The sequence below is a fragment of the Hoplias malabaricus genome, chromosome 8, assembly GCF_029633855.1.
Source record: "Hoplias malabaricus isolate fHopMal1 chromosome 8, fHopMal1.hap1, whole genome shotgun sequence".
NCBI classification, from domain to species: domain Eukaryota; kingdom Metazoa; phylum Chordata; class Actinopteri; order Characiformes; family Erythrinidae; genus Hoplias; species Hoplias malabaricus.
The window spans coordinates 36,305,504-36,551,236 of NC_089807.1; the positions used below are offsets into that span (position 1 = coordinate 36,305,504).

At 39.7% G+C, this 245,733-nt stretch overlaps 5 protein-coding genes and 1 long non-coding RNA gene across 13 annotated transcripts; 3 read left to right on the top strand and 3 right to left on the bottom strand.

The window, feature by feature from the left end:
* Positions 1-275: 275 nt before the first annotated feature.
* Positions 276-63,891, bottom strand: prim2 (DNA primase subunit 2). Of its 3 annotated transcripts, none has more exons than XM_066679575.1 (14): positions 63,763-63,891; positions 63,005-63,162; positions 61,242-61,354; positions 60,979-61,082; positions 60,475-60,595; positions 59,069-59,164; positions 58,389-58,526; positions 37,861-37,928; positions 32,581-32,653; positions 31,142-31,327; positions 13,212-13,338; positions 12,847-12,929; positions 5,146-5,214; positions 276-636 (listed from the first exon to the last, which is right to left on the bottom strand). In XM_066679575.1, exons 2-14 carry the CDS (start codon positions 63,147-63,149, stop codon positions 418-420), a joined length of 1,542 nt encoding a protein of 513 aa, XP_066535672.1. In that variant the 5' UTR covers positions 63,150-63,162; positions 63,763-63,891; the 3' UTR covers positions 276-417. The 3 variants fall into 3 exon arrangements, with proteins under 3 accessions (XP_066535672.1, XP_066535671.1, XP_066535670.1); XM_066679574.1 differs by having other exon boundaries at positions 63,005-63,159; positions 63,711-63,875; XM_066679573.1 differs by having other exon boundaries at positions 277-636; positions 63,711-63,875.
* An 8,522-nt stretch (positions 63,892-72,413) lies between these two features.
* Positions 72,414-80,454, top strand: il22ra2 (interleukin 22 receptor, alpha 2). The gene is made up of 6 exons (XM_066679265.1): positions 72,414-72,474; positions 72,639-72,771; positions 74,016-74,194; positions 77,120-77,289; positions 79,791-79,966; positions 80,329-80,454. The coding sequence occupies exons 1-5, from the start codon at positions 72,414-72,416 to the stop codon at positions 79,938-79,940; spliced, it is 693 nt and encodes a 230-aa protein (XP_066535362.1). The 3' UTR covers positions 79,941-79,966; positions 80,329-80,454.
* map3k21 (mitogen-activated protein kinase kinase kinase 21) lies at positions 79,925-99,440 on the bottom strand. 2 transcript variants are annotated; one of them, XM_066679264.1, is made up of 11 exons: positions 98,619-99,440; positions 97,395-98,163; positions 91,108-91,288; positions 90,820-90,968; positions 90,299-90,474; positions 89,745-89,985; positions 89,380-89,502; positions 88,047-88,197; positions 87,780-87,865; positions 86,716-87,432; positions 79,925-80,061 (listed from the first exon to the last, which is right to left on the bottom strand). In XM_066679264.1, the coding sequence occupies exons 2-11, from the start codon at positions 98,128-98,130 to the stop codon at positions 80,042-80,044; spliced, it is 2,580 nt and encodes an 859-aa protein (XP_066535361.1). In that variant the 5' UTR covers positions 98,131-98,163; positions 98,619-99,440; the 3' UTR covers positions 79,925-80,041. The 2 variants fall into 2 exon arrangements, with proteins under 2 accessions (XP_066535361.1, XP_066535360.1); XM_066679263.1 differs by lacking the exon at positions 79,925-80,061 and adding an exon at positions 82,311-84,764.
* A 1,710-nt stretch (positions 99,441-101,150) lies between these two features.
* Positions 101,151-125,456, top strand: pcnx2 (pecanex 2). 4 transcript variants are annotated; one of them, XR_010804033.1, is made up of 35 exons: positions 101,151-101,553; positions 103,216-103,418; positions 103,635-103,749; positions 104,132-104,165; positions 104,813-105,937; positions 106,970-107,105; positions 107,328-107,470; positions 107,625-107,703; positions 107,834-107,969; positions 108,278-108,420; positions 108,501-108,654; positions 108,741-108,773; positions 108,871-109,042; positions 109,640-109,750; positions 109,830-109,921; positions 110,496-110,605; positions 110,728-110,833; positions 111,369-111,461; positions 111,564-111,714; positions 112,010-112,151; positions 112,485-112,662; positions 113,110-113,218; positions 113,683-113,812; positions 114,221-114,279; positions 114,367-114,582; positions 116,052-116,305; positions 117,494-117,727; positions 118,416-118,519; positions 118,657-118,801; positions 119,248-119,478; positions 119,971-120,245; positions 120,538-120,701; positions 120,800-121,218; positions 122,002-124,467; positions 124,965-125,456. XR_010804033.1 is itself a non-coding variant. In XM_066678482.1 (34 exons), the coding sequence occupies exons 1-34, from the start codon at positions 101,401-101,403 to the stop codon at positions 122,167-122,169; spliced, it is 6,117 nt and encodes a 2,038-aa protein (XP_066534579.1). In that variant the 5' UTR covers positions 101,151-101,400; the 3' UTR covers positions 122,170-124,944. The 4 variants fall into 4 exon arrangements, 3 of the variants coding, with proteins under 3 accessions (XP_066534579.1, XP_066534580.1, XP_066534581.1); XM_066678482.1 differs by lacking the exon at positions 124,965-125,456 and having other exon boundaries at positions 122,002-124,944; XM_066678483.1 differs by lacking the exon at positions 124,965-125,456 and having other exon boundaries at positions 122,005-124,944.
* A 10,830-nt stretch (positions 125,457-136,286) lies between these two features.
* On the bottom strand, positions 136,287-162,609 carry rgs17 (regulator of G protein signaling 17). Of its 2 annotated transcripts, none has more exons than XM_066679647.1 (6): positions 162,455-162,609; positions 160,505-160,733; positions 147,733-147,863; positions 144,552-144,626; positions 144,018-144,249; positions 136,287-140,275 (listed from the first exon to the last, which is right to left on the bottom strand). In XM_066679647.1, exons 2-6 carry the CDS (start codon positions 160,505-160,507, stop codon positions 140,090-140,092), a joined length of 627 nt encoding a protein of 208 aa, XP_066535744.1. In that variant the 5' UTR covers positions 160,508-160,733; positions 162,455-162,609; the 3' UTR covers positions 136,287-140,089. The 2 variants fall into 2 exon arrangements, with proteins under 2 accessions (XP_066535744.1, XP_066535745.1); XM_066679648.1 differs by having other exon boundaries at positions 160,505-160,706; positions 162,455-162,599.
* On the top strand, positions 161,935-166,977 carry LOC136705852 (uncharacterized). Its single transcript, XR_010804093.1, has 3 exons — positions 161,935-162,640; positions 164,537-164,770; positions 166,740-166,977. It is a non-coding gene; the product is annotated as an uncharacterized lncRNA (long non-coding RNA).
* The last annotated feature ends 78,756 nt before the right edge of the window (positions 166,978-245,733 follow it).

Consider the following 245,733-nt stretch of genomic DNA (forward strand, 5'->3'; position numbering starts at 1 on the left):
TACACAAATTAAATGTACAATCACCCTATAATGCATTATTAACATCTAGGGAAACAGACATTTGGTTGATTGGTAAATACCACTTATTAATCATATCATTACCCACCAGTCCATAAAGTGCTGCCTGAAAAATCAATGAGAAAATTAAGACAACAAATATCAACACAACAAAGAAGGTTGACAGAGTGAAGCAAATGAAGATATCAGAGAAAAGCATGACATACAAAGAACTGATTTCATTATTGAATATTTATTAGTTTTATGTTTACAGACACGATCAAGTTTAGTATTTGATTTATTTATATTTTTAAACAATCCAAAACCACTTGAACCTTTCAGTTTTTTAAAGAAGTTACAAAAATAGCGCTGGAAAAGCATCTTTAAAGAACCGAGGAAGCCGTTTGCTATTGTGTTTGATTACTCATCCAGGAAGTAGGAGTCTAAATCCCCCATCCCCTCCAGATCCTGTGTGGTGTTAGTTTGACGCTGCATATCGGCACCACGGGCGGCTGTGTTTTCTTGTGTTTTCGGAGGCACCTCCACTTCCTTCTTGATCTCCTTGCCTCCGCCAAGCATTTTCTGACTCTCTATGAAGTACTGGTTGGGATGATTCAGAGAAAAGCCAGCATCTTCAATCTGTTTGGAGGAAGGAGAAAGTTCAGACAGTTCCCCTGACCTTCTGCTGACACTTTGCTGTAATCCATTAGCTGACAGCAAACAGGACGGAGGATATTCAGATTAGGGCTGTGGTTTGTTTATGGAAATGTAATTCCTTCGCAAGCTGAAACAGACAACCTCTCCCCTCCTTTCTACCTTGGTGTATAAGGCTCAAAGTCAACCTGCTTTGAAGTTCCGCTGACTGCTCCCACTGCGCTGCCTTGTCTCGAGACTCTGGTTCGCTTCCATTGTTTAAACTAAATGAAAACAGACTGTTTAACTGTATTTGAACCATCAGAACATCACCGGGGCCCTGCACACCCTTAGTCCTCCAGAAATAAATCAAAGATCTGAGCCCGTCCTTATCTCGGAGGGGAGAGCGCTTGGGTCACTGGTGGTGTTTAAGTGGAAAACTGAGCGATCCATTACACCCAGATCCATTTCAGTGTTACCGCATTACAGCAAAAAAACCACACTGAAGTGCTCTCTCGGTGACAAATGAAAAATGCATAAACATGAAACCGTCTAAGCAAGGGCTCGGAAATGAATCAATCCTGAGATTTTTTTTTTTTTTTGGATTTAGCTCATTTCTGAAGCCCCTTCGCTCTGTGGTGAGGGGCAGTGCTCGTCTGTGTGCCTCCCTGCTGCCTTTTCATTACTTTCTCTAGCGCTTGATTTATTGCCCTTGTGTAAATATTTCATCGGTGAAGTATTACATTTTGACCTTTAATAAATGCTGCCAGAGAGGGAGGAACAGTGGCGATCTATCTGTTCGAACTCCTGGATGTGGAAGCAGGTGGGACATATGGCAGTGATTAAAGTCCCGCCACATGGCCCAACAGCCATATCTTTATGCCTGTGATGACTCCAGCATCCCAGATCAGACAATGGCAGAGGGGGAACCAGAATCCAGCGATGCACCAATAAGCATGCTTTATTGTGCGCATTAACGTCAGAGATGCCTCTTCATACAACTGACTTAAAATATGACTCATGAATTTCAGATATGTGGCTTTCATTGGGGCTGGGGAAGGGGTAGTTTATCTTTCACGTCCTGTTAGCGTGGGCTGTTCATCAGGACGGGCGTCTTATTCGTTTCGGAGGATCATAAGTTGTTCACATTGTTTGGCTTGCGGCTATTCATCATCAGCAACGACCCCTGCACTCCGCGCCCTCAGACTAACCGCTAAATAGTGCCCTTGGATTGCAGCGGCACGGCCATTTTCACTGTTAGCCATTAAAAGCCATTATATCCTGTCAATAACACTTGGAGCACATTACGGCGTTAAAGAAGGGCTGGGCCAGACACAAACACGCACATAAAAACCTCCTGGTAATGGGGAGGAATTTGGTGGCACAGATTAGGGCTAGATCAGGGCATTCGTGAAGAATCTCTGGAGTACTGGGCTGCTGTTTTTATCAAAATTAAAAATGCATTAAAAAAAAGCACACAGTGTAGGGCTGGACAATAATTCAATATCAATCTATAATCGCAATATAAAATGTTTCAATAACAATGACTTTTAAACACATATTCAATGTACATTATTTACAACATCTGTCACTGACTGAGGTTCATTACAGGGCGCTGTCGTTAGTTTAGCGCACTGAAATTAACATTTCGTTTAAAAATATTAAGCCAAAGCCAATATGTTTATGTTTGATGGCGATGTCATGTTTGTTTGTTTTTCAGTGGATTTTATACTGTTCATATCGATATCAGAATTATATCTTATCAACCATAATTAAGAAATATATATCATGATACCAATTCTGGCCTTTTGTCCAGCCCTACACAGAAGCAATGGATTGTTTCTGAATTCAGCGTCTTTGTCTTCAAACTAGAGCACACAGACAGAGCAAATACACTTTAGAAACTGGACTGTTGATATCAATCCTGTACAAACAACACCCACAAAAGTCCATGCACAGTTAAAGGAACACGAAGTAGGGTTTTACTTTACAATTACAGCTTCAAATTCATTGTGATGTTTCACTGACATGTAATAGAGTGAACAGAGCCTAGAAAACCAAACCAAACCACGATCACCACCCATCACATCATCTCCTCTTTAAGGGAAGCCCAGAGTCAAAAATATAAAATCTTACCTAGTGTTCCTTTAAACCATGCCAAATAAAGAAAGAAACTATGAGAGACGGTGCTTTACAATAATTTGATCACAGGTAAGTGGTGTTCTGCTCAATTGTGATGCTATTTGTAGACAATTATATATATATATATATATACACACACACACACAAACAAACTTTTAAGTGAGAATCAGTGTGGCCTTAGTTTTCCTTATGTTTTCTAGCTCTCTGTTAAACTGCATAGTTCTAGTTGTTAGGAAAATTAGCTGTAGCCCCTTAGTACAAACCAATTTAGACTGTCAATTTATTTGTCAATACACTTGGTGGTCTTTGCAATCAGGATAATTCACAAATGACAGTTGTTTGGAGACTAGCTCTGTTTACACTGCATTCCAGTGGAGAGTGTACACTGAGAATTTTACACTGACTTTTGGAAATCAAATTTTCAAAATGAAACGTGTTTTATTCTGTATATTTTGTTCTATAATTAAATGTCTAGTTTGTTTAATCTCTCAGCTCCATATTCAGGGATTTTTCCTTGCCTCACTTTATAATAATAATAATAATAATAATAATTTGATAATTACACGAAATCAGATTTTACATCAGAGAGTCCGGGTATAGGGTCCGTTTGCTTTTCAACAGCCAATCATACAGTACCAGTCAAATGTTTGGACACGCCCACTCAGGGAGGATTTCCTTTGTTTTGGGCCATTTTCCACATGTTGTGAATGTACAGTACCAGTCAAAAGTTTTGGACATTTTCTCATTCAATGTTTTTTTTTTAATTGTTTTCTACATTGTAAATGAATTTGGACGACATTAAAATCATGAAGGAACACATGGAATTATGCAGTAAACAAAAAAGTGTTAAACAAACTAGAATATGTTTTATACTTTAGATTCTTCAAAGTAGCCCCCTTTCGCGTTGATGACAGCTTTGCAAACTTGTCGTTCTTTCAATCAGCTTCATGAGGTCGTCACCTGGAACGGTTTTCAGTGAACAGCTGTGGCCTCGTCAGGAGTTAATTTGTAGCACTGCTCGCCTTCTTAATGTGTTTGAGTCTGTAACTTTGGTTGTGGAGAGGTAGGGGCTGGTACACAGCTGTATACAGTGAATAACCATATTCCACCTATTCCACCAATGACCAGATGTGTCCAAACATTTGACTGGTACTGTTTATCATAACAATCAAATCATATCAGCATTTAAAAGGAGTGCCTGTCCCTGGACCCTCCTCTGTTGCAGTCAGACCCGAGCTCCTGGACACATGTTAGCGGAGAGGACCGGGGGGTGCGACTGTTACTTAATGAATTGTCAGGTACAGAACATCTTCAGAATATATTCTGGAGATAGCTCTACACTCTGTCTGGTTATGTCTGCACGCATGTAGAGAATGGGAAAAATCAGATTACTGACTCATCTGTCTGAAATTATCTCCGAAATCAGCGCATGCTGTTTACATGACCACTTGAATAATCTGATAACTGCAGAGATCCTATTAACTACAGATTATTAAGTGCATTCAAGTGGCACTCATTGACAATCATTTGAAAGGTATACCTCTCATTTTCATAAAGGCTTTCTCCTTTTTCATCAAATTAACTTGTCACTAAGCAGACAGCAGCGGTTTGCTTCGCACAGGTGTGTGCACACATTTTCACCCCTAACTCGTCAGCCGGCTGCTTCCGAGAGAAGGGACAGGGCACCTGCCACACGGCTAATCCTGACTGACACAGTTTGGATATATTACTCCCACTGTGTGTGCGCATTTGTTTGTTTGTGTGTCTGTATTTTGGGAGACGATGCGGCTCCTCTACGGCCTCCTGTCTAAATACTATATGCACACATGGGGCAGAAACACCACAAGAAATCAGTGCATGCCGAAATGTGTGCCCTATTCATTTGCTTTCCCACTGGCTCTGACCCACAAATCCACAGCTTTTATGTCCCGCTTTATAGAACACATTATTGAGCTCTGGAAAGCATGTTAGAGCAATCTGAACGGTCGATTCTTACAAAACACAGAAAAAGATTTCTCAGATTTAGTGCACGGGGCAAGCAGGCGCACATGACCCTCTCAACCCACCCACCCCCAGCACGTCCAAATTCAAAAACACATCAGCTAAATAATAACCTTGAATATGACCGAAAATGCTGATCCAAAGGTCCTTGCTAAAAGGCCTTAGATCAAATAAATTAAGAATTCATACAAGGGTAAATTAATCTTAAGTGCTATAATAAACCCATAAAAATTAAGCAGCTATGACAGCTAATGATGGATGTGATTACAGTGGCCGGACTCTGTGGAGCGTCTCCAGAAGAACAGCAGGGCTGCCCCAGAGCTGCCAAAAACAGGCCCAATTAAACCGGGTCAGAATGAAAGGCGTCCTTACATTGTGTGTCAATTCAAAGTACTTCTGGCAGGCCAGTTGATAGTGCATTCCCTTGACAAGCTCCAAAATCTGTGAAAAGAGGAGAAGACAGAGAGAGTTGAGATCCATTGGCAGACCAGTGTTCTAGGGTTAATTTCCCCTTTGTGTTACGGGTTGTGATTTATTTATTTTTTTCACTGCTCCTTGTTCATCATATTTTTAACTGCAGAGAACAATTAAACCTCTGAAAGGGTCAAATAAAGTGTCCAAATCAAATGAAATGAGATTAAGGAATGCATAAAACTCTCAAAGCAAGTTAGGCCAGTGTTTTTTGCTGTGCATAAACACTGACATGTGCTATTTATTCCCAGTTCCATGTCATCCATACATTTTAAAAGATGCTGTATATGCTTCCAATCCAAAACACATTTTGTAAATTTCCATTATCATTTCCTCACAGTTCACTAGCTCTCCAGTTTGTTTGCACACTAGAAAAAAAAGGGCTGGTGTTCATACCCAGCTACGGCTCCGTAAAAGGGAAATAAACAAAGCGGCTTGGACAGAGAAACGCTATGGAGCTTCTGAAAGGAGGGGTCATATTTTCCCCACTGCTGATGTTCAAACCTCAATAATCTTTCTCCAGACTCAAATACAGCTTTAAGTCATAAATACTAAGTAAAACCATTTAGTGGGCGGCACGGTGGTGCAGCAGGTAGTGTTGCAGTCACACAGCTCCAGGGACCTGGAGGTTGTGGGTTCGATTCCCGCTCCGGGTGACTGTCTGGGAGGAGTTTGGTGTGTTCTACCCGTGTCCGCGTGGGTTTCCTCCAGGTTTCATCCCACAGTCCAAAAACACACGTTGGTAGGTGGATTGGCGACTCAAAAGTGTCCGTAGGTGTGAGTGAATGTGTGTTGCCCTGTGAAGGACTGGCGCCCCCTCCAGGGTGTATTCCTGCCTTGTGCCCAATGATTCCAGGTAGGCTCTGGACCCACCTGGATACTGGATAAGCTCTTACAGATAATGAATGAAACCATTTAGTCTGTTTTGCATACATGAAGTTACACAAATATAACAAATGGACCTGTGAGGAATAATAAACCCTTAATAAAATTCCGTTAATATCTAAACGAGTTTCATAGCATTTTTGTGTAAAATTTTTTTAATTAAACTTCAAATATTCTCCCAGTCTTTTGTCATTTTATGGCAACTATTGTGTAGTATTAACACTGACAACTGCCATACAATCCAACAAAGAAACTAAAAATTAAGTAGTTTTAATATGGCATTCCCCACTGCATTCATTATGAGCTCCAGCAAGGAAAAAGTGCTGCAAAAGCATGTGCATCTGGTGTGTTCTGTTCTCTGAGATAATATTGTATCCAAAATAGGGTTGGTTTAAGAGTTTTGGTTTAAGATTATGATTTAAGGATGGTGATTTCCATGTTAGTGATCATGAACGTTGCGTATTGGTTCTGTTGCTACACAACAGTTATATTAAATAATACACATCGGTGCTGGAGAATGTCTGAATATTGAATATGATTATAGGTTACACAAAAATGCTTCAAAGCTTATTTGTACACCTGATATTTGAGGGAAGAGTCGACGTGACATGACTAAATATTACCTTCGACATTTGGACAAAAATCTAATTATTTTAAAATCATATGAATCCACTGATTCTTCAAAACACAACCTGGGACCGCTCTGGATCATCTAGGATTGTCATAATCATTCTTATATTGCAGTATTTGTAATATCAGTATCAGAAATGCCTATATCTTAATGCTTATTATTAATAATGTATTGTGCTACATTTCAGTGCGATTTGAGAAAAAGAAAATAGGAGGCAGGTTCTGTCACGACCTTCCCTCGAATAGCACGTTCCAGCCTGTACTCCTGCTGGTAAATCATGGTATTCTTCCTCAGCAACGAATCGACAAGAGCAGAAATGCATTATACAGGACCTTGAAAGCATGAGGCACTACTGATCCATAAGCTTCAGTGTTGCAGTGACAGATGACAGATGGAGGGCAGAGGTCATATAAACCCCATATCGAGGTGTTATCTGTTAGATCAGAGCTGAATTCTATAAAGCTGTCTGGGCTGTCTCAAGTTTATCAGCAATGACAAAACTTTAGAGTCAACTGCTCAAGATGATGCTTCCACAGACTGAGATTTAACAAGACAGTCAGAAAGCTTTGTTCTTAGTTTCTACGTTCTTTCTACTATGCTATCGTCCAGTATTGACTAATGCAGTTGGGATATTACAAGCAATAACTTCGCTGTCATTCATATGGCAGATTAGGGTTCAATTCCACAAACAACAAGCGTCACCAGGGGTATTTAATTAAAATTCAGTGAGGCCCAGTTGATAAATAATTTGTTCAGCAAAAGGCGAAAACCTCAGGATCTGAGCCTTGTATAATAGTGACCACTCACATTGCTGAGTTTGATTCATACCATGTTTTCAGACCAGAGAAGACAGTTCAGAACCAGTTACAGAAAGAATGAACATAAGGAGGTTCAGTATTCTGCATCAACTTTGACTATACTGGAGCAAGGCATGCTTCTCCTCCTCACTTTCCCCCATTAAAAGGATTATAGGTCCAAAACCTATAATAAATGTGTTACAAGTTGGTCATGGAGCCATTATTTGATGACACCCATGCTATATCAGCAAATGTCCTTGAGCAAGACTGCCAAATCTTATTCATTAGCTTATATTTGTACAATGTTTAAAAGCATAAGCTGCTCTGGACAAGTGTCTGCCACATGCCATAAATGTAAAACGTATATAACGCTAACAATCTCTAATAATTTTCTTATACATCTGGAATCATAACACTGTCACAGTGGAGGTAAACATGAATCAGAAGCAGCTTGCTGGTTTATTTTTTCCCAGGTGGCTTATTATTTTCTTTCTAGAAACACCTTGTGTTTGAACAGCCCTGCATCACTGATATGTGAATGTATTCTACCTACTGTTGGTCAGGTTTCATGGCTTAACTCAAACAGTCATTACCGAGCCCTTACATTCGCCTTGGGTGACTGAGAGTCAAAAATATAGTCTGGTCATAAAAACAGTGAGAATGGGCTCGGCATGGGGGAAGACAGATGAGTTCATGGAGAGGGAAGCAGATCTAGCAGACTGCAGCAAGTTTTTCCAGCTCCTGGTTATACACACAGCCATGCATGAGTTCATGAGCATTTATGCAATTTCAGATTCTACCTCATACGCAATTAAAATATTTAAATAATACTGAGTTGCTCAAATGAGGACTTTCACTATATTAATTGGGTTTTTGGAACAGTTTTATCCTGATCAGGGTCACGGTGGACCTGGAGCCTAACTGTAATCAATGAGCGAAAGGCAGGAACACACCGTACAGTGGGGCTGTCCATCACAGGGCACTGCACACTCACTCAGACACTCCCTCTAATGGGCAATTTCATGTAGCCAATCCACCTGCTAACATATGCTATTGGACTGTGGGAGGAAACCAGAGCACCTGGAGGAAGTCCAGGCAGACACTGGGAAAACACCTTAAACTGCTCACTAATCATGCCCTAAGCTGGGCTTTGAACAAAGAACCCCAGGACATTGGAGCTGTGTGTCAGAAACACTGTCTGCTGATATTAAGAGTTATTAGCCAATTAATATCAACTTTTAGTTGTGAGAAGTGTAATAGTAATAAGTTACAAAATACCGTAAATAAATGGTAAACACCCTAAGCCCTAAATACTTGGGTACCAATAGTGTATAAAGGGAATAGTATTTCTATTTTTGGCCTATATGTAAATGTAATTCTGTGTGTAATCTATGAAATAAAAGTGGTTGATAAATAATCAACTGTTTCATAAAACAACACAACAAAATAATGCCTCTAAACACTGCTAACAGCAGCAGCACTACACTTCTTTAATACAATACACTTGCTATAATTGCAAATGTTTTATTCACGTTTTTACTTTCTGGCAGTAAATCAATGAGCCTGAAGCTAAGATAAACCTGATACATGTTTCAGGGTTTCAGTGGCTTTGGCTCTAGAAGTGGATGCTGAGGAGAAAGAGGCTGGACCAAGAAACTGTGATATCTCACTAGAAGCCCAAACACCAGTCATTTGACTACAGAAACAAACTCAGCCCCAAATAAATATATAATTAAACAAATAATAATAATAGACAGAGTTTCAGAAGACTGTGGCTTCCCAGAATTGTCCTTTTTAAACATTAGATAGACACATGAAGGCTAGTTTAAATGAATTTCACTTGATTTCTCTTTCAATTCAAAGCTGAAATTCTCTTTTTCTCGTTCTAATTCTCTGATATTCAGACACAAGACTAAGATATTCAAACACACCACAACACCTGAGTGTGTAAAGATTGGCTGCGATAGAAATCCATCAAAGCGAAAAAGAACGTTAATCCCTGCAAGAAAACATTTAATATTTGCAGCCTTTTGGTGCAATATGGATTCAGTTACTTCAGTTAAATTAATTAGTCGATTTATCAAATAATTGTGTATAGATAAGTCAATTACAAAAATAATTGTTAGGTGCAGCCCTGGTGATTAGCATCTAAAAATCTATTATTTGTCAGAATATCTCCGGGATATAACATGAACTGGGATCTAGCAGAATTTCCTGAGCTTCCATTTGAAGTACGGTGAAGTCACTGACTGTAAAGTAGGCATGATACTAATTACTAAGCAGAATGCATTAATTGCAGCCTTTGGCAAATTAAGGCAGGAGCCTAATTTTGATTAATACGTGATTGAATCTGCAGCTCTAACCACGTTGTACAGCAGCTGTCTTTGGACATGGTCATTATCAGTGGTTCTGCTTGTTCACCACTCTGATTGGAGTTGGTAGAGGAACAAGTGATCCTTTAGCACTTCAACGCATAGAGGAGTGAGAGTCTCGTGGCATTGTGGGTTCACTGAGCGAGTGAGAAAGAGGTTAATTCTGCTTTTCCTACAGTCCCACTCTTTGGCGGATGGCACCTGCTCCTTCTGGCCTCTGGTGTCACTTTGTCACCAGACAGAGTGACTGAGAGGGGCGGATGTTCTGCATTTTAATCAGCCTCCTACACAGCCCTCTCGCCTTTCACTGCAGTTTTTAATTATCCAGCGCACTGGGCTGGCGCTGCAGTGAGAGGAGGCTGCATGCTGCGCAAGCTCCTGGCCTTAACTTCACAATGCCACCATCGCCGTGCTCTCTGCCCACAGGTCTGAGCCTCTGCAAGGCTACAGGGTGTTGGAGGGGGGTGACGGCTTGGGGTCGCCAAAGAAATTGTGAATTTAATTTGATGGGAAATGTGCAGCCCGTGGGCTGACTTGTCAAAGTGCATTAGTGAGCTGTCCACCATTTCCCTCAAACACGCTGTGGGTCGTGTTGGACATGCAACCCACCGGGACACTTCCAACAAAGCATACAGAAGATAGGAGACTACAAGGCGGGCTCTTCCTTTAGAGAAAGAGTTGCACTACCACTATAAGAGGGCTGCGTTCCAAATTGTAGTGTAGCTCCCCAGGCCTGAACCAAAACAGAAAGATGCTCCTTTGGTTTGAATCCTCAATTTAGCATTTTATAGTAACCTACTATGAAGAAAATGTTATATATAAGTAAGTAATACTAGGGCTGTAAATGATTCTATTTGAAATAAACTGATATGTAAACATAATTTCTCAACATTATTAGCAGTTAACTCAAAGTATGTTGAATCAAAGCATTACAGTCTCAGCTGGTCTTGAACCATTCAACTATTTAGTTCTCTTTTCTTTTCCAAGATACGATGAAAAAACTCCTCCAATACTAATAATTTTAATCTTCTTTTCAGAGACAATGGGAAGAATGTGTAAGCATCGCACAATTTTCATGATTGCACAAAATTCACAGGCTTTGCCCTTTCTCCTTATTAAATAATAAATTGCAAGATTGTGGTGTAATGAAGAATGGATTACATTTTTTAATAATAATAATTAAAAAAAAAAAAAAGACTAAAACTGAATACTTTTCTGAGGCACTAGGAATATCTATGTTTAACACCTAACTTTATAGGCTAATTACACGCAGTCCATTAACTGCATCAGTGTCTGAGGCCAATAACTCTGAGAACATTACAGCAATAGCCAGCAATCTCACTTCATTGCCTGTCATATATAATATCACTTCATGTCCTAAAAAGCTGCTAAAATGTGTGTTTTAAATCACAAGTTTTTAAAATCCTGGGTCATAGCCCTCAAAGTGTCAAAGGGAATTAAAAGCACACGAGTGAAATTACAGACACTCCTCGTCCAGTTACAGACCAAGCAGCATGTGGACAGTGGTGAGGGGTCATTGTGATTCTGTCACAATTACCATGGACTTTAATGATCAGTGTCAAATACTTCAGTCTGAAGGGGTTAAAGAATCATTAAAGGGAGTAAATACAGTTAAATACAAACAGAAAGTGGCCAAACTTGAATATATTTTCCATAGGAAGTATTCTTCTATATATAGGAATACTTGTAAATGAAAATGCAGTGGAACCTCTACTAATGAACGCCTATACTAACGAACTTTCTAAGATACAAACCGGGCATTTGAAAATTTTTTGCCTCCACCAACAAACTATGACTCTAGAAACGAACCAGAGCCTTCGCCGAGCCGGCGGCTGGAAATGGCCACTGACCCCAATAGGCGAGTCTCCCAGCGCCCAGACTTGAGTGAGCTTTTAAGATTAGCAAATTGTAGCTTTAGCAATTTAGCATTAGTGTAAATAGCAGACATTCGTGCTAAGTTAAGCCGTATCTACACTTCGTTTCCCCACATTCACCCACCTACTCTCCGTTATTCCACCCGCCCCCCACCTCCCGTCATACAGCCAGTGCCTGTGTTACTCCTCCAGCCAGTCGTCACGTCTTCGATATGTAACCACTTAAAACTTTATTTCTTTTTTATTACTGTTACCACTGTATTTCTTTTTTATTTTTAGTAACGCTACATGTATTTTTACTAATTTGAGAGTTTTGTAAACATATATCAGTGCAAAAAGGGTAACTTTCGGGGTGGGGGCTGGAACGCATTAATTGCGTTTCCATTATTTTAAATGGGGAAAATTGACTCGAGAAACTAACTTTTCTACTTACGAACCGGGTCACGGAATGGATCAAGTTCGTAAGTAGAGGTTCCACTGTACTACTACCTTAAATGTGAAATCAGTGTGGAGACAAACTTGTGGATATATTACTTCTGGAATTTTATCAAAGCATTTACAAAAGCCAATATAAACTGTTAGAAACTGTCTGAAAAACTTATTTTTATGAACAATTTGTAAAAGCAATTGAACAACTTCCATTAGTAACTTCACTTAAGGACGATGAAAATAAAGTAAGAAGCTATAAGTACCTATATGGACGTAAAATAGCAAAACCAACAAGCGATGCCTTCTTATTGACAGTTGACACTACTTTCGAGCTCATTTTTCACTTCGTAAAACATTTCAGTTGTGACAGTTGGGTTCTGCAGCAAAACAATCACAACCACAGAGTTGTTTTTTTGTTCTCTCCCCTTCAGATGAAACTCGTTACAGCAGCACATGACACTGATCTGGGCTTAAAGCCCTCGGAGAAGTCCACATAATGGAGAACTGCCATAATCCTGTGTGCTAGACTGCAATTCGACTGGCGCTGAGAGTGAGCCTGCATTGTGTCTGTACGTGTATGTGTGTAGACCCACCTGAACGATCCCACTGGGAGAGAGCTTATAAGACTGCAGCTTCTGCTTCAGTAGCTCCGGGTCACTGTGGCGGAATGGACACCCTGAGAGTAGGAGAAGGAGGGGGAGGTGGTGGAGGTGGAAGAGGAAAGGCGGACAGGCCAGGTAAGAACAGGCTGGTAATATTCACAGTGTAATTAGTGCAGTAATTATTATTCTAGTGACAGTGGCTTGGAATGTCTGCCGTGATTGATTCTTTGTGTGTTTTGTGGCCATAACTTAAAAGATGTGTTTGTTCAGGAGTCATTATCCTGAGTCCTGGCTCCAGAGGAATCAGAACGGCTTCATCACATATTAAATGAACGTCCTCATGGGCTATAACTCACCGTGGTAGTCGCCTTGGCTGGGCGGGTTTGACAAAATCACCTTCATACAACTGTAGGGGGTGTAGTCTGTTCGCTTGCCTTCCTTTCCAAACATGTGGCGGATGCTGTAGGCATATGCTTTGTCAAACTAGGGAGCGAGACAGAGAGAGGGAGCAAATGAGGGAGGGGGGGAGAAGGACAGAGGGGGGAGGGAAGAAGAGTGTGTTAGATTGAGGAAGAGAACATATCTGAGCAGCAAGAGGGGCAGTGGACTGGGCAGGCAGTGCTGAGGTTGGGGGTGAAAGAGACATTGTCGTTCATCAAGTGGATTCTGGCAGGGTGTGTTCTACAATGAAATATTGAACTATCAGCAGGGACGTGCTGCAGAGGCGTTGCCAAACTACAGATAGCTGTGACTGGATTATGGATAATGTGTCTGCTTGCTCCCCCATGTCTCCATTGTCTGCCTTTCACACACATGCTCATGTTCTGCACCCTGTCCACCTTAAATAAAAGTGACAACAATAAAAACAACAAACTACTGCGCATATCCACAGCAGGACTTTCAGTATTGATTACACTGGAGCTCAGTTTTAAAAATTAATAAAGTATTTCCTTTGATAAACACTTTTATGGATTGTTCAATTTCGTAGTTTCAAAGGCTTATCGATCATTGTTTTACGCAAAATGTTGGAGCATGAACCCAGGCTTTATTTTCATTTTATTTAAAAAAAAAAAAAAAGCAAGTCTCACTGCATAAATAAGAAAACAAAGAGATGGGTATCAACAAGCATTGGAGTTAAGGGAAAATTGACAGCGAGATTTTAAGAGCCATTATAATCGTGATGATTCATCACTGTGAAATGCAAACATGCTCAGAACACATGCATGACTAGGCCACTGTATTTGAAAATGTGACAAGATACTGACAGCACATGCACATGGTGTTTAAACCAAGTAGTCAAACAGTGACATTCATAAAAGGACTTCATTAAACACATAAATAGGACTGGACCATAATTTAATATCAATATATAATCACAATATTACTGTTTCAATAACAGTGATATAAGTTTTAAACACATATTCTATATATGTTATTTACAGCACCAGCCATTGACTGACATTCATCATTTTAAAGTTAGTTTAAAAATATTAATATTGACAAAGCCATGAGGGTTTGGTTAGTCATGGTCAGTGATGTCATGTTCCTTGTTTCTTCCTGGCAATTTTTCTGTCTTTTTTATTGTTTATATCAATATCGGAATTATATTGTATCGACAGAAACTAAACAATTTATCGCAATTATAAATTTTGGCCATATCGTCCAGCCCTACATGTAAATACAGCTACAGCATATATATAGGGTGGGCCATTTATATGGATACACCTTAATAAAATGGGAATGGTTGGAGATATTAACTTCCTGTTTGTGGCACATTAGTATATGGGAGGGGGAAAACTTTTCAAGATGGGTGGTGACTATGGTGGCCATTTTGAAGTCTGCCATTTTGGATCCAACTTTTGTTTTTTCAATGGGAAGAGGGTCATGTGACACATCAAACTTATTGGGAATTTCACAAGAAAAACAATGGTGTGCTTGTAACTTTGCTGCCCATTGTGTTGAATTGTCAAAGCAACCCTTTTCTCCCACTCTTCACACACCGATTGCAACACCGCAGGAGAAATGCGAGCTATACTGTCTAGGTACGCACATCTAAAAACTTTTGAAATCTAGAAGTTCCCCCTAATGGAGAATGTTGAAACTGCTGAACATGACTTTATAACAAACTGCTGATAGTGTTTATTATGCAAATTGTGAAAGGATAACTATACAGATTCTTTAAGAATGTAAATTTTAATGCAATATTTTAATCACTGTAACTCTCAGAATCAATTGAAGTATCTAGGCATTCAGAAAAGTTTCTCAAACACACGTCATGTATGAACAAAGTAAAGTCAATCATCACAAACAATACCCCGCCCCCTCCCCCCGATATAAGTAAATCAATATTTTCATGTGCAAGATGACGGAAAACAAGGGTTGAAATTTGGAGATTCCTTCAAGGCTATTATCATACAAATCTAAACCCTTATGTGAAATCGACACAACCATTTCCCTGCATAAAAACCCCTAATGTGCGTACTCCCTGGCTTGAAAAATATTGCATATGCTTAAGAAACCATTAGAGTGTTAGCATTCGATGAGGGTCACTGCATTCAATCTCAGTGGTGAACTCAATACACCAATAATATACATTCTGGTAGCCACCCAAACGGAAAATCCAGCCTCCCTCTGTTGGTTGTCAGGAGTGGGAGTGAGAGAGTGTTCTTTATCCAGTGCACTCAGAGGCCATTACTACTATAATAAAACCTGCGAACTTGGCAAGGTGACTTCGCGCAGACTTGTAGTTAAAGAGGCAATAAAAATCAGCTTTACCACATTAATAGGATGTGAGTGGTTTATGGGTTTAGAAAGTCTCTTGTTTTATAATAATAATAATATACGAGTTCAGATATAGTTGCTGGAAATTGGCATTTGAGAAGAACTTTTATTTGAGATGGAGAAACACAGCCTTAAACCACAAACCTAAGAGTTTTCTTAAGTTTGAGCCTATGTTTAAATCCAGTTTTTCCAGACTGTGTCTGATCTGCTAAGAATGAGCATTATCCACAGTGCTCCATTAAAAAGACACACAAGCACCATGATGCAATAAGACCAGAACCTCATGACACCAAATACGGTTAAATATCCACAATCCTCTTTCGTTCACAGCCCAGAGTCTTAGTTATTCACTCTCCAAAGCCAGCACTCAGTCCGTGGGTCACCTGCAGCAGCCTTTCTCGCTCCTCCTACATGCTGAGCTCATTAAAATGCAACTAATTACTGTATTAATGTCAACAGCCGCTCCCTTAATGTATGCAAATGCGCATCGGAGGCATTTCATACCTATTCCGAGGCGAGGCTTGGAAAAAAATCCGGACTAAAATAAATTGGCGAGGTAATTGGTCATGAATTTGCAGCAGCATGTAAAAAAGGCTCCTGGCACGAGCTGTTCTGAAGCAACATCATACAGGAAGACACACTACTCTTCTGGAAATTGGGACTTGTAGGCTACTTAAACCTGAGAGCTACTTTACTTCGGAATTGTTCTTAACAATTTGCACAACTGGAAGATATGAACCAAACCTGAATTGATGAAAGAGAGCAGGAATTCTTAAAAGTGGGTGGTGCTCTACCTGGCAGCTAGCTACATTTATGTAATATTTTGGACATAACCCATTCCTTCAAAGAGAACTTCAGGTACAGACAGCCACAATGTACAGTATTCTACAAAAGTGAAGAGTTCTTCCTTTTTATTAATTCATTTGGAGCACATTTAGGAAACCCACACAGGCACAGCGAGGACACAACAAACTCCTTACAGAGTGCTACTCAAACACACAACACCAGGTTGAATTTACTAAACAATGGTCAAAATCTGTCATATAGTGATAGCTGTTCAATTTTCAGCATGCTAAAAAAATGCAACCAATTCCTTGAACTGAACTTTGGAGGTGTTTAAAGCAGCATATCCCAGCAAATATTCACTGGAAAACTGTAAGGAATGAATATGCAATATGAAAAAAAAAAAAAAAAAAAAAAAAAAACAAAAAAAACACGGAAATATTGAACGTATCCCGTGATCAGACCACACAAATTTAGCACAATTTTGACATTCCAGCATTGGGGGGAAAAAGGAATGGGCCGTGTAGTTTGACATAATCTATGAAAAGCAATGTGGTATCTGGGAAGCCCCATGACACCCTGACAAAATGTCGGAATTTTTTTTTTGGTATTTTCGCTCCTAGCTGACATTTCCTGTGATATATTTCTCGATGCTGATGCTTAATAGGAGGATAGAGTGCTATCTGGCCCATATATGTAAACATGGAGAGGAGAAAAAAGAACACAGCTGTGGCAACTGTATGGGGGAACAATGACAATTTTTTTCCCTACATTAGAGACCTACAGTGAACCTGGCAGCTAGCTGTATTTATGTAACATTTTTGACTGTTAACACATTCCTTCAAAAAAAACTTCAAGTACAGACAGTGCATAATGTCCTCTTTGTCCTCAATCTTTTATTTTCATTATTTTTGGAACACAGCACCACCAGCATCACACACAACTCTTCTTTAGCCATGATTGACAGTTTCTTAGCCCACCTCCACCGTGACTTTTGATCTCCGGCAAGAAGGTAAATGATGATTGGTCGGCTTCATACTTGTTGCCAGTATTCATATGGCACTGTTATCATCAAATCCGACATATTCTTATCTGACATATGGATATTTTTGACTAGAAGTTTAATGAAAGTGTGATCTTGACTTAAGCTGTAACAGCTTTTGCAATTTAATAGTTAAAAATATAGGTACCACTTTAAAATAGGACTACATTTGTTGTAAACACCATAAAGATAATTAATAATACTGGAACTGTCATAACTTACTGATAAGCTGAAGACCTGATAATAAATATGAATTTAGTCATATGTCATCAAATGTCTAAATGTAAACTTGGTGATTAAATTTTAACAAAAAAATGGGTTGATGGTTAAAGGCTTAATGTCGACTAATAAAGAAAAGTAAGACCAGTATAAAGCAAAATGAGGTTTAAAAAGTGTAGATGGACTTGGAATTACACTTTCAATTTTTAATGACTTTTAATGTGTTTTCAGCCTAATTATTAACCATTTAAAACCTTTGTAATTATAGTCTTATTTTAGGTATATTTTAAAATATAAATATTTTATTTAAAAAAATGCCATGAAACTGCAAATCAGGAAAGCCAATAAACATCAATTACCCACGGTTATTCTTCCACAACAGACTGATGTCTGAACACTACTGATCACTTTAAAGCACTGCCACTCAAGGTTCATTCAAAGGTCCTTCAACCCCCAAAAGTCTTTTGGCTGTATTGATGGGATTACGAGTGTGTTAGGTTAGTATTTGGCTGAGAAAAACAGATCACTAACCCTGCTCACTGAATTCATACTCTGCCCTGTGGGACTGCGGCTAAGATTCAAGCCACTAGAGGAAATCGAATAGAAGCGCTCTCGCAAGCGCACACACACACACACACACACACACCTATAAACAAATCATATCATCCCTATTGTGTGCTTGTATGCACCTCAAATGGAAGCAGGATCTCAGCATGACTGCCTGCAGACAGGCCATTGTCAGAGATGTGGCACTAGCCCCAGTGCATCTTAAACTTAATGCTATTAAAACGCTTCCCATTTAATCGCCACTGCAAGGCTCTTTACAAAAGGAATCTCTGAAGAGACGCAACTTATGACAATGGGGGGGAGAGAGGGGAAAAATAAAGGCTCAACCAAACAATATCTTACAACGTCTTGACTATCTCCAGAATACAGCTTTGTACAGATGTATACAATGCTACAGCTCCAGCGAATACTTGCCCTTCCCAGTACATTACAAAGCAATGGAAGATACACTCAGGACAAAATATTACAACTTATTGCAACATTATGAGGTACACCTTGCAATAACAAATAAATAAAATAAAAATAATAATATATATACACACACACACACACACACACACACACACACACTTCTATCTATATCTATCTGTGTGAAATTACCTTGTATTTTATTAAAAATAAATTAATACATAAATAAATAAGCTGGTCATATCAGTATTGTGATAAATTAACAAACAATATATTGCGCAGCCCCAATTCTGAAAGCTTTCATTTTATCACAGTGGAAAACATATTCAGTGAGGCATAAGAGTGATATTACCAGTGAAGTGTAGAATCATTTCATGCCATTGTAGCTCTAAAAATGTTTAAACATAATGCAATATTCCCCTTTCAGGTTATCAGAGATTTGAAGAATGTATTAACAGTTCTTGTGGCAAAGGACAAGCTTTTAATCCTGTGATAAAAGCATTTCCCGCCCTAAACTATACACTCGAGCTACCTGCTCAGGCAACTAAAGGAAACTAAGGACAGGAAGTATTAGGATTCTTTACATTTTATACTTTAAATAGCACAAAAAGCATTTCTCTTTTCTTTATTTTCTTCTGTTTGCTGCTGTATTTCCAGACTTCCCTTAGTCATGCTTTTTACCATATAAGGTAAAAGTAGTAAATGGAGGTTTGAGTATGACAATTCATCACTGTGATCATGCCCTTTCCATACGGCTGAACTTTATCACCACGGCTGCTCCATGATCTATTGCTCAGAGCTTTAATCTTGCTTCAGAGTGCCTGAACCTTCACCTGAGATTTCTTATATTTTTAACTCAAATTATATGAAAATTTTATTTGACAAATGCAGTACAGAGCAGGGTTTATAGGTAGTTAGTCTATTCTGAAAGACCCTCTTCAGGAGAAAAAAAAATCAACTTTTAATCTTGTTAAAATATCATGATGGTGTTGTTTAAATGCTAAAAGATTCATTAAGAGCAAAACAAGCATTTACAGCCATGGCTGAATATTTCTGCTCTGAAACATCTGGTGGATTTAGACATTCAGGGTTTCTTACATCATAAATCCTGATAAACCAAATCTACCAACTTACAGTGTTGGGATTTCAATCCACAGGCAGGCGGTGGAAGGCTCAGTAGAAACAGAGGGATAGTCAAAGGTGCAGTTACGTCTAAGCCACTTTAAAGGAATTACATTATTTCTTTTTAAAAATACCTTTTAAAACTGTAATATTGAGGAACAAAATTTGTGGGGTTTAATCAATAACCAAAAGCGGACTTGAAGAGCCATCTACACGACTTTCTTAGCCCTAAAAAAGGTCAATATTAAATACCTTTTGTCATTTTCCTCTTAACGAATATTAATTTGAGCTATTTTTCCAGGTGGTAATATGCAACACTATATCTCCCATTTTAAACCCCCTTCATCCTCAATGCTACATTTCCCATGTATTTTTGTTCTTTACACATGGACTACAGCTGAATTATTTTAGGAAAATATCTAACTGCAATTATTGTTATTGCGAGTTAAATAATTTCTAAGAATTATAATTCATTCATTCATTTTCTGTTACCGCTTATCAAGTTCAAGGTGGCGGTGGGTCCGGAGCCTACCCAGAATCATTGGGCACAAGGCAGGAATACACCCTGGAGGGGGCGCCAGTCCTTCACAGGGAGATGCGCACTCACACATTCACTCACACACCGAACCTACGGACGCTTCTGAGTCGCCAAACCACCTACCAACCTGTGTTTTTGGACTGTGGGAGGAAACCGGAGCACCTGGACGAAACCCACGCGGACACAGGGAGAATACACCAACTCCTCACAGACACTCACCCAGAGCACGACATGAAACCACAACCTCCAGGTCCCTGGAGCTGTGTGACTGCAACACTATCCTGCTGCCTATATATTTACTACGGGACACATTTGGCTTGAGGCTTAAATTATGTGACTAAAATGAGAAAACCTTTTTGTGGAATTATTTATGGTTGATGTCATGTACACACTGCCTCTGACTGGTCAATATCTGTTATAGAAGATAAAATGGCCCCCATTTAAAACCTGTTAAGACATGTGTAGGCTGGAATTAACAGCGCAGATCTTCCAGTTTGAAAGCTACACTCTTTCAACTTGTGATTTTGATACAAAAACTATTCATTTTCAGCCCCAGCAAAAACTAGAACTATAAGCTACATACATTCTGTACAACAGCTTATAATGGAGTCTGCACAAAGCCCTTAGGCCTGTGCTTATAATCTCCCCTTGTTCAGTGTCAATGCCTGCAGGTTATTCTACTCAACAGCAGAGTCATCTCTAAGGTAAGCCAACATCAGCAGAATCATTTTGGCACCAACATGCATGCATAAATATACCCATTATGACTGAAATCTGACTTAAACACATTGATAAGTGAAATTAGTCCTTTTTAAAAGTAATACCACGCCCAAAATGATGAGACAAGGCCAAAGCTAAATGACAAGCTTGATGCAGAAATGATTTAATTATTTCTGGCCTATATGATAACACATAAACGCTTAAAGGAACACTAGGTAAGTGCTTTTTTTGCCATCTTAGACTCCCCTAGTGTTATTAATTGTTACAGCACTGTACTGAAATCAGTGGTGAGGAGGAAGGCATTGGTTTCTTACCCCTCCTTCAAAAGTTACACAGTGCAGTGTCTGCAGTGCTGAGCCCAGAATAAATGAAGCATCACAATCATTTTAAAGGTGTAGGTTTAAGGTAAAATATTACATAAATTATACCTTTAAATTATCCTATAAACCTCACATTAAACAAATGTGCTCAAAGGAGACGAGAAAATGAAAATATCCTCTAACTAGTTCATCGTCTGAATACATCAAACCCCTTCCCACATCCTGACCCATATATCCTCGACTGGCTCTTTCCTCCTTTGTCAATTAGCACCGGTAAGTCATGGAGGGACATGTGGACTTGGCTGAGTAAACACGGCAAGCAGGTAGGGGCCGGATGATGGAGGAGGCCCGATTCTCTCCATACGGCAAATGAGAGGAGCCTTCAGTCTCAGGGGGACCAGCGCTCTAATTAAACAGGCAGCTGGTGAGGGGGTGGGGTGCTAAAATTACGGGAGCCATTAGAAACAGCACAGCCACTTTTGTCACAGCCACAGCTTCTTGTACCCCACTTACCTTCCTGACATTGGGGAGGGGAGCTAAGTTGTCGTCATAAATTACAGTCACCGCCGACCCAGAGGGACAATCGAAGACAGAGTTAGAACAAGTGACACCATAAAGAACAACAGATACTTTCAGATCCGTTATCTAAAATGAATTAAAAATAATTAAAACATTCTGCTACATACCCCACTGAGCAAGTGATCTGGTAACAAACGCGCGGCCGTGATTTTCCATTATGCATTAAGACCATTAGAACATTATACCGCAAGTACTTCTTGAATTTTAATGGCTTCATTTGCATCATTCCGAGCGGCAGACACGTTTGAGCTTTCTGACTGCATGCTGGTTGGCTGGCAGAAAACACTAAAAGTGCTCCGTTTCATCTGAGAATGAGGAGAAAAAGAGATTCTTCACTCTCTAAAGCCCTGATCTCCATGGCTATCCTTCAAGGCTTCTTCTCTGCATGGGTGGATAAGCCAACAGTAATGCACTCTTCTTAAAGGTTACTGGCAGAATGTTAAATTGCACTGTAATTCCTTTTGTCTTTTCATGTAATGTTTTACATGCAAATGCTCCCCGAGCTTCTAAATTCCACCCCCCGCGTGAAACCCGGATGATTAGGCACAGGATAAAGACGGCACTACTAAAAGTAGCAAAGCAGCTCAGAGATAATTTAGTAGAGATGAAGATTACTTGCTCTGCAATTATCTAAAACACAGCAATGCCCCAAAAAAAGGAGCTTTAATGTGAGGATCAATAAGGACTAAGCCAGTAATCACAAGAAACAATGAACCGCGTTTCACATCTTACCAAGTTTTCCTCTGTTTATCCCTTCAGATTCACGTTTTTGATTTTCTCTGCTCATGAGACATTTTTTTCAGCGAAAGAGATGTGCCAGTGATTAACTTCGCTTGAAAGGTTTATCCTTCATTATCTGAGAATATTTAATCAGCAGGCCTTAACTTGAGATCAAGAAAGCACTGCATTTCACAACATCTGAAAGTCAAACTCGCTTTTCATTTTCACTTGTCATACACAGAGGAAGAAAATACTAAAAGAGTAGTTTCTCTGCCACAGATTAAGCCTGAAAAGTTTGCAACAGCAGATACCCTTAAACCATAATTTAGTCCATAACTACATTTCTATAAATCTCAGACTGATTAAAGATGGATGAATCTCAGGAATATAATTTAAATGAATGATTAATGACATGGTAAAGGCCTGATACATTTTTGATTGCATTGATATTAGAACTTGATTTATCACATGGACATTCTTTTAGCTGTAAAACATTGCACTACAATGGAGAAAAGACGTGGCAACAGATTGTGGAATGGAATAATATTTGGAGGGTTTTGTTCTAAAACACATTAAAGATCATTAAAGTGTTCCATTTTAGAATAATTTATTGAGAGTGAGATCTACACAATGAAATAAAATGATACCATTGATATTGGAGAAATAAAAAAAATGCGTTTTTGACCCATTGTATTGTGTCATCTATTATTTTATTTTAACTTCTGGATCATAAATAATTATAAGTGGTATAAGAGTATCTTCTAATGATCCTGTAATAACCCACTTCACATAGGAACTGCAGAAATAATGTCCTATGCCAATCCATTAGAGCTTCACAAAGGGCCTGTTATCACCCATTGTTTAAATCCTTTATGATCTGATCAGTAACCAGCTACCCTTAACAACTAAGGTTACTCATTGTGGCCAGCCCATGAGTAACCAAACCACCCACTGAATCACCAGCTCTTCCCATGGGTCATAACACAGGCACATATGTTCTTCGGTGTTTCGCTAAATTAAACCTACGACACCTCCGTGTCGCCGGCCCACCCCCCTTCAAGCTAAATTACAGACATAAAATACCCTTAACCATCAACAACCATAAATCTACCGTGACCTGCCTGGTGACCAAGGCTGTAGCTAGCCCCACTGGCACCGTTAATGCATGATCAGTGCCACCAGTACCATGTGATCTGTATGCGCTACATCGCCAAACGACCACAATAACATCTCTACAGTGTAGTTCCCCAAATAGTCTGTGCTCTCCATATCTACAACCACTGACTAGACCTTTCAGCTGCTTCTGATAACACCTTCACAGCTGCCCTTAGTTTCCAGCCACTGATGCTGAACTGCACAAGCAAGGATGTGGCAGACTTGGCTACAAATCTCCTAACACCTATTTCCACTAGTCATACATGTGCGGGCCCCCCATGTCCCTATACCTCAGCCAACCAAGTCTGTGTACTTCAGTTACTTCCTTTCAAATCCTTCATCTACTGCATCCTCAAATGGACCTGTTAACTCTATGAAACAAACTATTAGTTTACTTTACAGTATAGCACAATGACTGGCCTCAGGGTAGTTAATAAGCTCATAAATAACACTGGCCATTACCTTTTCAAATATTATGTACTTGTCACTTCTTAGGAAACAGTGTCGTCATCTATACATCACTGTAATTACCCTACAGTCAGAAAGAAAATTAAACCTTAAAAAAGTCAATATGCGTTTTACATGTGAAAGAGGTTGACACATTGTAATTATAAATATGCATACTGCTTCATTATCATGTACTGAAGATATGCCTTACTTCTGAGGTTCTTCATCTCAGCACAAATGAGATGATGTGTTGTAAGAGTTTTATGTGCTGTTTTGTCAATATTTTCACCCTTTTGATGTGGCTGAAACATCACTTACTGAGAGAAACTGCATCTTTGTTTTAAAGCTTGATGCATGGTTCCTAGGAGAAACAGCACAACAATTTTTGACACTGTAAAAAAAGTCTGATTATCTGTACTTGAACGGGCAGATTTGCTTTAATAAATTTAAAAAAGGCTGTTGTTTTTTTGTACAATGTGTACAATTTCTAAATTCTCAAAGCAGGGAAGTGTTATTAGGCACAGGGTCTTGGCTGCTGTATGTTCCCAAAATGTTACTTTGTTAAAACCCAATAAAAGGTGTTGTGTGGCCATGGACAGTCTATGTGTTCGCTTCAGACTAAGACCACAAACCTGAGGCCATGACTTGGAGCCAATGTACTAATTTGATAAATGAATGATTCAATCAAACATATCCATAACTACCATTAAATTGAAATGAAATAAGCTTATGTTGAAGGCTCCTACTATTTTCAGAAGAACATGCTGTTATCCCTAAGAGAGTGAAGTGTTGCTGGATAGAAGCCCTTTGCTCTGTTACTTGTGATGCATTTTAAAGAGAACTCACTAGCACCTGCTCCACAAGCTGTGAACATCTGCTGTGTTATGCTTAAAAAAAAAAAAAAAAGATCGCAAGAGCACTGCTTAAAAGTCATTTGTGCCCAGATTTCTCTACCTCTACTGAAAAGTCAAGAATTAAAAAATATTAACCGAGAATAAGCAGATTTCCCCTGGGCGGTCGAGAGCATATCTTTGCAGCCTGCGTGAGCAAGTCTAATGAGTTTCAACCTGGTGCACCTCACCTTGTCCGTGCTCAATCAAAATGACTGTTAACACTAGCCGTTTAGCCATAGAGGAGCACAGAGGGCTACCGATCCCTGGCCTACAGCACAAACCAGAAAAGAACAAGGCACTGGCCATTGATATGGAACGGCTGCATTATGAGACCGAGACTCAGTGCAATATTTATGAGATGTCATAACCCAACAGTTGAACAGAAGCCATGGATTTAGTCATTATTTATTCACACCAAGTCAACGTCTAGAAGAATCAATAATGAACACACTGCAGATTTATAGCACGTGCCTAGAAGGAAGTTGGATATGGAAAAGATGTGTTCTTCTTTCGTCTTAAAGGTGAAGAAATCTAGGCGAGAACAAAATTCTGCTCATTAAAAAAAAATGTCACACGTGCTAAATTGTGGCATGTATTTGTGTGTCAGTGAGTGTGAGAACAGTAAAAATGCTGTAATATGAAGAGAAAAATTCTGCTCTAGTGTCCAAATCTGTCAAGAATTCAAATCTGCCAAATCAGAATAGACATATTACATTTATTTGAGATTTTTTTTTGTTTGTTTTTTTTCTCTCACTCAGGTAAGTCCACTCACTCATTATTTGAATGTTGCTGCACCTACACTAAACTGCCTTAGCATGTTTATGTACAACAAATTGTGCTAAATTGTTGCCTATTACTTTCAGTGTAACAACTAAACTAAAAACTAAACTAAAACTAAAGTAAATAAAAATTCATATTTAGTCCACGCAAATGTATTTATTTTCCACTGTAACCAGGTCTAATAAGAACATATAAATGTTAAACTCTATGGCTTACCCCTTTTTTTTGGCAGCATTTCTGAATTATGACCATGCTCAAACGACGTAGTAATTTAAAAATCACAAAAATCGAGATATATGTTTTAATTTGGGAATTATGGCATATAAAGGCCAAAATCAGCTCAACAGAAGCTGGTAATGAATACAACTTGACTTGGAACCTGCTATCTCTAGAGTCCAAAGTGTCCGACACCTATGAGCACTGAAATAGTGCTAACAAATGAACCAAAAGAAAAATACATGGCCAGAGTTACTGTAAAGAAATGGGAATTCTCACTTGGCACACCTCTATGGCGTACATGTCTTAGAAACAAGAAGGCACTGTGAAGCTCGAAAATGTTGCCTCCACCACCTCTCCAATCTATACACATGTAGTGGTGAACAGACTGGGCGGTGCTGCTGGGGGCTCTTTTTTGCCAGCGATGCTAGAATGTTAATGGGGCCGTTCTTGCGGTCTGCTGTCCCTGACACCAACATACATCACTCACAGAGCCGCAGCTTGCCTGCTGCACATCAGTCCGGCCTCTGGCACGGAACGTGGAATCCTCCTGGAGCGTGGGGGCTGGCTGGGTTACACCTGAGAGGGCAGGCTGAGGGGGTGCAGCCACCCTGGAAATGGGGCACTTTTGTGAGTGGTGGTGCATGACCACTTGAGAATGTGTTTGTGTGGATGTGTTCTCCCTCCTCCATCACCCTCCCTTCCCCTGACTTGTGGCATGGACAGGGGGCAAGGAAAGGGGAGCGGGGGTAAACAGACACCCTGCGACTGCTTTTGAGCCTGTGAAAGTGGCTTAGCAGTAGTCAAAGCAAAAGCGCTTCTTTGAACTCGAAGCATGTTTCTCGCCAGCTGTGGGCCATGGCCAATGTCTGGTGCTTAAGAGCACTGCTCGGGTCTCAAGGGAAAATGAAGGAAGGTAACATAGCTGCACACCCTCAATTGGAGAAAAGAAAGCCGGCAGATCTCTCAAGCTGCTCTCATATAATGACTTCATAATGCTAGAATCAACAAAAATAAATGAGGTCTGTCAACATAATAAAAATAAAGGCATTTGAATATATGAAAGAAATTGTTTGTTATACACACCTCGCGGTTTAAGGTAGTCAGCTTTTGTTTTAAATCGTTTTCTCTCCATACATTAAATAGAAGTTTACTACTTTAAGTTAGTATCAGCAACCAAATGTGAAGGATTTCTTTCAGTTTATTAAAAGAAATGACTTTGAATCAGTTTGTAAACTTCTACCACCTTTCAAAAGTTATTAATTACATTTTCAGATTAATTAACATACGTCAAACTCTGACTTATACCAGAGACCATTATAAATAAGAAGACTGGACAATTGTTGAAATATGAATGAGAGTTTTCGTAATGCTCAACAACGCATGAGCCAATCAGCTTGTTGATATACCGTGCATGGACGACGGTGGATGAATTTGGGCCACTGTTGGAGAAACAAGAACCCCCCCCCCAAAAAAATTAAAAAATAAAATAAAAATAAAAATAATAATATATATATATATATACAGGGGGTCCTCGACTTACGACGTTGTTCCGTTCCTACGTCGCGTCAACCAATTTTCGGTGCAAGTCGGAACATACGTACATACTGTACGCACTTATCCTATCCTAACACCTCCTCGGTCCCGAGCCAGGTAACCGTATATTCTTCCGCCGCGCAACACCAAAGACGAAGTTCGCGTTACGACGTTTACGACACAAAACCACTTGGGTCGAGGCTTTACATACAAGGCTTTATACAGTAAATGGGAGATGTGTCGTACCCACGAAACATCGTAACTCGGGACTGACGTAACCAGAGGACCTCCTGTAATTATAAATATATATAATTTTTTAAAATCACGTTTTCTGTGCATTACTCAGCCAAAGTTGTGTCATGTATTTTTTTTTTGTGAAATTTCATCAGTTATTTAAAATGTCTTTGAAAGTGAAAATGAAACTGTAATTTGAGCTTAAGTTTAGAGTATTTTGGTCTCTCTCCATTCAAAGATATAGGAGCCTGGCCTTGTATGACCTGAAATCACTGCCAGGAGAAGTTGGCCACAGAGTGAACAGGTTTGCCTATAAGGACAATTTCTATTTAATTTCTTAAATACAAAACTGTCCCAGTGTCATGTTTTCTGTCAACAGAAATTTAAAATGAATGGGTGAAGGGAATAAAAAGCAAACAAACAAAGAAACAAACAAAACCTGCCATCCGTGCAACGCCACTACAGTGTTTAGTGCATCAAAAGAGAACACAAACTGTCCAGACCTGTCACATCAGCTGACAGATGCCCATGCTGGCCTGCACTGTGGGCAGAGAGCGGGTATCTACAGCCTCTTCACTCATGGTAACCCAGAAATGTCCGGAGTATAACCAGAGGAGCTATCCAGATATATCCAGAGTGCTGAAGTTTTGAAAATACCACTCCGGGACATCTCCGGACCGGATACTTCAGAGTTTCTCTTGAACCTTGAGGTATGAAAGAGGCTTAGGACTATCAGGCCTTAAACATCTAAGGCATTAACATCATTTGGAGGCCCCTACTGACTGTTTTACAATTTTTCACAATTACTGGAACTTGGAGTACACTCCTTTCGCCCTAGGGTGCACCAAATATTATACCAAGGCCTATGGAACTCTCTAGGCCATTAGATCAGACACCTTTGAGCTGCATATGTTTCAGCAGCAGAGATGCAGATGATCTCTTGTACCCTCTCTGTAATATTCATATGTACATTAAGCCCCACAGTCTCGAGCCTGGGCAGCTTACTATAGGCGTCTGCAGTGAGGGGTTTGCATAGTGGTAGAGCAGAGAAGCAGTGATACCGGGTGCTTAGAAAGCTTAAATACTGACACAGCTCAAGGACACTATTTCTCCAGAAAATGTAATTGCTTTTCCTCTTCACGGGGGTGCGGGTCTTTCCTTATGTAGGCTGGATACCTCCTCTTTCTGTCTAGCCACCAACTTTAATATGAAAGTTTCATATTAAAGAGACTAAGATTTGCTAACACAGCATTGTACTTGGACCTTGGAAGTGTTTTAATAAAGCTCTGTAGTTTGGTTCTAATGAAGCTCTAACACATCAGAATCAATATCATAAGCTTTAACATTCAAGCAAAGAACAAACTGTGTGGTATTTTGGTGTCTTAATAGTAACCGCAGTTTTTATAATAAACGCCTTCCCCATTAAAAGGGGGCTAGGGAAGAGTTGCTGTAGAACAATGAGACACAACTGGACAGCAGTCTGTCTACTTATAGACGCCACTCTGTATTTGGAAGATGCAGGTGTTTGCGATTATTTTGTTGTCTTATTTTTGAGTGGGGCCCAGAAACACATTCCAAATTTGCTGTCCTCTTGATCCTCATTCATTGCTTTTGTCACGCAAAGTGACATCTTATTTTCGCCAAAATGGAAATGCACCATTCTGTCGAAAACGACCTTAATTTGTCTCCCTTTCGCCTTTACAATGTTGTCACAGAAAATTGCACACCATTTCATAGATGGCGAAGGGAAGTGCAGTGTGTGCAGAAATAGACAGATCTATTGTGCGGTTTATTCCTTTTAGATTACTTCAGGTGCAGATATTCACCTCCATTCACAGTCGAAAGCAACAGCCCATCACAGCATTTACTAGGACTGTATTGTTCAATACACATGCTGCATTCAGTGTGCACTAAACCATGAATAATGCATTTAGCTGAATATTATGTTCATTTATAAGATAAAACAGCTCGGGGGGCGGGAGAAATGGCAAAAGAAAACAACCTCGCTGTGGTATTTGTTTTCTTTCACAGTGCTCCTAAAACCATATCATGTTCCCTTAATCCATAAATTATACAAGCGCAACACAATATTAAAGTACAAATGTAGTATATGAAAAGTATAGGCATAAACCTGATTCACTGCTTAAAAGGCATACGAAAAGTCCCCTTGAAATGTTAATAAATTCTCTGCATCTTGCCTAGGAATCCAAACAAATTTCTTTCCACGGTGCTGCAGTTCTTAAAGTCTGTTTAATCCCCGCCTGCTGAAGCTAGGCAAAGCTGTGTGGAGTTATTCTAGCTCTAATTCAGCAGTCCCTCACAGTTACACAAGGGCTGTCCATTGAATGATCTAGATTATAAAGGTAAAAGCAAATTAAAAAAATTTAAAAAAAAATTGTACATAGACTGGAGCCATATAACATGAAGCAACCCTTTGAAAGCAAACAGCAGAAACAAGAAAATCATTAAATCAGCACCACTCTGTCAATTAACATTTCCCCGCAAAAGCACTTTCCTCAAAGGGAAGCCCCACCATGGTTCCCTCACAGGAATCCACCATATGAGATTAACTGTTTGGCACCAGATAAGGGCTGCATGTGATTTCTGTTGAATTTGACAAGCAGAGACACCAGAGGAAACAAGGAGGGGGGGAAATATAAATAAATAAAATTCAGTCATTGGGCAGTTGAAGAAGCCAGAGAGCAATTCTGCACAAATGATGTGGGGGAGGGTGTTTCTGCACTCGGTATTTGAGCACTTGACTCTCGTGAGACAACTGATTATATTCAAATGTGTCCCCAACAGGACAGGCATTCTCAGGTAAGGATGTGAATTTCATTAGCGTCTCCTTGATTGAGAAGCAATTGGGAATAAACATTCACTCGGAGAGCGAGAGCAGGAGAGAAATGGAGGGCTCAGCTTGGGAGCGTAATTTTCTTGTTAAATGTACCATAGACACGAAAAAGGAAAGAACGAAAGAAAAAAAAAGTGCATTCTTCAGAATTTTGTAATTAAAGACACAAAGGAAGGGTACCAAATTATTTCCAGCATCACCATCAGTATGAGAGCGCTCATCTGTCTGAGTGACCTTCATTACTTGACAATTATTGAAGGACAAAGAGTGAAAACTACAACAGCACCACAGAACGGAACAGAAGAAGTAGGCCGGAAACAAAAGGTTCCTTCCGCAAGAGTGACAGATGAGGACGAGCGTAGTTTCATTTACCTTATCAGCATCCACGCTGCCTTTGATGAACTCCGACCTCCAGAACTGCAGAGCCTGGTCCAGGGTGAGGCCGATGCCCTTGAGGAAGAGGCCGTACTGCAAACGGCCGCCATGCCGCAGGTGGTGGTTCTCTCTCAAGGACTTGTGGAGCTGCCTCATGCAAGGAGGGAAGGATTTGGCTGAGAGCTGATAAGAGGGTGAGATGGAGGTATGAAGGGAGATCCAGATATTATTACTGGCAAAGTTAACCTTCGGTTAATGTATTGTACAGTTAAAAAAACATAAAAAATAAACCCAAAACACCGTATGAACTTGTTCATCAACAGTACAACTGGTAGTATGCATATAGTTGATGTTCAAAAGTTAGAAGCCACTGTTCATTAACCTAAATGTTACTTAGTTTGCAGAGACATGGGCAAAAATAATGAATATTATTATAAATATTCTGCAGTGTAGTCTATTTATGTACGCATGTTAAATAAATAAATAAAATAAAAATTGTTGATGTTGGCTCCAGGTGACTGTCTTGAGGAGTTGGTGTGTTCTCCCCGTGTCCGCGTGGGTTTCCTCCGGGTGCTCCGGTTTCCTCCCACACTCCAAAAACACACGTTGCAGGTGGATTGGCGATTCGAAAGTGTCCGTAGGTGTGAGTGTGTGAGTGAATGTGTTGCCCTGTGAAGGACTGGCGTCCCCTCCAGGGTGTATTCCCGCCTTGCGCCCGATGATTCCAGGTAGGCTCTGGACCCCCCGCGACCCTAAATTGGATAAGCGGTTACAGATAATGGATGTTGATGTTGGTGGCCATTACTACATCACTGTAAACAATGAAATACGAGATTTACCGTAAAAAAGAGATTTGCGTTGGCCTTGTTTACAGTGAGAGAGACAGAATAGCTTTGTGAGCAAAGGGAGCCATTCCCAAGCTACACAATCTTCTATTTTTTATTGTGAAAAGGTGCTAATTTCAAGAGATCCCTGTGCCTCCGTTTTAACATGCCTATACACAAGGAAAAACTGAAGGACAAAATTTGCATGTGCTGACAGGCCACTTAATTGGAACAGCAATCGCCTCCGAGATGGAGAGAGAGACAACATAAACAGAGGCAACACACAATTCCCTGCGCATACAGCTCTCCTCCCCGAAACGTCGGCTCACGCCCACCAAAACACAACATGCCCCACTACAACAGTGAGCGCTCATAATACAGTGTTTACTACACTTCGACCTGTTAAATGTGTGACTTTCACTGGTGTATTTGTACACGTACTGAATTTAGGCGGTCAAAAACCACGTGGAAGAAAACGAGCTGGAAAAATCAGAGGCCAAAAGTGTCAGATTACGTCAATGGCCAACTGCCCCGCTTGGTGGAGATGTCAAACATGCTAATGTGTGCATTTCTATTCCATTTGAATTTCATCATGTCCCATTGAGTACTCACTGAATCAATCTGTTCCAGGGAAACCTTTCCAATGTTCTTTTGGATGCTGTAATCTTGACCAACGTAGGCTTGGCTGCAATAGAAAAAAAGAAAAATAATTACAGCATTTCAGCCTGTAACTACACACGTAAAGATGTGGATCATGTACGCCAAGAGCTTTCTCTTAAAGGGACACTTTCCTTAAAAATCAATTTTTTATTATGCGTATTTGACCCAACTGTCACAGATACTCAGGGAGACTGCTCCAGGAATCCATTTTTAGATTCACCAGTCGAAGCATTTTTTGACATATCTTGCAATTCAAACCCAGAAAAGAAGAATTCTCTATCGTGGTAAACACAGCAGCATGAAAACACTTTGCTCGCAGACTATCAGTGACGGTCAATCAATCCAAACATGAAAAATACGACTTTTGGGTGCAATTTCCCCTTTACATGAAAGACAAATGACACATTGAGATACTGTGCTGCAGCACTTGGGAGATTAAGTACACAGCATAATCACAGCCTGACATTCAGTAGAGAAAAACAAGCGGTTTTTAAATCCCAATCAGGCATCGTAGACACAGGGCCACAGACATCTCAAGACAATGAACTACAAACAGAACACTGTTAAGACACATGTGATATGTTTAAGTGGTTGCAGTCTGACGGGAAAACAACTTTCTTTAAAAACGCAAACCACCATTACTGTACTGACTTCAGCGTGGGGTGCAAGGTAAACTGATATATAAAGAGCATTATGCAATTTATTTACCATAAAAGTACAGATTCAGAATCACTAAGATTTTCCACTGACCTGTAAATAAAGGGAACAGAGCCTCTGTCTTTGCTCATGACTGCAGAAACTGCTCTATGTAACTTTTGGAAAAGAGGAGACCACCCTCTATCCCACCCCTCCCCACTGATTTCAGAACAGTGCTGTGAAAATGAAAATTGGATACAAATATTATAATATAAACTAACATGTCAATCTATGTTTAGATTTATGCATCAATTTCCATGTGTAATCATGAATATCATATTTATCCCGGCATTCCCTAGTGATAAACCTCCATTCTTGCTCATATTTGATCTCATGCCAGGACCTCTTCCAAGCTACACTCTCCACTGTCCACGAATTCTGCACCATACAGCTCCCTATAAAAATCTTAGCGTCTGACTGCTCTCAGACTGTATGTAATATTATGAAAGAGGGTGTCCTTGCCAGTCTACCGTTCTGAGGACAACCCGCCACTGAATCCACAACTGGGCACGTCCTCACACCGCTCAGGGTCACACTGGCCTCGCAAGCGTCTTATCTAGCCGGACCAGTGATGACACACGGCAAAAGTACCTTAGAGCACAAAATCACTGCCACAACCGCTGCCTCTGTGCTCTCACCAGACACATCCAATTAAAGCGGCGGCATTCAGGGGGCTATCTGAAGGCAAATGAAATGGCTGCAGGCTGTGGTGCCAGTCAGGCATGCTGCCATTGTTCCTTTCTTCTACAAAAAAAAGAGAGGAGAGGACGGACAAAACACACTCAACTGTGGACACAGTCGAGCCAGGCAGGCGAGGCAGTAGCAGGCGAACGAGCTCGAGGCAGGGCTTTAATATACACCTGCATCCCCTGCGGGCCAGGACCACTCAGCACAGCCTCGTTTACATGTGTAGGGGCCAGGATGAATCACCGACATTGTGCTGAGGTCATGCACAAAACTGACGGAATACATCAGAATGAAAGAACAAAAGAGTCAAATGAAAACAAGAGAAAAGAACAAGGCAAGGATGTCATTTACTGCTTGTGCAAATACATATTAACCACCATGTTTTTTGCAGCATGGGTGGGCGGGACAGCACAGCCCAGAGAACGTTCCCAACAGAGCTACAAGAGAACAACTGTGTTCTCATTGGTTGAGAAGGACTCTGGAGTTGTTCTGCGCCTGTCAATAGAGATAGATGTGCTTGCCAATCGAGGGCGTCTGCTCTATGAGCTGAGCTGCTTCGTGATGCAGCGTGGGAGGAGGTTTGAAAAAGATGTGGTGATCGGCTTCATGAGTTTCAGAGGAAGTGTCAGACAACAGACTCCGAGATGGAACGTACCTACAACTAACCTCTGGAGAGAACTGGCAGAGAATGTAAAGGGAAAATAAATAAATAAATCAATAAATAAAAATGGAAATTCTTCTCCGATGCTGATTTCTGATGTGTCATGTACAGATTTGTTTCTGCTGATACAGAAGCATACAGTAATATTTATAAAAAGTGATAAGCTGGACTGAACCCACCTGGATAATCCTTAAAGTGGGAAAACACTATATTTATCAAAAACAACCAATTCAGCCATTCTTCTGAAGTTAATTAATAATTAATAACAGGTAAAGTAGATAGATTGGTCCCCTTTGATAGAGCTTCTATTCTTCTGGAAGCTGGAACATTTCAATGTGTATCAGACATCTTTCAGCCATGAAAGCATTTATGAGGTCAAGTATTGATGTTGAAAGTTTAGCTGTAGACAACAAAGAGCACTTTAAAGAGCACATTTATGACTGTAGCCATCACAGTTCTCTCTGGTTGCTTACATTCCGAAGCTGTGATGTTTGTACATGGATGTAGTTTAACTTGTCTGTTTATATTCAATGTATGAATTACCACAGAAACTCATTTGTAACTTGAGTTAAGGTTTGTAGCACTTTCAGTAATGCAGTTAGACATCTCCAGAGTTCTGAGACTTTTCCACCTTAAAGGCTAAGCACCAGCTCTATGAAAGTGTCAAACAAATAAATACAGTGGAATTTGAGTTCCTAACTTGTGTTTATTGATAGTCAGAAAACATGTTATTTCTTACTAATTCAAGGAATAAGGTTTAAAAGACCGTTGCCCCCCCAACGGTGTTGGGAAACTCTAATAGGCGTCTTGCCTGTGACGTAGATGGTGGACAACAACTCTAGAAGTTGCACTTAATTTAATGCAAAATGACGAAAAGGTGTGTTGTTTTTGGCTACAATAATTCAATGTACAGTGGGACATCTGTGCACAAATGGCCCAAAGATCCCAAAATATCCAGAAAATGGACTAAATTTGTCAACTTTAAACGGGCACTTTGGAAAGGACCATCCGCTCACTCCGTTATCTGTAGCTCATTTCACTGGCGCTTTTCCAACAATATGGGCATGTAAGGACACCAACGAAAGGTGTTCAAGAGCCTCTGTAACATGGAGGTAAACAGGGTAAGGACACTCACTTCGCCTGTTTTAGTTGGTGTTAGTTAACGTTAGCTTGACTTGCTAAACTCGGTGGCTCAGATTATACTCAGCTACGTAGCTGCATTACGGAGGTTTATAGTGTCGGATGAATTCGAGTTCGACTTCGATCACATTTACAAGAATAACGGTACCTCTAGTTACCCCGAGTTTAGCTTAGTGCTAGGCTATTGTCATTAATAATGTTGGTTATTTAGCTAGCTAGATACTGTCATAACAGTCAGTCATAACGGTGTTTACCGCGGCGTTGTTCAGCTGTTGTCCACCAGTGACGTCACGATTGCGTTCAAGAATTTTCGTAGTGAGCTCGGGTTTTTCCGTCAATTTAAAAAAAAAATGGTCAGTTTTAAAGCAAATTAAGCTGCTATTTTCATTTAAATTCATACTTATATATGTCAGTAACTAAAATAATGTGAAATATTCATGGAGGTCTATTAAGTGGTGCTTAGCCTTTAAGTGAGCCGAAACAGCAAAACATAAGTCTACATCATCCACCTATGGAGCAGGAATAGAGCGATATCCTCATTTCGGTTCATGCTTTTCAACATTTGGAGTTCTCTTCATTGTCTAAAACTACTCCAGATGCCTCTGCCATCAGCAATGAAAGAGAGCAAGAGAGAGAGAGAGAGGCTGATATGTGAACGAAATTGTGATAATAAAGTAAATAACATCCAAATCCCTTTAAACAAAATGGGTTGATTCATATAATTCTTCTAAGTGGGATCCTTCAAATTTTCCAGATTTAGTATTTTTACTCCCGGATTCCCCTACAGTTGCAGAATATTTTTCGCATTTACAGCATTGACCTGAAATTAAGGGCAGTGGGAGGAAGGTTTGGTGGTTTCCCGCCCGTCTTCAAATGTTTCATAATGCAATGGTTGTGGCTCTGTTTTCCCTAGCACAGGTCAGTGTAGCATCACAATGATTTGGGAACTGTAATTTAAAGATAAAATTATTACCTAGTGTTACTTTAATGCTGCTGCAGTTCCACTTCAGCTCCATTGCTGTCACAATATTACAGCTGTGTTTTTAGGGTGAACCAGGGAAGCTTTTGTATAAGGGAGCCAAATTAAACTCAGTATTTTTAAGTTTAGTATAAAAACAGAAAAATGATATTCTAAGATATAATTACAGGCTTACAAAGATGTCCAGACACACAGATACTCTCAGTTTAACATGTATCATGTCGCCTTGGCGCTTCATTTCTCTCTCTCTCCAGGCTCTCTCCCTTTCCCTGGTGAGTGTGTGAGACATGGTTTTGGAAGAGTGGTCTGGATGGATTCTTTTTGTGTCTCTGAACAGAAGAGAGTCATTGGAAACAGTGAGAGAACCAAAAAGACTGAGCGCGTCTCTTGCCAACAGTTTTTACACAATATTTACAATATGGCCGCCACTATATATCGAGTATATTCAATGTATTGCCCCATCTGCAGATCCAATGTTTCTGTGCTACTGTCTACCCCTGGGCGTTTATATTCCTTGGAGTTCCTCTGATGACCTTAAGCTCAGAGCTTGCAGCTGCTGCAGAATTTCCCATTTCATTTCAAGCATTCCTATGGAGATGGCAAATACACCAGGTTACACAAATAGTGCGTGAAAAAATGTATATGAACGTCCACAATGGATGCACCTTAAATTAATACATCAAATGTAGGCATTATATTTGGGTTTTAGCCCTGCCTTCCCATAAAAATTCTGCTCTTCCCGAGTACAAGAAACGTGTCAAAACAGCAGTTTGAAATATCAGTCAAATCTAACCAGCTGTACAATCATTTTTAGACAATCATCTGTGGACACTGATACTATTCTAGGATCATTCCGCATCTCTGAAAAATCTCCAGGAGCTAGCAAGTGATGATAATTGTCATTTTCTTCGTCTAATAATTCGGCTCCAAACGAAAACACAACCTCGCATTACTTTACTCCGACACTGCAGCAGGCTGCTTGACTTATGAAAGGTGACACTAATGACCACACCGAGATGATAAATAATAGAGCAGAGCAGCTGAAAAGGCCTCTAATGAAGGCAGTTACCTGAGGTGGTTGAGCAGAGGCTGGAGACGTTCGTCTGACTGCACGGCTGGTAGGGATCTCGCCGTCAACTGTAAACACATGAAAACATTGGAAATGGTCACAATGTTAAGTTCCTTTTTTTGTTTTTTATCTCTTTTTACAATCATGAAGCAGACATTATACACACACACACACACACACACACTGGAAAATAGTATAAAATGTCTGTATTTCAGGAGCATGTCTCTGTAAACATTCCTAAAACATTCCATATTTTTTCCTTTAAAATTTGGATGCATAGATGCATTACATTTTATGTCAAAACATTGTCTTCACTGGAATTCTGGGAAGCTGCTTTGTGACATCATCAGTTGTACAAATAAATTTGATTTCATTTGATTTGAATTAAGGTCATGACTGAAGTGCCCTTAAGGTGAGCAAGGCACCAAACCCCCAACTGCTCCCCCGGCACCATGGCTAGGTCTGTGTGTGTGTGTGTTTTGGTGCACGGATTGGGTTAAATGTAGAGAGCACATGCTTAAGTCACATACCCACTTATTTAATTTTTGTATTAAAAATAAATAAATAAATAATGTTCTAGCTATTCAACTTCCAGCAAAAATAATTAAAAAATCTTAAAAATGCTAAAAATAACATCTTCTGTCCGGAGAGTTGCCTTCTGTCTGGTCAACGTCTACATTATTGTATAAGGTTACCTTTGGTGTCATTTTAAAAAGGAACAAATACGACCAATCAGAACAAGCTGTCAGACTCTAATACATTCATGTAGTACAGATGGATAGGACTAAGAAGGCATTAATTCAATAATGTCATATAAATACTGTGATACAGTGGCACAGTCAAAATAATACCAAGAGAAAGCCTGTATTAACATCACCCAGCATTAGCGGGTTTGTCTCTGCAAACTGTTTTTATTTCTGTGCTCAAGTATTCCAATACCATACACAACAAAAACATTATTGATCAGATACCATGTCCACACTGGACTGCTCCAGCCTCCGCAGCCTTTGAGGCAGAAGAACCAGAAAGGAATCGTTTCAAAGTTCCAGCAGTTGCTCAAATGGAATTTACTATGTGCTTCACAACCTTTTTTATACGTTGAATTAAGATTTTAAGAGCATCAGTACAGATGGTGGGGTTTAAAATGAGTAGTTCCATAATGAATGATAACTTTGCCCTTTTCTGATGCTATGATGAAGGTCATATGGTCAAAAGTACAATAATAATTCAATTCTGCAGATGAATCAATATTGAAATGCCCTGCGCACACTTCTAGCCAGCTCTAAGTCATTATAAATATAATCAATCAGTTAAGTATAAATGCAAGACTTGTTTTGATTACAAAAAAAAAAAAAAAAAAAAAAAAAAAAAAAAAAAAAAAAAAAAAACTTGAATGAGAATGAGAAGCACATGTTAAATGAAGCAAAACAAAGCCAGTGATAAAGATGTGACGAATTGGACTTGATAAAGTTAGCAAGACAGAGATTTCAGCGTAGGCAGTGAATGTGGGGGATTTAACCACTGCAAACACTACTTTTTTCATTCTCAGATATAATGCATTAAGCAAGTATTGAAAGCACAATTTGAAACAAATTTTATTTTGCATTATAATGAAAATGGCGGCACAGTGGTGCAGCAGGTAGTGTCGCAGTCACACAGCTCCAGGGACCTGGAGGTTGTGGGTTCGATTCCCGCTCTGGGTGACTGTCTGTGAGGAGTTGGTGCATTCTCTCTGTGTACGCGTGGGTTTCCTCCGACAGTCCAAAAACACGTTGCAGGTGGATTGGCGACTCAAGTGTCCATAGGTGTAAGTGTGTGGGTGTGTGTTGCCCTGTGAAGGACTGGCGCCCCCTCCAGGGTGTATTCCCGCCTTGCGCCCAAAGATTCCAGGTAGGCTCTGGACCCACCGCGACCATAAACTGGATAAGGGTTACAGATAATGTATGAATTATAATGAAAATATTTCTCATAAAGCAGCACTGTGCATCTACAAACCCAATAGAAATAGTCTGAAATTTTCTTGTTAGATTCACATGTGATTCAAAGAAAAATGCAGTCAACAGACAAAACAGTAACAATGTGACTCACAGTAACACATCCACATCGTGCCTACATTTTAATGCTCGTTTAATGAGATTCTCACTGTAACGGCAGTGAGAAGCCATTAGAAGAGAACACACCGTTCACAACGGCTCACTAACGGTCAGGAGGGAGGCAGAATCATCACTTCACTGCTGCCACATTGGTGATCCTGATAATTGGCAAGAAATGGAAGTCAAAGGGAAGGAAGCTCCACAGCCGGCCACCTTTTTTAGAAGGACGATGTACAGGACCCTGTGGACTCTACATCACAGACGTGGTTAGGCAGCATTACAGCCAGGTGTGCACCCAGAACTGATCATGGATATGACTACGGCCTCCACAGTCTGCGGCAAAAGAAATATATGCTGGAAAATACATGATACTAATCTGGAAAACCTTGTTTTGTAGCTTACACTTTATATTTGTAGCCAATGCATGAGGCACACATGGCACAAACACGGGATATTTGTTAATGGTCAAAACAAGCTTATTAAATCACTTAGCGGATGTTCCTGAACAGTGGTAAGATGAATCATTAAGCATTAATTATCTTAATTAGCATATCTAATTAATACATCTTGTACCGAGTTGAATCATAATATGATTCTTGTCAAGCTTCATCTTAAAACATATTAGCACTTAATGGAACACTAGGTTGTATTTTTACCTCAAAATCCCAGCTTCAAAATCATTGTGATGCTCCACTGACTTGTAATTGGGAGAACAGTGCCTCGATTTTTGCAGCTCCAGGCTTAGCACTGTAGAAAGTGCACTATGTAACTTTTGGAGGAGGATAGGCAACAACCATAACCCCCACCTATCACATTAGTTTCAGGAGTGTGTGATAAAAGTGAAGGCCAGGAGCATTGAAGACATACCTTGCCTGATGTTGCTTTAACAACAGCAGGCTAATTTCCAACACAACACTTCTGCAATGTTGAATACTCTAATAAACCAAAATTCCAAACAATTATGTTAATGCAGGTTTCGGAGTTGAAAAAAGCACTGAAATAAAATGGAACAGCCCTGTATTTTATCTAAACAAATATGTAATTTTGTGTTTTATTATAAACCTTACTTCTCTATAAGTAAAGGAGTGTTATAGACAATAACGTAACCAAAGAGCAGACACAAAAATAAATAAATAAATAAAAAGTCTGGTAAAATCCCCTCTTTATTAAAAGCAATGGAGATAAAGCTGTTATAAAAATGAACAAACAAATATTTGTTGATGCTTTCTGAACTATTTTGGCAAATTTCTCTTGTTGTGCAAATAAGAGTTTATGAGTTAGTGTTCATTTGCTTTCAATAGTGGCCCAATTAAAATCGCCTCCCTGTGATATGCTAATAGCCGGAGCTCTGGCACGGAGCTCAGAGCCTAGTCGGAGCACAATTAGTTATTGATCCTGGTAACATTGTGGACACAATTTCAGTCCTACTGTTTTTTTGCATATCCTTAATGAGTGCAATGCCTTCAACCTACACTAATATGAAATATTCCCAAGCACTGCAATAGGAATCTCATCCTACAAGTGGGACGACAGGGTATTATCACTGAGCTCCGGTCTCATATAAGAATAATAATAATACAAAAATAAAAAAGCTAACGAAGATGATGCAAATGACTGAAATCAGTGTTAAAAACATGTGCATTTAACATGGCCTTCAACATGAGCAGAGACACTCAATGTCTTAAAGCACATGAAACAGTACCACACACGCACACATCCTTTTATCTCCCTGAACAGCATTTCTATAGAGGTTAAAACAACACATTCAATGACAAAGCACTGCTGAAATAGAAATGCAGTCTACCTCACTGCTGTATTGACTAACAGATTGTCATCAGCCTGCTTTTCAGAATCTTGAACTCCTTTGCCCCTCAGAGGCTTTGGAAAGTAAGGAGGAAATACAAAAGCTTCCATTTCGAGGTAGAAACGGATCAATATCGGAGAAGAAGTGAACCAGATTACGTGACAGGCTCTTTCTTTTCCTGATAATTAAACAAAGTCTTACTCTCCTCAAAATGGGCAATTACCACCAAATTGGAAAAGTATCTAAATACTTCAGCAACGATGTCTGCATCTCAAGTATGTAAAAATGAGAGGCTAATTTGTACACTTGCAAATGTCCTATTTGTAAACACGCAATTCCGAAAGGGAAAAAAGTACAAAACAAACTCCCTTCATGCAAGATATTGTAGGACTTCACTTTCAAATTGATAATCATCTTATTTTTCTGAGCTTGAAAGGAGCATAAGGAGACGGTTTCCTCAATGAGAGCGAGGGTCACTAAAACCCCCAGCATTATGAAGAGACAGCGCCCCCATTAGGCTACAGCCAGTATTACATGTACACAAATTAAAATGACATCTTTCGCCAAGAATACAACAGTTATATAAAGAAGTAAATGTAGAAAAATGCATTTTCTGAGGTCTGTGGGTTATTTGCTTTGAATATGGCTCCGGAAATTTTCTGGCCAAACTGGTACCCAACAATGACACATTTGTGACAACCTTCTCTGACCACACATTTTCGCCATCATTCATTCCAGAGTTGGCAATAAAATGCAGGAGAATAAGCAAGGACAGTGAAAGCTAATGAGTGTGGCCAGCCAGATGGTGATTCAAGTGAGGTGCAACATGAGACATAATGGAGCGATATGCTTGTCAGGATCCTAAACACTTCGGCTGCCCTTCGACATCCTGCCAAGGGCCAAGCAAAAATGGCGAGAGGCTACTTTGGCTAATTGGCATCAGTGTGGTTGACTGCAAGCTAGCTCCTTTCTCCAAGGAACTGATATGTAGCCAAGATGCCTCTTGTTACAGAGCGCCAACTGTTAAGTAATTCAAGTCCCTAGGAACCTGGTGGCCATAGAATGACAAATGAGGGAATGAGCACTAACCAGGAGGGTGAGGGACTTACTACACATTAAACTTTATCATGGACAGGTCAGGAACAATGCACTGTGCTTGTTAATACCTTAAGTGCACTGCCAGGAAAGTGTATATATTTATAGTAAACAAAAATGTAAATTTTAAAATAATTTACAGAATATGGCATTGGTGAGGAGTTTATCAAAGATGGAAAATAAATATATATTTACTTGTGTATTGTATCAATTATTTATTTATTTTTATGTGAAACAAGATTTAGATTTTAGATAAATCTAAAAAATAAACAATTTCAGAATATTTCTGACAATTTGGAATAAATTTATGGAATAAACTCATACTATTTACATTTTGGCTTGTTTTCTTTTCATCATTACTAGTGCAATTGCATCTAACACAAGATATCAAACATATTAAAATCATAAAACTTGCAAAAACATTAAAAACGGTTGCTGTCCAGTCCCAAGTACACCGATCCTTCATTAACCTTATCATTGCGTTTAAAATAACAATCTGCTAACAATTAATTGAACACAGCATTCCACGTTTCCGAAGATGGATAAGAGAAAGCTGTAAAGAAGAAGGACTGCTGTTGCGTTCCTAAATCCCCAGATGTGCTATATCGAGTATTGGATTACCATGGTCTGGAAATCAGCGGCAAAGTCATCTTCCCCTTGTTGACAGAGACACCAGTGTCTTGATAAGCAATCAGTAATACCAAAATTGACTTGACAAGATTAACGGTCTGGAACCATGAAGGGGCATCTGTCCAACAAAGATATGGAAACGCATCTAGGGAGCAAAGGGAGAAGCTAAAGCCACCACAACAAATCAAGTGATTGTGATGGCCACAAAGGTTGCACAAAAAAAAAAAAAAGTGGTCCCATAAGTTAAACAGGTTTTACTGAGTTCAAGTTAAAGATAAAAGTTTTATGGACAATACATTTTTATGTCCCTGTTAAACCTTATGTTAGGACATTCATTAGAAATATGAATTTTTTAAGAGCTTTCAACAAACTGGAACAACAAACTTGGTTTGACTGTTATACGCCCTAAAATGAGACAACAGCTCTTGCTCATGCACTATTAAATATTTATGTGGACTGTGTGATAAAGGGGTTGAGAGACAAAGAAGACAGTGAAGACGGAGGCCTCACTGCAAATCCTACCATTGAATATGAACATCAGGATTTGGATTTAGAGGCATGTAACAACATTTTGAATTATACTACGTTTGACATTGTTTTAAATTGTGTTTATCCTGCTTTATTTTGCTTTGTTCCCATTATTGCAGCTTCACAATTAAGGTGAGGATTCGTGCATTGGGACAGATGAACTTACACAATCCAATGTCAGTTAAATCTAAATACATAAAGCCCCTTACCTTGTATTTTCCTGTGATTTATTTTCTCAGGAAGCCACGCTGGTGCTTATTTACCAACAGGCAGAATATATTTTATATATATCTGCCTTTAAAAACAATCCACTGTTCTTATGGACCACCTTCATTTAAAGAGACACGCAAGCTTGGAACACTAACTTGTGTGAATGGGCAGGGCTCAACTGCTGCAGAGGTATATACACAGCAGTAGGGTTGGGCGGTATAACGATAATATCATATACCACGGTATTTAACAATGTGGATGGTGTCTCAAAATGAGGCAAGGCTATAAATTTCATTTATGTTAATTTAAGAGAGCCACAGGGAGGGGGCACTGTTGGAGCTCACTGACTGATGATGTCACACTCATTAAATAAATAAAATATATTTAAAAATAATAATAATAATAATAATAATAATAATTTGCCCACTGCAGTTGTGCGTTTTGAGTTTGGTTTAAAAGAGGAATGAAACCAGACAAAATATTCAATTGCTGATTTACTGGCTCCATCAAACTTATACTTATATAATTTCATCAACAAGTGTGTCGATGTGCACTGTGCACTGAGCTGAACTGCACAACACCGAAAACCTTTCAACCCATATTCCCAGGCACACGCAGCCTGACAGAGCACCCCGACCGCATGGTAATACCATATACTGTGATACTATTTTGAGATGGTATAAAAAACTGTGCCTACACAGCAGTTTTTTCCACCATCACTATACCAGTTCTATATTCATTCAAAACAGACTGGCTTTACAGCCTAGCTGTAATATACAGAGAGTATGAACTGGGAAGTGATGATGTTCTGAAATGTTAATAAATTTAAGACAAATGATCTTCTCAGATGCTCAATATTTAATTTTGCAGGAGTAAGGCTGACTACCCCAAGTTTAGACCAGCTAGCGTTATAATCACTGCCCCAGCACAATGATCTTTCCCCATTTCCCAAAAATGTGCCCGTTAACATTAAGAGTTAAAAGCCATTCACTAGCTTCCTGAATGAAAACACCAACTGTCTTGTTAGCATTACAGCAAAATGTCATTTGATGCAAATGTGCTGCAGTTCAAGGACAGTAGCAGAAATGCTGCATTGGCATTAAAGCCTGGCAAACCATGGAGCATGCTGACTGCTCTAAATGGATGCATAGGGGAAGGCCATTTACATTTCCTTTCTGCGCATAGATGAAAAGCCGACTTCCAACTTCAGCCCCAAATTTTAATGCTCAGAATACTTTATCCTTTAAAAGAAACTGCTTAATCACTCAAAATCCTTTGACTACACCATTTTCAAAGCAGACTGAAACAGCTGTTCACCTGTGCCTTTCTGAGGGTTTAAGCACTTACACTTTGCATCTATTTAGCATGTTATTATTCAGTCAATATTCCTTTTATTTGCTCATCACTTCATCATCCCATTTAGTGTAAATTATTACATTGTTATTCTCTGTAAAACACTTGAAATTATACTGTGTATAAAATTCTTAAATAAAAGCTCTTAGTTTTAGGTAGTAAATGTTCAAAAATCTTTATAGCCAGTCATAATTTTGATATGAAGTAAATCCACTGCCATATTCACGTTTAAAAATAAACCTCAAATTAAATCCCCCTCCTTTTCAGGTCCTGATCAAATTCAGATGGTAATTGTGATTGACAGCACTTTAAAGGCTACCACCACCATCAGATACAGCCTTCTGCAGCTGTTTCTTGAGAACTATATTTATATATATATATATATATATATATATATATTTCTATAGCACTGCAATTTAAATCAATTCTGTGTCGGTCAAAATGTACCCCACCCCACCAAACATACTGGGTCCTTATCCGACTGTAGAGGGAGGGCGGAGTGTGGGGGGTTTTCAAAAAATAACACATGCAAAACAGAAGCTGTAGAGTAATTGTTGCAGATTGGTGGAATGATGCAAGATGAAGGACTTGGAGATAACTGAAATGCAACATTTAGGATGAATCATTATTCATCATTTATTCCACAGTGGAAGGTGCTAATACAATGCCACAGAAGTGAAGAAAATGTAAACTGCCCAGATCTGTCACATCAGCTATTAGACTCCTGTGGTAGCCAACTCCATGAACAGATAGATGTGTGGAGAAGAATATAATTCCCCATTATCATAACCCAACTAGGGACTGAGGCCTTGGATGTCTGAGGCAGCACATGGTTGTGGTCAAAAATCAAAAAACCTTCTGATGGTAGGCCAAATGTTTATTGTACTACTCATGGAATAGCACTTATTGTACAAAACATGGAATAGATGGTAATCCCACTTTATTGGGCCGTTCTCCACAGTAAAACAAACCAAAACTGGGCTTGGATAAACACAATTAATTTATAAACTGCATCAAAATTATGAGGATTTAAAGCACAAGAATTCAGGTAAATTCTTGATTGCTGCTGTCTAAACATTAATAGCTGTACAATCCAGCATTAAAATATATAGGAGGCCAGTGACTAGTTTGATTATAACTCAAAATGTCCTTTTCAGTTCGAGCTACGAAAAAATTATTAAATAAAATCACAATCACTGACAGTTTTTGCTCATAAGCAAGCTTTTATGTTTGTTGAATTACTTTCTTCTTGGCACTGAAACACCCACAACCAACCAGGAAATGTGGGCTCTGTTATATTCGGCAATTAAAGCAAGATGACCTCCAAAAATGACAAATTCTGATTATTCACACACCACAATAATTTACTCCTTTTTGCACAATAGGATGTATCTAAGCAAGATACCTTTCATAATTAGCCCCAACATATAGTACATAATACAAGGAGGAGTGGGGGTGGTTCATAAACTTCAGAATAGGACAATAATTAGGTGCCGTAAGAGCCTCCTAAGTGTACGCCTGGTGATGAGGCTGGAGCGAACTTCAAAATGTTGTCACAACACGAAAGGATGAAGCCTTTAATATTTAAACATTACAGACTTTACATCCAATAATTACAGCTCTAAAATATTCAAGAGGTTTATTAGCTCACACTTTTGTGAGGGAGAGAGAGAAATATGGAAAATTGAACTGACAACTGCATTTAATAAGTGGGTGGTTGACAGGCAAAGACAGTGTGTTAGCCAGTCTCCTTGGAAACATTTCACACCCACAAGCTGAAGACAGACCAAACTCCCTCAGACAAGTTCCATCGCCACTTTCCAGCAGTTAATGGTTCATCATGTGTCACACTCTGATCATATCCAGTATTTCAAGCAACGTGTCAGTGTAAAATGTACATGACGGCCTTACGATTAAGTGTGAGGCTACAATTTAATAATTTATCTGCCCATTATTTTTCCCACTTTTATCTCCTATAATCAAGGACGTGTCGTGTGAACACAATGGTATGTTGCTGGATTATAATTATTAACACTTCATGTATATAATAAATGAAATCAGAGAGAAACAGCACTGACCCTGGCCACACACTGTTAAAACCCACCCAATTCAAAAACAGAGCGCCCAACTGTGGTGGGGGGTGGGGGGTTAAGAGACGGATTATGATCAGTACGCACATAGTTACTGTCTCTCCGTGTCCACGTGGGTTTCTTCCGGGTGCTCCGGTTTCCTCCCACAGTGCACACGTTGGTAGGTGGATAGGCGACTCAAAAAAGTGTCCACAGGTGTGAGTGAATGTGTGTGTGTGTTGCCCTGTGAAGGACTGGCGCCCCCTCCAGGGTGTATTCCTGCTTTGCGCCCAATGATTCCAGGTAGGCTCTGGACCCCCCGCGACCCTGAACTGGATAAGGGTTACAGATAATGAATGAATGAATTATTATCAGTCATATTATTTTTGAATTTTCCACCTGGTGTTTTTGTGCCCTCTACTTTTGACAAACTCTTTTCCACTAGCACAGCTCCCCCCAAAAAATGGAGCCAGTTAGCTTGCAAAACCCTGTCTCTAATGGGAACCGCAGGCTTTTAAAACCACAACAATGACTGGAGGGAAAGTTAGGAGCTTGTGTATTCATGTGTTGTTTTTGTGTTTTGGACTGAACACGGTTCTCACAGATCAATTTTCCTTATTGCATGTTCAACTTTCGCTGGAGATTTTCTTCAGCCACCGACCCAAGGAGCATTTCAAACCCTTCACGAGTCAAATAAAAACAAACATGAAAGATGCTGTATTGGAACCATAAGCTAGCAGGGACACAAAAAAAATACCTGGTTCTAGATTTGGCAAGTGGAAAAGCAAAAGAGCTGAGCCAAGTCGAGTTGTTTAGGTTCCATGCAGTGAAAAGCGCCATTAGGGGACCACCATGGTCACCACATCACGACATGAGCCTGCGCAATTAGTCAAATCTCCAGCCAAATCTGAGTTGATGCTAACAGGTTTGCTAAAAGGGATTTAGAACAGAGAAAGCTCTCTAAAGCATTTGGCCACTTGAGTCACAGATGCTGCATTACAGTGGACAAAATGTGAAATGTTATGGCCATGAGCACAACTCAATAGGCAATGCCTGTCCCTGTGCGCAGCTAATTAACAAAACTGATAAAGCATTCATAACTAAACCTGTTAGTGATTTCAGCACCCACTGTAGCATGGCTTTGACACAATGTATTAAAGGTGTTTGTATTCTCTAAACAAGGGAGGTACCATTACAAAGGGCATTTTGTTCTGCATTTCAATGAGGCAGGAGTCAATGCAATGTTTGGGCCTAGTCAAACTGTTACCTCCCAGTAGAGTGTTTAAACCAAAAACAACCCTTTTATCTGCTGCTCACAAGTAGGCCATCTCCACTCCCACCATTAATTCAGGACATATGACAAAGCCAAGAGCAGAAAAAAAAAATCAATCTCCTTCCAGAATACAAATTGAATAGGATGAGTATTTACTGTTAGAATATTAAACAACAAACATACATAACACTGTCAATAGTATTAAGGACCACACCAGCCAAAGCAATAGACTAAGGTTTACTCGAGAGCTTCAGGACATTGTGGCAGAGCTGTAGAAAGCAATTTTTTTTTAAACGTTCAAATTCTATGTAGTTCTGTCCCGCTAGATCTGCCCTAGTTTACTGTAAGTGCTGTTAGTGATGCGATGTAGAAACACCTAGGAGAGACAACGCCTCAGCTTCAAGACTGTCCTCACAAGCTCATATTATAAAGCCTATGTGCTAAAGCTAGAAAATGGCCAGTAAATTACAGGTTGCAACACTCAAAGTCCAAACTCTGGACTCAATATACCTGTTCAAAGTGGACACACTGCAAAAACCACAGTCCAAATGCCTAGCATGTACTGGAGTATTGCAAGACACACTGAAAATGAACTCAAACACACACACTGTTAATAAACCTCTAGCTCAAAAGTAATCCAATTGGTCGCCAAGTGTACCATCCTGATTTTACTGTGGTGCACCATTGTAGCTTCACACAGGATAGTGCTAAGACTCAAAAACTTGGCATGTCCATAGATGTCAATGTGTTTTGTCGCTCTGCAAATGACTGGCACGCCATCCAGGGCGTGTTCCCACCTTGTGCCCAGTGATTCTGGGTCAGCTCCAGACCCACCAGAACCCTGAACTAGATAAGCGGTTATAGACAATGAATGAATGAGCTTTTTAAAGGGTGGTGTCATACTCAAACCAACACTTGTACATCACAGGAAGTAGGGTCCCCACATAAACAGAATTGAGGAATTTAAATAGTTACATTAGATGCATTCCTGTCTTAAATATAAAATGTAAGTAATTTTATCAGTTTGATTTAACAGTTTCTAAATCAGAATATTGTGGTAAATTTGACAAATTAACAAAAACTAATGACAATTGTAATACATGCAAATTATGCATTGTTTGTGTACTTTAACTTGACAATATTAATTAATCCATCCATTCATTCATTCACATTCTGTAATCACTTCATCCTTCAGGGTCGCAGTGGGTTCAGAGCCAACAAGGTATCACTGGACACAAGGCAGAAACACATCTGGACAGCGTGCGAGTCTCACACTGAAAACGGTCACTCAACTGTGGACAATTTTACACAGTCAATCCACCTACCAGACGGTGGCAAAAACATCAGCACCCGGAGGAAACCCATGATTTGTCAATACATACTGTAGCTTACAACTTCAAGTTCACTTCAGTGCATTTCTGCTTATAGCATGGTGTGATTGTGTGAGAGTGTAGTAATAATAATTATATAAATACACGCACATCAACAGCACAGTAGAAGTTCAAGAACGCTCTGTACCGTAGTTTTTCCAACATTATCAGAGTTAAAAAATAAAATGTCTGAAGAGGAACTTCAGCTTCTAATGAGGCTCAGCTAAAGAACCATTTCTGGCCCAAGGAATGCCTCATTATTTCACGACTTATTTCCAGCGCTGAGTGAACTGGTTTATGTGCAGTGACTCTCACATGGGTGGAAAATAACAATGGCATGATGGCAATGCTTCAGTGTAAACTACAGCTCAGCTTTGATTAAGGGAACATTCCCTTGTTGGATGTTCCATTTGTTCACCTGAGACACAATTAAGTCAACATCACTATTTCTCTTCGGCATGTTCTGGAGGAGCTATGCTTTTTTCAAAGCCAAGAAAAGCACACGAAAATATGTTTTTCCTCAGCAACTGACGCCACCTGTGAAGGCAGAGTGAAAGAAATCCAATACAAGTCAAATCATTTGCCAGAACAGACACGATGATTGGCATATTCAGGGCTTCGTATGTGTTTTTTAATTACCAATTAGTTGTTTTCATTAGTATAAAAGAAACGACAGACTTACACTTAGTCCAATGCCCCCCAAACACACATTCACACACCCCTCTAATTAAGTCACTGTTACTGAAAGTGAGAAGGCTTGACTAAATTACCAGTTTACAAGCTAACAGTAACTGGAGGCAAACATGTAATCATTCTACAGAAGTAAATTGACAGATTTTCCCTTTCTGTTATTGTCCAGCCAGTTTTGAGTGTGTCCATTTTCCAGAGCTGGCATAGTGTCCACCGCCTTCCAAATTATCATGAAAGGGTGGGTAGAATTCATTCAGCAAACAGGTTTTTTTTTTTCTTTTAAAAAAAGGTGAGAGGGCTGGGGGGCACCCCTCATTTCGAGTGTCAGAATAGATTTTCAACCTGGCAATTGATTCTAGCATTACTGGAACCTATTCACAGCATCATAAAAGTCTCGTTCCAAGTGTGATTTATGGAGGCGTCTGACATATGAAGACTGACACATTTCATTTTCTTCCAGTGGATGATATCCCAAACGCCTCGCGAGGAGAAATATGCAGGCAGCATGTGTTTTCATTTGCCAGGACGGATTAATACGTGGGTTCACACAGCTCCAAAACACTGATGTAGAGGAGATTGCTGACTAGCAATATCATTCTCCCCACCTCAGACGGATGTAAGCACACTGAATAGTAATTTAAATAACTTCGAGGACAGGGGAAAACATTCAGCTGAAATTAAACTCATCCCACCAGATGTCCAACTGTTCCAGGCAAATTCTGATTGATGGTCCAGTTTGATATGTGGAAGACAGGACAGGGGGGGGGGGGTGTAAGAAGACAGTGTCATCTACCAAGCGGCGAGATGTGCCAAGCGGACAAAATCTTACATTTTCCCTCATTAATCCATCCTTGCCAATTGTAAAACAATATGTCATAAGGAAAGATCTAATTCACAGATGGATAAAAATGTAATCTTTGAGCATACCTGCTGGAAACCTGATTAGCTGAAACTAGCACAGACAATTTTGACATTCCTTATTAATGTAAACTTGTTTTTAAACAGAAATGCGCAAATAAAATGGCTAAAAATTCAGTCATTTTAGTAACGGCACAGCCAATAAAACACATGGTCTGTAAATAAATAAAGGCAAATCCAAATCATTTCCCAGTTGTCTAACTGAGCTGCACAGACATGTTCAGACATGCCTAAAGTGATCTCTAAACCATTGATTAATTTAAAGTCTGCTAACTCGCAACAAAGGTGTTAAAACACAGTGTTTTATATTTACATGCAATGTCCCGGAGGTCATTCACAGTGTATGTGAAGATGTATGTAGCAGGTTGGTGAAGGGGACAAATTATGAAATCAGTTTTGCACTACATATGCACATTCTTTAACGTAAATTGGATTGCCTATCAAAACACAAACTGTAAAATAAGACAAATCACTGTTTTTTGGTGAACTATGTCAGAAAACATGGGATTAAAAAAATGTTCTGATTTTACTCAGCTTCCTACATCAAAAGCAGAGACTTTAAAATGGTCCCTGTTCCTCGTCTGAGTTTATCTAATCAGAGCCCTGAACCTGGGTTTATGCAAGCGTGCAAAGACAAGGTTAAATCGAACAGAAATAAACACAACAAGCAGAAATAAAGAATATGGGTTAAATTTATCTGGTAAAACAAAAACAGAGAAGAAAGAATATGAAGAAAAATAGCTAAAATAATCTGTGTTTCTGCTCCTCGCTCCTGTGTGCTCATGTTGATGTGAACTGTGCTCAATCTCAGTCACCCAAACCGGTGGTGAATGGTGCTGTGGTGCTTGATTCTTGCAGTATTTTGAACAGATCTTTAATTAAAAGCTTAGGGAGCTGTGTTAACTTAAGAAAATAGTGTATAGCGTAATAAGCGTGAAACTCTATGAAGGTTTCCACGGCATGGAACCTAAACAACTCAAAGCGGCTCTTTTGGTTTTCCACTGGCCGAATCAGGCACTTCTTTAGTTCCCACTCACTTGAGGTTCCAACTGAGCCGTGTAGGTACTAAATCGTGACGAGTAAATCCTGCAGTGTGCTGATTGGCCAGAGAGACTTTTCAATAACTATGAAATGCAAAATTCCAGCACAAAATAGCACTTTTAAAACCTCTGAAGTTACTTTCACATTTGCTTTAATCCGTCCCACAACAGCAGCTCGTAACATTACGCTGATGTGTTTTGAAGAGTTTCAAATGCTTCTTGGGTCAGTGGCCGACAAAAATCTCGAGAAAAATGTTGAGTTTTTTTTATCATTTAGAGACCATCAGCTCTGCTAAGTACCTCAGCTTTTGAACAAATGGAAATAACGCTTTTTATGATAATTCCACTAGGGTAAAAATCACAGTGAGGTAATGTCCTCGGATTTGGCAGCAATAAGATAAAATGAAACACATCCAGTTCACTATCACAGTGTTGGCAAGAACTACACGTCACAGTTCTTTGACTTGATCTGCTTACCACCAATGACCTTCCCTTCAATTAGACTTAATCTTATAAGAGTTAAAGAGACAAATAAGCTTAGGTGTGCATCTTTAAGCTCTCTAAAGCAGGCCTCTTGAAACGACTCTTGGCTTACTATCAACTCCAAAAATTGTTTAAACCATGAGCACAAGCTATAGCCTTAAATGTCAAGACTTAAGATGGCAAGCAACTGTAGTTTTTGGAGCTTTTGAATCACCTCCAAAATACTTATAGTCCAAGATTGGTTAATAAATTACCCACCTTCCACAATAGCAATATATTGTATCTGAAATAATTGGGATAAACAATAGTATTGTAATTTTTAAGAACAATTTATGCAAAGAATAATGGTAAATTAATACCATAATAATGCAATTACTTCCCTTAAAATAGCAACAATTGGGGTGTATGAACTGGAATATAAATATGTTTAAGTATCTTAAATAAATCAAATCAAATCAAATAAAACCACTGTTTTCAAACAAATCCACATAATGGTCCCAGAACTGAGAGAAAAGGGAAAACCCAAGAACATAACAGAGCAACTAGATAAAATATCAGTGATGTTGTTTCTTATGGAAATTAACACACACATACAAAATAACTGGCAATAAAGTGATCATCAAAAATCATTGGGGAAATGGATTTATACTGTATGATAAATACCTAATAAGTTAGTCTATGACTTTGATGGAACAACCCCAACAAGAAAGAAGCTAAATATCTTATATATGCACTTTCTGATATGAAAGTTCCTCTCTGCTGCCAAAGCTACTATCCAACTTTAGTCTTTCCTGAGTAAAATAAAAGCCATGTTTCCACTTCACAATTCTCTGATAATGCATACAAGAATGACAATGAAAAAAATCCAATAAACTGAGCAGAGCCATCCAGTAAAATTGAGTATTAAATTCTCCACCAGAGTTCATTCAGTGCAACATGATAAATATTTAACATTTTGTCGTTTTACTACTAATAGCTTCCAATATAACAGAGTGAACAATGAAACCAAGAAAATATTGAAGAGGGGGTCAAGTTTATTTTTCTCCTTACCCATCAGCTATCTGTACTGTTTGGATACAACCATCTACATTAATATTAATGCCAATAGTGATATAATAACTAATGCTGGATGATTACTTCTATTCTCAGTGCATTTGTTCATTTAACATTGTACAATGAGTTCTTTACGTATGATTTTTCTGGTATACATGTGTTAATATGATCCTAATAATTAACAGGCCTTAAGCCCACTACTAATTATAATCATACAAAGGATAATATATAAAATATTAGAGCTCCACACAGGGCCCACTCCACTCTCTTCCTTCCTGCAGCCATAAAAAATTTCTGTTGTCTGAATCCTACACCTTCATATTAGGGTTGCTGTGGCAACCTCATTTTTGATCCAATCAGCAACCAGCTACATTTAATAGTATCTTACACCTACCCACTAGAGTTGCTGTGGCTGTTTATGATCTGATCAGTAACCAGGTTTCCTCATAAACCACGATTACTGATTAAGCCCCGCACGAGTAGCCAAACCACCCACTGCATCACTAGCTCTTCACATGTGTTCACATGTAGCACCTCCCCTCATCAGTGTTTCGCTGAATTAAGCCCATGACACCTCCATAAAGCTCAACCGAGAAGTCCCAACCAACCCCAATCCGAGCTAGCTTTACGGTCCTACCTTACCCTTTAACACCAACAACCATAAATCCACACTGGCCTCCCTGGTGACCAAGGCCATATCTAGCCCCACTGGCACCGTTAATGCATGCTCAGTGTCATCAGTTCCATGTGAACTTTATGCTCTACATCACCAATCACCACAATAGCACTTAGCACAATAGCACAAAGTGCATTTCCCCAACTAGTCTGTGCTCTCCTTATCCACTGACTAGACCTTTCAGCTGTTTCTGATAACTCCTTCAGAGCTGCCCTTAGTTTCCAGCCCCTGATGCCAAACTGCACAAGCTGGGATGTGGCAGACTTGGCTACAAGTCCCCTAACACCTATCTCCACTGGTCTTGCATGTGTGGGCCACTCACTTTCCCTCACCTCAGCCGCCAAGTCCGCATACCACAGCTTCTTCCTTTGAAATTCTTCATCTACTGAATCCTTAAATGGAATTGTTAACAATATGAAATAAATTATCCGTTTACTTTCATAATACAGCACCATGTCTGGTACCTGCAGTTATTTTTGACCTGTATCCACCAGCAATTAACAATCTTGTGTTTCACCCCCATCCACCAATATTTATAGCCTGCGTACGCTCTCGAAATGCAATCCCTTTCCTAACCATTTTATATTACTACAGCCACTCGTCAATGCATTAACATCTATATACTGTATGCAGAGCAAAGGATAGATATCAGTCTTTAGTTGCAGAACTACAAAGTGCTCTTGTATGGTCAGTGGAGGTAAGAGAATGAACAGTGAATGCAGAAACAAGGAGGTGGTCATAAAGTTATGGCTACATATAATGGAAAGTCTGAGTAGTTTGAAATGATGAATGAAACAAAATTCAAAACATCGGTAACAGGCCCAACACTCATAAGTAAAAGTCTCAATTAACACAATTTTTCAAGTGATGGGGTTTGTGTGTGGGTGTGTGCGCTCGCTCAAGCTTCTTTTAATTATTAAAAATTTTTTTGGGTGGGACACAGAGCTTTGAGGTAAATACTAATGATCTCCATCTTGAATCAAGTTACATTCACAGTAAGCACCATCCTTTACAATAAACTCTTAACAACACACAATTTTTCATCCCCAATATCCAATGAATAAATCAGAAGCAGATGAACAAATGCATCATGTCTGAAGGATGTGCTGATGTTACAAAAGCAAGAGGAGGAACGTTCACTACAGTGAGATAAATCAACACTGGCTTTCTGTGGTCTTAAATCTATGGAGCTTTACTCAATTAAATTCTCAATATTTAAATAGTTGCATTTTTAAAGTTAGGATTAAACACAAGATTTCCCATTATTAGCAGATGTTCCTACACAAATCTACTTTCAAGGTAATGACTTTACTTCACTGATATCATTGTAGTTTAATGGATATAAATTAAATGATTGAACATTTAAAAATAAACAAACAATACACTGTGTATTGAAATCATGTTCACTGATTCATCTCTGATGAAAACTGTTTCAGCATGAAGCGCTCCTTTTATACATTCATTGTCAAAAAAATAAACAAAACTTGGTGGGTAGGTTTGACATAGTGAGACATGCGAATGATTCAAGTTACACGCTCGGACGCTCGTGACATAAGCAAGGATTGGCTTCATACCTGTACCTGACTGACTATATAAAGCCGTCTCATTGCCTGTGCTTTCCATTCTGACTGCTACTGTGTTGGTACCATCATTTTCAAGCAAAGTATGTCTCAGAAGAATTTCAAAGCAATGCAAGCAGTTGGAAGAGAGGGATCACATCATAGGGCTCCAGGAAGAGTGATGGTCTTACTAACGTATTGTGTGGAATGCTATTGGACACGCTATCAACACTCCACCTTTACAGCAAAAGCCGCATTAACTGCATGAGAATATGCAAGCTGCATGGGATGGATCATCATAGACCATGAGATGTATTTTTAGCTTAGTAAATATTGTCCATATTAGTCTAAATTTCAAATAATTGATTTTAGCCAGTACCCTTTATCTTCCTTCTGACTATAAGCGCAATTAAAACAATGCCTCTGGGTGCAACTATTTATTTCTGATAATGAGTGTATTATATGGATAGCACGTTGGCTTAGTGGTTAGCACGTTAACATCCCAGCGCTGGGATCATGGGTCAATCTGGGTGGACTTTGTGTTCTCCCTGTGTCTGTGTGGGCTTCCTCCGGGGTCTCCGGTTTCCTCCCACAGTCCAAAAACATGGCGGTTTGGTGAATTGGCTTCTTTAATAACTGTCCTGGTGAGTGAGTGAATTAGTGTGTGTGTAAAAAAGTAACTGTAAAGCTTCACAGGAAATAATAATTTAAAAATAACTAATACAGAATAATCAATGTGCTGAGTCACTGTAAGTTATCTGCTGAGGTTGGTGCTCATTGGCTGTTGTACTACTCTAAAGGTATTTTTGACTTGCCTCATCCTCAGCCAGGTGCTTCTGCTTGAGGTGGTAAAACACATTAGTTTTGTTTCCCCTTTCTGTTTTTATAGTCTTCTTTTGTTTCTTACATAAAACCATGGCTTATTGTACATCTGATATTTTATAACCAAACCACACTCACATGACTTTAGGCACTCCCCCTTTTTTTTTTAAGCAAATTAAAGCAAATTCCTCCACCTCAGAGCCACTTTCCACTGTACTTGTCACTGTGTCTAAGTGACTCATGTAAAGAAACAACATGACGTTGTTATGTTTTTAAAATCGTTATAAAAATGATGATACTATCACAAGTGATCCAACGCGGCACATCGCTGTATACAGGAGGTCCTCGGGTTACGTCAGTCCCGAGATACGATGTTTCGTGGTTACGACACATCTCCCATTTACTGTATAAAGCATTGTTTCGACTTAAGTGTTTTTGCGTTGTAAACGTCGTAACATGAACTTCGTGTTAGGTGTGCTCGGCGGAAGAATACACGGTTACGCGGCTCGGGACCGAGGAGGATAGGTGTTAGGATAGGATAAGTGCTTACAGTATGTTATTTATGTACAGTATGTACGCATGTTCCGACTTACGTCATTGATCCGTTCCTACGTCGCGTCGTAAACCGATTTTCGTAAGTAGAGGACCCCCTGTATATATATTTTTATGACTGTACTATCGCAAACGATACGATATGCCACAGGCCTAGGGCAAATATTGAGATATTCTACATTTCTTCTGAAATGGTTCACTGGTGTGTTCAGTGCCACAGATGAGTTAAAATTGGAAGACACGTTTCGCTGTATGTTGTTCAATGGCAAATAACTGCACATTATGTTACAAATAAATTGTACAGACTTACTGCGAGGGCTTTGGAAAGTCTGGTCCGGAAGTCATTCAGAACAATTGTGATAATGTCCTGGTGGGGAATGTAAGCATAGCCACCCTGCAAGTAGACTTTCCTCGTCTTTACCAAATCCAGGGCGTCTTGAAATGGGACCTGTAGAGAAAGTAAAACTCTAAATGAACATCTGTCTATGAGCCAGTCTTGCCTGATATTTGCAGAGGGCTATGGGTATATTACAAATAAGTAAAACACTTGTGCTTAAATCAGTCATCAGCTTCTTTACGTATGGCCTGAAGACCGCTGACAAAAATGCAAGAATTTAACAGCAAATTAAATAAGCAAGAAATGTTACAAAAGCTGTTCTAAACAGACATCGGATTAAAGCAAGTCTACGTAGTCAGCTCCACTGACCTGTAATATGGAGAATAGAGCCGCCATTGTCGTTGCTACTCTCGGCTCAGAACTGCACATACTCTACTATATAAACTGGTGTAGTAAGCAGGAAACCAACCAATCCTCCTTTATTTCAAGAAAGTGCTCTGAAAGTGAATTACACTCTGCAACTGCAGGGGGAGCCCAGGAGCAAAAATACCAAAACTTACCTAGTGTTGCTTTAAGACTGAAACCAAACTTCTCAGTGACCCCTCAAGCCAGATCTAGACAACTATAAGACGGAGAAACAAACTTGACTGTACCTTGTAGAAATCCTGTTCCATAACGGTGGTTCCACTGAAACCAAAACTGGAGTTGACGAGCTGGTCTATGCGACTCATCTTCTCGTCCACACTAACCTGGTGAGGGGAGAAAAACGAAAACCTGTCAATTAACAAGCGTGTAAAAAAAGCCACTACATGGTCAAATGTTTGTGGACAGGTGCTGATGTTGGATGACTAGTTCTGGATCACAATGGACAATTAAAGTAATCCCAAAAGTACTGGATGTCACTCCATCACTAACTGTGATTTATCGGCCTAGGAATGGGATGCAAAATGAAATTAATAAAAGCATTATAACAATACCACCACTTTTTTTTTTGCTTCTACCCTCACTGTCCATTCTCTCTACAGACTCTACTTTATCTGTTGCTCTGCATACTTTGTTCATTCTCAGCGCTGCAGTGACATTGACACTGAATGTGTGGTGTGCTGGTGGTATTGGATCAGACACAGCAGGGCATGCTTGAGTTGTGAACACCTCACTGTCACTGCTGGACTGAGAGTTGCTCGCCAATCAAAAACATCCACCGATGAAGGACTAGAAGATGACCAACAACTAACTGTACAGCAAATGATGAACTACCGTATCTGACTTTACATCTACAGGGTGGACCAACGAGGTAGGTGTGTCTAAGAGTGGACACTGTTTAATAACTCCAGCAGCCCTGCCACCGCCTCAATGTCTCAGCAGCACTGAGAACGACCCATTGGCCAAATTCTAACTGCTTTATGGTGGTCCTGTGGTCTTGTAGAGCTACAAAAAGCTCAGGGAGTCTTTAAAAAAAAGTGGTCATAATGTTATGGCTGATCAGTGTATAAAGGAAATTGTTTTGGATATTTAAAGAATAAAGATGGGATTACACCTCTGACCAATGTTCCATTACAGAAGAACGATGCGCAAATGCGGCGAGCGATAAACCTTTGCCCTAATTAGAAAAATGAAACTGAGCCATAGTGAAAATGCACTAGCTGGCGGAGATTGCCATTATTCAGCCCTTTTCGTAAGCTTTATTTAGCTTGTAAAAGGAAGACTGCCCGGTCAATGAGCCCAGCCTTGACAAATAAGACCTGAATTAACTACTTTCATGGTCCAAAGCCCACCTACTTTACAAAACTATATGTATGGAGGATAAAACACAAAACTCATTCTACATTACAGCAATACCAGGATACAAATGAGAGCTGAATAATGAACGCATTCAATATACTCTCAATAATAATGGCACTGCTTATCCACCAGTGAGCAGCCAGCTCCACCTGCTGTTCAAACTCATACACTCAAATAATTCTGTTCTATTTCTTACTACCAAACAGAAATTGTCCAGGAACTCTGGGGCATTATGTAGCAATGGATAGTAAAATCAATCCAAATTAAAACACCTTACCGTGTCATATTTCAGATTATTTCTATGTAGAAATTCAGTCTTGTACTTTGGCCTTAAATCAGTGAAACGATAACGAAAAAGATCCATCTCCTGCTGGATAAACCACCTCCTCAGATCCTCCCTGAAACAGTGGAAGAGGATGTTTCTCAGTGAAAAAACACATACTTGCATTAATGTCCGATCCACAGAAGGAAAAGAAACTTCTAGACTTTTAGAAAAATGGAACCTAGCCCTGAGTCAGATGAATAATCCTGTGCCAAAGAGACAGAACATGGTCAGTCAGCTTCAGGTGGATTAACAATGTGCTGGAGAAGCAAGGCCTTTGCTAGATGCTATGCTTGAGAGGGGGGTGGGGGGGCGCTTACGTTTTATTCTTAATCAGAGACCCATCTGCAGTAAACAGTCCGTACAAAGAAGTTACTTTGTTTTTTTAGAAGCCACCAATTGCTTCACTGCATTAAAAAACCTATACAATAAAAATAGACAATATACAATGCCACTTACGTTTGGCAATACGCCAGGCGCAGAATAAAATGGGAGATGTGGTCTTTCCTCCGCTTCTCATATTCAGTTAGCCCAGTTTGGTTTTTGTTCAAGTTTGTGTCGTCCTAATCATCAACACAGATCACAACAATGAGTGCTTCACCAGAACCACTGACCACTTTACAGAAGTAAACAGGGCCATACAATCAGAACCTCAATCTGTCATTGTTGTAAAAAAATGAGATCCATCTATTCAATAACTGGAACGGGAAGAGTCCTCTTACCATTTCGGCTTTGTATGGGAAATTGAGGTTGTGGATTTCAGCATAAAGTTTTTTCCCATACTGCTCAGACATTTTCACAAAGCTAACACCAAGGTTCTCCACCATCTTCAACACTTTAAGATAAAAACCAAAAACAGTGCCTTAGTGGAAGACATCATTTCAGTTGGCACCATCCCAAAAAACTGGGTCTGTAGATCAATGACAGCTACGAAGTGAGAAGGATAAACATGTCTCTATTTTGTTGAGCGTGTGTCAGTGTGAAATCTGTGTATTGATTAAATATCGCTGTCTATTCAAATAAGTGTCTTTGTGTAAGTAACATAAACAAGAGCAATTACACCAAAGTTAGTTCAGACCCTGCAATGTGATTGGCTAAGAGACATTCTAGGAGCGCCATTGTTGCATGATGACGTCATGATAATTATACAGCATGACTATGGCAACTCGTTTAGATTTCTAATACATATTTCAAGATAAACATGTAATTCACCTTCTGAACTCCACAGTAGTAAAAATGTGTTTACGTAACTAAATAACACCACTAGCATCAGACTAGACTCTGAAGAAAGAGTGAATTATGGGAGGAAACTGTGGCTGAATTTTGCCAAACACGTTAAAATGCCTTAGTGTTACACCTCAAATACCTGTGTGCATTAAGGTGTACATTACGAGAGCCCTAGTTATTCCCTAACGATAATTTGCAATAAAGTAACTGTGGTATAATCACAATAATACACGCGAGGTTCGTACTATAATACGGTTGGACGACATGGTCAAAATTTATATCACAACCCTGAACTGGATAAGAGTTACAGATAACGAATGAATGAATGAATGAATTAATGCCCAGCCCTATAATATAAAAAAATGGCACTAGTGTACTCACCTCCTACGACCACAGTCCATCAGTGACAATATCTCACTTTACAACTCTCCCTCTCCTTTACTACTGCTTTATTATTCCACGTATACATTAAAAGGTGTTTTGGGATCATTCATTCTTAGATAGATTCATTATCTGTAAGCGCTTATTCAGTTCAGGGTCGCGGTGGGTCCAGAGCCTACCTGGAATCATTGGGCACAAGGCGGGAATACACCCTGGAGGGGGCGCCAGTCCTTCACAGGGCAACACACATTCACTCACACACTCACACCTACGGACACTTTGGAGTCGCCAATCCACCTACCAACGTGTGTTTTTAGACTGTGGGAGGAAACCGGAGCACCCGGAGGAAACCCACACGGACACAGGGAGAACACACCACACTCCTCACAGACAGTCACCCGGAGCGGGAATTGAACCCACAACCTCCAGGTCCCTGGAGTTGTGTGACTGCGACACTACCTGGTTATTGTTATTATTTTCATCTAAAAGTAAAGTACACACAGGGGTGGCTTCCCAGAGAGCGATCAAGTCTAAACCTGGTCTATATTCTTCTTTCAGTGGAAAATCCCAATTCAAAATGCTCTAATCCCTGTTTGGCAACCCATGGCATAACGATTCAACTTTAGTTTTCTCCCTCACAGATCATGAAAAAACATTAAAACATCACTTTACCTTAGAGCCATGAAATGAGAAACAGATGAAAGCAGGTCTGGGATCTCGAAGGCTTGATTTGTGATAGTACCTCATCTGTTATGTCCCCCCCCCCCCCCCCCCCACCTCCAAAATTCCCCATTAATACCAGCCCCAAACTGATCCCAGTATCGCTTCAGTGCCATCTCTACAAATGACTTCACTGTGTGAGAAACAGAGAGCTTACACTTGAGCCTGTCCACCGCGAAAGTCTCAAACTCGCTGAGGGAGATGTTCTCGAGAGGAGGCTGGTCATACAGCTGCAGGCAGTGACCATAAAGGTCATTCAGTGGATAAACGGCCAGTTTTCTCCTTCTGCCTGTGAACTGCATGTTGACCAAACTTCTGAACCAGAGACAAACACATAAACAAACAAACAAAGAAGACACAGCAACAGGTTAGGGCTTATTATCTTATGAGACGTGCTTCTTAACGATGAAGAAGAATAGCAGTCGGTATCTTCTTCGGCTGGGTCTCAAATGGCTCCCTGCTCCCTACGTAGTGTATTATGTAGTTCACTATGTAGCGCACTGTTTAGACAATGAAATAACGGATTCTGCAGCCAAATAATGTCCAAATTAAACAAATAACGTTCAGCCAGACACACTGCCAACAATCTAAAAATGCCCCCAGAACGCACCCCTCTGTTGGGACCATTTTAAGACGGAGTAGAGAACTCGATAAGAAATTGGCAAGTATTACGAACATCCCTAGTCTTTCTTTGCGTGATTAAAAACCAACACTAAGCCCTAATATTTGGTTATATTGTGATAACAATATAACTGTGATATTAGAGTTAATGCTTATTGAAAGCTGTCAGTTTCAGAGCTAAATTAATTTATCCACTAAAATATGTTTTTCCAACATAAACAACATCAGCTGGCCGTCCTTACCTAAACTAAAAGCTTCGTCCTCAAATAATAATAAAACAAAAGGTTATAAAACCTCTTCTAAAGTCACAGTCCCGTCTGTACGGAGTTAGTAACGATTTAAAAACAATAACCGCCACTGCACCGCTTCCGGCTCGTGCTCCTCAAATCCCGCCAACAACCTGATCCGAAGTAAGGGCGGGAAAATGGCGTCAGGGCCGAAGCGCACCAATCAGCGCTGTTCAAAGAGTTTTATTTAAGGAGAACACACAGTCAGCGGCAAATCAGTGGTTTATCTGCCGCTAGTTGGCGCTCCGGAGAGAATCCAATATTTACATCCGTTATACGTCCCCTTCTAATAGTTGACCCCTAATAACACCTAAAACACACACACACACACACACATATATATATATATGTGTGTGTATGTGTATAAATATATATATATATATATATATATATATATATATATATTTATTTATTCACCTCTATGTCCACTAACACCTATGCTCACCTGAAGCTTGAAAGCCCTGACCAGGAAGTTGACATAATGTAAATTTATAACATCAGAAACTCTGGCTGTCTGAATTAGCCTAAAACTAAAGTTTTAAAGTGGGAATGCTCAGCTGTACAGCACTAACTGCATATTTCACTCATATGCTGCCAAGGTGAGAGAAAGTATATTATTTTCACCGGTAAGGAACTTAAATATAAAAAAACAATTGTTTCCTCAACATGAGATGGCATAAAACCCTTTAAATATCGCTGCTATATTTTTGAGAACATTTGAACCTCTGCAAAAGTTATCTTTGTGTGCTTTCATAAAGACACATAAATGGTAATCGCATTTAACTGAGCCCTACTCCCTACGTAGTGTAATACCTTCGTGGGTTTTAAAATAATGGCTTGTGAATCCAAACCCAAACCATAATGCAGCTAGCATTATTTTGGATTCAGCCGCATATGACCTGCCCTTAATTGATATATAGGTCATTTGGGTGAATAAAAGGTAAGTTTAATAATACAGTGTACATTCTGTAGGACGTAGGGAGCCAACAAAGATCAGACGCTAACAGTGAGATCAGCTAATATGCGTTTAATAGCAATACTGCAAAATACAGACTGAAAAAAAATCAATAACATTATATTTTTGTTTCTGATCAAATAAAAATAAATATACTACGTATTTCTGCTTGTATCCTTTCCACAATAAACCACCCAAAAGAGATATGCTTTATTTTTAGCTGTTAGCTTTATTCATCCCATTAATTGAGGTCTCTTTCGCGGGCGCCCTCTAGTGGTTCGCCGTGAGCTGTGTCCTATGAGAGAAACAACAGGAAAGTTTCCAAGCTCCACATAAATCAAGTCTTTGGCTCCTGTTCTACTGAAACACCACAGCGGCCCTCTGTGTTCACTCTAAGTATTACAAAGGAGTCAAAGCGTGGAGATTGGGGAATTAGCCTGATTTTTCTAAAAGCTATCAGCTTTATATCCACAGTTCTGGATATTGGAAACCAGAGTCCTTAAAATATCAGCGTGTTCAAAAAATATTAATAATAAATAACGAATATATATATATATATATATATCATTGGCGGATGCTGGTCTTTCAAGGAGGGGAAGCTCAATTTCGGCCTAAATCATAAAATGTGTCGGTTTATTTATACGTAAATTCTACCCTCCGTTCCTTTTCAAGAAAATGATCTGTGACCCTGTCGTACCAACAAGGCGTCTTTTACAGGGACTTGACTAGTGTCCTCTCAATGGCCAGCAGAGCTAGGCTGCTTCAACGGCCTTGGCCCATGTGAAGTGTGTCCGCCTGTGAGTGCTTTGTGACGGTGGAGGGGCTCAGCAGCACCCGCTGGACAGAAACTGCGATAGAAGTCAGAAAGAGTTTTTGACAGAAAGAGGATTGAGAAATTCTGGTTCAACTCAGAACAGAATGAAAATGTAACGCTCGCACGGATCTTTACACCAAAGGATCACTGATTCGCTCATTTTGCTGTCAATCAAAAAGGGATTCAGCCTCAGACAGATCATCCAATCATCATGCAGAAGCTGAGCGTCCGGGCCAGCCGAGGACAGCCCACTGCCCCATAGACCCCCAGAGACGCTGAGCGTCCGATGGGCGGGACAAAGCCCAGCATTTATCCAATGACTCGTCTCGTTTCGCTGCACTTCGCCGCTTCGCTATTGAATTCTGTGGACGCTCAGCGTCCTCACTGTTTAAATCACTGTGAATCAGCGGGAATGATTGAGAGGAAAGCCCCGTCTTTACCAGTGATAAGAAGCTGATTCTGAACAAAAGTTGAGTGCGTTGTAGTGCATATTTATTCACTGACATGTACACACAACAGTATATATTTGATCACTTATTTTTTGACATTTTAGGGGAAGCTGAGCTTCTCTTGCAGTCTTAGAGCAATCGCCACTGATATATATATATGCAACAAAGTATGTAGACACTGCCTTAATTGGTGAATTCCTGTAAAGATGCACTAGGCAATTTCACCAGAGTACCTGTCTGTATTATAGTAGTTCACCTACCTAGCCACCAGAGGTCACACATCCCAAATCAAATCGCAAATTAAATTAGACCAAGCAACCTACACCTGCCATAACAAAGGCACCAACAAAGACAGCAACTAAAATCTGGGGTGTTTTACTAGTGGAATTCTGACTTAATACAAGACTGTCAGTAGTCCATTGGCTCTATTGTCTTACACTTCACTTAATGATTCACCACAAGAGATGAATCAGGCTCGTCAAGCGCTGTCTGTGTCTACGAAATCATAAATCATGCTTTTGCAGCAAATACAGAATGAAATTGGCTTTATCTTGCTGAAATGACGTTGGATTTCCCAGAAAAAGATATTGCTTTGATGGCAGCATATGTCCATCTAAAATTCCAGTATACATCACCAGATCAACAGTGACGTCATACAAATACAAGTCACTCATTCTGTAGAAACTGATGCACCCATATTCCATAACAGGTATTGGCTTTTACATCATTCACTGATAACAATTTGGACGGTCCCTTTTGTCTTGGATTTTTTTTCTCTTTTTTTCTTTCTTTATTTATTTATTTATTTTTACCTTTTTCCAGTTTGATGGCTTTATATTATGTAATATTAACAACCTGAATATGTATTTAGTTCTTCTGTTAGCTTTTTTAAAATGATTATTCATTTATTTATTTGTTTTTTCTTATACTTTTTGTTATTCATGAAATATTGTGTTTTATATTTCTAGTATTTTATTTATTTATTCATTACCTACCTATTTTTACTCTGACTTTGTATTGTTTTATATGGTTTGTTTAAATTAAATTTCTCTTCTTTAATTGAACTAGGGTGGCGCAGCAGGTAGTGTCGCAGTCACACAGCTCCAGGGACCTGGAGGTTGTGGTTTCGAATCCCGCTCCGGGTGACTGTCTGTGAGGAGTTTGGTGTGTTCTCCCTGTGTCCGCTTTGGTTTCCTCCGGGTGCTCCGGTTTCCTCCCACAGTCCAAAAACACACATTAGTAGGTGGGATTGACTATTCAGAAGTATCCGTAGGTGTGAATGTGAGAGTGTGTGTGTTGTCCTGTGAAGGACTGGCGCCCTCTCCAGGGTGTATTCCCGCCTTGCGCCCAATGATTCCAGGTAGGCTCTGGACCCACCGCAACCCTGAACTGGATAAGGGTTACAGATAATGAATGAATGTCTACATTGTAAATGAGGGTCAACCTTTAATCAGTTTAAACAAAAGTGAATGATAATTAATGCATAAATTAATTATATAAACTTTTGTTTTTGTGTGTTGCAGGCATTCCATTTTAAATTTGTGTATATTTACAAAATAAAAATTTATATTATACTTAATGATTTAAATAAAGGCATCTTTCAGCTTTTGCTTTAAGGTCATTCCCTCTTACTCACATGCAGCTGAACGTCATCAACTTGTGCATTAGTAAACCCTGAGCGTGAGTTTGAGGGGGAAGTCAAGGTTCTATCAAACGTACACACACGTCATCTGATGATGGTAGACACAACGAATCCACACACAACTAAAACTGCAGGGGTGGAGAATTCTTCTCCTGTGGCGTGAAGAGAAGAAATGCTAAACTTGTAGCTATTGTGCATCCTTTGTGAATCCGTGCCCTTTATATTGACTGCGTGGGGCTTGGATGCGGGATGTGGAATGGAATGTTTTTTTGCCAGAAAAGAACATTCCACAGAGAGCCTCTCTTTCACCCAGAAGTTGTGTGTCCAGAGAATAGCGTGAAGCGTCCTAAGAAATAATGCCAAGGGGAAGCGTCACACTTCAGCACCAACACAAAGCTTGCCCAGGGTAGGACAGTAAATCAGAGGCAGGAGAATGGGACGAGGCAGTGAAGGCGGAGGTGCCAGGACAGCTGTTTGGGAGAACAATAAAACCAGAGCAACAAAAGGCCCCAAAGCTTGGTCAACACATAGTAGCATTTCCCTTCCCTGCTTTGGTCACCTTAAGATAGAGCCCTGAATATTTTTAAATTTTTATTATTTTTTTTCAGTTTGTACACAATTACACATGAAGTATCTTGTGAATACAGAGAGAAGAAGAAACCTGTATTTCATATTCCACATTCAGCCTTGCCTTGACTGTAGCTACTTATTTTTTGGTAATTGTCTCTGGGGGAACCACTGATCCAGCCTCAAATACATAAACTCAAGACTCCCAAGGTGTGGACATTCCAACATGGAGGAACAGGGAGGCCTTGCCCTTAAGCAGGGGAATGTCTCACATCTGTCTGAACCCTAAGCTGTAGGAAAATGGCTGTTTCTGTTTACTATGTTTACTTAATTTCTTACAGTTAGCGCTCTCCTGAATTTGCAGTCAGTTCCACCTTAAGTAATGTAACTTGTTTCATCTTTTAAGGTGGAATGGTATGTGTAAGTAAAAGCAGACTCTAACTTTTTTTTTTACTTCAAGTTTAACATATTTTTCAAAGTAACTCATGCTGTTTAGCTTTGTAGCTCTTTCGGTACTCGTTTCATGCGGTTATCTCACTTAACAGCACTCACACTTGTAAAGTGATTTCATGCAGTTAGAACTCTCCCAAATTTGAAGTCGTTTCCTCCTAATGTAATGTAACAATAACAGCAAAAATAAGTCTGTAGTCTCCACCTACGCTATCAGAAAAAACTGTCACTGTAGTGATAACATCAAGGAAATTCAAGTACTTTTATGTAAGGAGCAAAGATACTTGAAGATGCTTAAGTTGTGTTGATTCATACGTCCATTAAATCTCCACAGCTTATGTTATGCTGCTTTATTTTCATTCATTCATTGATTCATTCATTCATTCATTCATTATCTGTAACCCTCATCCAGTTCAGGGTCACGGTGGGTCCAGAGCCTACCTGGAATCATTGGGCGCAAGACGGGAACACACCCTGGAGGGGGCACCAGTCCTTCACAGGGCAACACACAGACACACACACACTCACATCTACGGACACTTTTGAGTCGCCAAGCCACCTACCAACGTGTGTTTTTGGACTGTGGGAGGAAACCGGAGCACCCAGAGAACAGACACAGGGAGAACACACCAACTCCTCACAGACAGTCACCCGGAGGAAACCCACACAGACACAGGGAGAACACACCACACTCCTCACAGACAGTCACCCGGAGGAAACCCACGCAGACACAGGGAGAACACACCAACTCCTCACAGACAGTCACCCGGAGGTAACCCACACAGACACAGGGAGAACACACCACACTCCTCACAGACAGTCACCCGGAGGAAACCCACACAGACACAGGGAGAACACACCACACTCCTCACAGACAGTCACCCGGAGGAAACCCACGCAGACACAGGGAGAACACACCAACTCCTCACAGACAGTCACCCGGAGGAAACCCACACAGACACAGGGAGAACACACCACACTCCTCACAGACAGTCACCCGGAGGAAACCCACGCAGACACAGGGAGAACACACCAACTCCTCACAGACAGTCACCCGGAGGAAACCCACACAGACACAGGGAGAACACACCAACTCCTCACAGACAGTCACCCGGAGGAAACCCACGCAGACACAGGGAGAACACACCAAACTCCTCACAGACAGTCACCTGGAGGAAACCCACACAGACACAGGGAGAACACACCACACTTCTCACAGACAGTCACCCGGAGGAAACCCACGCAGACACAGGGAGAACACACCACACTCCTCACAGACAGTCACCCGGAGGAAACCCACACAGACACAGGGAGAACACACCACACTCCTCACAGACAGTCACCCGGAGGAAACCCACACAGACACAGGGAGAACACACCACACTCCTCACAAACAGTCACCCGGAGGAAACCCACACGGACACAGGGAGGACACACCAAACTCCTCACAGACAGTCACCCAGAGCGGGAATCGAACCCACAACCTCCAGGTCCCTGGAGCTGTGTGACTGCGACACCTACCTGCTGCACCACCGTGACCCTGCTTTATTTTACACATTTCTATTATGAAAGTTTACAAATATTCAGTTCTGATTCTGGAAGGAATAGAGCAATATCCTCATCTCTTTTCATGCTTTTCGACATTTGGGTGTTTCTCCACCCTTCAAACGCCTTCAGGTGCCGTTTCTCAGCTGTGGTTGAGAGAAAGAGAAAGAGAAAGTCTGAGCCAGTTCGAACCATGCACCCCTCACTTAAATTTTGATTTCATGCCCTGAATATCTGAGTCTTTGAGAAACCTTATTCTTGAACTGTTAACTTAAAGTGGATTATTGACCAATGCATTTTTTTTGGCAAGCCTTAAACTACTCATACTCAGCCAATATAAGAGTTTTTGGGTGTTCTTATGCGTAATCACATCACCTGGACCTCAAAATGCTCAAGAAAAACCTTGAAGCTAAGCATTACGTATTTTGTCTGTGTAATATTTATATTTCCATTCAGTTCAGTGGGGATTTACAAATTACTGCTGTCCAATTTTCCTTTAATTTCCTTTTTGGAAATAAGATTAGTACGCCTAAACATTCATGAAGGCATTCATTTGTCTTGTTGCTTTTCACAATTTGGTAACTCCTGGTTTGGATAATTCCTCTTTATGGTCACTCTCAGTCTTGCATGGTTTTATTTTTATATTTTCCCTCCTGGAACTCACATGATGTATAGAATCAATTTTACAGAACCAGTTGATTATATTTCCCTGCTCTACTAAGCTGTGGATGAAGCATGAACAATGCCCCTCAGTGAAAAGAGCCCACTGAAAGTGAGTCATATTGGAAACGACAGTCCTGTAAATGCCACATTAACAGTAAAGGTGAATTGAGAGCGTGGTAGACCAAAGGCAAAGGAACAAAAGTAAAGGTCATGTGTATCACAATAGGGAAAGGAACCCATTTCATGCCACTCTCAGTTCGGGGAGGAAATATGGTGATGTTCCCAGCTTCATGTGGCCTACATTGTCACTATTCAGGTGTACACTATAAACCTGCAGTGAAGTCATGATGCAGGAGAAAACGGGAAGAAGTTCAATGAGTTCACGAGACACGAGACAATTGTTCAGTCATGTCTCAATTTCATCATAAAAACATATACTGGAAAACGTTGTTACGCAAAACTATATTACCATATTATTATTTTTATTATTATACCCAAATCCTACCTGCTCGGTGGGGCTCCGGTGGGGGTCCTGACCATTGAAGAGCACGGTGAAATAAGGATAAGAAAGTATGCAGAAAAACAGGTGGACTACATTCTGTAATTGTAGAACTACAAAGCGCTCCTGTATGGTCAGTGGAGCTGCTACAATGGACTATGTGTGTAGATACAAGGTAGGTGTTTCTAATCCAGTGTGCGTCCAGTGTGTAGATTTTCACACACATTCACTCATAGAAATGCATACATTTCTTGTGTTTGTATTTATTGCACAATGCTACTATAGCACTTCTGTAGATGCTAATGGCATTATGCTGCTTTGTACGTGCACTGAACAATGACAATAACGTCAAATCTATCTTATGGCACGGCAGCCCTGTTCCTCACATACAGGTTTCCCCTTGCCAGATGTTCCAGATGTCCCTTCAAATCTCCAGTGTTCACTATTTCCTTGGAATCTGGGCTGCTGGGTCTCTAATAGCGCAAATGGTACCACCCAGTGGTACCCACCCCAACACACCATTAGATATAAAGTGCTTAAATCTGTGAGAGAAACGGGCGAAAATGAAGCTCCACTCATGCCTCAGAACTGAAAAAAACCCACAGCAGACATAAGGGTCTGAAAGGAGGTGGAGCACTAACAGCAATTGATGTTCAGCAATTGCTGAGAAAAGGAAACAGACACAAAAGAAGAACATTAAACTAAACAAAGCAGCTGGTGGTGTTGTCAGATCTATGTACTGTCCGCCCTAGAGCCCAGACCACAACCTCGTATGAGATTGAAAACAGTTCCTGACAATTATCCAAAGGATACTACATTTTAGACCATTTCTGTGAGGATATGATGGCATTCAGCCATAACAACATAAATAAGATCAGTTACTGATACCGTGTGATTAGCTCTTGCTCACATGAAATCTAGGTTACAGGTATCAATATTCATCAAAACTATACAGCAGGAGTTCCTCTGCGTCAGATAGCTAGACTTCCCCAGCCCACTGCGAGGGTGGAGATTAGGAACAGGAATTACAGAAGCCTAGAAGAGGTGAAGCAGACCTAAACATTTGAGCCAAACATGTCTGTGCTAAGCACGCTGCTGCTTTTGTGTAATACACTGTTGCTCTGCTGGATAGACAGTAAGTGACCATACCTTCTACACTTCTATTCCTTTCCATTGATTTATTTATTTATTTATTTGGTTTTGTTTGAGTGTGCTAAGCCTTGTAAGATACACTGCTTTCTAAGTAAACCATATTATATAACACCTCTGTACTGTATATATCCACTCTGTGTCTGTAAGGCACTCTGCCCCTGCAGGAGGACATGGCGCCTCTCGAGGTTGAATTCCATTCACTGGACTTCAGGAATACCCTGCACTGGAAACACCATCCCAGCGCTCCGAAGGACCTGCAGTACTCTGTGCAGTATAAAATGTAAGTTCCTGATGTGTCATTATTAATAAACATGAATACATTTACAAAATAGGAAGCAACTTTCCTGGACATTAGTCTCGAAAAATGGGAATCATTCTGAAAAATCAAAACCAGGCAGTATTTTTCTGTCCGGAATAAAAATATAAATAATTTAAATTAAATAAAAAACTAGGACATAAACAATTCAATAAATGGAGATGCAAATGTTCTACTATATTTAAATAATACATGCTCCGATTTTATTTATAATTATAAATGTTTTTATAAAACAACACTCCTTAATGGAGATTATTTATAAAAAATGATGTAAATCCACAGAAATGTCTTCATTAATTAGGACTGACGCCTTTTAACAATGTTCTAAGAAAAACAAATACTTTTCACTAAGCCCCTTCATGTCTGTGTCATATTGAGTACTCAGTAATACATCGTAGGTCATTTTGTGATATCCTTCATTAACTGTTATATAATGTTACATTACATTCTACACGTATGTCATTGTAGTCCAACAGGAAGTTCAGTATCAGTCTAACAATAACAGACAATCTTAGATCTATAATTCAGCAACGTAGGTGTACACAGGCATGATATTCTGTGCAATCAGGCAGCAGCAAACCCCCTAGCTACTACCAAGCAGTGAAGCAATAGAACGCTTTACTCTGGAGTGATGGAGGTCCATTGAATACGTTTGAGGTAGTGTAGTGCACCGCTGGGTGGCATGGTGCTGCAACAGATAGTGTTGCTGCCTGGGGTTGTGGGTTTGTGCCCCGATCTGCGTGACTCTCTGTGAGGAGTTTGGTGTGTTCTCCCTGTGTTTATTTATTTATTTTTTAGAAAATACACAATTGTATGTTTATTTTCAACCTATTCTTGTTTATTCTTATTACGTTTTTGTGAAATTAGGAGGGAAACAATATTTATTTCACCTTAATGATGTTTACTTCTACAGTTAAAAACAATCTGAGCTGACTTTATCCCAAATAAAACATCTTGAACCAATTTTATTTATTTATTTATCCTTTAATGATGTCGTGAGTGTGTGCACTGGAACAGGGCCTCACTGTTGGCTTGATCACTTGGAGCCAGGAGTATGTGTTAAGCTGCTTTATAGCTATGTTTTATTTATTTTTTTTAAAAAAAGCACTACAAAAATACATTTAAATTGATATTTAACATTTGAACTGAGCCACATGTTCCAATAGGAGCTAATGAAGTGACTTGTTTGTTGCTTCTTTTGGTTTCAGCTATGGAGAAAAGCAATGGAGTGAAGCCAGGCACTGTCAAGCCATCAGTGATTTTCAGTGTGACCTAAGCCAGGAGACATCAGACCCCAGAGAGTGGTACTATGCCAGGGTCCAGGCCATATTTTCCAATGGTCTGTCAACATGGGCCATCAGCAAAAGGTTTAACCCACAATGGGACAGTAAGGGGCGAATTTATTTTGTAATGTTGTTTGGCTTTGCTATTAGATGGTCTGCTTTGTTGCAGCTGAACTGTGTTGATGTTTGGGTATTATTTGGATTTATATCCTATTTTCTCCACAATGTTTTGTCACTGCTAGTCCCATGGACGGTGTTAGACCTGTTTAAGGGGTCTGTACACCCTGTACACATGTAAACTTAGCACAAAAAGTAAGGAAATTTGTGTTTGATTGATTATTTCTTTGTTGTAACAATGCTTCTTGGGAATAAATCTTATACTGTTGGAAAAACTGTTAATTTTCCTTTTAAATGGTGCCACATTTATAAGGAACATGCATTTGTGAGATGAACAGTAGAGCCGAGTATGTGGGCTGCGCCCATGAAAAATTGGCCAAATCCAATGCCAAGCAGTTTATTCTGCCATTGACTCGTTTGGTGTTTGGTGACTGGATGATTGACGTTTAAAGAAGCAAGACGTATTGGCAATTTAACAATATATTCATTTAACAGACAGGAGCCTCAGTAGCGTGTGGAAGAACCATACACAGCCACAACAGCCTGGCACCTCCTTCTCATGCTGGTCACCAGCCTGGTCTATCACTGCTATGGGATAGCATCCCATTCATCAACCAGCATTTGTCGCAAGTCAGCCAATGTGGTAGTGTTGGTCACTCTGGCCCAAGCTGATCCCACAGGTGTTCAATGGGGTTGAGGTCAGGACACTGGCAGGTTATTCCATCCTCTCCTCTCCAAAATCTGGAGGTAGTCTCTGATAAACCCTGCTCTGTGGGGGGCGAGTGTTGTTACCTTGAAGGATAGAGTTCGGTCCCAGACTGTGGAAATAAGGGATTGCCACTGATTGCAGAATTTCTTCTCGATCTCTCTCTGCATAGAAATAGCCTCCAATGATGACTAGCCTTGCTTTTCCAGTGAGGGAGATGCCGCCCCACACCATCACACTTCCTCCACCAATAGATGTTACTGTATCAGTGCAGTAATTAGCATAGCATTCTCCGCATCTTCTCCACACTTTGACCCTATGATCCAACTGCTGGAGGCAGAATCTGGACTCATCGCTGAACATAACATTCCTCCACTTGTTCAGGTTCCAGTGCACGTGTTGCTGACACCAGCGCAAACGGGCCTGACGGTGCAGGGCAGTCATGGCAGGCCTCCTGGCAGCCCGATGACACCTGAGATTGACTGCGTGCAGTCTGTTCCACATTGTCTGGGCTGAGAGCCGTCAGCCATATTGTCCTGCAAACCTTGACTGCAAATCTGTAGAAGACTGGTTACGATCCCTAAGTGCTGACAAGGTGAGGAAACAATCTTCTTGTGGTGTCATCATTTTGGGACGCCCACTTCGCGGCCTGTCTCTGACATTCCCATTATATGGAACTTGGCTTTCATACCCCAAAATAATGCCACAACATGGTTTTGTGGAACACCAGCTTGAAGTTGCCCTATCGCATGAGCTCTTTACAGATCAGTCAAACTTGGCATGCCGGTTCTTCAGCACCTACTATCTACCAAACACAAATTTCCTTACTTTTTGTGCTAAGTTTATATGTGTAATGCGACACGGTAGCACAGCAGGTAGTGTCGCTGCCACAGCTCCAGGGGCCTAGAGGTTGAGGGTTCGATTCCCGCTCTGGGTGACTGTCTGTGAGGAGTTGGTGTGTTCTCCCTGTGTCTGCGTGGGTTTCCACCGGGTGCTCCAGATTCCTCCCACGGTCCAAAAACACACGTTGGTAGGTGGATTGGTGACTCAAAAGTGTACATAGTTGTGAGTGAGTGTGTGTCACCCTGGAAAGAACTGGCGCACCCTCCAAGGTGTGTTCCCGCCTTGTGCCCAGTGTTTTCGGGTCTGCTCCAGACCCACAGTGACAGACAATGAATGGATGAATATATGTGTAAATCAAAATTCATTCTCCCACTTTCGTCATATTATGGTAATTGTTGCGTAATATTGAAATAAAACAATTAAATTCCTAAAAAATGAAATTTCAGTACACTATACTCAAATGTATTTTGGAATAAAATACTATCTCCAAGAACAAGAACGTTTTCCTAGATGGAATGAATGCAGTTATTAATAAATCTCGCTTGCCATTTTCAAACTAATTCTTATTTAGGTTGTTTTTCATTGAACAAAATGACAAGTTACCATTAACTGACAAGTGCAGAAGAATGAATATTGATTTACAATTACACACACGGCACGGTGGTGCAGCAGGTAGTGTCACAGTTCAAGTCCTGCTCCAGGTGACTGTCTGTGAGAAGTTTGGTGTGTTCTCCCTGTGTCCGCGTGGGTTTCCTCCAACAGTCAAAGAAACACACGTTGGTAGGTGGATTGGCGACTCAAAAAGTGTCCATAGGTGTGAGTGAATGTGTGTTGCCCTGTGAAGGACTGGCGCCCCCTCCAGGGTGTGTTCCCACCCTGTGCCCATTGAATCTGGGTAGGCTCCGGACCCACCGCGACCCTGAACTGGATAAGTGGTTACATTCAATGAATGAATAAGTTACACAGTGTTCTCCCTCTGTCCGCGTGGGTTTCCTCCAACAGCCCAAAAACACATATTGGTAGGTGGATTGGCGACTCAAAAAAAAGTGTCCATAGGTGTGAGTATGTGAATGAATGTGTGTCACCCTGTGAAGGACTGGCGCCCCCTCCAGGGTGTTTCTGCCTTGCGCTGAGTGATTCCAGTAGGCACCCATTGCAATTCTGAACTGGATAAGAATGAATGCTTTAAAATGTATTTGTACACCGAATAAAAAAGGTATAGGAATATACAAGTTTTTTGCACAAAAGCGTTTACTTATTATTGGTCAACATTACATTTGACTGAGCAGAAAGCAAGGTTATTAAGGGCACGTCATTATAATTCTGTGATATTATACTAAAAGCAGTTTCTTCTGCCTCACAGCCATCTTCAGTCCACCAAAGATTAAGATGAACGTGACAGAGCAAGGCATTGTGGTACAGTTCAGACCTCCCCGCTCTCCTGTTCATGGACAGAAGAATACCAGGCTGTCTGTTACTAAACTACAGAAGCTGATATTCAGGATATACCTAATACACAACGACGTGGAGGAGGTACAATGATTAAATATGAGTGCTGAATACAATGGGAGTAAAAGTTATTAGGTCCACCTACCTTGGATATACACTCATTAGCTATATTAAGGGTCCTTACGATACATGTGCACTGTATACACTTACAGTTAGTGTGCCTATAGCGCCGCTGTTGATGCACAATTAGCTACATTTCCATACTTGTGGTTTAAAAATCCTGCACACCTCAGCTCCCTCTCAGAAAACTTAATACTGTAAGGCTCTGGGGAGGAACTATTGTAATTCTGCTATTGTAGGTATACAGCATTAATGATTTTGTTAAAGCGTGTATCAGGACACCGTTAAGCCAATGACACTTGCTGTCATCTTTTTTTTTTAATATTGCACTATTATTGAAACACCAAAAAAAAAGGGAAGACAAACTAAAATCATCATTCACATTTATTAGAAAATAATAATTAATTCTAAATTATTATGACAAAGCAGAATAAACGTTGATGGAACGTCTGTCAATCCAAGCAAAATGGTCAGAAGAGAGTTCACATATTTACAGCATATGAGCTAATATAATATACGTTTAGAAAAATTGCTTATTACTCCTCCCACACTGTACTGCAGTTTTTAAAATGCAACCAATACAGAGTGATACACGAACAGTTGTGTTAAACAGATAAAGAGATTGTTTGCAGCAGGAACCAGCATCGTGTGTTTACAGTGTAGTTACACTGTGATTTGTCTCTTGCTGCTACAGAAACATGTTAATGGTGAGTTTAGGGAGGAATGACGATTGGTTGGTGGGTCTACAGTGGACAATTTGAAATGTCTGTTAAGTCATTAGTAACTGCTCCAGGAGGTCTATGCATCAGTTTGCATCATATATTTATCCCTCTATGTGAGACTATAGATAGTCAAATGGCCCAAAACCCATAAAAAATGTTTGTGTCAAGAATAAATGGCTTTAGCTTCCGTGCTGGTTCCCCAATCTTTTGCAGAATCGTGACGGTCGTGAACTGTGGACATGTCTGGGGCACTAAAATGAACATTGTTTAATTTATCTTTGGGTGGCACTGTGGCGTGTGTCTGTGTCGCCCTGTGAAGGACTGGCGCCCCCTCCAGGGTGTGTTCCCGCCTTGCGCCCAGTGAATCCAGGTAGGCTCTGGACCCACCACAACCCTGAAGTGGATAAGTGGTTACATTCAATGAATTAATAAACTACACAGTGTTCTCCCTGTGTCGCCGTGGGTTTCCTCCGACAGCCCAAAAACACACGTTGGTATGTGCATTGGCGACTCAAAAAAAAAAAAAAAAAGTGTCCGTAGGTGTGAGTGTGTGAATGAATGTGTGTGTCACCCTGTGAAGGACTGGCGCCCCCTCCAGGGTGTTTCTGTCTTGTGCTGAGTGATTCCAGCTCCAGAGACCTGGGGGTTGTGGGTTCAAGTCCTACTCCAGGTGACTGTCTGTGAGAAGTTTGGTGTGTTCTCCCCGTGTCCGCATGGGTTTCCTCCAACAGTCAAAGAAATACATGTTGGTAGGTGGATTGGCGACTCAAAGTGTCCATAGGTGTGAGTGTGTGAATGAATGTGTTGCACTGTGAAGGACTGGCGCCCCCTCCAGGGTGTGATCCTGCTTTGCGCCCAGTGATTCCGGGTCGGCTCCGGACCCACCGCGACCCTGAACCAGATAAGCAGTTACAGAAAATCAACAGATCACTTGATTAAAATATTTATTAATCTGTAATAATTCAGACTGGGCGATAACTTAAATAATACTGGACTGTCATGAGGAGACATTCTAATAAAGTTTTTTTTTTGGGGCAAATAAGTTTTACAGCTCTGATATATAGCTTCTTAAATAATGGCATAATCCGTCTAATGCCATCTTTAATTTCCTGTGATTGAGCAACAAATAAACATAGAATGAAAATAAAAGATGCGGATATAAATACACTTCAATAAAATGTATCAGTATTTTTTCTGTTATTTTCTGTAGAAAAGTGTTGAAGGCTTTTGCTGTGATTCCTCCGAGTGCTTAATTATATGGTGGTTATTTGAAATTCATGGGCACGGCAATGTAATAGAATATTAATTGTAAAGAAACATGCAAGTCCTCCGAATTTGTAAATACTAGTGTTTACGCAGCGTTCATGAATATGGTGGAAAGTTATGAGGAATGTCTGTTTTACTGTAAACTCCATTTCATGAATGAGGTCAGATGTATCCAATATCTACTCTGAAAAAATCGTAGGTACGATACTATAGAAGAACCACTTTTGCCATTACATTTAAATGGAAATGTACCTTTTGACTGATGCTGTTTTAAACCTTAAATGTGTTTCTTTATGGCATCGCTTAAAGAACCCTTTGTAGCACGTTTATTTTTAAGATTATACATAACTAGCAAATTACTTTATTCCAGCTATTTTCCATTCCTTTTTGGCTGTTTCTATGGAAAAGGCCCTTTTAGTCCTTACATGTCCACTTCCTGTGGACTACTACTCACATGAAACATGTTTTGCCTGGCAGGAGAGCTACGAAACCAGCGGCTGCTCCAAGAAGATCACGATTCAGGCCTTAAGCCCTCAGACAGCTTACTGCCTTCAGGCTGTTACCGTCACACCCCACTCAGGCCGAGAGAGCGCGAGGGGTCCCAGCACCTGCGTCACCACTCTCTGAACATCAGGGTCCAGTGTCTCCCACAGGTGAGCCTTACGTAACCTGCTGTATTGTCCTTTTGTAGTCGAGAACACCGTAGATAGCCAGCGGTGTCCATCACCTTATCCCACCATTGAGTTTCCTCCACAAAAAAAGATGAAAACAGACTTGTTAGTTGTCATCTGATATTTAAGGATTGTTCCCAGGAGACCGCACATATTAGGTGCCAATCACCTCAGGCTAAAATTAGAGCTGTGATCTTTCATGCGTTGGGGGCTAAAATTAGTCTCTCATTTCTTTCACAATTCGCACTGGATACGGGGCAGGCCAAGTGGATATTTTTAGAGCATTTATCTGATGACTTCCAGCTCTATCTTCTCCTCATGTCTTCCTTCTTTTCTGTCTACAGGAAGAGACTGCCTCTGGAGAGAAGAAAAGTCTCAAAGTATGAAGAGATCATATATCATCCTTATTTATCTACAGCATGTACTTTTTTAGAAATGGAAACTGATTACATGTAAACTGATTAAAATGGAAGAAAATAAAACATTGAAGAGCATCTGGTCAATTCCGGGAAAAACATTTTTTTTACCAGCAAAAATAGACTCAATCATATGAACATTGGACATTTAGTATTGCACAACAGTCTGAAAAGAGTTGCTATTGCCACTCATGTTGGTGTACAAAATACAAATCAAATTAGGAATAAAAGAATTTATTGATCACTTGTGTACAATATAATAAAGATAGTGACTCTGGGATCAACCCATTAACCATTATTGAAGCAATGGCTGGTAAAGAGCACCAGCGACCCATTGCAGAGAAACAGAGCTTAACATAGATTTTGGTCATGTGGGTCAAACGGACAATGAAAGAAGCCCTTCATTGCTAAAATACAGTACGTGTGTACTCTGTAACATATGTAGCATTTCTTCACAAAGCAAACTGGTCGTGCCTCCTCCAAACAGAAATTTCAACTTTGGTGAAAAATGAAGAAAGTGAAAAATGTGTCGTTTGGTCCCTAAATCCAGTGAAACTTTCAGTTCGTTTACGCATCTCAGGGTTGTTTCAAGGAAAGAGTTTCCAATTACAACAGCATGTAAAACTAGAATGTCTGTGCTGTTTTAAAAAATATATATAAATAAAAAACATTACAGTATCTAGCACTGTGTCGCTCCACTCTATCGCACCGTTACTTCATTTTAGTACAAATAATTACTGTATAGACAATATACAAACCAGTGTTTCTACAGTGTATTGTTCGTAAAAATCAGTCGTGCAACTCAGTGTTCCAGGCTCATCCAGCAGTACATCAGCCCTGTCTATAACACCTTCAAATGATCATAGCATGGATTCATATAAAGTTTGTCATCACATGATCAAAAAAAAAAAAAAAAAAAAAAAAAAAAAAGAGAAACATTATTATTATTATTTTTTACAGTGCTACACAACATGGCATTAAATGTGCAGTTAAGTCCGGATGTTCTAACATTACGTCCAAAAGCAGACACGGCAAGTTCATAAATAGGTCCAGACATTTGTGAATATTTGAGGTAACTGCAGACATTAAACACCATTTGGAGACCCCTAGAATATATTTTGTTTCTGCAGAAAGCTCCATCGTACCTTCACCATGAACAGAGTGCACATTAAACAAGACGTACTTGATGTACGAAATGCGCAAGGGATGCAAAAAAACCAAAACACAAATACAAGCACATACCTCAATATTCCACATGTCTATGAAAAAGGAAATAAATAAACTTATATATATATAATGTCACTCTTCTTCAAACTGAAGAGTCTTCATTATAACATGGCTACGCTTTTGTAAATATTGAATATGCCAAGTCATAATATCAGTTTTCTATTCTAAAAACAGCACTGTGGATACTTGTATATTTTTGTGCCTGATTCTAAATTGAGGACTATAGACCTCTAAAAGATTTGCATCATTCTGTAAGGATTTTTTTTCACCCCCTCCTCCCCTCCCTCTCTCTCAATGACAGAAATTAATGGTCTTTGAAAAATCACTGCTGCAGTGGTCTGTGTTGCTTTTTCCTCAATTCCTATTCCAGTTCTTCAAATTCCTAAATCCTTCAGAAGTACATTAAGCAGTCAAAAACATGAATAAAATGTTACACACCTTTAGGAAAGTAACTCCTGTGCACTGGAGTAATATTAATATTCTTAAAATTTAACACTGCTATATGTCAACATCAGCTCCTCAAACTATTGGCTACTACTAGCAAAGCAGCTCAACTACCGCACGCGCCGAAGCTTACCGGCCTGTGTGCATTATAAAGGAGCTGAAGTTGTACAAAGCCAATTCAGTGCCTGGCAGTGTGGGCTTGGCTTTAAAAATATTTGTACTCAACAAAACTAGTACATCTAGAAGAACTGTTCCATACAGAAAACTCTGTCATCTTTGGAATAACTATTTTTGTTTACTACAGTACAAATCAGTGATTATTAAAAAAACCATTAATTTCTCTCACAGAGAAAACCAGTTTTGACCAACTTTATAATATAGGTATCAATCAAGTCTAAAGATAAATATCACTTTATAACCCTACGAGTAGCAGTCATGTTGTTTTAACATTTGGATGTATTTTGTCATTACATCAGTGCCAACAACTGTTGAGGATATGATAGGGTAAAGTTCTGTGCTGAAACTTACTCAAGTCTGTGGTGTCACCTTCAATAGTGTTTGGGGAAATATAAAGATTCGTAGAAAGCAAATAAACAATGGATCAGAATCAGCATTTAAAAAAAAGAAGCATAAGCCAAAATACACTTAAGGAATAAGTGTAAGTTTTCAAAACGAACAGAATGCTAACGTGGATTTAGTCTGAAAAAAACAAACAAAACAACCTAATTCAAATAAAAATCAGGCAACCCTTAAATTCACTGATTTAAGGCATTAGCTCATTAAAGTAAAATTCATCTATTTAATAAGACACTATGGTCCACTAATTTTCAATATAAAATGGCACAATCACATCTCTTATGACTCTACACTGAATACTAGAGTATGATCTGATATGTAATTTAGAAGCCCAAGGCTAGTTATGCAGCCACCGGAGCTGAATACATTACACGCTGACATTTATTTTTAGGGCTGTCAATTATTTTAGATTTCATTTTATAATTAAATATATTTAGTCAAAAACTCTGCAATCTGTCCCTAGAGGATATCTAGGTACAAAGGAATGAATAATACCTTGCTCTGCTATATAATTAAGACATTAAAGGGGTTCACGCTTTCTGTCCTCAGCGGTGGATTCTCTGTGGATACCGTGGCTTGTATTAACAAGTACACGATTGCAGTTCTGTGACACCTACTGAGCTGTGCCGTTATGGGAGAACACTGACGAGGTAGAGCAAGAACAAATATGCACCTGGTACTTGCACATTTTGGGAAGTAAACTACAAGTCTGAACTGTAAATCTGCACTCAGATATCCGAGAAACACTGGCTATATTTCACAACGCTCTATAGCAGTTTCCCAGATATGATTAACGAGGAAAGTTCACTTGTGGGGAAGCCAGAAAGGTCTAGACCTCTTCCATTAAATATCTAAAAGAGCAACGTTGATTATCATAATACTGACCACACAATGATTAACTATGCTATTTCAGGCAAATGATTCCAAATATAACAATGTAATCAGATTTCATTAACCGCAGGGAAATTGTGGGTGATAAAATGAAGCCATCTAATCTCTGGCAAATTCACTACAGAACACTGGTTACAGAAAGTAACTGGTAAGAGCAGAGGAAGTCATTCTGTCCTTCTGCTGTCATAAGACCCATGAAACTTCCTCCTGGAAGTAAGACATATTCTGTTACTATGACTAATTGGCCTATACCCTCTGGTTTACTGGAGCTGAAGTCTATACCTTAGATAGAAATCAGAATTAGAATTACACGGATAATCAATAATTAAGGGGGATTTAGAGATCTTGATTCAAGTCAAAACCAGTATTAAACCCATCAATTTCCATTGTTTTCAAATTTATAATAAACTTTCTAAACATTCTGAAGATCCAGGGATATCCTCATAAAAAAAAAAGGACATGCAACTTTATATATAGACAAATACAAAAAATAAAATGCTTACGAACTCTTTTACAGCAGTAGTACCATCTTCTGCAGGGATTTTGGCCCTTGGAATGTGCACGAGTTACGTCGTAGTGTAAAAGCAAAAACAGGCTACACACTGGCAATTCTTCAGTACAATGGAATGTTGATCATTCTCTTTATATGTCCTTTCATATTAAATTATTTAGCAAAATATACTGAATATAAATATAAAGGTACAATGTGATAACTCCAGCAGCAATAGCTTAAAATTGGGAGAAAAGCCATGGTGTTCAGTAAATCCTGAAAAGTGGAATATCTTTCGTCAAGTCAATACACGGTTGATGCTCCGGGAGGAGAGGCAGCTTATTTCAGGACAAGAACTCCTTTTCCAGTTCAAAAACAGAGGGACGACTTGGGGTGCTCTGAATTCGACAGAGTGGAACAGTGCAATCGCGTTTCTGACCCTCTGTGTCCACATCCAGCAGAGAGCAGCCAACTTTGACCTCGGAGGAGAGCACAATCCCCAGATTCTGGGCACTCTTTTCTCCAGAGTAGTGCCCAAGAGAGTAGCTCTTGTTACGACTCCTCAAAAGACCCCAGGAGTGAGGTTTCCCTCTTAATGAGAGGGGTCTCGGTCTGGATAATGATTCTGGTGGCATTTGTTTCTCTTGGTTAGTGTCTCTGTCAGACTTCTTTCTCTGGAAGGATGAGATTGCAGTGAGTTCGGCAGTAGGGTTGGTTGCAAAGCTACTGCTGGCAGCTGTTGAGACAAATCACAACATGGTTAACCTGGGTTGAAGGAACACTAGGAAAGATTTGTTATCTTTGCTCCTGGGCTCCCTCTAAAGCTGCAGAGTAATTCACTTTTACAGCACTGTCCTTAAATGAAGAGGGAAACAGGCGGGGCGGGGGGTTGTATCCAGCCCACCTCCAGAAGTTACATAGTGCAGTTTTTCTGCAGCACCAAGCCTGGATTAGCAACGACAGAGGCTCTGTTCCACCTATTACAGGTCAGTGAAGTACCACACTGGTTCTGAAGCTGTAATTTTAAGGTATTAATACTACTTAGCATGGCTTTATTTTGTGTGTCACGCCCTGGCCTTGTTTCGTCTGTTGTTTCCACAATGTGCTATTTGTTTTTGTTTCCATCTCCGCCCTAGTCCTGCCCTAGCTTCTCCCCCTCTTTATCTATTCCAGGTGTCCCTTGTCAGTGTCTTCTATTTAGGCTCCTTTGTGTTACTTCTGACGTTCCACCTTTCGTTATGCTCACAAGTCGTTTTGTCTCTGCTGTTCCTTGCTCCACTTTCCCTGGTCTCATCTGTTTCCCTTTCTGTGCTCGGTTTGCTCTCCACCTTTGTTTCATTCGCTGTAATCTGTCTGTCTGTCTCATATGTTCCTAGATTTGCTTCTCTTCCCTTTGTCATTCTGGTATGTTTGTTCCTTCCTTGTGCTTTGTGTCTTCACTCAGTTTAGGTTTCTCTGTCTGTTTAGCTCTCTGTTCATTTCTCTCCATCTGTTTAGTTATCTCAGTCCAGGTTTAGTCTAGGTCTCAGTTTAGTTCCCTGTGTATTGTCTTTCTGTCCATGTCCCTCTGTTTTGTTATCTCTTGTTGTTCTAATAAAGTTTGTGTTACTGCGTTTGCGTCCGCCTCCGTCAGTCCGCCCCGCGATCCTTACAATATGTATCATCTACTTTTAGAATACATCAAATTAACAAACAAAACATAATGCTCACAGCATTATGTCCTAATTAGTGTTGTCACCATACCCCATTTATGACTTTCGATAAGATACCTGCCTAAATATCACGATACAGGTACCATCGCAAAAACCTAAAACATCAGGAAAAGTAACATACTTTCTTGTGAGGTGAGGGCGGTCGGCAAAGTCGCTTGTATCTGCTTGTTAACTGTGATGCCACACTTGAGGTTTTGCCATTTCTGGGTCCAGTCACGCCTTCTGTCCCATGTCACATATTCATAAGGCGTGTCTACTGTTTGAACAAAGCTGAATGCCTCAATTATGTGACCTCAGTTCAGGAGTTCAGAAAAGGGATAAATTTAACATAAAAGGAAGCCAACGTGTTTTTGGCAGCACTTTTTGCACATTCGCAGCTCATTCTGATCAGTGTGATCTGCCCCATGGACAGAATGTGTGCTGGTGTGTGCTCCACCTCTGGTGCAGACGAGCTGTGAGCTATGAAGGTTTGGACAGAAAGTCGATGGTGCTAGTCGGGTTTTTCGCTTTTTAAGTAACTCGATATAAGGTCTGAAAAGTTGCTCAAACTAGCGGCGAAATCATTAAGGGAGGAAGAGGAAGCAAAGCGATGCGGGCGCACACTACCCCCCCTTTGGCACTTGTCGGAAATGCCGCTCTTATTTTAAAAACACTCCTTAAGGTACCGGTACTAATGACATGGGGTATTGTACCCTTTTTTCATGACAAAGTATTGAGATACATTTCTAGTACCTGTATACCGTGTAACACTAGTTCTTATGCAATCTGAAAAATCATTATAAAAAGCCAATGAGTTCATTGTAAGTGACCGAAATATTGACTCATCCCCCAAGGTAAAAAAAATATTAGCAAAAAATATATATACACACACACATTAGATGCAGAAATAACCCATTTGAACAAATGCATTTTTATAAATCTGGAATCAGCCTGTTAAGTCATGCTGTTAAGTCAGCACCTTCCTATATTACTCACCATTAAGACAGACAGCAGGGCTGGATTTTTTCCTCCTGAGGCGAGAGCCAGGGGCAGGGTTGTTGTGTGGTCCAGGAACGTCTCCTCTGTCCAGGGTCCTGCCACTCTGAGCTGGGGATACCACCTGGTTTACCTGATGCAGACTAGAGTTCTCTGGGGGGGACTCTTTCACTGGGCTGTGCTCCGGGCCCTCAGAGTCAGACTGGAGGAGACACTTGGTGGAGTTGCACTCTAAGATGGAGGACATAGCCAGCAGGTTGACAGGAGTTGCTGAAGAAGTGTCTTCTTTGCGTGGGCGGCCGCCAGGTGGGCTGGTACTACGGCGAAAGCGTGTGGCCCGCTGGAAGAGACCTTCACGCTTCTTCTTCTCCTCCCGTGGCTCTGGCTCCTCACTGGCTGCAGCCCTGTGGACCTCACGCAGGTCAAAACCCAGAGCCACAGAGGCAAGGATAGAGGCACAGCCATAGAGCACAGAGTCAGTGCGGCGACGACCACTTGAACGCTTTAGGCTGTTGGTGGGCGTGTGCTGAGGAGTGGTGCTGGTAGAGCTAGTGGACGTGGTAGGATCCTCCTGGCTTTCGGCTCCACCAGGGCCTGACCCCTCACCTTGCTCATCCTTCCACAGAGGTAGATCGATATAGACCTGATTAGGGAACTTCAGTTGCTTTGGTTTGTTGTCGGAACCTTCCATAGAGCTCATATCATCTTTAGTTTTTCCTGAATAAAAAGAGCTGAGTTATTAAACGTGTATTACTGCACATACAGTGATAAAGCAATAAGCGCACACTACACTAAAGAACACAAGTCTGTGTTTTTTGAACAAATATTGTGACATTGGCAAAAGTTATATCACATTTTCTGTTCTGTTCAACATTTTTAATTCTTCTGTAAAAGTTCTACAAAACTACAGACAAAATGTAATTTTTCTTTGTCATTTTATGTTTATTGAGGGTTATTAAGCGCCAATTTATTTTCACTAAGAAACAAAACATGTAATTCAAACTATTGTATACCACTTTGTCAAATATAAATTAATGCTCAGAAATGTGCCACACTTCTCTTACCCTGCTCTGCAAATAATTCAGCCAGTGGAACAGACTTCATCAGACTAGTAGACCAAGGATTACTTCCATCTGAGAGAGGTCGGACTCTAGAAGCCAGGTGATACAATTTACATGTTTACATGACAAACAATAAAAAATATGTATAAAAATAAAAGTGGAACAAACAAGAGAACCTCACAATGTAGTCAGTGTTTAAAAAAATAAAAATTGGCAACTCATCAGGCAAGAAAAAAATATATATATAAAAGCAAGCATATACTGGACTACCTTTCAGCACAGTTTCCTCTCTCCTTCGTCTGAATGGAGCTTGGGCCCCACGTGCGAACCTTCTTCTTGATGCCCTTCTTTGCATCTTCAAACTCCTCAGGCTTATAAATAGTGCTCCTACCCCATGTCCTGTTGCTCTCATCCAGTGTTACTGCAATGGACAACACATAATCAAATTTGACCTGTCATAGTGTTTAGTAAATGTGATAACTTTCCACCAAGCAGAATGATTAACAGCATTAGCTCGTCACACCCCAGCAAGAAAAGCATTTCTGGCAATGGACAATTTTTTAAAAAACCATCACCATTTTGACCAGTAGCTCAAAGCGGTCCAAGTTGGAAACAAATAAGCAAACAAGAATATTGTGAATATTTTACTCTAGAACGGTCTCAAAAGAAAAAAAAACCTTTGACATAAGCATTTGGACAGTAATATAACTCTTTCGCAAGGGAATTTATTTCCTTCAGGATTCATTTGTTAAGATGCAAAAAAATCAAAACAGTTGGATGTGAATGGATCGTTGTAGATGGCGTTGCAGAAATATTGAAAAATCTTTAGAATTCCCTTTAAATTACTGACTGTTTCTATTTGTGTTGGTTAACGATACTAATACCAAATATGGACACGCACAGGCTTTTGTCCACAACTTTTGAATTAGTGAAAAAGTACAGGATATTAACTGTCCCAATACTTAGCCAATGAAGTCAGAAGTTAGTATTGGTCTGAGGGAGCAATAAATGTTGAAAAGCCCATTGATTGATGCATCCTAACAGGCTGGTTAACCAAAGCAAGTGTCATGTCAATTTCAACCCACACTGCTCATGACACCTATGGCTGGTAAAGGTGCACATTCTATAAATAAAACTTGTTAAAAATGTTAATTTGTTGAACAAGGATTAACAGCAGTATATAAGAAAACCAAGCCGGAGATAAGAAAAAAAAACACAATCAGATGACCCAATTGAGCTACAGCATCCTTGCCTCTCCTCCATGTACGAGGTTTACACTCGCTTGTGATATCCACATCTTGGTGATACACATATATACTGTCCCTTTGACTAGAATCACTGCGACAGCTCACTAAATGGAAAAAGCAATGTAGTAAAACGGTCATATAGTCACCATTCTGTTCTGGAAAACGTCCTCATTAAAACAAACATGTGTTTCGACTAAATGAAAATCCATTCACGTAGGATTTGGCATTTAAAATTTGCATTACTTTTGACCTAACCAATATATATGGCATGAAAATGCTCTCAGAATATCTAACTAAATACAGTTAAGTAACCCAAACTGAGGTGTAGGATCAGAACATAAGAAAAGCCCACATACACTGGATGGCACGAAGGCGGGGGATGAGGGTAGGGCTGCTGGGGGGGCTGGAACTGTTACTGTTTAGGCTCCTCCTCTTCTCCATGGAAGGCGAGGCCTGCACTGTGATCTTATGCTGAAAATCTGGGAAAAACAGGCATGCAAAGTGTAACATATTGATTCATTTTCTTTAACTGCTTTATCCTGTTCAGTGTCACGATGGGTGCAGAGCATACCCAGAATTAGTGGGCACAAGGAGGAAACGCCCTGGATGGGGCGCCAGTCTATCACAGCTACAGTTACATGCATTTTCTATAATAATTTTACTACTAGTGTTCTCACAGCACATAGCATAGTGAAAGTGTCAGTCACCCCAGCCAACCAACCTGAAGGCAAACTTATTCGGTTTCCATCCTTCAGCTTTAGACGACTGCGTTTGAACTTGCCCTTCCTTTTGTTGACGTTGGGCTTGTCCTTGTTGAGCTGAAAAATGAGGATATTGAGCTCTCGTTCAAGCACATTGATCTCTCTTTCTGCTAACTGCTGCTCCCTCCTCTTCAGGAGCTCTTCATGGGACTTCTGCTGCAGTGCTGCCCGGGTCAGCTCCTCCTCACGTGAACATAGCTCCTGGAGAAAAACACTCAAGTTTTGCTGGATGCTAATATTGATGGATTATTGGTAACTATGTGATAATCCCATAGTAATACAGATAGAACAGTTATTCCAACACATCCAGGCTTTATAATTCACAAAAAATGCCTGTGATTTATCAACAGAAAAAGGAATTATCTGGGGGGAAAATGTTAGATCTTGTGTAACCTTCTTCAGTATTTATTTGAATTTCATGGAAAACAAGATCTTGCCTTGTGTGTGTTTAATATTTGACAGACACATATACATACACATACAAACACACTTTCAAAAAAGACAGAGGGCTAACCTTCTCTTTAGTCCGCAACTCATCAAACATTTCCTGGATCTCCACCCTCCAGTCCTCCTGCATCGAATGGAAAGAGTCTTGTGGCATGGTGGCCATCACTGCCTCCTCTATGGCGGTCAACTGCTCCAGTATGGCGGCAAATGTTGGCCTGATGTGGGGATCCTGCTCCCAGCATTCTACATGTTGGCACATATTAATTTTCAGCAATGCTTCTGTTGTGCTGTCGACATTAATTATAAGCTAATAAGCATATCATACATTTCCTGACAAACATATCTCGTCTTGATGGACTACTGAAAGTACACTACATAACCATATATGAGGACACCATCTGATCCACCATTTCTTCTTATGTCAATAGTATTACCCGAAAGCTTCTACTCATATGCTGTAGTACTCAACCAGCTTTACAACAGACATTGGAAGAGATCTATAAGGATGTGATGGCCTTCTGGAGTCCCCTATCAATCACGTATTGTTTGCCAGGTCAAGTGTGTTTGGATTTGAAAAATCCTACCTACCCTCCATGAGCTTAGCAAAAGGCTCAGGACAGGTGGATGGGATGGGAAGAGTTAGTTTGTTGACAGCTACTCCATAGGCAACTGCTAAACCATCTATACCACGATAAGGCACCTCGCCGGTCAGTAGTTCCCAAAGGAGCACCCCATAACTGGAATGAAGGGACAAACAGTTACATTAAAGTAAAAGGTTCCCAAAACTGAATGAGCTTGCCCACTTTATACCACTGCATTTCCCTGTTGATATATAAAACTATGAAGAAAAAAAAAATTCTAGATGTCAGGTCTTACCTCCATACATCACTGCCTTTGGAGAACAGGGAGGACTTGATGACCTCGGGAGCCATCCAGGAGTATGTGCCAGCAGCACTCATTTTGGTTGTCTTGTGCCACTCTCTGGCGAGGCCAAAGTCAGTAATCTTCAGTGTCTTCCTCCCAATGTCATTGTTCTCAATTTTTTCAAGTAATAAAACTGTAAGAAAAAAGGCACATTCATAAGAGATTGTATTAATTCAGCATATCGTACTCAGTTTTAAGTATAGCCTAAATCTAATATAGGTTCTACAGTGGCTTGCAAAAGTATTCATACCCCTTGAACTATTTAACATTTTGTCACCTTACAACCACAAACTTAAAGGTGTTTTATTGAGATCTTAAGTGATAGACCACAACAAAGTAGTACATATTTGTGAAATGGAATGAAAATTATACGTGGTTTTCAAATTTTTAATCAAATAAAAATCTGAAATGTGTGATGTGCAAAAGTATTTAGCCCCCTTTACTCTGATACCCCTGAATAAAATCCAGTGCAATCAATTGCCTTCAGAAGTCACTTAATTAGGTAATACGTCCCAGTTCCATTGTTGAAAGAAAGACATAAGTAGTGCCATTTGCAGTTTGCCATAACCCATGTAGGGGACACAGCAAACATGTGGAAGAAGGTGTTCTGGTCAGATGAGATCAAAGTTAAACGTTTTTGGCCTAAATACAAAGGGCTGTGTGTGGCAGAAACGTAATACATCTCATCAGCCTGAACACACCATCCCCACTGTGAAACATGGTGGCAGCAGCATCATGCTGTGGGGATGCTTTTCTTCAGCAGGCACAGGGAAGCTGGTCAGAGTTGATGGGAAGATGGATGAAGTTAAATACAGTGCAATCCTTGAAGAAAACCTGTTGGAGGCTGTAAAAGACTTGAGACTGGGAAGGAGATTCACCTTCCGGCAAGACAATGCCCCTAAACATACTGCCAGAACTACAGTGGAGTGATTTAGATCAAAGAATATTTGTGTGTTAGAAAGGCCAAGTCAAAGTCCTGACCTAAACCCATTGAGCATCTGTGGCAAGGCATGGAAATTGCTGTTCACAGGTGCTCTCCATCCAACCTGGCTGAGCTTGCGCTATTTTGAAAAGAAGAATGGGCAAAAATCTCAGTCTCCAGATGTGCAAAGCCGGTAGAGACATAGCCCAAAAGACCTGCAGCTGTTATTGCAGTGAAAGTTGGTTCTACAAAGTATTGATATAGGTGGGCTGAATACTTTTGTACGTCACACTTTTCAGATATTTGTTTGATTAAAATTTTAAAAAACATGTATCATTTTCATTCCACTTCACAAGTATGTACTACTTTGTTGTGGTCCATCACTCAAAATCTCAATAAAATACATTTAACTTTGTGGTTGTAAGGTGACAACATGTGAAAAGGTTAAAGGGGTATGAATACTTTTGCAAGCCATTGTACCTACTAAAATATGTTCTTCTACCTCTACTACCCTACAGAACAACATGGAAAAATTGATGTGGTACCACTAATGAAGTCACCAAAGATGGCCGACAATTCTAAGCATATGGCACTGAATTGGAAGAGGCAGAAAATCAAATGCACAACCCTAAAGCAAAACCCTATATCACTGACCAGCTGTCTTCTCTGATGCAAAGAAAATGCTACATTGTATCAACTGCTCTCCTTTTTGGAACCAGCATACTTTCAATTCCAGCCACTTCTGTTACAAGTAAACTTTTTTTTTGAGTGCTCAAAGAAGACCTTGTGAGTGGAGTATGTAATTTTGTAAGAAGCAGTAAGTGTAGCAGTAACCCCACTTTTTTGGGGTGAAAAAAAATTCTAAATATTGTTTTAAGCTGCTGTTGTAAATAAGTATATGTTCTTAATGACTTGCCTGGTTAAATTAAAGGTTAAAAATAAAAAAATACATTTGTGATCCTCACCAACACAGGACTTAAATCAATAGCCTCACAGGCCGAAAGCAGAATTAACAGAAAATTAAGCTGTCACCTACTGTATTACATGAAAATCTGGTTTACTGCCACCTAAGATATCAGGAACAACTCTTGCAAAAACCCTTACTGCAAAAGCTACTTATCTGAAAGCAAATAGTTCCAAACGCAACCAAGCTGTGACAAATCACGGCACTGGTTTTTAAAATGCTTGCATTGTTAAACACTTACACAAACGATCCTGGCACAGCAGAAGTTAAAGTTCATAGACCTTTTTTGGAGTTGCCTTATCACACATGTAGCATGCAACTGGAGATGCGTTCACATTGCTGGAAATGTTCTGCATGGTTTACACATGGGGTGGCATCTGTCTAGTGAGGTCCGCGAGGCACAGCATGACTTCACTCACTGTGAATTCTCCAGAACATTACTGGCTCTAATCACACAAGGGCTCACTCGTATATTACCAGGAGTGTGTACTAGAGGCCTAGCAGGATAAAGTCACACACAGCTCTTCCGGGTAAAGTCTGGAAAGGTTCTGGGTTCCCGTGCATGTCTGAAATGGGCTAGATATACTTGAATGAAAATACAAGGATTACAGGACTACAACCCCTGCTTTAGGTATTCAAGAAAGCTTTGAAGTCGTCAAACTGTTCAGGAAATCCTTTCAGATTTCACAAGAGAGCAGTTCACTTGCTGCATTAAGGAATGTATGGTTAAGGAGAAACTAACTAAACGTGTCCTAATGTCAAACTGTCTGAAATAATATTACACCAACTATACTTTTAGAAACCATTAAATGATCAACGCTGTCAGGTGACAATTTTACTGGTTACAGACAGAATTTTAAAAAATTAAAAAGAGTTCAAATCCTTTGTTTTTGAATGTAGGGCCATTATTCCAGTGCAGAAAACAGTGGCCTGTGTTATCTAGAGTGATGAAAGCTCCTGCCCGAAACCTTTATTTTAAGGAAGACACACATCTTGGGATTCCATTTCAAACAAGTTTGGCAACTTCACGCAAATAACTCTCAGCTGTTTCTCAAAAACACTGAGACATCATGACAAAACTTTAAAGGAGGAACCATTTATAATAAGAACAAACAAAACTGTGCATGCACAGTTTCACTGGGGCCTCATTAGAGGCTACGAAACTCATGACATCAAAAATGATTTGGGAAACCAAACAAACAAAAAAAAAAAAAAAAAGGAAACTGAAGAATCTGTAACTGAAGAACTGTTGCTGCTACTCAACTTAAATATATGAACAGTTCTGAGAAAACAAATTGTTGCTTCAAGAAATTGTTCAGTGAAATGTCCCTCTAGTGCCACTTTTAAGTCACAGAAAAACTAAAAATGTGTCAGTGTGGGAATTTACTTTTAAAAAAATCCCCAAAACATATCTGAATGATAAAGAATGCCTAGCAACATTGGCATTTTTCTTATATATTTCAGTATGAACACAAATTCTCCCTTGTTCTGTTTCTTCTGTTTACCTTCCCGTGCCTTGTTGAGAGCAGACATTCTTAAGATTCCTGAAACTTTCATTGGATGTGCCTGAAACTAAATATTAATGTGAGCACTGAGGCCTGGCACTGAGCCAGGTTTCACTACAACTGCTGGCTACAGTTCTGCATTACATATGCTTCCAATCAGAGGAAGCTCCCTGTCTTGGAGAGAAAGCAGCTGCCATTGAGGAGATTAAATATAATGGAAAATAAGCCTTTCAGGCTGAGGAGTCGGGGCATTCTTGTGATGGCAGTCACCTAGCAACCAGTGCTTGACCACTCCATTGTACAAACTTGTGTTAAGCTTTTGCCCCCTCATTAGCGACATTCCTACGAGAGAGGTATTAAAAGATTAGGGCACACAAACACTATTTCGCTGACTTTATGTTATGGTTTAAGGATAATCGCTGATCTTCGAGTGTGGCCACTGAGAAAACCACTGGTTTAAGGTTCTGTTGTCATTTGTCCCATTTGAAGAATGTTACGTGTAGGAATTTCAGAATACAATTTGTTTTTGTCTAACAATGTATTGTTCACCTTCAACCTGCTAAATAATACCACAGCTGAATGATCAGTGAGCTGCCTTATTCAATGGGGTTCTCCTTACGAAGAGTTGAAAGCATGGAATGACAGAAAAGGCCTGGCACACAGTGGGTGGTGTCCTGAGTGCAGCCCTAAGCAAACACACACAACTTTTCAATTAAGGTCAGCAAGCTTTCAGTGTTGTTTGTCACAATCTTGTGGAGGGACAAACAAACTTACTTGTGTTAACAGTACTTTGGGGTACAGAGATGACCACATGAATGTATGTGGGAAAAAGAAGCATAATATCAGATGTTAAGAACTTAAAATCTTTCCACTTCCAACAAATAACTGCACAACAATATGAATATTTACCGTTAAACTACATGAATACATCATTCTCAATTTCGCAAGTGTAGGGCTGTAGTGAATATTACTCAAAATAAAAAATTAAGTGACTATTACTACTGCACAATGGCCTAATTTCTGCTCCCAAAATCCCAAACATTCCCTCTGACAATACTTCAATGCAAAGTAGTCAATCAGCTTTTATCTGCCCTTTTTAGAGGCAGCGGATTAACAGCACTCTGAACCTCAGCATTAGCCCAAGTAACAAGGAGCACTGAAATTCACAGTGCACCATTTCTGAGAAATTACGTCAGGGTCTTACACAGCGCTTTTCTAGGCACCTCAACAATCACTAATGTGCAGCATCCACCTGGAGTATGTGAGGGCAACTGAAGAATAAACAGGATATCAAAAATGTAAGCGTTAATTTACTGTACCAGCATCCTTGACATCAAACAGGCTCTGTATCAGACTTGTGCACCAAAAATATGGGCCTGTGGGTTTTTAAGATACCCAGAGTTTACTAAACATGGACACGTCTGACAAATCTCACTGCAGAAGTACCAGCAGTAATGCAGTGGCTGTTTCCAAAAAAACATCACAGCACTACTTTCACTCTTGTCTTGAATAAAACAAACCACGGTAATAAACACCAACCATTCAACGATGAAGACCCTATTAAACGTTATGGATATAAAAACCAGCTGATTAAAAGCTACTTTGTAGCCTGCTATAGCGCTATGAGCTGTGCCTCATCTGGGTCCTTTATTTAATTTTCCCCTCTATTTCCATAATCATACACAAAGAAAAAAGCATTGCAAAGGCTTTCACACCCCCCTTTTCCTCTTCTTTAAAATGATATTATACTAATACAATTGAACTAACATCTAAGGACTATTCCAGTCAGTTCTACGGCATTCAGTGTGTCAAAATTAAGTCAGAAGTTTGTATATACAGAGGAAACATTTCAATGAACAATGGCCAGCTGTTCAAACTCTTACATCATTTCACATCCTCTTAACACTGGAACTAACCAACAAGACCAATCTGAAATAGACACACACAGAGACAAACTGCAGCTGAAGAGCATTTTGTGCACTGCCAAATTAGTGAAATGCTCAAAACCTGTGCCTAGGCATAGTCATTCCTGGATTGACAAATTCATTAAGTGCTAAGGAATTACTTCTCGAGGAAACTCATCTTTGTTGCCAACATGCAGAGACAGACTACATCTCAAAAGAAAAAGGCATATAGCACATTTTTTGTTATGCTCTCTATGTAAAATCTACAACTAAGCCTTATACCAGGGCAAATCTAATAAGTGCAAATTTCTACTTTCACAAGACAAGCCCTGAATACAGTCTACTGTGTTGGTGGATAGAGCTAAAATGGTTACTAAAGTAACAAGAAGGAATGCAGTGTCTATGAACAACAAGGGCTTATGCCAGTGTCAGAACATCCCTTAATTCTGTATCAATGTTTGATGATGTCAATTTTTTGGTGGTCCACTGTTATAACATTTTAGGTCTCTTTTTGGAAAAAGGCTATAGAATACGATTGAAACCTCTGATGGTTTTTAATCCATTAAGTCATGAGTTATGACCATCCTGACAAACTTAAGATGTTCCACATGAGGTGGACCCTTCCTTAACCATATCAAATCATGAGCCTGTATCATATTGAAAAGCATACTGCAGTATGATGTGATGAAACGTTGAAATGATACGACATGGTATTTTTCTAACACAGCTCTGGTTCTGAGCCATGGGCATAAGAGCAAGGTGAGTCTAGGTAGAGCATGGAGTCTAAGATCATGAGTCTAGGAATGAATGATTAACTTGCTAATTGCAAAAGGAAATTCCAATGTGACAAACTCACAGTGAGAAAGAGGTGGACAAACATAAGAAGCCGGGAAACGATAAGGGCACTGAAACAGGGGGCATATGCTGTGTGATGGTGTGCTTACTATTGCTGGATTTAAGGTCTCGGTGGATGATGGGCACCACAGCTTCTTCATGGAGGTACTGCATGCCTCTTGCGATCTGCACTGCCCAGTTCACCAGAATGTGAGGGGGTATCCTCCTGCCTGTTAAGGCACGGTTGAGAGTGCCACCGCGAGCATACTCCATCACCAGGCATAGATTGGGCTCATCTAAACAAACCCCCTCAAGTTTAATGATGTTTGGATGCTGCAGCATAGAAAAGAGTTTGGCCTCCTGTTTCACGCTGTCTGCTGTAGCTGTGATGTCTTCATCAGGGTCCTGGCGTGCTGCTTTCACTGCCACCTCTTGCTCCTTCCAGGCGCCCCGATACACCTTCCCAAAACCCCCAACACCAATGATCTCCTCCAGAACCAGCTCACTGAAGGGGATCTGCACAGGGGAAGCAGGCACAGCCTTTTGCCTGTAAACTGTGTGCTGGTAGGTGACATAGTTGGAGGGAAAGATGCCTACACGGTGGTTAAGTTTTCCAGTCCACCATCCTTCATCCCCCGACACAGCTGCGTCTTTAGACAGCACTTCCACCACATCGCCGCGTCGCAGGCTCAGCTCGTCCTCGCCACTGGCCTCGTAGTCATATGCTGCGGTCCACAGTGAGCGCGAGCGGGAGCACACTGGTGCAGAGTGAGGGGGCCATGCATGGCCAGGGGGCTCACCTAGCCGCCCCTCACCGCTTGGGGAGACGGCCGGGGGAACATCCATGGCTCGGCACCTGCAGCAGCACCATAAGTTGTGCTGAAATCAGAGAAAAATATGAAACAGGTTCACAGAATACTGTGCAGTAAAACCCCATGTTCAATCTTTGCTGAAGGTAAAGCCAAAATATCTATAAGCGATTACAGTCATAAGTTGTAGCAAGTGTAATTAACAGTTTATAGTATTTCAATACCAAAATATAGCATGATGTTAATGGATTTATGAAACATCCCTACATTGCTTTATTTATTTACTATGTAGTCACAAACTAATCTGGCCCTCTAAAGCCAAAAGTTTGGGCACCCATGATGTTGTCAATTTCTTAAAGAAACTGACCCCTGCCCTCTAACATAAGTGCTCCCTAGGGGAAAAGCGGTACATTTACGTTAAAACAGTCCTCGTTTGAGCAAACCGTTGAAATCACTTAACAGGGACCCAGGGAAATATATCTGTAATTGTTTAAACCGTGTGACATTCATTATCAATAAACTCACCTCACATTTAGCTTCACTGTCACTGTTGGAGTGAATTGTGAAAAAAGGTGTCCATGGCAGGTGCCATTCCGTTACATACAGTTTCTACGTAAAGTTTTTAAGTTCTTCAGCAGCTCAGAGGCACTTGAGAAGCTGAAATTACCTTCTTGTTGTTATCCGCGGGTGGAGTTCGGTTCGGCTCTGACGATGTTGTGGTTACTCATCGTTTTCTTTCCACCTCACTCTCAATGTCTCGCTACAAATATTCTCTAAACGTCGGCCAAATCCCGCATTAGTGCAATATTTACGTTAGCTAGCTCACTACCGGTACAAAACAGGTAAATAATTGGGACTTCCATTCATTTATTAACATAGAACGGAGTTAAAACGTTCTACCAGCTTTTAGAAGTGACCCCTTCAGAAGAACTCCGTGGGAAGGCCACACTTTAGTGTAGTTTATTAACGTTAGCTTCAGCAACGAGGCTAGCGTTACAGGTGCAATCCGCCGCCTACCTGCAGCAGTCCATTCGAATTTAGCTCCAAAACCGAGTAAATAACGTCAAAGTGCTACCGTACACTTAAATGTACAGAATAACCAAAACCGCCGCCACACATCTTCACTCTTACATATCCAAAGCGTTTCTTCGGCGAAGTTTGTCCTGCTTTAGCCGCGTCGTGCTACGAGAAACATTAGCGTTAGCTCGCCGCTCTCTCAACAACTTTCACTAAAGCTTAACAAACACTTTAGGAAACTTCCAGCAGCTCCAACACACTCCATATCAAATCGGAAGGTTCTGACATTCTACACTCCGCCTCATGACAATACCACATCCAGCCAAGGACTTACAGCGTTTCAAAAACGTGAATAAGTTTTACACGCGTTTTAAAACAAGTCCCTAAACTCCACTGACTCCGAGTGGGGCTTGGAGTCTTTCAGGAAGGGAACCGATTCCTCGAGTCCCTGCGTCTGAGAACCAAGAGTCGACTCCCGAGCTTTGGATTCGATTCCTTGCAGAGACGTTCAAAGTTGCACGCAACCAGCCTAGATTTACCAAACTGCAACCAAACCCAATATCAGCCTTTCACTATGAGAAAACTCATTAGTTTAATATGTGTTCATGTGTCTGTTGCCTTTTAGTAAGTGTTACCGAAGTTCAGATAGGTCAGGATTTGACTTGTGGCGGTTACACGGGCTCCGCGGTTCCATAGGGCGCTCCGGGGGCGCGGCCATGCAGAGTAGTTTCCGGTCGGCTCGGGCCGCGCCCCCATTGACAGAGAGCCTCTGGGTGTATTCCACAAACATGATTCCTCAGTTAACCACCTGTTAAGCCCAGTGTTGAGAATTGTCCAAAAAGTATCATTCTCAAGTCTGTTCTTTTTGGACAGGCTTGGTTTTGGGCTCAAATAAGAAATACTGCTTTTTGGAATTGCCCCATAGTGCTTGTTTTTGTTGCTGATGTTGCGTAGCTGTATTTTGGCTGCTGTTGTGATTTATTGCACGTTTTGTTTATGTTGGAAAGTACATTTTGTAGCATGTATAATGTCACCCTTTTCCTAGTATGTCTTTCCACTTTGTGTTACAATACTATTATAATAATTTGTTAATTCATTCATTCATATTCAGAGACAGCTTCACAGTGTCCAGGGTTAAACATATCCAGTCAGCATATCCTGTCCTAAAGTCCTGTCAGAAATATAACAGACTTAGCATATGAGAGTACATAAACACCACGACAATGTTATAATCACTAGTGAGAAATTTAGTGGGATAATACTTAATATGTTTTTACAAATAATGTAAAACGTATTACATATTAGTGGCGCCCATGTGTCCATATGAACAAATTGTCATTTGTACATGGTCTACTAATGGGGCCAAGGTCCAATGCCAATATTGGATTGGCTTTAGTTAGAAAGATTTTGTGTTTTCTGGAGTGATACACATATTGCTTAGATGGGCCTTATTTTTAAATCATCCTGGTCACTTCACTGATCCTGGAGGGCATTTATATGTGAGGTTAACATTTTACCTGTTGTCAAAACTTAGGTGGGTACCTAGAATCATTGGGTGCAAGGTGAAAACAAAGCAAGAGCATCATAGATCATCAAACACTCACCCAGGACCTCACACACTGTCATCTGTGGACATTTTCGCACAGCCCCTTCCACCTGCCAACATTTGTTTTTGAACTGTGGGTAGAAACCCATACAGACACAGAGAGAACACATCAAACTACTCAGGAACCTGGAGCTTTGTGACATGTACTACACGTAACCACACCTTGCTACCTTTTTTAAAAGGTGGTTTCACAAATATTTTGTCATAACTTTTATAAATTCAGGGCACACACATATTTGCCCTATTTTGGTAAATTACTCCAAATGATACACAATTATAAAAATAGTCCTGTGTAGTAATAGTTCTATGTATTAATATGTATGACCCGCTAGCCAATCATAGCTTAGGAGGCGGGGTTTGTAGGTTACGGGTGGATAGTAAAAAAACAGTGCTGCTCTTCTCCTTCCACCCGAACTGAGGCATGGCTGTACTGTGTGACTACTGCTGTAGAAGATACTGGCATTGAGCAGCGCACACTGCAGAACACCGTTCATTTAATAATGGCCCTCTGCACGACGAGACCACGGAGACAAACAGAAAACAGGCATTGAGGCACGGCGGGGTCGACTCTGTTAGCCGTGAACATGTAATTTCCAGGAGAAAAACGCGGAGAAGGAGACTGCGAGCGGTTAGGCGCTTTTCCTCCACAGTATGACTCGGTTTTAACGTTTAGCCGGAGGAACCATGGGCTCACAAGTGGTACAAACACTACGGCAGGGAGTGTGGGCTTCACTAACCGGGGGCTGGTACCACGACCCGGACCAGAACAAATTCAACAACTCCTGCCACCTCTACCTATGGCTCTTCCTGCTGGTGCTGCCCCTTTCTCTGCATTTGGTGAGTAACGGTCAACGGTGACGGTTAACGACCGTCATTCAGCGCTGAGGTGGGTCATGGAAATGAGTCAGCTCTTAGCATAGGCACTCCCTCAGCCCTATTCATAGGACTCTATCTCGGTTATTTACGAGTGTATTTGTGTGTAGTACTCAATGTTCCCAGGCCCTGGTTTGGTATGTTGTGTGGGGTTGGCGCATTTTTCCTCCGCATGCTGTGTGCAGGTGATGGATGGATGGATGGAGAGATAGAGGGATGGATGGAGGAAGGGAGAGAGGCGTAGAGTCTGATAAACCTCCAATGCACACACACACACACATGGAGCTCAACCTAGTGTTTGCACTGTTCTCCCAAAGGACAATACAGTTAAGCTAAAAAAAAGACTTAGAAATAATATTATTAATTATTGTGTTGTAGTTTATTTAAAAAAATGCCTAGCACAGTTCTTTCAATGGTCAAAACATACTCTCTGGTATACTGTATGGCCATATGGATCAAAACCTGAAAACTAAACTGTTCATCAAAATGGCGTTTAGAACTGACTAGATTATAGCAAGAAACTCTAAAATATTTCAAGACGTAGCTCTATACTTTGTAGAATAGCGTCCCCAGCTCCAACTACACTGACATGATAATAATGTAAACTATTTAATTGTTTATGATTAAAACACAGATTAGTGCTTAAACACTAATAAGTTTGGGTTGTTAATTTGATATATATTTTTGTTCAGTGCCAAAACCAAGTTCCTGTTTATTTATTAATTTATTTAATGCTTTCTATCTTTCTTGTTTGTTTGTTTGCTTGTTTAAAACGATTCTACCTAAGGGCAGTACAAATAAAGTTAAAAAGTTATTTATTTATTTAGGTAAAGGGCCTAAATAATGTGTTTTATTGTTTACTGCTTATTACAGTAAAAGGCTTCCAAAAGCTGTTACATATGATCTGGAAAGGACTTGTTTCTTGTCTTATTTACAGCATATTTACCTTGTGCCTTTCTCTTAAGAGCATTTCAGTTGAGACGGAATATGTTTAACTGGACAGACCATTCTGATTTTTGTTTTCATGTTTAGTCTCTTGACATAGTTAAATGCTTTTTTACACTAGGCTGACTGCACATGGTCTGTCGTATATTGCTGCAAACCTGGCTCACTTGCATAAGGGGGTCAAGCTCTGATAAAGTTAACTCTTGACTGATGAATCTGTTTAGTGCTTAGAAAAGCGAATATTATAATTTTAGTTTGTGATGCACAAAAATATAAAGGCTGAACCATCCAGTGGAGGTTATGTAACAGTAAATAATAAACACGTAATTACAAGGATAGAAGCATGGGCGTTTAGGACCATCTGTAAAAGTTATGCATCATATTTACTATATTATTACTTTCTAATACCTGTTCCAGTGTTTTTTCTGATATTGGCCCGCTGCCAGACACCATTGATTCAGATTTGTCATCTCTGCTTTCCACATTCGTGCTGGCACCATATATTGAAAAGCTCATAGCTCAGGAAAACTGCAGTTTCTTTACCAACTATCTCACATGTTTCAAGACTCCGAGTTCCTTTTTAAAGAGACCCACTGAAGTTGAGCATTTGAATATTGGCATGTAATAGGTACTGTATATATCTGTGAGTGTTTGTGTGCTATCCCTTCCCCTCTTACTCAGGCTCTACCACCTACTACCTTGGCCCTCAGTATATACTGCACCTCAGTGACAGTCTTCTTCATCCTCATTAAGATGGTGAACTATCGCCTTCATCTGATGTTTGATGAAGGCGACATTGTGGCCCAGAATAGTGTGTCTGACATCAGCAAAGGCGCAGACAAGAAAAGTAATGCCTCTGACTCCTGCTTGCCAGCCAGCCTGAGGTAAGACAAAACAGTACAGCTCCTCGGGTGGGAAAACGATCCATTATTTATTTACTTATTTATGTTTGTTTTGCTCATGAATTATGGAGTGCCATTAGTACACAAGAGAACACAGTATTAGCTGTCAACAAACAGAGATTTCTTCATATGTTACACCCGTTACATACGTTATATACGTTTCATCTCTGGAATAAATTTGTGTTTTTTTTTCTCCAGAAAGAGCAGCACAGTTCCTGATAGTGTTGCCATGACAGTACTGACTAGAAACAGGCCAAGTCCAGTAATCCAGGTCACAGTGAAACAGACTGAAACAGACCCTGGACTCATTGGAGTGAGTGTTCTTGCATTCTAAAAGTTTTAAAACACAATATTCTGTACGATACAAGTAATAGAGATCTTAATGGGCCCATATTTTACTTATTTTACTGTATTTACATTTGTCCCCCGGAGTCCTCATATTATGGGATTTTTTGCAGCTTAGCAGAGCTCGCAAATTCAGGTCTAGAAACTAAAAAACCTTCTCAGAATTGACTTCTAACTTTGCTGGCGCTTCTGATGTTGGTATGAGACGATTGGACAAGCCAGGCAGTTGGAAAGAGTGTAATTTAATGAGAATAATTCAATTTTCTATCATAGGGATGCTTTCTTTATACCAGTCTTTGAAAAACATTAAGCTTTACAAAACGTTCTTTTCTGTTTTGATATAATTGCAGGAGTGCCCAAAGGATGATTCGAAGAACACAGAGGGTATGTAATTTCATGATTATAGAACAAGGTTTGACCACACTGCCAGAGCTCTTGATAGTTTTCCATTTTATTCGCAGTGAATGCCAGCATCGCTTTTATCTGTGAAGTTTTTAAACAGGCCAGCGTTCAGGCTCTTTTGATTGGTTTAAGATCTGACATGCATGACTAAAATACACTTTTGATATGGTAATTAAACTGAGATTGGTCACCAGTTAATTGATATTGACATGAGGAGCATTTATATTTAAATGTATATTACAATGGACAGATAAATGGTAAAAATGTGTTTATTAGTGTTGAAAATCATTTGTGCTTATTTAGTAGATTTAAAGCCTACAAATAAATATTTTGAAGCCTAAACGTGTCCTAATTCAGTGCCCTCCTTTTGTAGATGAGAATACACATACACTGTCATACACATGTACAATGTACTTTTGCTTCCAGACTTTAAATATCACATTTACAGTGGGATTATTACAAGCAAAGTGCATTAAGCATCTCATTTATTTACCTTGCTGCAAGCCCCCTTTGTAATAGAGGGAGTGCACTTTCCATTTTAAGAACCATTGTCCTAAGCACTTTGAAGCAATCTATACAGTAACTATAATGAAATGCTTGAAAAAAAGTCTCATGTTTGACCATTGCAGGGCCTGATGATACCTCCTCTCAGAAAAAATCCAAAGAGAAAGGTGAGGCTGAAGAGAGACTGACTCCCGAAGACGCGTTTAGCCCCAACACTGACCAGTCTGCCCCTCTCTTGCAAGGAGAGCAGAGGCAGCCGACTCACTGCGACACGGCAGATGAAGGTCTGCCTCCTTCTGCTGGCAGTGAAGAGGAGAGTGATGAGGAAGCAGATGATGAGAAGGCACCAAAACTTGACCCCAACAACAATAACAACAACAGTCCTTTCCTAGAGTTAACTCATGAAGGTGAAGGTCAAGAAAAGCCAGAAGAGACTTACTGCTCAGACGAAATAGCTGTGGTGCTGGTGGACAACTCAGGTCCATCGTCTCATCTGGACGAAAGCGACACGGTGAAGATCATCATCACCATGAGCTGTGACCCACAGACAGCAGCTGAACTGGAGGAGACAGTCAAGCTCAGCATTTTGGAGTCAGCTCAGTCTCACATAGCCCAGCAAGAAGTGGCCGGTGGAGAGTGTACTGTCAAAATCCCAGTCATTACCTTCGATTCCCCACATGAAGAGGAGGAGGAGGTCTGTGCCAAAGACAACAAAGAAGAGGAGCCTATTCCTAGTGAGACATCTGCTCAGCATCAGTCTGGGGACCATGAAAGCAATGTCTCTAATGAGCGTATTGGCCCCAAACCCACACTGGATAGCCAGGAAGCATTGTCCAATGAACACGAGATAGAGAATGCAAGTCCTCAGCTGACATATAACAGCTCATCAGGCATTGATGTACACTCCCATCAGGATGGAAATGACTTGACTGAGATGAAGTCAGACACTGACGGATTCCTGCAAATTCCTTGTGGTTTGGGAAGGGTTGGTTCAGGAGGAAGAATGCATGTAAGAGGGCTCAGCATCGATAGTGGAAGAGATGCTGTCCTCATTGGAAATCGAGGCAGAGACAAACCTCAGACCATGACTTCCTCTAAGTCAGACCTAGAGGCCAAAGAGGGTCAGCTACCCAATGAATCCAACTTTGTGGAGTTTGTTTCAATGTTGGAGTCAATCAGCAGTACCAGGGGCGGGGGAGGGAAGCAAACGGAGGAAGGACCGAAGGAGGACGAGACATCTATTAACGATGGCAAGTCTTTAATCTTTTTAGCCCGATGAGATTGAAATGTCATGTCTGAGACTACCTAGTAATGAAATGAAGACATTTTATTTAATAGATTTTGATCTAAGATGCTTTTATGTTCATTTCTGTGAAAAAAAAACATATTTTGTGAGACTAATGCTCATGCCTTTATTAAAACTTTGGCACCGCGACCCTGTAATGGAAAAGTGGAAAAGAAAATGATGATGATGATGAAAACTTTGGCATCAGGCCTTTTACTAAAATGCTTGATGGGTTTGGAGAACAAAAATATCTAAGATTAGTCTGCTGTGAATTATCCCTCTCTTTTTGATGAGTTTAGGTGGAGCCTGTTTTGGAGAACAGACATGAACATGCTGCGGTCAGCGAGCCAATTTTTAATGGTTTAAAATTATGCTTGGTTACAGTAGTATCCACAGGCAACCCGGTTTTAGCTCCTGCATGCAGGACACAACAGCTAAGTTCCAACAACATTAAGCAAACTATGGTTTGATGAAATTTAGGGATTCAGTGGGTCTTGAGCCTACCTGTAAGCCTACTTCACTGGGCAGAAGGCAGGAACACACCCTAGAGGGGGCGCTAGTCCTTCACAGGGCGACACACACTCACATATTCACTCACACACTCACACCTAGACACTTCTAAGTTGCCAATTCACCTACCAATGTGTGTTTTTGGACCGTGGGAGGAAACCGGAGCACATGGAGGAAACCCATGCAGACACGGAGAGAACACACCAGGTCCCTGGAGCTGTGTGACAGCGACACTACATGTTGTGCCACTGTGCCACTGCGGCATTGAATAGAATTGTCTTTATTGTTGTTCTAGTAGTAGAATTGAATTTGACAGGGCACAGAGCTTTTGTCCAGTTTCGTAGTTTTAAAAACATGTTTGTCCCATTTTATTAATGCTTTCTGTTGAATTTGGCGTATTTGTTGTGCAGTCACAAGATTGGGACAGAATTAAAAACTTGGCTGAGGTGCTAATCTCAATTATTCTGTATTATTCTGTTCTTCTCAGAGGACACCAAGGTGGCTGTGAAGACCTCAGAAAATGAAGATGTACAGCTGGAGCATCCGAAACCTCCTAGCAGCCTGGCTACAGACACACTGCGCGCCTTTCCAGAGAAACTGATTCCCATAGTCTCTCCTGATAGGTAGGAACGGCAAAGAGCAAATGAGTAAAATGCATCATTTATTTAGCATGGTTTTAAATAACACTCTATACATCTGTGCATCAGTAACATTTGTTAATCTATTACCTGCTGATACAGGTAATTATTCTGTACCCTGTAACCACAGTATTTGTCAGGGTCGTGTAACACCTATATATTCATTTGACCCTATCTAAAACGTTTTTTTCCCCTTTAATTTTCCAGTCCTCAGACAGATAAGGAGAGGGATCCAGATTATGATTCTCTGCCATCGCAAACCTCTCAGTCAGAGAGCTCCATGTTGCAGGTCATCTGCAGACCAGAAGCAACATCTAAAGAAGAAGCATATACCTTTCACACAGTCCACAGTAAGTAACAAAACCTTAAAAAAACAATACCAACTTGAGAATGTATCCTTCTAAACTAGGGTCTGTCAGGGTTAACATGTCAATTATTCAATAGAATGTTACTATTATGTTATCTTTAAACAGGGATAAGGGAAAATGTGTGATTGTTTTCCAGGAGAAAGACCACGGAAGTTGTACAATGAAAGAGCATTAAATTTACCTCTCGGAGCAGAACTCATCACAGGCAACATATGGTAAGATTTAAAGCCTAAACTGTGTCATTTGTTCTCAACCCCATCCTAAAATGCCTATGCCCAGTTTCAGTACTTGTGTCTGTGTGTCAAAATTTGAAATTTGGTTCCATTGTCATTTTTGCTCTGTTAGTGATCTCCTCTCCACATCTTCAAACTCTGAGTGCCAAGATGGTTTAGTGGGTGGACACTCGGACTGTCCTTTCCAGCGTCGCATCCTTCCAGCTCACAGGCTCCGGCCCAGGAGGACCCACCCGGAGATCTTCCAGGCCAGATATCCCTTCATAATGGCACTTAATGGACAGGGGAATACATTTAGAAAATAATTGTTGTTACAAGATGACCTCATATCTCCAAACTGGAGATATTAATGTAACTTCAATGAGTTTGTATCAAGTGATCACAAAATATAGTGCAATTTTCTTAAGATATTGACAGTTCAGGGGTTTATTATGTTATTGTTCGTTTTGTAGTTCTGAAGTATAGGACAATGTGCTTACTTCTTAGCAATCTTAGCATTTAAGTAGTCACAAAACAAAATACAAAACTGTAATGTTGTTATATTGTCTTACTTCAGGAAGAGGACTCTCTTGATGAATCGTCTGACACAACTACTCAGGAAAAGCCCTCTCACAAGCTCTACTATAAGCTAAGACTGTTTCCTGGGAAGTGGGTCAGTGTCTTGTATGATCGGTTAACCTTACTGGCACTACTAGACAGGTGAGACATTTGCCATTTTATATTAATTGTGACTCAGAATCTGAACAATCAAACAATAAACATATTAATTGTTTTCCCAGGAATCAGGATGTGAAGGAGAATATGGTGGCAGTGTTCTTAGCGTTCCTGGTTGCTTTTCTGGGATATGTGCTCCTGAACCAGGGTTGTTTTAAAGACTTTTGGGTTTTCCAGTTTTGCCTTGTCATTGCTAGCTGTCAGTACTCCTTACTGAAGGTAGTGTGGAAGATGACTTTTTAATACATCTTACTAAAAACACATTAACCTACATCTTTGGGCTAAAATCTTTCATATTTTTGCAGAGTGTTCAGCCAGACGCAGCTTCACCTACTCATGTAAGTTCAGTACATCAGTTCTGAAGAGATTTTTTGCAAAGTAATTAATGGGGATTCACTTGAGAGATAAAAGTATTTAATAGCTCTTTATTTTCAGGGACATAATCAAATTGTTGCCTACAGTCGAGCTGCTTATTTCTGCATGTTCTGTGGCCTTATTTGGATTTTGGAGTCTGTGCTGAAAAGACCAGATCTTCCTGTGTCCACTATATATGGCGTTACAGTTGTAATGTCTGACACACTCCGGATGGTGCAAGATTTTTTAATTGGTAAGTACTGTGTTTAGAGGAGCTGTAAGTAGTTTATATATTGATATATACATGATATACAGGGGGTCCTCGAATTACGACGTTGATTCGTTCATACGTCGCGTCGTAAAACGGTTTTCGGTGTAAGTCAGAACATACGTACATACTGTACGTAAATAACATACTGTAAGCACTTATCCTATCCTAACACCTATCCTCCTCGGTCCCGAGCCGCGTAACCGTGTATTCTTCTGCCGCGCACACCAAACAGGAAGTTCGCGTTACGACGTTTACGACGCAAAACCACTTAAGTCGAAACAAGGCTTTATACAGTAAATGGGAGATGTGTCGTCACCACGAAACATCGTAACTCGGAACTGACGTAACCCGAGGACCTCCTGTATTTACTTGATATATAGTGAATCATTTAACAATGCTAGGTGTGGAATGTCCTGATAATTAATGGTTCAGTAAAAAGGTATAAAATAGCAAGCAAAATATATAAATACTACTTATTCCTTCTCTTGACAGATGGATACGAGGGCATTTTAAACAATCTGTGAAATAGATGTGTTCTCCTTAATTAGTTCTGAACATAGATTTGTATTTTGTTTTTAGGTTTCACATACTGCTTCCCGATAAGTTTTCTCCTGGGCCTTCTCCCACAAATCAACACATTTGCTATTTACTTTTTGGAGCAAATTGACATGCACTTTTTTGGTGGGACAGGTTTGTATCAATTTCCTATAATAAATGAACACTGTACATGGTGTAAGGAAGTTGTTATTGATTTCTTTTTTCTATGTAGCTGCAACTGGACTCTGCTCAGCTGTCTACTGTATAGTGAGGAGTCTGGTGGTGTTAACTTTACTGTATGGATTCTGTTTTGGCGCTTTAAAGGTATGGTTTATTATAAAATATGTTATAAAATGATTAAATGAGTACAGTGTAGCCATTAGGGATGGCACAGGAACACATTTAATATTCTTACATGACAAATACTGAATAAAAAAAATACTGAAACCCTTATTTAAAAAAATAACATTTTTTGGGATTAAAGCACTTGATTAAAAATAAATCAGCTGTATACAATATGATGTGTAAAGTACTCAAACACTCTACTACCCTGCTAGACAAAATACACCAGTAACAACATCACATTTATTGCTCCTGCATCGTTATCGTGTATAGGGGGCAATGTGTAAGTGAAACTGTGGAGGTCAATGTGTCCACAGGGCAGGATTTAATGTAATGTAATTAAATGTAATGTAAGGCAGACTTAATGAAAAACAATTACATCTTATTTATCTTATTTAAATTATAATAATATATTCATTCATTCATTCATTATCTGTAAGTGCTTATCCAATTCAGGGTCGAGGTGGGTCCAGAGCCTACCTGGAATCATTGAGCACAAGGCAGGAATACACCCTGAAGGGGGCTATAATAATATATCTTGTTTTATTTACTTTAGGAACCATGGGATGAGCAGCACATACCAGCTCTGTTCTCTGGATTTTGTGCCCTGCTTGTGGTCTTGTCTTATCTTCTGAGTCGACAAAGCAGTGACCCCTCAATTCTACTGTAGGAACAATTTATCGTATAGGTTGCGTAGTTCACTGTTGAATATAATATTGACCATTAGAACAAGTATCTGGTATTTTACTTTCAGTTAATATATGATTTTTTTCTGTCACATTTCTCAGCTCTTTGATTAAATCAAAACTGATGCCAGCACTAGGGGATGGTGAAATGGAGAAAGAAGATACAGATAATGTAGACCCTCTTCCGGAAAAGCTTAGGAGCTCAGTGGTGAGGATCATATTAGTAAAATCTCTCTATGAGCACCTGTGGTCATTCCACCAGCAGAATGGAAAATCAAATAAACATATTATTTTCCTGTTATCAGATTAATTATCAGATTAAATGGTGGGCTCAGTTTATGTGACATGTGATGTCACATAATGACTGTGTTAAGCTGCTAGCGAGCAATTAAAAAACAAAGCTTGCAACACAACTGCATTGATAGTGTACTGAATAGTGTATTAGATTCTATTATTATTTAAATGTAAATACAATACTGTTTTGTGACTGTTGACATGCTTGACAAAGACAAAGATAAAAATCTAGTGTTTTAACTCATGAACATAATATTTTAAATATAAAAAGTCAGTAAAGAACAGATTAGCTGAGGGAACTTCAAAACATGAAAATGAAAATGAACATGTAGTGAGTGATTGTATTTACAATATAACCATATATTTATTTACAGTATTATAAGTTATAATGTGCATTGTATTTTTTTAAATCATATTTATAAAACTCTCACCATTCCTTTTTTTTACAGAAGGAGATTTTACTTTCAGATTTGGTAATCTGCACTGTTGCATCCATTTTGACTTTTGCAGTTACCGCCAGTACAGTCTTCCTGTCTTTACGGGTGAGTTTTCACTGACAAGTGTAGTGTGAGAAATTTTTTGACTCTTGATTTTCTGGTTGCTACTAAAACTGCATATAAATTTTCCCTTTGTTTTAAACACAGCCCTTTGTCACAATAGTGCTGTATGCCCTGGCAGCGACAGTGGGCTTTGTTACCCACTATCTTATCCCTCAGCTGCGGAAACATCATCCGTGGCTGTGGATCTCACATCCAGTGCTTAAAAGTAAGGAATACTCTCAGTTTGAACCCACAGGTGAGTGCCTTGCTTTTCTGTTTATTCCATACTTATTATTTTCTAATATTCTCTGTGTTCTTTCACTCTGTCATATGATATTAACTTATTTTAGATGCTCACTCACTCACTCACTCACACATGCATTTACACTTATTAATACATTTTTTATTTGTTCATATGTTCTACTTATTTCTCATTTCTTAGTGCTAACAATGCCATGGTTATGAATCTACATATGCAATTAATAGCTAATAACAGTTCCTTGAAGCTTTAAATGACATTAAAATGTACATTTCTTGTGGCTGATTTTCAGAGGATGCCCAGTTGATGTGGTTTGAACGGCTCTATGTTGGACTCCTGAGCTTTGAGAAGTACATTGTGTACCCTGCTATAGTACTCAGTGCTCTTACCAATGATGGCTTCACCCTCAGCCACAGGAAGAAGCTGGGTATACAGTAAGTATCTGGGCAGAAGTACAATGTATATCACACAGGTTCTAGGTGCTTGGAATATCAGAATAATTCTTGTTACAGGAATCAAAACCCCTACCAATTTTTGATTGAACTTTAGAGCCATGATTTCTGTTAAATATTTATTTAAATTTTGTTTAATGTTTATTAAAAATTGTATACATACACACACACACACTACAGCAGAATTTTAACTGTTGGTCATTAGCGTTAGCTCTTGTGTCGGAGGCTCCTCTCCCCTCCTGATTCCTCTGTGCTTTGCTTGGCCGTGTCTTGCCCCTACACCTGAGTGTCTCAGGTGTCTGTGTCTCGCTCCAGCTGTGATGTCTTGTTGATGACAGTTGCTGGGATGAAGCTTCTGCGCACTTCCTTTTGCAACCCCAGCTACCAGTTCCTCACCCTTATCTTTACCATCGTGTTCTTTGAGTTCGACTACAGCAGTGCATCCGAAACCTTCCTGCTCAACTTCTTCCTCATGTCCATAGTCTTCCATAAGGTGAGGTTCACCAGAACAAACAGGATATTTAACCACACCAGGATGGATGTTTAATCCTTAATCAATATTGGGCTATAATTCTGTTCCATTTTAAATTTGCTGCAGGTATTCATAAAAACAGATGAAAAATCACACACATATAAAGTCCAGAAAAATGCTTTCCTTATGCAAAGAGCAGCAAAGCACTAAACTTTCAATGTTTTTCATTTCATAGAAAATCAGTTAACTAAACCTATGAGATATTTTCTGTTTAATTTTATTATGGAGCAATAGCAAATTACTTCATGCCATAAATGTTACTGTGTATATGAGATAAGCAGTGAATAACTGTTGCTACGATGTGTAGTTATTTATAGTAGGTCATTGTAACATTAACTGGAAATAACTGTCTTATTTGTGTTGCAGTGAATCACAGCGTTTTTGTTTTTTTACTTCTTTTCTTTGCAGCTCTGGGACCTTCTCCAAAAACTTCACTTCATTATGGTGTATATTGCTCCCTGGCAGATAGCATGGGGGAGTGCCTTTCAAGCATTTGCCCAGCCCTTCGCAGTCCCACGTATCTTTAATGTCTTATCAGCTGTGGTTCTTCAAACTTTACAGCTGGATTACGGTGCAGTTTATTTGTCCAGTTTCCATTAAAATGGCCACTGTGTACAATAATAATGACTTAGACCAGAAGAAGCAAAAAAAAACTTATTACTGAACTTTGGAAGTGTGTATAATATCCCTGATGGTATCATCCTCTGATGGTTTTGATAGGCTATGGCTGAGAGATAATTCAAATTTAAAAGACATCATGTTTTTAGCTTAAATGTTAGACCCATAGCGACATACTGCAGGAAAATGACAATAATAAATCATAATAATGTAGAATTATGCATTTTTTTTGAGTCTTCAGCTTTTTTGCTTGTGATATTGTTCTTTTATCAGGGTGTGCTTCAGGTCATTAGCATGGTTTTTCCTCATTACCTTTTTCCCTGTAGTGGAGATCTTTTGTTCCTCCTTAACGGTGGAGTTCAGATTCTGCGATGCTGCTGCTCCAGACGTTAATCACCACACTGTTCTATACCCCACTGAGCCCTTTCTTGGGCAGTGCCATCTTCATCACCTCCTACCCACGGCCTGTCAAGTTCTGGGAGAGGAACTACAAGTAAGAGACTCTGAATGCAAGGGCCATGAAATATGCATGTACTCTTTGCAGAAGTATGTCTTTGTGTATGCTGGATACTCGAGTGACAATCCTGAAGACTTTGGAGAGTTCTTTTATGTTCTGTAAATGGCTGGTTGAATGTGGTGGTTTTATTTAGATACAAGCTTGTATGATGTTTCTCTGGTACACGTGGGATTGTGTGTCTGGATTTGTGATTAAATGTTGATTAAGTTATTTCCAGCAGTGATGTCATGCAGTCTAAGTGTTACGGCCTAAGCTAGACACTCACCCTTGATTTATTAATGTAGAGTGCAGCCGTAAAGATACTGCTTTTTTCTGTTTCACAACTGAAAGTTAATTTTGGGTGAATAATAACTGTTTTTCTGTTTTATATCTTGTCATTTTCAGCACAAAACGCATTGATAACTCCAACAGCAGACTGGTATCTCAGGTTGACAAGGAGACTGGTGAATAATTTTTAATGATTCATGATAAATCAGATGCAAGAAATTATAAGATTTCAAAACAATGAAAGGAAATTTTCTGTCCTCCAGGCTGCGATGATAACAACCTGAACTCCATCTTCTACGAGTATCTGACACGCTCATTACAGCACTCTCTGTGTGGGGACTTGCTGCTGGGCCGCTGGGGGAACTACAGTACGGGGGACTGCTTCATCCTGGCCTCAGAATACCTCAACGCTCTCATCCATATCATTGAGGTGGGCAACGGCTATGTCACGTTCCAACTGAGGGGCCTGGAGTTCAGGGGTAAGGCCTTACCAATACTAAGTAAACTAGAATGCAGCACTTTATTTCTGTATTTAAAAAATTATTCAACTCGTGAAACCATTATACTGCCACTCAGTGGCTTTATATCTGAGATTATCTATTGTGGCTGTGTTCATTGTATGTAGTAGTATTATATTAGTTTTATAATCAGTGAAGTGTACTATTTAGTAAGTAGTGCAATATACAGGACAAAGCCAACATTTTCCAGACATGAGAAGCTCCTTCCTTTCCATTTTCTGTTGGATTGTGGGCCATCATTACCATACTTAAAAATGGACAGGTTCTAAGTATTCGTTATTGATTTTTAGTGTACTCAGCTTGGACTCTTGTATCTATACTACATACTCAGACCCTAATTAGAATCAGTATTAAGTGCACAAATGGGATGCATCTTCAAACAATATTAAACATGGCTGCCTTTGGTTGGGGACCCACTCTATGGAACTGCTTAATTCAGAGACTTCAAAGCAGTTTGACTTTCATCATTTATATGAGTTGCACTTTTTTAAAAGTAATAAATGATAAGGGTCTTTCACATTTATTAAGCACACCTCATATAGCCATATGTACTGTTCTTGTTGTCTATGGTTTATGTTTCAATATTGTTCTTGGTTTCTGTGTTTTATGTTTGTATTTACCCTTTGATTCGTGTTATTGTGTGATTTTGTAAGGGTGTTTTGAGTACTTGAAAAGCCCCATATAAATCCACTCTTATTATTATATGCCATTATTATTGTCTTAATGAATATATATTAGAACCCTAACCTCTGATGTAGTCAGTCACGCTATATATTTTTGGTGTTTGATGTATATGTTTTTAGTTTTGTAGTTATAAGTATAAAAGTAGCTAACAAATAATGACAGTTTATAACTGCCAAGTAGAAACTAATTTACATTGTATTTTTTTATAGTTACTGCATATGTACACATCTTTAAATATTGTTATGTTTTTTTCTCAAGGCTGTTTGAGGAAGGTGTTGTTTTGGCATAATGTTTTATTTGTGCTAAGTAATCCTTAACTACATAATTCTTTGGCATTATAGCCAAACAAAAATGACCATAAAATATCAAGACTATTAAACTGGGTTCTGATGGGAAAACTGAATTATTTATTTATTTATTTCAGAATGTAATTTCAAGGACATTTCATTAATAGCACCTTCTTTAGATTAAAGCTAACAGTGCTTTATAGAGAGCCTCGTTACAGGGGATGAACACTTGTAGGCAGGACAGCCTACAAGACTGGAATCTGATTAGGGATGAAGGGCATCATCTGCCACCATCAGATCCACTCTGCCTCAAAGATAACACTTTCTGACACCAGTCCACTTTCTGTGATCTCTTTGTTTTGGTGCTTCAAGTGGAATGTCCTAATCAAGTCACCTCTTGTTGTGTCTCTATTTAAATGTGTCTGTTTCTCTTTTTGTTTCCCTCCATCTATCCATCAGGGACGTATTGTCAGCAGAGGGAGGTGGAGGCCATCACTGAAGGAGTTGAGGAGGATGATGGCTGTTGCTGCTGTGAGCCAGGTCATCTGCCCCACCTGCTTTCCTGCAATGCGGCCTTTAACCTGCGCTGGCTGGCCTGGGAGGTCACCACCACCAAGTACCTGCTGGAGGGCTATAGCATCAGTGAGAACAACGCTGCCACAATGCTGCAGGTCTATGACCTGCGCAAGCTGCTTATCACTTACTACCTGAAGGTATTATAGTCTGCTTTGGCCATGACATTGCTTCTAATAAGTACAGGATAAGTCAAAAGTTTAGATGCAGCACGAGACTTATTGGCGTAAAGATTTTTTTGTGAAATAAATATATTTAATTATAAAAAATATTATTTTGCTTTGATTCCAGGAGTGGCCAATCTATCAGACACAAGAGCCAGAAAAAAACATTACTATATCTCTGTTTACTTGCACTTTATTTTGATACTCTTGCTGTGAATAGAGTTGCTGCTCAGTGGGAGGGCTTCGGAATCAGACTCTAAAAGTAACTTTGGATATTTCAGTGAAATATCTGCCCAGTACTGCAGGATGGTGAGGAAGAAAGAGGTCTCATCACACTCCTAAAGGAAAACATAGTTTCTTCCCTAGAATTCTGTAAATACATTAACATTCATTATCTATAACTGTTCAGGGTCGTAGTGGGTCCGGAGCCTACCCGGAATCATTGGGTGCAAGTCAAGAACACACCCTGGAGGGGCCACCAGTCCTTCATAGGGCAACACTTATTCACTCACACCTTTGGACACTTTTTAATCGCCAATCCACCTACCAATGTGTGTTTTTGGACTGTGGGAGGAAACCGGAGCACCCGGAGGAAACCCACGCAGACACAGGGAGAACACACCACACTCCTCACAGACAGTCACCCGGAGGAAACCCACACAGACATGGCGAGAACACACCAAACTCCTCACAGACAGTCACACGGAGTGGGACTTGAATCCACAACCTCCAGGCCCCTGGAGCTGTGTGACTGCGACACTACCTGCTGCACCACCGTGCCGCCCTCTGCGAATACAGCAGAAGCTTATTTTTGTGATGTGTAAAATGATTTCAGAGTGTGATTCTAGGGCTGTCCTGCTGAGAAACTGAACAGAGAGAGCAGTGGTCTGACTAAAGACCCAGAAACAGACTGAAGCATTTTCATCTTTTATTCCCTTGCAATTTTCTTTTTACAAATCAGAAATGCGTTGTTTTCCATTTTCAATTTAGCTATTTCTAAATGAAACTCGAGTGCCTTAAAGGTACATGGACCCAACTGCTTTATTTTTAATTATGAATGGCAGATCATCAATTGTACACCAAAAGAGCTGCATGCTCATTATTCTCTTCTTTTTATACTGACCTCTTGAATTCCAGTACTCTCACTGTGCTCCATTATTTCAGAGCATTGTCTACTATCTGGTGATCAACGTGAAGCTGCAGGCTTGGCTTAAAGAGCAAGCTATGCAGGAGGCCCTGCAACCCTACAGTAAATGGCACCACATTGAGAGAGACCCAGCTGTGTTCAGTGTCAAAATTGATGAGGACTACGTTCACTGCCTGCAGGGGGTCACCAGGGCCAGCTACTGCAACGTCTACTTGGAGTGGATCCAGTACTGTGCCAGCAAAATGGAGGAAGTGAGATGATGTCTATATTATTACAAATACAGGTGCATCTCAATAAATTAGAATATTATCAAAAAGTACATTTATTTGAGTAATTCAATTCAAAAAGAGAAACTCATATAGATTCACTGCAAATAGTGATGTATTTCAAGCGTTTACTTCTTTTAATGTTGATGATTATGGCTTACAGCCAATGAAAACCCAAACGTCATTATCTCAGAAAATTCGAATATTCAACACAAAATACCTGCAAAGGTTTTCTAAGCCTTTAAAATGGACCCCACATGGTGTTTTTCATCGCTACTACTAATGTACTCTTAAGAGAAATGTATTCTTTACTTGTTCTATGCAATTATACACTGCATCATGTTATGTTAATACAAAATATTATTAGCAACTAAGTAAAGACTGCTCTGAAGGCTAATTTAGACTTGTACATTTTTGGCTGCACATAATCTTTAACAAGCAACCAAAAATGTTTAATTGCAATTATGCATATGTCGTCGCTGTCCAATCAAAAAACATGTATCCCCAAATTAGCAACTTTACAGGAGAAGACAAAAACCTTTGATTGGACAGCAACAATATGGCAATTGCCCATCAGCTAAAAATGTCCTTTCTAAAACTGTATTGGTTTCAAAGTCACTCAATGGCCAACTATTGCATGCAGTGAAATGAATGAGCTTTTCTTTGTCCTCAGCCAGCGGACAGTGATGAGGATTCTCCTCTTGTCACTCTGTGTTTTGCTCTGTCTGTGCTGGGCAGGCGCTCACTGGGCACAGCTTCACATAACATGTCCAACAGGTAAAGTCCGGATGCTTTAGTGCATGTTGCTTGGTAGAAAATGAACACAGAACTGACTGCAAATTGAATGTACAATAAGCATAGTGTTATACAATTGCAACATCAGCGCAATGTTTTATTATGCTTTCCTTTTTTAGTTTGGAATCCTTCCTGTATGGCTTTAACACCTTGTTTAAGGGAGATTTTCGCATCGCATCTAAGGACGAGTGGGTTTTTGCTGACATGGATCTGCTGCAGAAGGTGGTAGCACCTGCAGTTCGGATGAGCCTGAAGCTTCATCAGGTATAAATGTGTTTACTGAAAGATGGGAGAGAGGAATGTGAAGGGCAAACAGGCACTAGGACTTTGTTTTGATTCTTGCTGAATTTATATGTACATAAAATCGAAATATGAAACATCAGGAAGTAATAAACATGCTTTAAGGATCCACAAGGGTTTTTACCAACAGAAACTAGCAAACACTCTTTGTTTTATTTTATATTAATTATTTATGAGATTTATCATATCACTATTTATTACTTATAATTTATTTTTCTATAAAACCATGAGATGAACAAAAAAATGGCTTTGTATGTAATCCCTGAATGAATCGGTTATGCACTATGCATTGATTACCCACATGAGGGCAGTGGAATTTAAAATACTGACTCTATATGTTCAAAATATGTATATTATATTGACTCTGTAGATTGTATATTACTGCATCTCCATATTCACAACAATTACAGGACCACTTTACGAGTCTGGAGGAGACAGAGGAGCCGGCTGTACTTTATGAGGCCATCAGCACATACAGGAGCAGTCTGGTGATCTGTGATGAGAGTGACCCTGCGTGGAGAAGAGCAGTACTGTCCAGCAGGGACACTCTGCTCACCCTGCGCCACATGGTGGACGATGGCACTGACGAGTACAAAATCATCATGCTCTACAAACGCTACCTCAGCTTTAAAGTCATAAAGGCAAGACCAAGATCAGCTTCTGTCTGTTCTCATATTATTGAGGGATTAGAGTGACATTTAAAAATAACATCTCTCATCATCTACAAACTACAACTACAAACCTTGTTTTAAAGCCAGGATAATAGACTATTACAAGTGTATTTCTTTAAAGCCAGATGTCCAGGACAGCCCAGTTAGCTGAATGTTATTAGAGAGGGAAAATGCTTAGTTTTTACATGAAAGAAACTACATGCTTGAGCTCTCTGATATTTAGTTTTAGCCAAAACAGGCTTTTTCTGTAATTCAAAACATACAAAGTGGGCAGTTTTTGGAGATTAGTTTTCATATATGGACAATGCACCCTGGTACGCCTTGAAACTTGCACATTGGATTACCCATACTGGATAATGTCAGTGTGATGTATATGGCAGAGGTGTAAATAAGACTGCATTGGCTTAGTAAATAATCAGAATTGGACCTAGTTTAATTCCCTCAATCTCATTGCTCTCTCAGATCAATAAGGAGTGTGTGCGTGGACTGTGGGCTGGTCAGCAGCAGGAGCTCATCTTTCTCCGTAACCGCAACCCAGAGCGTGGAAGCATCCAGAACTCCAAACAGGCTCTACGCAACATGATCAACTCATCATGCGACCAGCCACTGGGCTACCCCATGTTCGTCTCACCTCTTACCACATCCTACATGGGCACTCATTCACAGATGAGCAACATCTGGGGCGGCCCACTCAGTCTGGAGAGCCTTCGCAGCTGGCTTTTTTCCCGGTGGTTCCGGTGGGTATCAGCAGATTTAAATATTTACCACCAAAAAGTTGCAACCAGTATTATTTAAATATTAATATTAGAATCTGTAGCTCTTGAAAGAGCCAGTTTCTGCTACATAGAGCAGATTCCCCATCATGGGGGTGTCCGTAATTAAAATAAGTTGAGTACAGATTGTCTGACACCACTAGGTGTCAGTATAATGGCTGTTAGGCAGCACTAAGAAGAATCATTGGGGGAAATGAAGCTTTCTCCTTGACATGTCAGCTCTGGCTCTGAATTCTCTATTTCATTCTCTTCTCAGAGTAAGGAAGGATAACCTGACCAGCTGTAACAGTGGGGTGAATATGGAGGATGTGGACTGTGCCGGATCCTCCGTAAGCCAGAACAATAACTCCATCACCTCCCAAAGCGCCAGCTTGCACCAGAGCCGGCCACGGAGCTCACAGAGCAGACACCATGGCACAGGTCAGGAGAATAATAACACCACTGCTCATACATTTGAAATTTATACAGAGAAATATAACATATGACCTCACATTCTTTCTGTCCTTCTCACTCTACAGGCCGGAGGGAGTACCGCAGTCGCTCAGTTCAGCCTCAGAGCCAGCGGCCCCCCGTCACCAGCCACTCGGGGCCCATTCTAGAAGGACAGCAGGGCTTGGGTTCGGGGGGCACTGGCCTCATGCACCGTCTCTCTAACAGTCAGCTCTCTTTCAACACCTCCTCCATTGCGTCAGTCTTTTCGCAGGTGCCCCGTCTGTCCACAGCGGGTCCTGTGCCCACCGGTCAGCAGCGTTGCAGCCAGGCCTCGTCCTCCAGCTCCACGCTCAGCCTGCTGTTCGGCAAACGTAGCTTCTCCAGTGGCCTGGTCATCTCTGGCCTGTCTGCTGCTGAAGGGGGAAACACCAGCGACACACAGTCCTCCAGCTCCGTCAACATTGCGCTGGGGCCGTCCGTCCGTTCCACAAGCAGAGCCACACAGGTACAGCAGGGCCAGATGTTTTCTGGACTTCAATATAGCTATTACATCCCCTTAATATTGATTAATACAAATAATAATAATTATAATAATAAGCATTGATATTGTAAACTGAACCAAAACCAGGTAAAAACATGACTAAAATTACTAGTAATCACTAACGGTGATGCACACTAATGAAAGATTTCATGTAAAAACAGTGTCCACTCACTGTCCACTCTGATAGACACTCCTACCTTGTTGGTCCATTTTGAAGATGTAAAATCAGAGACAGTGGCTTATCTGTTGCTGCACAGTTTGTGGTGGTTGGAGGACACCCAGTGGACAGGACGCTATTGGCTGGACATTTTTGATTGGTGGACTGTTCTCAGTCCAGCATTGACACTGAGGGCTGAGTCACTAACACACCACTGCCACTTCAGGGTCACTGCAGCGCAGAGAATGATCCACCACTCAAACCATACCCGCTCTGTGGTGGTCCTAACCATTGACGATCAGGGTGAAATATGAAAGTATGCAGAGAAACATGTGGACTACAAAGTGCTTCTGTGTGGTCAGTGGAGCTAATACAATAGACAGTGAGTGTGGATACCAGGTAGTTGTTCCTAATCCAGTGATCAATCTGCATAGTAGGTCAGTGAAAGTTTATATTCCACATTGGCGCTTATGAATACACACTCTGTAGCTCCTTTGGATGTGAATAAAACAGTTTTTACTGAATGTAAATAAATAAGCTTATAAGCACATAATTCAAGAACATACCACAACCTTTTTGTTTCTTTTAAGCAGTGGACGTCAGAACCCTATGAGAGTATAGATGCCACCTCCACAGCAGTCACAGCACCCAAAGACAACACAGCGTCAGGGGACAAAACCTGTGAAAAAAGCATGGACAAGAGCCAGGAGTCGTCCACGTCAGCCTTCCACGATCCACCAGAGGAGAAAACCATCTGAGATGTCCACCTCCTGCTCACTAGACTTTTTTTTTTTAAACCAAAACACTGGATGCCCTTTAAAGGGAAGACATATCATAAGATAAGAGAAAGCTCAAGCTGTGGGTAAAAGCTGGTACTGCCATACTGGTGTTATTTTTGTTTTGTTTTTCCATGATCATTTGGTTTGTATTCTCAGTAGGATAGGTTTTGAAGTCATCATTATGCTTGTGCTGCCCACTAGTGTAGGTCATGGTAAGTTGCCACCCATGTTCTTGCTGGCATTTATGAACTGATTAATATACAGAAATCTGTGCAATCATGGGTCAGGGCTGAATCCAATGTGTGGATGCTCTGGAGTCAGAGTAAACAGTAGAGTAGCTTCCGCCTAGGGTCAAGTGATAAAAAAGGTCCAGAAATAGTGAACTACACACAAGCGCATTGAATTCCCATTTATGCGTGTAGGAAAGAAAATACTCAGAGATGTTAAAACATGGTTTACGTGTTTCAGTAGGGTAGGGAGTGGACTGTTTAGACAGTTAAAAGCCCTGTTTAGCTGGATCAGTTTTGCAGTGAGAAGCACAGTCATTTAAATGATTACTAACAACATTTTTAGTGATTTTAATTCATCAAATTTATGAAATGTCATGTTTTTACTAGGGGGGGCACGGTGGCGCAGCAGGTAGTGTCGCAGTTACACAGCTCCAGGGACCTGGAGGTTGTGGGTTCGATTCCCGCTCCGGGTGCCTGTCTGTGAGGAGTTTGGTGTGTTCTCCCTGTGTCCGCGTGGGTTTCCTCCGGGTGCTCCAGTTTCCTCCCACAGTCCAAAAACACACGTTGGTAGGTGGATTGGTGACTCAAAAGTGTCCGTAGGTGTGAGTGAATGTGTGTGTGTTGCCCTGTGAAGGACTGGCGCCCCCTCCAGGGTGTGTGCCCGCCTTGCACCCAATGATTCCAGGTAGGCTCTGGACCCACCACGACCCTGAACTGGATAAGCAGTTACAGATAATGGGTCAGAATGTTCTATAGCTTTCCTCTTCTTGTGAACCCTGAGCTGTCTGAACTCTAAAATTCACCAGATGGCAGAGTAGAGCCTGCAGCTTAGTCCAAAAAAATAAAAAATATATGTAAGGACCTTAAAGGGGCTACAAAACCTATCTGAGAATCAAACACGTGTTTAACATGTCATATTTTCTTAAACAGCCCGGTTTTCTGTTGAACACTGGGTTTTAATACAGTGAAATAATAGATGTTGACTAGCAGATTGTTTTTGTGTGGCGCAGGAGTCTAAGCGTTCTCCGTATCACTGGGGAGTCACCAGACATCCAAAGCAAGAAGTCCAGTAGAGCAGTTGTCTTTCTCTGGGTTTGTACGATGGACAGTTAACCCATGTCAACTGGTTCACTTTCCTTCCAGCGTGTTCGGCCATCCAGGGGCATTGCGTTAACAGCATTTCAAAGAAGAGGAGGTGACGGGCTTCCCTTGTCTCTGAGGTGACGTGATTGTCACAACTTTCCCAGGTTGGTTGCTGGCCCAGTAAGTAAAATCAGGCCTGTTCCAACTGACCTGACAGTAATGTAGTAACAGAATCTGATAATGGATCACGTTAAAGGACAGGCACTCTGTGGTCATTTGGAAACATTCCACAGGCACGTAACCCTCTGGTGAAACTGGCCCAGCTGCCGTAGTGCTGAAGTCTATTTCAGGAATGGTTCCTCTGTGTAATGAGGTTGTGCACAGGACACCAGTGCAAAGAATGAGTAAGAGTTTGTGGGGAAATACAATAAAATCAAAATAAGCAACGGGCGAGGCATATTGGTCGAATATCGCATCGTCGTGTTACTGTTGAGTAGTTGTGGCAACACGGTCCTTGAAGCATGAACACTGGCACAAAGAATTCTTCCAGCTGTGCAGGATGACGAGGCATGTTAATGAGTGAGAAGTGTGTGATGTACAAATATACATCTGTCAACACTGTCATTTAACCACAAGTGCTTCACTTAGACCCAAGAACTCATGTCCAGTACCTCCACTGAAGGGACTCCGTGGCCTTTTTATGCTGCGTCCATCAGAAAAATAAATAGAAAACCACAGACAATATGCAGAAAGTCCTGTCCCCCTCAGACAACTGCTTTTATTTATATATATTTGTGTTTTCATGTATGTATGTTTTTTTTACTTATTTATTGTTTCTGTTTACTCGAGGGACGCCGTGGCTAAAGTGTGTCTAGTACCTCGCAAACTGAAGAACCTCTAATGTGAACGTGATGATGACTTGGGTCCCTGTATCATTCAGTGCGACAAGCACAATGTCCTGAAGGTGTGTGTTGTTCTGTTGTAATTAATCACTCCACTGAAAGAGAATGAGGAGAATATCCTGTGGTAAAAGTCTGATAATTAACAACAGCTATTCCGTTTTAATGCCCATATTGCTTCTGTAGATAATATTTCAACAAGTGGTGTTTAGGACATGTTTAAACCATAAATCTCGATTCCCAAATTTTCAACAACATGCTGAGCTCTGCTCCAGTTCTTTTTTTTTTTTTTTTTAATTGTTGTCACCTTTACTAGACTCTTCTTTATGTTCTTTAGAGTCTGATTTGTTAATGACAGACAGCACAGTTCTCCAGAGAAGCTGAAGGAGAATTTCACAATTCAAAACAATTTCTCTAAAATGGAGCATTTCACATCAAAGCGTCTGAATAACTTTGTTTGCATCTGGATACTTGAAAATTAAATGCCAGAATTTCACTTGCTACTAGAATGATACCTAAGGATTTGTTGCCACTATATTTAAACGTGCATTGAATCCCTTAGGGGGCGGCACAGTGGAGCAGCAGGTAGTGTCGCAGTCACACAGCTCCAGGGGCCTGGAGGTTGTGGGTTCGAGTCCCGCTCCGCGTGACTGTCTGTGAGGAGTTGGTGTGTTCTCCCAGTGTCTGCGTGGGTTTCCTCCAGGTGACTGTCTGTGAGGAGTTGGTGTGTTCTCCCAGTGTCTGCGTGGGTTTCCTCCGGGTGACTGTCTGTGAGGAGTTTGGTGTTTTCTCCCTGTGTCCTCGTGGGTTTCCTCCGGGTGCTCCGGTTTCCTCGCACAGTCCAAAAACACAAATTGGTAGATGGATTGGCGACTCAAAAGTGTCCGTAGGTGTGAGTGTGTGAGTGAATGTGTGAGTAACTGAGTGTGTGTTGCCCTGTGAAGGACTGGCGCCCCCTCCAGGGTGTATTCCTGCCTTGCGCCCAATGATTCCAGGTAGGCTCTGGACCCACCGTGACCCTGAACTGGATAAGGGTTACAGATAATGAACGAATGAATGAATCCTTAGGTTTGCTAAATAACATTCATTCATTTTCGGTAACCTTTTCATTCTGATCAAGGTCACAATGGGTCCGGAGCCCACCTGGAATCACTGGGCTCAAAAAAACAAAAAAACACTCCCTGGACAGGGCACTCCTCCTCACCCAGTCTCTAACAGCGAGCAAATTCACAGTCAATTCACCTACAAACATGCTTTTATACTGTAAGAGGAAACCATAACATCCTTAAAGGCAATGTTCTACTCCAAAAGCCTTTCCTCACCAGCTGCTAGCTCTCAGGTAAGTTTGTGCACTGGAAAAAGTTCCGGTGTTTTCACATAGCCCTGGCTTGGTAAATGGGCAGAAAAGTGTCTCAGTCTGAAATATCTCACCAATTTTTTCTGTGCGCTGGCATCTGGAGGCGTCTGGATGGTGGAGAGACCTCAGAAAGTTCAAAAGCATGATATCGGCTTATGTTTGCTGTTATAATTACAATATTTAAGGTGAAACAGACTCCAAATTTGGGAGATGCAGACAAAAAATAGGCTACAAATCTAAACAGCTTGAGTTACAAATGAGGCTCTCTAGTAATATGCACAGTTAATTAAAAGGTACAGACAAGGTAAATATCAAAGCAGTTACAGACTGCTGCTTACTCAAACTTTAAAAGATGAGGAGCTTCTGAATGAAAACAAATTTGTTTTGCTGTGATAACAGTAGTTCTCGAAAAACCTCTATGTATCCTTTAAGAATCCCTCTCAGACATGAAGAGAACCCCTCACAGTGACCCAAACCCTGCACAGACAGTAAGCTGAAGTAGAGTCTGAATTCATAACCCCACTAGGGCCGTGGCACTACCTGTTGTTCCACCATCCTGCTCCCGGTAGACTACAGCAGGGCTAGTGCTGTCCACAGCTGCTTTTACTCCAGCTGTTTGAACAAGGAAGCTCTAGGGCCTCAGGAGAGCAAGGTGAGTTTAACTGTGAATTAAGGCAGATTCAGAACTTCTTGGAATGAGTAACACAGTATTAACAAGTGCAAAACGTGTTTATTATTTTCAGTTTCCATTTACAACTGTGAGTTCACCCCCGTCCCCTGTCCCAAGCAGCACTGACTGGAGCTCAGCAGAGTATAAGACATCATCTGTGGCATTCAAGTGTATCTTATCTGTACAAATAAAATGAATCCATACTCAGCGCTGAGAAAACAATAACGATGAAACCAGTGAAATAAAGCTACATAGGACTGGTCAACGGAGCGGACAGGGGGTCAACGGAGTGGATTTCTGATTGTCGCACCAGAGCTGGTTTGGACGGTTGTTTTAATTAGAGAGGTGTTGCTGGTAATGGTACCTTGGCCTTTAACAGGGATTATATACAAACACGGCTTGGAACATTTCTTTCACCATATCAGAAGTCAGGGCTCCTAACAAAACACAATAAAGATGCTTCAACATGGGCCTGATGCTAATTTCCTCCAAAAGGAAACACCAGAACCCCTGAGAATCCTCCCAGTGGAGAATTTAAACACGTTGCTGTACGCACATCATGCAGTAGGAATCTAAAACACACACACATTCTCACTCTGCGCTAACACAACATTTATGTACACTACATGCTACTTTGAAGAGAGAATCCTGATATATAGGTTATCCATATAGAAGCAGCAGTGGCAAACCTTCGGGGCCTTCTAGGTCTTCAACGAAGGTCTAACAGATTTTTTAAATCAAACAAACAAATAAAAGCCTTATAAATAACATTTAAAAATAAACCTTATACACTTAGTTACATTCTGTAAAGTATTGCAGTAGTTCCTTTAGTTCAGTAAGATTTGTTTGGGAAATAAAAGGAGTTTTTCTCCTTCTCCTGTAAAGTTACTATTATGAAGATATAGGATTTTTTTATTTGCCAGACCTCCTACCGAGCCGAGCTTAGAAGAGGCATTTTCACTTACTGATTCCTAATGTTGAAACACGCATGCGCGGTAGGAACTGTTAGTTCAGCCATATTTCACAGAGAAAACTTAAAGGCTAAGCACCAGCTCTATGAAAGTGTCAAACAAATAAATACAGTGGAATTTGAGTTCCTAACTTGTGTTTATTGATAGTCAGAAAACATGTTATTTCTTACTAATTCAAGGAATAAGATTTAAAAGACCGTTGGTCTCCCCCCCCAACGGTGTTCGGAAACTCTAATAGACGTCTTGCCTGTGACGTAGATGGTGGTCAACAACTCTAGAAGTTGCACTTATTTTAATGTAAAATGAGGAAAAGGTGTGTTGTTTTTGGCTGCAATCATTCAATGTACAGTGGGACATCTGTGCACAAATGGCCCAAAGATCCCAAAATATCCGGGCACTTTGGAAAGGACCATCCGCTCACTCCGTTATCTGTAGCTCATTTCACTGGCGCTTTTCCAACAATATGGGCATGTAAGGAAACCAACGAAAGGTGTTCAAGAGCCTCTGTAACATGGAGGTAAACAGGGTAAGGACACTTACTTCGCCTGTTTTAGTTGGTGTTAGTTAACGTTAGCTTGACTCGCTAAACTCGGTGGCTCAGATTATACTCGGCTACGTAGCTGCATTACGGAGGTTTATAGTGTCGGATAAATTCGAGTTCGACTTCAATCACATTTACAAGAATAACGGTACCTCTAAATTTGAGTTTAGCTTATTGCTAGGCTATTGTCATGAATAATGTTGGTTATTTAGCTAGATACTGTCATAACAGTCAGTCATAACGGTGTTTTACCGCGGCGTTGTTCAGCTGTTGTCCACCAGTGACGTCACGGTTACATTCAAGAATTTCAGTAGCAAGCTCGGGTTTTTCCGTCAAATTAATAAAATTGTCAGTTTTAAAGCAAATTAAGCTGCTATTTTCATTTTAATTCATACTTATATATGTCAGTAACTAAAATAATGTGAAATACTCATGGAGGTCCATTAAGTGGTGCTTAGCCTTTAAGATGGCGCTACTACACCGTCTTTTGTTAGTTCAGCCATATTTCACACTCCAGTTAGGGAACTAAATTTGGAACAGTTTAGTGCATTTCCACTGACATAAACTGGTTCGCGAACCAGAAAAAAATAGTTCCCAACTGAAACCAAATAACAGTCGGTTCTTTAGCGTGAACTGTGGCTGAATAATAGGAAATAAGACCGAAACACGCTTCATTTGTGTGTGTTTCTGGGGCTGTGTTTGGTGCGACACATTGCGCACTAGCCAGAGCCTCAGCAGGACGGCTTGGAACTCAGCAACATTTACGAACATACATATCAGAGAGAGGAGGATTGCTGAATTTGTTTTATTTCACATGAGTGTGTGTTTTTGCCTTAAATATCATAAAGGAAAGTGGTGGGGAGACATTTTGTGGTGTTAGTGTGTTTATAAACATTCCATAGAGCTGTGCACCGCCACCTGCAACTTCACATGCTTTAAAATGTTACATTGAATAAAAAGGTAATTATAATTCTTAAAATCAGCAAAATATTATTTGGTGGTAGATCATCTAGTATTTATTTTTAAATAAAATCATCAAGTAAAACACCAATGCCTGTGTTATATATTGTGAACAAAACTTTGTGCTCCTTTTTATTTTTTAATTTCTGCATTTATTAGTGCTTCCCTCCATATTTTCTGTACAACACAATCATACAATAAAAAACACATGTAAATAAAGACATTGACATGAAGCACCAAAGCTTCTCCAGACCTCCCAATGACAAGGGCATGTATTTTTGGCATTTCCTGTTTTTGAAATGCCAGAAACACCTCAGTGACAATGGCTACATGGTGGTGCGGCAAAGCTAGACTTGCCTAGTTTCTCTCGGCTCTTGTTTTGGACAACAACGATATGGTAGAGACCGTGAGAACCCTCACTGTCAGATAAACGACTAAGAATATTTGAAAATAACAGTGGACTCAACCAATAAAGCGATTATTAACACTCTTAATGTCCCATACGGGCACTAGAGGGCAGTTCTTTTTTTTTTCTATTTTTCACAGTTGACCACTGACAAGATGCTGTTTATAAGCTATAAAACTGTTAATTAAATTTAATTTGTATTACACAGGTTAGTATTCCATGCAGTTCTAGAAAAGCACAGATCTCCACTTAACTCAGTAAGTACAGTACGTTTGTTAAGACCAGCAAAATCTCTACAGAGCAGAAGCACCATTTTTCCCCACCACCCGAGAAGTTCTATGTGAGACACGAGTGTGCCCCAATTTAAATGTTTAAATCTAGGCCTTTCATGCATCACAGATTACATTTGCCATTCTTTTCACAACTTTCTGGCTAAAGCTCTAGCATTAGCTATTCTCATTAATATAAGGAGGACCTCCAACTATTTTTGTTTGTACGTGTGTGTGTATCTATCATGAAGTTCTAAAACCTGGTCAGTGTCACCAGAAATAACAATTAAGCTCATCAGAAATGTTTCTGCATATCGCAGTACTTTAATACATACTCATACAGTATTGTGTGTTATGAATAACTAGTTCAATTAGCAAATGCATGCTAAATATAATATATTAAGTCACAACAATATATACAAAGGCATCTTCATTTTTGCCTCTTGGCAAAAAGTAACAGTAGAATAATTAAAGGAGAAAACAGTAAATGAATGTAATTTGACTGCAAAATAAAATCTGTTAAGTCTCCTGATAATCCGTGGAATGTAACTGGCCAGTTTATGAAAGTAGGAGGCCAGTACTGAACAGCTACTATCCGCCTTGCTCAGAGCATGAGAAATAACGTCCCCTTCGAGGGAAGACATCAAGCTCTGATCTAAAAATGTCTCATTCTGCTTTCAGCGACGCCTCTGTACAGCTCATTACACTTTCTAAGGACATTTCATAGAAATCCAGGTTTTGTAACAAATTCCATACCAACTCACTCAGGACCTGGCAGGTCACATGATGGATTTCCACAACCAATATTCAAGCAAAAGGTTATGTTTATTTCAAGGAAAAGATATCATTGATTATAAATATTTAATTTGATTTAATAAACTCTCACAAAATGTTCATTTATTGAATGTAAAATATGATCATTTTTGACTTTTTACTTGTTTATACATTGTGGGCCATTTCTATGGATACACCTTAATAAAATGGGAATGGTTGGTAATATTAACTTCCTGTTTGTGGCACATTAGTGTAGGGGGGGGTTCAAGATGGGTGGTGACCATGGCGGCCATTTTGAAGTCGGCCATTTTGGATCCAACTTTTGTTTTTTCAATGGGAAGAGGGTCATGTGACACATCAAACTTATTGGGAATTTCAAAAGAAAAACAATCGTTTTAACGTAACTTTATTCTTTCATGAGTTATTTACAAGTTTCGGACCACTTATAAAATGTGTTCAAAGTGCTGCCCATTGTGTTGGATTGTCAATGCAACCCTCTTCTCCCACTCTTCACACACTGATAGCAACACCACAGGAGAAATGCTAGCACAGGCTTCCAGTATCAGTAGTTTCAGGTGCTTCACATCTCGTAAATTCACAGCATAGACAATTGCCTTCAGATGACCCCAAAGATAAAAGTCTAAGTGGGTCAGATCGGGAGACCTTGGGGGCCATTCCACTTTCCAGGAAACTGTTCATCTAGGAATGCTCGGACCTGACACTCATAATGTGGTGGTGCACCATCTTGCTGGAAAAACTCAGGGAATGTGCCAGCTTCAGTGCATAAAGAGGGAAACACATCATTATGTAGCAATTTCGCATATCCAGTGGCCTTGAGGTTTCCATTGATGAAGAAGGGCACCACTATCTTTGTACCCCATATACCACACCATACCATCAAATTGTGCAGCACCTGAAACTACTGATACTGGAAGCCTGTGCTAGCATTTCTCCTGTGGTGTTACTATCAGTGTGCGAAGGGTGGGAGAAGAGGGTTGCATTGACAATCCAACACAATGGGCAGCACTTTGAACACATTTTATAAGTGGTCAGAAACTTGTAAATAACTCATGAAAGAATAAAGTTATGTTAAAACCATTGTTTTTCTTTTGAAATTCCCAATAAGTTTGATGTGTCACATGACCCTCTTCCCATTGAAAAAACAAAAGTTGGATCCAAAATGGCCGACTTCAAAATGGCCGCCATGGTCACCACCCATCTTGAAAAGTTTCCCCCCTCCCATATACTAATGTCCCACAAACAGGAAGTTAATATCACCAACCATTCCCATATTATTAAGGTGTATCCTTATAAATGGCCCACCCTGTAGAATCCATTACTTAATTTATTAATCATTTTGACAGAAACATAGGAATAATGTTGAATTTTGACAGATTTGTTTTTTAAAGATATTATTTAAAGTTTAATCTTATAAAAAGAACCACTTCCTAGAATTAATGTATATGCAGCAAGTTGAATTTAAAATGAAATATTACTTTTAGTGTGTACCTTATCTACACAATACAAGTATGTCATTCGTTAAATAAGTTTTAAAGTGTTTTTGTGTAAAGTGTAATTGTAGTTCAAAATGCAAATATTATCCCGCTCCGTTGTCATTTTATGGCAACAGTATTCAGTTTTGTGGCTCATAGTATTAATACGCTACATTCACAATTACTAACATTAAAATCACCATCTTTAAATCACCTAAACCAGAACTCACATGTGCTTTTGTATACAATGTTATCCCCAAGAACAGAACAAATTGAAGAACAGCAGCACTTTGTTCCTTAATGGAACTCATAATGAATGCAGTGATGAATAATTTCTTCTCACTTACCATTTTCAAGCTACTTAATTAATTGTATTGGTTATATTTTGTTGAATAAATTATCATTTTAAACATTACGCAACAGTTATCATTTAATGACAAAGAAGTGGGAGAATATATACATTTTAAAGTACAATTATATGTAATACTCACACACACAAAGCTTTAGAACTTATTTGTACACCTAAAATGCCAGATTTGTATTAAAATCCATTCAAAACAGTCTTAAAATTGCAAGTTTCCACAAACTGCGTTAAATCTTTTGACACGATTCTTAATGGAAATTCAGTGTGTCGTGCCAAGCCCTGTGTCAGATGGTGTTCAAGGAAATTTCTGTAAATATCATTTACAGCTTTCTACAGTTCCTCATCATTATTGTCCTCTCAATTACAGCTCCATCTCCATCAAATAATATATTAATGTCCAAGCAATGATTTGAAAAATCCACTGTTGTTAAAACCTTTGGCTTTAGTTTTTTTTTTTTACTCAATTTCGAAGCTTTACTGAAACTGGAATTCAAATTTATTCTCAATTAAATATCACTTTAATTGCGAATATGAAGAATAAAACAGCAATGTTTCAGCACTTATTTTGATCTTACTCCTAAACCAGGCTAATGGCTAATGGTTGGCTTTGGTGCCCTCCATCGGCATTTACAGGACAAACAAACATTGCCTTGGAAATACAAGTTCTCCTCTGGCCAAGCTACTTCACATCAGAAAGAAGGACTTAATCAGAGAATATGGTTTGTATGCGAAGGCACTTCAGGATGACTGTGATGGAAATCTCTTTTTGAGAATGTCCTGGAGGTTTGATGGGTACAGATGTTTCAGTTCACCTAATGATCTTCCAAGCTCAGGAGCTTTTCTGGGAATTACATATCAAGCTCCTTAAAGTGCACATCCCTAAATCTCTGGGCAGATTCCGACATCGGTACTAACGAGGTCCTCGCATCAAGAAATAAATTCCAAGGCCACTAGCAGAATTGCCCTCTACGTTCTCTAAATAAATAAAGAATTTCCAGCAAAGACATGAAGCTTCACAGAGTATTTCCAGATATCAACAAAAAAAGAGCTCTTAACGCATGACAAACTCGTTGGTGCTAAAGTACTTACACATATGGTGTTTAAAACGAAGTAAGGTTCATTTGAAACGTTCTACATAGCTTTGAGTTCAACTCAGTTTGTTTCTTGAATTTGTCTCAATAATAAATAAATGAATAAACCACACATTTATTAGAACTGCTTTTGAATTTTTTGCTGAGCGTACTATGAAAGAGAAACAAAAGTGTACGTAGCTCCCTCTGTATACGCTGAAATTACTCTTTATTTATTTATTATTATTTTTTTCAGTTGAGTTTCCCTAGTGTACTAATCCCCCATCACAACGTGTCTCCAGCCTTGGAGTGCCCTTGGTGTTTTAATGATACAAAGTGGTGATATTCCGTTGATTATCTTTTGATTATTCAATTTCATACTCCAGGTTTTAATGGCGCAAAAAAAAGCACTTTTTTATTTGACCAGTAAAAAACCCCTTGTTGCATTTGACTTAGTCTCTCATTGCCGGACTCTCAAGAGAGACTCTGTTGCCTGAACATGGCCAAGAACCACGTACTACTGAAGGAAAAGAAATTTGAGATCAGTAGCAGAGCAAGTACAACACGATACACTGAAGTGCATATATGCAGAAGTATAGACAGCCAATCAGAACTCTCCATCTACTTGTGGGCGGAGTGTCTGAGGCTGAGACTACTTTTAACCAGGAAAAAAATAAATGGCATGTAACAAAGTTCAAGTTTAAACCACAGCCTCCTCTACCAGCTTCCTAAAGCTGCTGTTTGTTTTATTTAGCTTCTTTTTGAAAATATTCTTTCAAAAACATATTCTTGTGAATGTAATAGTAATTGTAATTGTAGTTTTTACTGTCAATAAAAAAAAAAAACTTCCACTATTTTCATTTTGTTAAAGTATAGTGGACAGGTAAATACTCCCCGTTTTAAACTTTCTTTGCTGGAGTAGGTTTTTAGATTGAAATTGAAGCATGTCTCAAGTGGCTGAGGAACAATTTGATTTAAAATTTTAAATAAAGAGTAATTAAATAAGAGTATGCTTCTATTAGCAAATATTTTTCATTAATGAATCATTACCCAACGCCATGTCGAGGTACATAAGTTGTGCAATGAAAACTCCAAAGCAGAACTTCATGACAGGTGTTAAATTATAGCTCAATTTCACAAACGATAATCATTTGTGAAAACTTTATCATTATCATTCAAGCCTAACGAAGGCTTCCTCCTCTCAGACTTTTGGCGTTGGAAACTCTTCAGTTCTTGTGACGATTATGAAAGGCCCCACAAAGATACCTTTGTTTTTGGGTCCAAAAAAGAAGAATTTCTCATGCTCAGAGAGTAAGCACAGATGCTCAGATAAAGAAAAGTTCACTGTTCAAATAAATCAATAAGGAGCGGGTGTCCATATGTCTGTATGTCTTTTAGCTGGCATAATACATCTAGGCAGTTAGCATTCCCCTCTGAGCATGCTGAGCACGGACGTTTTATTAGCTTTAACTCCAAAAAAACAAAATGGAAGTTGGTTTCACATGCCTTGGAGATAGTATGTGCCTACATTCACACTCCCAGGCTGGTGGTACTGTTTGTGATTGGGGGAGTCCTAGCTTTTAGGAGGATTTAGAGTGAAAATTGGCTAAATATATGTAATTATAATATAAAATAATAATAACAGGATTAATAAAATATAATAATACAAACATTATATTTATATATATTCTCTGGTATTTGAGTAAGTCCAGCTTAAACTATTCTGTAGATCTAACGTGTACATGGATCTAAAATATCTCAGTTAGGAGAATTTTTTAAAGAACTACATTGAGAAATGAACAAGGTATGTAGAGGGTTAGGGTTTGATTGAGAATTTAATTTGACCTGACTGAAATTAATATGTTTTTTTATATTTGATGCAAAATTATGCACTTTTCTAATAAATAAATATATATATATAGTTGTTTACTTTAGTTGTGTACTTTTAGTGAAATATATAAATAAAGGACAAAAGAACAGGAAAACAAATCAATGGTCAACATTATTAGTCAATAAAGATTTCCTAGGGCCAAAAGTGTTCAAATACTGAGTGTTTCTGTAAAAATGTCTAAACATTAACTGTAATCTCTGCTTCTTAAAAAGAGAGAAGTTTTAACACACATTTATCTTGTAAAATTAATGTGAATGTCCACTTTTTATAATTGTCCACAGCTAAAGGTTTGGTTAATCATTCATTAAACTGGAGCGCCAACTCGAGGGGAGGGAAATATTTTTGTATTTGGGAGAGAAAAAATAACAAAATAAAAATAAAAAAAAGCATATTTCTGGCATTGGCCCAGAATTTAACAAACGTCATTAAAAGATAGAAAAATAAAATATTATTTCATATATGATATTTCATGATGACGTGGTCAAATAATCATCAATAAAATGTAAATGAGTTCCTATTGGCTGGCGTGGAAGTGTCATAAATGGGCTGTAATTGAGTGGTAAACAGGACTCTGTATAACAACATGCAGTTTCAGTGCCTGAACAATTCAACAGCAGTTCTCAAGCTATAAAACACTGGCTCAACTAAAAGGTGTGGACATAAAATGTGGCGACTTGTGTCAATGTTTTCTCTAGAGGTGTGGTTTGACAGTTACGAGCTCCTGGAATAGGAACTACTCTGTATAGTAGCTTTCTCTTGGAACCCTCTAGTTAAACATACACAATAGAAAGAAGAAAAAAAAAGACCAAATACAGTTCCGGGAAGTTTTACAATAAGGGTGGCAGTTAAAAAAATTAAAAATTAAAAATCAGGTACATTTACAGATGCTTTAAGCTCATTAAATGACTTTTTTTTTAAGCTACATTTGACTTTTTTAAATTCACAAAGCAAATATTCACTTGCCAAATTGAGATGATTTAAGAAGAATGCCTTTAAGCTTCATTAAGAACAAGGTGAGAGTTCTACCAAAAATCCCCTCCATAAAAAAGCAAAAAGGGCAGAATGAATGAAAAAGAAAGAGGTAGATTTTTTCTTAAAAGCATGTTTAAAGTGCCCAAAATAGCCCTTCAATCTGTGTTTAAAAAAGATTGAAGCACCATTAAAAAAAACAAGAAATTTGGAAATATCCTTCCATTTCTGATAAAAGTGATGACCTCACCCAGACCCGTTTTTTCTTTAACATGCACAGTCCAGGTCACTCAGCATTGCAAATAACACATACATTGTGTGTTTTCAATTTACGAGTGAAATGCCTACCTAACAAGATGCCAAAAACAAAGACAGTTGATGCAACACAAATTTATTTAAGTGTTAATTGAGTGTCTTTTTTTTTTTAAATCAAGAAGCCATACTATTTTTTCATATATCTGTTTTATGTATATAGAAATAAAACAACACATATTTTCTGACCTAGACTGAAGAATATCAGCAAAGGGAAATGTAAACCATGTTCCATCCAATATCATGAAAAACATCCCTCAACCATCGATTCTGCCAATCTGACACTTAACATATTTGCATAGGCAAAATGAGATTAGCCCTTAAACAGTGTGTTTCCTGAATCTTTATCTAATTATGCTGAGTAAAATTCAACAGATAATAGCTACTCTTCGTCAAACCTCAGTATATCTGTGCACATCTCATTTACAGTGTTAGGTTTCAAGTAGATCAAAATAAACTTAACACAGGTGAAAATAATAAAAATAATCATAAAAAAACAAAACATGAGAGGTAGAGGAAAATTGATGAATAATCGATTTTGCAAAAAGAAAAAATGAGATTCTCCACAGACAGGTCGGGACAATGTTCCTCAGATCCTAGATTGCATTTTTGTATTTTCAGACAAGAAACTTTTAAAAACAGAAAATAGGACAGAGCACAACACCATGCTGTGCAACGTTCAGTCGATAGTTGACTGCTCCTTGAGACAGCCTTCCAACTAAAAAACTCTTTACCTCTAATGGCAGGATAAAAGCATACCAGGACATAGAAATGAAATCAAAAGGGTGAATTAATCCATGACATCACAACACAATGGTTGGCAATAGTTTACTGTGACCCTGTTTGCCAAGGTCCTTTCAGCAAAAGCATTCAGAAAATTCTGTAATAATAGAAGCAAGTATAAATGTGTAATTTGTGAATATGGCACTAGGTTGAAACTGAGAAACCTCAAGTGATAAACCACTGACCTGCAGTGCACGAAAAAAAAGAAGTCATGGATTAATTTGTCAGACTTATTTGGCTTAAACACAAAAACAAAAATAGAGCAAACATCTGCAGTGCCCCCCTTTCAAAACGTATTATAAAAAATGTAAAATGTATAAACAGCCGTCTTTATGTTCTGTGGATTCATCATGCCATTCACAAACTGCTTGGCTCATGATTTTAATGTAAACGAAGGTTAACTGCACCATGAGTTTGAGATTTTCACTGTTCAGAAAAAAAAAAACACAAGATTTTTGGGTGAAAACTTAAGTAAAACTGCTTTAAACCCAGGTTGAGGATACGCACCAATTTTGAGTAAAGGGACGAGAGGTACAATGGTAAGCTGAATGTGGGCTTGGACCATTTTTAATTCAAATCCTCATCACAGACTTTCTACCTTGACGGATATCTAGGCAGCCAGACAGGAGCCAAAGCACGTGTGCAAGTCCAAGACAGGTCAACATTGTTACTGATCCTTGCAATTTAACAACTCCAGCTGTGTATTTTTTTATAGTTTATAAAACGACAGTTTTGAATTAGTAAGATTCAGTGTGAATGTGCACATTTCCCGTACGAACGATCTGGATTTTTAAGGGTCAGACTACCATCCATTCTTCATCTTTTCAAAACGTCTTGTATTCAAATCCAGGAAACACATGCAAGTTGTATTTTGGTGGTGTGTATAAAGAAATGAAGGATAATATAGTGCTGTCTTTGTATTGGCTAATGCTGATGTGTAAATCTCTACTAATGCTAAATCAGTGATTTGTTTTTTTTTTAAAAACGGCATCTGCATCTGCAACGCCAGTGGAGTGACAAAGGTCTTCGTCGTTATATTGTACATTTATAGAATGGCACTTTAACAATTTTCCAAGCACCAAAAAGAAAATCCAACAGTGAAAGTACCTGACCACCACTGAAAATAGGCTCATTCATTAGCTGATCATTTCAAGGAAAACTGCCATCTTGAAACTCCTGCTTGAGAGTGGTGATCAGACAATGACAAATCAACATCATTCACTCTAGAGTTATTAAACTAACAGACGAGAATGTGGTTACACCAAGCAGTCAGTTATATACGGGTTTATCATGCACTGGCCGCTGCAACAGCAAACAAATTGTCACTAAGTCAGCAGCAAAAGATTCACGTTTGAATCTGAGAAAATTGAGCTGAAAACGCCATCATTTTCAGGGAACATTTTAAAACCCTTTCAATAATATGGTGCCATTTTATCCAGTGGTTCACATCCTATTCAAATTGTATACTGTGATGTGTCCTATACACTAACACATAAACACATGTTAGCAGGATGCAAACTGTACTGCTCCTGGTGGCCATTTTATAAACACCGCTATCGCAACACGGACAACAGCCAGCTCGGAACAGCCTGCTTTCATCTGGAAAACGTTTCCGTTAGTTAGGAAATCTTCAAAAAGCTCCAGGAGCTTCATACCGAGAAATCTAACCATGAAACTTACGTACGCCGTCGGCTAACCATCAACACGTCAGTTCACAAAATAAACCTCTGTACTAAAACCAGAAGTGCGTTCTGTTTTAAAACACCACCTCTGAGAAAATGTGTCATTGTGCAGTGCCTGAAAAAAGACAGGTTGTTATTTCAAATACAGTGCTGCCTTTAAAAACAAGGCAGTGTTCACAACCTGTGAGACGTTAAGAAAAAACAAAACCAAACAAAAAAAGAACAAAAACAAAAATGCATTTCAATGTAAATGACAGTTCTAATTCTCTCAAGTACCTCTGAGATGTTGTTGATTTATTTTCAAGCAAAACTTCTTAATCCAGCAATGCTTACAACCAAAAGACATACAGTACCTGTGCTTCTCTCAGTGAGGAGTGGACTGGGAGGGCCTGGGAGGGCTCGCACAAATAACTGTGGTTGTTGGTCAGCGTCAGCAGCTTCTGTGCCCTTATTCAATAACGAGGCATTGTGATTTTTGCAGAGGAAAGTAATGTTCGTGATTCATTTAGCTGCCCAACCACAAAACTAGCCCTTACATTTCCCAGTGAAAGACTCGTCAAGACGGACAAGAGATTGGACCGATGACAGCTTAACACTTTAAAAGAAAGAAAGCATTTGGCAAAACTAAGGTTCCCTTAGTTTACAAGAGCTTTAAAGGCTCTCTTGCTATGACAGTGTAGAAAAACATTTCTTACTCGAAAGCCGTTGTAGTCCTGCCAAGGTTTAAATGTCAAGCTAGAATAAATTCCATAACCTTGTACCATGCAAAGTCAGATGTTACCTCATGTAATGACCGACTCTTACCACTCTTAAAAATCCTCATTATTCAGCTGTCCTCAGACGAGGCAAACAAAAAAACAAGAGTGAGAGAAGGACAGGCATCAAAAGAGAGAATAAGAGAGTAAGAGAAAGTAGAGACAGAAGGCGTGAATGAGAAAGACAGGAGTTAAGAACAGGAAAGTAGGGCTCTGACGGTTTTCCTTACACGATTCTATTTGTCACAGTTGCCTGAGCAGCTTATATTGGCACTTAAACAGGAAGTGAACTTCAGGGTCACTACTGGACGATCAGAATTGCTTAACTACTCGCTCTATGAAAAGGAAACATCACACCTCTCAATAGTGGCACCTTAGGGCTTTTTGTCTCAAGTTTTTTTTTTGTTTTGGCTGGAACCTTTAAGTGTCTAAGCAGGCTCTCTTTCCTTCCAGGAGGTCCCTGTAAACGGATGAGTTGAGAAATCGGGGGAAGGAATCTCTGTGCATGAGGGTGTATATCTGCAGCTGTGCCTCCTCATACATCACACTGCTTGGTTCTGCCAGGCTCTTGTTGATAACCTCCCTCACACGGGAATCCAAACTGACCTGCAAGAAGCACGCGCCCCACACACACACACACAAACACACACAAATAAAACAGCTTGAGCACCTGGCACACAAAAGTGTCTTAAGAAAGAAATAGTTCTTAAATGTGAATTTATTTTCTTATCCTTACAAAAGCCTAACAGTTGTCTTAGAGTAGAATATTCTCTAAAATGATCAGTTTAAATAGCTAAATTACTTATAAAATATCTATTTTAAAAAGATTAGAGTGTTCTTATCAAATGGAAAAAATGTCAAACTGTTTTTTTCCTGTTGACTACATCTTTCACCCTTTCTTCTAGTTCTTGTTTACTTAAACTTTTGACTGCTTGGTTTTATACTTTGCATCTATTTTGCTTTGATAATGATAGAGTATTACTCCTGAATACAACAACACCACACAGAACGGCACATTACACTAGACAAACAGGTGTCATACACCGAGGTTCTCAGGATGAAAGTTAAACATCAAGAAACAAACACTAGAAGAGGCCAATAAAGTTTTGCCTCAAGGGGAATATCACCAACACAAAGAATTGTGTAGAATGACACACACTTCTTATGTTTCACCTCCGATCTCGACAGCAACAGTAAACACTCTAGGTCCAAATCTCCTTGGGCAAATAACACAGGGGAAAAATATCTTTGCATACAAATATATTAATCCAAAACAGCATTCAGATTTACTTATAATTATTTGTAAATATCTATGAAAGCAGGAGGAACATTTGGGAATGCTGGGATAACGAAACTGTGGGATGAGGGGGATGAGGTTGATTATTTTATGTTTTTCATATGAATAAACACTGACAACAATAAGCGCATTTATAAAACACAGAAATCAAAAGTTAGCTCATTTATCTTGATACATATTACAGAGAAACATAATATTTACATTTTGCAGTCAACAAAATTAATAAAACACAGTCAAAAGTCGTAAAGCACATACAACACATAAAATCAAATACCAGTCAAAGCTGATGTTGACTCTGATAAACAGTAATCCCTCGCTACTTCGCGGGTGTTTTCAAGGGGGCTTTATTATTTACATGTATCAGACTCCTGTAGGTGACAAAATATATCATTTACAAGTATTTCTTACGTACAGTACATGTATTGTTCATGTCCACATTCGAGTGAAACTTACTTACGCTAAATCACAGCTTAGGAATGACTCTATTAAAGAAACTGGTAGGATATCACATGTAGTTCCAGCTAAAAACATTATAGAATGACTGTTTAATGCAAAGGGTGGGTTGTTAACAGTAACAGGGAGGGTTTTAAAGTCCAAATACTCGTTAAATACATAACAAAATATCTTTCCTCTACTTCGCGGAAATTCGTTTTTTGTGGGTGGTCTTGGAACGCATCCCCCATGAAAAACGAGGGATTACTGTATTTCTTTTTATATTTCTTGGGACACAGATATGAATCCACTGTAATTGTGTGCCCTTAGGAATTCTCATGAGGTGGAAGTGCATTGTACCTACATTAATCATGTAGCCAACTGCAGACCTAGGGGAGGAGGGAACTGTGAGGAGCAGTTTATTTAAAACGGAATTCACTTATTCAGCCTTCAAAGCCTTTGTTTTTATTCACAACTTTAAAGTTTATTTATCACAAAGCAACAGCCGGAGTCAGTAACTGGAACTGTAGGATTACACAGAGGCCTGATATCACATGTTTCTGTCTGAGCATTAGTAGATCTACCAGAGAGAGCACTGGGGGGTGCCATTATAATTCTTCCTCAGTGGTTTTTACAATCATGCTTCTGTTTGGCAAACAACTGTGTGAGTGGAGTGTCTGCAATTTCCGCTCCCCTCTTAGTGTCCAGTAATCACTCTATTCTCAGGGTTTTCTATTTCCTGCTTACACAGCGCAGGACAAGAAATCAGGGCTATTTTATTTCCTGCTCCGCATTAACTCTATAATTTTTTTTTACTCTTACTGCAATACATTTATCTTATACATAGAATGACACATAGCACTTAGCACAGCTTCTGCAGGTTGTGAAAAGATCATCAGGGCCTCTACCCACCACTGATTCCACCTACGCCAAGCAGCGCATTCACATGGCCACAAGAACAGTTGTAGAACTGTATATCTCATAACAATCACTGAACAATGTTTTTGTTTTATTTTTACATTCTATTACATATTTAAATGTGGCTTTGAGACACTAATCCCACACTACAATGACTTTTCTTTTTTTAAATCCATTTGTCCTTTGTAGTTAGTGCCATGAAGTTCCTCTGCTGTGATTTTATTATGTTCATTATCTATGCTTTCTCCTTTTTTATTGTATATTTTCACAGGTTTTACACTGTGGTGAATATGCAATTTAGAACATCACACTCCTGTGTCTCTTAAGCCTTGCAGAGGGAGCAAGTGTGAACATGTGAGAAAGATAGTGAAAGACATAGACAGATAAAGAAAGAACTGTGATATCCAGTCGGTTCCAAAACCTAGTGCTGCCTAGGGGGGCGTGGACTGCATAGACACTGTTTAAGGAGACAGCATTCTAATGGCACCTCTGTCCTCATGAGGCAGATTATTGAGATGCTCTAGTTAAGAAAGGGATTGTGTCATCGCTTGTTCACACCCCTCGCACACAACTGGTGTTTTTTTTTTTTTTAACCTCAGCGGCTGGCGTCGCCTCAGTGTTTCGGTGGATTCCAATCTTCCCGTTTTAATTCTTACTTAATTCTTTTTGCTCTGGGAGAAGAGTGAAATGGACGGGTGTTGTTTTTGTGTTGCATCCTGGGATTGCCTTAGCGGCTGAGGAAGGGTTCAATGCCACCTTAAAATTAGGCCAAATTAATATATCTCATTAGGCAGCGTAATGAGGTATCTAAGAATTGGGACAGCCTACGTGTCGGGAGAGCGCACACTGTTTTGTAAAATGCTCTCTAGTTGAACAGCTCGCTAGGTTTTGGGACCGACCCCTTATGTCCGTCCAACTCTGTACAGCTTATGTTCTCTAGTTTGGACATAAGGCTGTCGAAGCTGCAATTTTTTAACAACTCTACATGCAACACCACTGAATAAGGTGAGTAGATGGAGGCGCGATGGCCTGCATACAAAACTAACATTAGGAGTACACTGGATAAACCTTGGTCAGTTCCCATGCTGTTCAACATGAAACGGCACAAATGAGACTAACTTCTACACTACAAGTTGTACAGCGGATCTATTTTTTTCCATCGGTCATGAATGGCAAGCACTGCAGGAACATTCTGCACATATTTCTGTTATCATAGAAGTCAAGACAAGCGCAGGAAAAGTAGACTCAAATCTTAGCCTGTGTTGACTCTGAGTTCCATAGAAGTTTGTGTGGCATGCATTACAGAAAACATAAGCCAGACCTTAAGGTGTGCCTTGTTTTGACTGTTGTAGCAGTTCTTTACAGCACGTTGTCTCAGCCACTGCAGACTCTTCCTAACTTTGGTTGACACAGTTTTTCAAACCGCAGCTATTTACATTAAAACTGGAATACTAACCACCGAGAATTTTACTGTGGCTTCCCGTGACACATACTACAACATACAACATACTCAGGATACATGGCCACATTAATGGACTACAGTAATAATGTGGGCTTATGTCAAAACAACACGTGTCCCCCCACAGGACATACACTTTATACACAGGTCTCCCAGTTCTTCACAAATATCTCTATCATCAGAAGCTCAAGAAAGGGGCCAATAACAAATTAAAAAACTTTACGGCTGTCATAACATCTTACCTCTTTTGGCGAAAGGATGGACACATAATCCTCATAAATGATTCTAGCTTTCTCATCTATAGCTGATGGGTTGGTCTCCTTCTTTAACTCCTCGCAGGCCATCCAGAACATCAGGTTCTCCTCACTGTACTCTGACCGCAAGAATTCCCTGAAAACATCCCTGCCATCTTTGGAGCGCATCATTAGCTCAAAGCTTCGTGCCCAGGCTACAACTTCATCCAGCGTGGGATGCCTTCAACCCATAAGAGAAGCAAATGAAAAACAAGTGCAATAAGGCTTTAGTAAACATTGTGGCTTTAATCTTTGTGGAAAAGCATTAGTAAATTTGTCTACTATAAGAGCAAATTTGCATTTGGTTATTAATGAATTACTTTCTTAATACAACCAATGTGTTTAGGACATTTAGTGTTGTAAACGACATATTGTTAGTTAGTTTCTATAAATATATATTTTTAATTTATTTATTTGAAGCTAAAATTGTACCTGCTGCAAATCTATAAAAAATTATGTACAAAGAAGTCACAGATTACTCACTGTTCTTCTGTCACTTCAATGCTGTCCATTTTAGTACATGTTTGCCGCTCTGGACGTTCCCTCCTCTCTTCATTCCTAGAAGAGAAATAGAAATGCTTAGGGTGACCAAGCAGAAATGAGTTATGGCACTCACCAGTCTTTTATAATCCAGTGATCATACAACATTAAGAATAAAAACGAATTCCAGCAAATGTAATGACTCATTGCAAGTTTGTTATCATTTGATCCATAAGCACAAAGTGACAGAGTGGCATTTGCCAATTTAAAATGTCCCCCCTGTTACATTACACATTCAGGTCAAGTTTAAGTAAACATTCTACTCTGAACATCACACTGGCAGGAAAAATGTGTTACACCTTAAATCTAACAAATGCTTCCCAATAAATTTAAAGGCTAAGCACCAGCGATATGAAAGTGTCAAACAAATAAATACAGTGTAATTTGAGTTCCTAACTTGTGTTTATTGATAGTCAGAAACATGTTATTTCTTACTGATTCAAGGAATAAGGTTTAAAAGACCGTTCAGAAACTCTAATAGGCGTCTTGCCTGTGACGTAGACGGTGGACAACAACTCTAGAAGCTGCACTTAATTTAACGAAAATGTGTGTTGTTTTTGGCTGCAATCATTCAATGTACAGTGGGACATTGTGCACAAATGGTGCCAAAAGATCCCAAAATATCCAGAAAATTGACTAAATTTGACTTTAACAGGGCAAACTTTGGAAAGGACCATCCGCTCACTCCGTTATCTGTAGCTCATTTCACTGGCGCTTTTCCAACAATATGGGCATGTAAGGACACCAATGAAAGGTGTTCAAGAGCCTCTGTAACATGGAGGTAAACAGGGTAAGGACACTCACTTCGCCCGTTTTAGTTGGTGTTAGTTAACGTTAGCTTGACTTGCTAAACTCTGTGGCTCAGATTATACTCGGCTACGTAGCTGCATTACGGAGGTTTATAGTGTCGAATGAATTCGAGTTCGACTTCGATCACATTTACAAGAATAACGGTACCTCTAAATTTGAGTTTAGCTTATTGCTAGGCTATTGTCATTAATAATGTTGGTTATTTAGCTAACTAGATACTGTCATAACAGTCAGTCATAACGGTGTTTTACCGCGGCGTTGTTCAGCTGTTGTCCACCAGTGACGTCACAGTTGCGTTCAAGAATTTCCGTAGCGAGCTCGGGTTTTTTCCGTCAATTTAATAAAATTGTCAGTTTTAAAGCAAATTAAGCAGCGATTTTCATTTTAATTCATACTTATATATGTCAGTAACTACAATAATGTGAAATATTCATGGAGGTCCATTAAGTGGTGCTTAGCCTTTAAAAGGATTTATTTTAAGTTTATTGCTCACATAATTTGGTTTTATACAGTTTAATGGCTTTTATACTATATATAAATGTGGTCCACTTTTATTGGTTGCAATCCTCTTTTCTCTTACGATAGAGATTAGCCACTAGCCATTACCATGGAACTGTATCAACAAGAACCCATGACTCTGGAAATTTTGCTAATGACTGAAAGACACAGACGGCGTCCTGCTTCTGGCAACTCTGAGCTGAATTTCAAATATATTTAAGATGTAATCATCACATTAATCATCTACATGCAACAACAAACTTCCAGAAATAAGATAAAAATCACAGGAATTCTGCAGCACTACATTATTACAAAACATGGCCTAATTGCAATAACCAGCTCAAAAACTAATGATTTACCAATAGCCATTCATGACTTTTTCCAAAGCCGTGATTCTATTCTGGGCACGTACACAAGTGAACATCCCTTCCGATTCTCAAAGTCTCTATTGTGTGAGACTAAGTGAGCTCACTAGCCACAGGGTCTACACATGCTGAGATGATTCTAAATATAAAAACTGTTCCACACAGCTGTTTTGCATGTGATGTGTGGATGAAAATAGCTGGTAACACAGCAGAAATACAGAAGATATTTCTTGCAATATTTATGTTCATATAAGTGTTATTAATTAAACAGCACCTTTAAGCTCTGCCCTGAAAAGGCCAAATGCAGATGGGTTCTTCATACCTTACACTAATGTAAAATAGGCTAATGTACCTATTCATGGATAAGAGCTCTTTCCAAGAAAATCTTTCAAAATCGGTGGACTGCAAAGCTACTGGCCAAGAAATGGACAGCAAAAAATGGCTTGGATAGAATCCAGAGTGTTGCTGCATGTGGCACAATCCCAGGTTTTACAAGGTGTAAATAGGATTCTGTAAGGATTTGTACTTGGCACTGTACTGTTTGCTTTATCACTTTAATGAGCAAGACACAAAAGTTCTCACGAGTGTCAAAGAAAAAAAAAACAGTTTGGAGAAATGAAATGAGTGTTATATATTAGTCTGTAAATGGAAAAGACGGCGCAGAACATGTCTGTCACTTACATATAGTCACCACAGGATATACAAGATCAGAATGTGTAAAATTAGAACTGAACACTTAATTTCAAGACAATTCAAAGTATTATGAATTCCTAATTACACAAAAGGTGCTAGCTGTTCAATTAAAAAAAAAAAAGATGCTTTTAATTCTAACATATTTCATATGTTTTTACTTTTGAAAGCCGTCCTTGATAGGAGGTTTTGCTAAATGCTGCAAATCTAAACTATTAAGACATCTTGCTTCTATCACTAATGCAAGAAACCTTTCCTTGTCCAAATATTCAGATTTTCAGTTAATAGTTCAAATGCAGTTCAAAACACTGGCATTTTAAGCTGGTGTGTGCCCAGCCTTATCCCCATATTCACGGTAGAGAGCTTTATTCACTTGTGAAGTGTTCACAGCGTTGACTGTTTCAAATTGTGCCTTCATTTGCAGTCTTTGTGGAACTTAGTTTAGAATCGACTGGGGCTGATTCTAGACACTGAATTCATCCGGATAATCTTAAATTCACTGGATCCACTGATCTAATAGAAGAAAATATAGAAAAATCTGAACATTAATTACTTTGAGAATCTTCATAATCATGGGATCACACCATTCAGATTTTACACCTACATAATTAACATCTTCGTAACGTTATAACTGTGCAAATAATACCAATACAACTGAAACATATTAGTTCCCACCAGAAATGCCAACTAAAACCTTATCCAAAGATAACTTGCAAATTACATTTCTAACCTTTACACATATGGAGGAGGATCTGACCTACCAGAGACATTTGCAGCAACCACACCAGCAGAGACAGCAGGTGTTCGGCCTTGGATGACCATGGGCCTGCGGGGGTCCTTCAATATGGGCCTGCTGCCGTTTCCTCATTTCAACTCCACTCACACACTGAGGCTAAAAAAAACATGTGAGTTTTGGGTTATTGATGAATATGTGATATTAATGTTTTAAAAACTGGCTTTAGGAACATAGAAAAGACAGCATTGTACAATACACTCTTTTATTCAATAACAATATCCACAGCACAGACTAAAATACTAAAATTTCAAGTTTTCTGGAAACACCAAGCAACTTTTAAAGAATATAAAAATATTCATGGGTTAGACAATGAAACTGAAACACCTGTGATTGTAGTGTGGGAGGTTTCATGGCTAAATTGGAGCAGCCTGGTGGCCAATCTTCATTAATTCCACATTGCACCAGTAAGACCATGTGCATCCAATGGTTCAAACATTGTATCCTGAAGGCGGTGCCATGTATCAGGACGACAATGCATCAGTACACACAGCAAGACCGGTGAAAGATTGGTTTGATGAACATGAAAGTGAAGTTGAACATCTCCCATGGCCTGCACAGTCACCAGATCTAAATATTATTGAGCCACTTTGGGGTGTTTTGGAGGAGCGAGTCAGGAAACGTTTTCCTCCACCAGCATCACGTAGTGACCTGGCCACTATCGTGCAAGAAGAATGGCTTAAAATCCCTCTGACCACTGTGCAGGACTTGTATATGTCATTCTCGAGACGAATTGACGCTGCATTGACCACAGAAGGAGGCCCTACACCATACTAATAAATTATTGTGGTCTAAAACCAAGTGTTTCAGTTTCATTGTCCAACCCCTGTACATTGGTTATAATATTTATATTATGTTAATTATAATAATAATAAATACTATTATATTCATTTTATTGGAAGCAATTGACAAATAATTTGCTTGCCTTATAATTGATTATAATTCAATTATAAACTCATTCTCAATGCTGTTCTGTTCTGACATTATGGAATCATCTACAGCTCTGTTCATATCTGTACGTTTTACATGCATGTTACATTTTAATTTACAAGAAAGTGGTTAAAAAACAGAACTGTGATCCTAAACCTTTGAAGAAAATGCTAAACTTACATACAGAACACTTTTGCTATATTTCCACCTTCTTACATTCATTTGTTCACTATGTGAATACATATATATATATATATATATATATATATATATATATATATATATATATATATATTTTTTTTTTTTTTAACAAATTTATCTTGCAATCAACACGGATTTGTTGCACTCAGGGAGAGACAGAGAAAGACAGAGAGAGAAAAAGAGAGAGAGAGTGAACATCTGCAAACTTACAAATGTCCTAACACCTATTCATATATACAGAGAATTTAAATAAGCAAATAATCGGACTGCAAGACTGTATGTCTTTATCTGAAAGCTAGAGGAGTTCCAGATATGAATGGCAAAAATCCACACGAATATTTCTCAAGGCTGATAAAGGCCACTGTAGCAATCACAATGTCCGACAATAACACAAGGCACCAGATCTTAACAAAAGTGAGTCTTCCGTCCTAAAAAACACAATGTATTTGAACACACCTGCTGTAATTTGCCCTTCTAACTTCATGTCATGCCTTTAAACAGGACATAATGTATGCTGAATGCAATAACCAAAAACAATAAATCATTCATTCATATTCTGTGACCACTTTATTCTGTTTAGAGTTACAGTGGGTCCAGAGTCTACCCAGAACCATAAAAAACAAAATTAGGCTGAGCCAATGTCTAATTATAGTTTAAAACTACAGGTGTGCTTTGCTTAATGGATAATAATGTTATCGATGAACTTGCACAAGCAAATAACCATCAACCGCAGCAGTGAGGAAGCTGTGCAAATGTGTAATAGATACTGCACAATAGCAATTTTTGTATGCTGTCAGAACAACAACTTTAAAAACATCCATTAGCTGTACAACTCATAGATGTACAGTTGAATTCCAGCTTTTAATCCTACTAAAACACATGCAAGTAAGCAGCTTCTGAGCAGAACATTGTTTCTGTCAGCACTAAGGGAACTCTGCCTCCACTGATCCAGTCTTAACCCACCTCATGTGGGACTTCGCAAAAAATATCAGGACAGGTCTATCCTAGGACATGCAATTCCTAAACCTGTCCCATGGATATGGACGTAGAACCAAATACTGGGCCCCGGGCATAAACAGAAATACTGATATTAGATATTAATCCTAGTATTACACTTTAACATTTAACTTATATGATATTTAAAAATATCATTTAATTTATATAACAATAGTTTTTACTGAACTGTTCAACAAAAGGTTTCTGAAACACCTGTTAGCCACCCACTTTGGGGAGCTCCCATTGTTTTGTATGTTCCACTGTGTCAGGAAATAAAGAAGTACGTGCACTTTCTCTGGGCTGTTCAGGAATTAGCGCTGAATTTAACGTTAGTTCATGGGCTGAGGCTCACTTTGTTGGATTATGACAGCAAAAACCCTGTCTGTTAGACTAAAAATCAACTCCATTGAATGAAATGCCTGTGCTTTTGGCTATCTGCTTGTCCTCTGTAGAGATGAACACAAATGTAGATTGCAGAAATTAAAGGAATTTAAAACAAGTTTTCTGACTAAATCTATTTTTTTTGCAGATTTCAGGTAAAAAAAAAAAATTGAGATGCCCTGTGCCCACAATGTCTGCTAAACAAGTCAAATTATCATTTTTCCGCACCACGCCACACGTAATTTCTGCTGTTCGGCCCCACTTCCCACTTGGTGGGAAATATATTTGAACAATGACAAACATGTATTTTTAGACCAGCCAACCAAATTTCAGTCTTGTTCTTGCTTTTTTAAAAGCAGCCGACACTGGTCTTGGGGGGTGTGGAACAATATTCCTGTATGTTTCTTTGAGAAACTGAAACATGAAAAGATAACATTTTAATAAAGGCAAACAATGAAAAAATATACATTAAAACATTTATATATTTAGTTGTTAACACTTGTGTGAAATAAACATAAACAAATGGGCACACTGACTGACGTGGGTCTGCATCAGAATAATTTACAGACAGCAAAACAGACCAAACCTGATCACTCAGATCTAATTCCAAAGATTTATGATAAGGTTTTAATAGAAATATTAGGGTTTTTCGTTGTTTGATTTGATGAATAAATAAACATTAGTTTGATTATAGGCTGTGACACTATTACTGATTAATTGTAGAAAAGTGTCTAAGATCCAGACAGAAAAAGGAAATGAATAGACTGAAAGAATGCTAGATCTGTGTAATCTTCCAATTAAGTGCTTTATGTAGATTAGGCTAACTTGCTCTTAAAGCATTATGTATCTATTGCATTTCCATGACAGACTGCAAGAATATCTCATAGACATTGCAGGAAAAGTTTATTTTGCTTGGAATTACAATATATTTAGAGTGGAAATTCATTAATTTATTAAAAACACTCAATGACCGTACAGTGTGCACAACCCCTGTATGGAGCACAGAAGCATGCTAAAATCTATTACTAGTGCTGATGTGGTGATGATGTACCGCATGTTTTATGTGTATAGCTAATGAAAACTAACCCACCATTTTGAATAAAATATAGTTCTACAAAATTATTCATGTACATAGTTTTAAAGGGTAGATAAATATAATCTTACCTGCATATTTATGTTATCTTCTATCAAAAAAATATTTCTCATCATGATTTAAAAGTGGAATATAACACTCAGTAGGGTGAACACCGTTGGTAATATAAAAAGACTGCTGGGACTATATAAAAAGATATGCAAAACATGGCCAACCCCAGTTTGGAAGTGTCTACCATTGGAAAACATGCATATTAATGCAAAACAGTCATGACCTCCTTTGTTCATGTGGTGCAGGTTACACCCTCCAAAATATGTAGGACATGTGCAAAGCAGCTCTGTATTTATGAAAACATTAATAAAAAAGGTGACCTCTTTGATGTTTCAGAATATTTATGTTAATTTGCTAGCTACTATATCCACGAAGGCTACTTACACAAGTACTTATATTTAATTTTTATGTCGTCCTGGGGCAAATAAATTCAACATCTACTTCTAATAACGTCTTCTAATAATTCAGGTTGGGCTGAACAAAACATCAAAAAAAAAAAAAAAATATATATATATATATACACACACACACACACACACACACTGCCTTGCGAATGTATTCGGCCCCCTTGAACTTTTCAACCTTTTGCCACATTTCAGGCTTCAAACAAAGATATAAAATTTTAATTTTTTGTGAAGAATCAACAAGTGGGACACAATCGTGAAGTGGAATGAAATTTATTAGATGTGTCAAACCTTTTTAACAAATTAAACTGAAAAGTGGGACGTGCAATATTATTCGCCCCCCTTGCGTTAATACTTTGTAGAGCCACCTTTTGCTGCAATTACAGCTGCAAGTCGCTTGGGGTATGTCTCTATCAGTTTTGCACATCGAGAGACTGAAATTCTTGCCCATTCTTCCCTGCAAAACAGCTCGAGCTCAGTGAGGTTGGATGGAGAGCGTTTGTGAACCACAGTCTTCAGCTCTTTCCACAGATTCTCGATTGGATTCAGGTCTGGACTTTGACTTGGCCATTCCAACACCTGGATACGTTTATTTGTGAACCATTCCATTGTAGATTTGGCTTTATGTTTTGGATCATTGTCTTGTTGGAAGATAAATCTCCGTCCCAGTCTCAGGCCTCTTGCAGACTCCAACAGGTTTTCTTCCAGAATGGTCCTGTATTTGGCCCCATCCATCTTCCCATTAATTTTGACCATCTTCCCTGTCCCTGCTGACGAAAAGCAGGTCCAAACCATGATGCTGCCACCACCATGTTTGACAGTGAGGATGGTGTGTTCAGGGTGATGAGCTGTATCAATTTGCATTGTGGCCAAACTGTTTGATTTTGCTTTCATCTGACCTGAGCACCTTCTTCCACATGTTTGGTGGGTCTCCCAGGTGGCTTGTGGCAAACTTTAAACAAAACTTTTTATGGATATCTTTGAGAAATGGCTTTCTTCTTGCCACTCTTCCATAAAGGCCAGATTTGTGCAGTGTACGACTGATTGTTGTCCTATGGACAGACTCTCCCAACTCAGCTGTAGATCCCTGCAGTTCATCCAGAGTGATCCTGGGCCTCTTGGCTGCATCTCTGATCAGTCTTCTCCTTGTTCGAGATGAAAGTTTAGAGGGACGGCCGGGTCTTGGTAGATTTGCAGTGGTCTGATACTCCTTCCATTTCAATATGATTGCTTGCACAGTGCTTCTTGGGATGTTTAAAGCTTTGGAAATCTTTTTGTATCTAAATCTGGGCTTTAAACGTCTCCACAACAGTATCTCGGACCTGCCTGGTGTGTTCCTTGGTCTTCATGATGCTCTCTGCGCTTTGAACAGAACCCTGAGACTATCACAGAGCAGGTGCATTTATACGGAGACTTGATCACACACAGGTGGATTCTATTTATCATCATCAGTCATTTGGGACAACACTGGATCATTCAGATATCCTCAGTGAACTTCTAGAGTGAGTTTGCTGCACTGAAAGTGAAGGGGCCGAATAATATTGCACGCCCCACTTTTCAGTTTTTTATTTGTTAAAAACGTTTGACACATTCAATAAATTTCATTCTACTTCACGATTGTGTCCCACTTGTTGTTGATTCTTCACAAAAAATAATTTTATTTTTTATTTTTCATCTTTATGTTTGAAGCCTGAAATGTGGTAAAAGGTTGAAAATTTCAAGGGGGCCGAATACTTTCGCAAGGCACTGTATATATATATATCGCAATATAAAATGTTTCAATAACAATTATATGATTTTTACACACATTTTCAATATTTCAATATACATTTACAGCATTTGTCAGTGATTGACGTTCGTTACATGGCAATGTTATCAGTTCAGCTCAGTAAATTTAAAATTTTATTAAAAAATATTAGTTTTATGTTTGATGGAGATGTCATGTTTCTAGTTTATTCTTGGAAGATTTTCAGTGGATTTTATACTGTTCATATCGAGATCAGAATGATATTGCATCGACAAAATTCTATATCGTGATATAAATTTTAGCCACATTGTCCAGTCCTAAATTCAGACTTATTATAAATGTAAAAAAAACTAGCCAATAATATGCTTTTCAAAAACTGTGTGTCTTAAGCCTATTCAGACGGGTTTAGTTTGGAGTAGCTGAGTTAATGTCATTTTACCAACAGACGTAAGTCATTTTTATGGTAGATTCACACTGGATAAGATATTTTTGTGAAAATAACAGAGATGGGAGCAGCTACTACTGCGAAGTGCAGACCATACATAGTAGTGCTACTGACTGTCATTACTGCTCCACCCAAAAATATCCACCCCTCAATGACATTCTAGTCCTTCAAAACAGATAATGGATGAGAAGATGAGAAAAAAATTAACTAATCGTTCACACCATTATTATAACTGATATTATAAACCATTTAATGGTAGCTCAACCAGTAGGGCACACGTTCATAGCATAGGCTGCCAGAAATGTCTCTTATCTGATCCTTTAGGTTTAGTGGATTTAATTACTTTATCCCACATCCACATGTAAAACTAATCCAGTCTGAATAGGGATTTGGTCTAATTATTCCATACTATCATTTGTTATTGTGCGTTAATGCATTTGTAGAAAATGGTGGGCCTTGTGGAGTTCATTGGCTTTTTAAATAAAATGGGGTTTTCACTGCTGTGAGGCAAGACTTTTTCCTCAAAGCATAGTCTGCTTAATTCCAAAGTACTTACAAATGCCATTAATTTGTTTGTGATTTGTTATGAAAACAATTAAATGTTATTTTAACATCATACCTTTGTTTGCATGAACTATCCATAACCCCAAAAAACCCAATTAACACTTTTTACTGTACTCTAAGAATTATACATTTATTATCTGTATGTGATTGTGTGGCAGGTGCTTTTTCTTCCAGCTCTCCCAATGGAAGCCTTCTGGAATCTTGTGCACATTACCATACACATACCAAAGGATCAAGTGATGCATAGTATTGCCATGGCCGACTGCATGCTGGAAGCACCCATCTACTGATAAGAATCAACACTCACGTCACACTACACAACAAAACTGAACTGAAAAAAACTATTCTTGGCACAAAATAACTGCATCAGTGCTTCATCCAAGTGCTAAAATCACATTATCATTACCATTCACAATCACTTGTTACTGTTAGCAAGCTTTGGGGACACCTGGGCTGACCAACAAAGAAGCATGAAGACATGTTACTGGTACATTTAAGTTCACTGTGATCAGTGGTATTCAGACTGTGGCTTGCAGTTAGTAGAGCGAGCTGGATATTCTAGGCTCTTAAATGAAATCAGAGCTACTTGAAGTATGTTTTAGATCAGATGCATAATCCAGTTTGTTCCAACACAGCACGACTTTTATTGCAAGCTGCATGGCACTGGAGGCTTGTAAAAAATACTGCTCTTTGTAACATGCGACTAGCTATTTTTGATGTCTTATTGACCATAATGTGGAGAGTAATTGTGATCAGAGCGTAGAGCTAAACTACTAATCTAACTGATATCACATATTGTAACCGATATAGAGTGCACAAATGAAACAATTAAATTAATTAACTATGCATTCTTTAGCCACAAGACAAGAGCTGGTTGAATTAAATATACAAACCTTTTTGGAAAAAGGTTGATGTTTTTCTAGAGAACTTTCTCATTGCAAGACTGCAAAGCATTTATGTCTTGCAAAATCTGCCGTACGTAATATTTTGAAAAATTCAGAGGTCTTAGTCTGTGTAGAACAACTCTGCTGAGCCCTCAGATGGCATTATATGAGAAAACCTGATGCACAGGAGTATTCTGAAAATCTGTTACAGTTAACACAGTCTACCACTGAATCAGGAAATGCAACTTAAAACCCTAGTATGCAAAAAAGAAAGCAAGAAATCAATTTTGTTCTGAAACACCCACAAGCTCTTCATGGAAATGTCCATGTTTACATCCTTTTTTTCTCTCTTAGCGTTATCCTTGGGACCATCCGCTTTGTAAATGAAAGGCCTCACTTATACCTTTATAAATATGTAATGGGTGCTTGACTGTTCTGCCTGCAGTCCAGCCTCTTGTCTCCTATGGCACATCATGAAAAAGGGGAAGCCAACAGTGGTGCTCAGAGTGTGTAGCTATAGCAGGTGAGTCTTGCATTAAGCCACAATGGGCTATGATGTTACACCTATATCTGCAGCCATGCCATGTTTACAGCAGCCCTGTCTCTAACTATTCATATTCAAATCAGACACACTAATATTTAAATGAACAACAACTTACATTATCTTTGATCAAGAACAGTGATAATAATAATGAAAAATACAAAAAAAAAAACCAGTAAAACATTTAATCCAATGTTTGTTTAGCATTAACAAGTGAGTCGCATCCAAAAAGTTAAACATTTTTGGCCATGTGATCATTTAATACACACATTTAATAAAGAGCTGATTCTTAGGAACAGTATGCAAAAAATACGGCTGATTTCATCACCATGTAAATTACAATGTTTTCCAGTCACGTGGGGAATCATAGCACAATAGTGGACAACTAGTACATTCAAAATGTAAAAGATGCAAATATGTGAATGTCTACGTGCAGGTTTGGCAGTGTACGTGTGATAGAAGCCCAGATTTGAACGTTCACACAACTGCATCATTGTACATTTTGTGTTGTCCCCAACTAAATATAGTACGCCACTATGCCAAACTTGATTGGTAAATAAAGCTTCATACAAATTCTGATTTGGAGGTTGAGGTTCCATTTGTTTTCAGAATAATAATATAAATATTACACAGATAACCGTCTAGCAATTTAAAGAATGCCCCTTGCATTCCTACTATACAGGTAGCAACCATTCCAGGATCCAATTTATTGAACAACGTCAGTTGATTAATTATGCAATTGTGGAATAATTACTGTAATATGGAAATTATATGTCTGTATATTAACAAGTATAACAACAGGCGCACCAGGTAGTGTCGCAGTCACACAGCTCCAGGGGCCTGGAGGTTGTGGGTTCGATTCCCGCTCCGGGTGACTGTTTGTGAGGAGTTGGTGTGTTCTCCCTGTGTCCACGTGGGTTTCCTCCGGGTGCTCCGGTTTCCTCCCACAGTCCAAAAACACACGTTGGTAGGTGGATTGGCGACTCAAAAGTGTCCGTAGGTGTGAATGTTTGTGTGTTGCCCTGTGAAGGATTGGCGCCCCCTCCAGGGTGTATTCCCACCTTGTGCCCAATGATTCAAGGTAGGCTCTGGACCCACCGCGACCCTGAACTGGATAAGCGGTTACAGATAATGAATGAATGAACAACTTAGTGCCTATGCAGTAATGAATTTAATATTATGTACTTACTGCAAACATGAACACAGTCCCACTATGTAACCTGATGAAAGGTATTGTGAAAACCCTGCAAATAATTATGCTTAGGGCTCTCTTTAGTTTGCTGGCGATTCCTGTAATGTGCACTGGCAACTTGATTTCAGTTTTGTGTTCAGTGAACAATATAAAAAAAAAACGTACATATTTCAAGATATTTTTACAAAAGGTTAAAAAAAAAATCTCTTAAAAGCATTGACATAAATGTTATGCATAAATGTGCATTTTTGAATACAAATAGATGAGCAAGAGAAGCAAAGGCTACCTATCATTTTTAGTCCCATAGAAGAGCTACTGTAGCAGAAACAGCTGACAAAGTGTGGCTGGCTAAAACAGAAAATGTCAGAACACACTGTACAACACAGTTTGTGGTACTGTAGTTCTTTTTTAGGGAACCGAACCAGATGGACTAGCCTTTGCCCACCCTGGGCATCACTGAGCCTTGGGAGCTCAAGAACCTGTTGCCAGTTTCACTACAATACCCAGCATGCATTATGCAATTATCAGATTCAACCACTGGGAATTCCTGCGGTGCTTAACAAGTCCGGGATCTTTTTTCTTTATCAATTTATTTCATCATTAATTGAACAATGTCAGTTGAAAGATTAATTATCCAGCTGTGGAATAATTACTGTAATATGAAAAATATGAAAAAGCGAATGCTCAAGCAAAGGCCACAGGCTTGTACTCTGTCTAAATAACACTTGTACTCCAGAGGAATGGGGTTGGTATCCGAGGTATCTACCTTTCTTATCTCTCTGAATAAAAGCATCTGACAAATGTGCAAAGGAGGTTTTCGCTGTTCTCCTACAAAATATATTTAACTTTTGAAAAAATGTTTAGTTACAGAGGTCATCCACATTCATTTATTCATTCAGGACTGCGGTGGGTCCAGAGCTGATACGGAATCACTGGGCGCAAGGCAGGAACACACACTGGAGGGGGCACCAGTCCATCGCAGTGCGACACACACTCACACGCCCACAGCTAAGGACAAATTTGAGCCGCCAATCCACCTACCAACGTGTTTTTTTTTTTTTTTTTTTGGACCGTGGGAGGAAACTGGAGCACCTGGAGGAAACCCGAGCAGACACAGGGAGAACACACATTTAACACATCAAAGCAGAGGACTACATGAGAAATTTGAACTTCACATCATTGGTTTATCATGTAGCATTTCTATTTTTTCAGTACAAAAAAGTGACAACTTCAGTGTTACCTCCATTTGAACTGCTGTTTCATGTCACTGAAGCACTGGAGGAGATTTTAAAGTGTCCAGATATGTCACAAAACTGTGGCCAATGATTGTACTCTCCAGAGCTCCCAGCCTAAGATTGCTGGGGCGTCACCTGAATTCAAACCTGCAGTCTCCTGGTGATAAGGCCACTGCAGAGTCATTTCTATCATTTGAGTAATACATTTATTACGCTCTAATTATTTAAACACAAATATTACCAAATGCAATATCAGTTCCTATCATTAGCCTTAATAATCTGATCCCTTCTGTAGGTAAGACATTTTTACATTTGTCAAAATGGATCGAAACACAAAGTGCTCAAACTTGGACTAGCTTGCTCAGGAAAGACTTCAGCAAGATTTATTTTAATCACAAATATTAATCTAGCTGACATTTTAAGATAATTTTTATAGCTTGTTTGTGGATACAGTGAGTTTGCTGACTAAATGTGTGTGCATTTATTTTTTAATTCATGTTTTTAAAGGCAATTTTAGCTTTTGAAATCCCAAATATATACCCTGAGATGAATGCAAATATACAATGACATCTACTGTAAATGAAACAGTACATTTGTGGCACAATCATTTGCAGATATTATGCCTGTGGGATTGTGCTTTTAACAGTGATTGTAATTTCTGTTCCATTGGATAATTCCTCCAACTAGCGAAAGTAGTGGAAGATTTACCATGCAGACCAAGTAAATGTTTGAGTGACCCTTCAAAAGCATCCATTTTGTTGTTTCAGAATTCGGGAGGGTCTCCGGTGGATGGGATGTGCACACCAAGAGATTATATACAGCTAATAGCAGCAGGTAACGAGGCAGTATCTGCCTGGAAAAATCAGATATTTCCTCCCAGAAAAGACTAGCATAGCGTAATGAAAAAATGATTTCACTTTTGAAAAACAGAAGGAAATACAGCCTTTTCTTTTTCTCAGAAGAGGAGGGAAAAGAATACAAACATGGCCCCTGTGATCGTAAATATCACCACATGTCAAATTAAATATGAAGTATTTTATGAAATACATTTTTTAAATCTCATGCAGTCACAGTTAAAGTGTCACTGCACTGTGTTTGTGCAACAGTGGTTTACAGCACTAACAGGATCTGACAATCAGTCTTCATCTGCTGTGTGATCGCTAATCTATTTATTGACGTTATAATTAATGGAGACTTTTCTGAATAATCTTAAGAAACTGCAGAGCAGTGTCAGACCCTATTTGACTTCCTGCAAGAAAACGTGTTCAGTTAGATGAACACATGAGGGCACCATGAAACCTAAATACTACCCAATGCTAGAGCAGCAGTTCTGGAAATAAGGGCTGTGAAACAAGGGTGGCATACAAAAAGAAAATACAGCCAATAATGTTCCCAGTTCAACCAGGAAAAAATGAAAATTATCAGTTATTCAAATAAGCTCCGTATGCACATGCCTATCAGTTTGTATCAGCAAGTCAAAACACCTAATTCACTGGATATTAAAAAAGCAGACATAGTTATCATCAAATAAACAAGGATAAATAAATATAATAAATAAAAAAGGTTCCGTATGTGGCCTGTCAGTAGTAGCAGCAGGGAACAATACGATATATGAATCATATAACACCTGCTTAAGTTGTAACTGCCTTAAAAAAATAGCCACTGCACAGATCTTTATATTTGACCAACATTTTAAATCTGTGTTGTATTTATTGCACTCCTCAAGGGAAGAATGCTTTGGGCAAAACAAGGTTCATTGATTTGTTCATTTTTCTTCTGTAACCACTTCACCCCGGTGAGGGTTGCGGTGTGTCCGGAGCCTACCCAGCATCACTGAACACAACACAGGAACACACACTGAACAGTGTGACACGTAAGACACGTTACACTGCTAACCCTAGACGCAAAAATGTCACCAATAGCTCTCTCCATTAAACATGTATTGTCTTCATTTTTTTTAATCAACACCAGTATATAATGTAAAAAAAATACCTGATCAGTCATAGACCTCTTTCACTAAAGAATCTCATGTAGCGTAGGTTTTAAAAATTCTTCTCATTTAAAGACCAAACTTACCATGCAAATTAGTGGCTGTCCATCCACAGATCAGGAAGAAACCTCATGCTGATAATGTCAAAGGCTGAGTTAGGAGGATGCTGGAATTCAGATGGGGGCCGATGTTCACTTCTCTGACCATCCCTGGCTGAGGATGCTTGAGCAGAAGGACTAGTACGTAGAGGTAGGTTTGCTACACCTGGTGTTCACAGGCAATCCATCTCTTGAAATCAAATGCAGGACAAAACATCTAAAATGCAGTTCAATAGAAGAACAACAAGCTGTGAATATTATTGACCAACTAAGCCACACACAGTTAACTAACATGCTGCAAGTGCAAATCAATTAGTGACCATTAATCAGCGTGTAAGAATTCTGAGTTGACTGGTGTCAAGCATGTTCACATCTGACTTGTATGTTCTTTGGGCAAATGGCTTGAATGAGATTGCGGCCTGAATTCCTTTGGAAGTCAGATTTCACAGTTTACATTTCACTTTTACTGGGGTGAATAAAATAAATGTGTTTATAAAAAGAATATTAAAGTCTTGGTTAAACTGCCTATTTGTCTTGGTTATAAGGCTCATTCCACAGAAAACGGAACCATCCTGACTTACAATAAAAGCGTCTGATATCATATATTTATGTTAAACTTACAACATCCATTCATTCTCCAGTAAACATATGAAAATGATGCTGCAAAAACATGCTATCTGTAGACAATGTTTTACATCACACAGACCATTACATTTACATGAACCCATCACTCTTTAGCCATGTACATTAACACTGAACATCCTGGACTTTTTTTGAACAAAGCCAATCAGAAAGTACCCACTCAGTCTTAAAAGGCAACACTAGTCATAAAGCCCTACACCTCATCCTCAACATTTAATATTTAGAAGTTATTTTAAAAAATACAAATAAGCAAATAAAAACATGTAATGCCATAAAAATGGCTTTGATTAATTCAGTACAAACAGATCTATGAACAGAACAACGGAAATGCTCAGCCATGGTGTTATGGAATGTCATCTAGTACAAACCACCCAACAAAAGACATAATAACAGGGGATCTTTGAACGAGGCAGCCAATCAGAATGGAGGATACTTCCATGTTTCATGTTTAAAACCACTATAATAAAAACAACCTGTTTTTCTAAGTGGGAAACAAGGCTCAAAATGCACGCATGATATGGCTAGTCATTTTAAATCTTTCAATTAAATCCTTCATTATTCAGTACCTTTGTAGCAAGTTAAGCTTACAACAGTGTACCATCCTTATCACATTTGAGCTCTTCAATAAACACACTGTTGTAGGCAGCTGGTCCACGTAAAGAGCAGTGGGCGTATATACATTCAGAAGCGTGGGAAAATGGTCGACCACCAAAAGGGTGTACACTTCTCCAAACATTTCCTAAAGACCTGCGAGTGCGGTTAAGATGTCGGTAGATGGTGAATAACACAGTGTGTGAGAAGAAAATAACGTTAATCCCGGTTAAATCAGCTCTTCTGTTCATGGGGTTGAAGTATTCGCCTGTTACTTATTCAAACTCTCCGTTCCACCTTAAAAAGTGCAGCAGTTGCAGGCAACAGTATATAACCGCTGCACCATTTAAGGTGGAATGAAGAATTCGAATGAGAAGAAGGCGAAATCAGAGGCAACTTCAGCTCCAGTGCTCTCGTCTCTGCTGTCGCTTTGAGACTGAGAGATGTCTGAGATTTAAGCAGCAGAACTAAAGCCAGTCCCTGCAGAAGAGGTAAACGCCGAGTAATCGAAAGCCTGAGGTGAAATGTGTCACGACCCTACAGCCGCTGTTCTCTCCGTATTTCCCCAGATCTAACGTTACCGTTAACAGTCACCAATTCATTTCTCTCCGCGACGAGAACCCAGCGGCTAACGTTAACGCTAGCGAGACTAGCCAGCGAGCTAGCGGTACATTCGAAGGTTTTATATGACATTATAGGTCTTACCCTTTAGCTCTAGACGTCCTTCTTCGGGGGAATTGGGGTTTTATTCGTGTTTCGTGCTGATATTGGGAACGTGACGCCGGTTTATCTCCATCAGCGCCATCCGCCCAACTTCAGCACCGAGGCAACGGGGAGCAGTGCGCCTGCGCAGCACCGCTCTACACAGCTGTCAGAAGACTGCGGGCAGAGGTGTGAAACACACACACACAAATTTGTTTTCATGCATGGTAGGGACATTACATAGACTTCAATTCATTTTGAGGGTATCCATAAGTACTACAAGTCTAACTCTAACCCGAACAATAGGTCAAACCTTGAAACATGTCTTTAGCTTCAAATATTTTTTTGTATATTTTGGGGTCTAGATTATGGTCCCCACAAGGAAGTCCTCACAATGTGAGTGTTTAAACAGGGGTTAGTCCCAGCAAAGTGATATATACTTGTGACTCACACAAACGCATGTTTGTTTCTAATACTATGTAAGGACGAAAGATCATACAGATAGGGGTGGGCAATACGACTGTATTTTTCATTATTGTGATATAATTTGATATCATAAACATTAGGCTTTGCTTTGCCATTTCTGACCATGTTGTTGAAAATGTCCATATTTTGAAAAAAATATATTTCTGTGTTTCATGAAAATCAGAGCCTAATTAATTTAGCGTATGTTAACTGTTGAATAGGGCCGCACGGTGGCGCAGCAGTTAGTGTCGCAGTCACACAGCTCCAGGGACTTGGAGCCGGGTGACTGTCTGTGAGGAGTTGGTGTGTTCTCCCTGTGTCCGCGTGGGTTTCCTCCGGGTGCTCTGGTTTGCTCCCACAGTCCAAAAACACACGTTGGTAGGTGGATTGGCGACTCAAAAGTGTCCGTAGGTGTGAGTGAATGTGTGTCTGTGTTGCCCTGTGAAGGACTTGCGCCCCCTCGCGACCCTGAACTGGATAAGCAGTTACAGATAATGAATGAATAAATAACTGTTGAATATAAACAAATGTAGTCTTAGTTACGCTCTGTTTTTAAATGGCGCACTGTGTTCCCTTGGTCTGTATCCGTATTGTTTTGATATTTTTTGTGTATTGCAAAGATTGGGTGATGTTTATCTGCAAGTGTTGTAGCTAGGGTCCTGTATGTATCCTTATATATAGTCTTATGCAAAATATAGGTACCCCTGGTTAAATTACACAATTTGTTGTATTTGGGCGGCACAGTGGCGCAGCAGGTAGTGTCGCAGTCACACAGCTCCAGGGACCTGGAGGTTGTGGGTTCGATTCCCGCTCCAGGTGACTGTCTGTGAGGAGTGTGGTGTGTTCTCCCTGTGTCCGAGTGGGTTTCCTCCCACAGTCCAAAAACAAACGTTGGTAAGTGGATTGGCGACTCAAAAGTGTCCGTAGGTGTGAGTGAATGTGCTGGCGCCCCCTCCAGGGTGTATTCCCGCCTTGCGCCCAATGATTCCAGGTAGGCTCTGGACCCACCGCGACCCTGAACTGGATAAGCGCTTACAGATAATGAATGAATTAACATTGTGATATCTGATGCTGCTTGTATTTTACCAAAACACTAAACAAACAAATTGTAAAACAAACAGTAAAAACTCTAACTGTAAGATTTTTTACTATATTCTATTATTCTTCGCTCTCGTTTTTACTAGTTTCTCTTGTTCCTCCGCTCTGGTCATGTCTCTTTCATGTTTACTCCTGATTTTTTGCTCTCACATGAAAGAAGGTCTGTTACTTTGATTGGTGATATACAGATGAGGGTGTAGTACAGATATAATAGCAGCAAAATCCGAACGGTTTATTGCTTGTGTTTTCCGACCTGTGCTGCCCACACAGTGTGTGAGCAGCCACTAAAATGAATACACAAATGATATGCAACTGAACTAAAATTGATAATTCTCATAATATGAATTTAAATGAAAAAAAACAAGGAGAATTGGAAACATATATAACATTTGTATTTTGTATTTTTAATGTGATATCAATCTATTTAACATATAATTTGTTGCCTGATTAAAGATTAGCCTCATCAGAATATTTAAAAAATATGCAATGTGACCTTTTATGTTATTTTTTTTACTTTTACAGCAGTACAGAATTGTGACTCTGCTTTGGCAGTGAAAATACACATACACCGTGCACCAGGGACAGTGAGCACACGATTTGGAGTGGACAGCAGCCATCCCAGTGCTCCGGGGGCAACTAATTGTGATAGTGCCTTTCACAAGGGTAGCTCAGCTGTGGATGTTCAGGGAGGAGAAAGTGCTGTTCCTTCACACTGCCCCCCTGCCCCTTTTTCGAATGGTCGAAGGGATCAAACAGGTTAGTTTTAAGTCACAAGACCACGTCTCTAACTTTTCAGGGGTGAGTGTGAATGCAATCCACCACTATCAGAAATTGTGCATTCAAGAAATTGCAGGGGGCTGCATGACCTGGTGCAGTGACTGAGCTTGGCACTGGATGAACCACCTTCTTGATGATAGTGTCTCACCTGCCAGGCCAGTAAGTAACAAATAAACTCAATTTCGATTGTTAGTTGGTCCTGAGATTGTGGGCTGGCCATGTTTTTAGATGTGAAACATCACAGGGAACTGGCTTTTAAATTATTAATTCATTCATTCCCTCACTCACTCACTCATTTAAGAAACTAAACACATACTGTCATACTCTCTCAATTAGGAATGCTTTGTGTCCATGTTCGTCTGCGTAACAAAATGGAGTCAGGAAAGGTTTGTTATTAAGGTGCCCCTGTTTCGTACACAAATTTCAGTTGTGTGCACACACACACACACACACACAAACCCAGCAAAAACAGGATTGAACCATCTGCAGCTATGAACCATCTGCACATGAACTGGGCAGTGGACCAGTGGGACGTCATTCTCTGGAGTGATGAAGCTGTATAGACAATAATAGTTATGTTAAACTTTAGGGTTCACACTCTATACATTTACTGATACTTATACACCGTCGCTGTCCGAAGAAAACCATATATCTTCGTTTTTGAACGTGTGAGTGTGTGTGTTGCCCTGTGAAGGACTGGCGCCCCCTCCAGGGTGTATTCCCGCCTTGCGCCCAATGATTCCAGGTAGGCTCTGGACCCACCGCAACCCTGAACTGGATAAGCGCTTACAGATAATGAATGAATGAATGTTTTCTTTGGACAGCAACCAAACAGCATTAAACAGCTGCTTTACCCTCAGATATTCACTGATAATCATATTAATCACTTCACACAGGCTCAGAAATGTCCTGTATTGCAACAGTTGAGCAGCTGTACATTCTCTCAGCTGTATTTACACAACACAGTCAAAGACTTTCGGAGAGAGAGCAAGACACTGAGACAAAATCAGGTTGTATTCTGTGCTGAACTGTTGATCTTAAAATATCTTTTTACAACATGGGATAAGGCCAGCCTCCTTTCACACTGTTATTTTAAATTTTTTTGCTACAAGGAAGAAACAATAAACCAAGCTCATGTCTCTTGAGAGCAATGTCTGTTTTGTTTGTGGATGAAATTGTTAATAACAATTGTGAGAGTGTTTAAATGAGTAAATGAACAAATAATTTAGTAAGTGACAATGTGAATGAATGAGTGTGTGAGTAATCGAGTGGATGAGTATGTGAATGTATGACAGAGTAAGTAAAGGCATGAGTAAGTGTGTTACTCTTGTGTTTTGAAAAGTGATTCCTTTAGAAAGGGTTGCCACCTCAGTGATGCAGCATGATTCTTCAAAGTACCACAAGGGTCAAACACCACAGCCACATTCACATCCTGACCAAACAGCTCTGTTCAGGACATCTGGTTTCAGCACCAGTTCCTTTAATTTAGAATGAGCCTCGGCTCAGTTCAACGCTAGATCCCAGGAGTGAGGAGCAAGGAGCAGAAGCTTTGGTTTTATTTATTTTCACTCAGTTCTCTTTCTTCTCTGTTCTTATTTTCAGCATATTTAATTAGGACTCTATTTCTCAGCGCTTGTTGTTTTTGTTTATTCATTCATTGTCTGTAACCGCTTATCCAGTTCAGGGTCGTGGTGGGTCCGGAGTCTACCCGGAATCACTGAGCACAAGGCAGGAACATACCCTGGAGGGGGCGCCAGTCCTTCACAGGGCGAAACACATTACACATTCACACCTATGGACACTTTTGGTTTCTACCTGGCAATGTGTGTTTTTGGACTGTGGTAGGAAACCAGAGAACCTGGAGGGTCCCCAAGGTGGACACATACATACCATGAAAACATACCAAACTCCTCACCCGAAGTGTTGTGTGTGTTTTGCTCTGTTGCAGGTGCAGTGCTCTGATTGGAGTGACACAAGTGAGGAGCCGGGACAATTCTAAAGTCTCTACACTCTCCACAATATCAGAAAAGGTCACGATTTCTGACTTAGGCAAACAAAAACAAGGTCAGCTCCTGCAAAAGTGAGCCCTTTAAGACAGTGTCTGTGGCTAGAAATATTTTTATTTTGCTGTGACATTTTAATAAATGTAGTGGGTGATTTAATTAATGACAGAAATGACCAGTAAGTTGAAGGTGGTATTCATGGCATGCAGCCTAATGAGTTCAGTTTATATCTCAGCAGTTTTAGGGAGCTTGGGAAGTGGAATAAAAATAAATGATGAATGATGTTTAATCAACCTCTGCACGTGCAGCAATATATTCTATCCACACGCATTCTTATACATGCACAAGCATGCTTAGAATGTATTCTGCTAGGCACGGCTCTGATAAATAGCAGTGCATTATGCGCTTATTCTCCACTAGGAGGCGCTGATGGCACAGTTGCTTAATTCCACTCCACTCACGGTAGTTTCTTTTAAGAATGCGGCATCTTTATCATACACACATTAGGCACAGGACAAATTAAATTGATTGGTTTTTTTAGGTATTTAGCATTTATAGGTATTTAGCTCTTCTTTGCTGCTGTAACAGCCTCCACACATCTAATAATTTGACAGTTTCTCTGCTCCACAGCCCAATACATCTAGCAAATATTTGGCACTGTGCATGGTGAACTTAGGCTCATGTACAGCTGCTTCACTGCATCTCATTTTATTGGTCAAGGACTTTCTATGGTGATTACTCTAAACAATGTTTGCCCAATGTTTGCACCTTAAGAAGTGTCTATAAATGTTTGGACACCAGTGTAGTAGGTCTAGCTGCCACAAGCAATATCACTGAACGATTACAAGGTCCAAACTCTAGTACAGATTATAGAGTAAATACAGCACCTGTCAGCCGAGGAAATCGAGTCTGTCCAGTGTTTTCCTCTCTTTTTGGGTGCCTTTAATTTAAAGTCTACTTCCCCATTTATTTGTATTTTATACAACATGGTTGCTAGGCTGCTACTGTATTCATAGCAGGGCTACGCTAGCTTGCTAGGCTGTTGCTATGGCAATCCAGGTGATTGCTAATGTTTTAGCAGAAGTAAATAATTTTTATTTTTAATTTAATTCTTTATTTAAAACAATTTTTATAATAATAAACCCAGGAATCATGAAGCTAATCACCCAGCTTCAGTACCTGACTCCACTAGTAGCTAGCTTCACTAGCTATCAGTTTCTCACAGAAATGATTCAAAATCTAGTGTACAGTCTTTTCAGAAGAGTGCTGTTCCTGTAGCAAATGGGGCACAAATCTAAGGAGAAAGGTATTCTACCCCTCTCTGATCAGCACATCCACCTGGAGTGTTCAGCGGTTCATAATGAGAGAGTAATATAATGAAGGTAGATTTCCATACAAGATAGGAACATGATTTTCTGTAAGTGAAATGACAAGAGAATAGAATAGAAAATATTCCATTAGAGCTACTGCGTGCACAGTTTTTAAAGCAGATAGGCTACTTTTAAACACACTTTTTTTCCAACACCAATCAGTATACAATAAATCACACCTGAAATTAGGCTCCAAGGGTATTTAATATCGCTAGTCTTTATCATGTAGACTGGTGTTCTGCTGTTGTATTGTTATATTAACCTTTTTTCAGGGCATCTTCCTGTTACTGCAGGTTGTGTCACTGCCCACAGCTCCAGGGTCCTGGGTTGTGAGTGTGATACCTGACTCAGTTCATTGTCTGTGAGGAGTTTAGTGTGTTCTCCTTGTGTCTGCGTGGGTTTCCTCTGGGGGCTCCTGTTTCTTCCCGCAGTCCAAAAATACATGTTATTAAGTGGATAGGCTGTGTGAAATTGCCCATAAGTGTGAGAGTGATGCCCTGTCCAGGGCATGTTCCTGCCTTGTGTCCAGTAGTTGTGGGTGGGCTCTGCACACTCATACTGCGGCTGTGAACAGGATGAAATAGTTTCAGAAAAAGAATGAATGAATTAAGACACCCTCAAAGTAAGTCAATTCAGCTCTGTAATGCACACCTTCTGTGGACACTTCCTGTTCAGACAGAGGTTGTATAATCTCCACATAGCGGCACAAAATAAAATGTGATGCTCTGGGGCAGCTGCACATGAGCCTATTCTCACCTTGCTCAACGCCAAGCATCCTATAGAGTAGTGTTAGATCCCCATCTCTGGGCTGTTGATAGTGCTCCATCACAAAGTTGTGCTTAATCTCAGTAATGTTCTCATGATTAAATGCTGTCAGACTCCCACAGAAATAGGAACTACCTTGGGAGTCATCCCTTCCCAGAAGAGTGAAGGCAGCTACTGTATGGTAACACAAACAGACTGACTCTTGGAGTTGTCCAGCTGTCCAAAAACATTTGGTCATTTAATGTAAAATGTTGTTTTTATTCATCAGTGTAATGCAAATTGCTGGGAAGGTCAGTTTTAAGCACGTTCCATTACAAATTATTGATTGTCTGATTAAAACTGCAATCAGTAGTGTAATCTACAGCCTCTCTATTATCTCTGTAACATTTTCTGATTATATTCCATTATCATTTTTAATTAGTTTCCCTAGGAAAGCCATAAAAATGTAAAAGGAGTTTTTATCAGCCAAGGGCAAGCTGTGAGGAAAGGGCAGGGAGACTGTAGGGGGTTGTAGTCTAGCTCTGTGCTTATTATTCTGGGAGGGTGATAGGGCAAAAACATAATTTCATGACACTTAAAGACATACACAGTACATAACACACTTTTCTGAGGTTTGTAAAGAAACAAAAGGGCCACATTTTGAAAATGAAGCCATTTTGATATCACCTGATCACTTCTTCAGTGCATTTGCATATTACTTTGGGGATCTGGAGCCTATCAACCAACAAATTGTGAAACATGGGATACAATGAGTCATTCGGAGTTTGTGCTGCTTATTGTTGAGTGCGGAGACTTTAGAATTTTCTGCCTTGTCCTCTGAGTTTCTCCAATCACAGCCCTGGAGTCATGTTTATGAGCTTAAACAGAGCAAAACAAATATAATAGGTGCAGAGAAATATGAGTACTGATTAAATATGTCAAAAACAACAAGAGAGAAGAAAGAGAACAGAGCAAAAATGGCTAAAATATAGTGTTTCAGCTCCTTGCTCCTTACTCCTGGGCTGTTAAGATAAACCGAGCTGAGGCTCATTCTCATTTAAACAAGGCACTGAAACCGGTCGTTCTGAACAGTGCTATTTAGGGGGGCTAAGATTTAACCAGGGGGCTTAAATTGCCTCATATGACGAGGTACAGATTCAGGAAAGCTGTTGTGAACAACAATATTGGTGAAAAACTATTAGCATACAGGTATCTGTAAAATACACAGTCATAATGTCAGGAAAGAATATAAACATCCATTCAGTCTGCCCTAAATACTGCTGTGTTTAATGCATGAACATTTCAACTGGCTTTTTCAGCAGGAGTACATTAACTTCATGAATGATCAGGCTTCCTCCGCTAGCATGATGCTATTTCAACTAGTGCATCAGTGGCTTTTTAATTAAAGCTTGAAACAGGCATTCAATCAATGTATTTTCTTTATTCTTGTCCTATAATGACACTCACTGCCAGGAAACTCACAATACCTCCCCGAATACACCGTGTGCTTAGGGTTGCCAACTTTCTGAAATCACAGTAAGGAATGCCAAGGCCTGGGGACCAGTGTGCACTTGTAAATCCTTTTCGACTGTAGTCAGTTAGATAAAACATTTTTGTTGTCAGACATTTATTAAGCCAACTGCCATCAGGACTTGTCAGCACCTGTCAGTAATCTTTTTAAACAATGGCAAGGCAGAATCTGTCCATGTATTTTTTTTTGCCAAAAAAGTGTTAACAGTTTAAAATAACTGTATTATTTTAAATTGTTAAATAATTACAATAAGATCTGAAGTGAAAGAATCTTATTGGTCTAAGAGTCTAAAAGTCAGTCTCGTCCTCATTACATTAGTGGCATAGATGTCATGGAATGAGTTGCATATTTAGGACTCATATTTGTCTTACTCTCAAATAATAGTTTGTTATTATTGTTAATTTATATGAAGTTTTCTAATGTGATCTTGATCTGTGATCTGTCGCTATTTTATCCAACATGGTTACTAGGCTGCTACTGTATTCATAGCAGGGCTATGCTAGCGTGCTAGGCTGTTGCTATGGCAGTCCAGGTGGTTGCTAATGTTTTAGCAGAAGTAAATAATTTTTATTTTTAATTTAATTCTTTATTTTAAAAAACATTATAACAATAAACCCAGGAATCATGAAGCTAATCATCCCGAGCTAATCACCCAGCTTCAGTACCTGACTCCACTAGTAGCTAGCTTCACTAGCTATCAGTTTCTCACAGAAATGATTCAAAATCTAGTGTACAGTCTTTTCAGAAGAGTGCTGTTCCTGTAGCAAATGGGGCACAAATCTAAGGAGAAAGGTATTCTACCCCTCTCTGATCAGCACATCCACCTGGAGTGTTCAGCGGTTAATAATGAGAGAGTAATATAATGAAGGTAGATTTCCATACAAGATAGGAACATGATTTTCTGTAAGTGAAATGACAAGAGAATAGAATAGAAAATATTCCATTAGAGCTATTGCGTGCACAGTTTTTAAAGCAGATAGGCTACTTTTAAACACACTCTTTTTTCAATACTAATCAGTATACAATAAATCACACCTGAAATTAGCCTCCAAGGGTTTTTTTCTAATGTGATCTTTATGTATAAAGAATTTCTTTGATTAAAATGTTAATCTGTGAGTTTCTCCAGGACACGGCACTAACATTAATTTTATATGAAAGGAGAGCTGTAGCTGAAGTGTTTCTGCACTGACCTGCTGCTCTCAGCGCTGCTAAACAACCCGCTGTAGGAGGGACTGTGACTCCATTGGCTGTAACACTGAATGATTGACATATTACTCTGGTGGCTGATTGGCTACATAAAGGTGATGACCAATGAAAAACGCGTTCTCTGTTTAGAAGCCGTGGAGAATCTAATGGAATCAGATTTGTGCCTAAAGGAATCACACAAAAAATTGATCTCAAACGTAAAACTTATAATTTTCAAACAAAATATCCAGCTCTGACCTTTGTGCTCCATGGCTTTAGTGCGTGAGCTCTGAGTTCTGCGCGAGCTCTCTGAGTTTTGTGCGCCTGATCCCTGAGTTTTGCGAGCAGTTTTGGCACAAAGTTCTCATGTGGGCGGGACTTCTAAGCCTACTTCTAAGCATAAGCCTAAAATTATTTTTAATACAATAAATTCAGTACTTAATCCTGTTCCATGTATTGGTGAAGCATCTTCTAAAAACTGTGACGCTTTTCTGGATTTCTTTCTGGCCAAGTTTGAGAATATTAGAGCTAATATTTCAACTTCTGTGTTCAGACCTGTTGCCCATGAGCTGGGTATTCCAATATTGGAGAAATTTGACCCAATTTCCTTGTCTCAGCTGGCTGATATTGTTTCTCATGTGAAGTGCTCTAGCTCTTGTTGATGTTCTTCCATCTTGGTTTTTTAAGGATATCTTTGATACAATTGGCCCTGATGTTTTATTAATTATAAATACAAGTTTAGCCACTGGCACAGTCCCTGCATGTTTTAAGCATGCTGTTGTTCAACCTCTCTTAAAGAAGCATAATTTAGATACAGGGGTTTGGAGTAACTATCGGCCCATATCAAAACTATCATTTCTGGCTAAAGTTTTAGAAAAAGTCGTTTTAACTCAACTAAAATCTTTCATCGACAGCCATAATATCTATGAGACCTTTCAGTTGGGCTTTAGGGCATTTCATAGCACTGAGTCTGCTCTTTTAAAAGTTACTAATGACCTTTTACACAATGCTGATTCTGGGGATTGTTCCGTCCTGGTTTTGCTGGACTTGAGCGCTGCATTTGATACTGTCGACCATGATTTACTCATCGAGCGCCTGGAATACTGTGTTGGAATCAAGAGCTTGGCTCTTAATTGGTTTATTTCATACATTAAACAAAGGACTTTTTTAGTTAACATTGGCAAATACTTCTCAGCCTCCTCTACTGTGACATCCGGAGTTCCTCAAGGATCAATTTTAGGCCCTGTTCTTTTTTCACTATACATGCTTCCCCTTGGTCAAATTATTCGGAAGCATGGTGTCTCATTTCATTGTTATGCAGATGATCTACAACTGTACTTACCTTTGAATCCCGGGAATCATCACGCTCTAGGTAGACTCAATGAGTGAATCATGGATATTAAAAAGTCAAAAGCTTTCTTCAACTGAATGACAGTAAAACAGAGTTTATTCTATTTTGCCCCCTTCATTAACCAATAGTCTAAAGGAAAGCCTAGGCCCCTTAAAACCTTTCCTGAAAACATGGGTTAAAAACCTTAGGGTCATTTTTGACTCTGATTTCAAATTTGAAAAGCAAGTAAATGCAGTAGTGAAGGGCAGCTTTTTCCAGTTAGGAACAATCTCCAGATTAAAGTCATTTCTTAATACCTTAGATCTTGAAAAAGTCATTCATGCTTTTGTTACGTCCAGACTGGACGACTGTAATGCACTGTACTTTGGAATTGGTGAAGCTTACAGTTAGTTCAAAATAGTGCAGCCAGATTATTAACTGGTTCCAAAAAAGAGCACATCACTCCAATCTTAGCTTCTCTACATTGGCTCCCAGTCCAGTATAAAATGGTGGGTTTTTTTGCCTTTGATGGTTTTTAAAGCCTTAAATGGACTTGCACCAGCGTACATTGTGGACATGTTTTGCCTGTATGTGCCCTCAAGAGCTCTAAGGTCTTCAGCTCAATCGTATCTGACTGTTCCTAGGTCTCGTCTTAAACATAAAGGGGATCGTGCATTTACTGTTGCTGCACCAAGACTTTGGAATGGTCTTCCAACTAATGTAAGAAACGCGCCATCTACGACTGTCTTTAAATCCAAGCTTAAAACACACTTTTACCGTCTGGCATTTGGCAGCTGTTGATCTGTGGATTAGGAGCTGTGTTAATGTATGTCTTTCTGTGTCACTGTATGTTTTTCTGTGATGCTGGTGGTTAGAAGGTGGAAATTTTTCTTTTGTTTATTGTGAAGCACTTTGGTTTTAAATGTGCTCTATAAATAAAATTTTACTTACTTACTTACTTACTTCTCAGTGGTGCCTTCCCATTGGCTAATGAGTTTTTGAGTGACAACTCAGTTCCCAAGGCATTCGTTGCAGCTCAGTAGTGGAGAGACAGGAAAGATTTCAACATTGTGAGTAATTTTACACAAACATGAATTCTCTTTGGAATTTACTGTTTAAAAACTATGAAATACCTGCAAACTCCGACAATAAATGTAGATATTGATGTAATGTTCTGTCTAAAACAAAACATTAAAGTTTTACTGTGAAAACAAACCTGTTTGTCTCTCGTTACCAGATACTGATCTGAGGTAAATGCACACCGATGTCTGTTTACTCGTTTACTGTTAGCGTGAAACAGAATAAATGAGCGTTTATTTGTAAATTATTATTCATGAGTGCTTGATTTTCTGTTCAGAAACCTATCGTGTACTAACACAGAGGGTCTTCCCTTTCCCGTAATCGCTGTTAGACGGTTTAAATTTAAATTTTATTTTGAAGATCACAGTCAATCTGTTTTTAACAAATGCCTTATGTGCATTTTGTTACAGGAGGTCTCAGAGAAAAGAGAAACATCACAGACGAGAGTGTTCCTGCTCCTTTAATGACTACAAATTTAATAAAGTTGTATCAAATTCTGCAAATTCCACTGTTATTTTGGGATTTTGAGAGGAAATGTGAATAATTAATAAATCATTAATCATTATTAACCATAATGAATTATTAATAATAACGATGATTATTAAAACTAATATTTATAAACAAGAAGTCAAATGTTCTAACAGTATACAGTTCAAGCAAAAGAAATATCAGTTTAAATATTATGAAAGAGGAAATTAATTAAATATCAGAGCTATTAGGCGCATAAATGCAGTATATTCTGCAAAAGCGGAATCCCAAAGCCGAATACACACGCTTCCTGCACTTACAGCACCAATTACAGTAAAATACAGTAATTTGATGTACCATAGTAGACCACTAGAGCATTAATGAGGTCAGGTAGTGGTGTTCATCGAGAAATTTCAGACCACAAATGTCGCTCCAATTCATCCCAAATGTTTGAACGTACCACACGTGATGACTTTTTGCACTGGGCATTGTGACCTGCTCCAGAGCCCCCATTTTATTTTGTGCCAACTCATTAAATAGGTATTGAATTGGATTAGATATTTTGCATAATTTGCAGTATTTATGTAGGTTTACTTTTCCACTCAAAAAATCAACAATACATGTCATTTGTATTTAGTATATGCTATAGCTTGCAAAGCTAACTCTAATTCTACCCCTAATTCTATTCTACCCATTAGGTAGGTCTTCTTGATTACAACATGCTACCAAGCTTGGAATGGGAAGGCTAGATCAAGCTCCCTTTGAGACATTTTCCACTACTGCAATGTGGAAACATTACTTTTACAACATACAACAAGTGCAAATACAATGCATTTAAAAAAATATTTAGTGCTTAAGTGGTTTACAAAGAGATGGATCTTCAGTCTGAGATTGAAGACTGGGTTCAGACAGCCAGTGGGAGTTGATTCTCTGCTTTGTAGGAAAGCATCAAAGTTTTAAATCTAATGCAGGCAGCTCCAGGAAGCCAGTGAAGGGAGCACAGCAGTGGAGTGACATGAGTGACCTTGGAAAGAGTGCAGGCGATTCATGCTGCTGCATCCTGGATCAGTTGCCGGGAAGGAAGACTGGCCAGGAGTGAGCTGTAGTATTCAAGTCTTGAGGTGAAAAGGGACTGGACAAGCACCTGAGCCATTTCTGTTATTTAAGTGAAGTGATGCCTGTATTGACCTGCATTGTAATGAGAGATGGGGCAAGGAGAGTTGGCCTCACTTTCAGAGAAAGTGAGGTGTCACTGGGGATTGAGTTGGTGAACAGTAATAATAAGGCCATCACTTATATTGACCAATCAGGAGCCCAAGAGGCTATTTTACAATACCCTGAGAAGTGCTATTAAGAAATAAGGCATTGTCGGTCTAAATCAGCCTGAATCGTGCCTCAACACTAATGAGCATAAAGTAGCACAGACAGCTTGGATTCTAATCAACATTAATCTTCATGTCATTCTTCAACACCATCATCATCAACCATCTCCAAATCATCCGGTTTTCACAAACCAGCTTGTGTCCGATCCGCATCAGTTCTCCATTTCTCTGCCAGCAGCTACACAGCCACAGTTCATTCTGTCTGATACCGTTCTTTCAAGCACTGGAATATCTTAATCAAATCTAATTAGACATCATCATTCGAGAGCAATGATGTTTGTTCCATTGTTCTATTACAGCATTAAAGTGGTAATTTTCTACCCCATTTCCACACATTAACACAGTTCTGTGGTCTTAATGAAATAAATGTCTGGGATGTGCAAGGAACAAAAAAACACAGCAGGGTTTTCTCCCCCTGACTAAACAGTCCTGTTCAGAACGACCGGTTTCGGCTGTTCCTTTAAATGAGAATAAGCCACAGCTCAGTTCAGTGCAAGCTCTGGATTTTAGTCATTTTCACTGGGTTTTCTTACTTCTTTAGTTTTGCTTTCTCAATATGTAATAAGTAATCTGCTTAGTCTGTGAGAAGTTGGTGTGTTCTCCCTGTGTCCGCGTGGGTTTCCTCCGGGTGCTCCGGTTTCCTCCCACAGTCCAAAAAAACACAAATTGGTAGATGGATTGGCGACTCAAAAGTGTCCGTAGGTGTGAGTGTGTGAGTGAATGTGTGTGTGTTGCCCTGTGAAGGACTGTTGCCAACTCCAGGATGTATCCCCGCCTTGCGCCCAATGATTCCAGGTAGGCTCTGGACCCACCGCGACCCTGAACTGGATAAGCGCTTACAGATAATGAATGAATGAATGATCTGCTTAGTTTAACCTTGGCTTTGTGCTCTCACATAAACACATGTTCAGCGCTGCCATTGGAGACTCTCAGATGTGTAGGCGGGACAATGCTTAAGTCTTAGATCTTGATGTAAGAAGCAGCATAAACTCAGTTTGATACATTTCTATCTCATTTTTTCTGACTTTGGCAGACCTTCAAAACAAACTTGTTTTTTCATTTCACTGTTGTTGTGGTTTATCGTCTCCAGATCACAAAGGAATGTGCACATGCAATAAACGAGTGATTTTTCTCATAATAAGTTCCCTTTAACACACTCTGTGGCTACGATATTTTCATTTTGCTTAATATATTTTAATAAATGTACTTGGTCAATTATTCCATAAATCACGGTTTCTCAATTAGCCAGAGCTCAGCATTGTTCATAGAAATATAGATATCTTCCTGTTGGACAGGGCTTCAGATATCTAACTCATAAATCTGGCTTTGTGGGACAGCCCCTGCTATTGTCTCTGTTATATTCTCTTGTTTACGTGTCTATGAGTTCTAATGGGTCATAAATCCACGGGTGCAGGATTTATGAGTAAGGGAAATAAGTCCAGGACTGTCCAGGGGGAATGTCTCTCTGCTCTCTTCCTATTGGATGCATTGGATAGTCCATCACACACTCCTCCAGAGTCTTGGGGTCTGGGATTCATTCCTTGGGCCACTGTCTATGAGGAGTTTGGTGTGTTCTCCCTGTGTATGTGTGGGTTTCTTCCATATAATCAGGTTTCCTCAAACTGTTGTGTGAAACTGTTTACAGGTAGAAGTGGTATGGACTGTTGCCCTGTCCAGTGTGCCTTCCTACCTTGTGCCCGATGAATCTGAGTGGGATGTCAAGCAACCACAACTCTGAACAGAAAATGAATGGGTGAACAATTTGTCGCTCTCCAATGAAAAACCCAAAATACCAACTTTACCTGAGAAGGAAAAAACCTTCTTAACTTTCAATGGAAGTGAAGTTTGGAGCATTTCTATTGGTCCATTCATCATGACCATTTTCACACAGTGTGAAGGACAGCTGATGTGTTTAGATGATGTAGTTAGAAGCTAAAAATCCACAAAAATGAGATACGTGTTTTTAACTGGAGAGTGATGATTTACTACATTAATTTTAATGACTTTTTAAAGCATTCTGTGACATTTTGTGTGGAGTCATCTGTTGATCCCTATGAAAAATGTAAGGCAAACAGTCTTATTTACACATGGCAAGAAACCTCTTACTTATATAGCAACTTTAAAGACACAGAATGTCGGCCAAAGAGCTTCATGGAAAAAAATATTAAGTGTTAAGACCAAAATGTTTAAAATGTTGCTTAAAATACAAGCAGATAAAAGGAATCAATAGAATCAAACAAAAGCAAAAACAATTGGGACATAATCTCTAGGAGGATTTAAATGCCAGGGACAATAAGTACGTTTTTAAATTAGTCTTTAAATTAAAGGTGCACCTGATCATCCCTTGAATGTAAACCACGTACATGGAACGTCTTAGACTGCTTTGAGGAGTGCAATGATTGAGAGGGGGAGTGAAAACAAAGTAGGTTATATATACTATGTAGAGCTTTAAATAAGCAATAAAACCTTAAAAGCTATCCGGAATGTCACGGGTAACCAGGGAAGGTAGGTAAGTGTATGAGTAATGCTACACTAAGCTGAATAATGAATATGTGAGCCACTATGAAACATGGACCATCTCTACACTGATCTAATTTTTCTGCTTTCTGTTAGATACTGAATGCTCTTAAATAGTACATAAACACTGGTACATTAAACAACACAAATACATATAGAGGGCGGTGCGGTGGCGCAGCAGGTAGTGTCTCAGTCACACAGATTGTGGGCTCAAGCCCTGCTCCAGGTGACTGTCTGTGAGGAGTTTGGTGTGTTCTCCCTGTGTCCACGTAGGTTTCCTCCCACAGTGCAGAAACACACGTTGGTAGATGGATTGGCGACTCAAAAAGTGTCCGTAGATATGAGTGAATGTGTGTGCGTGTTGCCCTGTGAAGCACTGGCGCCCCCTCCAGGGTGTGTTCCTGCCTTGCGCCCATTGATTCTGGGTAGGCTCTGGACCCACCGCGACCCTGAACTGGATAAACGCTTACAGACAATGAATGAATGAATGAATTAAGGAAAAATACATGCAAGAAATATGAAGGGATACAGACCCTTAAATATAATAAACTGTAAACTACAGGAGATGCGTGCAGTTATAGCTGGTAATAAACCGTGTACTAAATATTATAGGACACTTGTTTATATAGTGTAACTTTACAGCAATTAACTTTATTAATCTATCAGTTTTATTGTAGTTAAATTGTGCTGTCATTTTGGAAACTTTGTTGTAGTTATTTAAGATTTTTATTCATATTTCACAAGCAAATATTGAACAGTGTCTATCCACAAGTTTTAAGCATAATAATAAAGAAAAGAGGGGGAGGGGGAGGACAAAGGCCCTCAAGTGGAGATTACTGGGTACAAAAGAGCAAAATAGACCTTGTGCTCTCTAGGATGTCCACCCCTCCATCAGAAGTAGAGTGGTAACCAATGCAAGTATCTGTTAGTTGGCGTGTTAGATATGGAAATTTAGGAGTATCATTCATTATTTGTAACCCTTATCCAGTTCAGTGTCACGGTGGGTCCAGAGCCTACCCGGACTCACTGTGCGCAAGGTGGGAACACACCCTGGAGGGGGCGCCATTCCTTCACAGGGCAACACAGACACACACACATTCACTCACACTTTTGAGTTGCCAATCCACCTACCGTCGTGTGTTTTTGGACTGTGGGAGGAAACCGGAGCACCCGGAGGAAACCCACGCAGACACAGGGAGAACACACCAACTCCTCACAGACAGTCACCCGGAGCGGGAATCGAACCCACAACCTCCAGGTCCCTGGAGCTGTGTGACTGCGACACCTACCTGCTGCACCACTGTCTCGCCCAGTATCCTTCAATAACGTGAAATTTTTTTGAAATTTAAATCATTTTCTTTAAATTCATATCTCAGATAAACCACAATTTTTCTCAAGATTTGTATTTGGTATTTGATAATAATGACTCAAATTCTCAAGATTATGAATTGGTATATCATTTAAAAAAATGACTTTGTCATGATTTTGAGATAATATTTCAAGTAATGATAATTTTCCTCAAGAATTTAATAATGAGGAGTTAATATTTCAACACATTTTTATTATGAGATAAAAATTAATATTTTGATTTAGAAAGTTATTATAATGAGACACTATATATATATATACCAAAAAAAAAAAAATATATATATATATATATATATATATATTTGTCCCCTGTCTCTGCCTTTGCTCTGCCCTCTAATCAGTGCTCTAATCAGTGCTTTGTCTGCTCTGTAATCCTGCCCCCTCGTTATCTCAGGTGTATTTAAGCTCCCTTGTTTCAGTCTTTCTTTGGTGGACATTTCAAATACTTGCCCTGCCCTGTCCTTTCCAGTCTTTGTATTTCTCTGCTCTGTTACTACCTTTCTGAATCTGTCTAGTCTGTTGGTACCTTCTTTGTATCTCTCTGGTCTGTTTGTTAGTCCTTGTTCAGTGTTCAGTTTCTTAGTCCTGTGTTTAGCCCCGTTCTCTGTATTACCTCTAGTTTTGTTTATCTTAGTAATTTGTCTAGTCTTCACTGTTGATTTTTGTCATAGGTTTCTTTGTTTTTCTTTTAATTAAATCCATCCATCCATTATCTGTAACCGCTTATCCAATTCAGGGTCACTGTGAGTCCAGAGCCTACCTGGAATCATTGGGCGCAAGGCAGGAATACACCCTGGAGGGGGCACCTATCTGCAAAATCGTGACGATTTTGCAGATAGTTTATGAAAATAAGTCATTATACTGACATACAAAGTGTTATATTCTTTAACATTCTTCAAGAACATGAGCAGTAGAAAAATCAAAGGTGATTCACTGAGATTTCACTGAGAAAGAAACGGCACAAAATCAGACCATTACAAATAGCTTACAATAACTGCTAATTCATTAACATGCCAAGCACAAATAGCAATAATTTGCGTTCTTATTTTGATTTGATTCTGTCCTTTCCCATGTGGCCATGCCTTTTCCAAACTACTGCAAAGCAATTTCATTTAAAGTAATGTCTTTTAAAGTCTTTGCCCATTTTCACATTTGACAGTAATTACTTTTCTCTCCAAACAACATCCAGCAGCTCTGAGGGCAGAATGGCTTCAGTGTATCCAGGCCTATGGTTTCATATCTCCAGCCCATCCAATCTGGAGCTGCCCCAGGACTCTTGTAAAGTTTAGAAAAAAATATCAAAAGTAATTTATAAATGACTGTGTGACTGTTCCGTACTCCCCTGGTGTTACTTATATATTAATGCTGTTCACAGAACACTCCCAATATCTGCTCTGCTGAAAACACCATTATTTTACTGTGTCAGTTTTATAAATCTTAACTATTGTCTGCTCACAAATGAGTTTTTTTATCTAAGTTGCTTAAAATATGCAGCTCCCCGATAAGAGTTTTGTGTATTTTTGCTTTCTGGTGTTCTTGCTTGATGTCATTTTTCACTGCCCAAACTGCCCCTGTACCTGAGAGTTTATGAACCAAGAAAGGTTAAAGGACCCCAGATGTGTTCCTACTTCATACAAAATATCCAGGGTTTTGTCCGGAAGTAACAAGCAAAAGAGAGTTAATGGAAACCACAGACTGCGTGGCAGAAATCCTGAGTCTGAAATTGGAAAGTGTTTTTGTTTTAAATAGAAAAATCATCTTTTTGATTTAGAAGCAGAACTATGTGAAAATGCCAGTTCTACTCTTTCAATTAGTTTCCCCAAATGGCACACACCATACATGTGCTTCCAGCGAAACAGAACTACACTCTAAGTGTTATCTTGCGCATCCTTCCAGCAGCTAGTACAACACAAGAAATCCACATTTACAAGTTCTTTAACATAGAAGATGCACATGGTGCAAAGTAGTAGCAGAAACCTTTTTCCTGATCTTTGCAACTGAGATGCAACATGGATGCCTCTTTCTCAGGGTTGGTGCTATAAAAGCCTTTGTTATAGTGTCAAATAGGGATGGGCGATATCAACATTTTTTATACCGACTTCATACAGACGTGGGGAGGGACGGGGGAAGCACTGTCGAGCTGCACTGAGCCTTATATCTGTGAGCACAAAGTCGAGTGAAGGGTTGTTTGAAGGGTGAAATACAAAGGGAAAGTCTCAAATTCCAAAAACCCACAAAAGGAGATGAACAAATACACATCATGGAAAACACGTGACTTGATCCACAAATGCAGATTCAACAATTTACAAATGCATTTTGAATTCAAGACTTTACAAATATATGCAAAGTAAATTTTAAAAAAAATTATTTATTTTTGCATAAAATTATAATATATCTATGAAAAACAAAAACATGTATTTATGAATTTAACTGTATTTGTACAAACTGCAGACCGTGAGACACAGATTGGGATGTATTCATTTGTGAATTGTGTTTAATTTGTGGATTAACATTTTGTTATTTGTGAAGTATTTTGAGACTAATTTTGAGACAAAACACAAACTGCCCAGATCTGTCACATTGGCTGATAGATGCCTGCGCTAGCTAGCACTATGATTTCAGAGATAGGGCAGAGGGTGGATGTCTGTCTCACTTATGCCTCTTTCACACAAACTCTGGAGAATGTCTAGAGAAACGCCGGAGATATGCCGGAGTAGTCCTTTCACATGCAGCACATTTCCCAATCTGTCCTAGGGCACTAGGAGCATAAAGTCTAGGGACGAATGTTGCGGGTGTTTGTGCACACACATACAGCCCCTCTGGGTAAACTCTGGAACATTCCTGGATTACCGTGCATGTGTGAAAGGGGCAGCTGAGAGCCAAGCCAGTTGTTCTCTGATTCCTCTCAGTGCTCAATCCTCTTTTCCTACGTTTGCCATGCCAAGCAACACTCACTGTAGAGCTACTTTGTGAGAAAGACAGCTAAATAAGTTATAAATAAATTTAAATTTTAATTGTAACTATGTATAATCCAATAATGCTGGTGTAGTGCACCTCTTTATTGGTGAAATCCCTGATAACGAAACTTTCCTTCTAAATAATGTGCTCCTCCACTTTATATAAATTTCCTCACATTATTCCAGTCGTGGAACTTCTGCTAAACATCCCATTAGGCTATATTATTAGCCTCACAGCAGTTTGCAGGTATTTAATATGCCTCTGCACATGCCAGAGAACTCAGTATCTGTGACAACCCATGGAGCCCTCATTTTCTTCTGTCATTCTTGGCGAGGTTCATTTAGATGAACCCACTTCTCTAGGGGTCTTCACCTGTCAAAGGAAATAGCACAGTTATTATTTTCATTTATAACGTTGCTCAGCCGTAGCCTAATTCTACATTCATCTTCTAACCAAAGCTAAGAAATTGGATAGTATTTTGCCTGTTCTATCTCCCTACACTGGCAAAGGAATACATTTCGTATTGATTATAAAGTTCTGTTGCTGACATTTAAAGCAATACATGTCTGAGCCACCTGTTGTTTAAGTACACTACTGACCTTTTGTAATCCTCCTCATTTATTAAAGTCACAGGGAGCACATTATATACATACACACAAACACACACACAAACACACACACACACACACACACACACACACACACACACATATATACATATATATATATATATATATAATGAAACTGCTCTGAAATTGTTGAATAACCAAATATTTCAATATTAAGTCCAGTTTAAACTTATCATTGTTTGGCTTTTAATGAAGATATCAATTTTCTGAAACTGCTTTATCCTGATCAGGCCTTTGATCTTAGCCAATCTGGGATCACTGGGTGCAAGTCAGGAACACAACCTGAACCAGGCACCAATCTTTCACAGTCCACCATATATACACACACACTCACACACACAGAGCTCAACATACTAGAGGGAGAATGCTAACTGCGATGATTCTTCAGTGTGCAGTGTCCATGTATACATCAGACCTATCCTTTTAGCTGTTATAACTGTGTATATACCACAATAAAATAAGACTGTACTTTAAAAAGTTTTATAAATGGATAACTAATTTGTTTGTTACATGGTTATTAATTAGGTTGTAAGCAGCGTAAATGTCATTAATATTCATTTGTAACACAGAGATAGAAAGGAAAGGAGTGGCCTCTTTGTGTCTGAGAAACTAAGGTAAAAAATAAGGTAAAACCTGTGAATATGATTGTAGTCATTCCATTTGTTACGGTACACCACATTAACATTAATGTCTAAACAGACACTCTGCTGTTGGTGGTTAATTGATTACACTTGGTGGATAAATGGTTAAAGATCTGAGGTGTAACAGTGAAGATGGATGTGGGTTCATAATTTGGCAAAACTTTCACAGTTACACATTCTATGTGTTATAAATGATTATTAATGACTTTTAACACGCTTACAACCTATTTAATAACCATTAATAAACCGTAAACCGAAATCTCTACGATTAGTATTGTGTCACACTGGCAGGCTTTTATTTATTTTTTAATTTTTTTATTTGTAAGGTTATTAATATCTAAAACCACCAGGCCTCTTCACAAAGCACTTGTACCTTTGAAGATCAGATTATTGCTTTTCCAGTCTGAGCACAGGCCTTGAAAATGGTTAATTACCCATGCATTCATCACCACACTTGACAGTGACAGCAGCACAGATGGTGTTAATATAGAATCCAATGGGTATTTTTTAAAAAGCAGATTCGGTGGCAGGCAATTATATTAGCTTCTGCTCAGAAAAACAAACACATTCCAATCTGGGTGTTTGGACACGCTGTGCTTTAATGAGACGATAATGCCTCTGTATTAAACAATGTATTATCCAGTGTTGAAATATGTACTAGGTATAAGACAAATTAATTAAGTAAAATTCCACAGTGATGCTAACAAATATAATCATATATTTTCACATTTTTGAATAAAAATGTACCTTTTTTCCAATGAATAACATTTTCATTCCACTGATTAAGCTTGTTGTATTTACATTATGGTATTTAAATTATGATATAATATTTGGTTGGACACGGAAGGGTTAAATATTTAAAACCCCCAACAGATAATGGCCCAAAAGAGATTTTTGTGGTATATCTAGATACACACAGTTAAGCCTCCCATTGGTTAGGACTTCTTTTGTGGGTCATATGGTGTTGCTGAAGGACGTGTTATTGCCACACAGCTTTAGGGTCTTAGGGTCCTGGTTTCAACCCCTGCCTTAGGTCACTGTCTGTGAGGAGGTGTGTTCTCCCTGTGTCTGTGAGGGTTTCCTATAACTGCATCCGATTGGTCCCACGGTAAGTAAGTGTAAGGCTGTGTAAATGGTCCACAGGTGAGTGTGTGATGGCCTGTGATGATTTGGAGCCCTGTCCAGTGTGTGATCCTACCTTGCGCCCAATGATTCTGGTTAGGCTCTGGACCCTGAACAGGATGAAGTGGTTACAGATGAAAATAAATGGTTACAGGTTAAAAAATGACTTGCTAATTTTAACTAATTAGTTTAGTTATATGCTAACAAATAACTGCAGTGGTACATCAATTAAAACTGCATATTTACATTCTACATACTGGGGGCCTTTTCTTAAAAGCACTTAAGCCACTTTTTAATTAAGTCTACCACTCTGACGCCCTCGTAGGAGACATTAATTACTGCATATCGTGTTGCTTTAATAAGGGTAGATGGCCAGTGGACCTTTTGCAAGAAAAAAATATCACCTCAAAAGAAGAAGGCCAACAAAACATACAATTAAATCAATGCATACAGAACACACTGGGGACCAGCTTAATTTAACAGTGATGATTTTAGTCTGAAGAAACAAGCCCTTCTGAAGTGTATGTTCCCAGTGATATTAACCGTAAGGCTAATGATAAACTTGCCACTGGCTGCAAAACAGGCTAAGTGTACTTTATTAATAGGGCGCTGTAATGTGACACAAATACAAATGAATTTAGCTTTGTTTAGAAGGTTAATGTTACAGAACAGTCAACCATTTCTAGATTTGATGCTGATGCTCATTTGTGAATGTATATCAGAAACGAAACGTTGTATGTGTGAAATATAATCCACTGGTGCAGTATTTGTGCTACAGAAAATTGTGTTGGGAAAATAGGAATGGGCATTTCTGTTGGATGATTTGATTAATTATTGATTAACCCCCCAGCCCTGTACAAAATGTGTGTGTGTGTTGGGGTGGAGGGGGGGGGGGGCGCTCATCAAACATTAATTAATCAATGCTGTGAAAAACTGATGATCAAATCACTTATATCTTCTCAGCACTAACACCAAGTTCCAAACCACAAGTAATGGATGCGTGGATTTAAAAATGTGTCTATCACTACAGCACAGCGACCAGGAAGGCAGTTTTAATCAATATACCATTTGATACTTTGACATGACACTAGAGTAGGCTACACTTCTCAGAAGAAAATGGCAGACGTAGCAGTAGTGTGGTGTGGTGTGGACACAAATGTGAGTTGGATTTATTCTAATATATTATTTCCGACCAGAAATAGCTGGAGTAACCACAGATTTTTGACTGTGTTATCTCCAAAATGCGTAGCTTCTTTCAAGTGAAATGTTTTTAATGTTTTATGCTTTAATGTTTTTTTTTCATTTACATTTACATTTATGCATTTGGCAGACACTTTTATCCAAAGCGACTTACAAAAGAGGATCTAACATTCAAACTACAGCACAATTTATATAATTATACCTTACATTAAGTGCAATATGCCAGGAAGTAATAAGTGCATTAAAGAAAGACTTTCAGTGCAAAAGATACTCTCGGAAGAGCTGGGTTTTCAAGGATTGAGGATTGATTCTTGAATGCAGAGAGGGTTTCTGTTGCTCTGATAGTGTTTGGAAGCTCGTTCCACCAGCGTGGTACCAGAGATGAGAATAGCCCCCGACTGACCTGTACGTGGGCTTGGCCGTGTTAGTTGGCGCTCCTTTGAGGAACGGAGAGGGCGGGTGCTAACGTATGGTTTTAAGAGTCTATTGAGGTGTAGATGGGAGCAGAGCCAGTGAATACTCTGAAGGCCATCATTAGTGACTTAAATTTGATGCGAGCAGCTAAGGGTAGCCTATGCAGCTCAACTAATAGGGGCGTGACATGTGCTCTTTTAGGTTGGTTGAAGACCAGGCGTGCTGCAGCATTCTGGATCATCTGTAGCGGTCTCACAGCACAGGCCGGAAGACCTGTCAGGAGGGCGTTGCAATAGTCTAGACGGGAGATTACTAACGTCTGAACAAGGAGCTGTGTTGTATGTTGAGTTAGGTATGGCCTAATCTTCCTTATGTTGAATAGAGAGAAGCGGCATGATCGAGCTACAGCGGTAACGTGATCTGCAAAGGTCAGCTGGTCATCAACCATGACACCTAGGTTTCTTACAACCTTGGTGGGAGCCACTGAAAGGGAACTCTAAATTGATGCTGATGTTGTGGAGAATAGCTTGCTTGGCTGGGAGGACCAGTAGTTCAGTTTTGGATAAATTCAATTGGAGGTGATGTTCCTTCATCCATGTAGATATGTCAGAGAGACAGTCAGAGATTCGAGTTGGCACTGAAGTGTCTCCTGGAGGAAAGGATAAATAGAGCTGTGTGTCATCTGCATAGCAGTGATAGGAGAAGCCGTGTGAATGTATGATTGGGCTTAGAGAGGTGGTGTACAAGGCAAAGAGGAGGGGACCCAGCACTGAGCCTTGGGGCACACCTGTGGTGAGGTGTTGCCGCGCTGATGTTTGTCCAAGTCATGACACATTGAAGGATCGACCAGTGAAATAAGACTCAAACCAGGAGAGTGCATTGTTCTTGAAGCCCATGTCAGTAAGTTTGCTTAGTAAGATGTGGTTGTATCAAATGCTGCTGATAGGTCCAGCAAAATGAGAACTGAGGACTGACCTTTTTATTTTCAAAATAAAGGTCATGGGTGTATGCATTTGAATATGTGAACATTTTAACATACTTCTGAAAACAGATTATAGAGTTTAAGCTTTTCACACATTGATTATATGTTACAGTTCCTATTTTTTCTATTGGCCGACTAACGAATATGAGGCCTCCAATTAAATCACATTACACACTGCCCTCATTTTAGGCCTGTGGAGTACACACAAGACCAATGCATTTCATGCTCATTTCGACATGTGAACCGTTTAACACACTTGTGAAAACAGATTATATATAAGACTTCCTGTGTTACAGGTGGATCTTAAAACATCAAGGGACGACTGGAGTGTGCAACCCTAGAGAGGTCACTGGATATTGGTGGTAAATTCACAACCACTCAAGTTTGATCAAATACACGTTTACAGCTTTTGGATAAGGTATTTCCGCACTGCAAAATATTTTCAAATTTTGTAGGCTATAGGTTGATTGCTAGTTAATTCATGTGTGTTACACGATGTATTGTAATAACCAGGCCAGTCTTGACAAATGTGTGGTGAAAAGTCATGAGACTGCATGGAAATTTAGGCATCACATTTGCTACCACCTGTGTCAGACACAGCCAGTGACAGTGTGTCCTTGTTATAAGTATTATAGTATTATAAATCCTTTAATTGGATTATTTTTTTTTTGTGGGTTTCACTTAACTTGTCTGTGTTTTTGCCCAGCAGGACAGATATATTCCTTGTAATTATAATCATAAACAAGAAAATATGTAAAATATCCTATGCCAATCCATTAGAGCTTTTGTATTTTGGCAGATAACCTTTTTAGAGGATGTTTGTTTGTTTTGGTCCCGATATCTGCTGGTATGCCATGAATGAAATTTTTTAAATGGCCCCAGGCCTGGGCACTCTGAGTTCTGACAGTGGCCCTGTTATTGCTCTGACTTTCATCTGTGTTTAGCTTATTTTACTAAAGACATTCAGAATTTTGAATTTTATTTAATTTGACTAATGCGTAATAAACCATCTGTTTTCAGTTCACTGCTTTTACAAACTGTTGCCAGTCACACCCCAGAAGATATAATTTACTCACTGCTGCCCTCTCTTACACACACACACACACACAATTTCATATCTGTGAATTGTGGGGACTTCCATTCACTTCCCTAACATTAAACCAACTTTAAAACATACATTAACTTTAAAATGTAATTATTTGCTTTGTGGGGACCAGCTGGAGGAGTGAGGAGAGCATGTCATTTTGACTTGGTTGTCTATTTCTCTGTACCTGTTTTTGCTATATTTAATCTTTAATATTTAATTCCCTGCACATGTATTGGATTTGCTCTGTGAAAACGTCTCTACCCCAAATGTGTGGTTGCCTACTGTGTCATATTACAGCAACATTTACAAAGCAAAGAGAAAGCAACAAAAAGCACAAATGCGAGAACAGAACTACAACCACAAGAACAGGAATACAACTGAGTACAGAACAACAAACACTACACTGTAAAAAAATTAATGTAAATTTTACAGTAAAATACTGGCAGCAGAGTTCCCAGCCATTTACTGTATTTTTACAGGAACACTACTGTATTTCAAATTTACAGCATATTACTGTAATCGAATAATACAATAATTTACTGTAAATACTGGGATTTACAGTAAAATAGTGGCAGCAGAGTTCCCAGCCATTTACCATAGTTTTACAAGAACACTACTGTATTTCATATTTACAGCATATTACTGTAATTGAATAATACAATAATTTACTGTAAATACTGTGATTTACTGTAAAATAGTGGCAGCTGAGTTCCCAGCCATTTACCGTAGTTTTACAGGAACACTACTGTATTTCAAATTTACAGCATATTACTGTAATTGAATAATACAATAATTTACTGTAAATACTGTGATTTACTGTAAAATAGTGACAGCTGAGTTCCCAGCCATTTACCGTTTTTTTACAGGAACACTACTGTATTTCAAATTTACAGCATATTACTGTAATTGAATAATACAATAATTTACTGTAAATACTGTGATTTACTGTAAAATAGTGGCAGCTGAGTTCCCAGCCATTTACCGTAATTTTACAGGAACACTACTGTATTTTAAATTTACAGTATATTACTGTAATTGAATAATACAATAATTTACTGTAAATACTGTGATTTACAGTAAAATAGTGGCAGCTGAGTTCCCAGCCATTTACCGTAGTTTTAGAAGAACACTACTGTATTTCAAATTTACAGCATATTACTGTAATTGAATAATACAATAATTTACTGTAAATACTGTGATTTACTGTAAAATAGTGGCAGCTGAGTTCCCAGCCATTTACCGTAATTTTACAGGAACACTACTGTATTTCAAATTTACAGTATATTACTGTAATTGAATAATACAATAATTTACTGTAAATACTGTGATTTACTGTAAAATAGTGGCAGCTGAGTTCCCAGCCATTTACTGTAGTTTTACAGGAACACTACTGTATTTCAAACTTACAGCATATTACTGTAATTGAATAATACAATAATTTACTGTAAATTCTGTGATTTACAGTAAAATACTGTAGCAGACTCGCTGTAAATTTACAGCAATTTTTTACAGTGTAGTACAGTAATACCAACCTGAGAACGCAACAGCTTTAAGTGAAACATGGCTTTTAAGAAATGCCGCACCGCACATGCATTCACATGGGAAATGTTCCCAGCCAGATGCATTTTATACTGTTAGATGTTAATGTTACAACAAAGCTAGGGGCTGTAGCTAAAAAAAACTAGACTGCATTCTATTCCACAGAGTCCCTCAACAATGACCTTGTATTCCCCATACACTATTTAGATGATATCAGTTGTAGGTCTGTTGTTGTGGTTTTGTATTTCATTTCTGTTCTCGCATTTGTTTTTCTGTTTTTTGTTATGTTTTGTTTCCATAAATGTTGTTATGATGTGACACAGCGGCTCACCGTACAAAATAATATGCAAATGTGCTGAACAAGCGATGTCCCCTTTAATGTTGTAGTGTTCAACAAATCATTTACGCATTCTAGACATTGTTCCCTTTGGTTTTACTTGTAGATTTTTCACTGGAGAGTAATGTGTACGCCTGCTCTTGCAACATTTCTTCTGAAATGAAGGATATAACGAGGAGGTTTGACCCTCTCTGTGGCAGCCACAACCTTCACTCTACTAGAAAAGATTTAGAAACATCTCTGTGATGATTCCACAGTATTTATATTCATGAACACGTAAGTGAGGTCAGGTATCCATGTTGGAAGATTAGTTCTAGATCACAAAAGCCACTCCAACTAATCTCAGAGGTAATGGATTCCACACAGTTCACTTGTGTGAATCTCCAATGTTTGGGGGATTTATACCACTCCAACTGATGAACTTACGCTCATGTGCAGCTGCTCCAGAGTGTCCAGATTCAGTGCAGTTTAAGTGCATTTGGTTTTTCATTGTTGCTTTAACCTTCGCAGGTGGAATATGGATGATCATTCATTCACTCATTTCCTTTAACCACTTCAGTCCAGTTCAGGGTCATGGTGGAACACTCCCTGGACACCACCGGGCAAATCACACTCACAGTCACTCAATCACTCGCACATATGGACAATTTCACACAGCCAGTCCAACTTCCAACCTTCCTGTGGTTTTGGACTGGGAGGAAACGGGAACACCCAGAGGAAACCTGATGAGACACAGGGAGAACACACCTCACATTGACCTTAGGTATTTCTTGAACCCATAATCTCAGGACCCTGGAGCTGTGTGCTAGCAACAGGGCCCGATGCACTGTTGTGAAATATGAAAACAGCTCAGCTGAGGGGCTCAGCTGAGGGGGAAGGAAATGTCTATGACATCTGACATGTCAGCTCTTTCACACCCCCGAGGCAACTCTCCTGCTCTCACCTCTCCACTTTATTAATCTCTGAGAAATCTGCCTTTAAGGTACAGCAGGTTCACAGGGGAAGGTCCTTGTAGTCACATTTAGCCTAGTTTCAAAGCAGCATGTTTCCTGCCTGTTCTTGAGTATGTTACTTTTCACTGTATCTATCATCCATGCACCGCTGACTTCGTCTCAGTTTGTCTGTTCACTATATGTCCCATAGTTTGTAGACACCCTTTATAATCAGTGAATACAAAAACACATTAGTAGGTGGATTGGCAGTGCAAAAGCGTTGTGTGTAACTGCCTTGTGCCCAGTGATTTAGGGTAGGCTCTGGTCCCACCATGACTCTGAACAAGATGAAGATACAGAAAATTAATGAATAAATGTTACATTAAAGGGGACATATACCCCTTTTTCATAAGTGAACACAGTTCTGGTATCTTAATTAAATATTTGACATGCTTCGGTCAAAATACCACAAGGATCAAGCAACACAGCATCATTCTCCCCTATCTTAATAGCACTGTTCAAAATGACCGGTTTCAGCGCCTGTGGTTTTAAAGAGAATGAGCCACAGCTCAGTTCAGTGCGAGAGCTTAGGAGTGAGGAGTAGAAGCTCGTTTTTTTGTTATTTTTTCTTTGTTTTTGGGATTTTCTTTGACCAAATTTAATCAGTATTCATCCCTCTATGTAATGTCTGTTTTGCCCTCTCACATAAACATTGGTACAGTGCTGTGATTGGAGAACTAACCCCTCATCATCAGTCCTGACTTGTTTTTGAGGCTGAATGTCATTATGAGGCTAAAATGCTTTGACGTCTAGGGTAAGCTCATCATAGAAAAGAAAAAAAAAACTCTATTAACATCCTTCCTTTCCGAATTCAGATGAGCAGATGTCCACAATGTTTGGACACACAGCATGCCGTTATGTTCTCTTTCCTAATCGAATACTCTCACATTAGCCTTTTCATTAATAGATGCTGAAACAACTGAGCAGCCTCCACAGCCCCACAAATGCTAGTACACACTTCTTTTCCCCAGTCACACACACACACACACACACACCGGCACATGACACACTGATGACTCAGTGGTCTATTAGTTGCCATGGACACTCTGTGTCCCCTTGTGTGGAGCACAATACAATTACGAGGCCCTAATTACCTGCCACCGTGCCCCTAGAGGGAGGAGAACCATCGAAAATTCCTCTTCAAACTAAACTTTGTCATGAAATATTGGATTATTTGATTAATCCACAGCTATAGAGTGAGCAACGGTTGCTATATGAAGCGTAATCCATCCCAGAGTTGGCCCACAGGACCAACATTACATATCATAAAACAATGCTTGAGTGACAGAGCTATGGAAGAGCCTTAGACCCCATGCTTGCGGATTAGGGATATTTTTCAAAAAGGTTTTTTTTTTTGTTTTGTTTTGGTTTTTTTGGGAGGTTTTTTTTTTGGCCTCGTATCCACATGAAAACTGCATTTTAGGTCTCCAAAAAAACTCTTAAAGGTAATGGCTTTTGAAAATGCTGTTGTCACTGTTCTTGTGTGGACGAGGAAAACTGATCTTTTCAAAAATGCTAATGTCTAAATGTATAGTGAATTACCTAAATCTTAAAACTACACATGGGCAGGTAGTGTTGCAGTCACACAGCTCCAGGGACCTGGAGGTTGTGGGTTTGATTCCCGCTCTGGGTGTCTGTCTGTGAGGAGTTGGTGTGTTTTTCCCGTGTCTGCGTGGGTTTCCTTCGGGTGCTCTGGTTTCCTCCCACAGTCCAAAAACACACGTTGGTAGGTGGATTGGCGACTCAAAAGTGTCCGTAGGTGTGAGTGAATGTGTGAGTGTGTGTGTTGCCCTGTGAAGGACTAGCGCCCCCTCCAGGGTGTATTCCCGCCTTGCGCCCAATGATTCCAGGTAGGCTCTGGACCCACCGCGACCCTGAACTGGATAAGGGTTACAGATAATGAATGAATGAATAAAACTACACATGCAGATAGCACTAGATTCCAGATTCCCAAATATATATATATATATATATATATAATGAACTATTAAGATATGGATTCAGTAATATGACTTGCGTAGTGCACTACATAGGGAGTATGTATCATGTTTTGTGGTGTTTTAATGCCTCTCTTTAAGAGGTACTATGGCCCCCTTACTGGACTGGCATGGTAATGAAGCCATATTCAATGAAGGGAGGAACATCTCTGTTTTTAAATATATATGGATCTATGTGGATGGGACCTTAGTGGAAGATCAAATGGCAACTTTTACAGAAGAAGGAAACAACACTGAAAAGTGAATCTGTTTCTTACAGTGCATTAGATATGGTTCCAGTTTCTGAACACAAGAAGAACCTTTAACACGACCTCCTTTCTACACTCTTTGTCCATTTTACCAGCTTCACTGACCATACAAGTCCACCGTTGTCCATATGTTGCTCTGTATACATTGGTAGCCACGTTGGTCCACCCCCGACGCCCCCACCATTGGCTGTATTTTTCTGGTTGGTGGACTATTCTTAGTCCAGCAGGGACACTCTGGCACTCAGCATGGCTGCTGTGTCTGATCCAATCCTGATCTAGGATTCAGTGCAGTTCAACTATCTTATTATTACTATTAAATACTGTCTTTAATAGTAAAAAAATAAAATAAAAACGCACACACACAATTTGTGAAATAAGTTTTTGATGGTCTACTTAAGTCATAAAACATGGGATAAAATGAATCGTTCTGATTTTCCGCTGCATCATGTGCATCAGCAGTGTTATGTGTTCACTTTTTAAAGAGTTCCTGGTAAAACTACAATGTGCATATGGTCCCTAGAGCTAGTGGAGCTCAGCGCGTTGATGGATCATTATTGTTTCTAAAAATAAATGTTTAATAAAACAGTCATTTTGACAAAACCTATTGCAGTTGGTATTTTACTGTCTCTGGTGTTTTCTCATGGTGTAACTAAGTTGTCATCAGTCATTTTTATTAACATCCTCTTCACACAGAGTCTAATCTAATTGCCAGGAAACTGGAATGAGTTGAGTTACAGTAATTTGTACTGGTGTGGAACCACATTTCCAATATCAATTCCACAGCGGGTTTTAACAGCTACACCGCCCTTAAATAGGCCTATAGGAGTTCTTTAGGGATTCATTCATTCATTCATTATCTGTTACTGCTTATCCAGCTTAGGGATGTGATGGATACGGAGCCTACCTGGAATCACTGGGCACTCTTTGGGGATTTGGTATTTTATTTGGACAGCGAGCATTCTTAAATATAAACACTACAGTGAAGACAAATGAAAAAGGCAAATTATTAAAGTGGGCAGTGATTTTTTATGTACTGAATATGGGGGTATTCTTAAAAATGTCTCTCCATGGCAGTTCAGTGGTTTAAGTGTATCATCCAATGTTTGGTTTGGCTACGCAGTTCTTCATTAAACTTAATCAAGTGTGCTGCTAATGGAAACAGAGTAATCCATGTGAGAATTGGGGCATTAATAAGAAATCTGGAACCAAAGCTGTGTTCTTCTAACCAGCTCATAACAACTACTTTCAAAATAAAGTTTTCTATTAAGGTTTATTTATTCAGTTATTGTAAGGATATAAGAGCTATCCTCAAAAATAACAAAAATAAAATAATAATAATAATAATATATGAAACTGTGTACTTTGTAGCAGCTGCTTATGAGTAAGGTCACCATGTTTATTGCTGTGGGTGGATAGAGGGTATAAAATCCCTCGGCACTGGACTTTGGAACAGTGGTACCAATATAAACCACCAAAGAAACAAGATGAAATCAAAGACCCTTTAACTTTCAAGAGGATAAAATTGAGAAGGAAGACTGCTTTTCTGCAAATGTCCTCAGAGTGACAGAGAGCAGCTTTGTTTGTGTTTAGTCCATGATGTCCCTTATCATCTCCATTCACCTGCTTCCAGTGAGTGGCGTCCCATGAAGAATGGAGCCTGGTAATTAGAAAAATATCTCATTAAACCCTAGAAAACATAGGTCCAGTGGGAAAAATCCACCGCTGTGGTCCACTTCAGCCCATAGCTGAGCAGTCAAGAGAAACGGGATGAAGGGAACTGTCAAAATATTGACGGAGGCTATTTACCACAGTGCGCGGCCTTGTTACATTAACACATCAATTAGCTTGATTGTGAATCTCCAGATTAATGAACAAAATTATACAGTGGCATCCAAAGCAGCTCATCACTGAGAAATACTGAGGTACAGACTGTTGCTTAGTTATGAAAACAATGCCGGTTTGTAGTCCAGAACGTCAAATAATCAGGCCAAACAAAGAGTGAGCCATCATAATCCTGAAAAGCACAACGTTCCTTCAATATCCCAGCTAACAAATTCATTCAATTATTCATTATCTATAAGCGCTTATCCAGTTCATGGTCGCGGTGGGTCCAGAGCCTACCTGAAATCATTGGGCGCAAGGCAGGGATACACCCTGGAGGGGGCGCCAGTCCTTCACAGGGCAACACACACACACCTACGGACACTTTTGAGTCACCAATCTACCTACCAACGTGTGGAAACCGGAGCACCCGGAGGAAACCCACGCGGACACGGGGAGAACACATCAACTCCTCACAGACAGTCACCCAGAGTGGGAATCGAACCCACAACCTCCAGGCCCCTGGAGCGCCTGCTGCGCCACCGTGCCGCCCCCCAGCTAACAAATGACATCTTTAAATTGACCTTAAAGGGGACAAATTATACCAATTTATATTTAAAAATATGTTTATGTTTGTAGATTTATAACAAATGCTTTAAAAGTAGATGACGAATCCTAGAAAACATTCCCTATTGTCTTCTATCATCACAATACAATATCACACATCCTCTATCAATCTCATATCAGCCTTGTGAGTGAACACTGTCTGGTCATTTCACCTCAGGTCAGTTCAGCAACAGAATTAAAAACAGATTTAATTCTTAGCTGGAAATATCTGAGAAATCCTGCACATGTTCCCCCTTGAAATCTGCGAAAAGACTCCCATTCCCTCTGTTCCACAATAGTCCTTAAACCTCAGCATTGCTCATGGATGGGCTTTAAAAATCTAAGCTGGAGAAAATGCCGCAGGAGGCCACTTTGGTCCTAATGAATGTGCTTGAGCTTCCAAATGCTAACACTGTGCTAGTAACCACACAGTGCTAGGCTTTTTTTTTCTTCAGCCCAGCAGCTCTGTTTCTCTGAAGGGTGAGGATAGAAGATAAGGAGGATAAATAAAGGCAGCCTGGTTGGACAAGTGCTGCTCCTGCCTAGGGAGAGCCTAGGTTTTTCTCTGTATAAGGCTACAAACCTAGCAAGCTAAGTTAGATCACTGTCAAAAGAACTACTTGAGTGCTAGGGGGGAATTTGGGCTGGGGGTGGGAGTGGGGCTGCTGTCTGCTTGAAACCAAAATCATGATCCTTCTCACACCTCCACAGTGCTCCCAGCCAAATGATTAATTAACCTGCAATCGAAGCTATGGCAATCATAAATAATTGAACAGCAAAGAGAGGGACCAATTTAACGCTACACTGGCTGCAACTGTATACGCTAAATTACACATAGGAGCTGATTAAAAAAAGAGGGATAGAGCTGTTTTACTTTGGTGTCGTTGTTTATTATAAGGTGTAGATTCTACAACATTTCAGAAGCCAGGTGAGCAAGCAGATTTATCACAGAGAATTATGGGAAGCTTATTACCGAGGTGAAACCCAGCTAACAAGGTACATTGTCAGAATATTCAAAAGTTTCCAAGAATGTAAGACAAGAGGTAGCCATCCTGGCACACTGAGTAAATGCTTTTGTAAGCTGATGGTAGGGATGCATAACTACCATTTTTTCCAACAGGGTACGAGGACAAGTATGTGTGTTTTTGTACTTGCTGATACCGATACTTAGAATTAAGCAATCAGGAGCATTGTGTAATAGTGTATGTATTCATTAAAACATTTTTGTTTAATTAAAAATGTATTGTTCATTTCTGGTCCATCTTTTATTTAACATTTTCCCACACTACACCACCAATGATTTGAATTACCCTCTGGGATCAATAATGTATCTATCTATCTATCTATCTATCTATATATTAGAAACATGAGCTGCGACTAGCTCTTGATATGCATTTGCACAGTGTTGTGCATCTTTGGAAAGACAGTTTCCGTTATACTATATTGGCTGGGAAGTTCTGCACTTGGGAGTGTTTATTTATTGGCAGTGTTTATTTAAGAGCAGCAGTCTGATATATGGCGTTGGATCCAATTCAAAATTCGTGAGCGGAGAAAATAATTTTGTTTGAGTAAAATCCACGTCAGGCAACGAACGGTGCTCTTGGAAACGGGAAAACATTTCCTAGGAGGAAAATAAACTTTGAGTGAAGAAAAATCCACCTTGTTCGAGGACTTTCAAAACAAAAACAGTGCGGCTTACTCACTGCTCTTGGGTTCTCTCTGCAGTTCACTTTGCTTGGGTTGCCATCACTGAGTGTGAAATGATTCCAGATCGTGGACATTTTGAGTTGTCTGCTCATTAGCACAGCAACGTGCACTAGGCACAAGGTATCTGAGGCTTGTTTGCGATTACGAGTATAAGTAAATAAACAAGTATCAGTATTCATGCATGTCTAGCTGATGTGACAGAGCTGGACAGTTTGTATTCCCTTGGCAGGCTAATCGGTTCATTGATATTTTTTTACGAATCTCTTGGCAATAATAAAACACAGAATATGGTTTTAACATTTCCTAACCCAATAGAGCTGACCCTTTCCATTGTATTTTATCACAATACTGCACAAGACATCCAGAGTTATGCTACTCACAGTATGTACCTGGTGGATTCAAGGTTTCGTCTTTGTCTTCTGTGAAACTGATTAATGGACACTCATGAGTCAAGGTGTGTTTTCTTCAAATATTCAAAGAACTTTCAAATATCTGTCTTAAAGATTCCAGCTGTAGGTCAAATAGGGCCTGTTTACAAAAAGAGCAGAGAGTTTTCTTAACATTTTGGTATAAAATCTATGTTTTATGCAAATTGCATTTAAAGATGTGCATTTTCAAACATGCAAAAATTGAGTAAAATATACTTAGGCCTTAGAGGGTTAAATAAAATTAGATTTAAGTCTATTTATGCTCTAAATTCTAACCATTGTCTTGACGTGCCTTACAACCAGGTAATTTAATATCTCTTGAAATTGAATAACTGTGCCATCAAAAAATTAAATGCTCTCATGATATCAAAAAATAATACAAAATTTATATAGGCTTCAGGACTGTCCGAACAAAATGACTGGCTGGCTTATTGCTTGTGAACCTAAATACATTACCTTGCCTACATTGCATGTGCCCTGAACATGTATTAATATGCACATGCACAGAGACTCCACAAACATATACACAGTCAAATACACAAGTCGCTGAAAACCGGAAGAGTTCCAGAGAAGAGTAAAATGGTGTTCTAAATACTGTCCAAAAGTCAATTTTTATGTAGGGCAAGAAGATATTGATGTGAAGCAGTTTTACATTGGAAGTGGTTTCAGCACAATGTTATAGAGTACATTTCAGCACGTCATAATGAGATAGTAATGAATTATGAATTACCTAGTGTCATATTACACACTTTTACCATAATGTTCTATTTAAGTTTTATACCTTTTTTGCTATAAAACCCATTCAGTTACTATCTGCTGTAAATTTGAGCCTTGCTATGCTTTAACGTCTCTGGAATGAGACAGAGCTAAGCCCTTTGAATCTTAAACACTGCACTCAGTCTGAAACGGGGGAAGTCAGTGTATGGTTTGAAAAAAAAAATGATTGTAGCCTTGGGCAGCTATTTCTTCAGAAAGACAGAAAGAGAATTGTATGCTTCTATGTGACAGTACGTGCCATGTACATGGAATCGACACTGGAACAAGATAAGTGTTATCCAGTCAGGATTTGGTATCTAGCAGTTATTACAGACGTGTGCGCTTTCCCCTTAAAGGCCACCAGCTACATGAAAGTGTCAAACAAATAAATACAGTGGAATTTGAGTACCTAACTTGTGTTTATTGATAGTCAGAAAACATGTTATTTCTTACTAATTCTAGGAATAAGGTTTAAAAGACCGTTGTTTAAAGGTTTAAAAGACCCCATAGTGTCGGACGAATTCGAGTTCGACTTCCTTCACATTTACAAGAATAACGGTACCTCTACATTTGAGTTTAGCTTATTGCTAGGCTATTGTCATGAATAATGTTTGTTATTTAGCTAGATACTGTCATAACAGTCAGTCATAACGGTGTTTTACTGCGGCGTTGTTCAGCTGTTGTCCACCAAGGATGCGTTCAAGGATTTCCGTAGCGATCTCGGGTTTTTCCGTCATTTAATAGAATTGACAGTTTTAAAGCAAATTAAACTGCTATTTTCATTTTAATTCATACTTATATATGTCAGTAACTAAAATAATGTGTTTAAATAAATAATAATATTCATGGAGGTCCATTAAGTGGTTAGCCTTTAAGGAGTTTCAGAGCATGACAAATGACCTAAAAATGACCCAATATGACCCTGAACAAGGTAAAGCTGTTACAGAAGATGAGTGAATAAATAAATAATTAGATGGTGACAGCAGAATGAACACTGTTTTGAATGGGACCAGTTTGAGGTCTTCTGAAATATCAAGGTCTCATACTCTGAATAGGCATTTTCAGTCAGTGTTGCACTGATGGTAGCTAACTAGTGAGGTACTGTACTATGTGAAACTGGCCATTCTGATGTAAGTTCATTTGATCTGAACCATATAAAAACATGTATTCAACAAAACACATTGTGGATATGAGATGCAGATGGCTGAAGACAATTTTAATTGGCTCCCCCTGGTGGAATAGTTATAGAGCTGTTCAGGGTGTCTGAGAATTTGAAGGGTGACCACTGATTAGCCACAGTTCAGTTGAACGTTTTTCAGAGAACCTCATGCAGTTAATTAACAGCAAACAGACTGACTAAGCCCTTCCCAGACACTCAAGCTTTTATTGCATGAGGTTTAGAAGCTTGAGCGCACACACCCTCCTTTCCCCAGAGTGGACAGCTTCAGTGCTGCAAACTGTCACTGCTGGGGCTAAAGCTTGTAGTTCCATTTTTGTTGAGTTTCATTGTTTTTAAAACTTGACCAATGAACAAAATGGCGGATTCCCAAGTCTTTTGGAGATAAAAGGCTGCATTCCAACAGTAGCAAAAGCGCAGAACGAGCTTCACAGGGCATGCGTTCAGGAAATTCACCACTACGTCCCGGAAATGTACTGTCAAGTCCCCATGGCCGTTGTATTGTTTTGTTTGTATTGCTTTCTTGACAGAATACTCAAACAAAGTGTTGCCAACTGTCCCGTAAAATATGGAGTTGTCCTGTATTTGGACACTAAAAGATGCTTTCCGTATCGAACCGACACAGGACACGTTGTGTTCTGTGTTTTGAGGTCACACTTATTTTTCAGACAGAAAAACGCAGCTCTCTCTCAGTCTGCGCGAGGAGCCAATTCTCCACGGCTCCTAAACAGAGAACACGCTTATGATTGGTCGACACCTTCATTTAGCCAATCATCAGCCAGAGTTATCTGTCCATCATTCAGGGCTGCAGCCAATGGAGTCACAGTCCCTCCTACAGTGGTTTGTTTTGCGGTGGCACTGAGAGCAGCAGACAAGACCTGAAACACTGGGAACTACAGCTTTGCTTTAGATAGAACACATGTTATCTTAGTTTCTTGTGGCTTTTCTAAATCTGTACCTTGTCGAAGATATTTGCTGCTATGAGGCAATAATCCCAGACCCCTCTGGTTATATATTAGTCCTCCTAATCATTAATCTCTAGTGGCGGCCCAAACCGTCAGTGGCCAATGAAATTAGTCATGGGCAGTTTAATGCTTCTGGAGAGCTTATGAGTGAATTTTAACATTGTGTGTGTTGTGCATTAGTACGTAATCCAAATACTAACAGCTATGACGCTAACAACTAACCTACGCTAACTACTATAACTAAGCTCACTTCACACCAGACACAGCAATGGTGTGCCATGCACAATGCACTTCTATATTAATCAGTTTAGCCTTTAACACCGGCTATTTGAATTTTATTTTACTTTAAAAATCCAAAACTGCACAGTGAAACATAAGATTTTGGATGTGATCTAAGAAAAATGTCACACTTATTAACAAATTAAAATATGAAAGGGGACAAGATCTGTACTCTACTTCTAGCAACAGCAGCAAAAGGCTTGATAGTGCATTTCTGGGGCGTAGGGATGGAATGACATTTTGCACTGTGGAGCCCCTACTTCAACCAGACCCATCTCTACATATTTAATGGCTAATGCATGACTAAGCTAAACACGAGCATCCATATGCTCGTGGATGACAAATGTTCTATGTCCTAGTCTCATTTGTTGAAATTGTTCTGTTTGCTAGTCTTTAAAATCTGCATCAACATCATGCTGAGAACGAAATCAAGAGCCAAACCATGCCTGGGTAATTGTCCCCCCTTTATACACCCTCTCATTTGTTTAGCAAGTGGATTCTTTCCAGCTTGTTTTGCCTATGAATCTATGAATCTAAACAGTAACCGTAAAATGGGTTCTTAATAAGCGCTACATAATCTGGAGCCTGTCATTTGACTTCCTGCGTGTTTGTGACGGACTGACCTTGTGTTTGTGCGTAGGCCGTGGAGAATTAAACACCACAGCAAAGTCGATCACAGTGGTACATGGCGCCATAAATAATATTAAACAGTATAATTGTCAAATTGTCTTTGGAGAGCAGCCCATTTGCACTGAATTATAATGTGCCTGACACAAATGAAAGCCTGCTCCAGTCTCTTCTCACGCACATGATCTGAATGCCAAGTCAAACGTTCAATATGGGGAAATGGCTTCCTTATCTCCCTTTGAACATGAAGCCTAGCATCCTCGTGTCTCTGCTGGCTTCCGCTCCTCTGAGGTGAGGCTGATAATATCCTCCACCTCCCTGCGTCTCTGGGTGAAATGAATGGCCCGTGTGATAACCAATAATCAATCCGATAGTGTAATTACTGGCCCACAAATCCAAAGTCAAATATTAGGCTAGATAAATAGATCAGAAGTGTCTCTACAATTATTCTGATAGTCCAAGGCTCTTAACGTATTAAATATGAATAAAGTTTCTCAAATTTAATGAAAGTGTTGAGTACATAATGTAACCAATTCATTGAAAAAGTTGAGGGTAAGTGGTAGCAAGCACTGCTGGGCAGGTACTGTCACTACCACACCGCTGCAGAGCCTTGGGGTCCTGGGTTAATGTCTGTGAGGAGCTTATGTGTTCTCTCTGTATCTGTGTGGGTTTACTCCAGGTGTTCCGGTTTCCTTCCCCAATCTAAAAACACCTACGCCTAGGTGTCGTGTAGGCCCTGGACACACTGGGGTGTAGGCCCCAGACCCACCATGACCCTGACACAAGATGAATAAATGAGTGAAAGATGAGGATAGTCAAAAAGTCAATGACCACTTTTAGAGCTTACTCTCTGAGTTCCTATCAGAGATCTGGGTGCGTCACAGCATCCAGCCATCCGTAGTTGGCGCTGCCATCGGGATCCGAGAGCATTTAGTGAGCTGAACTGTTGCTGCCTGCACCCTTACTGCTGGATTTTTGTTGTTGGCTGCTGCCATGGTGTGGGTGCCAGTGAGCTCCCGGCTGTCGCCATCAGCCATCAACAGCCTTGAAGCTCCTCAGCATTGCTGACAACATCTAGCCAGAAAGCTCATGGTTGGCTAACTCCATCTGGCTGAGGGCAGGTCCAAATCTCTTATTCTGCTGGCTTTGATGTGTCACCAAAGAAGGCCTTTCTCTTCAATCCCAATAGCAAAATTGTTAAAGAATGCAATTATGACAAGGAGGTTTTCAGCTTAATGCTATCTATTAAAAAGACAAACACAGCTGAAGGGTGTGTGTGTGTGTGAGTGTGTGTGGAAGTGGGGTTATGGATTATGTAAGCTGATTCCCATAGCCCCGCTCTTTTAAACCCCCATTGGTATACTGTATATGGACCAGGTGGGCAGAAGCCACATTTGTAGGCACCTGTTAATGCAAAAATGATTCTAAAATCATGGTTTCTAATAGAAATTTAGCTCTACCCCCACTTCTCTTATTGTAGTAACGACTTCTACTAGCCTGGAAAAAATGTTGGTAGCATTCAGCATTAGTGAAGTCAGGTACTGATGGTGGATGATTAGTATTGGATCACAAAGACCACTCTACCTCATCCCAACATTCTTTAATGGTGCGCCATTACTTCAGAGAACACAGTTCCACTCCCCTACTCGACCGCACAATATGGGGAGGAGGTGGGGATAAAACCCTCTAGTAAACGATTTGCATTACAAATGGTGACTTTACAAGCAGGTGCTCCAGACTTTATTATGTAATTTCATACTTTTCTGTAAAATGGAAACAAACTGTGTGCACAGCTGAACATCGCTGTCCAAAATGGTTGCACCTTAATGTGAGTAAATACTCTCATTATTAACTCTCCGGATACAAAGTGTTTTTACAGTCAAAATGTCTCCTCTGTTGTAAATCTAGTCATCTTTTCCACTAGAACACTTCTTTTAGACAGACAGGTCTTTGTCTAAAGCTAACCAACATTCACTGCTGGATCATCTCCACTATTTGGAGTCTGATTCCACACTTAGCCACAGTGTCATAGTTGTAACTGTCAGACAGTAGAGTACAAAACCAAAGTGTGATTCAAATGTTTTTCCCATCTGCACTGGCCAAGCGTGTCTGGAATGAGCTTCATTTTCATCAATATTCAGTGTTTAGTGTGAAGCTTCCTATAGACTGCAGTCAGACAACACTATAGATCCTCTATTGTGAACCAGGTTTAGCAGCTAGAAAAATAGGTTCTGGTTTGAGGCCATTTTATTGATTTTTTTTTTTTCAAAAAAAGGGGGAAAAAGAAGTATATAACACCCACTCCGTCTTTGTTACTTCTCTCCGGAATGGTTATTGTGAGGCTTTTCACTTTGGTTTTGGAACTCTTTGTGAATGGCAATCTTGTATTCTGGTACAAATCAGCTTGCATGTGGAGTTTTCAGAGGAATTTGGAAGAATAGAACATAATGAATGATAATTTTGCACTTGAAAAGCAAGGAGATGCCAATCAGATGAACAAAAGCCTTCTTCAAAAGGTTACAGAATGCAAATGTAGCAAGGGGAGGGAGTAAAATAAAACCCTCTTATCTGCTTCATTAAGTTATTGTGAGAATATTGCATGTCTGTACCATCTGCGGAGAATTATCTCAGTGCCTTTATGTTATATGAGGGAAGACGGCACCTATTTGCTCACAAATCTAATGCACCGAGACTCAAAAAGCTGACATTTCATTAACAGCTAATGAAATGAAACAACATCCTGGCTGACACCTGTAAATAGCTCTGGGATACACAGCATGTTTTTACATGAAGTTGATGTAAATAGAGCCATACAACAATATCTTAGCTGAGACCTGGAGTAATTTGTGTCTGTGTTATTGTAGGTGTGTGTGTGTGTGTGTGTAATTCATCTGAGAATTGGCTAATGCTAGCTGCAGGGTTTGCTTTGTGTTGCTCCGGGGTGTTGGACATGGCTAGTGAGAGATGAACACATAAAATAGCTCTTGTTCTGTTACACGTTTAGAGCCCATTCTTTCATCACTCAACCACAGGCGAAATGTTCTGGACTTTTCTTTCAGTTTCCCTGAATTAATCGTGTGTTTTATTACTTAGTGCTAAGCAGCTTCCAGCATTTCAGGATATCCTAAAACAACTTTCTATACACGTCTTTTTTCATGGAACTACTTCTTTTTTGCTTCAAAAGAAATGGTTCAATAGGCAAATGAAATTGTTACAGTTTACCAGATCAGTTACCAGATCAGTCAGCTGAGATAGGTTTGTGCCCCTAGCAAAATGCTCTTTTGGCTAATGGTGTGGAAAACAACAACAACAAACACTTTTCTGAGACTATTCCTATCATTATTTTTTAAAAATATATTTTAGGCCCCAATGTTTCATTGTTTGCTGTCAGGAGAGTGTGCATTTTGGTTAAGAAGCTGCCTGTAGGTCTTTACTGCCCACTGATGCTAATGCTAGCTCTGCTAAGAATGTGACTTTTCCCACCTTTTTGAGTTTGACTGTGTAGAACTGATATAAATGCTATACTTTGGGATTTCCGCTTGCTTTGGTGTGGCATTACAATGGAAAAACTATTTTTCGAAGTGGCTATTACTTTAGAGCTATTTAACTTTGGCTCTGGGACTAGTGATAGTGAAAAACTTCCCCTGGTCTCTGCCCATAAGTGGGAAATAGTACCAGATAAAGATAACAAGCTGCTCACATAGCCTGTGACAACTAAGATCATATTTTCATGTATGTAACACCCTGTTTCTTCATCCACAAGTATTATTTATTTCCTAATGTAGTCATACAACTGTTAGCTTTAAAGAACACAATTGTGGATGCCATACAAACATCTGCTTAGCTTAGCTACTAATTTTAGACTGTTTGGCTTAGTCTAATGTCTTCTTCTCTGAAAATAACAATGTACACAGGTGGTAATAATATCTTGCTAGTTTTAATTAAATAATAAATGACCAAAAGATGTTAACATGCAGAGATTTTCCTGTTTGTATGGGGGTTACCACACAAAGTTAGTCAAACCTTTAAATACACAAACATTTAGATGTATACTCACTCAAATTGTGTTCAGACTCGTTAATGTGTTTCAAGGCACAGTATATAACCTTACGATTTCTACATCTGGCCAAAACTTCCTCCCATAATTCAGCTAATTTTACAGAGCTAGTGACATATTAATGGTTTTATCTAGCAATGTAAACACGGTACCACTACTGCTGTGTTCTGAATGTAGATTACATTTTATTTATGCCGAAATATGTATGAAATATTATAACTAACTATCTCTTACACTTTTTTCTCTCTTTTTATTAAAATAAAATTAAAAAATGATGGTTTCCTCAAGCCAGTTTGTCATGCATATCTCATAACAGATATATCTTCTTCCCAAAAAACATGGAAATAGTAGTATTTAAACTATAGATGTGACTACATTTTTTTATTGAGAGATAAATACTACTACTAGTACTACTACTACTAATATAAAAATAACTTGTGATTAATCACAGCCCATTGTGATAGTTACTCACAGTGTATACATTCTAAGTAGAAATAGGTCTGCACTGTATTGAAAGATGTGTGAGTCTTGACTTCTAGTGTTTGTTAGTTAGTGATTTTCAAAGGCATTTGAACAGTAAAAAAAAGACGCATAAAGCAATGTAAATGTACACAAGCAAACTCATATCGTCAAAAGAACACCAAAATATGTGAATAACTAATGATACATTAGCTGAGGGTTTTTGTGCACCACACTGTGTATTGAACGCCTGTGCTGTTGGATGTATTTTGTGTGTGTGTGTGTGAGTGTATAGATTTATATTTCTCTTCTCTGGATCCATGAAATATTGAGCACATGCGCTCGTGTCCCACTGAATATTGCAGCAGTGCAGAGTTTTGGCCAGGACAAAACAGAGCTGCCTGAGGACAACAGATTTAAAAATAAAGATGGATTTCTTATATATATCCACACTTATTCTCCAGAACACTGCTTGTTTTGGACATACAAAATAAATGTGACCTAACAGCAGTTTTGTTTATAGAAGGCAGAAATCACAATACTGTGCAAAATCAGAGACCACTTTTACATTTATTCAGTTTGTAGCCAGTACAAACCCAAAGGAAATAAATGAAAAAATAAAATAATAAATAAATATACACATATAGATAATCTGTAAAGATTTAGTAAGATTCTTGTGTGTTGACATTTTTTCTTTATTGCAGTTCATTCATACTCTTTTTGGGAGACGTACTTTCAACTTATATATTATGACCACCTCCGTATTTCTGGTATTTGTAGTCCCTCAGGGCGGCACGGTGGCGCAGCAGGTAGTGTCGCAGTCACACAGCTCCAGGGGCCTGGAGGTTGTGGGTTCGATTCCTGCTCCGGGTGACTGTCTGTGAGGAGTTGGTGTGTTCTCCCCGTGTCCGTGTGGGTTTCCTCCGGGTGCTCCGGTTTCCTCCCACAGTCCAAAAACACACGTTGCAGGTGGATTGGCGACTCGAAACTGTCCGTAGGTGTGAATGTGTGTGTGTCTGTGTTGCTCTGTGAAGGACTGGTGTCCCCTCCAGGGTGTATTCCCACCTTGCGCCCGATGATTCCAGGTAGGCTCTGGACCCCCCGTGACCCTAAATTGGATAAGCGGTTACAGATAATGGATGGATGGATAGTCCCTCAGTTGCTCTATGTATTTTGTTTACTCCTTCAATAGTCAGGACCCCCGACAAAGCAGGTATTATTTGTATTTGTTGGGTGGTGCATAATCCTCAGCACTGCAGTGACACTGATGTGGTGGTTAGTGTGTGTTGCACTGGTATGAGTGGATCAGACACAGCAGTGCTCCTGGAGTTTTAACGCACTGGGACCACTCATTGTCCACTCTGTTAGACACCTACCTTTTTGGTCCACCTTCTAGATGTAAAGTCAGAGACAGTAACTCATCTGTTGATACACAGTGTAGGTCATATTCTAGTCCATCATCAGCGGTCACAAGGCACTGCCCATAGGATGCTGTTTTTTGTTGGTGGACTATTCTCAGTCCAGAAGTGACACACAAGGTGTTTAAAACTTGTATGACCTAAAATGCTCGGTCAATATATTACCATATGTTTGAAGTCATGGTCCAAAGAGTGTAAAACTGATTACTTATTAATGAATCAAAGTCACAATGCCACACATAATGTACAATTAGTCAATTATTAAAAATCACAAAGAACAGATGATGTTCATTCATTCATTCAGTGTCTGTAACTACTTCTCCAATTCAGGGTCTTGGTGGGTCCGGAGTCTACCCGGAATCTCTGGGTGCAAGGCAGGAACACTCTGGAGGGGGCGCCAGTCCTTCACAGGGTGAACAGATAATGTTATTCATTCATTCATTATCTGTAACCGCTTATCCAATTCAGGGTCGCGGTGGGTCCAGAGCCTACCTGGAATCATTGGGCGCAAGGCGGGAATACACCCTGGAGGGGGCGCCAGTCCTTCACAGGGCAACACAGACACACACACATTCACTCACACCTACGGACACTTTTGAGTCGCCAATCCACCTGCAACGTGTGTTTTTGGACTGTGGGAGGAAACCGGAGCACCCGGAGGAAACCCACGCGGACACGGGGAGAACACACCAACTCCTCACAGACAGTCACCCGGAGCGGGAATCGAACCCACAACCTCCAGGTCCCTGGAGCTGTGTGACTGCGACACTACCTGCTGCACCACCGTGCCGCCCAGATAATGTTATATATCCCCAAATATGCACTGATCCTCCATCATGTCTGACTTGGTGTCTTTTCTCGACAATATGTTTGATATAACTTCTTGTACTAAGAACATTAGAAGCAAAGGAAAGCCTCTGAATAATCAATAAACAATTATACATTTGCATTTCCACTGTATTAAATGAGGGACATAGGCATTGATTATATTTAAAAACAAACAAACAAAACCCTCATTTTATCCCATGTTTCTGTTTTAGGCAAACTACAAAATCACTGACTTGGTGGCCATGTTTCAGCGTTTGGTAGGCTTCAGACCCCCAAAATCATATGCTGATACACTGAAAAAGTTTTCCACATCATGTCCCCTTTAAGCAAAGATTCCAATACCAATATTTTTTGTGTCATAAACATATGTTGGAATTTTGTCATATATCCTATAGATACAACCACTCCACAGTATCATGATTTCCAACTCAACTTAAAGACCCAAGCTTTAAAATTCTTTGATTCTCTAAAGAATAAAAGCTTCTGTAAATATATTTGAAATTATTACAGGCTATAAAACGTGCCCCAGTATTTTGGCTTGTGTTTTAGGATAATTGATTGCTGTTTGTGGCTGCTTTGCTCAGCACCCAGAGCAGAGTCTTGCTGCATATCTGATGCAGCCTGCTGCCAGACTTTCTGCAATGAAAGATACGAGCGTCTCATTTGCATATGGCTGTGGAGGAAGCAGAGAGTCGAGCTGAAACCATGAGGGGCTCATCACACATTTCTGCTCTTCTCTCAGGCTACGGTACAGCGTCTATCCACTCACGACTCATATGTGGTTCAAAGTTAATGAATGCAGTAATGTGGCAGATCTTCTAGTGCATATTTTTAGGGTCAGTGTTCACTGGCGAGAACATTTTCTGCCAGAAGACTGCACTGTGTATTTATGATCTACTTACGTGTGTGTGTGTGTGTGTGCTGTTTTCCGCTTCCTAACTTTTTTTTTTTCTTTTACAAATGGCTCTAGGCCTTTATTTACAACACGTATTATTTGAAGAACAATGTTATTGAATGGCACAGTGAGCTCAGAAAGGGTCGCTGCCTCTCAGATCTAGGGTCTTGAATTCAATCCTCACCTTGGGTCGCTGTCTGTGAGGAGTGTGGTGTGTTCTCCCTGTGTCTGCATGGGTTTACTCTAGGTTCTCTGGTGTCCTGCCACCGTCCATTAACACATGCTTATAGTACAGTACCCATCGGTGTAAATGTGTTACTGTGAGTATGTGATGCCCTAAAATGGCCCCATGCCCACTTCAGGGTGTGTTCCTGCCTCAGTCTCAATGATTTCAAGTAGACAACATGATAATCGAGTCAATTTAAGGGTTTTAGAGTTATCGTAAATAAGTGCTGGGCGATATGAGTGCAAATTAATATCACAATTAATTGTACATTTTACCAATATTGTGATTATTCATTCATTCATTCATTATCTGTAACCCTTATCCAGTTCAGGGTCGCGGTGGGTCCAGAGCCTACCTGGAAACATTGGGCGCAAGGCAGGAATACACCCTGGAGGGGGCGCCAGTCCTTCACAGGGCAACACAGACACACACACATTCACTCACACACACACCTACGGACACTTTTGAGTCGCCAATCTACCTACCAATGTGCGTTTTTGGACTGTGGCAGGAAACTGGAGCACCCAGAGGAAACCCACGCAGACACAGGGAGAACACACCAACTCCTCACAGACAGTCACCCTCATAGTGATGAAGCTTGTACTGTAAATCTGCTCCAGTATTAAAGCTGTGTTTTTCTTTGGTTCGAGATGCTTGGTCTGCCTCAGCATTTAGTTTGCTTCCATGTGGCAAACAGAGGTAGAATCATGTGACTACAGCTTGGTAGCGTGGTTTTAAAGGGACAGTACATGAACACACAGTGGGGACATAACAGAATAAAAATAATCAATATAATCGATATATACAAGATTATGTCGATTACAAAGTTCTGAATGTCGATTTCAGTTAGGTTTAATTGCCCAGCACTATCGTAAATGATTATCTTCCCAGATTATCCAGTAGTGTGGGGAGTCAGGAGATGCCACTGCCATGCATTATAGACTTCTGAAGCAGGTTCAGTATTTGTATTTAAGCATAATGACAAAAACACATTCTACAGAAGTGTTTCCCAAGGTTTTTACGGGCACATTTAAATTCACTGCCTTCAATGCACCTGATTCAACCCATTAACAAGCTATTACTGAGCTGAAGTGGGCATGTAAAAGCAGGGAAAACACTAAACTGTGTGAAGTAGGGGGCCTTCAGGACCTGGTTTTCTCGCATTTGCAATTAAAAAAGATTTTCAAAGATCGGAATTAAACCCTCCAAGTGATACCTCAACAGCTACAGGGCATGTAATTAACTAAAGATAAAGGATCTGCTGTAAAAGAGGCTGAGTCCTTTTGAACCTTGTAATGTTACAACTATCAACCCTCGCTTAAGTTCATCTGATAGCAGTCTTGATTATTCACCCATCCTTTTCCCAGTCTCTTCCTCACTTAAAAATAAAGGTGCTACGAAAGGTTCTTTTAGCCATGGAATAGAAGAACCACTCTTGGTTACATAAAGAACTGTTAATGTGTATAAATTGGTAAAGAACCTCAAGATGGAGTGATGTATTTTTAAGGTTTTAAAAGGTTCTTCACACAGGCATTTCTTAAAGAAAAATGGTTCTTTATGGAACCTAAAGTGGTTAGTTATGGCATGGCTAAAAGAACCTTTCGTAGCACCTTTAATTTTATGAGTGACTGATTAAACACTATAGGCCTTTTATAACCATATCTGAATATTTTTTAATAGTATTGTATGTTTATACAGGCATCCTTTAATATGCTAACTAGCTAAATGTGGCACTTTAAGACAACATTTTCCCAGCCACGGTCCTCAGTGCCTTAACACCAAACAAACTCAGGAAAACACTAGTATTTTATCCGGTCCCAACTAAATGCACTTTATATTCAGACTGTATCTGGGCTGTTCTCTAAAAGACCCTCTGCTGAAGCACCTCCTCCAGGAGGAGACCCCCACCCTCAGTGTAAAGTGTGTAATGGGGGTGAGCAAGAGACCAGAGATACCGCTTGGCAAATGTATTGTTTACTTGTGAGGGGTACCTGCCCTCACAAGCTCATCACCCAGAGCTCCAGATCCCAAACTAATGCTCAAATACACTGAACCAAGGATTTCTATTTCACAGTATATCTCCTTTAAGTAAAAAGTATACTCCACCATCTTGTCTCAAGTCAGGTTTGTACTCTGCACACAGCACTTAGCATTAGCCACGCAGTTGTTTCAAATCCAGAGAGTTGATAAATGAAAGTGTTTAGGAGAATTTTTGCATTGGGGGCTTGTCTCTTCTGTAACAAATCAGGAGTTCTTACTCACCACAGGGACGCTGCCATCTCTCTGAAGATCCAGAAGGAGAAGTGTGTCCCAGACCAGACCAGATGGAGCCAATGGCAAACAAAGCCATTCATAGTGCAACAAATCACAACTCTTCCTCCTTTAATCTCTTCCCAGTGGTTTGGGAATCCACTCGAATGATTCCTAACAAATGTACCATGCCAAAATCGGATTTTAAACAGAAACTTGTTCTGATAAACCAAGCGTGGCCGAGTTAATTATTTCTTGTTTGTCATAACAATCCCAGAGTCAGTGTTGAAGTCATTTCTGGCCTCATCTTTCTCTGCTTCTCTGAGTACTGTCCGATGTACTGCACAATGAAGATGGCAAAACATTGCCTTAATGTGTGAACCTCTGTCTCTCTGATGGTCTATTCAACGCTCAACTCATTACAGACTAATAATTACTTACTCCAAACAAAGCAATGAAATATATTTTAAGGAAGCATTTAGACTCCTGTGGTCTTCTGAGCAAGTAGGATCCTTTGAAAGACTAATTCATTCTTTATTTAAGTTAATTCCTGTTTAAACAGGGAGGTCCATAGAGACTGGGGACTCTCTTTTTTATACCAGTAAGTGAATGAAGTAGAAACTGCAGATATTTGAGGTTCCAGAATACTGGTGTCTACAAACCCATTGTTGGCTAAATGCAGAAAAGAATTCTTGGCACCAAGTCATTTACATTTTCAAAGTCTTGCTTTTTGTAATCTTTAATCAAGGTCTAGTAATTTTTTTCCCTGTAAAATCTCCTGTAACGTGTGATTACAAGCATGAAAACACAGTGGACATGGAGAACTTACATTAACAAATAATATCATCGGATCCAGCCCTAACTTTCACCTTGGCCAAGTACACTATTAGATCCCAGTCAATACATTGAACATCTTTGGAGTTGACTCCTCATCCAAGGTCAGAAACATGGAAATATGTGTTTGGTTGTTCACTACCAATGAACATGAACACTTACCATAAAATACCATGGTAATGAGACCCTTGGTGAAGGGTGGAACATGGACAATAGACAATGAGTTTAACATGAAGTGGCATTCACCCAGACACTACATGTGACAGATGCAGCAATCCTGTCAGTGTACACTGTTGGTGCTTCATCTGGACTGAAGGTAATTGGAGAAAATTGTGCACTAAACACTGCACATGAGTTCATGCTGCACAAAGCGTGGCACTGGCTAGAGGATATAACCACCCCACCACCTCCACAACCACCACCACCTGCAATGGGCTGTTGAGTAGTGGAACTGCATTCTCTCAAGTGCTGGAATACAATCTAGTTCTGTTGGAGTGGTTTTTGTGTTCCAAATCTAATCATCTAATACCAGTATACTATCTCACTGAGGTTCTTGTGGTTAAATCTGCAATCAAAGCCACACAGAAATGTTTATAACATTAAATGTACACTTTTCACAGAAGTACAAATTGTTATAGTTTTGTCTTGGTTCTAATATTGTAGTTTCAAACAACTGGTATTCTTACTGCTTCAAATGTTGGTAAGTTGCTGATGACCATTAAGTAGAAGTCTATAACCTCTTTCACATGCGGACTTTACTCAGAGGAGCTGTATGAACTAGGAGCTGTGTGATGTGTGAACTAGAACATCCTCAAGTTCTGAAATTAGTCCTGAATTTTACATGAAACGCTCAATGTAAAGTGAAGTCCGAATGAGCCCATGTGTGAATAGAGCCACTAATGTCCCGGAGAATTCACTGTATCTGCTGCACAGACACCACCCCCTGCCTAAAGCATGTGGAGCTTTTCCTGCTGTGAGAACGTGTGAATGGACCACTCCAGGACAATCTCTGGACCTGATACTCTAGAGTTTCTCCATTGTTCATAAGGGAAGTGGCTCATGTGTACCGTATTTACAGTGGCAAACTCTTGCCATGGCTCAATAAATATTACAGGGACAGCACTGCTTTAAAGGTTAGAGAAGCAAGCTAGAGATCTCCTTTACAAGCAGAAAAAATGGGGCAGAGGAGTGAAGATACAGTGCTGTTTTCTCCCACAACATTTATGGCTGAGGTGCCCTTGAGCATGACACCTAACTCCGAACTGCTTCCTGAGCACTGAGATTTTCACTTTGACACTTTAGTGCAGTCTGTAATTGTAGAACTCCAAAGTGTTCCTGTATGGACATTAGAGCTGATTAAATGGACAGTGAGTCTAGAATGGGGCACAAATTGGTAAGATTTTGACACAGTGCCCATATTTTCCTTTAAATAGACTTTCTCTGTACTGTTTGTACCTCTGGATGTTTTGCTATTTCACTACTCTGACTAGATGTAGATCCAAACCTGAATGGTTCTCTGTCAAGGTTCAAGCCAAGGTTCTCTCCTGTGTTTCCTTTTTCATTACTGGACTGCTTATTAACCACGTCCCCGGAGACTCCAGTCCTGCATTGAAGAAGGGGGAGAAATGACAATACTGTTACTTTCTGAAGGCAGTTGGGGAAGTGTTTTCTACAAAAACGATTGGCCAAAACACAAAACTTTAAATGTGTACTCAGCCTTGACAACAGGAAACCACTCTGAAGAACCTAGGACTGTGGTGTGATGTTTAACTTAACATTGAAAACACACATTACACATTGTGGCACTTCCTGAGAAGATGCTGAGAAGGGTTTCCATTGCACTTTAATGGTTCTTCCCACGCTCACAGCACTCAGAAGCAATTGGTGAAGGTTGACTGAGCTTTAACTCTCCAGCTGTACACTGGAGGAGGTGACCACAGGAGATACAAAACAACATAATGATGAACAAAACTAAAGAGGGGAAGGAATAACTAATAGACACAAGTAGTAGAACACTAAAACAACACAGACCAAGCAAAAACAACGCATCATGGCAGCCATGACACTGCCCGCAACTCTCAACCTCCCCAATGTACTCCAACATACACACACACACACACACACACACACACACACACAGATTAGTCATTTTTTTAAGTTCAGACTCTGTTACTATTAATCAACCCCATTCCAAATTAAATGTCATTGAACATTTGAAAAAATATTCATCCTGGGTTCAACTAAAGGACACATGGTACTGACTTTACACCTGCATTAAATATGACAAAAGTCTCCAGATTGCTGGATCAAATATGTGACCACACTCACACACTGTATGTCCAATCTTAAAAACCATTGTGATGCTCCACTCACCTGTAAAAAAAAGTGCAGTTTTCTGGGTCAGCACTGCAGAAACCGCACTATGTAATTTCTGGAAGATGGTAGGAAATCAGGACAGTGCTGTAAAAGTGAGTTACACTTTGCCACTGAAAGAGTGTGAAATTAAATCGGCCACTCAAACACTCTGTCATGCTCTGTGCCAAGTGTGGGCTAATGGGGTGTTGTAAACCCCACCACCAAGATTATGCTGTGTTGCAGTCTCTGGAGTGCCATCCAGTACCTCAGAGAAAATTAGGAATCAGAGTTGTGATCCCAAAATCAATACCTCACCTCATAATTGCTGTCACGCTGCCATCAAATCCTTTCAAAATATCTAGTCTGAGTAGTGATGGGCAATATGACTGCAAATGAATATCACAGTCACGTTGCTGCCATGTTGCAGAATCATATGACTACATCTTGCTTGATATTATGGATTTAAGAGAACAGCACCTGAACACACATTTACTGAATTAACAAAAAAATAATAACAATGTTGAACAGATTAGTCTTAAGTCAGATTAGTTTTAGGATTTCCCAAGAAGTAGAAGCTGTTGTTTGAGTGTGAACGTGTCAGATTATTGCTAAGCTCTAAACATTATTCCAAGTATATTGTTACTGTCAGAAGCAAAATCTCATAAAAGAAACCTAGTTTTTATACTAATTGATAATAACAGCTGTGTCAAAACGCCATGCTGAAAGGATCAATAGAACTCCAATAGAAATAGATCAATAGAAATCCCAATAGATCAATAGAAATCCAAACATTGTTTACAATGTTCCATTGGGGCGGCACAGTGGTGCAGCAGGTAGTGTCGCAGTCACAAAGCTCAAGGGACCTGGAGGTTGTGGGTTTGATTCCCGCTCCGGGTGCCTGTCTCTGAGGAGTTGCTTTGTTCACCCTGTGTCCACGTGGGTTTCCTCCGGGTGCTCTGGTTTCCTCCCACAGTCCAAAAGCACACGTTGGTAGGTGGATTGGTGACTCAAATGTGTGTGTGTTGCCCTGTGAAGGACTGGCGCCCCCTCCAGGGTGTATTCCAGCCTTGCGCCCAATGATTCCAGGTAGGCTCTGGACCCACCGCGACCATGAACTGGATAAGGGTTACAAATCATGAATGAATGTTCCATTGGTTTTTCATTTTAAATTTTGATTAATTATATTTCAGCGTTCTGTTCAGAGATGTTACCATTTTGGAGTTATGAAGTTTTGATCTAATAGTGAAAATACACCGATGGCTGAAGGGATCTAGAGACAGGACAAACAAGTGTTGCCTTTTCTCCCCTGTATTTCAATTCTGGTGTTTGTTTGCGATTGGCAGATGGACCCTAAGTCTACACTGCAGGCTTGGGATATGTCCAGATGGTACTTGGATAGGATGAAGATGTAACATCGGACAAGGTTGTGGACTGTTATGACTCCTTCGCCGTCAGCTCAACCCAAAAACATTCCAGGTTTGTCAGGGAGATCTTTTAATGGAAACACTGCTGATATTAAACAGGCAGGCTGGGACAGGAACACCATTTGTGTGGGTGTTGGACCATGTATGAGTTCTAGGAAATGAAACGGTGAACAAAATGTCTGACATTCTCAGACTAAAGCCCTATTCAGATGGGATTAGTTGTGACGTGAGGAGCTGGGGTAATGTCATTTTAACAAAGGACATCAGTAATGATTTATTCACACAGGATAAGACATCTCTAAGTAAATATAAGAGATGGGAATGTCATCTCAGTTACCTCGTGTTAGTGACATGTTTGTTTGCATGATTTTCACAGTGTGGATCAAACACATCAGCGCTACTGGAGTTTTTAGTTTGTTGCTATTGTTCTAAAAACAGACCATCAACCAAAAATGTCCAGCCCAATGGATTGACTTTATCTTCTAGTTAATTCTCATTCACATAATTATTCTAAACTTTTTAATGGTAGTAACATAATGAATAGGATACACATTCAGTACACATGTGTAGGCTACTACTGTGCACAAAACATACTTATAACTGCATGAAGTGTCACTCCTCCGACTGATCTTTTAGCTTCTCTTGTGTATTGGAGTGTGGTATTTTGCCTTAGCTTATTGTCTTGTCTAATCATAGCCTACTGTTGCTTGACTACCTACCGGGCCGGGCCTAGAAAAGGCATTTTCGCTTACTTACTTTCTGACTCCTAATGTTGAAACACACATGTGCAGTAGGAACTGTAAGTTCAGCCATATTTCACAGAGAGATCTTAAGATGGTGCTACTACACCATCTAGTTCAGCCATATTTCCCATTCCAGTTTGTGAAATAAATTTGGAACTGTTCAGCACATTTCTACCGACATAAAATGGTTCTCGAACCAGAAAAATGTATTCCCAGCTGGAACCAAAGAATGAACCGCAGCTGAATAATAGGAAATAAGACAGGAACATGCTCTGTTGGTGTGTGTTTCTGGGGCTGTATTTGGCCAGACTTTTGGCTTGGCATTGGTTAGTTCACAAGCTCAGCAGGACGTCTCAGAACTCGGCAACATTTACACACGTATTATATCTCACAGAGAGAGGAGGACTGTTGAATTTGTCTTGTTTCATGTGAGTGTGTGTCTTTGCCTGAAATGTCGTAAAGGGAAGTGGTGTTAGTGTGTTTATAAAACTCCATATAGCTGCACACAGCCACATTAAACTTCATGCGCTTTCAACAGTTACATTGAATAAATAAGTCATTGTAATTCTTAAAATATGTGAGGAGCTGGTGTGTTCTCCCCGTGTCCGCGTGGGTTTCCTCCGGGTGCTCCGGTTTCCTCCCACAGTCCAAAAACACACATTGGTAGGTGGATTGGCGACTCAAAAGTGTCTGTAGGTGTGAGTGTGTGAGTGAATGTGTGTGTGTGTCTGTGTTGCCCTGTGAAGGACTGGAGCCCCCTCCTGGGTGTATTCCCACCTTGCCTCCAATGATTCCAGGTACGCTCTGGACCCACTGCGACCCTGAACTGGATAAGCAGTTACAGATAATGAATGAATGAATGAATAATTCTTAAAATCATCAAAATGTTCTTGGTCGTCTTTGTTCTTTGGTGGTAGATCTTCTAGTATTTATTTTTAAATAAAATGAACAAGAAAAATACTGATGCTGGTGTTATATATTATGAAAAAACTTTTTGCTCCGTTTTTCATTTCTGCATTTATTAGTCCTGCCCTCCATAATTTCTGCACAAAGCTTCTTCAGACCTTCCAATGTACAAAGGACCTTCCAAAGGTATGTATTTTGGGCATTTCCTGTTTTATAAATGTCAGAAAATGTTATAAATGCCAGTCTGCATCCTGGGCTAACTTTGTTCACAACTATTATTCTCAATATATATATATATATATATATATATATATATATTCTTAACTTGGCTTTCGTTTTCTTGGACTCTCATTAATGTTTCTAAATGCCTAAATGTCTCTAAATGCATTACAGTCTCTACTTGTGTGGTGATTGTTAGTGTGCTGCACTTGTTTTCATCTCCACGACTGAAAAACCTCTCTAAATTATAGCCAAAAAATCAACAAATTTGCCTCTGCAATTAAAGAGAATTGGCTATATCACTGTGAAATTAAGCAGGTTCTTAAGATATATGTGAAATCCAACTTCGTACTTAGACTGGTGGATATTTTTTTCTACGTGGACCCAGTCTACACATTTCACTTTGTGTCTGGGATAGTAGCCCAAAATTTTTCACTTTAAATAACATGTCCTTTAGATAAACAGTGGCCTTTTTAAAAGAATGGATTTGTCTACTCTAGAGAATAAGCACTGCTTAAAATCGAAGGAAACCATCTGCGCAAAAAAAGATCTAATCTGTTCTTTTTCTTAAAGGATCAAAGAATGGCCCTGTGTTTCGTCACATCAACTATTATGGCTTCTTTTTGTTTTTGGGGTGAAAAGGTTATAGATAGCTTCTGTAGAAATGAGCCTCTGAAGCAAAGGTCCATGGCACTATGCTCTGCGGTCGAGTGTTTAATTATTCATGGCAGAATGGGAGCTTGACCAGCAGTCACCTTTTCTACAACTCATAAAATTACTGCACTCTGTCTAGACTTGGAAATACGTGTGCTGAAAGATCACTGTTTCCTTTGTCTATTACAGTCATTTGTCAAGCAAAATCTAAAGGGCAGTAGAAAAAGAGGCTCCGAAACCTTCTCCCAAATACAGTGTAAAAAAAATTATTCCACTGTTTCAGGAAGAAGTGAATAATGACGTAGCTTCCAGGACCTGTTCACTGTAAGAAATATGAGTCAACGTCATGTAGATCAACCTAGAACCAGATACTGAAACATTTACATCAAGGGTTTTGTTGAGTCTAAAGATTACAGTGGACAAGGAGATGACGCTTGTGATGGGGTTACCATTGGGTGAGTTTAGGGGAACACAGGATTCTAAACAAAATGATTAGATAAAAACGTTAAACAAGTTAGACAGTGACTGGGAATAACCAGAAATCCATTACAAACATAGATTTTTTCAAACGCAAAGATTTTTCTCTGCCTCTTCACTCCCCCTGTAATTACCACTAAATTAGTCATATCTGCATTCACATACATGCTACAAAAATCCGCTGTAAAATTATCGGCCTACACTGTGCGTCATTTGATGTCATTGTTACCATAACAATGAGAAGCCCGAGTCCTGTTAGAGGCTGAATCTCAAACTGATCTCTAATCTATATCCATTTTCCCTATGTAGTGCACTACACAGGTCTCAAAACTATGACTTCTATGTCTAACCCAGTGGTCCCCAAAGTCTTGGGGGGGGGGAACAGTCATGGGGCGACCGTAGGCCAAGTGTCTGTGTGACAGTTCCGAGCAATTATTGGGTGCTATCATTGTGTTTTATTGTGTCTCTGGGTGTAGCAAATATACACAAAGCAAAGAAAATCCAAGCTTGATTTGTTTCTCTGTCATTCAGTTGCTTACTGGCTGCGACCAAACTGCAACTACAAATTGCCTGCTCTTATAGGAAATGACTGCTTGCTTGTCACTTTCTAGTGTCAACAGGGTGTTAGACAAGGAGGTGTATAGCTTATGGCCAAATACAAACAGCTTCATTCTTGGTATTTGATGTACTACTTGCTTGTAGAAGCGGTTATTTTATGAATTACACAGTGGAATACATAGGCAGTAGGGAGCCATTATGAGTGCCATGGGTTTTTGTTGTGTTTTTAGTAGCTCTAAAATGATGGCAGGTTGAAGAAAATGGCTTCAGATCTGTTTTATTGTGTACATCCCTCCTGCAAACATTTTCTTTGCAGTAGTCTACTCAGTTTGTTCAGGGTTAAGTCGTAATTCCAGTTGTTGGAAGCACTCTATAAATAAAATTGAATTCAAATATATTTGCAGTAGTACTAGAGGGGCTCAAATCCTAATATAAACTACACTTCCATGAGGACTCTCTAAAATGGTGGGAACTGTTAAAATGTGGAGAATTTTAACACTACACTTACACTACATGTATGTATTTATCACTGCAATAACAGACATAAGTATTCAGGTTAGAAGGGTAATAAGCTAAAAGCTAACATTAGCATAGTTAGCTGGTTGCCGATTTTGGCTCCATTTCTTTGGCTGATGTTTACAAAAGTGATTCCATGCATAAAGATAGAATGGAAAATGAAGACAACCCCGATGCTAGCTTGGTTGTATTTATTAGCCTCAACTAATACTCAGTCAGGAGTAGATACTCAGTCAGGATCGGTTGACACCACAGGGTTTCTCTGTGCTTATAAATGGTAGAAAATAGGCATTCAAAAAGAGAGTGTGAATAGGGTTTGAAGTCTTCTCCAAACAGAGAAACATTTCTTTGTAATGTATTCTATGCTGCATTGCTCTTCAAGCATTTAGCCGCTACGCTAAACATTACAATTGCCTCCATGGTTATAGGATGAACTCCAAAAAAGGCGTTTTACATTCACTGGGTTATTATGTCCACCAGAGTTGCCTAAACAACATTTACAAGAAGTACAGACTTGCTCTTGTGCTGTTTTGCAGATTAATCAGAGAAATCAGTGCTGTGAACTGTGCAGTGAGACAATGTTCCACAGTTTGACTCAGATTCACTGAAGATGATTACACATTTCAGAAGCCCCCACCCCCAACCCCCATCCTCAACAGCTGGTATGCAGAGAAAGTGGATAAGATGTGCCTCCATGGCAACAACCCTCCAGATAATGAACAAAGTGCAGCAGAGCAGCTCTCTGGATTTTTGTTCCTCTCGCTCTGAAAGACATTAATTGCTAAGTATTAGAAAAAGCATTCCTTTATTAATGTGGAGGGTCTGATCATGAATTGGAAGAGGCTTTGAAGATTAGGGTTTCACTTTTTCCCAGCCATTACTGTATCCATTAGCAGAGAACATTCTGATTGGTTACTTGGTCTTGCATCTAAAGGGGACAATTTGTGTTCACTCTGCCTGAAAAAATATATACCTCTTTTTTAATTTTGTTTTCTTCTGTTTTATAGAATGATCAAATGAATGTACATCAGCATCTTATGGTTTTATTGGTTTTTGTGAGCTGCCTAAAGGCTGATTTATGCCTACACAACGGTCCAATGCTCTTGAGCGTGTTTATACTGGTGCATTGGTGTGTCTGCATTGCTCTGTAATTACACATCAAAACCACTAGGGCTGAATCACAAATATTTTCCTCAGCCCTACGTAGTACAAAATATGTTGGTGTAGTATTATAAATTTTATAATCTGTGACTAAATATAAACTATTTAGGGAGTAGTGAGCTAACTGGAACAGAGCGTAGTTGACATGTGGTCAACGTAGTTGAACGAATTTTTATTCGTTCCATGTCGTCCAAACCAATGTCTGAGGAAATATCTCTGCTTGAATTTTCTGCGGTCTGCATATGAGTGTGCTCACTGCCCCCTAGTGTTCACCACTGTGTGTGTAAATGTGTGTTTCACTGCACAGCGGCCAAGGGATTAAAAAACAATAAAAATAAAAATAAATATGGAGAAAATACCTGACTTCCTCACCCCTGGGCTCTTGTGCTTGGATTAAACAGAGGCTCGTTCTCATTTGAAGGAAACCAATATGTCATTTAGACAGGGGGAGAACACTGCTGTGGTGTTTGATCCTTGTGGTGTTTTGACCCAAACATATTATAGATATTTCATTAAGACCCCAGAACTGTGTTAACACATGGAGAAAGAGTACAATATACATGTCCTCTTTAAGGAAATGTCCTATCCTTGAGGCTTGCGTCACTGATGCATTTATTATTGTTATGTTCAGTCATTATTCTTAATCTGTAACTGCTTCATTCTGTTCAGGGTTGAGATGTTCCCAGAATCATTGGGTGCAATTATTGGGTGCAAAGCGAAAAACACACTATGAACGGAGCACCAGTCCATCACAGGGCATCACACACTCACACAATCACTCAAACACTCACACCTCTGGACACTTTTGCACAAGCAATCCGCCTGCCAGCATGTGTTTTTAGACTGTGGGAGGAAAGCCAAGCCCCCGGTGGAATAGAGTTTTATTGGAGGTCTAATGGAAAAGAAACAAACCTCCCAGTAGTTGAGGGAAGCCAATCTGAGAGAAAGGAGAACATCAAAAGAACACATATCCTCGCTGTCCAATGAAAAACATGCATCTCCATTTTCGTCAATGTTTAGTTTTTACCACGTCTTTGGAACACAGCAACGTGTCTATCATGTTGTGTAAAAATGTCATGAGGAAACCATGATATCTATCATGCCCTACTCCCCATGTCCTAGCTTCACTCCTCAGTGAACCGCTCTCCTCTTGTCACCTAACTACCAACTGCACCGTAGCACCTCATCATCACCTTCGCCACCTGCACTCACTGTCCATCACATCCACAATACAGAGGGAAAGCTGAATATTGTGGAAAAGTGTCAGACCCTCACGTCCTTTTGTCTGGATCTCTTGAAAAGAGAAGTGGAGCTGGAGGAGTTGGCGGAACCAAAAACATGAAAAGCTACAGCAATTCACTGAGGTTGGTTTCTATGAAACAGATTTTCTCCCTATACATTCTTATCGTTCCTGTTTTGACAGAGTGAGATTTATCCTTAATCACCGCAATACAGTGGAGGGCACTAGCACAATGGCAGAATTATTATAACTGCACACCACAATCAATCAAGCACAAAGGCACAGTAATCTCCACTTTAATCTGTGTTTAATTTAATATACGTAGCGTTAAAAGACCCAGTGCTGTTAAACTCTATATCATCTAATATATCCAGTCCATAAAATACTAACTGTTATGTCACAGGTATTATAGTGAACAATATTAACCAGATAAATGCCAGGTTAGAACATTTTTTATACTTAATGTTCTACAACACACCACTCATCCTGATAATATGTAGATAATGTATAAAATATGTGTCTCTGATAACAATAATGTGTGGATAACTGTACTCTTTTTAAGCAACAAGAAAATCAGTACAAACTTGATGACTCCACTATTTGGGCAGAAATATCCTGTCCACAGTCCATCACAGTACGCACAAATTTGATCTGAGTTAATTTTGATGAAAGTAGCACCCTCAGCGTCAGCATTAAGGCGATTCAAAGCGAGTAAGTTTTTTTTCCGCATGAAAATAACGTGATTTTTAAAGGCTAAGCACCACTTAATGAACCTCCATGAATATTTCACATTATTGTAGTTACTGACATATATAACTATGAATTAAAATGAAAATAGCAGCTTAATTTGCTTTAAAACTGACAATTTTATTAAATTGACGGAAAAACCCGAGCTCGCTACGGAAATTCTCGAACGCAACCGTGACGTCACTGGTGGACAATAGCTGAACAACATTAAACACCGTTATGACTGACTGTTATGACAGTATCTAGCTAAATAACCAACATTATTCATGACAATAGCCTAGCAATAAGCTAAACTCAAATGTAGAGGTACCGTTATTCTTGTAAATATGACCGAAGTCGAACTCGAATTCATCCGACACTATAAACCTCCATAATGCAGCTACGTAGCCGATTATTCTGAGCCACCGAGTTTAGCAAGTCAAGCTAACGTTAACTAACACCAACTAAAACAGGCGAAGTGAGTGTCCTTACCCTGTTTACCTCCATGTTACAGAGGCTCTTGAACACCTTTCGTTGGTGTCCTTACATGCCCATATTGTTGGAAAAGCGCCAGTGAAATGAGCTACAGATAACGGAGTGAGCGGATGGTCCTTTCCAAAGTGCCCGTTTAAAGTTGACAAATGTAGTCAATTTCCTGGATATTTTGGGATCTTTGGGCCATTTGTGCACAGATGTCCCACTGTACATTGAATGATTGCAGCCAAAAACAACACACCTTTTCATCATTTTGCATTAAATTAAGTGCAACTTCTAGAGTTGTTGTCCACCATCTACGTCACAGGCAAAACGCCTATTAGAGTTTCCCAACACCGTTTGGGGGGGGGAACCAACGGTCTTTTAAACCTTATTCCTTGAATCAGTAAGAAATAACATGTTTTCTGACTATCAATAAACACAATTAGGAACTAGGAACTCAAATTCCACTGCATTTATTTGTTTGACAGTTTCATAGAGCTGGTGCTTAGCCTTTAACATAGATTTTTAACTTTGCACCATTTTTTGTTTCAACACTCTGAAATCATGGGAAGCCGTTGGATGATGAGGAGGAAATTGGTTCTTTGACTAGAGGTGATGAATTTATCATTTTACTGTAAGCACTGCAACTAAACGACACAAAAAATTAACCCCAGTCTACAGAACAACGCGGGGAGTTCAGCAGAGTTTCCAAAGGTCACTGGGGGAGTTTGAGGCTTTGCTTCTGCCTGTTGCTCTTCTCGTTAAAAAAGATTATATTTTTAACCTCCACAGTTTTATAGTCAGTGTGTTGCTGGTTCTTTAAGCTTTTGTGTTCTGCTACGAACAAGACGAGATGTTCAGTCGCTGTGTTGTTGCTCATTTGTTTTGTCTGCAACCATGATTGCAGACTGCGCTCTGATTGGTCTGATTTTAACACATCTGTAAAATGCAGAATAAAGGACAGGTTCTAATTCAAAATCTGACAAAGTGTTACAGTCCTCAGTTTGGAACTTTGTGAACGACACCGTTAATATACGTGCGTTTACTTTCAACGTGCGTTTTCTTTTTTGTTCATAAAAATCTGACTCGATGTAAAAAGGCCTTTAAGGTTAAGATTAGTGTTTGGACTAGAGTTAGGGATAGTGTCAATAGTTAGTGTCAATCCATTCTCAGATTGGGCTTTTGTCTTTTTTGTGTGTGCAAATGTCCATTCATAAAATAAATTAATTCCAATTTGCATCCTAACTAATTGCGCCACTACTGGTCTTTGTGACCTCTGATGCACTCTGTACTTTCTCTGCTCTGTCTGAGCCAAAACACTTTTGAGTGGAATGCAAAATAAAACTCAAGCAAAAAAGTAAGAGTCACGATAAAAATAGAGCTTACAAAAATTCTCTGAGAACTCCTCATTTCCACCACTGCTGTTACAAACATTGCTGTTTTATTGTGATGTGTATCTCAGTCCTGGTTTTTCTGTGCTTTTTGTTTTGTTTGTCTCCCTTATGCTATGTTAATCACACCTCCTTTAGTGTCATGTGATTCTCTTTTCCTCTAGTCCATGTAACCACGCCCCCTTCCTCATGTATCATATGACTTTCACAGGTGTTTTGTGTTTCCATATGGTTCATAGTCCCTGTCTATCATTCTGTATGGTCTCTCTAGTTCTGAGTGTGCTTTATGTTGACTTTTTATTTCTAGTGTTCTTATATCTTTAGCTTTCTCTGTCTATATTGTTTGCTCTCTGTATCTAAATGCTCCTGGCTTTTTACTAATAGTTGTGTCTCTTTGTCTCTAGTTTCCAGTTTGTGCTCCTTTGATTGCGCTCTTTCTATCTCTCTTTATGCCTCTCCATAGTTTTTAGGTCCTTACTATGCCCTGGTTAATTTGTATCTGTCTAGTGTTGGTTTATTTATTTTTAACCTTAGTCTTCATCACTCGAAATGTTTTAGGTTAGTGTCTGTTTCTTCTCTTTGTTTTGTCTCCTCCCTGTTGTGTTTATTTTTTTTTATTATTCATTCATTATCTGTAACCACTTATCCAGTTCAGGGTCACGGTGGGTCCAGAGCCTACATGGAATCATTGGGCGCAAGCCGGGAATACACCCTGGAGGGGGCGCCAGTCCTTCACAGGGCAACACACACACACTCACATTCACTCACACACTCACACCTACGGACACTTTTGAGTCACCGATCCACCTACCAACGTGTGTTTTTGGACTGTGGGAGGAAACCGGAGCACCCGGAGGAAACCCACACAAACACAGGAAGAACACACCAGCTCCTCACAGACAGTCACCCGGAGCAGGAATCGAACCCACAACCTCCAGGCCCCTGGAGATGTGTGACTGCGACACTACCTGCTGCGCCACCGTGCCGCCCTTTTTTTTTTAATTATTCTTTATTTATTTATTTTTGTCCTCATTTAAAGAGAAAAAAAAACACTTCTCTGCAATTACCTCCACTTCTTTGTCCCTCGCACCTCAGAGTGACACCTCTTTATCCATTATAGGCCAACTACAAACCGGATTCCAAAAAAGTTGGGACACTAAACAAATTGTGAATAAAACCTGAATGCAATGATGTGGAGACGGCAAATGTCAATATTTTATTCGTAATAGAACATAGATGACAGATCAAAAGTTTAATCTGAGTAAATATAACAAGGAAAAATATGTTGATTCAAAATTTCACAGTGTCAACAAATCCCAAAAAAGTTGGGACAAGTTGCAATAAGTGGCTGGAAAAAGGAAATTGAGCATATAACGAACAGCAGGAAGACCAATTAACACTAATTAGGTCAATTGACAACATGATTGGGTATAAAAAGAGCTTCTCAGAGTGTCAGTGTCTCTCTGAAGCCAAGATGGTAAGAGGATCACCAATTCCACCATTGTTGCGCAGAAAGATAGTGCAGCAATACCAGAATGGTGTTACCCAGCATAAAATAGCAAAGACTTTTAAGTTATCATCATCAGCCGTGCATAACATCATCAAAAGATTCAGAGAATCTGGAATAATTGCTGTGCGTAAGGGTCAAGGCCGTAAAACTCTACTGGATGCTTGTGATCTCCGGGCCCTTAAACATCACTGCACCTCAAACAGGAATGCCACTGTCAAGGAAATAACAGAATGGGCTCAGGAATACTTCCAGAAAGCATTGTCAGTGAACACAATCCGCTGTTGCCAGCTGAAACTCTACAGTTCAAAGAGGAAGCCATTTCTAAGCGAGCTCCACAAGCTCAGACGTTTGCACTGGGCCAGAGGTCTTTTAAAATGGAGTGTGGCAAAATGGAAGACTGTTCTGTGGTCAGATGAGTCACGATTTGAAGATCTTTATGGAACACTGGGACGCCATGTCATCCGGACCAGAGAGGACAAGGATAACCCAAGTTGTTATCAACGCTCCGTTCAGAAGCCTGCATCACTGATGGTATGGGGTTGCATGAGTGCTTGTGGCATGGGCAGGTTGCATGTCTGAAAAGGCACCATTAATGCAGAGAACTATGTTCAGGTTCTAGAACAACATATGCTCCCATCTAGACGTCGTCTCTTTCAGGGAAGACCCTGCATTTTTCAACAAGATAATGCCAGACCACATTCTGCAGCAATCACAACATCATGGCTACGTAGGAGAAGGATCCGGGGACTGAAATGGCAGCCTGCAGTCCAGATCTCTCACCTGTAGAGAACATTTGGCGCATCATAAAGAGGAAGGTGCGACAAAGAAGGCCCAAGACGATTGAACAGTTAGAGGCCTGTATTAGACATGAATGGGAGAGCATTCCTATTTCTAAACTTGAGAAACTGGTCTCCTCTGTCCCCAGACGTTTGTTGAATGTTGTAAGAAGGAGGGGGGATGCCACACAGTGGTAAAAAATGGCCTTGTCCCAACTTCTTTGGAATTTGTTGACGCCATGAAATTTTGAAACAACATATTTTTCCCTTAAAATGATACATTCTCTCAGTTTAAACTTTTGATCTGTGATTTGTGTTCTATTCTGAATAAAATATTAGATGTTGGCACCTTCTCATCATTGCATTCAGTTTTTATTCACAAATTGTTTAGTGTCCCAACTTTTTTGGAATCCCGTTTGTATATTTCGTACACATTGTACCAATCCTGGGACTACTATTTCTATTAAATAGGCTACAATTCATACTGAAACCTGGAGCTAAGCCCACCGCCTAAATGAAACTCTCACAAGGCTGTCCCATCGCTTTAAAAGACTTCTAAGGCTTTTACTGATTCTGCCTTCCACATCCTTAAAGAGAACCTTTCATCTAAATATCTCAAGTCAGCAGTTTGCAGCACAGATAAGCACTTCAGATGCAGGTATGGAGGCAGTCTTCTGCTATAGGCATAGTAATCCTCCTTTATCTCCTGCCATATTTCACTAACAGACACCTTCTGCTACCTATAGAGGGAACTCAGTGCAGTGAGGCTGACAGTTGAGTAGTAGAGATATGTGCTGGAGGGAGCGTATGAGTCATTCTGCTGACAGACCACCAGAACTTGGAGAACATTGGTTAGTACAAGGTAAATCTAATCTAATGCATCTGCCTCATTCAAAGAACAACAAAGCCAACGTGCGACCCTGACTAAATCCTGCTGAAAGAAACTCAGAACACCTTGACCCTGCTGTTCCCCTTGTTTCTGAATCTGAGTGGATTAGGAGAAAAATCTCTCATTTCCATTTTTGTCTGTTTAAAACACCCATGTACTTGGCTGCTGGTGAATACCGAGATATCATTTTTTCCATAGAAACTCTCTCATTCTTTATCTGTCAACCCCCCGTCACACTCTGGCTGTTTCCATTTTTACATTTATGAAATGTTAGGTGTTTTAAAGCATTTTTGTGTAATGTACAATTGTAATCCAAAGTTTTCTTGGAACAGGTGGTGTCACTGTCACACAGCTCCAGGGTCCGGGTGACTGTCTGTGAGGAGTGTGGTGTGTTCTCCCTGTGTCTGCATGGGTTTCCTCCGGGTGACTGTCTGTGAGGAGTGTGGTGTGTTCTCCCTGTGTCTGCGTGGGTTTCCTCCGGGTGACTGTCTGTGAGGAGTGTGGTGTGTTCTCCCTGTGTCTGCGTGGGTTTCCTCCGGGTGCTCTGGTTTCCTCCCACAGTCCAAAAACACATGCTGGTAGGTGGATCGGCGACTCAAAAGTGTCCATGTTTGTGAGTGTTTTGCCCTGTGAAGGACTGGTGCCCCCTCCACTGTGTATTCCCGCCATGCGTCCCGTGATTCCGGGTAGACTCCGGACCCACCGCGACCCTGAACTGGATACGCAGTTACAGACAATAAATGAATGAACTATTGTTATTGCATGGTAACTGTTGTGTAGAATTAAATATAACCATTGTCATTATATTAAAAAAAAAAAACCTAAAAATTATGTCACTGTGACCCTGAACTGGACAGTCACTAACATCAAAATCAACAGCTCTAAATCAGTTATGGAACTCATAACAAATGCAGAGATGAATAAGTATGTCTTGCTTGCCATTTTCAATTTGCTTAATTTTTATGTAATTTTTTGTTAAAGGATTGTTTGAGGACATTGTGTTCTGAAATTACAATTAGACAAAAAAAACATTAAAACTAAAACTTTTACATGCAATATTTTTTTATAATAGTTCTATTTTATTAATGGGTAAATTGTGGCTTTTATTGCATATAAAAATCCCAAAGAAATATGAGCAAAAATCAGTTTGATGAGAACAAACTGCAGGGTGGCGAACGTGAAGAGTGTTGTTTTTTTCCTTTTTTAAATATTTAAAATTGTATTAATTTGTATATTTATTATTAATTCTATTATTCCTCTTGCTGTTTGCATCATTTGAGAAGCTGGGGGTGACTGGCAGAACTTGCCGCAGAACCCTGGCCTTGTTTATCAGTTCATTATCAGGAGTTCATTGCCCAAAGCAGAGAATTAAAAAATCGAAGCTAGTCTTGTTCCTCACTCTACTTCATTTGTAGCTTCAGCATCTTAAATGTTCTCTGCGTAATGTCCCTTCTTCCCAAAGGTGAGATTAGTTCTAAAATAATACTAGAAACAGCACTTTATTTTCCACTTCTACCAGCTTTAGTCTTAATTAATTAATGGCACTTAGGACAGTATTAAGCCTTTATTAAATGGTTAAATAATGTCTTAATTAATTATTAGCCAATGGGCATAACGATAACTAATAAATTCTTATCAGTGCATTAGTTAATGTGACTCAAACATAAACAGCAGTCATTAGATCACTCTCCAATGCTGCTTTTGATGCTGTATGGACTTAGCTGAGCTCCGTTCCCACCGTCAGGAACAAAGGAGTTAGAGCGCTGTGTTCACATACAGCTTTTAAAATAAAATGATGCCTATAATTTTGGGGAAATGCTGTTCTCTCTGGTTGGTTTATGTTCAGAAGCTCCGTTTCTTTAAAGGTGGAATGGTGTATTTGACGGGAAAATATGTCTGTGGTTTGTAAGTGGCTGGAGTTGAACTTGTCTCTAAGTTTTTATTCACTCTCCGACTTACCACAGAAACTCTTTTGTAAATCGAGTTGTTTAGTTTAGTTGTTTACTTTGGGGCTGTGTTCACTTTTATGCAGTTAGCGCTCTTCCAAATTCAGAGTCTGTTCCATCTACAGCAGAATAAGTCAATATTACCCACCCATGGAGCAGGAAATGGGCAATATCTTTATCTCAGTTCATGTTTGTCAAAGTTTGGAGTTCTCTCCGTTGTCTAAAAACCTCCAGATGCCTTTTCTCTGCAGTGAGCACAGAGAGAGAAAACCTAGCAAACTTTACACAGTCTCGTTTTTTGTTTTTTTTTAAGCAATTTACAGAGACCGGAGCTTTGTTTTCCTCAGAGTTTTATAAAAAGTGTTTTTGACTAAAATTTTGAATGTACCTTTAACACATATTTAACACTAATTCATGAGAGGATTCCATTTTGTTAAATACAGTGGCAGATGGATGTTCACCATATGAATAAACTGGGCTGGAGACTCATTATCTTCTCAGTACTCCAGTGATTGAATATAGTGTCTTGTAATGTTCGCTATACCTTTATCTAGTGTGTTTTTTCTATGTATTTAAAGTAATCAGCCTTGAACATGGAAATGACGCTATATGATGATGATGATGAGTAAAATGGCTGTTTATTTAAAAATCCTCAAGTGGACAGCATCAGCAGTTCTATGTATTTGAATGTACTCTAAATAATGCACAGTATTGTGTTGGTTTCATGGCCATTTAAAAAAATATCATCCCTAACTGACAGGATTATAAAGTATGAGCATTGCCATTCCAGACCTTGCGGGATGTGCTTGTCACCATGGCAACATCCAGACTCTTCTGTTGCTCAAAAAAAAAATGCGTTCGTGCTCCTGCTCTTGGCCTTCTGTCCTGGGGTTATTCAATGTCTACCACACATGCCACAGGAGTGAAAATGGCTTCAGTTGCACCATGTCTTTGTGATGTCACTTCTCTATGTTCCAAGCAAATGGGAAAAATAAGTGACTGTTATTGATTGCGAAAATGAAGCTTAAGCAAAAATGCGTGCACATTATTTGCACTCTAATATGTTTTGGCAAAAGCACTATAGCACTTATTATACAGTAATAGACCACTTACCATATCCAATTATGTCCTAAGAGCTTACACTGTGTAGTTTATAATCTCACCTTGATGTTTGGAAGTAGGTTTTGTTAACAGTCTGTTCAATTGATGTCTGTTGGTTAAAATTTTTCTTCTATTAACACATTACAGTGTCACAGGAGGACTGAGAATTATCCACACACACACACACACACACACACACAAAGGCGCCAGCAGTTGTAATCAATGTCATTTTTTAAACGTTTTGTTCAAACGTTATGATGTGACAAAAGCAGGTAAATTGGAGTTTCATTGAATAATTTGCTTCAGAATAAATTGCATTTTTGCCAGAGTCCGCTCTGTTCACTCACAGCACGAACACACAATCTCACTTTGTCGGCAGAGTGCAAAAAAAAAAAAACAAACGAAGAGAAATGTCAATATTTTGACTGTTATTTCTTGAAATATTCGGAATGTTCTCAAAATATTTTGCCTTTATTCTCAGACGTTTCTGAGAATAAACGGGGAGTGGCAAGTGTGCCTGACCCACCCGAATAGAACCAGGGCCCATGGACACGCCTCCTTTTTCGGCTGATCTGTGCACATTCCCATAGGTTGGACCCTGAACTGAAGTGCGAGTTATGGGAGAGTAGTGTGAGATGTATGATGCTGCTGCAGCTTTGCAGGACAGGACACCAGTGCATCACGAGGCATCACACACACACACACACACACATGAGAGAGAGAGAGAGAGAGAGAGAGAGAGAGGAACCTATATAATCCATATTTGTTTTTGGATGATATTTCAATTTATTTCATTTGATTATTTTACCTAATTTCTAGCCAGGGGCGGTACACTGGAGCAGCAGGTAGTGTCGCAGTCACACAGCTCCAGGGGCCTGGAGGTTGTGGGTTCGATTCCCGCTCCGGGTGACTGTCTTTGAGGAGTTGGTGTGTTCTCCCTGTATCTGTGTGGGTTTCCTCCGGGTGCTCCGGTTTCCTCCCACAGTCCAAAAACACACGTTGGCAGGTGGATTGGCGACTCAGAAGTGTCCGTAGGTGTGAGTGAATGTGTGTGTGTCTGTGTTGCCCTGTGAAGGACTGGCGCCCCCTCCAGGGTGTATTCCCGCCTTGCGCCCAATGATTCCAGGTAGGCTCTGGACCCACCGCGACCCTGAACTGGATAAGCGCTTACAGATAATGAATGAATGAATTTCTAGCCAAGAATGGCCAACCTTTTTTGGAATATGTTGCAGGCCTGAAATGCATTAATAGATGTATATTAACAAATTAATTGCAGGTGACCAGACAAAACATGAAAATATCTTGTGTTCATACGATCCGCAATTAAATTACTTAAATTAATTGTTTCTTATCTGCATTTTCCATACAGTCCCTACCTGGGGTTGTACCATATGACAACTTACTTAAACAGGGTTTGTTCAGGATAAACTCAGCTACGTTGGTGTGTGCATAGAAAAGAGCAGCTGTAAAATAGCCACTGTTAATTAAATTTTTTGTTAGCAATTATGGACCAGACGAACCAAAAACACACGTCAGATTCAAGTATGAAAGAGGAGGGTGAACATAAAAGCATCAAGACCACCTTATAATCTCTCCCCAGGCCGGTACTCCACACAAGACATAGTTTGGCAACACAGCTTTACTTTTTAGATCAATAGAGTGTAAGGGAGAATATTTCACACCAAAAATGAGTTGTTTGTTTGTTCTTTCATTCTTTTTTGTTCCTTTTTTTCTTTGCTGTGTAATCTTGACATCCATCTGTCTTTAACTGCATAGCATTATAAAGGTAATTTAGCATTAAAAGCACCAAACGTATTCCCATGGCAATACTGGGAAATCCACGTGACTTATGTTAGGCAGCGCTGTGTATGTGTATGTTTGCTCTCTCTCTCTTTCTCTCTCTCTCTCTCTCTCTCTCTCTCTCTCTCTCTCTCTCTCTCTCTCTCTCTAGGTTCTGCAGTCTTCTCCTGTCCTTGTTCATCCGTCTAGAGTTCGTTCCAAATTCCAGTTCATGTATTTGTTCTGCTTCCTGAGTCCGTTCCAGAGTCCAGTCCATGTGTTTTGTCTGTCACCGTTTCCTCTACGTCATCTCGGTGGGAATCATAAATACCTCTATGTGTACGCTGCTAGTCAGCCGTGTTTGTGCTCTGTGCTTATGTGATTTCGTTGTGTATATTGAACTCTGTGTGTTTTCTTGGTATTGACTTTGTGACATTCCTACTTACCTACCGACTACGAGTTTTGTTTTGCCCCTTATGGTTACTGACGTTAGATTTATATTTGTAAAGTATTTTAAACACTGTGTATATATAGGGTGACCAGACGTCCTCTTTTACCCGGACATGTCCTCTTTTTTAGACTTAAAAAAATGTCCGGGCGGAATTTCACAAACGTCCGGGATTTTGTTTTTCTAGAACTTCGAGAAGCATTTTTTTCCCAAACTAGTCCCGCCCTCGCCTTCTTCGATTGGTTCGCTTGAGTGAGAAGGGGAGTGGTGAAGAAGCCTAAAATCTTCTGATTGGACGGTCTGACTGTAGAGCTACCGTTATTGGTTGATAACCTTTTCTGTAAACATTTAATTGGTCAGTCTGCACGTCAGTATTTGTCCCCCACTGCCCCCCGGAGACGTGTCCTCTTTTTCACCATCTCAGATCTGGTCACCCTAATATATAATATTTACCCATAGTAGGGTTGGCTACCGTATGTTTTGGGAGTGGGTTTTGTGTGTCTTTTTGTATATACTAAGGGAGTGAGGTTAGACATTGTCTTTTGTTTCCTTTTTATTTCACTTAGGTATCAGTTCACAAACTAGTCCCGCCCTCCCCTACTCCGATTGGTTCGCTTGAGTGAAAAGGGGGAGTAGTGAAGAAGCCTAAAATCTTCTGATTGGACGATCTGACTGTAGAGCTACCGTTATTGGTCTATAACCTTCTCTGTAAACATTTAATTGGTCAGTCTGCACATCAGTAGTCTTTGTTTACGTCAGGCAACGCTCATGTGCTTACCCTCATCTCGAGCAGCTATGCCGAAACGTAAAGTTCTCGGATGAATTAAAAAAGAAATGTCCATATTTTGTGTAGCAAATAAAAGTGTAAAGGACATAAAAGCACACATAGGTTCAGCTAAGCATACAACGGCAGCGAGGGCCTCCCCCAGGACGTGTCCTCTGTTTCTGCATCTCAGATCTGGTCACCCTAGAGGTGGCCGAAGTTAGCACCTACTTAAACAAAAGCGTTTTCATCTAAAAATATTTTCTTTCAAAGTCATTTTAAAGTCTTGGACTTTAATCTACACATATTTTACTCCTGAAAAATATTGATTTGAGTGAGTAAAGTACTTCTTTTTATTTACAGTTAGCTAAGATTTCTAATATTGTATTTACAAGTGGCCAGAACTAGGGGTCCATAGAGGTACATAGGGGTGCATAGGGGTACATACACAAGTTAGAGTTGTCTATGGGTCAGTTAGGGGGGTGTTTGTTTGTTATTTTTGTTGGCATAAGGCCATTCTCTCTTTGTACATATCACATCTACAATATATACTCTATTCATTATACATTCTGTGTTTCCGTCTGTGTCCTTTTCGTCCACATTTTTGTCCACATTCACATCTCTGTTAGTTATTCCTTTCCCATACATTACTCCTAAGACACACCTCATTCTGTTACGGCTCCACCCTAGACTGGGTCGTAACACTTAATCAATAGTGTTTGTGGAGACTGAATACCAAACATCTTCTTGTTCATCCTTCAGCTCCTCTCATTAGGGGCCACTGCAGCGAATCGCTACAATTTACACATCTGCCATGGCACAGGTTATAAAAGCCAGATGCCTTTGTGATACCACCGTCCATTCCAAATACAATGTTTTTATTTATTTAGCACATTGCTTGATGTGTCATCTGGCCAGGTATACTGACAGTATTCCACACTGCATTTCTCTGCACATTACCACAAAGAAATGGAGAATATAAGTCTGTATCACTGACTGTGAATAAAGAAACTAGGCCCAGTGATTCCAATATGAATTGCAATGGGTGATATGAACTGAGCTCAGTAATCTCAGTGGGGATTGTAATGGGTCGTATTAACTGGACCCAATGGTCCCAGTGGGGATTGCAATGGATGAGGATGATAATAACCAGACCCAAAGATCCTGATGGGGACTGCTCTCAGTGGGATCAGGTGAGGTTATGCAGGAACACATGAGACACATATGCTGTAATGAAGCAGAACTCCAGTGTGTGCTGGAAATGAAGGAGCTGTTTGTTGAAGCTGTGTGAACATGATGAATTGACTAATTAAAAAAAAAAGAATGAATAACAATAATAATAAATTAGAGAATAGGAAATGCAAGCACAAGAAAAATTCTGATAACGTATGTATTTATGTTATTTATTTATTTTTTAAGCAGTAGTAGTAGTAATATTAATAGAACTGCCACTTTACATCTACTTCAACTACTAATAGAAATGTATAAATTTGCATTCTAAACACAACCAATCCACTCCATGCTTTTTGTTGCTGTTGCGCACCTACTTCAAACATTGAAGCGCAGTCTTTTGATTTGCAGCTTTATTACATCATCCTTTTGACTGTTGAATCCGTAATGGTGGTGAGTATCAAGGCTGTGGATGAAATTACAGAAAGTTCAGTCCCAGTCGGAGAGGACGGGGGCGTGTGGAAATTGCACAGAAGTGCATTTATTTTTGGTTAAAAAACACTCTGGAATGAATGAAATTGAATGGAGAGCCTCTCTCAAATGGTGCTCTTGTGCCTCAGCAGATCAGTTCCAGTGGCAGTCTTTTGAAACCAAATGCTGGGGGCCTGATCTGAATGCAGCTATGAGATACAAATAACCTGGGACATGTTTAAGATTTCAATTAGGTTACACTTTTAAAGCATGTTTACAGAATATGTGACACAGCAAGTGGAAGGTTCATATCCTAGGATGGACTGGGTATTCTTCGCTGTGCCCTTGGGCTAGGCGACACTGCCCCAGGCCACGGCACTGCTGTGTCCGATCACACTAACACACTACCACAGTGTCGCAGCAAAGAATGAGAATGATTCACCACCCAAACCTTACTGTCTGTTGGGTTATGGGGGTCCTGATAAATGAAAATCAGGGTGAAAAGGAGATAACAAAGTAAGCAGAGCAACAGACGGACTACAGTCTGTAATTTCAGAGCTGTAAAGTGCATCGTTATGGAGCTGATATGAGTTTAGAATATTAGTCTGAAAAGTGTTTTTATTTATTTATATTTATTCGATTTATTGTTTGTTTATTTGCAAACATATGCAAATGTAATGGTGTGTTTATAACATATCTGTAAATTAACTATACAAATAAAAAAATACATTAATATATTATTAAACACTTCATATCATAAATAAATAAATACATAAATAAATAAGGGATTTAACCGATGTACACACTTTGGTATTGATTTATAGAAACAGAGTGGGGGCACCTCTTTGTGTATTCTGATGTTGTTTTGTAGTGAAATGGCTCCTAAATTCAAGAGCTGTCCAAAGTCTAATGGTGTTTGTAGTTAAAATGCGTTATTTATTGATAGGAAATATACACATATTAAAAGGACTCTTATTCTATGCAAAATACATTTGACACGGCACTTCTGGATGCATATTGAGTGCATAACACAGGGACTGCTCTGTATCACTGCTGAGAAACATACAATATTTGTACAGATGGAACTCTATACATTAAATAAATATGAATTAAATTAATAATTAATACTTGGACATAAATGAATCATTCCTTTCCAAGGTTGTGCCGTAACCAAACCACTGAAGTATCAGGAGGATCCAGACTCAACATTACGTAGATGTTGTACTTCTGTAAACAGGGACAAATGCGAGCAGATGGTTTCTCAAAAAAATAGAGCACATCTCTCATAGAGTATTCATTCCACATACTGGCACTGACATATTGGCATTGAAACACACACCTAAGAAGAAGTTTCTACACTGATTGCACATTCTCTCAGCTCCACTGACCATACAGGATCACTTTGTAGTTCTACGATTACAGTCTGTAGTCCATGTGTTGCTGTGTATAATTTAATAGCTCTTTTCCCTTTTGTTCTTTAATGGTCAGGACCCCCACAGGACCACCTCAGACCCAAGTGATTGTTCCGATTACTGCAGTGACATTGACGAAAACTGGTCCTAATGTGATCTGCATATAGATGTGGGACCCATGAAGATATTGGGAAATCCACATAACCTGATCTACATTCGTTTCACGTTTTTTTTTCACCGCAGTGTCTACCAGCTGAACTCCTCCACCAGACATTCCCGAATCTGCTGGACGTCACAGAGGTTTCACAGCGGCGGGGAGTTGTAAATTACTTTGTACCAAGGACTGGCATGCCAGGATAACACTCAACATATTTTCAGAATGTAATCCGATCCGTTTAACATTTCCAAAGGAAATAATGACCGGGCGGCTTGCATTAGCATGATTAAAATCAATTACTATTGGATTAACAGGGTCTGTGCTGCTCATACCTGACATTTGACTCTCATAACAGAATTATAAAATGACATTAAACATTCAAAGAAGACCGGAGTCCCAGAAAGTATGCAGCCAGCAGTGGGTTTGTGTGGGCAGAGGAGACGGAGCCTTGTTTATTCTTCTACATTGTTTTGTTATTGTTATTATTAGCATTGCTATTATTCTACATTATTATTATTATTAATTTTATTATTATTCACTGAGCTGAGTAATTGCAAATCAGGATGCATTTCATTTCTGAAACAAATAAGATCGTCTTCATATCGTATCTGAGCTGTGGAACAATGCTTAGTTGAAAAAAACATAATTCCAAGCAGACAATTGAATTAGCATACAAATGGACTTGTAATTACTGCTCTGTCGCTTTAATATTTTATCGTATTATTTAATAGATACCCCTTAACATTAGTGATTTTGATTTTATTTGGGGTTATGGAGCTCCTACCAACACAAAAACTGTGAAACAAAACCACTCTGTGAATGTATTGCAGGCTTCCTACGTCAGAAAACATGGGATAATATAAGTCTCACTGATTTTGTGCTGCATTCATACAGTGCAGACTTTACAATTGCTCCGCCTCCTCATCAAACTCTGTCCAATCACAGCGCTGGTTTAACTTAGTGCACACCGGTGAGGTTTAAACGGTGCAAAGCAAACACAAGTGCGGAGAAATAAGAGAAGAGAGAAAACAAGAACGGAAAAGAATCAAACGAAAATGATTAAAATCCAGAGTTTCTGCTCCTCGCTTCTCACTCCTGGGCTCTCGCGCTGAACCAAACTGTGGCTCATTATCATTTAAAGGGACAGGACTTTTTAGACAGGGGAGAACGCTGCTGTGGTGTTTGATCCTTGTTGTATTCTGACCAAAGCATGTCACAGACATTTCATTAAGACCCACTGTGTTCACTTTTGGCGAATGCTCAATGCTAATGGAAGCCCAGTGGGATGTGCTATAACCTGATTTAACCGTGTTGTCTGGAGTAAACACTGCTATCATAGAGCAGGGACAGACGGAGCTCACTCAGACAAAACAGGAACCCTCTCATTTTCAAAACAATGACCATGAACGTGAAGGGAGAATAGATGTGCCTCTGGATGAAATAAATCAAGGACACAGCACGATGGATGGAAAGGTCCTACACTTTCTCAGCAGCCTCTGGTGCCCTGCCAGTTGGTCTCCACATCCTGCCTCAAGGGCATATTTCTGGGCTGAAGATTAAGAAGTGCTTGAGTCCAGCACTTCTATAGGAGGTCATTTAAACCCCTCCTCCATAACCTGTGGATGATATTCAGGGTTTAACGACTGCGCTGTAAAGAAAGAGCCTGCTGGCTGTTTTCCACCTTTAATTACAACCTGTGCCTTACTCTGAAAGTGACATTTTATGTGAGATTCATAAATATGAGGCAGGAGAGCAAAGCAAGTTCTGCTACTGATGCACAGACTTCATGTGCATAGGCAATCTTTCGTAATGCATTCCATTAAACTACATAGTAGTGGTAGTAATAATTATTCGGTTGGATTTATAAGACACCTCTCATAAAAATAAATGCAGCTCAAAATTCTTTACAGCATCAGGCAATAAACATAAATGAGAAAAGCCAACATTTGGAAGAGAAAAAAAGCAAGAACAAATGTAAGGCATAAATTCTTTTTTATATAAATACAAATAAACCTAAAGCCAAAATCACCAAAGATAAAACAAGAAAAACTAGATGGAAAAAACAACCACATGAAAGGAAATCAATCAGTCCAATTAATTAATTCATTCATTTATTCATCCAGAGCCTACCTGGAAACCCTGAGCGCAAGGAAGGAATACACCCTGGACAGGGCAGCCATCCCCACAGGGCATCACACTCTCACCTAGTCACTCACACACTCAAAGCTATCTACATGTTTGAATAGCCAGTCCAATGACCAGCATGGAGGAAACCCATGCAGACACGGGGAGAACACACCAACTCCTCACTGACAGTCACCCGGAGGAAACCCACGCAGACACGGGGAGAACACACCAACTCCTCACAGACAGTCACCCGGAGGAAACCCATGCGGACACAGCGAGAACACACCACACTCCTCACAGACAGTCACCCGGAGGAAACCCACGCAGACACAGGGAGAACCCACCAAACTCCTCACTGACAGTCATATGAGGTGTGGTGTGAACCCACAACCCCAGGACTTTGGAGCTGTGTTGCAGTGACACTACATGTTCTGTCGCCATGTCCCTAGTGGTAGAGCAGATAGAGCAGTTGCTAAGGTTTTTCAAGTGGTTGTTTGGCGTTTGCAATTGTATTCCAGATATTTGCCAGGTTGCTATGGTAATGTAGGTGTTGCTAAGGTGTTTCAAGTAGTTACTATGGCAATTGCTAAGATTATTTTACATATTTTGCTAACATGTTTCTATATGTTTGATTTTGTGTTGCTTAGGTGTTCCTTGGTGATTGCTGTGGTATTTCAGGTGGTTGCTAAGGTCTTGCTAAGTGGGTGTTTTTCCTCCTAGGTGTTGGAATGATGTTAGTGATCCGGAACAAATCTTCTAACAACAGCATGGTCACTAATGCTTTAATAGATTAGTACAAGCAAATTCTCACAGAAATGTTCCAACATCTAGTTTAAAGACCTCCCAGAGGCAGAACGTGCAGCATAGGGTGGGTGAGGGGTGGGAGGGTTGTTGAGGGGTGGGAGGGTGGTTGAGGGATGGGGGGGTGGGGAGAGGGCATAGCAATTACACGCTGTGTGGTAAACTCAAAATCTTGGAGCCTTTCACAAAAATAAATAATTACAAACAACTTTCCTGAGATGGTTTCATTAAACTGAACTCCTCAGGGTTTGAGAGAAGAGGGCAAGACGAAATAATTTGCCAATTTTGGCGTCCAAACATAATTGTCCATTCTAAGGCTCTGAACATCTCTGGACCTGCAGAAACCCAGACTTAACATTCACATTACAGAGCAGGTCCGCAGAGCCGCTGGGCTGTCAGACTCTGCCTTTCATCTCAGCTGTGAGGAGGATAAGGCAGATTTCCTGTGAACGTCTGGAGAGGACGCTTAAGCAAGCTTTGTTCATGCAGTTACTATGAAAACAATTTGCTGAATAACAATAATAACATTATAACATGGCATACATAATATAAATAAAAATAGAAGGAATTAGAAATACTTTCTACACCTATCGAGCATTATGAACACCTGCTTGTTTCTACAGTCACAGTCCATTGTCTCAGCTCCACTGACAACAGGGGCATTTTGTAGCTCTACATTTACAGACTGTATTCCATCTATTGCGCCGCATAAATTGTTAGCCTCCAACCAACATGTTCTTCAATGGTCAGAACCCTCACAGAGGAGGTAAACAAGTTTGCGTGATCCCCCCTATACTGGGGCAAATATAAGAGAAACAGGACACCTAGCCTTGCACACCTAAGCAGGAAGGCACAAACAAACAGTGTAATGTGACACATCTAAAGTCACTTGCTTTATTTTTAATCCATTAACCTTTGTTATACAATCCAGAGAATGTTTGCTTGCCATTTGCTAGCTCTCTGGTCTGTTTCCACTCCAGAAACACTCAGTTGCAACCCTGGCTCAGTAAATGGGGAAACAAAAGGTCTCATCCAAACTGGCTCAGGCATTCTCTTTCTCTAAGCCTCGGCCAAGAAACGGCATCCGGAGGAGTATGGACATTGGAGAGACCTCAGAATGTTGAAAAAGCATGAAAAGAGATGAGGATATTCCTCTATTCCTGTTCCATAGGTGAGTAATACTGACTTATTTATGCTGTAAGAGATACCAGACTACAAATTCAGGAAATCGCTAACTGCATGAAAGTAAACGCACACAGAAAGCGCTACAAAATTGAACAGCTCCAGTTACAAATGAGTTTCTGAGGGAATTTAATCAGTGGATAAAATGTACAGACATGTTAAACAACAAACAAGCTACAGTCGGCGTCTTACTCAAACATACCGTTCCACCTTAAAACATGTAGAGCTTCTGAATGAAGTCAAACACTGGGCAACATTTGCTTTGCTCTAAGAACAGTAGTTCTGCAGAATGTTGAATTAAATACTGGCTTTCCACTACCCAGTGATAATATGTAGCACGTCATAGCCTCAGGAAATACCTGGTATATCATTGATTTAATAGCGTGGAATGTGACCTTGCAGCTCACCTACTAGTTAGAGGCAGAGGGAGGTTCATGCCTTTTGGACGCTATGCTGATGTGATATTGACAGTAGCAGAAAAGTAGAGTGTGCTATCGAACAGCATGTTGATTCAGATAAGCCCAAGTAAAATATGCGAAGCACAGGGACATTATCTCTAGCATCGTGCTTTTTGGCACTACTCATTTGTCACTGCATGATAAAATATACACAGCTCAACTTTGTAAATGTATCGTGCCGTGAAGCAGAATCACTCTCACAAGCGTGTGATCTATGGCATTGCACAAAGTCAGCCATATTCCCAGCCAAACATCAAACTTCTGTAGTAAGCAAGGAAAAGACTTAAAGCTGGAGTAGGTATTTATTTCAGAGGGATTAATGTTCTTTTTGTATTTTAAATATCTGTACTCAATAAATAAAATGTTCTGTTAATATAATGCCATTGTCTGCAGTCTGCAAATGTTCTTATTGCACGTGTGAATTACTTCACATGACTCTCACATTGCTGAAAGTTAGAGGCACAAGAACGGCAGTTAAAAGTCCAGTTGTGTTCCCTAAAGGTGCATTACATTCTCTTCCCCAGAAGGAGATGTGAATATTTGTAAGTTTGCATTATAGACTTGTGTCAAATAAAAAAAAAACATTATATAAGTCCTGGAGATGAAATTGGGCGTATGAAATAATTTATTAATTAATTCATTCATTATCTGTAACCCTTATCCAGTTCAGGGTCGCGGTTGGTCTGGAGCCTACCTGGAATCATTGGGCGCAAGGCGGGAATACACCCTGGAGGGGGCGCCAGTCCTTCACAGGGCGACAAACACACTTACACATTCACTCCCACACTCACACCTACGGACACTTTTGAGTCACTAATCCACCTACTAACGTGTGTTTTTGGACCGTGGGAGGAAACCGGAGCACCCGGAGGAAACCCACGTGGACACGGGGAGAACACACCAAACTCCGACGACACTATTTTTAACTTGAAATATTAAATCTCATAAATAATTCTCATTAGTTTGAACATGATATTCATTCACATGCTGCAACTTTAAGACTTCTTAGTGTCAAAGTGCCTTGTTTAACGTCCCTCTAAACTCTTACTGTTAGGTTTGATGTTGCCTTTCATGTATCATCCCTCACCCTGACTACGTCTCCAGCTCAGAGGAGAATAGTTCTGTGTTTACTCATCAGTTCTCCGGCCTCCTGCCTCTCTTACTTCTTAGAACACACCTCTCCAGCTGCTTGGACACTGTCTTTAATTAAAAGTGTTGAAACTGAGTTGAAACGAATGGAACTGAATCAAAGATGATGTTGTATTGGTCTTTAGTAAAAGTATATCTCTCTTATTGATATTTCAGAGACACACTGTTGTTTGTTTTTTACCCATTTACAGACACCGGGGCTTTGTAAGCACATTAGACTGGTTTTGAGCACGTAAACAGACTGGAGAGCAGCAAACAATGAGGAAATTTTATAATTTGTTTTTTTTTATTAAAATTGTGAATGTCGCTTTTAAAGCTACATTTCTCCCATCTGTTCTCTTTTATGGAACCCATCAAATATGAAAAATTGAACCTGTGACCTAGTTTTACGTCATGAAAAATGACAGATTAATTAATTATGCTTTTTTAATTGTGCTTTTGTGACCTGCTCATGCTGATGATAAATGGAGACGCTGTATAAAGTTCTCTCTGAAGTAGGTAAGGTGTTTGTGTTTAAAAAGAGTGAGTGAGTGAGTGAGTGAGTGAGTGAGTGAGTGAGTGAGTGAGTGAGAGAGGGAGTGGGTGAGTGAGTGGGTGGGTGAGTGAGTGAGTGAGTGGGTGGGTGATTGAGTGAGTGGGTGGGTGGGTGAGTGAGTGAGTGAGTGAGTGAGTGGGTGAGTGAGTGAGAGAGTGGGTGAGTCAGTGGTTGGGTGATTGAGTGAGTGAGTGAGTGAGTGGGTGAGTGAGTGAGTGAGTGAGTGAGTGAGAGAGTGGGTGGGTGAGTGAGTGAGTGAGTGAGTGAGAGAGTGGGTGAGTCAGTGGGTGGGTGATTGAGTGAGTGAGTGGGTGGGTGAGTGAGTGAGTGAGTGAGTGAGTGAGAGAGTGAGTGAGAGAGTGGGTGAGTCAGTGGGTGGGTGATTGAGTGAGTGGGTGGGTGGGTGAGTGAGTGAGTGAGTGAGTGAGTGAGTGAGTGAGTGAGTGGGTGAGTGGGTGGGTGAGTGAGTGAGTAGGTGGATGAGTGAGTGGGTGGATGAGTGAGTGGGTGGGTGGGTGAGTGAGTGAGTGGGTGAGTGAGTGGGTGAGGGAGTGAGTGGGTGGGTGGGTGAGTTAGTGAGTGGGTGGGTGAGTGAGTGAGTGAGTGAGTGAGTGAGTGAGTGGGTGGGTGAGTGAGTGGGTGATTGAGGTAGTGAGTGGGTGGGTGAGTGAGTGGGTGATTGAGGTAGTGAGTGGGTGGGTGGGTGGGTGATTGAGGTAGTGAGTGGGTGGGTGGGTGGGTGATTGAGGTAGTGAGTGGGTGGGTGGGTGGGTGAGTGAGGTGGTGAGTGAGGTGGTGAGTGAGGTAGTGAGTGGGTGGGTGGGTGGGTGAGTGAGTGAGTGGGTGAGTGGGTGAGTGGGTGAGTGAGGGAGTGAGTGAGTGAGTGAGTGAGTGGGTGAGTGAGTGAGTGAGTGGGTGAGTGAGTGAGTGAGTGAGTGATGCAGTGACAAAGTAAATGATACAC

Coding starts and splice junctions, on each gene's coding strand:
- prim2 (XM_066679575.1), bottom strand. CDS start 63,149: ATGCAGTTCACAGGCAGAAGGAGAAAACTGGCCGTTTATCCACTGAAT. Junction 59,165..60,474: donor ATAATCTGAAATATGACACG/GTAAGGTGTTTT, acceptor TCCCCTCACCAG/GTTAGTGTGGACGAGAAGAT. Junction 37,929..58,388: donor GACTTTCCAAAGCCCTCGCA/GTAAGTCTGTAC, acceptor ATGTGTTTACAG/TTGACGGCGAGATCCCTACC.
- il22ra2 (XM_066679265.1), top strand. CDS start 72,414: ATGTCTGTGCTAAGCACGCTGCTGCTTTTGTGTAATACACTGTTGCTC. Junction 72,475..72,638: donor GTTGCTCTGCTGGATAGACA/GTAAGTGACCAT, acceptor TGTGTCTGTAAG/GCACTCTGCCCCTGCAGGAG. Junction 74,195..77,119: donor GTTTAACCCACAATGGGACA/GTAAGGGGCGAA, acceptor TCTGCCTCACAG/CCATCTTCAGTCCACCAAAG.
- map3k21 (XM_066679263.1), bottom strand. CDS start 98,130: ATGGATGTTCCCCCGGCCGTCTCCCCAAGCGGTGAGGGGCGGCTAGGT. Junction 91,289..97,394: donor AGACCTTAAATCCAGCAATA/GTAAGCACACCA, acceptor TTTTTCTTACAG/TTTTATTACTTGAAAAAATT. Junction 89,503..89,744: donor CCGAATAAGTTTGCCTTCAG/GTTGGTTGGCTG, acceptor TGTTTTTCCCAG/ATTTTCAGCATAAGATCACA.
- pcnx2 (XM_066678482.1), top strand. CDS start 101,401: ATGGGCTCACAAGTGGTACAAACACTACGGCAGGGAGTGTGGGCTTCA. Junction 108,774..108,870: donor ACGCAGCTTCACCTACTCAT/GTAAGTTCAGTA, acceptor CTTTATTTTCAG/GGACATAATCAAATTGTTGC. Junction 109,751..109,829: donor GCACTTTTTTGGTGGGACAG/GTTTGTATCAAT, acceptor TTTTCTATGTAG/CTGCAACTGGACTCTGCTCA.
- rgs17 (XM_066679647.1), bottom strand. Junction 144,627..147,732: donor GGTTGCTGCAAATGTCTCTG/GTAGGTCAGATC, acceptor TTTCTCTTCTAG/GAATGAAGAGAGGAGGGAAC. Junction 144,250..144,551: donor ATTGAAGTGACAGAAGAACA/GTGAGTAATCTG, acceptor TATGGGTTGAAG/GCATCCCACGCTGGATGAAG.